Source organism: Pimephales promelas, chromosome 22 (genome assembly GCF_988280905.1).
Source record: "Pimephales promelas chromosome 22, fPimPro1.hap1.1, whole genome shotgun sequence".
In the NCBI taxonomy this organism is placed as follows: Eukaryota; Metazoa; Chordata; class Actinopteri; order Cypriniformes; family Leuciscidae; genus Pimephales; species Pimephales promelas.
This window is the reverse complement of record NC_142790.1, coordinates 21,535,879-21,785,799: the sequence shown is the minus strand read 5'-3', so window position 1 is coordinate 21,785,799 and position 249,921 is coordinate 21,535,879. Positions and strand designations below refer to the sequence as shown.

General features: G+C 37.3%; 17 protein-coding genes across 41 annotated transcripts; 11 read left to right on the top strand and 6 right to left on the bottom strand.

The window, feature by feature from the left end:
- Positions 1–1,795: 1,795 nt before the first annotated feature.
- phex (phosphate regulating endopeptidase homolog, X-linked) lies at positions 1,796–12,427 on the top strand. The gene is made up of 22 exons (XM_039685068.2): positions 1,796–2,202; positions 3,893–3,949; positions 4,569–4,730; positions 4,813–4,896; positions 5,940–6,166; positions 6,265–6,333; positions 6,447–6,563; positions 6,682–6,765; positions 7,440–7,582; positions 7,804–7,897; positions 7,987–8,115; positions 8,456–8,557; positions 8,640–8,717; positions 8,837–8,940; positions 9,031–9,089; positions 9,665–9,719; positions 9,798–9,865; positions 9,950–10,080; positions 10,162–10,227; positions 11,332–11,433; positions 11,752–11,828; positions 11,922–12,427. Exons 1-22 carry the CDS (start codon positions 2,079–2,081, stop codon positions 12,022–12,024), a joined length of 2,235 nt encoding a protein of 744 aa, XP_039541002.1. The 5' UTR covers positions 1,796–2,078; the 3' UTR covers positions 12,025–12,427.
- An 18,261-nt stretch (positions 12,428–30,688) lies between these two features.
- On the top strand, positions 30,689–43,008 carry ptchd1 (patched domain containing 1). Of its 2 annotated transcripts, none has more exons than XM_039684606.2 (4): positions 30,689–31,262; positions 31,941–32,415; positions 34,431–35,094; positions 37,939–43,008. In XM_039684606.2, the coding sequence occupies exons 2-4, from the start codon at positions 32,068–32,070 to the stop codon at positions 39,588–39,590; spliced, it is 2,664 nt and encodes an 887-aa protein (XP_039540540.2). In that variant the 5' UTR covers positions 30,689–31,262; positions 31,941–32,067; the 3' UTR covers positions 39,591–43,008. The 2 variants fall into 2 exon arrangements, with proteins under 2 accessions (XP_039540540.2, XP_039540541.2); XM_039684607.2 differs by having other exon boundaries at positions 31,938–32,415.
- Positions 43,009–46,928: 3,920 nt separating this feature from the next.
- Positions 46,929–74,825, top strand: adgrg2a (adhesion G protein-coupled receptor G2a). The gene is made up of 39 exons (XM_089125908.1): positions 46,929–47,142; positions 49,911–50,011; positions 52,271–52,858; positions 54,615–54,668; positions 57,450–57,497; positions 58,616–58,685; positions 58,835–58,850; positions 59,465–59,891; positions 60,100–60,147; positions 60,255–60,322; positions 60,429–60,521; positions 60,608–60,645; positions 60,741–60,871; positions 61,088–61,205; positions 61,297–61,355; positions 61,435–61,479; positions 61,575–61,642; positions 61,804–61,841; positions 62,240–62,276; positions 62,377–62,411; positions 62,488–62,615; positions 62,718–62,832; positions 63,223–63,638; positions 64,110–64,925; positions 65,163–68,812; positions 69,284–70,547; positions 71,080–71,299; positions 71,390–71,546; positions 71,632–71,793; positions 71,957–72,079; positions 72,171–72,216; positions 72,322–72,428; positions 72,619–72,743; positions 72,918–73,189; positions 73,273–73,372; positions 73,452–73,735; positions 73,878–73,979; positions 74,071–74,208; positions 74,307–74,825. Exons 2-39 carry the CDS (start codon positions 49,912–49,914, stop codon positions 74,408–74,410), a joined length of 10,410 nt encoding a protein of 3,469 aa, XP_088982034.1. The 5' UTR covers positions 46,929–47,142; position 49,911; the 3' UTR covers positions 74,411–74,825.
- A 341-nt stretch (positions 74,826–75,166) lies between these two features.
- LOC120488257 (gamma-aminobutyric acid receptor subunit rho-3) lies at positions 75,167–89,693 on the bottom strand. 3 transcript variants are annotated; one of them, XM_039684893.2, is made up of 12 exons: positions 89,584–89,693; positions 89,413–89,445; positions 89,155–89,212; positions 83,692–84,502; positions 80,501–80,613; positions 79,287–79,354; positions 78,429–78,652; positions 78,269–78,351; positions 77,442–77,579; positions 77,170–77,322; positions 76,113–76,306; positions 75,167–75,556 (listed from the first exon to the last, which is right to left on the bottom strand). In XM_039684893.2, exons 4-12 carry the CDS (start codon positions 83,829–83,831, stop codon positions 75,254–75,256), a joined length of 1,416 nt encoding a protein of 471 aa, XP_039540827.1. In that variant the 5' UTR covers positions 83,832–84,502; positions 89,155–89,212; positions 89,413–89,445; positions 89,584–89,693; the 3' UTR covers positions 75,167–75,253. The 3 variants fall into 3 exon arrangements, with proteins under 3 accessions (XP_039540827.1, XP_088982035.1, XP_039540828.2); XM_089125909.1 differs by having other exon boundaries at positions 89,413–89,637; XM_039684894.2 differs by lacking the exons at positions 89,155–89,212; positions 89,413–89,445; positions 89,584–89,693 and having other exon boundaries at positions 80,501–80,790; positions 83,692–83,779.
- Positions 86,247–91,072, top strand: hhla2b.1 (HERV-H LTR-associating 2b, tandem duplicate 1). The gene is made up of 7 exons (XM_089125911.1): positions 86,247–86,364; positions 86,986–87,297; positions 87,864–88,142; positions 88,339–88,659; positions 89,763–89,867; positions 89,961–90,020; positions 90,101–91,072. Exons 1-7 carry the CDS (start codon positions 86,283–86,285, stop codon positions 90,181–90,183), a joined length of 1,242 nt encoding a protein of 413 aa, XP_088982037.1. The 5' UTR covers positions 86,247–86,282; the 3' UTR covers positions 90,184–91,072.
- Positions 91,073–92,121: 1,049 nt separating this feature from the next.
- On the top strand, positions 92,122–96,304 carry hhla2b.2 (HERV-H LTR-associating 2b, tandem duplicate 2). 2 transcript variants are annotated; one of them, XM_089125910.1, is made up of 6 exons: positions 92,122–92,287; positions 92,889–93,197; positions 93,317–93,565; positions 93,956–94,237; positions 94,398–94,492; positions 94,649–96,304. In XM_089125910.1, exons 1-6 carry the CDS (start codon positions 92,242–92,244, stop codon positions 94,769–94,771), a joined length of 1,104 nt encoding a protein of 367 aa, XP_088982036.1. In that variant the 5' UTR covers positions 92,122–92,241; the 3' UTR covers positions 94,772–96,304. The 2 variants fall into 2 exon arrangements, with proteins under 2 accessions (XP_088982036.1, XP_039540782.2); XM_039684848.2 differs by having other exon boundaries at positions 92,123–92,287; positions 94,667–96,304.
- A 463-nt stretch (positions 96,305–96,767) lies between these two features.
- cip2a (cellular inhibitor of PP2A) lies at positions 96,768–108,088 on the bottom strand. 5 transcript variants are annotated; one of them, XM_039684841.2, is made up of 22 exons: positions 107,999–108,088; positions 107,633–107,763; positions 105,392–105,539; positions 105,176–105,291; positions 103,841–103,935; positions 103,153–103,249; positions 102,910–103,032; positions 102,610–102,755; positions 102,452–102,527; positions 101,803–102,030; positions 100,980–101,139; positions 100,429–100,570; positions 100,119–100,218; positions 99,903–100,021; positions 99,465–99,651; positions 99,182–99,256; positions 98,986–99,096; positions 98,535–98,731; positions 98,282–98,395; positions 97,490–97,572; positions 97,279–97,397; positions 96,768–97,118 (listed from the first exon to the last, which is right to left on the bottom strand). In XM_039684841.2, the coding sequence occupies exons 2-22, from the start codon at positions 107,732–107,734 to the stop codon at positions 96,969–96,971; spliced, it is 2,688 nt and encodes an 895-aa protein (XP_039540775.2). In that variant the 5' UTR covers positions 107,735–107,763; positions 107,999–108,088; the 3' UTR covers positions 96,768–96,968. The 5 variants fall into 5 exon arrangements, with proteins under 5 accessions (XP_039540775.2, XP_039540780.2, XP_039540778.2 ...); XM_039684846.2 differs by having other exon boundaries at positions 99,182–99,250; XM_039684844.2 differs by having other exon boundaries at positions 105,176–105,288.
- Positions 108,089–109,637: 1,549 nt separating this feature from the next.
- Positions 109,638–114,309, bottom strand: LOC120488013 (SH2 domain-containing protein 1B). Its single transcript, XM_039684457.2, has 4 exons — positions 113,942–114,309; positions 110,989–111,052; positions 110,644–110,830; positions 109,638–110,303 (listed from the first exon to the last, which is right to left on the bottom strand). Exons 1-4 carry the CDS (start codon positions 114,073–114,075, stop codon positions 110,218–110,220), a joined length of 471 nt encoding a protein of 156 aa, XP_039540391.1. The 5' UTR covers positions 114,076–114,309; the 3' UTR covers positions 109,638–110,217.
- Positions 114,310–115,905: 1,596 nt separating this feature from the next.
- Positions 115,906–125,902, top strand: plcxd2 (phosphatidylinositol-specific phospholipase C, X domain containing 2). The gene is made up of 4 exons (XM_039684631.2): positions 115,906–116,058; positions 118,022–118,488; positions 122,482–122,723; positions 125,259–125,902. Exons 1-4 carry the CDS (start codon positions 115,959–115,961, stop codon positions 125,410–125,412), a joined length of 963 nt encoding a protein of 320 aa, XP_039540565.1. The 5' UTR covers positions 115,906–115,958; the 3' UTR covers positions 125,413–125,902.
- Positions 125,903–128,651: 2,749 nt separating this feature from the next.
- phldb2b (pleckstrin homology-like domain, family B, member 2b) lies at positions 128,652–171,314 on the top strand. 7 transcript variants are annotated; one of them, XM_089125494.1, is made up of 24 exons: positions 128,652–128,964; positions 136,524–136,592; positions 136,658–136,781; positions 138,238–138,420; positions 143,110–143,229; positions 145,371–146,527; positions 149,499–149,840; positions 151,621–151,758; positions 152,867–153,004; positions 155,999–156,127; positions 157,301–157,456; positions 158,351–158,461; positions 158,559–158,648; positions 158,956–159,090; positions 159,945–160,115; positions 160,578–160,754; positions 160,834–160,977; positions 161,503–161,608; positions 164,579–164,777; positions 167,894–167,984; positions 168,309–168,455; positions 169,516–169,735; positions 169,813–169,898; positions 170,070–171,314. In XM_089125494.1, the coding sequence occupies exons 1-24, from the start codon at positions 128,941–128,943 to the stop codon at positions 170,208–170,210; spliced, it is 4,398 nt and encodes a 1,465-aa protein (XP_088981620.1). In that variant the 5' UTR covers positions 128,652–128,940; the 3' UTR covers positions 170,211–171,314. The 7 variants fall into 7 exon arrangements, with proteins under 7 accessions (XP_088981620.1, XP_088981615.1, XP_088981616.1 ...); XM_089125489.1 differs by lacking the exon at positions 160,578–160,754; XM_089125490.1 differs by lacking the exons at positions 155,999–156,127; positions 160,578–160,754.
- Positions 171,315–182,642: 11,328 nt separating this feature from the next.
- On the bottom strand, positions 182,643–186,187 carry amer2 (APC membrane recruitment protein 2). The gene has a single exon (XM_039685070.2). It carries the CDS (start codon positions 186,004–186,006, stop codon positions 184,042–184,044), a length of 1,965 nt encoding a protein of 654 aa, XP_039541004.2. The 5' UTR covers positions 186,007–186,187; the 3' UTR covers positions 182,643–184,041.
- Positions 186,188–192,483: 6,296 nt separating this feature from the next.
- Positions 192,484–201,540, bottom strand: mtmr6 (myotubularin related protein 6). The gene is made up of 14 exons (XM_039684935.2): positions 201,314–201,540; positions 199,699–199,818; positions 197,301–197,463; positions 196,923–197,080; positions 196,144–196,272; positions 195,679–195,813; positions 195,459–195,591; positions 195,262–195,371; positions 194,593–194,718; positions 194,463–194,512; positions 194,183–194,383; positions 193,974–194,108; positions 193,757–193,883; positions 192,484–193,162 (listed from the first exon to the last, which is right to left on the bottom strand). Exons 1-14 carry the CDS (start codon positions 201,335–201,337, stop codon positions 192,842–192,844), a joined length of 1,932 nt encoding a protein of 643 aa, XP_039540869.2. The 5' UTR covers positions 201,338–201,540; the 3' UTR covers positions 192,484–192,841.
- Positions 201,541–202,190: 650 nt separating this feature from the next.
- nup58 (nucleoporin 58) lies at positions 202,191–213,741 on the top strand. Of its 3 annotated transcripts, XM_039684789.2 has the most exons (14): positions 202,191–202,563; positions 202,985–203,142; positions 203,258–203,290; positions 204,147–204,416; positions 204,502–204,661; positions 204,750–204,815; positions 205,508–205,682; positions 205,766–205,845; positions 205,947–206,065; positions 206,178–206,260; positions 207,797–207,998; positions 211,509–211,592; positions 212,671–212,763; positions 213,034–213,741. In XM_039684789.2, the coding sequence occupies exons 1-14, from the start codon at positions 202,484–202,486 to the stop codon at positions 213,201–213,203; spliced, it is 1,773 nt and encodes a 590-aa protein (XP_039540723.2). In that variant the 5' UTR covers positions 202,191–202,483; the 3' UTR covers positions 213,204–213,741. The 3 variants fall into 3 exon arrangements, with proteins under 3 accessions (XP_039540723.2, XP_039540725.2, XP_039540726.2); XM_039684791.2 differs by lacking the exon at positions 212,671–212,763; XM_039684792.2 differs by lacking the exons at positions 211,509–211,592; positions 212,671–212,763.
- A 783-nt stretch (positions 213,742–214,524) lies between these two features.
- Positions 214,525–222,990, top strand: zdhhc20b (zDHHC palmitoyltransferase 20b). 2 transcript variants are annotated; one of them, XM_039684904.2, is made up of 14 exons: positions 214,529–214,763; positions 215,395–215,421; positions 216,558–216,652; positions 216,879–216,999; positions 217,919–217,988; positions 218,101–218,133; positions 218,210–218,330; positions 219,086–219,121; positions 219,303–219,435; positions 220,355–220,481; positions 221,298–221,390; positions 221,497–221,612; positions 221,717–221,764; positions 222,212–222,990. In XM_039684904.2, the coding sequence occupies exons 1-13, from the start codon at positions 214,646–214,648 to the stop codon at positions 221,758–221,760; spliced, it is 1,134 nt and encodes a 377-aa protein (XP_039540838.1). In that variant the 5' UTR covers positions 214,529–214,645; the 3' UTR covers positions 221,761–221,764; positions 222,212–222,990. The 2 variants fall into 2 exon arrangements, with proteins under 2 accessions (XP_039540837.1, XP_039540838.1); XM_039684903.2 differs by lacking the exon at positions 219,086–219,121 and having other exon boundaries at positions 214,525–214,763.
- Positions 222,991–226,017: 3,027 nt separating this feature from the next.
- slc51a (solute carrier family 51 member A) lies at positions 226,018–233,396 on the top strand. Its single transcript, XM_039684869.2, has 8 exons — positions 226,018–226,218; positions 228,418–228,569; positions 228,910–228,983; positions 229,172–229,330; positions 230,184–230,295; positions 230,380–230,526; positions 230,992–231,097; positions 232,738–233,396. Exons 1-8 carry the CDS (start codon positions 226,149–226,151, stop codon positions 232,881–232,883), a joined length of 966 nt encoding a protein of 321 aa, XP_039540803.1. The 5' UTR covers positions 226,018–226,148; the 3' UTR covers positions 232,884–233,396.
- Positions 233,397–233,987: 591 nt separating this feature from the next.
- Positions 233,988–241,888, top strand: pdk3a (pyruvate dehydrogenase kinase, isozyme 3a). Its single transcript, XM_039684868.2, has 11 exons — positions 233,988–234,420; positions 235,706–235,847; positions 235,928–235,999; positions 236,655–236,839; positions 236,917–237,006; positions 237,503–237,580; positions 237,720–237,796; positions 237,932–238,033; positions 238,112–238,219; positions 238,636–238,749; positions 238,833–241,888. The coding sequence occupies exons 1-11, from the start codon at positions 234,318–234,320 to the stop codon at positions 238,974–238,976; spliced, it is 1,215 nt and encodes a 404-aa protein (XP_039540802.1). The 5' UTR covers positions 233,988–234,317; the 3' UTR covers positions 238,977–241,888.
- Positions 240,596–248,726, bottom strand: pcyt1ba (phosphate cytidylyltransferase 1B, choline a). 8 transcript variants are annotated; one of them, XM_089125448.1, is made up of 9 exons: positions 248,484–248,726; positions 247,885–247,961; positions 246,294–246,393; positions 245,175–245,291; positions 244,906–245,057; positions 244,756–244,834; positions 244,549–244,649; positions 243,818–244,006; positions 240,596–243,422 (listed from the first exon to the last, which is right to left on the bottom strand). In XM_089125448.1, exons 1-9 carry the CDS (start codon positions 248,578–248,580, stop codon positions 243,210–243,212), a joined length of 1,125 nt encoding a protein of 374 aa, XP_088981574.1. In that variant the 5' UTR covers positions 248,581–248,726; the 3' UTR covers positions 240,596–243,209. The 8 variants fall into 8 exon arrangements, with proteins under 8 accessions (XP_088981574.1, XP_039540809.1, XP_039540810.1 ...); XM_039684875.2 differs by having other exon boundaries at positions 240,596–243,419; positions 244,534–244,676; positions 248,484–248,724; XM_039684876.2 differs by having other exon boundaries at positions 244,549–244,676; positions 248,484–248,724.
- Between the last annotated feature and the right edge of the window lie 1,195 nt (positions 248,727–249,921).

The following is a 249,921-nucleotide window of genomic DNA, read 5'->3' as shown; positions in this document are numbered from 1 at the left end:
CTTGGAAAGTGGAGTTGTTTGTTGGAAGATGCGTAAAAACGTCTAGGCAGTGAGGATGATTTGGTATTTCAGCAGAGCCTCTGCATAACCGTCGGCCTTCGCACGCACAGTCGGCTTCATGTTGTCTTTCTCGAGTGTAACAGGCTTGAGTGTAACAACAAGATCAATGTAAAGACATCCTTCTGGATCCCAAAACTTCCCAAACAATTTTGTAAGCGCAGCGTCTTTGGCCCACCATCCGGTAATCAACCCTGATTAGGCGGAGCACTCCACCTGATGAAGAAGCTTCGTTTAGCCGTAGTCACGTGACGTAGGTGTTTTGAATCACGCTTCGGAACAATGTTTCGAATCATCTGCGCTTCGGGATCACGCAAAGCTTCGAAATGAATTGTTTCGCGTCAGCCATCCCTAAAATATCCCGTATTTTTACGTTATGATTGTGTTAACTGACTCAGAACTCGCAACTATTTGTGTCTCGGCCCAAAACAATAGAAAATCACACCGGCCCTTCTGGCATGTGCCAGAATTGATGGCCAATCCGGGCCTGTTAGTAACGTTCAATAGAGCGGATTCAGTGCTGTGTAGTTCCCTAAATCCCGACTGGAAAGTGTCATATGGTGAATTTCTGCTCAGAAAATATTGTAATTGAGTGAAAACAACCTTTTCCAAGATTTTTGAGATAAATGGAAGATTAGAAATTGGTCAGATATATCAAAATTGGATTTTTTTTTTTTTTTTTTTTCAGAAGGGGAGTAACTGAAGCATGTTGGTAGTCAGAGACTGTACCAGTCAGGGACCGTGCCACTCAAACTTATGTTTATAAAAAGCAGGAGATCAGGCCCTATGATTTCGACGATTTGCTTAAAAAAAGTGTGACGGAACGAGTAATATCATATGGACAAGAGGTAGGGTTTAGATATTCAACAATATCTCTGCTAGTATGTAGAGAAATTGAATTGAACATGCTCCAGATAGATGAGCACCACTTCAGAGAATACATACAGTAAGTCAACAGTGTTTGTGGTCTTGACCTTGGCGGCAAAAAAAGAAAAAAAGTGCACAAACAACAACCCAGGGTTTAAAACAGAGACTATAGTGGAAAATAAAATTCTTGGATTATGATTTTTTGAAACAATCTCTGAAAGAAGTTTAGATTTAGCCGATATTAAGATATTATTATTGTTTAAATTAATATTATATTAATCAAATATGTACAATATTTCATATTAATAATCAAAATAAATAGTGACATTTTATTTAATATTAGATTTACATAATTATTTTATTTTAAAGATTAAATTAGATTTAACTAGATACATAAAAAAACATTATTAATGATGTTTCAAACTATTCCAAATGTGTTAGCGTCTTTGGAAATCCTCACAATTTTTTATCAAATAAATGCTACAGATTTTTCTCATAAGGAGCATCTCATCAGATCAGAAACAAACCTTCATGATAAAACATTGTCTAGAAAACTTTGTGTCTGCTGTAGATTGTGTCCTGGCACAGACGCATCATCACACCGTGTTCCTAATTCTATTTTATGCTGTGGGACATACTGAAAATAAATACAGAAGTGGCTACATTTAACCACAAGGCTCATCATCACAAACGTAGTGCAGGGACTCAGAGACACACACCTGGAGCCCAAACACAGACTATATGAGCATACACACACACACACACACACACCAATAGAGTCATCCCACCCTTCCTGCAGGACGCCATATAATTACTCCTGTAAGTAAGCAAGGTGCACCAGTTGGCTCTAAGCAGGAGAGATCCTCCTACCCCTGGACTCTCTCTCATTCACTCCTTCATTCTGTCTTTCCCCTCCTTCCTTGCCTATTCTCCTCTCTCTTATCCTCTCAAGACTCTCCAAGCTGTGCATCTGCCACTGATCTGAGACCAGTGAGGCGAGACCACTGCACGACTCCACAGTGATCCAAAGGACCACGGCACCCTGGGACCAGAACTTAAAAGTGCTCATCTCCAGGCCAGGCGGAGTGAAAACTGGGTGAGAAGGATAGAGGGAGGAACAGAAAGAGAAGGCACACACTCAACTCAGTGGCAGTATGGAAATGGAGAGGCTGGGGAGAGGAGGAACCAAACCGAACGCGGGCCCCAACACTCTCCTGAAAGCTGCGCTTGCAGTGTGTGTGTGTGTCTGCATTGCACTACTGATAGCCGTCATTACGGGTGAGACATTTGAATGCACAATTACATACTTACTGCTAATGTGACGTATACATCTATCCAGATAGATGGATTGTAGATAGATAGATAGACAGATAGATTGATTGATTTGTGCTCTTCGGTCAGTTGTGTGTTTGTGTATGAGATTATTTTAGGAGTGTATTCTGTTACACACACACAGCGTGTCGTTGAAGGCTGTAATTAGCACAGTAAGTAGGAGCTCTGGTTAGGAAACATGTATATGCGTCTTTAAAGTTTTGAGGCTAAAGGGCCGTGAGTCGTTTAGGGAATGTGGGTGTTTAAGTTTAGAAAAGTGTGTGTTTTTAAAGTTGACAGTTGTCCTAAAAATGACCATCTAAATGTATGACTTTCTTCTGTTGAACATAAAAGAAGATATTTTAAAGAATGTTCAAGTTGCTCTTTTCTCTAAAAATGAAAATGACCAGGTTTGTCAAGCTCCAAAAAGAATTTTGGAGTGAACTGTCCCTTTAAGAGTGCTGACTGTGAGTGAGTCTTGTCTCATGGAACCTGAGACATTGTGAACGCACATCTCATGACATGCTGCGTGACTGTGTGGATGTACAGTATTTTGGTACACACAAGTGTCTTCCTACTGTTGAGACAGCAAATAAATTGTGTTCTTATTGTTCTCAGTTGTTGAGGGCTGCCTGCATTTTTTGCGGTGAGACTAGAGTGTAATTATGCTCATTTCTGTCTGTACATATTCTAGTCACACACACACGGCTGTGTGTGTTGGTTCTGAGGATAATGAGGCTCAGTCCCACGGGGCCGGGTGCTGGATCCTGCTGTGGTCATCTGCTGTCCAGTTGTGGACTGAACCATAAACACAGGCCTTTAAAAGCAATGCTTGTCTGATTTCACAACATACATACAGTTTTGCACTCACTCAAACTCACAAATTCACACAGTTTCACTGACCTCTGCATGGAGGGTTTACACTGATCATGTTTCAGTATGTTAAAATAGATATTGCAAAAATGCATTCATTATACTTTTCCTCGCTCAATAAAATTATAATAAATTACATTAAAAAATTTTAAAAAGCTAAATATATTGAAAGCAAACAAATACACAAAATAATTAATATTTTGTTCCAGAATTTGTTCAATTTAATTTTAAATTCCAAGTAAATGACAATATAAAGGAACTATCCTTCGACGAAGATGTAACCATTGCAAGCAGTGCACAGGGATAGTTTGTTTAAATTAAATAAAATTTTGTAAAAAGCTAGTTATATCTAATATATTAATGTAATATATTCAGATATATTTAATTTAATTTTAATTTACTTTAATTTAAAAACCAAGGACAGTCGAATAAACAGGTCAAACAAACAAGCAAGAAAGAGAAAATGTAACTCAAAAGTAACAAACATTTTATTTTCCATAAAAAATTTACATTGTAACATAATTAGCTGTTTTTTTAAGAAGTAACACTAATTTTACTTTCCCCCTACCCAGTTTGTAGTGCAGCTTCTTTGGAATGTGTGTAGTAGAGCATGCACTATGTTTTTGTCCTGTGACATCCAGAGCATGGACAGCTGAAGCCTGAGCACAGTGGGGTGCGTGTGTGTGTGTGTGTGTGTTTGTTCATTCGTAGCGCGGTGTTTGGCAATAATTTCAGGGCATAGTTGACTGGTTTACTTGACAGATTTTTTTTTCTCCCCCTGTAGTGTCACACAAAGCAAGCGATGAAGACGTTTGCCTTACCCCACATTGTATTGAAGCAGGTAAACCATGTTTATCATTAAGCCATGTAGGGGCTAGAATGTCATAATGACTTTTTTCTTACAGCTACACTGTGTGATTTTTACCCCCATCTAGCAGTGAAAAGGTATATGACCATCCAGTGAATATTAGGAATAATACCTAAGGTGGTCCAAGATTAACATGACTACCAGTTCGACCTCGTCCATGAGTGTTAACTCAAACGTAAACGCTAAAGGCGAAGCTTGAATTAACGGGTATGTCCCTCTTTGGCTAATGTACTTTCAAGATTGAGGGGCAACATGGCGACCGACATCAGAACCCCTTACCCGTATATATTTTCAATGGCATATTATACACTCACGAGGATACTTTATTACTTTAACGAAGTAAATATACATTAATGAGCACATATATTTTTGAAAGAACTAAGTGTTTTTAGCTAAGAATAAACTAAAAGAGTTACACAGCGTAGCTTTAAACTTGGCGCCAGTAGGCAACTACCTAGCAATTCCCTAAACTATACACTCACTTTTACTTTAAACATAACAAGCAGACATTATGATTCAGAAAAACAGCTCAGCTCACTTGTTTGAGATTACTGTAATGATGAATCTGTGTTTGATGATGTGTCACCTCTAGCCGGTTCTATTCTGAGTAAGATGGATCAGTCTGTTGATCCATGTGATGACTTCTACCAGTACGCGTGCGGAGGCTGGCTCCGGGATAACCCCATTCCGGAAGACTTATCCAGCTATGGGATTTACCCGTGGCTCAGACAGAATGTAGACCTCAAGCTGAAAGGTGCACTGACCCACATGATTCTCAACTGAATAAAACCTGCGTCCCAAATAAGGTGATTCAATATTGAATCTTTGTGCCACAGAGTTGTTAGAGCAGCCCATCCAAGGCGAAGACATCGAGGCAGTGAAGAAGGCCAAAGTCCTCTACACGTCCTGCATGAATGAATGTAAGAACCGAAAAGCTCTTTGCGAGAGGTTCTCTCGTATTGCGTAAGTTTAGCCTACGCTACGGGTAAAGTCGTCTTTTTTCGAGATATTGAAGCCAAAAATTATCCTTTAATTTTGCATTCTTTGTCATCGCAGTGCAGCAGCTAGCAGACCTAGAGCAGTCCCGTTTGGCCTGTCCCTAGCACCCCGTACATTCACAAAGTGGATGGACGTGGCTCGTCTCGCCCCCTTGAGAATTCAGAATTCAGGGCGTGCGAATTCAGATCTATATGTACGATTGGCTGATTTTAGCACAGTCGGAGATAGAACCCGTATCTCACAGAACTATCGCTCCTCAGTCATTTGGAAAGCTTGAGTCTCATGGTCAACTGGACCAAGAGTTCATTACGTTGGCAAGGGGTTCCCGTAGTGTAAGCTAAATTTACGCAATATGAGAGAACCTCTTGCAAGAAAATGTACTTGGTTACCTAACGTAACCTCGGTTCTCTCTAGAGAGGGAACGAGTATTGCGTAACCGCCCATGCTCGTCCCGCGAGCGATTTTCGCTTTAGATGATGAAAGCAGGGAAGCAGCCTCCGAGCCATGCTTTTATACACTAAGCCACACCCACTTGGCAGGCTGTGACACGTAGTGGGCGTGACTTCACGAAAGGCTCAGTGGTAGGAGCAGCCAATGAGTGCGCCAGATAGCCTGCTCTAGGTCTTCCTAGCTGCTGCACTGCATTGACAAAGAATGAAAAATTAAGGATCATTTTTGGCTTCAATATCTTGAGAAAAGATGACTTTACCCATAGCGTATGCTAAACTTAGGCAATACTCATTCCCTTACTAGAGAGAACCAAGGTTACGTTAGGTAACCGAGTACATTCCAAACAGCACTAATATGATTTGATGCTCTAGAAATATTTTTTATGAACGGCAGAGTGGTAAAAAATAAACCGTAAACCGTTTGGGACTGGAATTGAGACTTTACATGATCTTATACATCAGGGGTGTCGGGTGAACAAATGTAAATTTGACTTCTTCATCTGTCCACCTGACAGCTATCCTGGAGATTGAGGATGCCAAACCTCTGCTGAAGAATTTACAGCAGAAAGACTTCCGCTGGCCCGTTCTAGGCGATGCGTTGGGCTCTTCCTCGCGGTGGGTGGAGTCTCAGTTTAACCTGCTGGAGACACTGGCACAGATACGCAGTCAGCACAGCAAGTCTGTCCTTATACGGCTTTTTGTCTCTCCTGATGACAAGAACTCCAACCAGTACATCATCAAGGTGAGATGAACATGTCGTCAAATGTCAACCTCAGGCTCAACCAATTGCGCGAGTTGGGGTGGAAAAATTCATAGCAATTCTTTTTTTCTTTTTCCTAGCTGGATCAGGCCTCTTTGTCACTGTCATCCAGAGAAGATTACATCACCAACACAACTGAGGCACAAATGGTACATCGGTACATCTGTCAACCTCCTTAGCCTATATGTCATTGCATGCAGTCACAGTCTGGCCTGGTTTTATCTCTGCTTTCTCAACCCATTCTTTTCATGCCTCTCTGCAGTATCGAGAAGCTCTTTTAAGGTTGATGGTCGACGTTTCTGTCATGCTCGGAGCCGATGAACGGGCTGCTGAGGCTCAGATGAAATCGGTGCTTGATTTTGAAATGAAACTTGCAAAGGTGAGAAGCAAAACACTGGAAAATCTAAGGCCAAATTCCTTCAAATCACTGGCATTGAGAAAGACAACAGGGCTGTCAGGGTACTTGATGCTTCAATGGAGTGTGTGCTCTTCTGTAGATCGTGATCCCCTATGAAAACCGCACCAGTGAGAACATGTACAACAAGTATAGTTTGTCTAAACTGCAGCGCACTATTCCAGATGTAAGTATATTATAATTCAAATAAATGTATATTTTATGCCATGTCACTCATACTCGTATACACATGATACTTAATTAGTGGATGGGTTTTTCCAAGCCCCCAAAAAAACAATTTTCTGGGGTAAACAATCTCTGTTTAAAAATAAAATAACAATGCTGTTCTAAAGTAATTTTTACCCCCAGTAATCTGACTCTAAATCCCAGGTGAAAACTGTAATTTTGTAAAAAATAAAAAAAATAATGTAAAGATATATTCATTAGCCATATATTCATTGCCCATACATAAGTGTGGGATATGGAACTATCAAATTAGGGGCGAGGGGTAAATTAGGGGTCACATCAACATTGGTCAAAAGTGTTTTCCAAAAACTACTCATCCCACCTTTAAATGTCCCAATCGAACTATGGCCTAATACTGGCTTAATCTAAACTAAAGTGTATTTGTTTATATAGAATTTGACATTAACCTAAATTAATAAATGCTGTTAAAATATTGATCATTGTTTCATTTTACATAATTCATTAACTAATGTTAATGAAATAAAAATGTTACTGTAATTCAAGTAAAATAATTTCAAAATTCAATTTACCTGGTACAAATATAAATATATTTCTAAATGCATAGTCACACTACACTAGAGTTTACCCAGGTATAATTGCGTTTGCTTTTTGCAGTTTAACTGGCTGGGTTTTGTCAGAGCAGTGATTGACACTGAGCTGTACCCAGACCTGAAAATCTCCTCTTCAGAGCAGGTGATCGTCCGTGCCCCACAACACTTTAAAGACCTCTTCAAACTCATCAACGTCACAGAAACCAGGTATCCAGACAGCTCTGTAAGGAGCAAAACCCTATTAAAACATCAGAGCCCCAAGGCTCTGCCTTTGTTGATCTGGACAGTGTCAGTTGTGTGATCACACACTGTTTATGTGTGTGCTGTTTGTGAGTTTATCTCTTTATTACCTGCTCTGCTCAATAACAGAGTCAAGATTACTTTGTAATTAAGCTGCTTCAAATGTTTTACTTGCAACCTCGCCTCAGGACAGTTGCCAATTACGTCATATGGAGATCAGTATTTTCCCGAATCACCACGTTGAGCCGACGCTTTCTCTACAGATACCTGGACTTTGCTCGGGTTAGTGAACCAACTTCTCATTTTTACCCTCCACCAATCTTTGAATAAAAATAGACTTGCTGAGGTTAAAAATACCCGTCTCTTCTTAGGTTATCTCGGGGACCACCTCTCTGACCCCTCGCTGGGACAAGTGTGTAAATTATGTAGAAAACACACTCATCTATGCCACCGGTAGGCTCTTTGTCGATAAGCATTTCCAGGAGGACAAAAAACACATGGTAAGACTTTTAAGTATTTAGATATGGAACCATTTTATATTCAAATTCTGCTTTGCCATTACAGGAATAAGTTACATCTTAAAATATATAAAAATAGAAAAAAAAAATATTTTCAATTGTAATAATATTTCTGTTTTTACTGTACATACATAAGTGTTGTAACTATTTGAAACTATTCTTTCTGTCCACACACACATATGTACATATAATTACAATTTTAGTTTTTGTCCCCATCTAGTGGCACTAATTGTGAATAACAACATAAAACGCTGGAACTCAGTTTTAACTTCTAAACTGCCAAACAGTACTTTGAATGCTAATGTATTTGTCCTTTATGAAGATGGAGGAATTGATAAATGGTATCCGGTGGGCGTTTATCGACATGCTAGAGAAGGAGAATGAGTGGATGGACGAAGAAACAAAGAAAAAAGCAACAGAGAAGGTGTATTACCAGTGTGTTTGTGATGGCTATGAATCCACAGCATGTCCTTTTCTTTATCATTACTGTCTGTATATTACTTTAGGCTCACTCAGTCTTGGCGAAAGTGGGTTACCCAGACTTCATCCTAAATGACACCTATATTAACGAGGACATCAAACGAGTATGTTTGCAAGCTTCTCAGATTTTGTTGGTCACGGTGATGATGATATTCCAGTTTTAATTGTGTTTGACAGATGTCAGTGCAACTCAAAGTCATTGGGGTTTTATGTGTATGCACAGTTGTCGTTCACTCCGACGGACTACTTTGGGAATGTCATGCAGACCCTGAAGTTCATAGCTCAGTCTGACATCGCCTGGCTGAGGAAAAAAGTCCCACGCACAGAGTGAGTTGTCAGCATTTTCAAAGCCTGTTCAAATGAGATGAATCTATCTTTGTTTGAACAAGATGAAACATCCATTTTTATTTCACTCAGGTGGTTCACCAACCCAACTACAGTAAATGCATTCTACAGCTCCTCTACCAACCAGATCAGTGAGTTATGTGTTTCAAATACACAGCTTGGTTGATCACAGCATTCTGTATTTTTATAAAACCGAAGTTTCGCCTTAAAAATGTAAGACAGCAAAATGACTGATTAATCTCAAAATTGTTCACTAAGCAAAGAAAACTACATAAAATAAATGAAAATTAAACAAATGAATGACTTTTATTCAGTAAGGACGCATTCTATTTCAAATACTGTGCTTTTGAACTTTCTATTTGTGAAAGAATCCTGAAAAAAAATATTAATAACAGATATTAAATAGCACAAATATTTTCAACATTTTCTTGAGCAGTAAATCAGCATATTAGAATGATTTCTGAAGGATCATGTGACACTAAAGACTGGAGTAATGATGCTGAAAATTCAGCTTTACCATCACAGGAATAAATTACATTTTAAAATATGTATATAAATAGAAAACAGTTTTTTAAATTATTAATATTATTGTAATATTATCCAGTATAATGTGTGTTACAAAGAACACTTTTCATTTGAGATTTTGATGTTTTTAGATGTTTGGTGTTTGTTTAGATATACTGGATCGTGTTCTTCTTTTACCCAGGATTCCCTGCAGGAGAACTTCAGAAGCCATTTTTCTGGGGACTAGACTATCCTCGGTGAGACATAGACACTTCTTCTTGTTGATGTTTTCTGATTCAGCTCAAGCTAATTTGTGAAATGTGTTCTTGTGTCAGATCACTGAGCTATGGAGCGATCGGTGTAATTGTGGGGCATGAACTGACCCATGGATTTGATAACAATGGTGAGGGCGTTTGATTTATAATGAGTCTCAACACATGCAGTGCCTGATTCTCAAGGACATCTGTGTGTATTTGTGTTCATCTAGGTAGAAAATATGACAAAGATGGGAACTTGGACCAATGGTGGAGCAACTCCTCCATCAACCTCTTCACCGAAAAGACAAAATGCATGATTGACCAGTACGACAGCTACTACTGGAAGGAGGCAGGACTAAATGTACAGTAGGAACCAGCATTTTCAATGCATTTATATTTGAGCTACCAACCTAATACTTAATACCCACAATCTTCTCTCAAGGTCAAGGGGAAGAGGACACTGGGAGAGAACATTGCTGACAATGGAGGGATGAGAGAATCTTTCAGGGTATTACACCATTTTCCATTAGATTATCAACTTGTCTCATTCCATACCTGTAAGACTTTCTTTGATGGATCACAGGAGAAGAAATTTGGAGAATTTCTCACAATTTGTGAACACATCATTGAGACTACTCTTCTGACCCGGATCAACTGATTCATTGAAAAATGTGACAAACATTCACAATTCAGACATTGCTACTTCTCTTAAGTCACAGTCACACACTACATTTTTATTTCCATTGACTTCCATTTATACTTATGTGAATGTGAGAGAATTGTGTATATGGTGAATTACAGTATATGTTCTTTTTTTAAAGACGCCACAGAGCGCTCCATTGTCCGTGAAAATTTTGCATACTTAAAGTCTACTGTGACTGCTTTTCCTGGAGAGTTAAGATATTCAGTGAATTAATTATTAAATATATCATACAGCTAAATGGCTAAAGATTCATTTGAAACACTTTTATCATACTTTAATGGTTATTTTTTTATCTTTTCTGAAACTTGAAAGCTCCAGTGACAATTCATTTTAATTGCATAGAAAAAAAATCCTGTCTGTGTTTTATGGAAGAGAGAATGTATTGAATTACATGAGGGTGAATTTTTTAAACTATACCTTTAAAGCTACACTGCAACTCTTTTAGTTTATTCTTAGATAAAAACACTTAGTTCTTTCAAAAATATATGTGCTCATTAATGTATATTTACTTCGTTCAAGTAATAAAGTATTCTCGTGAGTGTATAATATGCCATTGAAAATACATATGGGTAAGGGGTTCTAATGTCGGTCACCATGTTGCCCCTCCATCTTGAAAGTACATTAGACATACCCGTTAATTCAAGCTTCGCCTTTCGCGTTTACGTTTCGGTTAACACTCATGGACGAGGTCGAATTGGAAGTCATGTTAATCTTGGACTACATTGGCCACCGTAGGAGTTAAAACGAAATCGAAATTGAGAGGAACAGAAACTAATATTCACTGGATGGTCATATACCTTTTCACCGCTAGATGGGGGTAAAAATCACACAGTGTAGCTTTAATATTCCAGATTGTGGTATGTACAATTACAATTCTGTGTATCCATGTACTTGTGAATGTGTCTGCAGGCCTACAGGAGATGGATCGAGAAAGAGAGAGGAAACGAGGAGCCTCTCCTACCTGGTGTGGGTCTGACCAATAACCAGCTGTTCTTCCTCAGTTATGCCCATGTCAGTATTCAGTGTATCACATACATATTTGGGCCTAAATTTCAGATGTCACAGACATATTCTTACTAATTTAGAAGCGGTTGGAAAAGTTGAAAATGTTTCCTGTCTTTTTTAAAGGTTTTGTGTGTATCCTAAATAGTATGCGAGATTAGAATGACTATTTTATCTGATGGTGGCATGTTCAAATACCTGAGGACTGTTTTAGTACGCACTTAAAAGTACGCATTTTCCCATTACCCAAGTAATGTTTTGCCTGTGGTGTCTTGCCTTAAATAGGTCTCTTATTGATTTGTTTGTGTATATATTGTTATGTGCTAGGTTCGCTGTAACGCCTACAGACCAGAAGCAGCACGTGATCAGATCCAAAGTGGAGCTCACAGCCCTCCTAAATATCGGTAAGGTGGAGTAATATATACAGCTCATTTACATCTATATTACATTCCCAATTCTTCAATGTCACTCACTTTACTCTCGTTGCAATGATGAAGGGTTATCGGGGCTATGAGCAACTATGAAGAGTTCCGTAAAGCTTTTAACTGCCCCGAGACGTCAGTCATGAACAGAGGGGCGGAGTCGTGTCGAGTGTGGTAATGAAAGTAAGGACCCTGTGAAGAATTCAATCACGGCACAACCCAAACCTCCATATTTTGTCCCGTTCACTGGTTTCTATAGAGAAACAGCGGTTACTAACACTGACCACTGCAGTGCCTGGCCCTCCTTCAGCCACTGGAATACTGTACACTCCTGAGAGCTTTCGGCCAGATCTGCGTTTTACTGTCAGACCTCAATTATAATGTGCAAATGGTAAACGGACCACACAAATTCCCTTGAGGCCTTCCTTTGGTTCATCACTGTTTTTTACTCAAACAAATTTGGTCGCACTGTTGCTTTAAGAGTGCTATAAATTATTATTTTTGTTGTTGTTGATAACAGTTAACATTGTCTGTCGTTTTATTTTATTGAACACGCTAGTAAATAATTATTGTTTTCCTGAGGTTTTCGAACTGTGTGGTGTGTTTGTTTTGTTTTTTTGCAGAGAAACAAATTTGTTTTGGTGTATTTTACATGTTCATGATGAAACGGAAGTAGCGACAGTATAATTATCGAAGAATAAAAAATGTAGGATGGGATATTTTGAGATGTGGGTGTTGTACTCAAAATTTGAGTGTTTAAGTGAAATAATAATTGGAGGAGTCCGGAATACGTAACCAAAGACCAAAAGATCAAATTATGACCTTTTGATTAAATGTCACAAGGTCCAAGAAATAAAAAACGAAGCGTATGCAGTTATTCCAAATAAGATCTGTAACATGCAAGCATTTACAAAAAGACGAATGTACGTCATGTTTAATGTTGATATGGGTCATTTAACTGTTTCACAAGCTGCCTTTTTAGTTTATTTTTGAATTTATTTGGCCATGTAATAAGCAGGATAAAATTTAATCAGCCTGCTATTATAGAAAAAATAAATGGGACTGACAGTGTGATCAGGTCCAATTTTAACATCAACAAATGTGCAAGATAATCCAGACATTCATGAAGCACTGATACTGATTTTTTATTAATTTGTGTGTGGTTGCCTGTGTCTACACTTTTAAAAATAAAGGTTACAAACGGTCTTTTTAAAGCGATGCCATCGAAGACAATTTGGGTTTATTTTTATTCTAATAATCAGAAGAAGAATAAAGAAGAACACTTTTCCACTATAAAGAACATTGTACACAGAAAAGACTCCATGGATGTTAAAGGTTCCTCATGGAACTATAAATTCTATGAGTGCAGGTAGAGGAAATCAATGCAAATGTTCTTTTTTTCAAATGACCAATCAGGAAAGAATGTTTTAATAACAGTCTAACCAAGCACAGGGGGAAATCGGATGAATGACAAATGGAGGCAGCTCAATTGAACATAAACTCAAAGCACAGACACTGAAGCGGTCCAATAATGGAGATAGGATGTGAACCAAAATCAATTGCTTTGACCTCCATTTATGCAAGAATAGTGGAAGTCTTGTGGGGACCAAACGGTGAAAAACAGAATTTCATTGATTGGAGTGCTAAAAAGGAAAGGTCTAAAAATAACCCAGAGTTCCTGAGGAGATGCATCCGTCAGTCTGTGTGTTGTAGTGTTTGATGTCATTCTGAGGAGCGAGAGAAAGAAAGTGACAAAATATAATGGGTTCAAATGTCCAGGGGGCCAAATTTTCATTCTGCCCAGAGGAAACTGGATATGAAAGAGCAAGAGAAAGCCAGAGGTGCATGGCGAGAGACTGAGTTTTGCAGAACAATGCCAGAGGCGGCCAATTCACCCACTGAAGCATGAGGCTTGTGAATGTGAGAACACAACTGTGCCCTGCAGTCACATGCTATATTTCCTATATATATATATATATATATATATATATATATAAATGCACTGTAAATGTAATTTAAGTTGAAATGACTTAAACATCCAGGTTGATTGTACTTACAAATTTAAGGTGTAGAATGCATGGAGTTTTTACTAAACCCATTAACTGACAAACACAGTACCTCTTGCCCGTTTATATTATATACCTACCAATTGATTTCTGTTGCTCATTTCCCCAAACGGCAAGCTTCTCTTTTTTTTGCCATCTAGCCTGGCTGCACAAAAATCCATTTATTAACAATGCATCAAATTAACCAAATTCATCAAAAGTTTGATTATACGTAAGAAATCAAGGCTCCTCAAAAGACTGTCTATCTCTCGCTCTCCCTCTCTCTGTCTTTGAGACAAAGACAATAACGCAATTATGAGCATTTATTGTATGTTCCTATGGTAACACAGCGCCCTATGGCTGCATTGGAACCTGCAGTTTGTAGAGGGACCGCACTGCCTGTGAGAGACCAAAAACTTAATTATAATATTATCAATGCAAACATCATCTTTACTCAAACCGATCACATACTCTCCCCATAATGCACTACAACTGGTGGCTTGAGTTAATGAGGAAGCGGGACAATCATAGAGCGAACAGAGCAATAATCAATTCAGTGGTTAATAGGCCTATCAATCTTTAAAAGATCACTCCCATAGTAATTAAAAGCTGATTGCATTAACTTAGCCTTTGTCTCGGTGTATTAGAATCGCTGCTGTAGATATTGTAGGCAATTACAGTACTAGATTTTGTGTTTGTGAGAGATGCATAAAATTACCAGGTTGAGTGTTTTTAGGTTTGCCACTAGAGGGAGATTTAACCTTGATTGAATTTATTGGCCTATTTTTCTTTGTATTTTACCCTAAAAGGTGATTTGTATGTATGCATATTTAAACAGACGCATCACTGGATGCTGCATCGGTTAAAGTGTAGTTTATATAAATAAAAATAGCTATCCATGCTTTGCCTTTTAGATATTACATGTTGCGGTATGTTATAGTTCACTTGGTCTGGTCTCGGGAGTTTAATTGCGTTTGGCTTGAGTGCCATCCTGATAGGCAGCATACAGAGATAGGAACAGGGGTACTCAGAGCTTTTCGAAAGCATTAAACACAGCTGGATGAGCCTGAAGAGCACACAACTTTTTAAAAAACCCAGACCACGTGTCTGTTAGATCTATCTATCTATCTATCTATCTATCTATCTATCTATCTATCTATCTATCTATCTATCTATCTATCTATCTATCTATCTATCTATCTATCTATCTATCTATCTATCTATCTATCTATCTATCTATCTATCTATCTATCGTGTTTACTGAAATAATCCTTTTTTATTAGGATGGGGGACACTAAAAGATGCATGAAAATGAAAGGGAAGTGAAAATCATCTATCTACGTGTGTAATGAAAATATCGGGAGAGAGAGGTATTGCTTGAATATCAAACTGGAGCCATTTTCAAAATGTACAGTGCTTCCGGATGACATTTAAGTGGCAGAGAATTGACATTATCCTTCCCAGGTGGTCCAGGTTATGAACCACAGAACCGCATGAATTCAAGCCATAAAATATGACAAGAGGAACATTTGGCTCAGACAGTTTATCTGCTCACAGGTTTTTGTAAAAATTGTGTTTTCTATCAGTGCCCAGTAGATTGCAGAAGACAGATTCACCTTTAATATTCTGTCTAAGAGCTAAGCTGGGACGGCACCGTTGAGAGGTCAGGTTGCTGGATTCACCTCAAGGGCTTATCCAAAATAAATACACTGGGAGATGCACTGAAAAAGTGGAACGGCCAAGAAATGGAAGTATTATTTATAGACATGTATGGTAAAATGCAGCAGGAGATAGGGAATTCAGGAGCAAATCGTTTTCCTTGAAATAGAAAGAAAGACTGGTTGCCACTTTCTCACAACAAAACTCCTCATCAATAATGCACCTGTTAATATGCTTTAGTAATTTACTTCAAAAAGAAAAAATAAAGTTCATAAGGAGAGATAACTGTTTACATACTAAGGTACTCTGTCATTTAAGACCATGGGATTAGTTCACCTTTAAGGAGCTTTGGAGATCAGATTCTTATCTGTGAATGGTTGCTGAAAATCTTCTAGTGTGATCTTGAGGAAAGTCCATGTGTCTGGTGGTGGTGGTAATGATGGAGAATGGACTCAGAGGCGGGAATGATTATGGGGGTAATCAGAGTAACAGGCACATGAGCTGTCAGGTCGGAACGAATGTGAGAGATCTCAAGTATGATTTATGAATGGCAATCCAGGAGAACTAAATTATTGCCTCCGCCTCTCACGAAAAAATACCATCTGGAGTGGAACATGCTGACACACTTAAATCACATTCGATCGATCTAGGTGGTAGAATATATGGACACATGCTCCTCATGAATATCATGGTTTATGGAAATTTCAGGTGGAGGGATCTATTCATTTATTCACCAAGTGAATAAAAATGCAGGTCATCCATTCAATGACCTGACTATCTCTTCCATGATGAACATATTTTTAATGAAGTCCAAACTGAAGTAATTTTGATATTTTATAGAATGCTCATGTGATGCAACTATGATCTCAATGATGACGAGTCTCTGCTACATAAGATTAAGGAAAAAAATATTTTAAAAGTTTAGTTTAAAATATGTGCCAAGGTCTTAGAAAGGTTTCATTTGGGTAAAAAAAAAATGAAAATGTCATGTTTTTAAATGCCTGCCCACAAAAATGATCTTGAAAAAAAATCATTTAAAATTCTGTGTGTAAAATTTATTTATTCATGTGATTCAAGTGTGTGATTATTTATTTATTCATTAATTCATTAAATTAATTTATTCATCCACATGTGCGAGCACAACTACATACAAGACCAGGGTTTGCTTGTAAAAGATATATATATATATATATATATATATATATATATATATATATATATATATATATATATATATATATATAAATAAATTATTTTAAAATTCTTTTAAGTAGGAAAACATTATTACTTTTTACAAAACTTTGTACTTTTTACAAAACATTTATTACTTTTTACATGGTCACATTTAAACATAGTTTTGATTGTACACACCTTTATTTAATTATTTATTTTAAAACACTTTTTCAAGGTGAAAAGTTTTTTTAGGAAGATTGCACCACACGATGCAATTTTTATTTTCACATGATATTTTCAAAAAGTCTTTCAAAACCAATTTAAACCAAGATAAGAACTCATGTGCATGTGTTTTAAAATATACTTTTAAAATTATTTTCGTCACTTCGGTCACTCTTGTACTGTATGTCATATGCAGCCGAGAATCTGAATGACACTGTCTAGTATTACATCATAGTTACAACAGATGAGTGATGTAACGCCAACTGACAATACTATCTGTCAAATGACAAATGTCCTTGACGCAAATCTATTCGGTTGAATTCACTTCTTTCTCACACTTCACATTTGCACGATGTGCCGTTGTCAGTAGAATAACTTGGATCAGTCATTGACAAGAACATTGCCTCAGGGTCTGGTGGACTGAACCATTACATATCCGTCAGGCGTTCTGACATCACTTCATCTCGCTGCCTTTACAAGCTGAAAGACACAGATGATTCATGATTCTATAAAAGCCAGCTCTAATCACCTGCTCTCACAGAATATAAATCCAAAACACAACGCCCTCAGCAAGACTTCCCTGCCGAGCAGCATTTGCAAGCTACGGTGCCATTTGTAGCTCTGAAAACAGAAAGTACATTTCTAAAAGGGTTCTTGTCGCTCTGGCCTTTGGGCAAAATAAGTAGATTTGGGGAGAAAAGCCTAAGACTCAGTGTCTAACTAGATCAGACCTTTTTTTAAAGGGTTCTTATCCATCATGGTTTTGCAGCTAAAAGCATGCCACCATTACTCTGCTGTTCCCACTGAAAAGACACAGAGAGGCTGAGAGAGGTAGATAAATGAGGAGAAAAAAAGGAGAATGGAAAAGAGAGAAAGCGATTAGAAGGGAAAGGTAAATGGATTTTGTGTCCTAGGGGTTTATTTATTCTTAAAACTTCAGCTTTGTCTTCTTTTCAAATGTCTTGGTTTAGTTCTTTGCTCTTGTATTCTTTTCGCTCTCTGACTTTCAATCTTAAACTAGAATGTACATTTCCTAAAGAAAATGTGAATGGTGCTTGCAGTGGCAAAAAACAAAACATGCATTGATACGGGTCTTGCTGAACGGTTGCTAGGGTACTCTGTTTGGTTGCTAGGTAGTTGCCAATGATGCTACTCCAAATGCTGCTTGCCAAACATATCCCACTTTGGGTTTGGGTTGCTAGGGTGCTCTAATAGTTGCTAGGGAGTGGCCAGACAGTTAGCAGGGTTCAACCAATAGACTGGATGTCTGCCCAAATCAAAACAGCCAAACTCACGTATCTCTATTATGCCCTGATTCATTTATATCCCTCTTGTCTATTTTTCATTGGAAGTCTATGGGGTGGTTGCTAGTGCTGTAACTGGTTGCTAGTACTGGTTGCTAGAGTGTGGCTAAGAGAGAGAGAGAGAGAGAAAGGGCTCTGCGCGTGCCTGTGTGTGAAAATGTTGGGATTCAAAAACACGAAGATTCTGCCATTGTAAATCTATGGGATTTTTCACCCGCTGTGCGAACCTTGTAGGGCCAATCCAGGCCTAGGTGGGTGGTCCCAGTATAGGTCATAAACCCCGCTCTACCCATCCCCGCCCTACCCATGGGACGTGATGGAAACTAAACAATCAAATTACACTTCAAATGTTTCAAATGTGAAATAAGTTTGGTTTTAGTTAGTTATGTGATGCTATAAAAACAGGAATGTGACGTCATGATTGACAGCTGTGATTGACAGCTTATCTAAATGAAGTAGTCACAGAGGCACCAACAGACTTTTTGTGGGATTTTCGGGAGGAGATTGGAGCTTCAACTTTAATTTCTACATGTCCATAACTGTTTATTTTACACTAACACTGCAGAAAACTTTGTACTAACCATTTCTGTGGGAGTGAGGGAAGGACCTTGATACCGCGGCTTTACTTCCCGTTCACTACTGCGAATGGCCGTCATTAATCTTATTTTACAGTCTATGGTCCGATCGGTTATTAAAGATATAGCACACCTCTCCTCAAAATTAATTCAAAAAACAACCACAGGTCAGATATAGTCCTTCTATAGTCTCAAATATACTTTATAATCAAGCTATAGGTTAAAGGTTTGTAGGGTTTTTTTCGCCACAAGAGGGCGTAGTTTCCAAGAATAACAAAGGCGTAGGTTTATGAGTCGTTTGAGAATCATTGAAAATGTGGTGATGTGGATATATATATAATGAGAAAATGAAAACCTGTAAAGTAAACATGTAAACCTGATGTTGGAGACTCCAAAAAAAAAACATTAGGAAACTTTAAAGTAGCATAATAGGGGCACTTTAAAGTATATCGCTGCAGAGCTAATTCCAACCTCTATTTCACTCTAAGCGAAGAAGAACGAGAAATAACTACGCCGTGAGTATATCGGGACCTTGAATTATTAATTAGTCTCTTGCACTGTGTTACATGCGCACAAGCAGTAAGCTGCTGACTGCAGTTCACTTAACTGCCACAAGGGGTTTTAAATTCTACATATAGCCCCTTTTATGGATACACAAAATCCTATCCAATAAATTACCCTCAGACATAGGAGTCAGACATTATTTGAGATGAGATGTATGAATGACACTGTGTGGAAAAAAAGTGCCTGGCTTTTATAATTCTCCTGTGATGCATTCATCTACACTGCCAGACAGATTAAATTAACAAGAGAATGTGAAAAGTGTGAGTGAGAGAGAGTGAAAAGTGCCAGTTTGAAGAAAGAATAAAAAAGGAGCCCAAAAACATGTCAAATGTAACACTCTATCTTCAGGTAAAATATATCAGATCAAGATCCTGCACATGGAGAAATTCAGACCAAATTATATCACCTTGGCAGGAATAGACTGAACCTGATATAGGTCTACTCACCCGGATAAGATGAAAAGGTGTGGATTAGGCTATATAAGTCATATTGCATTACTCCTGGCAGCTCTTTTATACTGTCATTGTTAACTTCAGAAGAAGTCTGACCAAAAGTGCTTTAACTGTATGCACTTGGAGCAAGACTATGTAGTGCTTGTATAGGTAGAGACAGGTGGTTACGCATAACAGAGAGATGATTGATGGGAGAATGCATCAGCTGATTCAGGCAGCATAGCCACAGTAACAAGCTGGAAAATATGATTTTCTTTTGAGTGATTTGTTCCAATCTGATTTGACAGGGAGCGTGACAAGAATCTCTAAGACCGAGTCTCATCTCCTAACCTGTCCACATTTCCTTCATCTTTCACTGCCCTTTTCATTGCCGTCCCCAAATCAAACGCTATCGCTCAGAGGTTTCACTATTATAGCTCATGATCCTCAGTTATACCGAGTTCTCAGGAAATTCTTTTAAATAAAAAAGTCCCTAAGAGAAACAAAAAGTCAAAAATGAGACATGCAGTAAACTATGATTTGGTTTTGGAAATATTTGAGGAGAGATTTCAGACTTTTAATTGCAAATCTGACCACAGAAGAAACAATATATATATATATATATATATATATATATATATATGTTAAAGATATCTCAGTTGTGAAACGTAAAGTGAGAGAATTAACATCAGGATCATAATGGTCTCAGTGGTTCACTGCAGCCGGTGGAAATATATGAGGGTTGTGTTGGTGGTTGCTGTGGTGATGGTTGCTGTGGTGACCGTGTCCGGTCCCCCACGAAGGGCTCGTGTTAGGAGGCCTTCCCATTAACTGCGATAATGAGGCATTTTTCTCCTCTCAGTGGCCGCATGCCCACCCTCCATTACACAATTGCTACACACACTACAAACAAGGTGCTCACAGACACACTTGTTGAGACGTGAAACTGTTGATCATGTTGACAATACTGATCGGTCACTGTGTTCCCAAAAAGTACGTAACACAAACACACAACAGCGAGAATTAAACTGGAACACCTCATTCAATAATTTGTTTCTAACTCCTGATGACTTAAAGGCATAATGGCTTCTCTGCCATTGAAGAAGAACATTGGCTCAAAGATTGAAATATTAATATAAAATAAAATATTTAAGTAGTTTAAGGTATCAGCCTAGTCTCAGATGTTTCTTTTTTATGGACGTTTGCTTCCGCCACAGAATAACTTTTTTTAAAAGATTGTGAATTTGTATCTCACTATGCAGCTTTTTTTCTTCAGAATTGCAAGAAAAAAAGTCATAATTGCGAGAAAAAAAAGTCACAATCGCAAGATATAAACTTGCAATTGCGAGACAAAAATTTCGTATTTGCAAGATATTTTTCTCAGGATTGTGGGAGAAAAAACTACGCTATCTCACGACCAATTCGTACGAGTGATTAAAAAGTGGCTAATTCGTACTAATTCATACGACCTCACTCGTACGAATTCGTACGATTTGTCCAAACCCACGTGATGGGTAGGTTTAGGGGCGGGGTCAGGGGTAGGTCATTCGTACGAATTCATACGAATTGGCCAATTCGTAAAATATGTACGATTTAGCAAAAACTTACTAATTCGTAGGAGTGAGGTCGTACGAATTGTTACGAATTAGCCACCTCGTAAAATTCGTACAAATTCTCGTGAGATCGGGTTGGAAAAAAAGGTAATTTCGACTTTTCTCACAAGTCTGGCTTTTTTTCCCTCAGAATTGTGTGATATAACTTACAATTGGAAGAAAACAATCAGGAATTGTGAGATAAAAAGTTAGCAATTATTTTATTCAGTGGCGGAAATAATTAGGCTTCTATATATAAATGCTGGCTAATATAAGCATCGTCATTTGTTCTCAATTTCTCTCATTGCTCAATCAAATCTCAATCCTCTGATTGTTGTCTAGAGAAACAAATATGATATTAAAGAGTAACTAAACCCCTGGTCAGAGCCTGACTCCACCCACTAGCAATATTTGAAAAATGCTGAAAAAATGGGCAGACCCCAGCGGGGCCAGGGGGCGTGCACCTGAGACCCGCCGTGAGTGACAGCTGCTGTCAGACTCTAAAATAGAGCGAGACTGGAGTGACGCAAGTAGCTGCCTTTGCAACAGAGCGGCCATTTGAAGTCGAGGACTTTTCTCCCTCACCTTCACCTGAAGTGGATGAGGGTGAATTGTATGTAGACACAGGGCCAAATCCATTCGAGCCGCTGGCTCAAACTGCGGTCTTAACTCCCGCATCGCGACCGGCATCTGATGAGTTTTGTCGTCGAGTTGATCTCAATAGCGCACGCTCTGTGGGCATATATTCATATTGATATTCTGCCGCTATGTGAAAAAATCCAGCAAAATGCACCGGCTCGTTTGTCGACCCCAGAGGATTAACTTTATCCTAACCATAAATTGTGATTAAAATATCCATGATCACTCACATCAAGACGCCGCTGAGGTGGAGGAGTCCATGCAGGACGAGCAGTGTTTGGCACTGCGTGTGCAGCTGTGTGGAGAAGTCCATGTCCACCTCTATTCCGTTACTATCCTGATCACTGTACTAAACACTGATAAATCTATGCTAACTTGAAGCTATCCTAACTGTACTATGCTACTAGCTACACAAAATAATCTAAATTATCTATATAATGATATGCTAAATAGATGCAACAATACTCTATCCTGATTGTTTTCATAAATAACTATATAAATGCTATGCTAACTAGATGCTAATATATGCTATCCTGATCGTTTTCAATACTCATAAATCCAACTCCTGACTCGCTACAGTAGTTTTGACGGAACCAGAAGCTTTTATACCAGGGGCTGCCAAGGGCGTGGTGAGCTCGCACCAAGGGTGTGACAGAGTGGCGTCTGAGAGTTCACTACGTCAGCAAGTACCCCTACTGCAGGAGCTTTCCGTTTAACCTGAAGAGGGCAGCACTCAGACGTTTTTACACCATATATTTGAAAATCAAAACACTTTATACTCAATTGTCAAAAAATGTACTCGAATCAATGAACAGCATTTATGAAGCTCCATTCTTACAGATCATTAACTAAAAAAAGTTGTTTTGGTGTTTAGTTACCCTTTAAAGAGACATCTTATACAGACAGACAGATCTCCTGTAACAATTGTTGCTGTTTTCTTCCATTTTAGAAGAAGAAAAGGTGTTAAAGGTTACATTTCAAGCCTCAGCAATTCACTTTCTCCCAGTTCGCCTCTTGCTGATCACAACCTTCCCAACCATCTTTAAGATCCATTCAAATTGATCAAACTCAACACCCTTAACCCAGTTCCATTTTTTTTTATTTGTTGTTCTTCGTCTTTGTCTGTGCTTTTGAGGTTTGTCACAGGCAGAAAGCCTTGAGATCTTGATTATCATGTGTTTTGAAAGCAGAACTGAGCTATGAGGCAAGTAGAAGCTTCTATGAAAGTGTATGAGTCACACCGTTCCATAGAATCAAACACCTACACACAGACCCACTAAGACATCCACTGGTGTGACGACGCACAGGAATTTCAAAATGAAAAGCTTGGTGACCTCAGCCTTTCCAGTGTGTGCAAATGGTGTGAAATAATGTGGCAGGCGGTGGGCGATGGGGCCGAGTGTGTGCCCACCCACTTGAAAGAAGAGGCACAACAGAAGAACATCTCTCTCTCTTTTTCTTTCTTTCATATGTAGCAGTTCTGCAGTGTGCCAGACTCCCCAAACCACAGTTATTTTCATGCTGAGAAATACTAATGACTTACATTATCTAGATTATGTCAGCTGTAGAGATGTATACACTTAGCTGAGCCAGAAAAGCCAGTGCTCCATCTTAAATAAAATACTAATGCAACAGTAAATGAGATCAGTTTAGATAACCAATTTAACAAAATGAACACAAACACAACAAATCTGACTCCACTAGTGATATTATTAGCAAAGCAATTTGTATGGAAGCTAGTTTCCGCCTCAGATTTAAAAAAATAAAATAAAAAGATAATTGCGACTTTATATTTCACAGTTAATTTTATATTTTGTAATGCAACATAGACTAGATTTTTATCTCACAATGCACCTATTCAACCTTTTTTTTTGTAATTGCGATTTTATTTCTTGTGACTTTATATCTCATCTTCACAATATCCTATCTCACGATGCGACTATTTCGTATTCTTAACTTTTTCTTTGTGGTAGTAAACAGCACAAACTGATACAGAAATAAAATAATCCACAGATTATGAGCACCCTAAAATGCTTTTAGAGCAATTCTCAGCCAAACATTTCCAATAGACAGACAACAAACATTCAAAAGCAGACATAGAAATTGTACAAGTGCAGTATGTGTCAGTGTGTATGTGTGTACGACTGGATGTGCTGAGTCATTGTATAAGAATAGCTCTCTCTCTCTTTCTCTCTGCTTCAGTTGTAGTTTTTCTCCATTAAAAAAATGACAGTTTAAAGTAATGGTGACTAATGCAGAAGCGACAGACACATTATGTATAAAAGCATGATTCAAATCGTTTATAATTTGTTTCGTGCATTTGTGTATGTGGGTGTGATGAAACAACATTGAATCATTTACTTGTTAAACTTTCAGCCAATAAGAACAGTAAATACTATTTTCCTGTTTGTGCCAGTAAGATAAAAGGCCATTAGTTGAGAATTAAAGCGTTTGTTAATTCTGTCATAATTTTGTGACCAGGAAGAACAAGATTATCAGTAAGAAATCACTTACATTTCTGTATTTTTATGACGTAATCTTATCATACGGCTTCATGACTATACTTCTATGATGCTTTAATGTGTTTCTGTCCTTTTTGTTGACTATAAACTGCCATGAATCTAATAAAATGTCTGGGTTTGAAGCAACATAATGCCTCAAGAGTAAATTATGATTTTTTTGTGTGAATTACCCCTTCGTGTGTGCTTTTGGCTGGATTGGGATCAAATAACAGCAATGTCTCCTCTCAGAAAAGCCCCAGAGCTTTTCCACGCAACCATCCATCTTTCCATCCATCTATCCTCTCACTTTCCCTCTTTAATGCTCATGTTCATCGACTCACTCCGACAGTCCCTTTGGGTATGCTCTCTTCTAAACAAAAATGAATTAATCATAGGACAATAAGACAGTGAATTATTATACTGATTTAAAGGGTCTGGATAGAAACTGAATTACAGTGATGAATGGCGTATTTCGATCCGACTCTTATTGTAGCTCAACCTGAATGGCTGCACACACAGTCTACATCCCTATGCAATAAACTAAACGGTGCATAATCGGCAATATCCCATACAATCATGCACTGCCTGTTATCTTGCTTTTTAACTAATTAATCATTAATTGCATTCTCTTAATGGACCCTGATTTCCGGCCCCTCCTGGGACAGTGCGGATTCGTGCTCCCTGCTCGTTCTTTTACAAATGTGACACATTAAACAAGAACATCAACTTTCTCAATGAGCTGGGGAGCGACTCATTCGAATTAGATAACGTTTATTCCTCCTCCAAATTAGCTTAGGGCAATTTGCACGTTATGCTGAGTGGTAATCTTGCTAAAGAAAGGTAAATTGCTTTGAATGAGTCTTTTTCTTATACACTCTTAAAAACTGTATAGAAAAAATTCACAAATTATGTGTATATTACATAAAACTGTTTTGGACAAATTCATCTGTTTTACACATATTATGTGGTTTTAAAATGAACTCAACCTGTGGATTTGTTGTTCACAGCATCTAACACAATCTCTTTAGCCCAGAGCAGCCATAATGTGTCAATATAACACATATACACATATTTTTGTTAACCTTCCTGACACATTCAGGCCTGGTTTCACAGACAGGGCTTAGATTAAGCCAGGATTAAGCCTTAGTTAAATAAGTACATTTAACCTTCAAAGGGTTTCCTACAAAGGGTTTACACTTCTGGGCTTCGGGGTCTATACGACCCCAACAACTGATTGATTAATTGTACAAAAAATATACATTTTTAATCATACAAATAATATATTTTTTTGTTTACCTCTCATCTATTCATTAATGCTGTGTTTTTGGAGATATAAAGTTCTTTTGTATCCACTTTTGTATACCACACAATTCCTCAACTACACCATTAGCTTGCATGTGAAATATTATTTTTTTATGATACATTGCATTTATGCTCTAGTACTAGGCCTTCATTTCTGTGTAAAAATTTTCAGATTTATGCCAGATTTTTTTTTTTTTTTTTTACACATGAAGAAAATATATTCAGTTTTTTTCACATTTCCCATTCATTTCAATGTGGGGTCATATTGACCCCGAAGACCTTTTTTTTTTTACATACCTTCAGAACAACCGAATCAAGCCCAGTATGAAAAGTCATAAAATCTTATTCCACTGAGATGAAGGGAACCTTTTTTTTTTATTAAGTAAAAAGTCGATTGGGGTCGTATAGACCCCATGACCCGATTGAGGGTTAAACGTGTCTTAAAGCAGGATGGATTCACATTGACTGTCAATGTTTTATAATTCATTCCTTGCACCAAAGAGCCAAGGAATGAGGACACCACTTCTAATTAACGAGTTTGGGATGAAGTGGAACTCCAAAGCAAAGAGAGGACAACATTATAGGTACTATTAATGGCCATGGTTTTGACATTAAATGTAGAAGTATAGCACATATGTGTTGTTTAGGTGTCCACATTATTTTGGCCAAGTATTTATATATATATATATATATATATATATATATATATATATATATATATATATCTAAGCTATATTCTTATGAACAGTAATTAGAAAAGAGAGAGGCACAGAGAAGACACTCCTTGCCTCATTGATTCAGTGTTCCCACTGCAGCTTGCATGGATGTCTCAATCACTCTCCTCTCTCTCTCTCTCTCTCTCTCTCTCTCTCTCTCTCTCTCTCTCTCTCTCTCTCTCTCTCTCTCTCTCTCTCTCTCTCTCTCTCTATTACCATTTTGCCTCCACTGAGCTCAATCTAAATGGCCAATGAAAGCGGGGCTGTTGTTATAAACAACTTTTACTGCACCTATTCAAACTGTTCCTCTGTTGTGTTATTTACTTTAAACTGCAAAGCCAGGAAAACAACTATTGGGAATATAAGTCCTCTGCCTATTTTGTAAGGATTATTGTTAAGGGAGATGAAAAGCGATGGACAGAAATGAAAAATTCAGTGTAAAGAAAGAGAAGACGTTCTGAATGTACTTTTACTTTGAGTGGGTACACCTCTAAACTCACCTGTAATGATAAAAAAAAAATGCAATGGCTGTAGAATAATATAAATGGATATGAATTGTTCGATATATACTTAGTATATAATAGTGATCATTTTTTTTTATTTAATAGTAATTTAATTTAATAAAACATTTTCAATGTATTATCCAAAATACTAAAACCAATTTGGAGACCAACGGGAGATGACTAGTTGACTGGTTTATAGAAAAATGTCAGTGTGTGTTTGTGTGTTTATTCCTGAATTGACTCATTTGTTGTAAATATGTTTAGCATTTCCTGTGAGCATGTGGTGGGGATTACCATGCAATTGTGCCCAGTTTGAGTCAGCAGGATGCAATGAACCAATAAGCTTCATAAAATTCAAATTTTCAGAAAGGTAATTTCTCTCTCATTGTGTGCATCTTTTCCTGTTCTGTCTCTATGCAGATTTTTCCTTCTATTGTTGGTTATCAGATCTTGACTTGATCACATTCAGAGAAAAACAGAGAGACATATAGGGGATTTTACTGCCATCAGACATGAAGTGCGCACACTGACTTAATGTCTCATTTGTGTTGGTTGTCCTAGGATGAAATCATCATAAGGACAGACAGATGGAGAGATGTACTAGTGGAAGGATTGTTTAATAATTACATTCAGCCCCCTACTTAAAACAGGAGCTGCTGTGGCTTATTGAAATGTGTCAGTAGATGTACATTATATCAGAACCATACAGATTTAGTGACTATAGTAAGGGGAAAATCACAGTGAAAAAACACAAAAATCTTTCTACAATGGCTGTTTTCACTAGGGTCTAGCAAAACTTATGGTTTATGGGAACAGAGATCCTGGTAGATAGAGCAAGAGCTAAGACAATGAAAGTCGTTCGGAGAAAGAAAAATGCTCAAAATAAACTACAAAGTCACAATGTAAGGTCCTTAAAGGGATAGTTCACCCAAAAATGAAAGTTCTGACATAATTTACTCACAAACCAGACATGTTGGTAATCAGAGAGTTGATGGCAACCATCGAGTTCCATATTTTTCCCCTATATGGAAGTCAATGGCTATACTGTCAACTGTTTAGTCACCAATATTCTTTAAAAAATCTTCTTTTGTGTTCTGCATAAGAGAGAAAGTCATAGAGGTTTGAAATTATGTGAAGGTTAAATGATGTCAGAGTTTTCATTTTTGGGTGAACTGTCCCTTTAAGACTTGCTTTCAAGGATTCAATCTTAATGTCTATTTATGTGTTTGTTTGTATTAACAACATTTGGTTACGTTTATGCTTAAAAGGGGGGAAATAATTAAAAACAAGCTTAAGCAGAATCAAACACATTATCTGACAAAAACTGTTATTATCTTTTACAGTTTTGATCAAATGTGAATGTATCTAAGAAAACATTTCTGATTGAGAAAATGATTAAGAGGTAAAATGAGGATAAAGATTACGAGAAGGAAAATCACATCATTGGCATTCAACTCACATTTTCTCTCCTCCCTTCCTTTCTCTGCACCTCTCTTCTTCTCCCTCTCCCTTCCATCACTCTTACTCTCTTTCCCACTAACTCTGTCTCCATTCCTCCTCTTCTCTCAATCCAGTTCTCCTCCTTCCTCTCACATCAACTTTTCCCCAGACTCCACTGCACAGCAAGCAAACAGAGCTTTACTCAGTTCAGGTTTTCTCTGAACATCGTACAGCTCAAGTGAGATTTGAGCTCTGATCTTTGACTCTTTCCAGAAACTATTGTAAAGTGCAGGAGACCAAACTCCTGAATCTCTCTGAAAACTGAACCTTCTCCTCTACCTTTTTATGGTAACATCAGTTCTTCTCTTGCCTCCTAAAATAAACTCAATCCAAACGTTTCTGCTTTTTTGTGTTAGTCAATTTACATTTACATGATCATTTATAGATTTACATTCATGCATTTGGCAGAATATTTTATCCAAAGCAATGTAAAAGTTACGCATTTTACCAGTATGTGTTTTCCCAAGGAATCAAACCCATTACTTTGATGTTGCTTGCTCCATATAATGCCAGCGCAATATACTAGAAGTAATAATACAATATGAGTCCAAATATTTACTCAGAGAGGTATTACAGACATTAAACACAACCTGCACCTTCAGCTGTGAAGTCACAATGGTGCCCTAAAGCTGTAACCATGGAAACCACTCTTTGTCAGTTTACTGGAACGTTATGGCAAAGCATGGGCTACAGGAGACTTTGTTACCATGGCAATAACCATATAAAACAGTGATGATCATTACAAGCCCAGCTTTTGTGTCTACAGCAAACAGCATGGTCAAAGGTTAGATGCAGGAAGATAAAAACATATTTCTATTTGAACAACCTCATTGTGGGTTAAAATAAACCACATCCAAAAGATAGTGTTGTGCTACAAAGGTTCTCTATGGGCATTGATGGTTCCAACACTTTTAACATGTATGAAAACATTCCATTGCACAAAAGGTTCTTTATAGTGTTTTTTCAAATGTTCTTCACTCTAAGAAAAAAAAAATGCTATTTGAGAACTGTTTCACTGAAAGGTTCTTTGGGGAACCTAAAATGGTTCTTCTATGGCATTGTTCCAAAAAAAAAAAAAAAAACATTTTGGAAGTGTAATATGAATTTGTGACATCAAATAACTCTCAGGGGAGATCAAAATGCACTGGAGTGGTCCAGGTAAGGGATCGGGCTCAGTATTTGATTAGACATGCATGGGTAGATCCAGAGCCGTGCCCCTGCGCTTCAGCAGTCTGTTCCACTGTTATTAAATGATCTGTTGGCCAGAGACTGTCTGTCTGTCTGAGGAATTCTGAGAGCTGGGACAGTTTAACCCTGGCCGTGATTGAACTTCCTCTGGATATATAAAAATCGAAACTGTAAAATGGTCAAAATTATAGGGAGAACATGGGTAATTGTGGAAATAATATCAATAGCACGTCAGAAGGAAAACGATTATGGTAAACTGAGACATAATGGGCCTCAATTTCTCTTCAATTCTGGATCCAGAAAGACCAAACTGGTCAATACTGGTACTGTAATCGTCTCTGTCCATGGTGCTGAATCAAGCCTGTGACTGGCTTTCATTTATGAGCACTTTTTTCCTCTGTAGGAAAATGTTGGTACAAAATCTGTTGCATCTGTAGGCTAATACTTTTTCTGGGTGTTGACTAAAAGTAGAGGGCAAATGCTAAATTTCATTATTATGGCAAACTGTTTTTGCATGGTATAAAGATGTCTATTTCACACACTCTTAAAAATAAAATGGAACCTTGTTTGCACAAATGATTATTTTAGCTTTTCTGAATTGTTCTTTGCACTTTGCACTTTTAAGAACTTATAATCACTGAAAGATTCTTTGGGGAAGCCAAAATGGTTCTTCTGTTGAAAAGCCACTTTTAGAACCTTTATTTTTAGTGTAAAGCGCTCACCAGATGATCAGTTAAAGTATATGTGCGTACTCAGACAATAATTGTACGTGTAAATTAGTAGCCTATATTAGTAGGGTAATAGCAAACAGTTTCTATAGACTGTCACAAAATACAATTCCGTGCCATAATCGTTATCTCTAACAGACCAATCAGAAAAGCTTTCCTTTCCACAAACAGCTCCCGTGATTAGGTGTAATGGGGGTGGGGGCACCGGCGGCATTTACCGGCCGGCTCCTCGGGAAACTGGAACTTCTGAATCAGCTCCGTAACTGAGCATTTAAGTGCCGCATCTCGTTCGTTCGTGAATATTTTTTGTGCGGACCTGTCTTGTGTTCAGCGCAGTACCGAATGTCTTAAGTCGGAAGGAAATGCACACAAGTGGCCGAGCTGGATCTGCGCGGAGCTCTCACGCATTCTGCGCCGCGGGTCGGTGGTGGAGATTCGTGTTTTTAGACTGGTAACAGCGGATAACGGTCGTGCTGGGTGCGGTACGGGATTAATATGGATCAATGACACGCACCTCATAGATAATGGAATATACAAAACTGTATTTGCGCATTTGAAACTGTTTGTAAGTAGGCTACATGACCAGTTCACTGTTATAGGTACCGTACTGGATTCATCCTTTCCAAGACGCTGTGGACATATTCAAAGAGAAAAGTGATTCGTTTCTATTAGTCTATACGAGAATTGAGCATATATCACCTCTGGCACTCGGATCAACGACGCAGTTATGGAAATTGGGTCTCTCAGAAGGCATGAAACTGCAAGACGCTACTGGTAATAATTCAGAACCACATTTCTTTCCTTGTCAAGAAAAAAAAAACAAAAAAACAATTAAACCAGCCACTTTTCAGCTCGTCATGCTGGTTTAAGGTTTTTTTTTCTTCATTTTTTTCCACTTGTCTATGAATATATAACCTGTCGCGCCCTAAGAAAGTGACCACTAGCCTACTGCCCATGAGTGTTATGGGGTGGGGATGGGGGTTGGATGTTGACCCCATAAGGCTTGAACCCCAAACGACGTCAAAAGAAATGGGTTGAGAGATCTTAAACTTACGTTAGCTGTATGTTTCACTAGCTACTCGAACACTGTTGGATGGTAAATCATAATAGTTCCATTTTTTATCGTTTCGTTTTATTTTTTGCATATCCCAAAGCCGTCTTAGCGTTTTGTTTTAAATGTCTTTGAGGTAGGCTATAATTGAGCTATACTGGCGGCGCTAAAGACCATTTGGGTTGCGTGAGACGAACCTCAGCCGACTGCGCCCCAATATGAACTGACAGAATACTGAAAGAAAAGTCGTCAGCTTTGAAAGTCACTGATTAGACTAATTCGCAGACTGATGTTACCACATACCTCTACGTTGTAGAGTTTCAAATGCATTTCATTTTGAATTCTCTGTTTGAAGTAATAAATAACAAAGCAGGACTAACAAGATGTCTCTGACCCAGCAGGACCTGATGATATTCAACGCAACGCTTCATCATTTCAGTGATCCAGCTGCGTGGGTTGAACACTGATGCTCCGGATCTCTGATGCTGATGCTGGTTCATCGCCCTTGCGCTGTTGCTGCATTCTAGGATGTTGCGACAAGTGTTGCACGAAGGGCTTAGGACATCATTCCACAAACTGGGCCACTTTGTCGCCAATCACCCGGTGTTTTTCGCCTCCGCGCCCGTGCTGATCTCTATCCTGCTGGGCGCGAGCTTCAGCAGATACCGCATAGAGGAAAACGTGGAGTACCTGTTAGCCCCCAAACACAGTCTGGCGAAGATCGAGGGGAACTTGGTGGATAGTTTGTTCCCCGTCAACCGGTCCAAACACACGCTGTACTCGGACTTGCAAACACCCGGGAGATATGGCCGGGTTATCGTGACTTCGCGCAGGGGGAGCGTGTTGGACCCTCACCACGTCAACACGGTCCTAAAGGTGAGCAACATTTCACTAGAGTCATTTGCTTTGTTTCACACGTTTGAACGGATAGTGTTGTCAAGACTCCATGAATCAACATTTTGTTGATTTGGCTACTTTTTGACACGTCCAACAACATTTTTTTTAAGCTTGTTAGACTTTCTAAACACGTAAACCATGTAAAGGAAATCAAGTGGTTACACTTGAAAAAAAAGTGTTTGCCTTAAATGTTTAAGTGGGCTACGATCAACTTGGATGTTTAAGTCACTTTAACTTAAGTTAGGCTATATTAAAATTACTTGGAAAACAACAAAATCTTGTATAACTTATTTTTATAAGTCCCTTTTTTGTTCCAGCAATCAGTGGGAGAATAACTGAGAAATGTCTGCCATTCGAAATTTAACAAATCTGTAATTTTAACTCCTCTGTGGAAGGGGTGTTATAATATTAACTGGATTTCAAATAAAAGTTGTCTTCCCACAGCTCTCCAGCAGATTTTTTGTTTTTAAATATATTAGAAATATTTCATGCTATGTGCCAGTCAGAGTTTTATTTTGTGGCCTACTTTTTCTTCCTGAAACACAGCTTCCCAATTCAGATCCCAAATTCACTCCCCCAGAAACAACCAACATGAAATATGATGCAAGCAACTTACTGGCAAAAGATCTTAACTTCAAACAAAAATCAAATGAGCACTTGACCTCTTTTTGTGGAATTTTGCTGGCTCTTTATTATTTAATGCAAAGTACTCATGTCTTGTGCATTTAGGCTCATCCTTTCTATCTCAAAACATTCATTTCAATTTTCTTAAGCTAATTGAACTAAGCCTGAGCTGTGAGCAGCAACCACATCTCAAGAATTTAAAATTCCCACAGCATTGCATTTTCCAGAAATAAAACCTTCTTTATATTCTCTCCCTACAACACGACAGGTCTCTTAGACCTTGTTTAGTGTATCATAGACCACCTTTGGTGAGCTCTCCTCTGCTGATCCACGATTTAAAAGAGTGTGAAAATTGTGTATGTCAAGATCTGATCTGATTCAAATCATGGTTCAAAGGATTTGAGGTGATTCTATTCTTTGCAATATATATATTTTTTTCTGTCTGTTGATATGCAAAAAGTCTGTGGGCATGCAATGTCATGCTTTAGTCTCCAACTGAGGGTTAATTATCAAGCTTGAGCAATTAGAGGCCTGATCGGTGTGTGGCTGACATTTCTTTGCTGCTCGAGGAGACTGGAGGATTGGAGGAGGTAGCCTCCCTCGGTGATCTGAGTCTGACACAGTCTAATCAGTCTGACATTAACAACGCAGAGACACTGACCTCAGAGGACAATAAATACGCTTCTCACATGGATTCCTGTTGAAGAAAGTCTAAAAAGTTTTTCTTTTATGTTCCCTTTGTCTTGTTGGCACACTCTTCCTGCAGCAACATGCTTTCTTGTTGCCTGGCAACAAGATAGTAGCAACTGAATGCGATGAAATGTGACGTAATCAAATACTTAAATTTTACTCTTGATTATTAAAGGTTTTATTTTGAATTTATTTCTAATGTGTGCATGAACATACACAACCATTCAAAACTTTTAGTTAAAAGAAATTAAGAAAAGATTACTTTTATTCAGCAAGGACACATTTATTTCATCAATGGCAGTAGACTTTTACTTTTTTAGACTTTTAAGACTTTTACCTTGTTACAAAATAAATCTTTCAAATAAATGTTGTTCTTTTGAACTTCAATGCATCAAGGTTTCCACAAAAATATGTTTTCAACGTTGATAATAATAAATGTTTCTTGAGCACCAAATCAGTATTATAAAGATTTTGAGGGACCCTGTGACACTGAAGTCTGGCGTAATGCTGAAAATTCAGCTTTGTCACCACAGTAATGATTTACTTTTAACATTTGATCAAATAAATTCTGCTTTGTTGAGCATAGTAGACTTCTTACAAAAACATTAAAAAAAATAACTTTTATCTATTACCTGTCTGTATTAGTAAAACATTTTATCCTTCTCTTTTTCCACCTCAAGCTACACAACACAATCACTCAGATCCAGGTTCCTATGCTGGGATTCAACTACACTTTTGCCCACCTCTGCCTGCTGGATGATAGCAAGAGCTGCATCGTGGACGACATTCTGCGGGTTCTGGAAGAGTTGAGATCGGCACGTGCATCCAACATTTCAGTAGCCCCTCTGCGTTATCCCATCACCAAACTCAAAGATGGGCGGGAGGCCTACATTGGGCACCAACTGGGCGGAGTCCTGGCAGGTGGAGGGAGAGACGGGGTGCGTTCTGCTCGAGCCCTTCAACTCACGTACTACCTTCAAGCGGCCAGCCCATTGAACGAAGTGGTGGCGGCCAGCTGGGAGCTGCTGTTCTGCAGGGAGCTGGAGAACTTTGGAGAGGCTCATCCGGAGCTTAGTCTAAACCCCTTTACCTCCTCTTCACTTCAGAGGGACTTCCAAAGGACCAGTCGTGTATCAGAGCGGCCGCTGCTCTTTAGCCTGGCCGCGTGTCTCACACTGGCCATGCTGTGCTGCTCAATGCGAGACTGTGTGCGTACAAAGCCCTGGCTGGGCCTTCTGGCTCTGGTGACCGTCAGCCTTGCTACACTCACCTCTGCGGGCATCTTCAACCTCACAGGGGGGAAATACAATTCAACATACCTGGGCATCCCTTTTGTCATGTTAGGTGAGATTATATTACTTCTCCATGTCATCCTATTATACAAATTTTGTACGCTTTAAAAGAAGTCTCTTATGCTCACCAAGGCTGCATTTATTTGATCAGGAATACATTAAAACAGCAATACTGTGAAATTGGATTACAATTTAAAATGATGGTTTTCTATTTTAATATATTTCAAATGCAAGTTATTCCTGTGATTGCAAAGCTGAAATTTCTGTAGCCCTTACTCCAGTATTCGGTGTCACATTATCCGTCAGAAAACGACCTAATTTGCTGATCTTGGTGCTTAAGAAACTTTTTTTCTTATTATTAATATTAAACACAGTTATGCTGTTTAATATTTCTGAGGAAACTTGTCTTTTTTACAGGATTTCTTGATAAAATAGGATGTTACAAAAAGAACAGGGTGTATTTGAAATAGATTGTTTTTGTAACAGTGTAAAAGTCTTTCTTGTTCATCAATTTAATGCATCCTCCAATATTTTTAACGGTATATTTATCCTCCCAGTGATATGTGCTCTTTTCTTTTTAGTCGCTAGTCGTCTTTGCGGTTTGCTTGTTCGTTCCATTCTTTTGATCTTCTATTTACATACTGTGACTGTCAGGTTAAACGAGTACACCTTCTGACTGACCGCAAAGCTCTGCACTGCACTTTTGTCGAGGTGTATCATTAAAAATGAAACGCTCCACATCAAAGGAATTCCTAATAGAGCCCAACAGACAGCCTTTAGAGGAATTCCAACCCCTTATTTTGTCTTCTGTCCATGAGCCATTCTGGGTGAATCAACTGTGTGGTTGTGGAACAGATTCACACAAGAAGATATCTTGCGATAATTACCAACACGCATACATGCATCCTGACAGATCACATCCATCTTGCTTGCTCTTGTTGGCCATCTCTTACACAGCAATTAGTGTCACATGTGGGAGGAGGTTTTTGTTGAGAAAATAACAGGCTGGGGCTAAAGACAGAAATGAAAAGAAAAACGAAGGCTTGCAAAAATAGACTAAGGCTAAGACGAGACTATGCGTTTGGATTGACCCCGTGCCACCCACTCCAGAAAATTAATAATGCATTTGTATCTCAAGACGACTGACATATGTGTCCTTCTTATAACACTCCAACAGTTCAATCTCAGGCAATTGTGCCAATCCACGTCCGCAAACTCAGAATTCTCCCCACTTGTTTCCAGTTGCAGCCTGGGAATGAAAACATCTCCTTGCAGAACTTTCCTGCAGAGCACTTTCTTAGTGTAAAAACAGAAGTTGCTAGAGCCGCCCAGTGTCGCTGCATTTTAATGTCATTCGAGGCTGCTCTTACTGGATTGAATAGGGTTCAAAGAAAAGCAGGGATATATGTAATAATTACATCATAACAGATGTCTGAAAAAACAATGGCCCTTATCTCTGTAAGCCACCGGCCTTTTATTTAAAACAAATTCCATTACAAGGATATTAGCTGTCAACTGGAATCATCTGACAGTCCTCTGATGATAATGGAAAGATTGAAGGGGGAGATATCATAGGCCATAATTGCTAAGACTGTCATGTTTATTAAGAGGAAAGGGGGAGATGAGCGAAGATGTTCAGGAGATAAAGGACTTGCACATTGAGAATAAGTCTGTGTGTCACATTAGTATTTTTCACATTGGAGAAACCAGCATGAGAATAGAAATGCATTATCTCTTTCACCCGGTTTACTCTTATTGATAGATCTTGATTGTGTAGTTTAGCAACCATCTACACAGACATATTAATTTAAGTTGAGATCTTTAGCTCTGCCGGAAATCAGAACACGAGTCTAATCGTGAAGGCTACAACCTCAAGTCAGCTCTGCTAGATTTTGTGCCAGGCACACATCCCAGGTCTTTGTGAGAGGCAGTACTGGTAATATCTGACCGAGGGAACCTCCGTCATGAATGATGAGTCACTGATGCCGTGGCAAAACTGTAGGTGAGAGCCATCTGCTCACTCTGCCTGCACGAGCGAGTGATGTAGAAAGCTATAAACACGGAAGCAAAAAAAAGGGGGGATGCTTGAGTTAAACGTGTAAATATACTGCATGTTGTAGTATAAGAATGTTAGCTTCATCATGATACAGACTTTATGTTCAATCGTAGGACCCTGGGTTCCTTTACGTCAATTTCTAAAAGTAGGCTGACCCAGTTTGTCTAATGTCTTGGTCTTCTGTGCTCCTATGAAGTCCCAAGGCTACAGGGGCTGTCAGCCTTCCTCACATCCGTAAGGCTTTCTCCTTTCATCAGATCAATTTTGCATGGCATGTGGCTATCATGTGGGAGTGTGACTGAGATTTATTTAGCTACAAATTCATCAGCTGTGAAGATGAAGGAGGACAGAGTGGGCTATTGTTAGATCATGCTCTGTAAATAAAGGTGGTGATAGCCAAGATGCTTCCTTCCGTTTGCTTTCAAGACTGGATCCTTTCTGTATTTTAATTGATTTTCCTGTAAATTCCATTGGTGGTTATAATGATGAGCCATAAATTAGAAATGGTGTATTTCCATTGACTGAAAAGCCTATATATTAGATTGAATTTGCAAATGCTCCACATGTGTGCTAAAACTTTTTGACAGCAGTGCCAGAACAGAAGAGAGCATCTGTTTTTTCTTAGATATCCATTGTTGCGATGCAGCAACAGAGTGACTGTCTTGTCACCGTTTTGTTCAATTATTTACGTCTCCTCTTTTCCCAGCAGCCATTTATGTCACTTGAAAGAGCTGCCTGACAAAATCATTCCAAGTGTCGCTTAGACCATTCCACTTCACGTTTTAAATTTAAGGTTTATAAATTGCTGAAAGACATATTTTTTCTCTTCATCTCTTCCAGGTCATGGTTTGTTTGGCACATTTGAGATGCTGTCTTCTTGGCGACGGACACGCGAGGACCAGCATGTGAAGGAGCGGGTTGCTGCTGTATTCTCAGACTGTATGCTGCCCTTCACAGCTAGCACGGCCTTGCACGTGGTAACCTTCGGCATTGGGGCAAGTCCGTTCACAAACATTGAGGCCGTGCGTCTCTTCTGTCAGAACGCCTGTATCTCAGTTCTCTTCAACTACCTCTACATCCTCACCTTCTATGGCTCCAACCTGGTGTTTGCCGGCTACCTGGAAAACAACTACCGCCACAGTCTATTCTGCAGGCGCGTACCGAAGCCCGAGTTGCTGCAGCAAAAGCCGGCATGGTACCGCTTCCTCATGTACACACATTACAATGAGGAGGGCACAGATTCAGGACCCCTGCGTGCTTACGAGAGTCACCTGCTGATAGCCTTTATGAAACGGTACTACTGTGACTGGATCACCAACACCTATGTCAAACCATTTGTGGTTCTTTTCTACTTGGTCTATGTTTCCTTCGCCCTCATGGGCTACCTTCAGGTCAGTGAAGGCTCCGATCTTAGTAATGTAGTTGCCACAGAAACAAGCACTATAGCATACACCCGTGCCCAACAGCGGTATTTCAGCAGTTATAGCCCTGTGATTGGCTTCTATATCTATGAGTCCATTGAGTACTGGAACACCAGCGTGCAAGAGGATCTACTAGAGTACACCAAAGGTTTTGAACGCATCTCCTGGTTCGAAAGTTACCTAAACTACCTTCACGGGCTAAACATCACCACTAGCCTGTCACGCAGCAACTTCACGGAGCACCTGCGGTCTGGCTTTCTAAGCCAACCCAGCTATGTGCATTTCTCGGACGATATCATCTTTGCCAAACGTGCGGATGGGGAATTTGATGTGGTGGCCTCGCGTATGTTTCTCGTGGCCAAGACAACAGAAAACAAACGAGAAGAGATGTCAATCTTACTGGACACACTGAGGAAGTTGTCGCTGACCTCCAGGGTGAAGTTCATCATCTTCAATCCATCCTTTGTGTATTTGGACCGCTATGCCTCATCGGTTGGAGCTCCGCTGAAGAACTCTTACATCGCTGCTCTCTTTCTGCTTTTCTTTTCCACCTTCTTGGCAGCTGACCCACTGGTGAATGCCTGGTTGACTGTGACGGTTGCCTCGGTTGAGTTCGGGCTGGTGGGTTTTATGACTCTGTGGCGGGTAGAGTTGGATTGCGTCTCAGTGCTGTGTCTGATCTACGGGGTGAACTATGCTGTGGACTCCAGCGCTCCGCTAGTATCTGCATTTGCTTTAGGCCGGGAATCCACTCGTACGCGCTGGGTAAAACTGGCTCTGGAGCGACATGGAGTTCCTGCCCTTCAGAGCTACTTGTGTTATGGGGCAGCTCTACTCCCTCTTGCAGCCGTGCCCTCAAACCTTACTCGCACACTCTTCAGGTGCCTCTTTCTCACCGCCATCATCACCGCCTTCCACTGTTTGGCCATTGTCCCCGTCCTGCTCACCTTCCTTCCTCCCTCCAAGAAAAATCGACTTGAGAGAAAGGATGCTGCAGAAAACAGTGAAGAAATTGAGTGTGTGGAGATGGGGGACAGCACACGTGTGGTTGATCAGATTACCACTGTCTGACCACGTCCGAAAAAGAGAGGCAGGCTGGAGGATGTACAAGAGAGAAAAAAACAAAACACCCCCCAAGGGGGTGACAGAGGGAGACCTTAGATATGAGAGTTAGCCTTTGTGCAGCTGGGCTTCCAGTTCCTATACTTAATTAAGCCAGAGATGGCTTTAAAGTACTTTATGGGTGTACTAAAGCATAAACAAGTATGAACCCACAAGGCTTTTTTTTGATGGTAAAAACAGTAGATGAGTTTGAGGTTGAGCCCTTAGTGCTACAGTATGAGTATCGTTTTCATGGAAAAAGCCCTAAGCAGGTTTGCTGCAGTTGAATGAGAGCGAGGAAGGCCAGATGAACCACACTGCTGCACAGTTGCAGATAATCACAGAGGGGGGCTCGTCTGGTCTGCAACATTACAGCAGCAGTAGAGCCGAAACAGTAACAAGCTATTGCTTTGACAAAGCATAGATAGAGGCTTACAATATTTCTGATGCCCCAAGAACCATAACAAGACTTTCAAGGACTAAGCTAAAGACCAAGCAGCCATATTCATATCTGCTGATAGCCATGACTTTAATGTGTTTAATATTTTTGGGTTATAGTGGTCCTAAATCTGCAAATCGTTTGAAAATATCAGGTTCATCATATTTTCACCGTCTGACCATGGTGAAAGTCCCTACCCCCACCATAACCAATGTCTCAGAGGCATTTAAAGGTATACTTCAGGATTTAGCATTAAGCTTATATTAGTAGAAAACCTGTAGTATTTTCGAATTACCATGCTTTCCACCCTCAAATCTCCCGATACAAGAGATTTATGTATTTTTTTTGTCTGGAAAAAATCCTCCGGTGACGCAAAAATCCTCATTTTGCGTCATCTGAGGATTTTTTGGCCAGAGGCTAAAGACTACAGTCAGTAGAAGGGGCTGTTCTGGATGTTTTCAACCCGCGGCCCTCAGTCTCGTCCTGCTCGAAACAGTAAAAGCCGAATCCCTGGACATTTTGGGCGATCTCTAAACACATTTTAGGGCAGACTCATCACTGAGACTCACTAGTTGCCAACTTGTTGTTTAATTACTGCGCTCTGTTACCGGTAGGCGTGGCCTCCTAGGGCAGCGAAGCAAGTGCTTTCATCCACATAAGCCAAAAATATATTTTCCGGCTTTTCTCAGTCAAGAAAGCTTAAATTTCTTCAACATAAATGACCCATTTTAAATACACATTCATCTTTCCAGAGGTGGAGTATCCCTTTAAGGCTGATCTTGTGTAAAGAAATCTATTAGAGAGAACAAAAATGGGCGGGGAAAAATAGAAGGACTGAAGTGGGTATGTGCTGAAGAGATATACAGAAGCAAGACTCTGCTGACATGTTGGTATTCAGTGCATTGCTTCCATGGTAACTCAGGGCACAGTTTAGTTGCATAGTGTTTGTATAATTCCCTACCCCTTAAGTTCAATAAGGGCAATGGTTACCAATTAAGTTGCACTACTGTGGGAGTATAATCTATGAAGGATTTATCCCTGCTGCTCCTTGCTTATTTTGTTTGCCTCTAAAAATGCTGAAAATCACCTTGTCACAGACAGCGCTCTTCATCAATATGCATGAGTCCCTTCATTTTCACCCTACTTTGCCCTTTGTGTATGAGAGGCTTCAAAAAGAGAGATATAGAGAGACCTGGGGCATAAAGAGAGCATAGCAAAGGAGCATCTGGCCAATCAAATCCACTTACTTTTGAAATTCTCCTTGGCTCCAAAAGCAACTGATGTCAAATCAAGGTAAAACAGCATCCCCTTTAGCTTTAGTTCAGCTGGGGGGGCTTATCTTTTTTTTTTTCAAGACTGTCTTTCTCAAGCACCCACGTTGGCTATGACAATGACATTTATTTCTGAGGCAGAATAGAATAGGTTATGTTGCAGCTTGTGAACTGTTGCTGAATGCATAGCATGCACCAGATAATCATTTAAAAGGACAGAAAAAGGGGGAAAAAAACAGTTAAGCGACGTGTACATGATTGGACACATTTGCACTCAAACTTAATGTGGTGGCTGTAAAATAGTTTTTTGGCCATTACCTACTTGACCACTGGACCTCAACTACTCCATTCTCCTCCTAACTTCTGAATCGCTACACAACCTACACGCATGTGGATGAGACATACACACACCTAAATGGCTAATTTAATCTGCCCCTATATTTTCAGTGCTAGAGCCTCTCACAGCTGATTTAACTGATCTCAGTGCAGTAGCCAGTATTCAATACTCTCGCAGACTAATCCAAGTCTAGTGCTCTGAATGATTCTCTCAACAATTTAATTAAAGTGTTCTAAGATCTCTGAGTGATCTCAGACCAGCAACCCAACTGCAGCTTTCACTGATCTCAGCATGCTGTTGATCTCAAAGGAGCACTCAGCTCTCACTGATCTCAGAACAGCGCTGTAAATAAAACTTACTGGTCTCTGAAAAGCACTGAAATAAAATCAAATACTGATTGTTCAGCACTCTTGTTGACAGGCCTTATACCGAATATATATATATATATATATATATATATATATATATCAGTAATTTTGTTTTTCAAAAATGCATCAAATAATGAGGCTTGGTTTCAGAGAATAAACCATGTATTGTATTGTATTCAGTTTATTTCTTTGACATATATTATTTTTATCTTAATTAGCTATGTAGTGCAATTTTGGTAAATTAAGACCCAAGAACAAAATTTTGAAGAAAAAAAAATGTGTGCAGTGTAATCATTTTCCAATCTATCCATCTATCTATCTATCTATCTATCTATCTATCTATCTATCTATCTATCTATCTATCTATCTATCTATCTATCTATCTATCTATCTATCTATCTATCTATCTATCTATCTATCTATCTATCTATCTATCTTCATTTTGTAGGATCAGCAGTGCGGTTTTATGCAAGTATGGTCCAGTTAGTTATGTGTACTTGAATGTACTTGAAAGCATGTACCCTTTAAGAGAAATACCATGGACTTAAAATGATCTTCATTTTATAAATGAAACTTAAAAGTTCATGATCATTACAATCTCTTATTTGCCTCCTGAACATTCATTGCACAGTCCTTCACATACCTCTGCTTTACAAATCCACTCAGGCTTACATCTTTTCACTTTGTTTGTACAACACCTCCATTATTTTACTCAGCCCAGATGATTGCTCTGAAGCAGTATTGGCACAAGGCCCTTTGAAGATGTCAAAGCCAGTGGGAAGAATGAGGGGGGAAATAATTTACTGTACACCCACACTGGCTTGCACACACAAATACATACAAAAATTTAGCCTAGAGTATGTGCATTCTACCTGACTGATATGCCTCTGGAGATGATTGTTGTTTTTTTATGTTTCTATGAATTTCAGAAGAATAAAAATAAAAAGAGGTTGAAAAGAAAAGTGAACGATGACATCATTTGTTTGTCTTATTCCTTATTAAAGAGTAAATCGAATTTTCAGTTTTGCAGCATGCTGCCATCTAGTGTCCACTTGTAGATATTGTTAAATGGTTGGAAAAACAGGTGCATGTAACACAATGCCATGTGAAACTTTTATATGAGGGTTAATAGTGTTACAGTAAACCAAAGGAATCCACAGACATAATTGGAAACGACTCACACAGTGTGACATTGCCGACAACCTCTACAAATTGAAAGTGCTCAGATTCTCAAAGGACTAGCATTTAGCATTGAGAGCTGTGAAAATTGTTGCTCTGTCATTACCATGCTGCAAAAGTAAAGGTTCATTACCACAGCAACAAGACCCATATGAGCAGCAGTAAGACTGTGTGAGAGTATGTGCAAAATAGGCACGAGGGATAAAAGAGTTTCCCTTCTTTGAGACAAATACTACACAAAGAGTGTTGCATTTCACATGACACAATTCCTTCTGTCTACCCCACTGGCAGTCACGCAGATCCTGTGGCATTCCCTAACTTAAATTCTAGTTGGCAGTGGGTGGGATCTAATCAGTCCCACAGACACTGATCATGAGGAGAGATTACAGAAGAGGACACCATTCTGGAAGGGCGTGCCTCCTCACCAAAGTAACCTAATACTGTTTTGTGCAGGTCAGTTTTTCTCCATCACAATACCATTCATGTAATGCAACCACAGCTTACAAAATGCATCAGATAAGAGAAACATCCACAGTATATTCTCATAGCATGGCATATTTAAAAAAGTGGTTACATGCAAAATTAACTCGAGAAAAAAAGGGTGAACGGACAGGTAGGTATGAGAAAACGCATCACTAAAAAAACACTCTTTGTGTTTCTGCATTTTCTCAGGCGTGATCTGTACTGTAACCATGGAAACGTGGTCTGCTGAAAAGCTCAACTCCATCAGGAGGAAGTCATAAAAAGGAAGGAATTATTCATTACGCACACTTATGGTGATGATACATCTCAATTCCTCCTAAATACTTGTTTTTTATCCATTATATTTAGGGCCTAAACCTATAAGATTCATAGTATCTAGGCAATTTTGTTATTGTTAGCTAAAGCTATTGTTTTATTAACTGTTACTATGCTATATTCAAAATAAAACAATTCATGAAAAACTGTAAAAATACTCAAATTAAAACTGAAATAAAAATAAATGAAAGCTAACTAGAACAACAAAAACCAAACTGCAAACAAGTTATAAAAGAAAACAGAAAGAAATTAAGTATATAAAACAGAATCAATCAGTAAAAATAAACTTAATAGTGTAAACGTATTACACAACTAACAATATACTAAGCTTATTCCACAGCTTGACAAAAGAAAGAGGTAAAAAGAGATAAAGGGGCCCCAGGGATCCACACCCTGTGAAATTGAAAAGCTGATCCGCTGTAAGTGTGAGGGCTATTTTCACATGTTTCTTTGTTTGTCTGTGTGTGTGTGTGTGTGTGTGTGTGTGTGTGTGTGTGTGTGTGTGTGTGTGTGTGTGTGTGTGTGTGTGTGTGTGTGTGTGTGTGAGCTACAACACAGTGGGGAGTCAAGGAAGAGAGAGAAATAGATGTTAAACCTGTGCTCCTCATTTATCTGTGTGTTCCCTATATGTGTTACCTGTGTGTATCTGTATGTTTATCTGTAAGGTCCATTTTTCAACCAACCCACATCACATTTTATTCACATGAAAATGTCATATTTATCTAAAGAGTAGTTCATCCAAAACGAAAGTTGTGGAATCATTTACTCGTTGTTAATTAAGTATGATGGCGTACAACATCAGGAAGATCAGGCCCTTCCTTCCTAACTGAGCGTTCAACACAACTTTTCATCCAGGCCCTTGTAATTTAGGCTAGACTACAGCAATGCTCTTCTGGCTGGACTTCCAACATGTGCAATCAAATCATGATCCGCAATGCAGTGGGTCTTCAAGGAACCCAAGAGAGCCAATGTCACACCGTTGTTTATCTTTCTGCACTGGCTCCCAGTTGTCTCTCACATCAATTTCAAGACATTAGTGTTTGCCTACAGGACAGCAACGGGCTCTGCACCCTTCTACCTCCACTCTCTCTTATAACTCTTGCCTGTTTGTGCTCTCAAAGAGCCACCAGTCTGTGTGCACCGCGTGGTACCATCACAGAGAGCCACAAAGTCTCAAAGATGTTTTCATTCACTGTTCCAATCCAGACAGCCAAATCCCTGACAACTTTAGATTAATCGCTATGATAGCGATTGATAATAATAAGGAATAGACAATATTCCTTGGTCTCATTAGCTACATTGCAACCAAATAATCTGTTAGTAATCAGAGTGAGACTGAAAAGCCTTCACGTAGCCCCTCAATCGATACAATGGAGCAAATTGATTTGTGAATCTAATTGCAAAGTTTAGGGTTCATAAACAGAACTTTTAGAATCTAAAATAGTATTGGATTCAGATCGATGAAAATTAAACATACCTATTGTGTCATTAACCTAATTTATAACAACAAATGTTGTTATTTTCTTCAAAAAAACAAACAAAAAAAATGTTATGGTTTCTCGGGGCTTTAAAGATATAAATGTCATACAGCCTACTGAGATTTTTCCATATTTGGAGCTATACAGCCTCTGGTCCATATTCACTTTCACTGTACATTCTGCATAACATCTCCTTTTTGATATCAAAAATAAAATTATGCAGCATTGAGCAAGTGCTTTATATTTTTTGGGGTAAACTACTACCGCTTTAAAGTAAAATTTATCCTACTTAAAAATATTAATATCAATGATTGTCAAGTCCAATGTTGTAATGGACGAACGTAAGCGGTAAGCCGCACGTTCCCTACGCAGGCTGAACGAGGCATTAGCAATCGTTAACAGATCCTCCGATCACAAACCGGAACTTAAACTTACAGCAAAAGAAAGTGAAACTTATATAAACAAGCAAACACTGCATATTGCAAATTAAAGTGCATTACCCAAAAAGGTTATAGAAGTTAAATAAGACAGCATTTTAAACACATATCTTCTTTTTATCTTTATCCTCCTTTACTCACAAAGCAATGGATCACTGATCTACCGATCATATGTTTTTTTCTTTCTTCTGTTTTATAAATAAATTAATGTTTCTTAAAATTAAATATTTATTAACCAAACAGTGCAGCAATGCATTATATGAACAATATTGAGTATCTTTTAACTTGCATCAACCCATTCAATGTTACTAGGCTACATCTATTTTATAATCCTTAAATTTACATCTGACGCTTTCACATAGTCAGGTGAAAGGCACACAATGCAAAGACAAAAGCTAAGTCATGGAATATTTGAGTTGTCTGTGTGACGTTGCATCGCTCGCAACAAGGAATCCTGAAACCAGCAAGGGTGTCTGACCCTTGAGAAAGAGTGAGAAGAACCCTGATGGGCCGACACAATGCACAGATGGTCATGTTTTACCTCCACTGACTGGCTGCCGAGGGTCCAGGAAATGTCTGAATCCACATCCTGGTCCCCGCTGTGCCTCAAAGAAGAACCAGTTGCCACCAGATCACTTTTTCTGGAGTAACCATGGTAAAAGACAATAGATAAGAGTGCTTTTTAAAAACAGACAAATCACCTCACATTATTTATCTCATAGCCTACAAGTAATTTCATTCAGAGCCATAGAGAAAGCGACTTAGAATTTGTTAATCTAAAACCTTAATAATTAGATAATTTACTTAAGCAACAATGTCATGTCAGATAATAATAACGTAAAAGCTATATAATATCATCATAGCTATAGAAAAGCGTCAGTATTGTAGTTGGTGACTGAAAAGTCACTCAGTGTAGAATAGAGGAAGGCGTGTCATCCTCTTTTTGGAAACATTAAGTTCTCACAGTAATGGGAGTGTCACACCACTTTTGTTCAACTACAGAAGCTGTCTTTTTAACTTTCTCTTCACTTGAAACTGCGTTGCTTTGTTTTGTTTTGTTTTTTTGTTACCTGTTCGAGATAATTCTCGACAACAGAAGCCCACGTCGACCAACAGTGGGATTTGATTCACGCGGAGCGGGTTGGATGGTGTTAGAGCGGGAAAGGTGCCGCGAATTTAGGATGTCTCGAGGCGAATCACGCGTGACAATACCAGGTGAGCGCGAGACTTCATGAGCAAATCCTGTCAGCTTTCGAACACAAATCAGGCAATAAAAAAAATAATTTATTTAATAGATAGATTTGCAGATGAAATAGAGATGCTATTTCATAAATTAAGCACAAAAAAAGTAAAACAAAGTCTGAAGTAAAGTATTGATTGATTGACAGGTTCAGTGATGTACCCTACTGGTTCTGCTCAGTAGGCTGAAATTATTTTAAACAATCTTTAGCTTTTTTGTACATTTATATTTACTACCCTCTATAAACTCATATTATTTGGGAGACTACAGTAAATGATTGAATAGTTCAGTTGTCCAATTCTACTATTGGAAATTAAATGAAATTTGAAAATGGTCAGATTATTAAGATATAGTTTCCCTTATACATCACAAATGGTCAATGAATATGCTAGTTGATGGTGCAGTCAGAGATGGAGGGTCACTTTGGGTCAGGTAAAGAGACATTGGACAACTTTTAGACATTACTGAGTGAGTTTATATTAAGTTATAGCCATACAGTTCAACCTCAATACGGTTTTGTTTTGGACAGACAGATATTTTAGACGATAGATGGATAGATGTGATGTGTGGGGTTGTCTGAGGTATGGACAGGTGTGAAGCAATCTATAGACTATTCTTTCAGCTATGAATGGAATTTGATGTCATATTTATATTGACCCTCTGCACCCCCCAGATTGGCAGGAAATTATCAAAAGTCTGGGCCAGATTTTCTATCCATTGCCTTTGATGAAACAAATAGGCCTACATATCTGGAGATTATCGGCATGTTTAAATCCAGTCCAACCTGCTTACATTCCAAAAATAACAATACATTTCATTTGACTTCCTTGGCCAACAGACTCCTAGATTTTAAACTATAAAAGAATGTCTAAACCTGTTGGTTTAATGTCTTTCTCTGATCCATAATAATGACACATGATGCATGAATACTGTGGTTTTCAAAATTACTCTTTTGCATTGCTTTTCATATAGAGCTTTGCAATAACCAAACATTTTTCACAGTCAAAACAGCATCATTTCCCCTTTCCATTCCATTTCCATGACATATCCATGTGAGTTCCAAGGAAGCTCATGTCAATAACATAAGATTGTATATTATCCAGACAAATGACTTCTCCAGACCTGTGAAGCACTATTTTACAATTACTTGATATTTTCAGGTTTTTCTGAAGAAAAGCCTGCTTTAAAGCTTGCAATTTAGTGTCTGCGGCCATCACAAATCAGCAAACATTAACACTTTAACAACTCTAAATCCTGATACTCATGTACACCAATGAATAGAATACATTTTGCAAAATTCCACACCACATATTTGTGTAAAAAAAAAAAAAGATTAGTATATAAAGAATTTATATAACTTGAATTTTGATCAACTCTCTTCTTTGTTGTTCAGTTTCATTGTTCCACTGCAAACTACCTCATCTGTGGCCCTTTAATACATCCCGAGATTCTAATTGGAGTGGGAACACTTGAGCTGTTTATTGTTTTCATGTTGAGAAATGCGTTTTTTAATTGAGCTCAGGTTGTGATGTTATCACAATTACTGGATGCAAGCTTGCTTACCAAATGAGCACACGGTACAGCCTCTTTACCTCTGTCTTTTTAAGCTGATTTCTACGTAGAATTGTATCACAACATGTTCAACGAATTCACCGTTTGTGTCGAAACATAGCCAAAATCATTGGTTTTGCTGCTTAGTCACTGCTGGTATATGCCATAACATTATGTTGGCAAAAAAGATGTTTAATCAAGGCTATTCAAATGTAGTACTAGTGGCCATGTCTAAGTACAACATTATAAAGCATAATAATGCATAATCGGTATTAGACCTGAAAATTGGAAACTAAACTAACTATAATGCTAATGTTTAGAAAGTGAAAAAATGAAGATAGAGGACATGAAAAAGAGAGATTGTGTGAGTAGCTGAATGAATAAGCAGTCAGACAGATTTGATGAAAGGGACTGTTGCAAGTTGACTGCCACTTTGCATTAGACAGAATTACTGCCTCACGCACACAGATAGTAATGTCTGTCTGTTCTGTCCAGACAGTAAACCAGGAGCATTTCATCAGTCTTATTCAAACATCCCCACACAGCCATTCAATCACTCTCAGTATCTCAGTCAGTCTTATTACTGTAAACCAGCCGCAGACATTTACTGTTTCCTGTCTTTTCTATAATCAAGTTGGACTTTTATCCCCTTTTATAGAGATGTGAATCACCAAAGACATTTGCGAACTTCTAGCCGAAGTACCATTTTGGACAGGGTATGAGTACACCTACTTACCTACTGCATAAGATACAGCCAACATTGTTTTTTCATGGAGAATAATATAGAATATAGAACAAATACAAACACAAAAACTGTCAGGTTTTATAGAATATACATTACTAGAAACTTGTAAAAGTTAAAAACAAAGCATTAAATGTCAAAACATGTCACAACGACGGTCAAATCATTGAACGTACTGTATGTGAAAATCATTGGTCTGTGAAACAGGATATTCAACTAAATAAAATGCCAAACTCTTATATAAATTGTTATTATTTTGATAAAAGACTTTTGATTGAGAATCAGAGGACATGCAGGTTTAACAACAGTGTCATTTTCATTTCAGTGTCCACTGACACTCTGGATGAGCAGTAATAAGCTTCACTCAGTTACACCCTGTTATTGTGTGAGATGAATACACTTTTTCATTTCTTTCTTTGAACAAAAGCATTTCTTTGTTTTTCTTTGAAGGATGCTTTACAAGCACAACAAGCACCTGAGTGGACGATACAAGAAGTCTGCACATCACTTTATCTGGCTTCTCTGTCTTTGGGTTCAACTCCTGCCTCAAGGTCAGTACATATAGCTACTGTAATTTTACCAATCTTTATTTGTTAGAAAACTTGTGAGTCTACGAAAGTCAAAAATGCAATTTTTTATGGAGACCAAATGGAAAAAGGTGATATAAAGATTATATCTCAACAGGTGATGTTAACAGATACTAATCTGTTTGTATTGTTTCCGTATTTATACATGAGCAAAGTACAGAGATAGAGAGTCTAAAATTTGGCTGAGCATCAAGTCCAAATATCCTTCCAAGGCAGCATTTGCCTAATTGCTTGCCTGCACTCCCATAAAGGTCTATAAAACTGCTTCAAGCTGTAAAGCGATTAATATGAATGGAAGGAGGCTGTAAACTGTGAACGGGAAGTACTGAGTCAGCTGTGTTGTAGATTCAATCAATGCAGACAAACTCGCAACATTTTTAGGGGGCAGCGTATTTTAATCATATTATGAGAATCCACCAACACAACATAGAGCAGAGGGCAAAAAGGGCCTAATTGGTTTTCAAATTATTGATTGATTAACTTTATTTTCTGTTCAGACCTACCGAACAGAAATTCATCTTTGACACTGGCTCTACAACCAAATTACACACCACATAGTAAAAACATATACGACATACATAGTTAAAGGAGCTGTATGTAAGATTGCGTTTTTTTCTCAGAGCAAATCATCGCTCAAACAGTTTGCAGCACTAGTTTTTTTTCTGACGTCCATTCTCGTGTTGTGTTCGTCACCTTCTTTGATGGGTATTGGCGCGCGTGCTGTTTCGCGTCGTTTTCGGTTCGTTTTATCGCTTGATTGTTGCGGATCAATCAAACTTGAACAACTTGAACACTCCTGATTTCACAGAGAGCAAGTCATGTAGTATGAAGCGCACAGTTCAGCCCGACGTTTTAAAATCATGTACTGTAAACTAGGCTTTAGTAGCGTCAGTATTTTTACCTAAGACACATTACCTAAAACTGGACAGGTTAGACAACATATTCACATCAAAACAAAAATGTGAGAGTTTTAAGTACAATCCGTTTTTTTTTTTTTTTTTTTTTTTTTTGTAGATGAAATAACACTGAAAATAAGGATTTACAAAAAGTTTACAGTAGACAAACAATTTAGATGTGACCTATAGAACAGAATTTAGATCTAGGTTATCTATTATAATTAAATATCCAGTAAATTCTCATTTCGAGTTGTCAGCTACAGCTAGTATTATTTTGACATAGTCATATACTCTGAGTCTGACCTTTAAAGAATATTCATGGTATGCACACACGCATACTCACACATATGACTGTCAGTGTTACTGATAGGACACAGTGGAGCTTGTTCCTTTCAGGCCAAATCCGGGCCAGCCTGTTTTAACTGGTTGTTTTCTTTTCAAATCACCAAACGCAAGCATTGTGGAACTGACAGGCCTCATGGGGAAGTAATGAGTAAATTGGACAGGTCTGATGGATTTATAGTTCAAAGTTAATGTGAAGGTGTGCAAGTTTTGTGAAGATTTAACAGAGTAGAATATTTTCAGTGTCTTGAAAAGACTAAAGGTTACATTGTCTTTATAAATTTGCAGCAGTCTCTTAACAGGTTAAATAAATGTGCCATATAGCCTTTGACTAATGTCATTCTTCTCTTAAAAAATAACCTTGTTTTACCCCATTTATTTTCTTACATGATCCAGGTCTTAATGTGAACAATTTGTAGTGCATGGTAAGGTGCAGTCGCATTTGCAAAATTCCGGCGAAATTTTTGCAGTCAAAAAAGGTCCTTTGTCTATTGCCTATTTATAGGACTGGCTTTTGCCTATGAACATCAGAACAATAGTAAATATGTCTCCACCTTTATTCAAAAGAAGTCTTTTTAATGTTTTTTTCATTTGATATCATCAAGAACTCTATTATCCTCAGCTGCATTTATTTGAATAAAATAGGTTGTAAATCTAAATTTTATTTAATGGACATTGTTACTTTCTGATGTAAATGATTATTTATATTTTGAATAAAATAACTGATAATATCGGCCAGCGTCAGTCAATATGTTGTGAATCTGATTAGAAGATGCATCATGTATACTGAAAACTGCAAATGATTGAAAAGTAATGAACCTTATTGTAAAGTGTTACCAAAAAAAATTAGTGACTCAGATAAACGTTTTATTTTATTTATATTTAACATTAGGTAGGCTAAAATTTAGGATTTATTGTATTAAATACATCAACCTGTTTACTTATTGACCTGTTTCTCTCTCTCTCTCTCTCTCTCTCTCCCAAGTAAATGGCTTCTTCATGTCAGATGCTAAGGCTGTCCTGCAAGCATGTGATGACCACTGGACTTTCCAAGGGCAGGGTCAAATACCCGTGCTCTTTCAAACGACTGTATGCGTGGACGTGAAGGTCCTTTCCCCAGGCGGGTGGACTGCTTTTAGCTATGTCTCGGCCCGCGCAGCCCGCTACGAACTGGCCCTGCAAGGTGATGAAAACAACCTGTACGCCTGGCTGTTGGGCGTACGCCACCAGTTCACTGTCCAGCTGACCGCTCGTCGCTGGCACCACATATGTCTACGGTGGGACGCCCCTAAGAAAAGCTTCAGCCTGACAATAGGTGGGAGCTCAGAAGTATATCAGCGGACCGCCATTGCCCGAGCAATTCCCCCTTCTGGACGTATTCTGCTGGGTTGCCAACCCAATGAGGCCTCACCTAAGGCAACAATGGCTACAGTGGAGCTCTATCTTTTCCGCATATGGGACGATGTAGGAGAGCACAGGATATGTGAGGATGGGACTGTGATTGGCTGGGACTCGCGAAATTGGGGCTTCACACGAGCCCAGGCCAGAGTCCAAGATTACACGCTTCAATGTGGTGAGTACATGGGATTGACAAGAGGGGAGCCTGTTTAACCGGTAAAGGATAGTAGAGGCGGGTTTAAAATAGCAGTGATAATTTGCCCACGTCAGATCAACTTGGCAAACTGTAAACAGCCTGAAGCACATTCTCTCTCTGATGTAAAATAATGCACTGTATGTTTTTTTTTTGTGAGTGTATCTTTAAAACTATTTAAAGCTTGTAACGAGCATGTGGATTAGTTGGGACATGTTTGGTTGTGTAGTGTCATATACACTATATGCATGATGCTTTGATGTTGCATGATGATTTCACTACTTTAACTACTAAAGAAAACTCACTTTCATGCATGTATTATTTGTAGATATAATAATGATCTAAAAAAATCCAGTAGTTGTATTTTAGAACATGGTACTGAAGCTGGTTTCTAACTGGTCTAAAGTGGTGATTAGCTGGTTGATTAGCAATGTTCCAAAAAAAAAGCTTGAAAAGCTGGAAACCAGTTTGTTGCTGGTCCATGATGATCTATACCAGCTTGGTCTGATAAACTTGAAGAATAACTAGCTATGAACACCCTATAACCAAGTACCTAATGACTAGCTTGGACTATTTAATTACTACTTTGGACTGCCTAACATCCAGGGATGTGCACCACAACTAATTTCTATAATGTTTAAACTAAAATTTTGTAACCGTCTGGTCAACTAGTCCTAGAAACCACAAGATAATTGTCAAACAACATGATTCATTTCAAATTGGCTACTTTATCTATTAATCAAACAGTCAAATTCCTTACTGAATGCCGCTGAAAAATAGATCATACTGTATAATGTCAACAATTATATTGACTGTATTTTGACAATATGACTATATTGACTGTTGTTCAATTAGTCTATATAGACATATTAAAATCAACTGAATTAATCGGCAATACATGACCAATAATTACAAACTCAATATTAAAACCAGATTTCCACAAATAAATGTGTAGATAATATAAAACATAACATAAATGTGCTAAAAACGAGTAGTATTTCCAATGGCGACCAGCAGCAGCAGTATCGTTTAGTCGACTAATCTTGAACATCCCCAATAACAATAGGATCAGCTAAAGAGAACCAGCAATGGATGAGCAAGCCCAGCTTATTTCCATCTTGGACCAGTTAATGACCAATTTAGACCACCTAACGACTAGCTTAATGACCATCTTGAACCAGCTAGAAACCAGTTATCATGTTCTGAAACACAGTTACTGGCTTAAGAATGGATTTTCCAACAGATGAATCACAAGCCTTGCCTGTTCCCTGCATCAGAAGGTATCCATTATTCATTTGATAACTGCCTTCTTTTTATTGTTTTTTTTTATAACTGCAGTAAACAATTTCTCAAGAAGTATCACTGGAATAAAGAATTTATACTTGCCTTTGGTCAACTTAAAAAAAAATAAAAAATCAATAAAATCCGATATACATCAGATCAAATCTGGATTCTCTGTGTTAGAAGTGATTGAGCTCACCATGTAATACACAGGCCTTTTCTCCTCCACAGGAAATTATGATGTTAAATCAATTTCAAATATCCTACAGGATATTTGAAACATTTCAAAACACATCCAGATGCCAATGTTAGATTGAAAACCTTGGATGTCTTGATTTAAATGATCGGATCAGATTTTGATGCAGGGTACAAGAAAGACAGTAGTAACGACACTCACTCGCTCTTGTCTTTCTGTAATTTGTGCATGCAAATTCTATTTCTATATTTCATCTTCTAGGCCTAGGGCATCTACGTATGAAACGTGGAGTTGGAAATACATCCCCATCCATCAGTAAGTGCAGTGCAAGTGTGAATTCAATTCAATGAGTACTATTGTAGTTTGAAAATTACTTCCCAAGCTATAAGCTATTTATAATTTAAAGTTGCCTATTTTCTAAGACAAAACATTGCAAATTTCAATTAGAATTACAACTTCTACTATAAAGCAGCTCTCCAGTTTATGCTCACGCTTTTATTCGTGGACGTCAACTCCAAACTCCAAAAGAACTTGATTTTGGCCTAATTTACATCACAGCAAATCGTTATATGATTTAGCTTGAAGTGTATCAGGGCCTCTAAAACTCAACAGATACTGCACATATTACATAAAATCTTATTGATCTTATTAGAGACACGCAAATATCTCCGACACAGCGCAGGAATGCCATAACGCCAGAAATGCAAGTAATCACTACATTAAGATATTTGGCAAATGATGATAAGTAAATGATACTTTAATGATGGCCTAGTGTTCATCCACTAATGGACTAACAGTAAACACGGTTCTTTGGCCAGTTGGGCTTTCTCGGCTTTCTCTTTTTTTATTCCATGTTTTCTCTATACTTAAAATTGCTCTTTTTTTCCTTGTTGGAGAACCAACAAATCACAGTCAGACATAGCAACGGGGTCAACCCTGTCTCCTCACAAAGATGAACGTTTTTGTCTTCTCCTTACTCAGAGTTGCTCTCAGATCAGACCCGAATCGCTCGTAAAATTTTTACGCTAAATTAAGAGTTTTCTGAGAGGATTCTTAGAATCTTAATGAAAACGGGCCCAGGGGTTTTGGGCCTTCCCACCCATCCACATTATGGAAAATTATTGGTCATAGAGTACACTACTAGTTCAGCCGTTTTAAATAAGAGATACATCCAAATGTGCAGTACTGCTGGAGTCTACAGGAATGGTTTAAAAACCTTCACTGTTGGAACAAACCAACTCACTATAAAGAAGAATATAAGAGAGAGGACAGTTTATTAGAGCACGTTTGATTATTGCCATGGAACACAAAAAAAGATTCTCACAATGTACCAAACTTATGACCACTTACAACACTGAACATCTGAATGTTCTGCACTGAATTTATAAAGCTTTATAAGATCTGGAGCCGTATTCACAAAGAATTTTAGGTAACACTTTACTTGAAGGGGTGTGGATAATACTGACAAGACACCTTCATAGAAATGACATACGTCTTGAATATGAAGTAGCATGTTTATGACAACTGTCATTAAGTGTCTTTCGTTCTATAATGACATTCTGAATGCAAATTTGACATTGTTTAAGATGTCTTTGTCATGACATAAACCATAACATCATAACCTGTCAGTGTCTTTGTCATGAAAACTTGACATAAAATTAAGTTAAACTGTCATGTAGTTGGCAGTTATAACTGTCATGAATATTTTCCGTTGCCTAATAATGAAAAAACGACACTTGCATTAACACTTGCTTGGTTAATTGACCAGCCTACCTACATAGACTACTTAAAACAAGGAAATGTTGCTATATATGAAGAGTTCAGATGCAAAAGCCTCTAAATGCCATTTGAAATTTTCTTCTTTAATGATGATTTTTATCAAACTTGTATATTTAAGTTCAGTAATTTCACTTAAATAACAATTAATAGGTAATTATCATTGCCATTTAAGTGAAATCACTGAACTTAAATATACAAGCTTGATAAAAATGATCATTCTAGAAGAAAATTTCAAATGGCACTTAGAGGCTTTTGCATCTGAACTCTTCATATATAAAAACATAATAAAAATGTTGCTATATATATAAAAACATAATAAAAAGGAAATTCTGCACTGGGATATCAAGCAAAACTAAGCGTGAGACATGGGAGAGGATTTGTTTCCGATCAATGCAACATAAAGCAGTCCGCATTATGTCGCGGACCCCGGACGACTGCGAGAGGCGGTGCTATGCGCTACAATCCTTCGTGAATAGGTCTTAGTGAGTCAGGATTCCTCTCGACTTCCTAGGGCTAAAATGCTTCGTGAATTACTCTCGTGAAAAAAATGAAGAGTCCTAAATTTAGGAGTGACACGCCGATTATTTTTAGGAGTTGCTCCTAAATTCGCCAGTTAGGAGCTACTTTTAGCCTTAATATTCTTTGTGAATATGGCCCCTGGAATATAGTACACGTGTCAAAGGGAACTACCTTAAAGGTGCTTTTTTTGTCCTATTTTGGAGCTTAACAGTAATTCGTCATACTTTTCCATCTTTTAGAAAACAGCTTGGATAATCTAGACAGGGCACTTAAATATCTGAATGGCAGGGAAATATTTATAAAAACAATCTCTAAACAGAAAGTTATTAACCAAACCTGTATTGTATATTTAGATTTAGAAGGCATCATTCAACTGATAGTTTTACGTAATTAGGATAGTTTCCTGGAATCAATACTTCTGAATGTATGACGGTGCTTCACTTTAACGTCATATATCATTTCCACTGCTCTGCAAAGGCAGCTCTTCCTTTGTCCTCGATCTCATTGGAATGCTGCACTAAATAGACATGCATGTTCTAGGCATGCATGACGCCAACTAATGTTTTGAACAGTGGGCGGGTTGGGTATGTTTTTTTTTTGTGTGTGTGTGTGTGTAACCGTCTGAAAAGAATCACAATTTCACATTTTGTGATTCAGAATCAGAATCTCTTTTTTCACTAGTGAATTAAATGCATTGGTGCTTTTGATAACCCCTTGAACCAATTCTGGATTTTAAGGTTTCAAGGTTAAATTATATATATAAATTATATATAATTATATATATATTTCCACTTACAGCATTCCAAAGTGAAGCCACTGGCCGAGAGCTTGCTTTAGCTTCTCAAAGTAAGTGTTCCATGTTTGCTTCACCAACAGCAATAGAGGCCTGGGAATTAAACATGGCCATGTACATTACATTATATACACATCATTCATATCAATACTATCAAAAAATACAATCCAATTAAGCCATACATAGACCTACACTCTAAAAAATGCTGGGTTGTTTTAACCCAATTTTGGGTCAAATATGGACAAACCCGAAATGTTGGGTTAAAAATGTAATGTAAAAATTTAACCCAATGGCTGGGTTAGTCCATATTTGACCCAGAGTTGGGTTAAAACAACCCAGCATTTTTTAATGTGTATGTATCTGATTAATCATAATACACACACACACATACATATTTGTGTGTGTGTTTGTGTGTGTGTGCCGGTGCTGGGGGGGTCTATATAATACATTATTTTTTCAATTATTAATATTTTAAGAGTTATATACACTGGATGTCAAAAGTTTGGAATAATTACTTTATAATGGAATAATACCAACTTTTTGTTGTTGTTGTTGCATAAAATACTTTTTACTAAAAAATAAAAAAGAAATTATACTCACCAACGCTGCATTCATTTGATGAAAAATACATTCAATCAGTAATATTGTAATATTGATTTGCTTATTGATTATTATTACAATGTTTTACACACAAATATTAAGCAGCAGAAACTCTTTTCAACATTGATACTAAGAACCATTGTTAATAATTGTGAACCAATAATAATTGATCATCAAATCAGCATATTGATTAATGAAGGATGATGTGAAACTAAAGACTGAAGTAATGATGCTGAAAATTCTGCTTTGCCATCACTGGAATAAATACATAATAATAAATACATAAATACATTTTATAATATATTAAAATAGAAAACAGCTGTTTATGTAGTAATATGTCACAATATTAATGCTTTACTGTATATTTGATCCAATAAATTCAGCCTTGAGCAGAATATAACTGTTTCAAAAAAACAATAAAAAGTCTTAATTATTCAAATTATTGTTGACCCCCAGAGTTTATATATAACATTGTACTTACTTACTACTTTGTGTATATTTGCATTTTAGATTTACATAGAATTTGTTTGCTTCTGAGTTAAATGACAGTTTGTCTCTTCCTCCCTCTAAGGTCCGCTCTACTCAGTTTTGACTTCAATATATAGGCCTACCAGTGCACAGACAAACACAACCCAAGGTCAGTAAACAGACGAGGATGCTGCTAATTATCAAAAGCTGGGGTGTGCATCCGAGTGCCAAAGCTCCTTCAGTCAGTGAGACATTTACTTTGAGTTGTTTTGGTGTTGCATGGGTCAGGATGGTTGAATATTCATCCAACAAGATTAGTGAGGTTGACTAGTTCACAGATTGTACCAATAATGCAAAAAGGGTATGCATCTAGAAATGGATTTTCTCTGAGAGGGATTTCACATGTTTTTTAATCTACAGTAATGTGCATGAATTCATTCCGGTTAAAGTACTACAGTCAAACAAAACTCAGATTTGTTACATTTATACATTTCAAGATGATTAGACTTGTCAGATTTCAAATCACAATGTTCTACATTTTATGCATAATCTGTAGTACTACAGGGGCTTTCGCACCGGATAGTATACTATAGGAACAATAGGAACCAGCTACCAGCCAGTCCACCAGAAACTACATTTTCCCCTATGGCCAATTTCCTGGTCGCAATGTGTAGATACTGTATAAACTAAGTACAGTATATGTAAATTGTCTGTTTACACTGTCTAAGGGTTTCGTATGGCATACGTCACTGGAAGTTCCTATACTGTGCTGGGTTAGACCCTACTCTGAAGTAGGAGCTAAATTAGTTCCCCCAAAAGACATTCCTACTAAATTATGAATTATTTACAAAAAAATACCAAAAAGTTGGTACTTCCCTTCCGCTACATTACCTATGAACATTCCTCTAACTCAAAACAAATTCATTTTTATTTTTTTCCCACAGGACCTGACCTCTCTGCTTCAACCTCTCAGGGCAGAAGCCCATTGAATCCTGCAGATCTCGCTACAATATCTATACCAATACAAATTCCTCTCACATCAACTACTACATCAAACACAGCTGTTACACCCGCCACTCAAGCTCCTAATGGATCAGCTCTTAATAACACAACTTCAATGTCAAATACTGTTAGATTAAACACATTGCCTTCAACACCGGCCTCACCTATGTCTTACGTAACCGCTCAAACGACCCAGAGCACGTCAATATCTGCCCAGACACTTTCAAGCAATCACATTAGCCATCCAGTCAGTGGCTTGTCTGAAACAACAGCCAATCGCACGACAGCAAGCTCTCCCACTGAACCAACTGTCATGACTCAAGGAACCAATCAGACTGCAGTTCTACGACCAACGACGTCAAATGCATTATTAACAGGTACAGCTATTATCACTGCGTTCTGATTGTCTTTTTTTTCTTCTTTTTTGGAAAAAGATAGATGGCTTCTATTTCGGTGATAATTACAGGATATTAAATTAAATTCCCTACCTTCATTCTCTCATTCTGCCACATATTACATAATTTATACATTATAAAATTAATCTTAATGTTTCAATGCTTCGATGTGCCTTTCCATTTGTTTCAGAGCCATTGGTGGTACAGTGTAACTTTTCCCAATACTGCGCTAATGAATGTAAGAATGTTTAGACAAAGCCTATTTTGTTCTCTGAAGACATAATTAAGATTCAATGTGGTGATTTTCTGAGATTGTGTAAAAATATCTCTCTTCTTACGTCACAGCATCATACTACTGGATGCTTGTGGAGGTACATGGCTCTAATATGACTGAAGGAGATATTCAAATTTGGGTATGAACCGTTTTTATAATTAATAACACTTTCATAGAAATAATAATAAAAGTTATTAAAACATTTCATTTGTACATTTGTGTGATGCTTCCCCCATTATAATCAGTTTTCAGATCGTTTTAACATGAGCATCTGCTCTGCTGGAGTTTCAACAACAGAAATCAATCCTACATCATGTCAAAATGAGATAGTCTTTGTGGTAAGTATTATTATTTGTATTCAAAGCCTGAACTTTGATGTTGTCCAACAATGCATCATTATAAAATGTATTTTTCATTAATATAGACTGCTGAGGTTAGATGTAAAGAGAAGCAGAACATCCAGTAAGTCAATCCCAAATCTCTAAGCTACACAAAAAACACGATATCATTGTATTTCAACATTAAGTAACAAGTAACTACTGCCCCCGTTCTTACAGGTGGACAAACTGCACAGTGCTTTTACAGCTGAGCCAGCCTGTGAATACATGCATCCTCCACAAGCGGGTGGAAAACGGGACTATCGACCAATCAATCCAGATCCAGCTTCTGGGAGATGTAGAAAGAGTGGGTGAGTAAAACAAAATATATCATATATATCAAAATATAGACATAAATGGGGACTTCTATATAGAATATAGAATTCTGTTATGGATCTGTTAGGATTCAAAATTACAAAAAGAATCGTAGAAGTGGTCCATATGACAACCAAAACCAGCAGATTAAAAGATAATGCATGATTAATTGATCATTTTTTAAAATCTCACAAAATGGCTTGTGTTCATAGGAAAAGGCCTTTGCCCAGATAACCATATTACGCCCCCTGGAGATGGTTTTGTGCACTGCACATCTCCAATGTCTTACGATGGTATCTGCAAGAACCAGGGACCTGTAAATGTCACATGGTACGATATGCTACTGATATGCTGACGATATGATATGTTTACATTGAGATTGCAATATTCATTTCCTAAAGTTCCCTCTTTCTTGCATTAGCTCTTATACGGAGAATGGCTTTGTTCCTAAAGACTTGGTTTCTAATCAATCCTGCAGTGGTGAGTGTTATAACTCTTTGTCATCATTTTCTGACTAATACCAGTATGATGTTCACAGTTGAAATTTTGGTCTTTTTAGTTAATAACCAACAACATTGTGAGTGTCACGTCTCTAACAACAACGGTGAGTGAAACAACAATTAATCTATATACGAGTATGTTCAAGTACGTGTTGTTGACCAATCAGACTCCAAGCTCTCTCCTCTACCTCTCTTTTAGAGACATATTATGCCGTTCGCCTAAATATTACAAGCCCAGATGTTAATTTCACCTACGTACAGAACATGGTGAGTGTCTCAGATAAAAGGTTTTAGTGAACTGGTAAAATGGCTATAGAAAGTTTAAAAACATTGCTATCTAGTTAAGATTTTCAAGGTACAGCTGTGGCTTACCTCAGTAAGTGACAATATAGATATTGTCTTATTAGTTCTCTTGTTCCATCTAATAGGTTGAAGAGTTGAGAACTCCCTGCAACAAACCCATAATGCAAGGGTATGTCTGCAATTTCCAAATAACACATATGTGTGTGTGTGTGTGTACAGGTATACATTAAATTGGTCAAATGTGACAGTAAAGACGTTCATAATATTACAAAAGATTTATATTTCAAAATAATCACGTAATAATAATAATTCTGTTGATCTTTCTATTCAATAAAGAATCATGAAAAAAATGTATGCATGTATTGTGGTTTCCTCAAAAATATTACGGAGCTCATCTGTTTTCAACATTGATAAATGAGAAATGTTTCTTGAGCACCAAATCAGCATAATATTAAAATGATTTTTGGAGGATCATGCAACACTAATAGAGGAAGTCAATGATTATACTGTATGTTGGTGAATATAATTAATTTTTTGTTTGTTGATGATCCATGTTCATAGGTCTCTGTGTAACTCTGAAGTATCCAAGTTGTACGAGGTAATTATTCATTTGTTTCCCATCTTTAGCTAAATAATCTTGTTACATCACTTCATATTTTCTGTATCTGCTCTGAAAGGCTATGTTTGATGCTTTACAGGGAATACACTTGGAATGTTTTGGAGAAGGAACAAGGTAATTCGTACTATCATGTGTGTGTGTTTGACTCAGCATGCATTTATGTCAGATTAACACATCTATTATTCCTTAGGCTCTACACATGTATGTTGACTCTGCAGCTGTCAAAACAGCTGGATGTGTGTACTGTTAGTACTGCTATTGCCGTTCTTATGAAGGACAGTACCAACATTAGAGTCGATGGACCTCTAAGTAGAATAGGTGAGTGTTGAACTGTATGTACTGGTATTTCACATTCACAGCTTATCCAAGTGGTGTAAACACTAAAAATACATTTTTGTTTTCTATCTCTCTACTGTATAGCCATATGTCGTTTGCCCACTGATTCAGAAACCATTCCTTTGAACTCAACATTTACATGGGTCGCTGTAAATCTCAGTGCAAGCCAGAATGAGGACATCAAAAATCATTTGAGATGGTAAATCTTGTATTCAGTCCAGATTTTAATTATTTACTTATGTCTAATGGGCTATAATCACACTGTAAAACTAAATTTCAATTTAAACCAAATGTTATGCTTAAACATTCAAAGCACATTACAAACAGAATTATGCAGATTAATAAAAAAGAAAGAATTGTTGGCAGTGTGAACATAGCTTGATTTCACATGATTTCACTAATACTGTAGGTGTGTCTAGATCCAAATCCTTGTTGGTCTTAGATTTGTGAATTGAAAATATCACCCTATCATTTCGATCTTATTTTAGCAGTATTTAATGGTTAGGATTTTTTGTTTGACAAGAATATTGTCCCATTACTAACAAAAGCTCTTTCCAAACAAACTTTCCAATCCTGCTCTGTTTTCCAGTGCACAGGGTCAGACGTTTGCTGTTCTTTTAAATGAGAGCTGTGGGATCTCACCTTCTATATCCAACACAACTCAACTTGTCCCTCCTAGAACAAGCTCTAAGAGCAGTGTACTACAGACTGTAGCATCAGTAACTACAGACTGGTCACTGATCACCCAAACCCACCCTGCAGTCACACCATCCAGAAATATCATGAACACTTCTGATACACCTGAAGTCCTAATATCTACTACATCCATCAATAGTACAGCCACTCAAACAAACACTATTTCCCATGATACGAAAAGCCTGCCACTCATTCCAACACTTGATAAAACAACCCAAACAGTCAATACAGCAGGTACACCAAACAATATAACAACCTCATCGGTCAGTACAACAGATACTACACTTGATATAACAACCTCACCGGTCAGTAGAACAGATATGACAGAATATATTACAACGTTACAGGCCAGTACAACAGATACAACACACATAATTACAACGTCACAGGCCAGTACAACAGATACAACACACATAATTACAACCTCACCGGTCAGTACAACAGATCCATCACACATAATTATAACCTCACCGGTCAGTACAACAGATCCATCACAAATAATAACAACCTCACCGGTCAGTACAACAGATCCATCACACATAATTACAACCTCACCGGTCAGTACAACAGAACCATCACACATAATTACAACCTCACCGGTCAGTACAACAGAACCATCACACATAATTACAACCTCACCGGTCAGTACAACAGAACCATCACACATAATTACAACCTCACCGGTCAGTACAACAGAACCATCACACATAATTACAACCTCACCGGTCAGTACAACAGATCCATCACACATAATTACAACCTCACCGGTCAGTACAACAGATCCATCACACATAATTACAACCTCACCGGTCAGTACAACAGATCCATCACACATAATTACAACCTCACCGGTCAGTACAACAGATCCATCACACATAATTACAACCTCACCGGTCAGTACAACAGATCCATCACACATAATTACAACCTCACCGGTCAGTACAACAGAACCATCACACATAATTACAACCTCACCGGTCAGTACAACAGATCCATCACACATAATTACAACCTCACCGGTCAGTACAACAGATCCATCACACATAATTACAACCTCACCGGTCAGTACAACAGATCCATCACACATAATAGATCCATCACACATAATTACAACCTCACCGGTCAGTAGAAAAGATACAACACAAAATATAACAACCTCACCAGTCAGTACAACAGATCCATCACACATAATTACAACCTCACCGGTCAGTACAACAGAACCATCACACATAATTACAACCTCACCGGTCAGTACAACAGATCCATCACACATAATTACAACCTCACCGGTCAGTACAACAGAACCATCACACATAATTACAACCTCACCGGTCAGTACAACAGATCCATCACACATAATTACAACCTCACCGGTCAGTAGAACAGATCCATCACACATAATTACAACCTCACCGGTCAGTACAACAGATCCATCACACATAATTACAACCTCACCGGTCAGTAGAACAGATACAACACAAAATATAACAACCTCACCAGTCAGTACAACAGATCCATCACACATAATTACAACCTCACCGGTCAGTACAACAGATCCATCACACATAATTACAACCTCACCAGTCAGTACAACAGATCCATCACACATAATTACAACCTCACTGGTCAGTACAACAGAACCATCACACATAATTACAACCTCACCGGTCAGTACAACAGAACCATCACACATAATTACAACCTCACCGGTCAGTACAACAGAACCATCACACATAATAGATCCATCACACATAATTACAACCTCACCGGTCAGTAGAACAGATACAACACAAAATATAACAACCTCACCGGTCAGTACAACAGATCCATCACACATAATTACAACCTCACCAGTCAGTACAACAGATCCATCACAAATAATAACAACCTCACCGGTCAGTACAACAGATCCATCACACATAATTACAACCTCACCGGTCAGTACAACAGATCCATCACACATAATTACAACCTCACCAGTCAGTACAACAGATCCATCACACATAATTACAACCTCACCGGTCAGTACAACAGATCCATCACACATAATTACAACCTCACCGGTCAGTACAACAGATCCATCACACATAATTACAACCTCACCGGTCAGTACAACAGATCCATCACACATAATTACAACCTCACCGGTCAGTACAACAGACCCATCACACATAATTACAACCTCACCGGTCAGTACAACAGAACCATCACACATAATTACAACCTCACCGGTCAGTACAACAGATCCATCACACATAGTTACAACCTCACCGGTCAGTAAAACAGATACAACACAAAATATAACAACCTCACCGGTCAGTAGAAAAGATACAACACAAAATATAACATCCTCACCAGTCAGTACAACAGATCCATCACACATAATTACATCCTCACCAGTCAGTACAACAGATCCATCGCACATAATTACAACCTCACCGGTCAGTACAACAGAACCATCACACATAATTACAACCTCACCGGTCAGTAGAACAGATACAGCACAAAATATAACAACCTCACCAGTCAGTACAACAGATCCATCACAAATAATAACAACCTCACCGGTCAGTACAACAGATCCATCACACATAATTACAACCTCACCGGTCAGTAAAACAGATACAACACAAAATATAACAACCTCACCAGTCAGTACAACAGATCCATCACAAATAATAACAACCTCACTGGTCAGTACAACAGATCCATCACAAATAATAACAACCTCACCGGTCAGTACAACAGATCCATCACACATAATTACAACCTCACCGGTCAGTACAACAGATCCATCACACATAATTACAACCTCACCGGTCAGTACAACAGATCCATCACACATAATTACAACCTCACCGGTCAGTAAAACAGATACAACACAAAATATAACAACCTCACCAGTCAGTACAACAGATCCATCACAAATAATAACAACCTCACCGGTCAGTACAACAGATCCATCACAAATAATAACAACCTCACCGGTCAGTACAACAGATCCATCACACATAATTACAACCTCACCGGTCAGTACAACAGATCCATCACACATAATTACAACCTCACCGGTCAGTACAACAGATCCATCACACATAATTACAACCTCACCGGTCAGTACAACAGATCCATCACACATAATTACAACCTCACCGGTCAGTACAACAGATCCATCACACATAATTACAACCTCACCGGTCAGTACAACAGAACCATCACACATAATTACAACCTCACCGGTCAGTACAACAGATCCATCACACATAATTACAACCTCACCGGTCAGTACAACAGATCCATCACACATAATTACAACCTCACCGGTCAGTACAACAGATCCATCACACATAATAGATCCATCACACATAATTACAACCTCACCGGTCAGTAGAAAAGATACAACACAAAATATAACAACCTCACCAGTCAGTACAACAGATCCATCACAAATAATAACAACCTCACCGGTCAGTACAACAGATCCATCACACATAATAGATCCATCACACATAATTACAACCTCACCGGTCAGTAGAAAAGATACAACACAAAATATAACAACCTCACCAGTCAGTACAACAGATCCATCACACATAATTACAACCTCATCGGTCAGTACAACAGATCCATCACACATAATTACAACCTCACCGGTCAGTACAACAGATCCATCACACATAATTACAACCTCACCGGTCAGTACAACAGATCCATCACACATAATTACAACCTCACCGGTCAGTACAACAATTCCATCACACATAATTACAACCTCACCGGTCAGTACAACAGATACAACACAAAATATAACAACCTCACCGGTCAGTACAACAGATCCATCACACATAATTACAACCTCACCGGTCAGTACAACAATTCCATCACACATAATTACAACCTCACCGGTCAGTACAACAGATACAACACAAAATATAACAACCTCACCAGTCAGTACAACAGATCCATCACACATATTTACAACCTCACCGGTCAGTACAACAGATACAACACAAAATATAACAACCTCACCGGTCAGTACAACAGATCCATCACACATAATTACAACCTCACCAGTCAGTACAACAGATCCATCACACATAATTACAACCTCACCAGTCAGTACAACAGATACAACACACATAATTACAACCTCACCAGTCAGTACAACAGATCCATCACACATAATTACAACCTCACCGGTCAGTACAACAGAACCATCACACATAATTACAACCTCACCGGTCAGTACAACAGAACCATCACACATAATTACAACCTCACCGGTCAGTACAACAGACCCATCACACATAATTACAACCTCACCAGTCAGTACAACAGATCCATCACAAATAATAACAACCTCACCGGTCAGTACAACAGACCCATCACACATAATTACAACCTCACCAGTCAGTACAACAGATCCATCACACATAATTACAACCTCACCGGTCAGTACAACAGATCCATCACACATAATTACAACCTCACCGGTCAGTAGAAAAGATACAACACAAAATATAACATCCTCACCACTCAATATTGCAGGTACACTACCCAATATTCCAACTTCCCTGGTCAGTACAACAGATACAACACACAATATAACAACCTCACCGGTCAGTACAAAATATACAACACAAAATATAACAACCTCACCGGTCAGTACAACAGATACAACACAATATATAACAACTTCACCAGTCAAAACAACAGAAACCATAACAGAAACCACAACCTCACCTGTCAGTACATCAGATACAACACAATATATAACAACTTCACCGGTGAAAACAACAGAATCGACAACAGAAACTACAACCCCACCTGTCAGTACATCAGATACAACACAATATATAACAACTTCACCAGTCAAAACAACAGAAATCACAACCCCACCTGTCAGTACAACATATACAACACACAATCTAACAACCTCACCTGTCAGTACATCAGATACAACACAGAAAATAACAACCTCATCTGTCAGTACAACATATACAACACAATATATAACAGCTTCACCAGTCAGTACAACAGATACAACACAGAAAATAACAACCTCACCTGTCAGTACATCAGATACAACACAATATATAACAACTTCACCAGTCAAAACAACAGAAACCACAATAGAAACTACAACAGAAACCACAACCTCACCTGTCAGTACAACATATACAACACACAATATAACAACTTCACCAGTCAGTACAGCTGATTCAACACACAATATAGCAAACTCACCGGTCAGTACAACAGAGACAACACACAATCTAACAACCTCACCAGTCAGTACATCAGAGACAACAGACAATATAACAACCTCACCAGTCAGTACATCAGAGACAACAGACAATATAACAACCTCACCAGTCAGTACAATAGATACAACACAGAATATAGCAACCTTACCAGTCAGTACAACAGATACAACACACAATATAACTTCACTGTTACAAACAATAGATACAAAACACAATCTAACAACCTCAACAATCAAAACAACACTCAATATAACAACCTCACCAGTCTATATAAAAGTCACACCACTCAATATAACAACGACACACATTAATACAACAGGTACAACACCTGTCACAAGTCTCAATTCAACAATCCCTCATGTCAGTACAGCAGTCACATCATTTAATACAACTGCAGTCACAACACTTGATAAAACCATAACAACTTTCAATTCATCCATCACTCCAATTAATACAACAAGAATGACACTTATTACAACTGTCATACCATTCAACTCAACTGCACTAAATTATACAACAGCCACGACAACAGTCACTTCTGAAAATGAGAGGCAATCATACACAAGTAGTTCTCAATTCTCTGGTGCAGAGTTTACCAACACAACCTTTCCGCCAAATACACCACTGATTAACTTGACAATACCATCACAAACCACATTACACTTAAATCCAACAACATCCCCAATAAACACAACTCAACACAACGGCACAATTACAGAAATCTCAAATAATACAATCCTAGCAAATACAACAGAATCACCAATTAAGTCATATGAATCAAACACAACTCAACCTCTTGACAGCACAACTGAATTCAATACAACCGCCATTCCATATGACAGAACACAACTTCTAAATAATTCTACAATGGACACCACAGATGCTGGAACAGATACCACAACATATACACCACATGTCAGTACTACAATGAATACACTTAATTTCACTACTTTTAATTCAACTTTTTTTCCTGATGTAACGTATCCCAACATTACAGATCCCCTGTTCAATACAACACAATCAAATACAACAGCCTTTCCAATGAACACAACCTTGTTTAACACAACATACATTCCACTGAATGTTACCATCTTCAATGGGACGGATGTGACTCGTAGCATCAACACAACAGATAACTCCAATAACACATCAGAATATAACACAACAGCAAGCCCTACAGTTAACATAACACAATCAAATACAACAGCCTTTCCAATGAACACAACCTTGTTTAACACAACAGATATTCCAGTGAATGTTACCAACTTCAATGGGACTGATATCAACCGTAGCATCAACACAACCGAGACCACCAATAACACAACAGCAAGCCCTATATTTAATACAACACAATCAAATACAACAGCCTTTCCAATGAACACAACCTTGTTTAACACAACAGATATTCCAGTGAATGTTACCATCTTCAATGGGACGGATGTCAATCGTAGCATCAATACAACAGATACCTCCAATAACACATCAGAATTTAACACAACAGCAAGTCCTGCAGTTAATACAACACAATTTGACATCACAAACACAACACAGATAGATACAACAACCTTTCCAACAACAGAAAATATTACCAGAGGGCCAACTGACTCCACTTCAGAGTCTGTCACAACAGTTAGTCTCCTTAACACAACAAAGTCAAATGGCACAACAGAAAAAGCATTGACTGATAATACAATCAGTAATGCAACTACAACATTTAATCCAATTAGTATTCTAAACAACTTAACAACAAATACTACATTTATTACTACAAATAACAGTGCAGATCCCTCCACAACTCCTCCGTTAGGCATACTTCCAAGCTCTTCTCAGAACAGCTCCACTTCCACAACAACAGCTCTAATTATTGCTTCAACTAATACAACTGAAGTCACCACAAGACCAGTTCCAGCTGTGGCCACAACATCCTCCATTACCATGGCGGCCACTACAGGTTTGACTCAACATTCCAAAACTAACTATAGCTTCTTGACATTCCAAATATAAGTGTTTCTTCTAGGTTCATGCATACATAACATTAGCATAAAAGTACTGAGACACTTAGGTCACTCTTAAACGGGATAGCTAACCCAAAAATGAATAATTTAGTCATCTCGTACTTACCTTGTTCCAAACCTGTATTATAATTTTTTTTTTCTTCTATGGAGCACAAAAAAATATAACTTTAATTTAAAATATGTCTTGTGTCTCAGTGTTTTTTATTGTTTATATAATGAAAATCAGTGGGGTCTAAACAGCATTGGATCCTATTGCATTATGAAATATCTACGCAAGTAGCATTTACTTTAACTATAACAAAAAAGGCTTTAGCCATCTTTAGTTTGCAGATGACACTTGATATTTTGTATCCAATGCAATGAAATGCAGGCAGTGTGATTTAAGCATCTAAAAGTGTCCAAATTTGTTTTAAGGCCACTACTATGTGTATCCATAACAACAACTCATTTGATTTGTTCATTTTTCAGAAGCAACAACTAAAAGCCCAGACTCAGTGGCTAGCGATCTTCTGAATAAAACACAGAATGTGGCATCTCTAAATTCAACTGAGGTGAATCAGTTGGTAAACCAGCTAGAGAATCTTCTTTCTGCACCGAATATTAGTCTGGATCTGGGCCAAACAGTGCTGTCCGTCATCAATAACTTTCTAAACAGCTCTGCAGATACTCTTGGTGCCTCTTCTAATCGGTGAGATACAAGTGTAACACAAGCATTCAAAACAGTCTGATGTTGTCAAACTTGAAATATCGGATGTAAATATGATATTGTGTTTTGTAGATTAATCAAAGCTGTGGATAATTTGGCTCTAAAACTTGTGATTCGGGAGCAGACTGAGAACATTGTATTTGATTCACTCGCTTTGACTGTGACCAAAGCTGATGGCACCAACTTTGGGGCAACGTCATTCTCAATCGTAGATCCCTTGAACCCACAGGTAATGACAACGGAAGTCTAAAGAAATTCATCAACAGTTGGGATGTTTTTGGAAGTGCAGTGACTCAAAATGTCTGGTTATACAGGTCACTAAAGGATTTCAAAGACAAGTCAGAGCAGTAGAAAGTTCCTCCTCACTCGGCAAAATAACACTCCCTGCATCCCTGACAGAGAACCTCTCTCCAGAACAAAAGAAGATAGCCTCCAGAGTCCAGTTCACCTTCTTTCAGAAAAGCACTTTTTTTCAGGTAAAACTGGGTTGATTTATTTTCATATAATAAACGTCTTTTCTATTCAATTAACATGCATTTAAGCTTCATAAAGGATACAAAATCACCATAAAAATCACCCAACCCTGACCATTCTGCCACTTTTCTTCAGTTAATTCTTTGGATTTTCATTTATCGACAGGATAAAAACATGACTCAACAGATTCTGAACAGCCACATTCTGGGCTCTAGTCTGGCTAACCTGTCAATCAAAAACCTGAGGGAAGATGTCGAGTTTACTCTGAGGAATAAGCAACCCGTTGCGGTGTGTGTGCGCTCACAAATAAACTGTACATCAAATATCTCTGCCAGATCATGAAAACCGAATGATCTATCTCTTAACTTCTCTCCCACAGGGGAATTATACAGCTTCCTGTGTTTTCTGGGACTTTGACAAAAACGGTGAGATTGCACACCTCGCAAAATTCCAGAGAAATTGTTATTAGGCCTGATGAAATGTGATCCGTCTAATTTCTTTGTTTCTTTGTTGTGTTTTGGATGTTCTAGGGGGTTCAGGAGGCTGGAATCCCGACGGCTGCTATGTCAAGAACAGCAGTACCGAGAACGAAACCGTCTGTAGCTGCGATCACCTGACCAGCTTTGCTGTGCTGCTGGTATGTCAGTGTGTGGGATTGTTCCCAGAAATGTCCACATCCATTCTCTTCAGAACTTTAATAATGGCTCAAATTAATATGATTATAATAAAATCGAGAGTTCTAAGTTATATTTTGAGCCTTGTATTAGGTATGCATTACACATCTCTGGGATTGTCATATAATGCTTTCATTAATCTTGTTTTCAAAGGACATTAGCCGTCAAGGCCAACCTGACCGTCTACAGGCCCTCATCCTTACCTATATCACTTTCATCGGATGTGGGGTGTCCGCCATTTTTATCTCGATTACTCTACTCACTTACCTCGCGTTTGAGTGAGTAATATCCTCCTTCTCAGTGAATATACTGTAAGCCCTAAAATGAGATCACAATTGGTCCCTTAAAAACCACTATGACGCATCTTATAAAATGTGACAAAAATGTACTTCCATCTCTCATTCCCAAAAGAAGCAAATTCTTATTTACCAAATTCTTTCTTTTAATTCCAGCAAAATCCGCCGGGACATTCCTTCGAAGATCTTGGTTCATTTGTGTTTCGCCCTGCTGTTCCTGAACCTGGTATTCTTGTTGGACCCATGGTTAGCTTTGTATAGAAATGCAGTAGGCCTGTGCGTTTCTACAGCATTCTTTCTGCACTACTTCCTGTTGGTCTCCTTCACCTGGATGGGCCTGGAGGCTCTGCATATGTACTTGGCCATCGTCAAAGTCTTCAACAACTACATGACCAGATACATGCTGAAGTTTTCTCTGGTAGGATGGGGTGAGTTCAGCTGCTACATTGGCCTTGTGGTTTGTGGCTGTAGATGATTGTAGATGATTTAATTCTGTGATGTGTTTTTGCAGGACTCCCTTTGGTTGTTGTCATTATTGTGATTGCGATACCCAAAGGTTTCTATGGCCTCATTAGCGATGGGAACATTTCTGACGGAAATACGGAGGATTTGTAAGTATTCAACTTAAAATTTAAAAGGCACAGTCTTCATTATCTTTGCAATTGATGTTTCTATATTTGTCTCTTCCAGTTGTTGGCTGAAGGATGACATAGCATTCTACGTAGCCGTTGTGGCATACTTCTGCATCATATTTGTGTTGAACCTGGCCATGTTTGTGGTGGTGATGGTCCATCTGAGACGAATTAAGCGGCAAAACCCCCACAACAATCAGTACCGCAGCAGCCTGCAGGACCTTCGTAGCATCGCGGGACTCACTTTCCTGCTGGGGCTCACATGGGGCTTCGCCTTCTTCGCCTGGGGACCAGTCAAGTTGGCCTTCCAGTACCTGTTTTGCATCTTCAATTCCCTGCAGGGTGTGAAACAATATTAAATTGTTTTCTAAATGAAGTCAACATAATATAGTTAGAAGTATATTTTTTCAATGCAATAATGCAACTACCTTGAGCGCTTGATGAAAAAGGGGTCTTGTTTTTTCTTGTTCTCTTTCTCTCTCAGGATTTTTTATTTTTGTTTTCCACTGCGCTCTGAAGGAAAATGTCCGTAAACAGTGGAGAATGTACCTCTGCTGTGGCAGGTTACGATTGGCTGAAAATTCAGGTATGTCTTTTACCAAACTAAAACCTTGCTGCATGTTACACTAACTAGTTATTTTAAGGGCATCTTCGTTTTACCTCTTTTTCTTCTCCAGAGTGGAGTCGGACAGCAACACAGATCAAAACCAATAAGAAAAGTTCGATTCTGACGGCACTTTCATCTAATTCAGGGACCAACAGTGCACCGCGAAGCTCAGTGAGCAGCAATGAATCTGTGCCATCCCTTGGTATCGGTCAGTTCTGCTCACTACTGCAAAAAACTGGCAAGAAATGTACAAAAGTGTTTTATACAAGTCAGGAATATTTTTAACTCTTTAACTTTATGTTACAGGCTCACCAGTAGACGACAGTCAGATCATATCAGGGGAAGAGAATGATGATGTGGTCGTCAATGAGATCAACAGTCAACTCAGTACACGACTCAGATCTGTGTAGTTTATGGAAGAGGTTTATAAACCCAAATTGGAAAATAGGTTCCATGTCTGACAGCTGTTTCTAGCAGGCCTGAAAAATATAATACCAAGATGAGAATCTAGAAATGTCTTCTGTCATCAGTTTCTCTGAATGAGTGTTACATGCAGTAAAGATAAAAATATCTCCAAGTGCGGAAACGTTATATTACGCCCCACTTTTACAGCGCCAAGGGTTTTAAAGTCCTATATATTTTCAGAGACCAGTATTAAACAACTCTTCTGCAAAATAATAATAATCATTTGAGCTCAGATTATGCCAGTGCATTAAATAGTACTTAAAAAAATGCTAGTTCTTTTCCTGAAATTCAGTCTTAAAATCTGTATCAATCTGTTATATGTGTTGAAGAAAGACTGAAAATTTCACTGTGGGTCCAGTTAGCTGTTTATTTTTTTTCTCTTCACATTTTATAGTCATTCTCAGTGTTGTAATCCTCACATAAGAAATCTGAAAATGTTAGATGTAATCAAATGTTCTGTTGTCTCAAATTGTCTTTGAGTAGCAGAAGGGGTTCTGTTAAGCCAAAGTATAGTAATGTGATTTACATGTATTATGTTTTGATAATTGTTTTGTAGCAATTACTGTAGTGTTAATTTCGCTTTTGCAAAATATATTTTTTATATTCATATATTTTAGAAAGAGTTAGGAATCTGACATTCTAACATAATAAATAATTTATTATACTTTTTTCGCCCTGTGATACAGTTTTTGAGTGTGTGCGAGTGTGAATTCTATCACTGTGGCATGTGATCACACATCAAGTGTACGACAGTCTTGTAAACCCTGAGCAGGCCAGTTTTCTCTCGCTCAGGAGTATATGCTCCAGTAGATGATATTGAAGAGAAAGTATGCTAAAGGAAATAATATTCTTGAATAGGAGTCTATCTTGTAACTGTTGTTCATGATATGGTTGACACTTTGGCGGATGGAACGCCGTCGACGGAGGCGCGTGCCCAGGATTGGAGGGAGGTCAGGTGTTGTGGAGTTGCGTGAGGACACGCACGTGTCCATGTTTAGGTCAGACAGCCGAGGAAATGCGCTGAGCTCTATGTCCTGGTCATGGAAACATCCGTCGAATGCCATCGCTTGAGATGCATCGTAGTCTGTGAGCTGTAGGAGACAAAAACAATTCACTTTTTCTGGAATTTACACAGTAAGATCTTTTAAAGTACAATATATTTCATATATTATGGAAGTTCAAGAGATTAAAAAAATGGCAGGTTTGACAATGTTTGATAATCAAATACCAATGATGTTTGATGTTATTTTGATCCACAAGCGCCATTATTTGAGAGCAGCAAATGTGTTGTATGACTTGAGTTTTAAAATATAACGCATGCATTACATGGACTTTATTTATTTATTTTTGCATTCGGGACTTGACAATGTAGATAAAAAAATATAAGATTCTTGAATCATTTTTTATGCTGTAATATGCTGAATTATCCCTTTGAGGAAGGGGTTCAAAACCTCCTGGAGGGCCATAGCCATGCAGACTTTAGCTATCACCTAATAATTAAACGCACACGATCCAACTAGTCAAGTCTTTCAAGGCTTATTTAAAAACTGAAGTTTATGAACTGCATCATAAAATTGAAAATATCTATTTTTATCAAACCCAAAGTCAATGAACTGAGAATCTCAGTATCTTTAAGGAAACTTTGACCTTTAATTGTTTGAGTTTCTTCATTTCCTCCTTGGTGGTGAAATAGTTGACAGCTGCGTACTCGATGACGGACAGAAACACAAACAGGAAGCTGGTCCACAAATAGATGTCCACCGCTTTCACATATGATACCTGAGGCATGGACGCTGACACTCCCGTAATTATGGTGGACATAGTCAACACTGTAGTGATTCCTGGATTGAACACACATGCAGAGATACACATTTTTGTTAAAAAATAAATAAAATAAATTGTACTGTACTCTGATGCAGTGTTAAGGTACAGTTACATTTCATTGTTCAGGTGAATTTTCGAATTTTGCGTGACGGTAAAAGATTTCCCCAGGCATATTTTGCAACGGGGTTCAAGGCTACACTATTGACAATTATAGACAATGGACCTTTTTTGCCCAACTAATTTTGCTAATATGGCAGAACTTTTACTGTTACAAAATGCAGTGCTTTCTTGATCAACATTTTTGTTGATTCCTCCTATACAATAAGATTTTAGGACTAGTCTAGAGTTACATTACCAACGACAAGATAAAAATAATAATAATTATAATTACTGCCAAACAACCACACCTAATCAGAACAAGTTTAGCAGGATTTTGGATCAATGAGATTTGGTGGGTGGAGCTACAGTTGCATTCACACATAGTAGGTTATAAATAAGACCGGAAACTGCATTTTGTAATCAAACCAAGCCCCTTCGAAATTTTAGAAGCCACAAATCAGTATTATCAGTAAACCTACTGTATGCTATAACCATAAGAAATTAACAAAATGTCTGACAAATTGGCCTATGATCGGTTGAGGTGATTTTGATCAAGAACCAAGCCCTGCTTGGCAAAATCACACTGTGCGGCCTTGTTTCTTTTCATCTTCGGAAAAACTTTCCAACTTAGTTAAGCAACTATGAGCAAAACGTTCATCACACTGGACTCAGTCTAAGGCTCAATGTCAGACACTACAAGAGTGAATGAACTACAAGACGAGAGATCATTTATAAGATAAACATTTAGCCAAGTGCAAGTGTGTTGACAGGTGTTACGCACCAAGTGAAACACGGGCCGGTACCGCCCGCCTGTCGATCCAAAAAGACACCCAGGACAGCACCACCATCAGCATTGTGGGAAAATACGTTTGCAGCATGAAGAAGAATATGTGCCTTCTGAGGATGAAGTTGATGTAGAGCCTGTTGTACCAGCCTGACAAACACGTGTAAATCTTGTAATTAATGGCCTACTGATATATTACTAGCAAGAACAAAGATTTGTCGTAGCATGGATACATAGAAGGAGAGAGAGAAATGAAAAGAGCCTCTTACCTGTGCTGCTGTACAAGGCCAGACCGTGTGAAGGGTGGAACTCTTCGATGAAGAACTGAGAGAGGGCAATTTCATCTGTCCTTAGAGAGTCATTGCCATTTTTCCAGTACAACATGAGGTCGTTCTCATTATATGCATCTGAACGGGACAGAAGAGCGGAAGCCGTAAGATAAAAAAGGCGTAAAAGAGAGTGTGCGTCTGATTAATTCATGCTTAAATACATGGAGAATATGAAGAGAAATTTTCTAGATTCAAATTATTAACATCTAGCAACGGCATTTGTGGAGTAAAGCTGGTTTCTACAGACAAAAGTTGTAGCAAGGCACTTAAAATGAACTTCATCCACAGGTTTAAACCAGGCTGGATAAAGTTAACCAATAGCTAAATAGCTATTTAAATGTATTACTAGCTGTAATGTATTCGGTGTCTGTGCTCTTGTTTTCTAGACTTTTGGTTTGTATTTGGTTCAGTTCCTGTTTCCTGTGTTTGTCTCATTCCCTGATTGTGTTGTTAGTCAGTTGCCCTGTTTTCATTCTTCTTGGTCAGGTCTTATCCTTTGTCCTCATCCTAGTTTCGCCACACTAGTCTCATGCCAATATATAATGTTTAGACCTCTTGCTATACGTTCGCATATTTCAACATTCATTGCATTACTCCACGTACTTTAAATGCAAGCACTTTTTCTGTAACTACAATGTTTAAAATGGTAATTCTTCACATTCCTTTAATGAAATGATCCACGACGGTCACATTTTCCCATCCCAACCAGTAAAATACAATCAACTAAAAAACAATGAAGGTGGGACTCCTTCTAGGTGGACACGCACAGCTTTCCAGTTCCAGGGAACAATTCTGAGTGTCCAACGGGAATCTACTGAAGTCCATTGAGCACAGAGAAGTAACTGTGATCCTACAACAAAGAGAATATTCCATTAATACAACATTTACATATGAAGGAAATGAATCAGCAGGGGATTTGGCTTCTACCTGACGCTGTAAAGGATGTTGCCGTCTGGGTAAACCCTCAGCATTATGTTCTCCATGGTGGTATCATGAATGAAGGAGCGCTTGGAATGGACGAAAAAGACATCAGGCTTCCAGATCTTATTCACCAGCCGACCATCGAATGTGCGGCTCAGATTGTTACTGGAGGGAAACGCCAAGCGTTCATCCTTCCAATAATGCCTCAGGTACAGGGTCATCGTGAAGTCCTGAGAGAGACCTTTACATTTTACTGACCTTATAGACAAACATGACAACTTATTACGAGCAACAGTGCAGGGTAGTGACTGGCATTTTGGTGCAAATGAAAGTTTTTGACATTTACCAAGAAGACCTTTATGAGAAGCTGAAGGCCTGCTTTCTACAGGGCAAAATGGTATACATTTTTTAAATATGGAACAAGTTTGCGAAGAATACATTTTATTAGAAACTTTTATTCAAGCAATATGATGTTCAGCTCGATTAATGGATTGACTCATACGAGTTTTCTTTTTAGTGAATTAAAAGCATGCAGCCCAACTTGTAATTCGATTCCCGAATGAATTAGTCTTATAAGTGGGTCTATTCTGGTGAATCAAACTCATGCAGCTTAAACATTTGGATGTTCACATGACAGTGTTGTTAAAGATATATTTTTAGTTTTGCGTAGTCATGCAGTTTTTATGTTTAAAGTCTTTGCAATCACTTTCAAGAACTGTTTTATATGTATTTATTATTTAAATTATGTCATAATGTCTTTGTTCCAAATATTTATTGAATATATGTACTAAAAGATTCATTAAAGGAACCATTACGGATCCAGAACATTGCTCTATTAAATACAAAGAGAATATGCACTTTTACCATGTTTACTTCAGAGATGCTGTCTATACTCTCCACCTGCACATCAATGCCCACGGGGATGGCAGATCCTGCCGAGCAGAAGACACAATACATTTGCATATTGGTTCAGGACAACAGCAATGCCTTTGATATCAACTTAGGGAGAATCTGCCTCCTTTGCTCCTACAGAGAGAGCATATGGAGCTCAAAATGTTACTAATCCTATTTGTCCCATCATTAATTAGCAGTGGTTACTGACTGAAGGACGCCATTCAAAGTCTGGTTCCACCTCTTGATCTTCTTTAATCATGTGAAAGATAGCCTACACTCCAATAAACTACTCTTTTATCTAAACATCTCTTCTGGCAGATTAGAGCGCCACCCTGCTGGTTGAAAGGAAGCAATACAATTATTTATGCTTACATGTACATTGCCACTGATTTAATTTCTATTAGTCATGTGCATTAGTTAATATGTTAACATGTATGCATTTATAAGAATAGTTTAATATGTTTTAATACTATTTAAGGTTTGGATGAGACCTTATTGGCCCTTGTTAAAAAGTAGTGTGCTTAATTGTACTGAATTGTTGAACACACTTATTAATTAGATGAGTTGTGAATTAAGTATATTACTTAATTCACTTGTCAGTATTAAAAAGTGCTCTTTGTAATAATGTCACTGTCAGATTAAAGTGTTACTTTAAGGTACATTTTAAATCACTGTGTTTTAATAATCTATTGTCATGCTTTAAAGAAGTAGGCTACACTTATTTAGGTCTGTTGACTAACCTATACTTAAGCACATGTAAAAAATTTGATTGTAATTTCAAATATTAAGCAGCTATAATATTTCATAAATTGCATTGTATTCAAATATGTGTAAAAATGATAACATTAGCACTTTTCCATCTGTTTTAACAGGCCTAGGATGTAATCCAGATTACTGTCCTCCAAAGCACATCTGTGTCCTCAACAACACCCATTGTCTAATTTGTGTTTTGCATAATCTGGGTCATGTTTGAATTTAGGAGGACCACACTCGCTCTGTCAACGTCACCTCTGGCCGCTTTCCCTCGAATAGAGAGATGGTAACACCGCCTCGTTCTGCCCTCTGACACGGCAAAATGGTACAGCCCATTTTTAATCAGATTTAGTAAAAAGAACACTCTAATTGTGATTTTCAGGGTTGTGATGGTGATTAACAATTGGAGCAAATAAACAGTTCATCCTGACCTCCAAATCCAGGTCTCATGGCAAAGTCTTGGTCTTCGATCCTTAGCAGCTGTTCCGTTTTGATGAGGAGGGACTTGGTGCTGTCCTTTCGCTTTAATTTGTAGTCAATCCGGCTGAAAGAATGAGAAAAAGGGTCAGAAGAAAAACAAGCCATTATTGCACTTCAGTAGTTATTTAAAAAAAACAGGAATATTATTCCGGGCCTTTGCATTACAGAAAAATAAAACAGTTGGATGTTTTATTTCCACCAAGAATGTGACCATCAAACATCTGCCTCTGTGCTCCAGCATCTGTAATTTGAAGAGAATTACTCAGCCATTAAAGGGATGATTTATAAAGAGCAGCTTGTTTTACAATGGCATGAGAGCCAGGTTGTGAAAATGAACTGTGATTTGAAGCGCTTCCAAAGAAACTATTTTCTGAGCCTTAAAGGGATAGTTCACTTTTAAATTAATTTTTGGTATGTTTTAGCTTACCTCTAGGCATCTTTAATTTTGATATTTTTAGGTCAAACCGTTCTTGTCTGTCATATAATCTATGGTCTATGGTCACCACCTCAAAGAGCACCTCGTTTTTACCTCTTGTAACCACAGCCACGTCCAAGTGATCTGAGGGCACGGGTGCTTCGGTCTGCGCAAGCGCCGGAAAGCGCTGGAAGCGATCTCTCGTGTGTGTATGTCACTCATTGTTTACACAGATATTTCGGAAGTGTTACCTTTGAAGATCTATTCTAAACCTATTTAGATTAGATATACAGAAAATCGCAATAGAAGGCGATTTCAATATACAACGCAACAGACAACATTGAATTTTTTTCGCAACCGCGCGAGAGATCACTTCCGGCGCTTCCGCAGACAGAAGTGCCCATGCTCTCAGACCTCTTGGACGTAGATGTGGTTACAAGAGGTAAAACGATATAAATACTGTTCGTTTTCTCCCACAAACCGCTCGTTTCGTGTCTTAGGCCATCAATGTGTACTTACATTTACGAGTCATTAAATCATGTTTAATTTGAACTTCTCTATGCATGCTCTTTGAGGTGGTGACCATAGACCTCCATTATATGACTGACAGACAAGAACGGTTTGACCTAAAAATATCAAAATTGAAACTACTGCGGAAACAAAGACACCTACATCTTGGATGCCCTCGAGGTTAAGCTAAACATACCAAAAATTAATTTCAAAGTGAACTATCCCTTTAAGAGATGAGACATGAACAAAAACCCGGCAGAAACTGAAGGTCAGTCAAACACGTACAATGTTTCCCTACATAGACTTCATCTTCATCTGAGTGCTGTAATTGAAACCCCAAATACTGTCAATCACGCTGTGCTCATTCCATGGCAAAGTTAATTGCACACCGAAGAGCAATTACAAAATTAAACCTCAAAGTGAATACAGCATACAACCACTAATGACGACGTGATAGACTCATTACGCAATCAGCCTTACAAAAACACAGCAGCACTAATGACACAATGCATGCTGCGAGATTGCTCTACACCGCTGTGATTAAAATTACAACAATATGAAACATAATTATCCTATACATTTTTTCACCTCGAAATTTGAAAAACTCTCTTGGATGGAGAGAGACTAAGAGGGAAATGCCCTAGAAAATGTATCCTATTAACCTCTTATTAATCTATTTCTAATGGCTTTTATAATTATTCAATGAAATGACACATTATGCATTAACAAAAGCTGTACCTGGAAAACCTGGCTGACACTGTAAAAACACAGGCTTTTTAGGGAATCTGCAGGCGTGATTTTAATGCCAAACAGAACTTTGGCTGCTCTCCAAAAAAACAGATGATGGCACCAGGATGGTTTTAATTACAGAGTGAAAGAATACTGGCACTCTTGAGGTTATGTGACTCATTACGCGGTGGTAACATAGAAACCACCAACAATGGATTAAAACCTCACTTTATTTCTCATTTAGACACGTAGTAAAGAGGAAATTTAATGATCCATGGAACTATCAGCATCTGATCCTTTATAACTCTTTTCTACCCTTTTTATGCGTTCTGCATTTGTCTCAATTCAGGGTTATTATTGTTAAACAAAACTAAAAAAAAAAACTACTTAATACAAACTAAATAAATATTAACTGAAATGTATTTTATTTCAGATAAATGCCAAGGCTGTAAATTAAAAACTAAAATAAATAAAAACTAAATCAACTAAAACAAATAAATGCACACTTATAAAAAAACAATATAGACATATTTTTGAAAAACTTTAACTAAAATTAAAGTCCCCATGTAGTCAATAATTGTCTCTCTTAAAACTCATCTTTGACATGATGAGATAACTGTTTTTCCTGTGTAAAATATTTTTCTTTATGCCTTCAAACAGCTTGAGTGTAACTCCACACCTTGGCATTATTTAATATACGTGAAACCATGACTATGCAAATTAGCCCTGCCTCCACTCACTCACACCCCCTTTTAACTTTACAGTAGTAAATGCTACAGTGTTGCTTAATATTTTTGTGGAAACCATGATTCTGTTTTTAGAAGCTTTTGAGGAACAGAATTTTCGAAAAGAACCAGATTGAATTGAAATAGCATTTTTAGTAGAAATAGTAATTTCTTTCCTGTCACTTTTGATCAGTTTAATGCATCCTTTCTGAACAAAGTATTCAGTAATACTATATATAAAATAAAACATTTTATTTTAGTGTCCTTGTTCCATGTTACCATCATGATGCAATAGTAATTATTTTAAATTACATGCAACTAACCATAACACCCTAATCCTAACTTTACTTATATAGTAAATACACAACGCATTCTCATCCCAAGGCATCATATACGACACTTTTGCCAAAGCGTAGACATCCAATGCAGATGGCACCCTTTAGCGTCAAATGAGATGCTTCGGTTATGGTAGGTTTAGGTATGGGGTAGGGTTAGGGTAAGACCACTAGGAGGCGCCTTTTGCGCCATATATATCTGCGTCTCATATTGACGCTAAAGGGTGCCGTGTACATTGGATGTCTACACTTTGGCAAAAGCGTCATATATGACGCCTTGGGATGAGAACGGGCTCAAATACACAGTTAATAGCCTACTTATGACTTCATACTTAAATGTGTAATTACACTGTAACACACATACCTTAAAATTAAGTGTAACATACTGACCCCAAACAAGCAAAAGAGTTTAAATATTCACGACTCACCCTCTGAATCGCTGTTTGGCGTGCTCAACCAAGTAAACATCCTTGTTTTTCTTCCGGTTAGGGTAGGGGTTGTTGAGCAGGGTGACGGGCCAGAGACAAGCAAGGCACAACAGCCTGAAGGTCAGCAGGAATAACTTCATGGCCAAATACGATGATGGAATACTTGTTCTTTTTCTTCTAGGGCTCTTGGTCCTGTAGCAAGGGTCCAGAAATCTTCCACGGTGACGGAGCCAAGGCAGGACGGTTCCTGAGTCCTGGCCATCCCCAGCAAACCTCAACTGAGAGGGCGCTGGGAAACGGTACGGTAGTCCTGATGACCTCTCAAGATGTTCACACGTCTCCCAGAATAAATGTAAACGTGAAACTAGCTTGTTGGATCGTCAGCATCTATTCCGCATACTTCAGCTGATTGACTCGGTGGTGCTTTGTCACCCAAACATAAATCAATGGGAATGTATTCTTAACGGTAATAAAAAGACTGGCATTAATTCCTATCAAATCCTCTTATCTAGCTGGTGGATCTACCCTTAACCTACACAGTGGGCTGGGACCATCTCTAATCGGGATTTCCTCGTGCCAGGCGTTATTGCTTTGTTCTGTCTCTGTTGAAGATAAGCATCTCATACCTGTCCACTCATGCCCTTCATACACTGATCCTGAGAGGTGGAAACCAAACAACGAACAAATCAAAGACAATTAGAGGAACTTATCATCAGAGTGAGAAGTTGCAAATACGTAAATTGATGTAATCCTGTCCTCGTCCACTTGTAATGTAATCCAGAAAAGATCTTCAAATCGTCAGATTAGACACCTAAGAATAGATATCACAGCAAATGAACTTTTAAAGGTGGTTAAAACATTGAATCTGTGTTGCTCTGTTTTGTAGAACTGCGCTCTGGCATCACCTGATGCTCTAGTTTCAAGCACATTCCATCATTAGTTATTATTATAAAAAGCTCAGGGGCTAACCAATCAAATCACATTTACACAATCAATTACATTACAGAAGCATAGAGAGAGGGGGATGGGAGAGAGTGCAAGATCATATGATGGACAGATACAAAGAGAAAAAAAATCATAAACCAATGTCCCTGTGGACTCCCTGTGTCCAGTAATCCCAGTGCATTGCCTAATCTGGTGGATTACGCACCGGAGACATCATCACAGATACTGTATCTGCATTGACTTTGACTGGTTAGCTAACCATATCACATGAGGGATGTGCGCTTAGCGAAGAAAAAAGAGAGAAATCACTTCCTGTAATAAAAAAGACGATCGACCCTTACGAATGAGTATGTCTCACGATGTTATTCTCATTGCACCCAGCAATGTTTTTACTTTTTTGTGCAAATATTGGAAGATTACCAACCCATATGGGCTACCAATAAATATTTGTGGAGCCCAATGTATAATGTACTGTATATGATGCCTATTTTTTACATTAGCATGTTTTGGAGGTAACTTACAAAACATCAAATATTGCAATAATGAGTGTTCACATATTTCATTAGAATATTGTTAATTTTACTCTATTTACCTGTAGCGCCCAACAAGTGAAATCACGTTATAATCATTAAATATTGTGAAAGTTTCATAAGATGTACACTACCGTTTGAAAGTTTGGGTTCAGGTTTTTACTAACTAAAATGAACCTAATTACGAACTTAGGTTAACTAACTTAAAATAAATAATAATAATAATAATACGTTTAATTTATAACGCACTTTTCATCCAAGGATCTCAAAGTGCTACAGGTTAAAAACAATAAAAGATAAACAGTTCTTTAAAAGTCTTTAAATGTTGCATATATTAAAGTTTGAAAGCCTAAATTGATCCAACAGAAATTATACATACAAAATAATACAAATAAACTTAATCTAAAACTCCACCCATTCATGTAACAGCCCTAAAGTGTCAGGCCTATGGTGATACGTGTGTGTTCCTAAAATAAACAAGTCAGTCTAGTCTAGTTCACCTTCAGAGAAGAGACTTCCATCCACAATCAAAACACACACACACACGTGAGTCTGCCTTTTCAATCATAACCACAACACATAATAAGCCTAAAAGAGAATAATTACTTTTAATTAACTAATAATGAGAATCAGTTTTATTATCATCTACTATATGCTTTGGAGATTTGTTTAAGTGTCTTTGTAGAGTGAATAATTATATCTTCTGGTTTGTGTGCTCCTTATACAGAGGTGTGTGAGTTGTTTCGTAGAATGAAATTTCTTAGTATATGGCAAATTTCTGTCTTCAAATGCGCTGTTATCATTAGTAATCAATGATCTGCACAAAAGAAAGAATGTAATCGACAGATTTCACACAAAATAAAAACTTAATGCTAAATGTCATTGAAAAAAGGGTAACGTCAAACTCATTATATATAAACTTCTTCAAATATCACACAAAACTCTGAACTTATGCTGGTGTTCTCTGAGTTAAACATTTGGCTACATCAGATAAATTTATTAAAAATTCCAATCCTTCTGATATGCCACCAGGAAGTAATAGTTATCTGGTTAATAATGATTTATTGTTTATATACAGGTGATGAAGAGTGCATTCATTTAGTTTAAGCCTTAAAAATGAGAGCGATGGCAGCAGCACATTCTTGGACTTGTTTGCTATTGTTGTGGATTATTGCTGATACATCTGCGAAAACTCCAGGTAATATTCCTATTACTACAAGACTCACTTCTGTAGGCCAACAGTGCAGCTTCTCAAGAACATTTTTCATAAGAATCCCTGGTTTAATTGAACAATTCATCGTCTCAGACACACCATGAAGTCATTACATGCTTTAAAATATGACCACAAGAATCAATGTGCTGAGCTAAAAGAAATTGAGCACAGCGTCTTTTCAGCACAGCATTTTTCATCCGTGACCATTTGTTATATTTTGTAAAAACAACATTTAAATGACTCGAAAAGACATTATTGCAAAAATCGAACCAAGCAGCACGTCCTAGAAAACTGTCTGACAACCAAAACATTGGCCTGATTAATTGTCTGATGTTTATCGGTCACTTGGAAAACCAGCTTTCCAGAACTACGACCTAAATATTTTCAGGTCAGTTTGTAGATCTCAAAATGCACTCAGAGCGACTCAGGAAACAAGAACAGATCCATGAATATGATAATTAGGTATATGATCCGTATTATATAGAGTATAACTTATCCTTTCAGAGTGACTGAAGTATTTCATATCTTGACTTCCTTATAAGAAATCACTTTCTTTTACAGTAATTAGTGTAAAACCTGTCATTTTCCTCTTCGCCACAACTCTAGATGTCCAGGTAACCTGCATGTTCTCGGAAGATTGTGTCCTACCATGTGTCTTTGAAGCAGTTGGAGATGAGATCATATACTGGTTCAGACAGAATGTCATGATCCACAGTTATAAACAGGGGAGCGGTCTGTTAGAGCAGCCTGCTGATCAACACTCCAACAACAGGACGTCACTATTCACTGAAGTGATTTCCTCTGGTAATGCATCTGTTCATATCCAGAAGAGCGGCCCACGGGACAGGGGGAAGTACAGGTGTCTTGTCACCAGCAGTCGAAAAACCAGTGAGCAATTCATCATTGTCAAGGTAGAAGGTGGGCTATCACAAGTTTATGTTCAAGAGTTTAGCTATCATAAATAAAACGATATATACAATTGTTTTACCACCACCCAACTGTGACAATTTGATAATGGCACCTTTCTTGAATAGGGGACAAAAGGGCATTTTTACTTTTTTATCACCAAGGCACTTTTAACCACAAGAGGTTACTTTATATATATATATATATATATATATATATATATAGACCATTTCACAAGATGTAAACAACACTGGTCCAGAAGCACTTCCTGTTTCAGTTTTTTAACACTACATAAAAGCTGGGATAAATACAACCAACAGAACATTTAAAACTGAATCAAAAAGTTAAACAAACATCTTTAAGATGATTTCTTTACATGTGAAATAAAGAAAACAGTTACAAACTGAAACAGGAAGTGTTTCTGGTTTCTGGATTTTCACTACAGGGGGACTTCAAAAAAGGTAATCAGAAATAAAAAATAACATTAAAATGTTCCTAATTTATGCCACAGCAATCATACGAGACTTAAAAATGATAACTACACCATAAACAACAACATCAAATATCTGTCATTCCAGCCCCTATCCACTCAGTGAGCCTCGAGACGACACGTCTCAGTGGTTTCGAGGAAGTCATATGCTCCACCCGAGACGTCTACCCAGCTCCCCGTGTAACCTTGTACACAGAGCCAGCCGTTCAGCCTGACGCCCTCCAAACCTTCGCACGCAAAACGGCCGACAAACAAGGCCGGTACTCGGTGGAGAGCAAGATCAGGAAGCTGGAAGATCTGACCTACATCTGCCTCGTCCAATCATTCTACAGGTCTGAGACATGGAGGACATCACTGCAGGAGAAAGGTTTGATCTCAGAGTAAATTCATAAATGCCTGGACATGTTGCACGGCATTTCATCATCATTATTATTATTACGTGAAATTGCATCACCAAATATTTCCATAGCCGACCAAACAATTACATCCAAATAAGAGATAGTGTATCTCCCACATCTTAAAATGCACCAAGTTAGAATAATAACCAATTTCCAATTAAACAGAAATATCTAGCATCGAAGGTCAGGACTTAAAAATATCTTGCACGGCTCCATGGAACTTGCAGAACTTCACACTGACATGGTCCTTCACCAAAGGACACGAGTCCTCAACCATCTACACCTATGACAGCCTCACACAGCTGAGCTCCAGCGTTTGGAAGGAGAGGGTGCGACTGGTGACCCCCAGGGCTCAGGGTGGGGACGGGTCACTGCAGTTACTCATCCCGCTGAGACTGGAGGACGCTGGGCTCTACACCTGCATCCTCTCTGCTCTCCGGACCAAGCATGAGGTCCGTATTAGAGTCAACATCATAGAGTCGACTGGTGAGATCTCACTCTATGCTTCTCATTTTAATAATTTATTTTCACAAATAACACCATATTTCTTACTCTGAAATCCAACACACTCTCATAATTTGTAACCATTTGACATTTCATACAAATTCATACAAATAATGAAATTGTTGCTCTTTTATAAAAGGCTTGCTCATGTTGTATTACGTCACCTTTAAGCTCTGTTCCTTAAGAAATGTTGCAATTTCAGAAAATGATTTTTTTTTATTAGAGTATATCTGACTTTCACCTGTCAAGCTTGGGTGCCTACACTTTGTTAATCATAACTCGATTATTGAAAATGAAATGATGAAAATAAAAAGATGAACATTGTCACTGCTCAGTGGGTGACTGTGAGCAAGTTTACATTAGAGTTTCACCTTGTTTAACTTTTAACATTTTGATAGTATTCTTAATATTTCTAGAGTGAGACAAACCAACTGACACCACACAGAAAATTAATCAAAGGCTTGTGAATGTACTTACAAATGCTCGTGATGTCACTTCCTGCTTGATGATGTCAGTAAGGAAGTGGCTTAATTATCTGTTAAAAGACATTACAAAACAGAATGAAAAGTGATTACTTCATTACTTGAAGAACCATTACTTCAATTAAAACAAAATTCAAATGAAAACATCTTTTGTTCTAAACATTTTGACGAGGACCCTAACCCTACATTTTCGAAATGGTCAGAAATTGTTTTGTTGTTGTTGTTTTCATAAATGATAAAATTCACCACACACGTTTAGTTAATTGTGATGCTGATAGGCCTCCATCTGTAAAAGAAAATAAACCAATATGATCATAGTTTTAAAAAATAATTATTTATCCTACATATTAAAACATACATTTTAAAACATATACTGCATAAGAAGTCAAACTAAGCTACTCGAATATGTAAACAATGATTTTACCGCAATGGTGGCCACTCTCTTGAACTCACATCCTTTTTGTGGATTATTGTTTTCAGCTAAACAGAGATTTGATGTTAAAATTTCATTGTTCTTTCTTGAAGACAAAATAATCAGCACTTATGTTTGATTTAAATATTTAACTAAGAACGTTTTTTTTTTTTTCGTTGACTAAGTTTCAGCTAGAAGACAGCCCGAGAGCTCCACCCGGTGGTGGATTCCCGCTACTGTCATCACAAGCCTTGCAGTCTCTGCAGTCGCAGCAATAGTGACTATAAAATGTAAAGGTATGCATTACCAGAATCTCAAAAATATTTATTTAAAATATCAATAGACTACTTCAATTCTTTGTCCAATAATGATATCTTCCCCCAAACCAGTTGGATGTTCAAAATCAAGTCAAACCAACGTAGAGGCTGCAGAGATGCAACCAATCAGAGGTGCATGTGTTTGTGGTAACAGTTAATAAATATACTCCTCACTGCATCACATTCACAGATCATCACTCTATTCTTTACAGAGACAGATGCGAACAGTGGAGCTCCATCTGAGGATCCCTGCTTAACGGAAAGATCGCCAACAGAACTGCATGAGAATACATGATGAGGAACATTTTATTTATTTTATTTATTTAGTTTACAGTCGCCTATATGGCACGCAGCAATCTCTAAAACCATTTTAAATTCAGAAAGTGGCTTTGTTGTGTCTATAAAGTAAGTGTAGGCTACGCTACTATATTGGAGTTAACCGTCCATTCTATTTATTGTAAAGTTTAAGTATAGGTTGAAACAGGGCAGGCTAAGGCTGTTGTTGTTGTTGTTGTTGTTGTTTGGGAAAAGTCTAAATACAGTAGGCCTGGTAATGATACACCCTAATAATGACATAAAAACTATCCAGTATTGAACTTCTATTTTATTTTTACTAATTGTACACATGTTTTTATGTGTGCTTATCTCAAAAAACGTTTTGAATTGCGTATGCTACTATGTTGACCATGGTAATCTCACAAATGAAACTGATTTCTAAATACAGTAAATATTGAATGTATTTTTAAAGATACAAAGTCTAACTTTTTACAGTCTAATCTGTAATGAATCATTATCCCACAGCAACATAGTGTCCGCCGGGCAGAGGTGAATGCACATGTTAAAAAATGCAATGTATTGCAAGAAGCTGTAATGAACTACTAGACTAAGCCTACTGAATGTTTGATATTTCAACATGATTTTTCGACATGTTTTTAAAAAGCATTTGCTGTTAATAATAGCCTATGGTGTTATTTAGCCTTTTATTACTTTTTGGCTAAGAAATATTTAGCATTTTTATTTTATATTATTTCTGAGTGTGTGTAGCCTATATGTTTAAGATATGTTTGTACAACATTTGCCTTCATATTCATGCATATTTTATGCAAAGGTATTTAACAAATACGTAATTTGTTTTACATTCACACCATGTTGTAGATTACTGTGGTGCTGGTTAATAAAAAGAAAGTTACTTGAATAGTTCTGTAGTTACGTTTTTTTTTTAAAGTTGACTAGTTAAAAATCTAAATTGTGTATCGGCAGTAGACAATTAGACAGTAGACAGTAAAAGAAAGATCCAATATCGCAGTCAAAGCACAACCAAACAATGTTGGCGAGAAGGCCAAAAGTTAAGGCTACCTTTGAATATCAACTTTTATGTGAAATGCTCATATATTTGTAATATTGATGCATCAGTCTACATCTTAACAGCTTTGTATATTTTATTTCTAAGCAATAGCCTAATCAGAGTTGGACAGTAAAAAAATGACGTCAATCTAATTTATTCTAGAACTAAATTTGATATTGATATGAGGGTAGGAAGGCAGGCATAGATTCAGAGTCATTTTAAAAACGAGTAGGATATATATCTGTAATTTTACTTATAAAAGTTGGTCTTTACAACTTTTATAACATTTGACCAGTATCTGTACTTTGCATTGACTTCGTCATCGTCATACTCATATTCTTCCAAAAAAAAATGTTGTGGGCGGACCAAAAGGTTTTGGGAAGATTTGGGTACTCACTTTCTTTGGGTACTCATCTCCAAATATAACTCACTCATGAAAGATATTATCTGTTACTTTTGTTTCCCACAAGATGGCACCCTGGAGTTTGTATTAATCTTATATGCTAAGTTCTTTATAGACAAGCAGAAATTTAATAAGTCTTCCTTATGTTTTATACATTATATTTTGGAACTTAATATGTTTCTTAAATCACATAAGCTTGTAAAGAACAAGAAGAATGGAAAACTTTTGTGTCAATATTATAACCTATTCCCCAATTCCTCTTAATATTCTTATTTTTCCATTTTTATTTAGTATGTGTTTTTTTTTTGTTCTTCTTTTGTTTGTTTTATTCTGTCTCTGGTATGGTATTGTCTGTATAAATGTTTTATTGTATATTGATGGTTTTTCACGATTGTACCCAATGTTGCCTTCAATAACTTTTTTTTTTTTTTTTTTTTTAAATATGGGCGGGGTTCGGGCTGGCATCTCTGGTACAGAGGTCAGATTATCATGCGTTTTGTTTTGTTTTGTTAGTAGGAATTCTAGTTACTCTCAGAACAGATACTGGTTATGTTAACTATGTGAAATCCGTCGACGACACACAAATAGTTTAATTTTATGTGATTATGAAGCTGGTGATCTTGCTGTGGATTCTGCCTGTAACATTAGGAGGTAAGAAACTAAAATATATAAAATGACATTTATTTTCATGACTGATATATATACAGATCAACACAGCCTCAAAAGTGTCTCATCTCACTGACTCAACCTTGTACAGTCACACAAGAACCTCTGTAATTCAATTAAAGTAACTTTAATTGTATCGATGTTTATTTAACTTGGTATCATGTAAATGTCAGATTGAAGATTGACATGAAGATTGTTTTATTGCTTACAGAAATCATTGTTATCGATCTCAGCTGTACTGTAAAACCTACATTTTAGATTAAAAACATTTTTTTCTTAATTATACTAATCTCATGATCATTCATAAAAAAACTATTTTAACCACTTTCATCTGAAAGTAAACGCAACAGAACAGGTTTACTCAGATTTGAACTTTGATACACAAGTAAATGATTGCAGACTTATTGGAAGCAGCTGTTCTATTGAACCCAAAGGCATTTCACAATTGCTATTTCAACATAACTCAACCTTATTGAAGTTCTTTTATTCATGATTTTATGGACATAAAATGACTTACAACACACTTGACAGTGGTTGAATACACCTGTATAGTCTTATGACGGTATGTTTGTGTTTGTTTCTACAGACATCCATGTCACTTGTATGTACTCTGCGGAATGTTTGTTACCTTGCACATCCACCATCCTCCTGGATATCATCCACTGGTACAAAGATAATAAACCAGTGCATTCATTCTATTACAATAAAGACCAGTTGGGCCATCAGTCCGAGGACTACAAGGGAAGAACATCCCTTTTACCGGAATCTGAAATCAAAAATGGAAATGTATCACTCTTACTAAAAAACATCAGGGTCCAGGATGAAGGCCGATACAGGTGCTACACTGCCAATGAAAAAACAAATGATGAGAAGTTTGTGTCTGTGTCTGTAGAAGGTGAGAGGAAGAACTTAAAAGAGTCATATCTAATAATCTTTCTTTCCTATGAGTCTAAATCGCTATACGGTATATAGTGAACGAAGAAAATAATGCTGTTACTATTTTGTTTTGTTTAGCTCCAGTTAAATCGGTGGATATCACTTTAAAAGATGATACCATCACCTGCAAGACCAGTGGAGTTTATCCAAAACCACAAGTCTCGTGGTCGTCAGAGAATGAGCCGGTGAATACTTTCCAGGAAACAGAAGAAAAACTGTTTATAGTGACAAGTGAGCTTAAAGTGGGTGACAACAGTGGTACCCACAAATACACCTGCGGCATAACCAGTAAGGGCAGGACAAAGATATCTACTCTGGAAAAGCAAGGTAAATTTAAAGATTCTGGAGTTACATAATATATAAGATTAGGTAAGTAATAAAGGCAGCTCTATTTTAATTTCATTTTCCATTTCCACTAAGGAAATTAAACTCTCGATGTGAAAATAAAGCCCACAGATTCTCATTCAGAAGCATTTGATTGGTCAAAATTCTGTGTAGTGCAGGATGGGTCATTAATGTTTTTGCACTGATGTTCTGGAAGAGAAAACTTATATATTTTAAATGAGTGTTAAGTAAAATTTTGGAGTACACAGCACAGCTTGTTCTATTCAATAAAATAATGTTTTAGGATTTTATAGCTCCCAGGTAGGTGTGAAACTGTGTTTTATATAATTAATGTTGACATTTTATACATTTGTTTGTTTGTTTATTGTTTAGAAGTTTCAGAACTCAAAGAGAATGAGTTCATTTTCAATTGTCCTGTCCCTAAGGATGTCGACTACACTCTCATCTTGAATTTTTCCACCAACATCCTGACATATGACAGCAAAACCTCTATGAAATACATCTCTGAACAGTGGCGGGACAAGGTTACCTTTAATCCAAAAAATGGAAAGGTTAAACTCTCTCCTCTTAATGAAGACCATTTGGGAACTTACACATGTGAGAGCACGACAGACGAGGAAAAATACATTGTGCAAGCCTCAGTTTCATCAAGAGGTATTTCAACATTTCTATATCAGCTTCAGGTTCTGTTTATGTAAAACAATAAAGCAAACACCAAATAAATCAATATAAACCATATACAAATGTGTTGATCATGGTCATAGCACTTGAGGTATCAGTCAAAGAGATTTAACCCTCTTTTCTTTCCATACAGGTTTGAAAACTGCCCACATTATCGGCATTATATTAGGTGCCATTGTCATTGCCATAGCTATTGGCATTGCCATTTTTTTTGTGATAAAGAAAAAGGTGAGTTATTTTATTTTATTTATACATTTGAAATTCAACAAAAAAAAATGCAAAAGAGCTCAAAAGAGATAGGACCATTATCATACCAACAGTTTTCATGTGATTCAAATTAAAACTATGTGTTTTACTTCAATATGCTAACTTAAACCTGAGCAGCCTTGTGTCTTCACACAGAAACCACGAACATCACCTGAAGAGAATGGAACGGATCAAGAAAATGTGAGCTTGAAAGGAGAGAAAACGGGGGAAATAAATGGAAATAAAGAGCCAGGAACGTGACAGCTCATCAAGTCCATGCAGAGTGCTTTGGAGATCAGTAAATTCCAGCACCGTATCTTGCGTATTCTTATTTATTATTCAGGATTTAATTTAAATGAGGACGAGTAAAAGCCTGAAGATAAATAAGAAGACTATTGAAGGCAAAAACATGTCAGGAGAAACAAGTGAGCGCAACAAGACCCAAAACATGCTTCTGAAGTTTTGTCTTTGGTTTGAGTCTGAATCATCATTGAAGCAGTCGCTGCCCAAACTCACTATGAAGGACTTTTTCTTCTATCTTTCCCATTTTTTAAATATTTTCCATTACTGAAGTGGATAGATCAGATTTTTGTCATTCCCAGTTCCATGACATGAACATAAAACCGGTTTTAGCAGATTCCACACTAATCCATCTTCTAAAACCACTTTCTTAAAAGAACCGAACCCAACAGGGTAAGTCCTTCTATAGCAAGTTAGGATTTTTTTTTTTTATGTTTTGCTTCATTGTTTGAATTGCTGCTAATCTGTGGCCATGGCAACATCAACATTCCAACAAAAATTGTGACTTTTAAGCTGTCTATCCACATGCTGATAAATGAAGACACTAAAAAAGCGACTTTGTGAGGGGTAATCATGTTTTTTTGCTGTTCTTTTACATTCTTTATTTTTTATTCTTTATTTTTCATTCTTTTATTATTTATTCTTTAATTTAATTAAGATCAATTTAACTATGAAGGTAATGATGTAAATAAAAACATTTCTAATGTGTTAATTTGCCTCATTCCATAACAGGGCTTGGGAAGTCACTCTTAACTATGTGAAACTCTGTGTCACGTTACGAATCAAGTGATAAAGGAAATCATACCTTTAGCCTGAAACTGAGACACACCTCAGCTATAAAATTATAATTAGGTGGCGGAAAATGTTTCTTCTTATATTTAAAGTCTAGGAAATTGTTTTACACTAAGCTTGTTAATCCAAATACAGCTTGAACATTTAAGAAAATAGTTCAACCATTACTTTTTTTAGTCTGTTGTTTGTGATTCACTGGACTTTAATTCACTGTGAGCTGCTGTCATGAATGCCCTGTGTTTTTTTCTGTTTTTTTCTAAAAACAGCTGTGCTTGCTGTTTTTAAATGTGCTATATATCTATAAAACAAACTTGAAACTTGATACTGATTTATCAGTTAGTGCATTAAATCTGACATACTGTGAGAATCTGAGAGAATGTTCAAACACACAGATGAGTGAGATTAACACATGTCTCTTGAGGAAACATTCACACTCAGATGTCAGAATATCACTTAAAGAGCAAATGTGTGGTATAGTGTGCTGGCATACGGCCACATCTGATTGGCTGACAAACAACCAGTCGAAACTATGGAAGAATGTAAAAAATCAGGTTCTGACAAAGTCAAATGCAAAACTGAAACTTGAATGTGTGTAAAATAATATTTTTTTTATTAATAATGTTTTATTATTTTCTGAGCTGTATAAACTGTCATTTTTTGTTTTTGTTTAAAGTTGTAAATAAAACAATTTATTGTAGAATATTTTACATACACACAAAATACTATTTCAGTCCTTTTCAGAGTTGGGCATTAGTATAACTCTGCTCTTGTTCGGGTTTATTTGCACATTATGTTGTTTTCTACACACTCATTTTCTAAACTAAATTAGTAATTCAAATTTAAACTAATAATTAATAAACATAACTTAAATGGAAGAGTGTGTGTGAAATCTGATTATCTGATAATGTGAAATCTGATTTTTATTTTGTAGGAACATGTCCAGTTGGCTAGAATGCCCCTGATAGACATTCTATGATGATCTGGATAAAACAATAAGGATTTTGTTGTTGTTGAAGCATTAACAATTCTTGTAAATTGTAAAACAAAAAGTGGGGAAAGGTTAAATCATGTCTGTTAAAACTGTGCTTGTACGGCGCCCTCTAGTGGCCAAGGATTAACATTTTAAAATTGGACATATTATTTGCTGAATAATTTCAGTCTGAAATAATTTCAAATGAATTTAATCCAAAATGAAAGCAGAATAATGTTCTCTCTTCAATTTGTGCATACATAAGCTCATGAAAGTATGAAAACATTTAACATATTAATGACCAAATTTAAAAAAAAGTACACATTAAATGTGACAAAAGAGATTAAATAAGTTATTTTCACTTCATTAAGCGTGTGAAGTGTATATGAGAATATCTCACAGAGAGAGGTTGGCGGTGACGTCCTTGAGTTTGCCGCTGCTGAGACTGTGTATCATGGCGATCATTTGTGTGTGTTTGCTCAGATCTTCCTCCATCTTCTCCACCCTGGCCTCTAGCTGGGACTTCTGCAGTTCCAGAGAGGAAGCCTAGAAAATGAGTGCAACAACAGAAAACACACTAGATCATTATGCAGCCTAGGCCTGTCTGTTGTTTATATAACAGGTGTAATATATTTGAAGCTAAATTATGAGTGTTTGGTTTAATAGACCGTATGAACTGAGAGGTTTGAATGAGTGTTGACGGTACCTTGATGCTGCTGTCCTTCCTGGCTTGCTCTGTCTTATTAAGCTCTTTCCTGAGAATGGAAATATTCTCCTCCATCTCATGGATCTGCTCTTCTTGTCTTTTCAGCTTATTCTGAAGACCTAATACAGCACAGCAAGACACATAATTGTATACAAGTGTGTATGACGGAAACAGCACAAAGCACATTAAACCCTCCAGCTTTTTTTCTCACCTGTTATATTTCTGTCTTTCTCCTGCACATCTGACTTTAGACCCTTTATCTGCTGTTCTTTTTCTGCCATCTCTGCAAGAGTCCTGAGCAGACAGAAGACCAAATATTTGAAAATTATTTTCAAGGTATTCATTTTCTATTAACAGTCAAGTTTAGTTTTATCAAGTTAATTATTATTGTGGGTGTAGCAATAAAGTTTTTTAATTATTCTTGTTATATTAATACACTTACATTACTATTAATAGAAATGTTGATATATTCCGGGTTGGTAAACTAATGCCAATACATTTTTTTTTATATATTGTTATAACAATATATACATATATAAATAATAAAGTATTACGATTATATATATATATATATATATATATATATATATATATATATATACACACTTATTGTTATTAATAAAATAATAAATTATGATTATTATTTTTTACTGTTATATTAATGTCTAATTCATGTGTGGCATTCCAAATATCACGGCTTCAGTGGAAAATACTACTACTACTACTACTACTAATAATAATAATAATAATAACAACAACAACCATAATATTTATTATTATTTGAGTTGGATTATGTAATAATCATAATACAATAATTGTACTAATTTAAGCGTGGCATGAAGCATAGTCTAACTTTAATAATAAAACAATATTTAATCAAACCTTTTTATTATTAATAATAATAATATAACTTTTAAGATTATGATTATTATTAGAATTGGGTTATGCTTTATGCCACCCTTGAAAAATCCCTAACATTCAAACCACCGTTTGAAACACTGACCTCTCCTGTTGGAGTTTTAATCCCTCGTTGATCTTTTTCAACCCCTCGGCCTGCTGGGTAAGAGAGATATGTGCAACCTGCAGTTCCTTCAGCTTCCCTTCACCCTTGTCATACCTAAAAAAAAGGGAAGATGAGAATAAAGAGTTTGCTTATCTTAAAAAAATAAATAAATAAATAAATAAATCACTTGATGGATCCATTCCTGAATGGCTAAGAAATTGTCTCAGAGTGTGTGTGAGAGAGGGACACTGACCTACTGAGCAGCTGGTTGTATGTGCCCTTCAGCTCCTGATGCTGGTCAGCCACTGCCTGCAAACGCCCGTTGTGTTCCAGGAGCTGCTGGCTGTCCGATTTCAGCCTCTCCACCTCCAACAGCTGATCATTCAACTCCGTCTGCAGATCCTCTTTCCTCCGCTCTGTGTCTTTCAGTAGAGAGGCTAATTTACGTGCCTGGAATGGGGAAAAACATTGAAAGAAATGAAAACTGAAAAGAGCCAAATAGCAATAAACAAGAGAATAAGACAGAAAATAAATGTGCTCATGCAGTCAAATATATATGTTTTAAATGTGTTAAAAATAAAAGTGCTCATATATGCAACTCAAGAAGCATGCATAATTGAAAAAAGACAAAAAAAAAAAAGTAGACAAAAAGTGGTTAGCATTGTAGACGGGGAAAAGAAAAAAATAAGAATGTTTTGTGAAACCTCAGCTTCCGCCTGAGCTCTCTGACAGCGGTATTGGGCAATAAGTCGATCAGCTTGTGACAGTGCGAGTGCTTTGGCCTCCAAAAGATCCTGCAGACTGCTCTCTTTACACTACATAGATAAAAGTACATATAATTACAAACATCTGCACAAGTTAAATATACACCGGAAGATTCTACATAACTTGGTCACTTACCGCAAGTGCAGAAAGCTTCTGCTCATACACATCAATGACCTCTGACATGTGAACATCTTTGACCTTCTCCTGTAACTACAACACCACAACATGAGAAAACACGAGTTTGATTCAAATGCCTTTGACGTGGTTTGGGTCATTATTCGAGCATGCCACCCACTATTTTGAAACGTTGAGACGTTTCTATTGTCTATTTGGAAAAAAATGAGACACAATGGAACATTTGCAGAAATTGTGGTCACGTCAATTAATTCATTGCCAGGTGCCAGACACATGCACTCACCTCTACTCCATTCCGAAGCTTCTTGATGAGGCTGTCGATACTGTGGTAAGCAGAACCAGAGGGTTCAGCATGCATCATGGAAAAACTCTTCCCTGCGAAGGACGCATCATCACAAGCAGAACTGCTTCGGATCGACTCGCCGTCCCTCTGACGATATGCATTATTCGCAGCAATACTGTCCCCTAGACTTAAAGAAATGAAAGATAGAAGAAATTAAAAATAGTTTTATTCAGGAAGGATGCATTAAATTGATCATAAGTAACAGTATTAGACAATGTTGCAAAAGTTTCCTATTTCATCTGGTTACTGACATTCTTTAAAATATCTTCCTTTGTGTTCAGCAGAAGAAAGAATCAGGGTTGAAACAACAAACAGTTTGTATATTTTGACACTTTAGAAAAGTAGTTCACACTGTGGCGAAGTATTCTGTTGACTCACATGACAGAGGGGAAGTCGGGGAGGGGGGCCGCTTCAAAAAGTATGCGAAGCGCTATCTGCACATGCTCTCTGCAGTTCGAGGTCAGAGCTAATGAGAGAGGCGTCACCATGCGCTGATCCTGCATGCAACAGAAAAGAGGCCATGTATAAGGAAGCGTCATAAATCTAATACAGAGTGATCAGAAACTCTGAGGAAGTGCAGCATAAGTCTTGAACCTGCAGGATCCTGTAGAAGGACGTCTCCATGTCTGGCATCTGCTGCTTGAGGTGGCTCATGAGTTCTAGAGTCTTCAACACCACCTCAGAGCACACCTGACTAAAGATACATGCGTTGACAACTTTAAAAAACCATAATACCAGTATTTACCATAGAGTGTTTGTTGAGAACTTTCAAAAAAAGAAGGTACACTGCAGTTTCTTTAAGAATTTACTTATTTTATTCAGCAAGGATGCATTAAACTGATCATTATTTTTTTTATTAAATTAATACAAAAGAAAAGGTATTACTTCCAAAATATATAATTACCTGAGCTGGTAGTTGGAGGTCGTGCAAGTGGACCCAGCAAGGTCCTGACAAAAGGAAAGCAGAAGCTCCACCTGTGACACACACACCTCAGGACTGAGCCGCTGAGACACCAGCATCCTCAGAGCATCATCGCCGCAAAGCAGTGAAAGAGTTAAGGATATCTCTGTTCTCTACTATTGCACACAGTAGAATCAGACAGATACAATTCACATTAAAAAAATAAATTAGCAAAAAGCCAAAAAAATAAATTAGCAGATTTTTTGAGATTTGATATCGATGAATAATAATTCCCCTATTGTGAGTTCTATGTTGACATTTTTTGTTTGTAATTATTTAATTCACTACATATTCTAATTTATTTATAAACTGTCAATACATTTTTATTCAAAATCAGTAATGTTTAGCATGTCTCATTACTATATATGGCATCGGCTGTGTAGATATTGACATTGACCTTCGAAAAGCCCATGTTGATTGGCTACTAACACTGATCTCTGATGTGTGTTGAAGTGTGATTATTTGTGCTGATTCTGCTGAATAATAGAGGATATCTAGCAGAAAGTCAACGATACGGCCTGCACGTAGACAGTGTTTCTTTAGCAGCTGGTCTCCTTCAGTGGAGTCTGGAGACTGCAGCAAAACCAGCACTTCCTGTAGGAGGAGCTCCACAAACGACTGAGCTGAGCAGCACAGAGAGGAATCAATCGCCTCCTGGATGAACACAAGCAAAAATGAATGGAATTATAAAGCGGAAAGACATCTCAACAATTTGAATTGTGCATGGAATCCTAATTTATAACAGAAAAAAATATTATAGAATTTATATACAACAAATAATTTAATAAAATATTTGAATTCTATTTAATTAATATCTTAAATTAAATTAAATCTATTAAAATTATTTGTATTAAGGATGCAAATTTTTTTATTTTTTTATTTATATCAGTATTGGTCAAAATTTGATATTTAATTGTGCATCATACATTAAACACTTATTTAGTCCATTTTTAAAAATACTAACAATTTAATAAAACTAAAAAGTAATCTTCAAATAAATATCCATTGTTCATACTGTACATTATAATGTTGTGATGTCATTAGTTTTAGGCATTTAAAATGACTGGTTTTATTTTTTAGTGTTGGTTTTTATTTAGAAATAATGTTCGTTTTAATATCCATTTATCTAACATCAGTTCTTGGCCAAAATATGAAAATTAATGAATCATTTGAAATTATGGACAGAAATGTGATTTCAGCACATCCCTACTTTGTACACAAAACACCTAAGGGAGTTCTCTTCTCACATTGAGCTTATTTACTCGGGCGTTGGGAAAACATTGTTCAAATAAACTGAATTGAAAGAAACCAGCATACTTCGAAAAGCTCAGTCAGCAGGGACAGAGCCTGCATGTAGCACTGTTCTGGACCATCCAGAGGTGAAGTGACCCAGTGGACGAGTGCTAAACTTGGTTCGGACCCTCGAGCCTGGACACCTTTTCTAGTACCAGGCTGTATTCGAGGGGCTGGAGGTCGGAGCACCGTCTCACAGACAAGCTTACGCAGAACAGGGACTGAGCACAAAGAAACCAGCAACTCCATAACCTGCACAGACAAGAGCACCAGTTTGGACAAGAATTTGTCTCTCATTAACCCCTTTCACACATACATGTCTTTATTGGTAAATTAAATTCCAGTAAATCAGTTATCTGTGGCAATGGAAGTTGTAACATTACCAGTAAATTAACAGTATGAGTGAACTATGTGTGAAAGAATAGGATTACTGGTATGAGCATGTAGAATGGCAGTATGTGCCAACGCAATAAGTTTTCTTTGGGCCAATCATAAAGCTCGGTCTAAGACTTCACAGAGTTTACTGGTATTTTGGTATTGATTTGTAAATGGCATCTTACCGGGGTTATAAACCCCACCCTCTCCATAGACCTTCAGATCTACAAGCTAATGTTTAATGACTGAAAATTGTATATACCTAATGCATAACAATAAAAAACACAATGTATTTCACCTTTGATGCAGTATCAGGATCTTTGCTGTGTAAGAGCCCGAGAACCTCGGACAGACAGACCGATAGGTGTTTATACCTAACGTGAGAAAAAAAAAACATGTTCAGACACTCCTCCTAAAAATCCATTTCAAACAGTGCCATCAAACTCCAACACATACTTGGTCAGGTAATCAGCTATTTTGGGGTTTTTCAGGAGATCCACTAACAAGTCCACAGCATAATTCCTGGTTAATGTGCCATCTCCATTCACAGTGATATTAAAGATTAGCTGAAAGGTCTGATGAATGTTCTTTGCATTGAACAGCTGCAAAAGAAAAAAAACATTCAACTAATACAACCTCAATACCACACATGCAAACAAGTATAGGTCTGTTTCCATCCACAAGACAAAGAAAAAGATATGCGACCTAACCAACAACAGCTCTCGGTGTCTCGAACAGTTGAGTATGTTAACCTACCTTCTGCCCAACCTCTTCATTAAGAGTCAAACTTGATAAGATGGACAGCGCAAAGACGACCACAGTCAGACAGTTATGACCCAGGAAATTAATCAAGGCTCTGTAGAAAGCCTTCACATTACTCTGAAAAAAAAAAAAAAAAAAGAAAAGTAGGCATAATATTTATCAGCAGGTTAGTTTAGGAACAAAAACGTTAAAAGTTCATATTGAGAGTTTATATGCAGAGCTAATGCCGATTCTCACCTGAGATTTGATGTGTGACTGCACTGAGATGTCATGCCGACAGAGGTTGGCCATCAGGCCCAGGCATGCCTTTACAGTGTCATCATTACTTGACTGGCTAAAGACAACCATAAAAGCATTTATTTGAATACAATAAAATCGTTCTGAAGCATTTCAGTATTTATTCATTTTTTCGTTAATAATTACATATTTGCCTTAGTATACTTGCTCTAATCTGGGGTGTACACAATTCTGTGACATTTTGCCTGTGTAAGCAAGCATATCTGTGACCGTAGTTTTTTGCATCTTGCACCTTATAAAGAGTGTTGCATGACAGACAAGCCCCCATGATTAAGGCAAACACTACGCTTCAGTTCAGTTGTGTGGTTTTCCACTACACAAGCCTGTTTCCCCTGAACGAGAAACCAAAAAGCTATTCATATACAAGACCACTTACCAATATCATGATTTTATTTGTGGCCCTCATTGACATCCCACAAACATAAATGGTTTTAGGCTGAGTTTTATCATTTATAACCTGAAAAAAGCTCTGACCATAATACTCTGAAGAAAAAAAAAATGCATGCATTTGCTGCTTTCATCTAGAATTGTCTATTTCACCACTGGTTTTATTAACCCCAAACTTTTAAACAGCAGTGTAGTTAAATATATATACAATCAGTACATTTGTGAATGTTGTAGTACTTACACGTGTTGCATTAGAAAGCTGATGAGTTCGTGGATGTGAGAGACACAATGCAGAGTCCTCATGTTGTAAGTCAGTCGCTGCATCACATTAAGGCACTGTGGAGACCATCAGAGACATTTTTCACATGACCAAATAAAAAAAATCCCCAGGGTAATCTGTTTGTATTTTTAATCCAGTCTATTTGGATAACTTCAACCCAACTTAAAACATCCGTGCAATCAAATGGCATTTAATAAAGTAATTCATACACTGTTCAAAAGTTTGAGTTTTTGTTGAAAGAAATTAATACTTTTATTCAGCAAGGATGCAAAAGTGACATTTACATGGTTACAAAAGATTTCTTTTGAACTTTCTATTCATCCAATACTACAAAATAAATCAAATATTAAGCAGCTTGTGTTTTATGTTTTCAAAAATGATCGCAAATCAGCATATTGTAATGATTTCTGAAGGAACATTAGACCCTGAAGACTTGAAAATATAGCTTTGCCATAAGAGGAATAAATTAAAACGGTTATTTTAAATTATAATAACATTTATAACAACATATTACCATTTTTACTTTATTTTTGATCAAATAAATACAGCCATGGTGAGCATAAGAGACATCTTTTAAAAGCATTTTAAAAAAATCTGTCCGAAAACTTTTAAATGGTAGTCTAAGTCACATTGAATATGGATATGGACACAATACTGGTCTTGGCTTGTTGGTAACATGGACCTAAGACCTAATTAAGTTAGACCTAGTTAAGACTAGGGTTGGGTATCGTTTGAATTTGAACGATTCTGATTCCGATTCCGATTCCTTGTTTCGACTCCGGTTCCTAACGATTCTCGATTCAGATTCTTTTTAGAGGCAGGGTCAAAAAAGTTTAGCTAACCTTGCTAACCAACGGCCTTTCTGAAGGAAATAATCCTTTCTGAAGGAAATACTCCTTCTGTAAAAATACTCCTTTTGTCACAAATTTTGCATTTTGCCGAGATTTCGTTATTTTTAGAAAAGTGAAGCCACACTTTGGATCGCCGACGTAAGGTACTCATGTTCGACTCGCGTGGTTATGCCAACACTTCCGGTAGACGCTTCTTCATTGGTGTTGTTCAGCGGTTTCTTCTTCCGCTCGCCGGACTGTGAATATCGAAACTAGGAATCGAAATTTTAACTTTTGAACGATTCCGGGAAAAACGAAAAGTTAGTCTCGGTTCCAATCGATACTCGATTCTCGATACCCAACCCTAGTTAAGACCTAATGTCCATGTGACCAACAAGCCAAGACCTGTATGTGTTTTGACGCATTTCAATTCCAGACTTCATCTTAAAAACTGCAGGACTCTCACCTGCAGCACAAGAGGCTCTTCTGGTGTGGTTCTGTTGCAGTGGATTATGGCTGCCAGAGTGCCGGTGAAGTTGTAGCTGCTGTGAAGAGCCTCTTTGGCCTCACCATCAGAAGCTGCTGGGCCATTAAGAAAAGTACAAGCATGGGTAAACAGTTGGGGATGTGTATGTGAATAAAGTATGTACTGCCTGTATAACTATGTTAAAGAGTTTAGTACCAAACTGTGCCAGCAGAGATATAATGGTCCCCGTCAGAGTGTGATTGGTGTTGGGGTCTCCAGCTACTTCCATGAGTCCACTCAGACACTCGCTGGGCAGCAGCTGACCTGAGAACAGCACTCCACCACATTTTAGCCCACAAACATCCTGTAAAATTAAAAAAAAAAAGTGGGGAAGAGGAATAAATAATAGAAAAGTGATTAAAATAAATCAAATGAATATAATGTTGATTTAAGTAAATAAATACATTAATAATGCATCCAAGAGTACAGTATTATAGCAACTAAAAAATGATAAATACAAAATAAGAACAATAGACACTAAAATATAGTTTAACATTATTTATTTATATATATATATATATATATATATATATATATATATATATATATATATATATATATATATATATACATATATATGAACATATAATATTATTTATATAACATGAAAATATATAAGGATGGGGATAAATATAAGTTATAAGGATAAAATATGAGGTTCTCATGATAATATTTCTGAGCCAGTGGCATCTAAAAGATTAAAAATATTTTTAGAGCATAACTAGAAGAAAATAATACTGACTATAACAATTTATGCCCTTCCAAAGCATTAAAGACAAAGTACAACAGCCTCTTTCACCATTCACTTTCATTGCATGGACAAGATGAATGAAAAAGAATGTTTATTGAGACTGTAATTCCCAAACATCTCCTTTTGTACTTAGTATCAAAAAGTCATATGACTTTGGAAGAACGTGTGGGTGACAAAAAGATGACAGAATTATTAGATGGATCATCACACAAATAAAACTGATTGTTTTGAATTAATTATTAATTAATAATAATTAAAATTATTTAATGTGTATATAAATGATATTTTTACTATATCCAAAGTACTGAAACTCATACTATTTGCAGACGACACGAATATATTCTATAGTAGTGATGATTATAAGGAGCTCGTAAATGTGGTAAACAGGGAATTAAATATAATAAAAAAAATGGATGGATACAAATAAATTATCTTTGAACATAAACAAAACTAAAATAATGATGTTTGGTAATCGTAGCAAACTGATTGAACAGAGAATAAGTATTGGTGATACCCAAATTGAAATTGTGAGTGAGAATAAATTTTTGGGGGTAATAATCGACAGTAAATTGTCTTGGAAGCCCCATGTCAGACACATTAAAAGAAAAATCTCCAAAAGCCTCTCAATTATAAACAAAGCAAAACTATACCTTGATAAAAATGCACTCCGTACCCTATACTGCACTTTGATACTACCATACCTTATGTATTGTGTTGAAGTGTGGGGAAATAATTATCAGAACACAATAAATCCTCTGATTATATTACAGAAAAGAGCCGTGAGGGTCATTCATAAGGTTGGTTACTTAGAACATACCCATAAGCTGTTTAAGCAGTCAAATTTGTTAAAACTCGATGATCTCGTAAAATATAATACACCAATAGTCCTGTATAAAGCATTTAACAACTTATTACCGCCTAACATACAACGTTTTTTTCAAATTCCTGTGCGAGCTCATAACTTGAGAGGCTTTGGATATTTTTCGTTACCAAGAGCCCGAACTACTCGTAAACATTATTGTGTGTCTGTATGCGGAGTGAAACTCTGGAACAAACTGGACTTACAACAAAAGCAATGTCAAACTATCCATCAATTTAAATTGTCATATAAACATAGGGTCTGGTTAAAATACAGAGATGAGGATTTTTAATTTATTGATGTTGTACTCTGTCTTATAATGTTAACATGTGCTCAATGTTTCTTTACCATCGTTGGTATATTGTCCATTACTATCGTTGGTATATTGTTCATTACCATAGTTGGTATTGTTTATTCTTCTTAAATTGTTTGGTAATGTTGTTATAATAAATTCTTGTGGCTGTGGTTACGCCACCATGATACAACCTATGTAAACAATCCGTGACCAAAGTAAACACGAAGCTTAATGTATTAATCACCAAGTGGTGAACTGGGGTGGGATTAAATACGTTTTCTTCTTCCCACTCCCTTTCAGGCAGAATTCGATTTGTTTTGTTTGTTGTGTTTTTTTTTTTGTTGTTGTTGTTTTTTCTTTTTTTTTTTCTTTTTGCACTGTATGACTTAACAAACATTTTGTCTGCCTTGTACTTTTGTGCCATTGCCTGAAATAAATAATTAAAAAAAAATAAAAAATAATTACCGCATTGAAAAAAATGTTTTCACTCACTTCAATGTTTTTCTGCAGCTGTGATGCATTTAAAGCGCTTTTGTTATTCCTGTACTGACGGATGGCCAACAGAAGAGACTTCAAACAGGTTGATACGTCCATGTTTACCCACAAGAACGGTCAATGGAGGCCTTGAACAAAAAACAACAAATAACTATCTAAATCGTTTCTATGTAACGTTAAGTTACGTTCGATTTTGTAAACATACAGTGTGGTATGCTAACTTAGTTGACAAATAGACGATGTTACTGAGCTTATCTATAACGAATATATCTTAAACTGTCCCATACAACATTTCATCGAGGATTTAGGTTTCTTATATTCTAAAATGACATTTTATAGTATTTTATTTTAGGTAGTATTTACTTTAAAGTTAATAATGAGTTCCCCACAGAACAGTCCGATGCTACAACAGCAACTTCCTCCCGCTAACACTTCGAATCCCTGGACGAGTCCATTATCTGAAAGCGGTAGGGGGGTTGCTGGCGAAATTCACAAATGTCTGACTATTTATTTAGATTTAAGATATAGGGTAAAACATTTCACCAAGATATACATAATAAATTAAAGAACTATATGTTCGGATATATGTATATATATATGTATATGTTTAAATGTTCGGAGAAAAGCTTATACCCCCCCCCCCCCAATCAAGAAAGAATGGTACAGAATTCGACGTCGCACTGACGTAACTACGTTGATTTACCCGTGTACGTCAGAAGCATTGCTTGTTGTTCTCTTAATTTTAGGACATTTTTAGATATAGAATCTACTGATATAGGTTGGACATTGAAATTATAACACCTGGTTTTAGACCACAATCATTTATTAGTATGATATAGGGCCTCCTTTTGCCACCAATACACCATAAATTCATCTTGGGAATGACAGGAACAGTCACCAGAGAGATTTTGAGCCATTCCTCTTCCAGAACAGTGGCCAGGTCACTGTGATGCTGAAGATAGACAGTGTTTTTTACTTGCTCCTCCAGAATACCCCATTTTGGCTCAAACAATAGTCATGGCCCATAATTTCCACTGTTAGCAACAATGAAACTAACATTTGTCATTGGCATTAGTGACCAAAGATTTGGCTATCTATAGCAATAGGATCTCCTATAGGAAGTCCAGCTGCACATTTAATATGAGTTGGGCAGCTGTGGTTTTATGCATTTTGGATACATTCCAGGTTAGTACCCAGACATCCTTTTCAGAAAGCTTTTTGCTTCGACAGTTACTCCATTTGGATGTTGGTCATGTCGTGGTGTGCATTATTCTGCCTGCATACCATAGCTCTTGATACACTGTCCTGGTCACAGAAGAGCCAGCGAGACACTCACCAACAGTTTGTCCTTTGAAATGTCTCAGATTATGTTATCTGGATTGCAACATTTTAGGCCTACAGCTACAGAGTTACTTTCTGATGGAATGTAAAATTATTGAAGATTGGTCACAGGGCCACGAATAGTTTGAAACCTCAACGTTATTTATTGGCCAGTTTTTCTGTTTCTGGGAATGGTATATTTGAAATAATCTGTATTTTCAGTTCCTTAAACAAACTTGAATTCACTGTACTATACAAAGGTTATTCATGCACTACAGGAGGCTGCAGTTTCTACAAACTGTAAGTAGTTAAAAAATAAATTTGTGTTTGCTTTTTGTCGGTTAAACCATTAACATAAATCCTCTATAATTATGGCCTATCTGATAAATCTAATTAATAACCTTTAGTAATCTGTGACCAGTTGCATAAACTACATTCACTAGTCAAACTGTAAGTTAGTCATCAATTTATTTCTTTAATTTTGATCATAAATTTAAGTCAGTTACAAATACATAAAAATGTAATTAGTTAAATAGAATCTGAAAAGCAAGAGTCTAATTGGTCAGACTAGTTTTTAAGACAGTCTTTTGCAACTTGCCTCTGCTCTTTTTAAAGAAAATAAAATCTTAGTTTATTTAGCCTAAAAAGAAATGAAGCACTTGGAGAAAAATGGCAAACAAAATGATTTTTAAATACTGATTTATTAAAAAACACCAACCAAACTTAAATTTAGGCAGTGACATCAGTTCTATCTTTGAACCAATGGAACAGTGCATAGGAAACTGTACTTATGTGGGCCCATTTAAGTGGTTAAATGGAATATATTTACATGTGAAAAACCACAGCACGTTCATTAAGAAGAAAATATTTACACTACATACCTTATAGACTCTGTTTTACACAAATATAGAATTGCCACAATGTTGTGAAATAAATAAACAATATTTAGCACTATTTCTAGGTTTTTAAGCACTTACCGTGTGAAATCCTCTGTATATTAAATATATATCCGGGAAAACCAAACCAAACTTTTAACTCAAATTATTATGATGAGAATCAAATTTATAATGACAACAAAATCCACAACATTGCAGCATTGAAATACACATCCACGATTTATGCATTTACCAAGCACAAAATCATACAAATGATAAAATGTGATTCATGTAATGCGATCACATGAAACGTCCATATCCGAGGTAAAAAAGCCCAGAAAGTTCTTGGAAACATTACGAGGATTGCGTAATGCGCATCTATATCCTTCAAGTTGGCTGATCCCAGTGTCCAGGCCGAACATCACATAAATCATCTGGTAGAACAACGACATAGTCCGCTGAGCAATCAACATCTGAGAGAGAGAGAAAAGGTTCACAGTTAGTTAGGGTAATGGAACAGTGTTAATTCTAATTCAAAGATGATTCCTGCTCAAATATGTTACTGTAATTGTCTAATGATGTTTTGCCATTGTAACGACCAGTGTTGAAGACACTTGTAAAAGTAATCTAATAAAATTAACTTGCGTTACTCTTCTGAAAAAGTTATTTTTCTGTAAATTAAACAGTAATGCATTACTTTACTAGTTACTTGAATACTTGATTACATAACTCATGTTACTTGTAATGCGTTACCGTCAACACTTGTAATGTCTCATGATTGTTAATCTCTTATATTAAACAGTTGACACTCACTTTCATATTCGTTTTCCTCATTATGCACTGGTGGTTCTGGACTTTGACTGTGAAAAGACTGTTCTGGCAGTGTTTTTCTTTTCAGCGAACGGTTTAAGTGTGTTGCAAGTCCTTGATTCCTTTTCTTGTAATGACGAATAAGATCCTTCATTGTCTTGAAGAACTTCTCCTCTACACCTGAGCTAGCCTGAAACAGACAGTGAGGTGACATTTTAATAACTTGTAAATTCATTTATTTACATATGTTTTCATTTCATTAAATGCAAAATCTGTTGTGCAATCAGTTTAGATATTTAGTGTTATGCCGAAGTTATCCACCAAAGAGATTATTTTAGTGTGTCCTACCTGTAGAGTGTAGGATCCAGAGTGGCTTTGAAGGATCCTATAAGTATAGACCACTTTTTGTTTACTGTAAAAATGAATAAATAAATAAATAAATAAAGTAAGTAATTAAAGTCACCATGACATAATTTTTTTTTCAGAAAGCACAGTTAGCTTGTGTCACACAGTACCCATTATAAATCAGGTTTATTAGCTCAATTTACTGACTTTAGCTGTTTGCAATGAACAAATCAAACACGAGTGTTCAAAATAGCTCAACATAACAAATAGTGGTTGAATAATTTCTATTACAACTGTTGATTAACCCAAACCTTGCTCACTCGCAGGTTCCAAAACCATGGTTATGTGTATGTTCAGTCAACACGGAGTATAAAACACTAACAGAGCATGGAAACGGATGATAAGAAGAATCGATCCATTCCACTTCTTTTGTTTAATGGTGCTTTACATTCTTGGTGCATTTCACCATGCACCTACTGGGCAGTTGTGCAAACATTTTTATTTTATCCCTAATGATTAAAGGAATAGTTCACCCAAAATAATGTTTTTTTTGTTTAAAGTTTGTCCACATCTGTGTGAGTTTCTTTCTTCTGTTGAACAAAAAATATTATATTTTCAAGAATAATAGTAATGTTGATGGCACCCATAGACTTCCAGAGTAGGAAAAACATACTATGGGAGTCAATGGGTGCCACCAACTGTTTGGTTACCAATTACATTCTTGAAAATATTTTCTTTTGAGACATATAGACGAAAGAAACTCATGCATGTTTGGAACAAATTGAGGGTGAGTATTGTAAGTGATGACAAATTTGACATTTTGGGGTGAACTATCCCTTTAATCCATTTTTTTAATCGCTAACTAGAATTATATTGTTTGTTTGATGTTAATTTAACAAAGAAATAGGGTATTTTAGTAGCTGATAAAAATCTTATAAAGCTTCATTTTTTTGTTTTCAATTTCAGTAGGCCTATTAATAGCCATGCACTTTAAGATTACCATTTAAAGTCTCTATCCTGTGAATTACTAGAACTATCACTTCTCTTTTACCGCAGATATCTAAAGAGCTGCTCACGTCCGCTTTTGAAAATATGCATTTGTTGAACGCTACACACAGTGAACTGCAACAAAAGCATATGAATGTAATTTATTATCAATTTGACTATGTATAAAATAGCTGTGTTTTGTTGGGAAGTAGAGCAAAATTTTGAGGAATAAATATCTAATTATATTGTGTTTGTGTCTTTCAGTTAGACAACTTCCCACAATGATTTAGTCATTATTTTTTACTTAATTTATGAAACTAGCCCTTAAAATGTTTTTAAAAATCTGGGTATAATTTTTATGAAGGAGGTTAAAAACTGAGAATATTCTAAACGTTTTTTGTTTTTTATTTAACCAAAGTGTTGATAGCAAGATAATTGGTTTGATTCTCAGCTGGCCCGAACTGATAAAAATGTGACTTCAATGCAGTGCACTTTTGATTAGATAAAAGTGTCTGCCAAATGTATAAATGTAAATACCTTTAGAGGATATGGGGTGGGTCTATTTTGGGTCTGTGCAGTGGCGTTTAACGATGAAATATGAAAAATATTAAATTGACCCAAAACATGGTAATCGTAATTTTAATTTTGAGTGCACGTTCCATAAAACTTAAGTGTCAAAATTTTGCAGCCATTCTCATTACCCTAAATGACAAAAAGCCACAAGATTATAGGATTTCCTAAAATTTTAATGTGTCAACTGTACAAATTTAAAAACAATACTGTGGTGAAAATGCACTACAGTAGGAATTACAATTTGATTCACTGCTTAGTTATTCATCCATATTCTGGTTATAAGAGATACAAATTTAAATATATTTATCACAAATATATTTACATTTACAAAATATATTACAATTTATTTACCCTTAGTTTTTAAAGTAACAACATTTGCACTTTTAATTAGAGATAATCATTATTCTTAATACAACTTAACCATGTTTTGATTTTCAATTTAATTCACATTTATTTGTATAGCGCGATTCACAATCCAACTCATTTCAATGCAGCTTTACAAAAAATGCATATAATTTAGAATCTGTTTTCAGAGGTAACTGTAAGTTATATTTCAGAAATGTACATACAAAATCACATTTAGCGAAAAAGGAATTAATTTAAACAATGTAATAACTTCATGCAGAAACTAGGAGCTCAGTCATTTTCTCTTTTTAAAAAAATAAATATTATTTTATTTTATATATTATCACTCACTTCTGCTAAAACCGTCAGCGAACCGTCAGTTTCACTATAATGTTATCTTAGGCCTATAAACTGTTTTTCAGCTCAGATATTATAACTTTCAAAGGGGTAATATCAAAGTCAGCCTTCATTCTAAAAGACTGCTATCCATATTTGACCTTCTATGAAAAAACTTTAGTAAGTGAACTTGGTTGTTTTTCTTTTATATATATATATATATATATAATTTTACCTAATCATGCTTAGGCTATATTTTCTATTTTATCAACTCTGTTCCAAAATTGGCGAAGAATATGTCTGGGATTTATATTTTTCTGGGATTTATATTTTTCCATAATAGGTAGCCAAAAACACAGCTACTGCATTTGTGTGACATGCAAACTATAGCCTAGTTATTTTTGCCAACACTAACTGTATTGATGTGTCAAATTTGAGGGTGGTGACAACTCAGAAATTTCAGAATATATATCAGAAAAAAATCTGAAAATCAGAAAAATCAGCTTGAACCATACTGAAATCTCAATTTATTAATTCAAATAAATGCTAGATATTATTTTTGTTTTTGTAGGCTACCATCATTATTTTCTGATGATGGTAAATCATGAGATAATCCCCAAAAGAACAGGCCTACATATCCAAAACTTTTCCTTGATAAAGTATTCAATTGTCAGTCAGTTCCTACAAAAAATAGCGAATAATAAACAGTACTTACTATACACACAGGCAGAGAGCTCCCTGAATGGTCTCACTGTCACGAATGAGGTATGTTCCGTCCTTTGCTTTCTTCCCGAGCAGCTCCTCGCATCTTTGTTTGCTTATTGGCCCATGATACGCTGGATGGTCCATGTTTCACATCGCACATGAGGAGCGTGCTGCCAATTCAAGTCACTGCTCCTGTTTGCTCAAAATAACGTTACGTCTTCTTCCGCAAGTCCACAGGCAGCTTAGTGGACCGAATCGAAAGGAAACTTCCTTGATGCCCACACTCAGAAACTATGAGACACTTCAAGGCATTGTGCGTGCATTTTTCCGTCTGAGTCTGAGGTATTAATGCAGATGCGAACCAACTAAAGTCACACCGGAAGTCGGTTTGCGTGTATGAGTTTAAGTAGTAGTGGTCAAAGCCAAGGAAGTGCTATGTCAAAAGTAACAAGTGAGATCACGACTGAAGCATTGTACATTCTTTTAATTTAACTTACATGAAATTATCTTTATCTTATTCTTTGGCTGGCAACAAGTATATAACTTAGTGTATTTAAACATATAGAATATACAGTGAAGGTTATAGATACAGTTTATGTATTTGGATGCATATTTAAAATGTTCACTTCAGAAATTTGCTTTAGGGGAGTTTTCACACATTTCAAATGAACCCCCCATGTGTGTCAATATGATGTTGGGTTCTGACGTCAAACCGAGATTGGAATCCTGTCAATAATTGGATGAACTATCCTTTTAAGTTCTCCCTTTGAAGTCCTGAAGGCTTGAGAAGGTCCTCACTGCAGAACATGAAATCCAGGGGGAGGAGTTAGATCCAGATCCAACTCCTCCCACCTTACGTTTACCTAAACCTACCTATCTCCGCCCCCTGATCCCTAACCCCACCCCTAATCCTACCTATCTCCACCCCCTGATCACTAACTCCATCCCTAATCCTACCAATCTCCACCCCTTAGATCTGGATCCGCCCCCTGGATTTCGTGTACTGCAATGAGGTGCTACTGGATGGCTTTGGCTAATTATGTTTATCTCTTAAAGGGTTAGTTCACCCAAAAATGAAAATTATGTCATTAATGACTCACCCTCATGTCGTTCCAAGCCCGCAAGATCTCCGTTCATCTTCGGAACACAGTTTAAGATATTTTAGATTTAGTCGGAGAGCTTTCTGTTCCTCAATTGGAAATGTATGTACCTTATACTGTCCTTGTCCATAAAGGCAATACAGACATCATCAAAGTAGTCCATGTGACACGAGTGGGTTAGTTCGAATTTTTTGAAGCATCGAAAATACTTTTTGGTCCAAACATAGCAAAAACAACGACTTTATTCAGCATTGTATTCTCTTCCGGTTCTGTTGTCATTGCTCGTTCACGATTCCAATGACGCGGCTGACGTGTAATCTTGTGCTCTGGCAACTCCCGGCAAATTTCCCGGCAATTTCCTGGGATCAACTGTGTGAAAGAGAGCACTGAGAGCAAGTCATGTAGTGTGAACCGCACAGTTCAGCCCGACGTTTTAAAATCATGTAGTGTGAACAAGGCTAGTCTCCAATTTCAGCTCTTTACTGCAACAAATGCTGAAATGGATCACACTCATTGGTGGGGTCAGTAAGTCAAAAGTGTCTTTGCTCTTCAAACATTACAAGCTATATCCACTTGCAGTACTGGAGGTGAAGTGTCCCATCTGTTACCTGTCTAATGGGGATAGAGAGGGCGGGATTAATCAGCCCTGACCGAGACGTTTTAACGCAAGCAGGGAGGAGGATAAGGATTGTAATTTCAGTTTAAGAAGATTAACTTAGTAGAAGAGCTCGCTCTCCATCTGCAGTTTGCCTCACATATTGATATTAGTATAATGAGTAAATCATTGTTATCATGATTTAAATCGTGTGTTGATGGTGATTTTCTGTAATGATTTCACGAGGAGTTCCGTTTGCTGGATTAGCTTGGCCTGGATTGGTGTTGAATTGTCATCGTGCATGCTAGCGCTGAAACACTTTACTAGAGGAGATGAAGACACGACCCAAAGGCAGCACCTCTAATGCCGACTGGATGGGCTCCCTGTGCCCTGCCCTCACATCAATGCCCCTCAAGCACCTGGCGGTTCCTGGTGAGAGAACTTCTCAGACATTTGACATTTCATTTAAATTAAATACTAAAGTGAATTCCATTTAATTCAGTGGCGAATTCAAAAGTTGGCCATTTTCCAAATAGATGTAGATATAACAGTTTAAGAAACAACAATAATTATAGCCTAACGCAGTGTACTTTATTTAGTTAAAAGAGTGACTAAATGCAATTGTAAGGGTTTTCCTTGTTCCTATCAAAAGATACCAGTTTTGTCTTGTCCAAAACCAGTTGACAGCAAGTCTTAATTGGTCTTCGAAACTCTATTCACAGTCTTCTATCAGCCTGAGAGTTTGACTGAGAAAGCCAGGGAAGAGTAGAAGCAAGGGACAAAGTGATGATGATCGCGTCATTCTCCCACGGCCCTCGGCCTCGCCCTGCTCGCCACATAGGGTGATTTAAGGATGATTGGGGCGATAAGGTCGAATGGGAGAGTATAACTATAGAGTATTTATTTTCTCACTGGGTGAAAATAAAACTTTTTTTGCTGAGCCTAGCTGTGAGACAACAGTCGAAATCGGATGCCCTTATTGGTGGTGTGACATCCTGTCGGGGCAGGCATCAAATAGGAAGTTGACATTAGCTTTTGAACAAACTATATTGCTATATTGTACAAACTTTTGATGGAAACACAAGTATGATGCACTATTGATCTGCAAAAAAAAAAAAAAAAATCTGTAAAAGATTATGTTTCTATTTTGAAAACAGGTTGGGTTTTTTTACACATCCTTTCATTAAAATATAAACGCTTTTCCTGTTCAAATGGATAGGTAACATCTTCAGTATTACATGTACCATGTGTTGGGGTGATGTTTTTAATTTATGGCAAGAAACCAGTCAAAAACTGTCCCAATGACGCTTACATGACACACCCATACACCAAAGCACAAACAATGGAAAAATACTGCTTCTCAGCATCGTTCTGTGACGTTAAAACCCTTGAAACGAATCTTATCTCATGTGAACTCCATTTCCCTTCTTGAACCACAAAATCATAAGATTAAAGGAAAATAACATTGTAAGCACAAGGAAGTCGTAATATAGAATATATAACATGGATAATGAATAATATAAAATGATGAATAAATAATTAAATATTAATTTAAATCATATAATAATATGAATAAATTATTATTAAATCATTATTATTAAAGCAAGACACACACAGGTTGCTATTGAGAATCCTTAGATCCTTCACATTAATTGTTCATTTTAATCAAATATATAATTTCTATGTTTTATTTATTTCTATTCCCTTTCTTTTTATATGCATTATATTTAAATTATATTAATAACATATTAAATAATAAAATATATTACACATTTTTGTTAAGACCTAAAATGCCCTCTATTAAAATATTAACAAATTCTGTAAATTAAAAATCTCTTCAAGATTGTGAATGTCTCCCTTTTTTGTGTTTCCTTAGAGGACAGTCTTAATGGTCAATCCTGTTTCTGTGTTTTATTTTAATAGTCAATTGATTATTGAAAGCTGTATTTTTCTAAATAAATCGTTTTAATAATAACTTATTGTCAGGTTCGTGGTAGTAGAAGACACAAGGAATATCAGGAAACAAGGATTTATTCCACAAAAATTCAGGAGTCACAGAAACCACTCTAAACATTAACGAGAACCGACAAACGCTCACTGGACAGAAGGAAACTAAATACAGATATCAATGAACACTGACGAGGTGACACAGATGATCATGACGAGAAACAGGTGGCTAATGAGGAAGGAAGTGCGTTCGAGTAAGGAGACAAGCGGGATCCTGGGAAGTGTAGTGATGACAAAGACAATGTGGTGCAGACTAACATTGTGACACTTATAGTGTCATGACATAATGGCTAAATTAACTGCAAAACTGTCAAGCTTGTTACTGTTTTTACATGCATATTGAAATGTTTGAATTTGTATTGATTCTGCCTTTATGTTCATGTTTTAGGGTCTCATGACTCCTTCAGCTTCTGGGTGGATGAGCACGCTCCAGTCGGCCCAGACCAGAAAGCATATGTGAAGCACCTAGCTGCGATTTTCCGCTTTCTTGCCAAGAAGGTGATGAAGAAATGGTCCATGACTCAGAACCTGACCTTCAGGGAACAGCTTGAGGGAGGAATACGCTATTTCGACCTGCGTGTGTCCACCAAACCAGGAGAACCAGGCCACGAGATATACTTTATACATGGGCTTTTTGGACACAAAGTACGCGATGGCCTTAATGACATTAACCATTTTCTGAACGTGCACAAGAAAGAGGTTGTTTTTTTAGACTTTAATCATCATTATGCAATGAGCGAGGAGCATCATCAATACCTAATCAAGATGCTGAAGGACGTGTTTGGTCACAAGCTCTGCAAGATTGACGTGGTGGAGGAGATCACTCTAAACTATCTGTGGAAGAACAGGTACCAGGTGAGCTCAGGACGCCCCGTTGTGCACATTAGACACATCTGATGTTAAAAAATGAAGGATTTACGTAAAGTAAAAATCTCAAAGTGTGATTTGACATGAAGAAAAAGCAGAAAAATCTTTTAATCTGATGGGGTAGTTGTAGCCTGATGTTTAAAGAATCAGACATGAAGGTTGTGGGTTCAATCTTCAGAAGGAAAATGTCATTGGGACATTGTGATCTCTTCCACCCTGAATACCCACAACTGAGGTGTCCTTTGTTTACATCTTGCAAAATGGTCTATATAATAAGTGGATATATATATAAACACTTGTGATAACAGTTAGGGCCCTTTTGATGGGGGAGGGTAGCCTGGATGCCAGCCCAAACCCCACCCACAACATTTTTTTGGTCGGGAAGTTCAGTCTGGACTCGATCCATTGAGGAGTAATTATGATCAGTCAAAAAATGTTCGGGCCAATCAGATTGCCAGGGCGGGCTTTATACGATGATCTGCAGGGACGTTATCATCACGTTATCAAAGATCGCTTAACTGGTTTCCCTCAGAGATGACTGCAGCTGGAGAATTGAGATGTATAGATTCCGCTGTCGCGTCTGTTGTGAAATAAATCGACAGCGCATTCATTTTAATTGACAAACAGAAAACTGGAATCAAGGCATTTGTCGATCGTAAAGATATTTTTGCCGTCCTTCCACATGATTCGGCAAAAGTGTAACTAATCAGCTGGCTCTGACGGTCGCTAAGTTAATAAGATGGGACGTAATGAAAAGCATGTGGTCGTTGTGGTTTCTCCTTTGGGCGCACTCATGGAATACCAAGTAAAAGAAGCGACACTCGTTATTTTACTTCTAAAATAAGTAAGTTCTGTTCACAGTTAAAAACTGTGCTATGCAAAGTAGTTGACTTACTGCGTTGCTTTGATTGGTTGTAGGTCCACCGACTATCCAATTGAGTGCAGAGTTTTTTTTTTCCTGGTTCGGTTAAGACACGCCTCATAATCAAAGCCCTATGGAGCAGTTTCAGACTCACATTCTGACTAGAATACGAGTATGACGAAGTCAGGCTAGGGAGGGAGGGGAGACAGTGACACCAACAAGAAGATGTTGACTTTTGTCAGCACTTTAAAAAAGATCCATGAAGAGATTAGGTGATCAGTCATACTGAAACTCACTGCAATAAGTTGAAAAACAGCTGTCAAAAACTGGAAAATAAACTGATACAAATGCCAGCTCTGTCTCATAGCATCAAATAAACAACCTTTTGACATTAATTCAGTCAGTTTATTGTTATATAAATGTGTGTTTGATCTGTCACAAGATGGACTGAAGACAGGATCAATATCAACTTAGTTTAATAAAACAAAACAAAAAAAAAAAGGCAGGGTTCACTAACACAAATAATACCAGACAACAACTGAACCAAAAAAAAGGAGGATCTTAAATACGCGGTGGTGATAAGACAATGACAAACAGCTGTGATAAAAGGGTTTGCGATATCTGAAGTCCTTGCATGAGTTGTTGCTGTCTCTTCAGGTGTTATGATAATCTGAATTCTCCTTTAGTTCACTTAGATATTTTAGGTACTAGTAAAAGCTCTGAGTTGTGTGACTATTAAAGAGCGTGATGGATTGTAGGGTGATAGAAGATCAGTTAAATACACAGGAGCTAAACTGTTTAGTGCCTTATGGGTCAGTATTGCAATACTTTGTATTTGATACGGAACTTAATTGGTAACCAGTATTTTATTGCATTTTACTGCATTTTGGAGTAAGTGTAGCTTGTTTATTGAGAATGAATTCAGACAACCAGCCAGTAATGCATTAGTAATCTAGTCGGTCATGAATGCATGAACTAAAGACTATGGAAAAAGGGGAAATTGTGGGTTTCCATTTGACTGTTATACTAAACTTGCAGTTCAGACTGTTTTGTTAGGAACTTGCGTATGAACTAGCGCTGACGTGCCGACTCGTTGTGTGTCTGTGGTGTGCTGCACCAAAAGGTCATCTATTCCTGCTGTGTTCTGACCCTAATTACTCTCGGATTAACGTCTAACTTCCACTCTGATGGAGGAAGACAGGTGTACAAATGACAAACTGGACACTCACATCCATGCACTATTCTGAACAATTTGTGAACACCTTCAGATTCTCATGTTAGTCTTTGTGGGCATATACAGGAACTGGTTGGATTCTTCTAGATAACAGAAATGGTGGTGAACCAAGTTCTTACATTTTCAGAGTTGCTGTTTACATGTTCAAGTTTGTTTAAATCTTCTTGAAAATGTGAGTGGTGTTTGCCTGTGTAGTAACAGTTCCATGAATGAAGGAAGTGGTTCTTAAAGGGATACTTCACTTTGAAATTAATTTTTGATATGTTTTAGCTTACCTCAAGGGCATCTAAGATGTAGGTGTCTTTGTTTCCACAGTAGTTTCAATTTTGATATTTTTCAGTCAAACCGTTGTTTGGTCAAACGCCCGCGCCCTCTGATCAGTTGGACATGGCTGTGGTTACACGAGGTAAAAACGATATAAATACTGTTCTTGTTCTCACACAAACCGCTCGTTTCGCGTTTTGGGCCATCAATGTGTACTTACATTTACGAGTCATTAAATCATGTTTAATTTTGAGGTGAACGGAGAGTGGACCCCCTAAACCTGCATTATATGACTGACAGACAAGAACGGTTTGACCGAAAAATATCAAAATTGAAAATTCTGTGGAAACTAAGACACCTACATCTTGGATGCCCTTGAGGTAAGCTAAAACATATTAAAAAATTAATTTCAAAGAGAACTATCCCTTTAACCAGGGGGGCTCAGCAAACTTCCAAACTTGGAGTTAAATTGGTCAAAAACAAGCATTAGAATAAGCAAATATTTTTAGAATAAGCCAAAGTCTAAAAACCAAGATATTTCTTATTTTAATACATCCTCTAATTTCATTTTTCTTCAAAGAACCCAGATTCCCACAGTCTTGAAAAACATATAAGGCCTTTAGCATTAAGTATAGTTCTATTTGTATGCGTACGCGGTGGCAAATTGTCACCATTTTGTAACTTCGGTCGGACATGCACACTGTATTTTTCACTGTAGAAAATGAAACTAAAGAGACGAAATAACAACAAAATACCAGAGACTGCAAACACATCAGACACCCACATTGACAAACGCTTGTGTGAGGTCGTTATGTGTGAAACTTTAGTTTTGCGTACAAAGACATTTGCATCAGCCAAAACTTCGGGAGAAAAATAGTGGACACTAACAAAGATGGTGACAGCATCCAAAAATCACATACTCTCTTGACTAGGTACTTATTTTGAATTATTAATTACTTCACGACAGTTAAAGTATGTTCTCTATAGTATGAATGTAATCCGGACGTACTAACTTCATGGGTATTTTTATAATGATTATACAATTTTTATTTAAAATATTTTATCGGGTTGAAAATGCATAAAAAATGCTTTATAATCTTTAGTCCTTATCCTGTAAATCGCACAAAACTGGAAAAGTCATGGAGCCATTGGATATTGCTGTGGACAATAAAAAAAGTTAAGAAACACTGGTCTGATGTTGTGGATGGTTTATATACAGTATGATTGAGGAGTTTTTTGAGTGGTTTTACCAAGTGGTTTTGGGTGCTCACTTGCTACAACCCACCATCAAGTCTCTAACTCTGGTCCCTAGATAAGGCTTTGCCTACTTCCATGTAAGTCTGAAAATTATTATTATTTTTTTTGGTCCGTTTTTATACTCCAAGAGCAACAGCACACTTCTCCATGATAATTCAGATAATTCAATAATTCATGACTGTTGTGGAAACTGCATGAGATATGCACCAACACTTTAACATAGATTGTTCACTAAGCTCAAATATGAGCCGTTTTGGAAGCACCACTAATAATATTACCATTGTCATCATTAGAGCCCATCATGTCATTTTGACTACAGAATAATGGCTCATTCAGTTTCTCAAGTTTGTGTTTGGTTTCACAGGTCCTAGTGTTCTACCATCATCCATCTGCTGAGGGCTGCCCTGTGATGTGGCCTGGTAGTAAAATCCCCGCTCCCTGGGCCAATACCACAGACACTACCAAGCTCATTCAGTTCCTGGAGACCACGCTGGGTGAACGACCCAAATATGGCAGCTTTCATGTATCTCAGGCCATTTTAACCCCACGTGTCAAGACTATTGCCAAGGGCCTGATGCGGGGGCTAAGAAACTACCTGGTGGAGAGGTGAGTATTTAGGTTGAGAAAACAACATTTATCATTTCATTTAAGCTGGATTATTTAGGATGCGTTCACACTTTTAGTTCGGTTCTCTTGGTTCTTTTGGTCTGGACCGAAACAGAAAATAATACATTGAGTCCTGGTTCGCTTAGTGTTCACACTGTCATTTTTAAGACCGAATCTAAAGATAGCCTACAAATATATGGATATCTTACATTAACGAAAATCTAATGTATAAAACAATGCTGTGTTCTGGGCTAAATGCACTCGTAGTGTGTGCGTACGTATGATGGTATTTTAACCAGCTGAGAACTTCCTAACATCACTTCCTGTCTTTGGTTATTTGGATGTCTTTAGTCCTTTTGAGATTTGCTTCTTACTGGTTATGCTCATGTGCAGACTCACAGTTTTTTTTTTAAACAATTTTCATGTGTTATAAAGTAATTTCCCTTTTTTTTTTAAAAAAAAAGCTAACTGCTACCATATGAAATTATAAATATTTGTACGGTCAGCAGTTGAGCAAGAATAACTGAAAGTTTCAGTTAGGGCCTACTAAGGAAAGGTGTGCTTTGACAAAGATGAATATTTGATGATAATTTTTACTTTTCACACGGTTTTAAAAATAAAAACAGTAGTGTACAGTATCAAGTAGCTAATCATAGCAGAATTGGATATAATATCAACATATTAGGCTAATCGATTTAATATAATATTAATCGACAATCTGTGATCGGTTCGCGCTACGGTAGCATTTTTCGACAAGGCAGCACTAATCGTCAGATCACCGTGTCATGTTAATATTTAAATCGAAACGCACCAGAGTTTGTTTATTCAAATGAACCGAGGAATTGCACCATGGGTTCGTTTTAATGGAAACATGCCAAGTGTGAACACAACCTCAAATAACTAAAACTAAATAAACTACAACTTAATGAAACCTATATATTTCAAACATGTTTAAAAACAAAAACTAATAAAAATGACAAAACATGAAACACAATTAACTTTTTTTTTAAATATTAAAATTATAATTGTATAATATGACACACACACACACACACACACACACACAGTGGAATAACCTGTAAATGTTGCAATAATTTTAAAATGATCCACTAGGTGGCAGCCCCATATTTGGTAAGTGTCAGGAGGACCAGTGAGGAACCCTTCTTAGCATAAACATAATCTGTCATCACAATGATGGGTCCGCTAAGGTCCCAGCCAACTTATTGGACCCAGGCTGAAGGGGGACCCTCTTCAAAATAACATCCAAGGCCCCTTTTGAGCAATGCATACCTAATATTTGCACATTATGCAGTACATGTAGTATTCAGACTACATTTTGTAGACTATTTTGAACATGTCCTACATGAACTTCCTAAATGAGTCAGAGGCTGTCTGACTTAATATGACATAGTGGCACATATACTGACCAACACAAAAGTATAGAACTCGTACTGTGTCTTAGCGGACATCCTGAGACAGCCGTCTCGGAGGAAGCTGTTTAACTCTGCCTGAGTGTGGATGTTGGATTGTTTATTATTCCAGGAAAAACACAGCCTGAGCTTCCCATTTCCTGGTTTTGTCCTGGCTGCTGCTGTAGATGGCTGGCTGTGGTGCTTGGGAAGTTTATTTCTAGCCTGAGCTGACCTGAAGTACAGAACTAACTCTATGATTGCTAAAACTAATTCAATTTCCCTCACTGTAAAAAAAATATTGTTGGTTTAACTTAAAAAATGAAGTAACCTGGTTGCCTTAAAATTTTAAGTTGATTGAACTGGAAAAAGTGAGTTAATACAATGAAGGAGATTGATTTAATCATCAGAAACTCAAAATAATAAGTTATCTGAGCTAAATAAATTATTTAAGTTGATTTGACAATTGAAAAAATGTTGTAATAACAAATCTTTAATATATATATGTTTTTACAGTGTGTAGACGAGTGCGGTTTTGTCATGTTCATTAAACATTGCATGTAGTATTTATGCAAATCTATACAACCTTGAAAGTCTGTTTTGCAAGAATCTAATGCTCACCAGGGTCGAATTTATTTGATCAAAAATGCAGTAAAAATGGTAATGTTGCGAAATTTTTTTACTATTTAAAATAATTTATGATGGCAAAGCTGCATTTTCTGCATAATTACTGATTTGTTGCTCAAAAAACATTTGTATTTATTTGTATCATCGTTAAAAACAGTCGTGCTGCTTTGTGGAATTTTTTTTTTATTAATTAGCTATTTGACGAAGAAATTTCAAAAGAACAGCATTTATTTGAAAGAGAAATACATTGTAATCTTATAAATATCTTTTTCACCTTTTAATTAAATGCAGTATTAATTAAAAGTATTAATTTTTTCAACAACAACAAAAACATCTTCCTGACTCCAAACCTTTGACAGGTAGTGTAATACCATCTTTCATTAAAGAGATAAAGTGAAAAATGAGTTTGTGTTTGAGTACTAAAAATCAGCATGTTATTAGAATATGCATTACTCCTACCCGTCTGTTCTTACATGCACTTCTGTTGTTTCTCTCACAGGAACCTTCCAACCATAATGACATGGGTGGGGGCCCAAAAGCCAGGCATAGATGGGGTGAATATCATCACTTCAGACTTCGTAGAACTCGTGGACTTCGCAAGCACTGTCATTAGTTTAAATAACCTCCTCCTTCCAGATCGGTCAGGCACATGACATTTTCTTTGACCACCGCAAAGACTGAAGTTGTGCTGACCACGAAGAACTTTGATCACATGGAGGTCACTGCAATATCAAGATGGGATGGATACCAAATACGCTCTAACCTGGCCGTTTTTTATATTTTATTCAACAGAGCTTTAAGTGCCATTAGTCTGATCATTTTAACGCAGCACGTTTACGTACTTAATGCATTGAAAAGAAATGTGTGTAATTATGATTAATATTTAAGAATGCATTTTAATGAATATTAAATGTTTATTCTGTCATTTAAAAGTATATGATATCACAATATCAGGGCGAGAATAAGCAGGCTCATTGAATCTTATGTTGTATCATGAAAAAGAAAGTTCTGTATCTCAGCACTTAGACAGTGGAAAATGTGGACCATGCTCAAGATAGGAACCACTTTTCTTTTACAGCCAGTGAAGAACAAAGTTTTGAATTTTCTGTTGCCTCAATTTTCTCAGAAATTCGGCACTATGAATATGGCTATGATGAATAACCATTTCGAATTCTTGTTGAATTGCAATAAATTCTTGTTTGTACAAAAAAATATATTTTATAATTGCCTCGATATGCTCAGAAATTTGTAACTGTCACAAATACTGCCGAGATGGATAATAATCTGATGTATTATTCGCGGCTCCACATAAAACGCCCTGCAGAGCGCAAGAGGTTCTTCCACACCTGCGCTTCCCTGTGACCATGTCCACATTCAAGTGACTGTTTTCTGTGGACTCTGGGATGGGAAGGACATCAGATAATGATCAGGACCATGTGAACAAGTCCACACAGAGCATTTGAATCCAATGAAGGAACAATTATGTGCTCAAAGCATGGAGGTATTTAGGAAAGAGAGAAAGAAAGCGGAGACAGATCTAATCAGCACATCTGCTCTCATTCTCTTTGGCTTGAAAATCTGTTTTTTTTCCGGCACCGTTATCACAAAGGGAATGTTTTTCCTAGAGTTTTTTAGTTTGGATATTCATAATGAATTTTACGTGAAAAAAAAATGCAGTCCAGTTTTGAATCAGAAGACACACCATGGTCCAAACATCTACAAGTGCAAATACTTCTATGCATTTACTTTGTAATTTCATCACAATATATATTATCAATGTAACAAACGTTAGAGTTACATTCAATGTCTCTGAACTGAAATAACACATACGTTTGAGAAACATCTGATGATCATTTTATCCAGGATGATTTGAGATGACCCAAAGAGCATATTAAGCTTATTGAAGCAAAACATCTGACTTTCTGTGCAAAGAAGTCAAGATCAATTTTTAATTTTCTAGAAATAGTGCAGAATACTCCATATTTCATCGTTATTTTACGTCATACACTCTTGAAAACAAAGTTTCTTTATGGTTCCTTGAAGAACCTTGAAGAACATCCATGGAAACATTCCATTCCATAAAACGTTCAGCAGTGGGGAAAGGTTCTTAAGATTATTACTCTCTAAAAAATGCTGGGTTGTTTCAACCCAAATTTGGGACAAACCCAAATGTTGGTTTAAAAATGTAATTAAAAATTTTACAGTTGAAAGTGAAAGTTGAAGTTGGTTTGAAATTTTAATTAAATTTTTTGACCCAACATTTGGGTTTGTCCATATTTTACCCAAGTATGGATTGAAACAGCCCATCATTTTTTAAAGAGTGTATACTTCAAATTAAGAAAAATGGTCCTTTTGGAGAACTGTTCACTGAAAGGATATTTGAGGTACCAAAAATGATTCTTCTAAGGTGAAACCCCCCATTTGGAAGCTTTATTTTAAGAATTTCTTTGTTTTAAATGTTCCAAAACTTTGATTTTGAAAATGTGGATTTTAGTGGTCAGACTTTTGGACCCTTCTATATCAATGATTTGATATGTAAATCCAAGCCTTAAAAACATTATGCCAGATTTTTGAGGAGCTCAAGACATGGTGACCTGGCCAGCTACATTTCCAAACTATGAGATTCTTTGTTCCTTCCATGAAAGAGTGCACCAGTGGTCTTTTTAAGACCTTGACAAACAAAATTCTTTCTCTCCATCCTTTGTTTCACACTCTGGGCTCTCCCTTTCTTCACTCCCTCATTATTTCATTCCAGATCATGAAAGAATGTCAGGGGTTGTTTTTTTTCCTTCTTGTCGGCAGAATGCAGTAACTTAAAAAAAGGGACGCTAACTACTGTGTAATTACACGCCACTGTGGCCTTATGGGTAACGACTGCTACAGTGGACATGCTGCAATGTTTTCTCCATCTCACTTTACACTCGTAGCTTCTACCTTTTTGTTTGAGGGTCCTCCTGGGCTCCAGGGTGAAGCGAGGCTACATGGGCAACACTTCCAGTTCTCCATTCCCTCTGTTTGTCCAGCTCATTCGGGGACTGTAAAGAGTAATGACAGATTGTTTTGATGGGGTTTTAGGAAAATATGCAGAGAGCAGGTGATTCCAAGCACTTCATTTTAAAATAACAGCATTTGGAGTTTTATAAAACAGAGAGAGCTTGCAGACAACCTTCACATGGAGAGCTTACTTATTTATTTATTAAAAGGCATTGGTCTCGTTTTTGAGATAAGAAAAGCATGAGATTGTGTAGCATCCTGTTTACTGAGGAATTCAGCCACATGTGACCTCTAATCACAAATTGGATGTTGGGTGTGAACGACGGTGGGTGAGAATGAATGACACGCATTGTAGACTCTGTATGTTAATTAAACAAATAGTTTTTCTGTGGATATTTTGAGTTGACAGCTGTAATTAACTTTTAGATAATTGTGAGCGGAGGAAGCTGCATGAAATGTGCTCTATGAGGACACAAATGTGTATACTGACTTGGGTATTATCACGTAAACATGGTTTATGAGCACACTTTCTTGATATAACAGTGTTTTTTTTTAAATGCAGAAAGGTTTTCTGTGATGTGAAGGTTTAGCAGCATAAAACATAATCAATCAACTTGTACTTAAGTTAAATGTTTAAGTTATTTCAACTTAAATAAGGCTAACTAACTAGTTGAATCGTTTGAAAAAATTTGAAAATAACTTATTTTGATGAGTCAAAGCAATGTATTCTATCAATAATCTCTGGTTAATTTCAAACTGCTGCTTTTTTTCATGACAGATGAATGTTTTAACCCTTTGTGTCAACAAACAGTGCACTGTCAGTGCTGGCTGATCTGCACGCGCCGGGGGCTCCGATGCGCACGCGCACATCAGCGAACGGTCGAGTTCCAGCTGTTCCAAAGCGCATTCCACAACACAGCGGAGTCGCCGCTGGCCAAGAGCGACAGGACAGCGCCTTTCAGTCCTCAAAGTGCGACAAGACTGCTTTGGAAATTAATTATTTTGGTCTGATTGATTCAGCTGTTTTCATTTTTATCATCAACTGTCGGCAGAAAGTTTGAGTTTCAAAGAAAAGGAAATATTGAATAGGCTTTTCTTTCTGTCATTGAGAGCGCGCAGGATATTTGGCGAAGAGCGCTTCGCACCTTCAGTAGTAATAATAAGTGTCTTTGGAGTTGCTATTCAAGATGACAGACGTCGTTTCGGCAATGGTGAGACTTTTTATCATTTACACAAATAAACTTTGAAGTAAAAGTCTGTTTAGCCTTCTCAAAATAAGTGCACACTGTCTCTGTCTATAATGAGGGTGATCCTTAGGGACATTTACCTATAATATTGGAAGATTAAACTATATTATACATCTCATAGCCTACATGTGTGATGTGTGATGGATTGTTGTTATGGCAGTGATAATGATAATAATAATTAATGACATATATAGTCAATAATAATTTAAATTAAAAAATATTGCTGAATCAACCTAAATACAATAATAGCAATTAAATTATTTTTGTGTTAAATTAAGTAAAAACAGCTCTTTGAGTTACCATTTTACAGTGTATTTTCATATCATGAATGTAAATAAAATAAAATAAAAAGTCTCTCTGCTGTCCTGGCAGATGTGTTCACTTATGATCTATTTCATCACTTTCATTTCTAACCTTTAAAAAAAAATGTCTGAAAAATTGCTTGTTGTGGTGGTAATGATAGCAGTATTGTGACTTGGTCTTCTCTATAAATAATATGTAAATATCAAATGAATTTTTAAGTGTCCCAACTGAATCACTCAGTAGCCTACATGTTTGGTGATGCCTAATGGTTAAATAAACTACTAAGTACGTCTGATAATGTTTATTTTGGCTGCAGTCTTAACTTATTCTATGATTGACTCTTGGCACATTTGATATGAGTTGATATGGCACTGAATCATGACTCTGAACTGAGAGATTGGCATCATATAAACATCAGAGACAATGATAGCCTTGTTTTAAACCAACCTGAAAGAAAAAAGGTAAAGAACTTGTGCCATGAGGTGGGATTTCATTGTGTCTGACAAAAAAAAAAAAAAAAAAAAAAAAAAAAAGAATCAATCAAATTGAACCGAACAAACAACTGAAGGTTTATAGTTGTCTTTGTGCATTGTTTTGTTTGTTTGACTTACATGACCTATTCACTGTGCAAAAACAATAGCAATAGAACCCTCAAGCCAGATGTTACGGTTGTAAAAACATTGTCTATGACACTCAGCACATGAGTTATATGCATAAGAGCAGCAATTATTTCATGAGTCACTTCGAGATGATGAAAAGATTTAAACATGCAGGTAGACGAGAGGGATGCAGATGCTATTAGTGAACCAGATGCTATGGTTGTGAAAACACTGGACCCGTCACTCAACACTTTTACAATCGGCTCAGGTGTGTTCACCTGTGATCCAGCTGACTTACAGAGCTTTCAGTGGCGGACAGGTGTGAAATCATTGTTGATATGGTGCAGATGTTACAAAGACAGTAATTGCATGTGTTGCGACAAGAAAAAAACAACTACATAAGATCTGCGAAGAGAATTTTAATAATTAAAAAACCTTTTGTACAGTGAAAATGTCTCATGCAACATGTTTTTATGAAACCATAAAGAACCTATATTTTTCTTAACCCTATGACATAAAAAAAATCAGTTTAAAAGTTTTAAATTGTCAATTTTTTACTTCGTCTAAATGGTATAAAACTTGGTGGCTTTTACGGCAATTGCTTTACTCATACAATTTTGGACATGATTAGAAAAGGCTGAATTGACAATGAAGTAGTCTTTGATTATATCTAAATATATGCAAATCCAAAAACATATTAAAAGTAGGCCTAAGTAATTATGTCAGGAAATACTCTTAAATGCAACTTACACATCTAAATATATAAGGGCTAAGGTTTTTAAATACCAATGCTCCATTTTTAACTTAACCACTGCATGAATTGAAAATAAAATGATTTTATTTGTATTTTATTAAATAAACTTTAATTTGTAAACTGAACTATTAAAGTGGCTTTACGTGTAAAAAGCTATATGATGCTGGCTTCCTCAAAGAAATCTTAGCTTGAGAGGAATACTGCTAAAATAATATTACGTAAGGTTTTGCAGCCTAATGTGGATATCCTTACGGTTCTTATCCCATCAGCCAGATCCAGCTGAAACAACATTCCACACTATTTCATTGGTTAACTTTGGAATTTGGGACTAATGACTTAAAAGGTCTTAATATGTTTTTTCAGGCAATTTAAAAAAATCTTGCATTGTAATGGAGCAGGCGAATTATTATTCTGACTCAAGTCATTTATTAATAAGCAAAATATCTGAGTCACATTTGCCCTTTACCGCTACAAACTGTTCCAAATTGCTGCCATAATTACAGTCTTTATAGCTAACTATTGTTATTTTTAAACATAACAGCATTATAATATCACCCTCCTTATGCAACATAATGATTTTCAGTGGTCTGATAGTCAGTGAAAGACTATAGAAAGAGAGGGAACTCAGAACAGAGAGTGGTTTGTCTACCGAAAAGATCTCGCATCATTGAGTGTGTCCAGGGGAAGCTTCAACCCTTGGTTTATGAGCTGCATGCCTTGAAGGGAATCCCATATTAAGCTGAGGTCCAGGCACAAGGAGATCATTGTCACATGATGTGACAAACTGGACTAAATAAGCAGCGCTGCTTTGTCACCTTTGAGTTGAGAGCTGAATTGTTAATGATGCGAGTGTGTAAACTGTAATCAAAAGATAATGACCCCTGATAAAAGGTAATGCATGTCATGGCATCTCTTTAACATGACACTATCAATTCAGAGCCAGCACAAAGCCTGCATTCACAATCTTTTAACATCTATTACTTGACTTTTTTATTTCCAAGATAATAACTGGACCTCGACGACATGTGATGAGGTCATGTGGTAATGTAACATGTTTTAAACTTTTATCATAGCAATAAGGCCCAAGAAGCCGTGGTTTACAGTGAATTTAGAGCAGCTAATGGTAGTTGTTAGACACGGCACTGAGACTGAGAGGAGTGCCTAAAAACCCCCTTAGCTGTTCTAAATTCACTCGGTTTCACAGGGCTTATTGCTTTTAAAAAAGGGTTAGTCAATACAATCAAATACTTATTTTAATGAGGTCACAGCCAAGTTTGTCGAGTCATTTACAACAGCTTTGAACGTAGCCCAACCAACCAGAATCAACAATCCGTTTCCATGATCCATGATTAGAAAAGGCCAAATTGACAATGAAGTAGTCTTTAATAATGCCTAAATATATAAGCAAATGCAAAAACTTATTAAAAGTAGGTAATAATGTCTGAAAATACACTTAAATGCAACTTACACAGATAAATATCTATAGGGCTAAGGTTTATAAATACCATTGCTCTATTTTTAACTTAACCATGCATGAATTGAAAATAATATGATTTTTTTTCTTTTATTTGTATTTTATTAAATAAACTTTAATTTGTAAATTGAACTATTAAAGTATTACATTGGTCACAGACAGGTTTGTGTCATTTACAACGGCTTTGAACGTAGCCCAACCAATCAGAATCAAGGATCCGTTTGTAATGCTATTTTGTTTGTAATGCTGTAATGCTATAACGCTATAAGAATGTGCTATAATGCCTACATTTTTAAATTGCCATAGAAGAACTATTTTGGGTTTCCCAAAACGCATTTCAGTGAATAACTCTTAAAGGAAGAATTTTTTCATTATAGGGTGAAGAACAATTTAGTAATATAAGAACCTTGCAATGGAAAGGATCCATCAGTGTCAACAAAGAACTTTTAAGAGTGGCAGTTTATATTCCACTTTGAACATTACCCCTATATGTAGGGCAAAAAAAAAACAAAACCCAGCCATCACAACCAAGACCCGCCTACGTCAAACGCATTTGGAAATGACCTGGAAAGCCACCATGTTTCTGCCAGAGTTCTTGTTAGATCTGATGAGGGAAAGGAATGAAAACAGGGGGAGGTTGACAGACCGTTTCCCTTTTTAAATCTCCCACCCGTCCGCCGAAATGCTAAACTTGTGTGTGGCTGTCACCACCCGTCCTGCAGCTCTGGGTGAGACTATGAAATGTGGGATCCTTCTTTGATCGTCCCATGTGCGTTACAGCTGAGCAGATGGAGTTGTCAGGAATGTCCTCCCATATCAGGCCTTGCGTAAAGCAAAAGGATTCAAAAAGCCCTTTGTGTAAGATTTTGGCCTTTTCTGCTCCTTCTGTTGCTTCATCATAGATCTGACGTCTCAATGTTCTTGTAACACTTCTGTCTCTCTCTCCACAGTCTTATCTTTTATCCTCTCTCAGTGGCTCATAAAGCAAATGTTGTTTTCAAATTAGCACTCTCCCCCTTTTCTTGATTTCTTTCCTGCGTGTTAATAACCCACCGTAGTCTTTATGAAAGATCTGGCTTCTTTGTTTGCTGTGGATGTCTGAACATGTCTGAACATTGCAGATTTTACCTGCATCAAGAGGTCTTGACGATTAAAGCCATAGTCAGGGTCACCGAACAAAAGATCCGCCTGTGTGTAAACAGCAAACCTGCTCTTATCGCCCCAGAGTTGCCCACATCTATAATCCTAAGAGCTGATTGGACGGAGAGGTGCTGGAGAGGAATGCTGGTATTTTCATCCCGGGGTGATATACCCAAATAGTTCTCAAAAGCAAAACACTGGGACATTCCTGCAGGAGCATGCTTGTCTACCTGTCTGGAAAAGAGGTTCAAAGAAAGTTGAGGAAGAGGATTATTGTTCACGTGCAGTTGTTTTTGAGCTATAAAATGGGTCATGTTATTGTCAAGTGCCCCCTTTGGGATGTGGCCAAACGTGAACTTAGGGTCTAAAAGTTCTTCAAAGGCTTAAGTAACATAAAGTTGACCTTTTTTTTTGAATGCAGTGAAGGCAGTAAAGTTTCATGTTTATTTTAAATCAAGAGAGTATTAATAATCCTATACACTATCGTTCACTATACTGTGAAAGAAATTAATACTATTATTCAGCAAGGAATCATTAAAAACTTCTACAGTATTTCAAATAAACTGTTGAACTTTCTAATCATCAAAGAATCCTGAAAAAAATATCTTGTTTCCACAAAATGATGTCTGGAGGATCAAGATGAAACAGAAAGTTACAACATTTTGAAATATGAGACAGAAAACTGTTATTTTAAATTGTAATATTTCACAATATAACCATTTTTGCTGTGTTTTTTAATAAATAAATAAAGGTTGTTAAGCATAAGAGACTTCTTTTAAAAACAATGTAAAAATCTCACCGACCACTAACTTTGAACAGTATAGTGTACCTATATGCAGGCCAAAAAGTTTGACAAATTTCTCATTCCTGCATGATTGTTTGTTAAATATTTTATTGACGGAAATGTAAATGTCTGTTTTATAAAAAAAAAAAAAATGAATTTTTATGACCACTTTAACAAAAAAAAAAAACCCATCATAAATCTTATAGATTCTTCAAGGGGTGTGTAAACTTACTAGCAGAACTGTAGCATACAGCTAACATGTTACTAATATAATAAACAGAAATAGTATAGAAGCATGGTTGTAGGTGCAATCTGATTGGACCCTGGCGTGTGGATTGGATATTAGGGTGTTTGAACAGCAGTGACCTCATTCAGGAAGTCGTTTTTTTTGTATCTGAGGAAATGGGACAGCGTGCATGAGGCGGTAATGGTCAAATATTCCTCTCAGGCTGAGTAGGAATAGCACATTAAAGTATGGTATAAAAATGGCTGTTTTCAGGTCTGGAGAAACCAAAAAAAGTTTATGTGGGCACTTAAGAAACTTAAATATATTGCAAAATATATCAACATATATTTTTATTTTAAAAAAATGAGCACAAACAATCTTTTGAAGCAAACTATTTCACAAAAAGATGTTTCTAGGGTTTAAATTGTAAAACATGAAGGAAACTAATTTCATACAGTACATCCTAAAAATCTTAATGTAACTAATTTGGAAAAATGGCTCAGAAAACTGAGGTTCGTTCTCCAGTATGGCATCTGCAACCCCTTAGTTTTGATATTTTGTTTAGAAATTACTACATTAAGTGTCTATTGTCTATAAGAGTACATTTTGGGGCATCTGTATACATGTTTATGTGTCTGTTTGGGTGAGTTGGGTTAGTTGCAATGTACTGAATGCGGGCCCCTCCTCCTCTCTATGGTAACTGCAACTGCATGTCAGCAGTCAGCACCAAGGCAAGGGCATTTCTCACTAAAAATCCAGTGGCATGGTATGCCAAACACTCCCAGTGACTCATGGGAAATAGTAGACATGGAAAATTCCTGCCTTTTCCTCCCACTCTCTTTTTTACCCTTTTGGAACTGTTTTCACACACATTCCAACCTATGTTACGTGTGGCGGCTAGATTAGAGTGTGTGAGTGTGTTCACTCTGATGTTTATGGCCCTCAGGGGCTGTTTGTGAGTGTCTATGCGTTATCTATCTTGTTACTGGACTGCCATTAAAACATAATAGCTTTTTCTTTACCTGGATACACTCAATAGTGTTTAAACTACAACTGAAATATAACCAGCAATTGTTTGCTAATGTAAACTTCACATGATCTAAACCAGCATTTTGCAGTATTATTTAAGTATAATTCTCTAAACATCATAGACAAGTCTTCCTTCTAATGAACGCAAACTTTTTAAAGAATGTTCATGTTGCTCTTCTCCATATAAAGTTAAATGTTTTTTTAGGCACTTTTGAGCTCTAAAAAAAGACAAAAGCACAATATAAAAATATTTACTAAATACTTTACTTATTTACTTAAAATATTTCCCTTCCACCAGACTTTCCACTAATTTTTTCACGTTTCTTTAGCATCAAATAGAAAAACGTTATTTTAAATTTTACTAATATATTTTTTTTTCTGTATTTTTGGTCAATTTGCATAAGAGACTCAAAAAAATGAGAAAAATCTTCATGACCCCAAACCTTTGAATGTTTTAGAAGGAATATAAAACTTTTATGCATTTTTTGTAGCTTGACAGTGTGTTTTTACTTTTAAACTTGTATTTGTGTAACAAATAAAGTCTCTGAGGTGGGATTTAAAGGGATAGTTCACCCAAAAACGAAAATTGTGTCATAATTTACTCACCAACATGTCGTACCAAATTTATTTCTTCTGTTTAACATAAAATATATTTTAAAGAATGTTGGTAACCAGACAGCTAAAAGAACCCATTGACTGCCATATAATAGGAAGTCAATGGCTACCGTCAACTGTTTAAGTTCGTTGTTGTGGGAAGAAGGAGGCTGGAACCGGCAAATATTTAAAAAGACTTCAATAAATAAACAAAAAAATTCAAAATGAAAGTAAAAGACAGCAGCCCCTCCTGGATGACTGCTGTCACATAAAACACAAAACAAGTTCAGGCCTGGTCCTCTCTCTATCTTCACTGTTGTCGCTCATACTTTATGCTTCCGCTCCTCCGTGAGAGATACGAGACCAGTGCGTCACGACATTATCAATCACGCCACCAGCCTCGCGTCGTTCTCTCACGACTCTTCGATCATTCTTTAAAATATCTTATTTTGTGTTCAACAGTGGAAAGAACATGAACAGCATGGGGGTCAGTAAATGATGACAAAATTTTAATTTTTTCGTGAACTATCTCTTTAAGTCTTTAAAGCCGTTGAAGATTACATTTAAAGTATGTGCATGTTTAAAACGTATCATAACTTTGTTCTCCTTGTGTGGTACAGGACACACAGTCAAACTGCCCAGCGAGTGTTCTCGAACCGGAGTCAGATCAGAGCCTTGGTTCTTCTAAGGTTAGTGGACCAATTGTTCAGCTTTTCTTTTAGGTCAGAACTAATGCTCTAATGCTCTGTTTTAGAGTCCACCACTGGACCTGATTGACACAGGAAAAGGACTGAAGGTACAAACAGCGACCCCTCACCTAGTCAGTCTGGGAAGCGGAAGGCTAAGTGTGGCTATTACTCTGCTACCTCTAAAGGAGGGTATGTGTTTTTGTTTTTTTCTCTCCATTTGATTTGACCTCTTGATCTCCCTCTCTCACACACAACCCCAAATAACCATGAACAATGGCCTGCAAAGAATAGATCTGTAAATAAGACCCGCTGTTTATGTGTGCCTTCATGGAACAGTGGATATGTGGCTTTTATTGTTAGTGCACTTAGGTTATCATAGAGAAGAGGGTGGAATGATGGGGATTTTCTGATGCAAATATTCCCAAAGCAGGAACCCAATAGGTCTTATTGAATCTTTACCTTAAAGAAACGTAAGGCGGCAGGAAGACAGGTCCACCTGTCTCTGATTACATACAGCTGCAGGCTTGTCTTGATGACACAACATCTGCAAACATAAAGCTCCCACTCATTCCTCGCCCCTCTTATCTTTGTCACCATGGTAAACGCAGGAATGCTATCTCAGAATGGCTCAGGAAATGAAGTACGCAACCTATCAGAATAGAGACAGGACAAGGAGTCAGTCTGACTTCCTCCCAGTGGGACTGAGTAATAAAATCACAAGTATTACAGTTCTGACATAGTGCTGGACACACACAAAGACTTATTTAAACTTGCTATTTTAAGGCAGTCTAATTATGTTTTGATTTAAAAAGAGCAAATATTTGAACATCTGTAATAGACTGTGAGGTGTTGAAGTAAAACTGTATGAGGGTGATTTGCGTCACTGGTTGAGTGCGTGAGCCAGCAGAGGTCAGAGAAGAGTGAAAATGTTAAACAAAAACACACACACACGCACACTAATCATTGGAAAAGAATATTTTCTTTCATCAATTTGTGAGGTGATTGATTTCAGGTGGATGAAATTCATCAATTTTAGAGCTCGAACAAGTATATCCTGCAAATAATATTTCAATCCTTTTGATTAAGCTTGCGAAACTTCCATTTCCTAACAAAACTTTTGCAGTTTCATGAAATTTGTGAGCGGTTTTTATTCCCATCTCATATTTTTTCTATCGTAATGTCCCCTGATAATGTTTGTAGGATTAAGATTAGGTCTGAGTCTATTTATTGACTGCTCATATATTTCATATGACAATGCAATTAAAAATACATATTACAACAGTTATCTTATGATAGGTTCTCTTGTATCGCGTAGTTGTTGTTTTTTTTACAAAGTGACATCGCCATCTACTGGTCTGGCATGAACAATATAGCAGTTGTTTCCGCTGATCCATGTGAACAGGATCATTTTGACAATGTTGTCGTCTATACGCGAAAAACGTTTCTGTTTTTAATACATCGCTTTCGTGTAAACATATTTCTAAATAATTAGAATTTTTTTTTCTTGTAACTGTCTTACAGATTCTTTAAACATAAGCATAACTACAAATGCATTTATTTACAGTCTTTTATTTCTTACACTCCAGATTAATTTAAATCCGCAGTAAATGCGTCATACTTCATATTTATTTGATTTTTATTGCAGGAGTGACACGCATAGGCCGTGACGATGCCCCTGTACCTCAGGACATCACTATTGAGGGTCCCGGCATTGAAGCAGAACACTGCAGGATTGAGAACAGAGGAGGGTTCATCACCCTTGACCCATGCGGACACCTGTGTTCGCTCGATGGAGTCCCTGTTATCAGACCCACACAACTCACGCAAGGTAACCACAACAGAATTATGACCGCAGCACTTCAGCACATTTGAAAAAAGTGCAAAATGCATTTACAACAAAGAACCATCATGCATTGCATGCATGTTTTTGTTAGTTTGCTTTGGAAAACTCAGTGTCTGAGTAAATGAAAAAGGGAAGAGGTTTATGACCTGGGAATGAAGTGCGTTATAGTGGAAATGCATGACGTGTCTATCCAGCAGGGTTTTGGTTTTGGACGTAAATCAGAATTTAATTGGTGTGGTTTTGGATCTTTTCTTAATGCGACATTGTGACTCAGAGCTTCCAGAAGCGTTTGAGCAAGCTCCCGAGCTCAGCTTTTCAACCCAAGGTTGTATTTTCCCATAATTCCTGCATTCTTTAGCCTCACCGAGTTCCTCAACAAATGATCCATCATTCTCCATGCTCATTTTCTTTCACATCTCAGTGAGAGCCAGTCAGATAAACATTTACCAGACTTATTCTGACACTCTTCATTCACGAAATGCAAATATTGACTGCATTGTGAGATAGGTCCTCAACTTCTGTCTTTGTTTCTGTTGGAGGGAATGTCAACAGCCACGACTGTGATGCAAATTAAAACAAATTTATTTTCGTTTTTGAATGTTTTTAGAAGAGAGACCCAGTTGTGACTCATATTATACATCTGCATTGCAACAAGCAGACACATGCTATTTAAAAGGATGCTCTGCTGTCAATGAGAAAAAAAACTAGCATATTTGAGGCTAACCTCCCGTAACTCTAAATGCTTTGAGCACAGAAGCTATAAGACTGGTAATAATCAGCAGAGCTCAGTAGAGATCTATTCCACCTCCGCCACTTACAATTGCAAAACTTCATTTGATTGGTAAATTCTTTGATTGGTGTCAGACTCAATCTATTAGACTGTTCCTGACTATGTGAGTCTGAAAGGTAGAGATCTAATCCCAACTAGGTGTCTGGTATGTAAATATTAATTTTTTTAATTATTAAAACAGACCGCTGAGTGCACGTTTTTAATGTCTTACTATATAGACTTTGTATAAAAAAGGTGGTTTACCTCAAAATGATCATAATAATATGCTCAAGATCAGTTTTTATATTTTCTAGTTTTTCTTCATCACCATCTTCTTTAGCTTGTGCACTGTTGAATGGTATATTTTTAATAACAATATTAATTGTGAAAAGTGCTATACAAATTACAATGTTTAAAATGTTTATCTTGTAGGCTATTCTAATAATAATATTTTTATGAATAATTCCAACCTTATTTCCTGGGAAAATGTAACTCATGAGGAGGCGATGTGAATCAAAATACGAGAACATATGATTATTACGAAAAAATTAGATAACCAGAGCCATATAGAGATATATGGCTCTGATACGAACAGGCCACCAAAACGTAAAACAAAAATGAATTGCTTTAATATTATGTTGATAATTACAATCATTTATTTTCAGAAATAATATGATCTTATATGATCTTACAGTTATCTTTCAGTATAAATAGGCTAGATCTGCATGCACTATGCAGTTCATTCAAATATAGGCTAATTGATACAGGTTCGTCAAATTTGAGGGGTTCTTGTCATTGAAAAGTTTGAAAACTATAGAAAAAAACTCTATTTTATCAATAATTTTATATTTCATTTTGTGCAACTGACTACAGATGCCAGACTACATTTTACCATTATGATTAATGAAGGCTGGGGGTTTTGTGCTGACATCCCCATGATGATGTGGAGAGGTCAGAAAATGAATCAAGATTATGTTCAATCTTGTGCAAGAGGAACAATTGATTTCTTTTTCAGTCAGAGTTTCACAAATTATTACTCAACAGACAAATCCTGCAGAGGGAATGGAAAATATCTTGGAGAAAGTGTTTTGATAAACATTTCTTGTACTATTCCATAGCGTTTCTTCTCCTCTGAACATTCCATCAGGTAACTTTATAGCCTATCTGAGTAGGTAGACAAAGGAAATGGAGGGGGTGGGGTTAAGTCACCCCTTTCACTAAACAAGTGTTTGCTTAAACAAACAGAACAACTTTCGAGACTACCAATGTCCACGTTATGCAACTTTGAAAGACAATACCTTTAAATGCGAGTTCAAATGAGTTACTAGTTCAAATAGCTGGACTTCCCTCCTATGTTGTACTTGAGTATGTAAAGAGCACCACCCCTTTAGGTTGGGTTTGGAGCGTTTGCTTTATTCTCACTGAATGAGTGACCTCAGAAGGGAGGAAAGTGAAACGGTCGCGTGAGATGCGCGCGTGTTTGTATCAGTGAAACGCACGCGGGTCATGGCTTTCGGCGTGAAACACTAACTTAATTGACTGCAGAACTCCGCTCATGCTTTGAGGTACTCGCTTAATGTGACTTCCTGAAAGGTTTGTTTTCTTTCTTATTAATCGTTTTCTTCCAGCTAATTGATTAGATATGTGGTTAGACTTTTACATTAAATCTACACTGGAGGTCAAGGACGCAAACGCTGATCAACGAAGCCGCCTACTGTATGCGTGCTCGTTCACGGCATCGTAGTGTAGTGTCACGTCATAGTGCCACTTATTTTTTAATTAGTAAAACGTTGTTTTTTGATTTAGCTTGCAAGCCTACTAATATTTGTCTTTATTTTTTACGATGTCATCATAAAAAATGTAAATATTTAAACTGTTAGACTAATTTATTGGCACGCGTAACCATGGAGTAACTATAGACGGGAAAAAAGATACACAAATTGCTTTTTTTTCGCTATGTGTATCTAGCTTTTATATGATTCTCACATTTACAAATACAGTTTAGAAATCCACAGGTTGGCCCTTTATGTAAATTATTGCCAAGTAGTACAAAGAGTGCTGTTGCTACAGGCTAGCACCGTCAGTAAGGATGGGTTGTTGTGGTATTTTGGATTAATTTATTGTGATAATCAAATTAAAAGTATACATTTTAAATAATACATAAATAATTATGCCACCCTCGTTTCATTTAAATTCAAAATGGAAAATGCAGGAGGTATAATTATTTAACATTTATGACATTTTTGATGCCAGTCAAAGTTTGATTACTGCATAGTTTTAGAGTATCATATGGTTGGGTGTTGTTGTATTGTTGTTTTCTCTTAGTGGTGTTTGCATGTCAGCACATGAACTGTGATGCTTTAATTTTGTGAGCAAAAGGCCAATTATGATTTCCTTCTTCGTAATTCTCAAATAACATTTACCTAGTATCCATGCTATGATATTTACTGTTTCTCCAATCTAATTTATAGCATTACACAGATATATTAAATGTTTTATTGTACCAGAAGATTGTTTCCTTGTGGAGCAGAGTTAATCCAATAATTTGAGCAGGGAACTGTTCATAAAGAAACATGCACATTTGATTATGCGATCAAAGGGATCTTATTTTTAATCCAAGCCTGACTTTAAAAGAGAGAGTTTATAAGATGAAGCAGCTGTGTTTGTGGATTCATTTGTGGGGCAGAAGGGCAGGAAAAAACTTGCCATAAACTTCAAGTGTAAACCTTCATGAAAGTCTTGGAAACATTTTTATGAACCTACACAAATGTATTCTGCATGGAAGTACATGAAACAGATCTGCAATACAGTCACCTTGGTTGCCAAGCTTAGATTTGTATATCTTTGTTCTTTTGAAAGTGTATTTATTTAGCCTTAGGATCGAGCAGCTGTGTAGACTAAACACGTACGAGTGTCTATGTGTGTGTGCGCACACGTGTGTCTGTTTATGTTTCTGTTTCATGACTGTGGAGTGTGTTGCTCTGGACGTGTTATGCCTTTAGAAGTGACTGACTCAGGGCTTTATTTTCCTGCACATTGTGTCCATCTGTTGTTATGAAATCAGTGCATCCCACAGCTCAGGCTGTATTTGTCCATTCTGTGAGACATTAAAGGGAAGTCCAGAGAAAGCTTTGAAGAAATGTTCTGCCAGTGTACCCAAACCCCAGAATGGTGGCAGATTTAGGAATGTCAGGGGTTTGGCATTTAATCAATCCCAAACCTGTATGTCTGTAGCATCAGTGAGTAAAAGTGCTGGTCATTCAACTTATTAAAGTCATTTCAACTTTTGAACATTTAAAAATGATCAAATAGGTTTAGTTTGATTAAAGTATTGGGGGAAAAACATAACGCCATGACCTATTGATCATATCATGTTTTACAATGTGGGGATGTGGCCACATTTACAATGTGTTCTTGTTTTGGTGGAATTGTTTTCTTCTTAGGCTCACACAAGTCTGTCTGCTTTTACATCCTCATATGCAGCAAAAAAAACATTGAGACAAATATTTTGGGGTTTCACTGAGGAAGAAAAAGAGGTCCTACATATTTTCCATGAGCTGTTATTCCGCTTTCTATGACTTTTTTCCGGGCTCGCATCCATCTACTGTTCTGTGGTCTCTGATTTCAGATTAGTGGAAAGAACAGACCCAGACCCTCATGAAGTAGTACTGTACAGACAAAATGAGGAAAAAAGGATGTATAAGTCAGTTTGTAACAACATGAATAATTGATTGATATGGTTGAAAGATTTATCAATGGTTCAATGTTTTGAAGATTTCAGTGTTCAGTTCAGTTTCCCTGTGTCTTCTAGTGTTGTCTCAGTGGACTGTGGATTTGAGTGACGTGAACACTAAACTTGTCTTTCTTAGATTGATCTGTGTGTGTTTATTTTCCCATCTCTGCAGGTTACACACTCTGTCTTGGTAAATCCTATATTTTTCGCTTTAACCATCCCGAGGAGGCCAGCCGTATGAAAAGCATGCTTCCTCAGAAGAGTCCCGTCTCTCCGCTTGTGTACAGCACAGGTAACCTCTCCTTCTTCCAAGTGTTCCAACTTATCTTACCATCATCTTTCCTTCATCTTTCTTCTTTAATTATCCATCTTTTGCACCCAAACCCCCTCAGGAACCGAAACCACTGATCTTTTGTGCACACACACAGCCTGTATCCCATACCACAACATGCCAACTCATCATCCATGGAGGATCTTCTCTCTCTCTCTCTCTCTGTGTGTGTGTGTGTGTGTGTGTGTGTAATACATGGTTTCAGTTATCTGTCACGTCTCTTTTTTTTACAGTCTGCAATAGGATCCTCTAAGGCTTTGATGAAGCAGAACTCTTTTAGGGTTGCTAAACGTCTATTTTACAGGTATCTTTACACAGCTGAGCTCGGAGCAATCTCTGCTCCAATTTCTGTGCAGTAATAAAATATGACCCACCTCAGCACTTAGTATCAGATAAAAAAAAAAATTCTAAAGAGTTTTAAAAAAAATCACTTTTTTTTTAAATATTTTTTTTAGACTTCTTTAGACTTCTATTTCCAACTTACTGGGACATTTGTCCTGATGTTGCAAGGTTGGTTTTCCGCCTAGGAAAGCTGGGGGGAGCGGGTAAAGTCCCCATTCTCTCCAGAACAGGTTATTAAACCATTCAAATTATTTCTAAACGGTTGAATAGTTGCCAAGTGCCCCGTTAAGTTAATTACAATTGCCCAAACCCTGAAAGAGAATTTATACATAAATGAAACACTAGCTAGCTAACTAACTCTAGTATATCTAAGCAAACCCAGACACACTTAGGGAGCCAGTCTGTCTCTTGGAATGTGTGATCTGTAAACAGATGTGGTTTGGATTCACCCCGTTGATTGATTGAACATTTTGAGTGAGGTGTAGAGAGCGACATAAATCATTGCCACCTCCTCTCAGTCTTTCTCTCGCTCTCACACTTTGTTGCTAGACAGCAGGAATGAATCTTCACATAAACAAAAGTGAACCAACTCACTCAAAGTGCATCGTACATAGCAAACCTGGGAAAAACACACATTCTGGGACTGACTTTGCTCACTATAGTGGTATAAGGTAAACTTTAAACCTTATGTTACTGTCTAGTTGGTTTATAGAGATTAGAGTTCACCAGAGTGGTATATATATATATACATACATCAGCAGCATGCATCAGTTTCTTAAGGTAGCCATAAAAAGTGAGCTTGTTGCTAAATAGTGAGCCAGAACCTCCCCATGTATGGTCAAAGTTTGTGTGATCTTGCATGCCTTTCCTTTAACCTTTCATCCTTGAGATATATCTTTCAGTTTCTGCTTTATTTCCTTCTTTACCTTCACGCGTGTGATTCTTCCATGATTAAAGTTCTGCTCCAGACAAATACGCACATACGCACCTTAAAGAGATAAAGGGATTTTCTTGGCATGTGCAGGTTTATGTGTTTTATGAGCATTCACGTCAGTCATCTGAAGCGGGATTTCTTTGATCTTCGTTGTCTTGGCACGTGGCGGATTAAAACTTAACTCTCGTCCAAAAAGCAGATGAGAAAATTGTGTCTGTGAAGGAGGGAGGATAGAATAGCAAACCTAGAGGCCAAATCAAACATTTCTATCTTTTATCCAATCTCTTCTTAGCCTGTGCTGGATCATCTACATTATTTGAAATGATAGTTTTGAACAAATTGATTATTAAGGAAGTTTTTTTTGTGTGACTTTCACACTCCTAGATAACCTTATTGTGCAATATTTTGTAAAGAGTCGATTGGTCAGTTTCTTTGTTTCTAAAAAATGTTGGACTTTGGTCAGTATCTATTTTTCGATAATGTCTTAACTGACCAGGTTTATGTAGGTTTAAGCTGTAGAGCCACGTGAAATAGTTTGACAGCAAGGTGGACAAGCTTTATTTTTATTTTATCCCTAAGGGAAAACTGATGATCTTTTTGTTCCAGTTCATTGCAGGATTCTCAGGTACAGCAGTCAGAGCTCCCTGTACTCCTGCAAACAATTAAAGCAATTCCAGGAGTTAACAATCGCCAAGCAGACAGTCATATAACTCATAACCACTTTCTCATGCTTGTAATTGTCTGACCTTTTCAAAAATGAAGCTGCTAGTTGAAAACTCTTGTTTATTGTTCTGAAGAACCTTTCTTGTGTTGTGTTTATTTTTAGATTATCTGAAGTTCAGCAGTGATTTCAGTCACTGTCTGGGTGGGTCTGGCTCAAGAGGGATGCGCTCAGTCTCTGAGCTCCGCGATTTGATGGATACTTTACAAAAAAAGAAGCAGGCGTTGGAGAACAGCTTGCGAGCCAATGGGGACTCAAGCCCCTCCTACTTCAGCATGACACAGTCTCCACCCACCACACCCAATTTGCTGTCACCCATCACCTCATCCTCCCCAATATCTTATCAGGAACAAGCCCGCCGATTGTACAGCTCCGAACGGCCACCGCTTGTGGCCAGAGTGCCAATGCATTCATCCAGCAGCATGCCCCCATCTCCTCGCAGTTCCGACCCTCGAGATCGCGACGCATCACTTCCTTATTCTCGACCCATGAGCCGGAACCAATCTCAGGATAGTCTGCTCCTCAATACGCCAGACACTCGCCGTGCCGCAACCTCAGGCTCAGCACTCTCAATGTGGAACGGCTCGTCCACCAGTGGGACTGATTCCCTCCCTCCAACACCAGGGGCCGGTAGTGGTGCAGCTAGCATGCCTTCCAGTCCCCGTCTGACTCGTCGATTCCACACCCCAGATGCGGGACGTAACGGTGGACTCGAGCCCACTCCACGGCAACGAAAGTACTCCGCTGGGTCACTTACAGGAATGAGCTCGCACAGCCGCTCCCTACCACGCCTCTATAGACCCACCGATGCCCAACTCACCCTTCTGCCAAGCAATCGGTCCCCCGACGGCCATCTTTCACCCCCAACTGGAGCCTCTGATCCCAAACACCAGAATGGTCATACTGAAGTAGTTTCCATCTCACTGTCCACCAGACCTGGTACCAAACACACTGTTGCCCCTCCGGATGTCACCATGACATCAGAAGAAGCCACCAGTCCCCGGCAAGCCAAGAAGGTGAGTTTGACTTCCACCAGCTCCTACTCAGAAGTGGACAGGCAAGCTATGCGTGGTCCCTCACAAGCTCTGGAGATCGGTCTCGGGGAAAGGAGGCAGTCGTTCGGAAAGGCAGGGATGGGTCCGCCGAGTGGCTTCAGGGAGAGAAAGGGCAGCATCAGCTCTCTTAGTGGAAAGGAAGAGCTTCAAGACTACCACCAGAGACAGAGGGATGAAAGATTGCGGGAACAGGAAGTCGAAAGACTGGTGAGAGACTTTTGTCACTTTATGTTGTTGATGTGTTGCTTTAAATGCATGTTATTGATCTTATTGTGAATGATTCATCGATGCTTTTGTTTTTATTTGTTGAGCTCATAATTTTAACCAATATCATAACAAACCTTTGACTGATACAATTGACTTCACTTTGGTGACATATGCAGGACTTATGTGTACGTATTGGCTTAAACCTCGAATCAGTGAATGACTAATGAATCAATAATTGAATCAAAATTACTATTTGTACTTACTACAGCATACTACGTTCATTCCTGACGACAGTTGACCGTATTTCAATGCCGATTAACACTTAAGTACTGACTTCAATCTGTGATAGAACGACCACCTTTGACTCAAATCCCACCCTTTTGTCTTAATGTCACATTACGTATCGGTTTTAAATTCTGTTTCATGTTGACTTTAACACAAAATGCGCATATAATTTTAGAAGAATTAAAACATTTGCAGTTCCAACCAATTTGCATGTTTCCTTTTTATTTTTATTCTTTATAAGCGTATCATTCTTCTTAAAACTCACCCAATACAAAGAACATGTGATTTTTTCTAAAATTTTTAACATTCCTGCTCCATGACCCTGTTTTCTTTCCTCATTGTGAGGGGTATCAAGTGAAAAGCTGGTGATATTTCAATTCTTCTTGCAATAAGGCATCTTGAGGGAGCTCAGATACAGGGGATCCCACCAGAAGTATAATTAATCACTAAACCTGTTCTCTGGCATTCCACACAGTTATAAGAAACAGACCATGTGCAGGAAGGCCCCTCTCGTTCTCTGTAGTGGATGCGGTGGAAGACCCAAGCAGAGGTGTGGCTGTATAAACCTCCTATTAATAGACAGCTTGACAGCCCAGAACCACATCCACTTTCATTGAACCCGGCCTCCTGAACACACTCTCTCTGGGAGGGCGCCCACAGCGGCAGAAGATGCTGGCAAATTGCCTACGCTAACATGCTCCATTCTTGCTTTTCAGCTGCTCTCTGTGGGGTTCAAATGAAAGGCATCAGAGTTTTTGTACGCTGTGGTTAAGGGAGGCCACCTGTGGCGCCGCCCTGCTGGGCAGAGGCCAAACCATCAGCGTAGGCCGCCCACTCATTAGCTAGCACCACAACTACAGGCTGGTGATATTTACAAGGCCACAACTGAGCGAAAACAAGGCTGCTACAGGTGGAGATGTATATCCAAACAGACTTTCACAGGATTTCTTAGAAAAACATACTCTCTCAGAGGAATGTAACATTACAGACTTTAACCCTGGTCGTACATGATTTAAAAAAAACCCATTCATTTAAGCATAGCATGTGCGGGTTTTTTTGTTTTGTTTTCAGACCCCAATGAGATCTAAAGTATTGGGAAAAAACTATAGCAACAATTTAATTTCATGCATTTGAGATCTATTTTTATATTTATTAATATTAATATGTTGCTTGCAAAAAATTTGCAGGAATTATTTAGTTTAGGATTATTTTAGGGCTGTGCAAAAATTAATTGCGATTAATCGCATCTAAAATAAAAGTCTGTGTTTACATAATATATTTGTGTGTGCTGTATATAATTATTTTGTATATATAAATACACACACATGCATGTATATATTTAAGAAAATGTGTTATTCATATATAAAATATTTATATTTATATAATATAGATTATGTATTTATATATATATATACAGAATTTAAGCGCAAATAATTCGTAAATATATACATGCATGCATAGGTATTTATATATACACAATAATTATATACAGCACACACAAATATATTATGTAAACACAGACTTTTATTTTGGATGCGATTAATCGCAATTAATTTTTGCACAGCCCTAGATTATTTACATTGACTTTCATGTCCTTGGTAAAGGATCCAGTGAAGTTTTGCCCTTCGCTCATGCATTGGGGCTGATGGCGTGTCATGAGTAATATTTGTTTATTACTCATGACTATTTATATGCACGGTTTGTGTATCCTTTCCCATCTAGTGCCAGCAGTTTTTATTGGGTCCAGTTTCACTCTGAGCCCAGTTCCTGAGAGGACCATCATCTCCCTCTCTCCGTCAGAGGGTTTGTGTTTCTGACACTGGTTTGGTGTGGCGCTGAAGTTGTTGAGTTCATGTCTCTCTGTCATTTATGCATACTGTGCTGAGGAACTTTACTGAACCTAGCATCTTTTTGATGATGGCATGATCTCCTCCTGTGATGAGGAGGTCCGCATGTGCCCTCTGACCTCTGAATATGTTGACAAGGTAAGTAGAGCTCTCTGATAAATACCATGGCAATGCATAAAAATGCTGGACTTGTTTTGTGGCCAGGTTTCAGTTTACAAGGAAACGTCTTCTTTATGAATTTAATAACTGTTAATGTGCCTATGATGCAGGTCGGGTTGTTCATTCACAGTTATATGAACCTGTGTGATCGGTTTTCTTGGCTCTGGAAATGCTCGCCTGAACTTGCTGTTTGTATTTCCATATCAGTCGATAAACACAGGGGTTTGTTTAAGCCAAGTGCACTCCCTCATAAGCCAGGATTGTATTTGGATGTATATGCCTGGTAACTGGTTGTCTCCATCTGGTCTTTCTCTGACCACAGTTTTGGGCTGTCAAATGTGCTTTTCCGCATTTTTTTCATTTAAACGTTTGAATCAAAGGCGATTGGATATTGGACCTTCTTGAATACGTTTGAAGGAATAGAAGTAATGCTCTTCTTTATATTTTACATGGGCTGTTAAAGTGAAATGTTTGTTATTTGGAGAAAAATCTCATGCTGACATGTTTACAACTGCTGCAGGTAAATCTGTGTGCATCTCAAAGGTGAGAAATATTTCCAAAACTTATTCCCTCCAGCTGTCTAGTTGATTTTTTTTTTCTTTTTTCTTTTAAGTTTGATGCTGCATGTAAGTTTGATGCTGCATGTGTATGAATGCATTTTTTTTCTGTCTGATCTATAGGAACGTCAGCGTCTGGAGACTATCCTCAATCTGTGTTCTGGGCTGGGTCGCGCAGAGCAGGACAAAACCGGCTTGGCCGTCGCAGACTTGCAGAAGATCAACAAGGAGCTGGAGAAATTACAGGTGTCAGATGATGAGTCAACGTTCTCAGACTCTGCAAGTTTGTCAGCCAGCATTTCTGCTGAAAACGACTACGGGCTTAAAGCCCGGGAGACCCAGGGCAGCGAGGAGAGACGGGCACGGCAGTTCAAGAACAGTGGACACAGAGAACTTAGGGTGGAGACGACAGCTGTCCTTGGCTCCGCCCCCACCCCGTCTCCTCGACTGACACGGATAAACAAGGTAATTGGTAAAGCCACTTAGGGAAAATGAATAAATGAGAGGAACTGACTTCATGCATCTATTAAAAATCGCCTTAATTGGAACCATTTGGCGGTCATTGCATTTGCATTCCATCAAGATGATATAAATGTCCAAATATATTTTTTGGGGGCATGCAATATACAATATAATATAATTGCTATATTTAAATTAAAATGTAGATATTTAAATGTATTAAACAATGAATTATATTATATAAACCATGGACTTTGGTGTTGTCATATCAGGTCTCTACAAGCATACTCTGAGAGGACCTGAAGTCATGTGTTTGTTTGATTGGTCTGTCCCGGTCGGCTTTACTCTGACAGATTGTTTTCCGCTATGGCTTTATCCAAATCTTTTCTGCATGCAGTGTGTGTTTTAATTTCATTAGGAAATTGAACCATTTGTAAATCTAGGCTGTTTCCTTTCTGCTAATTCCTGTGACCTTTTGGAGAGGTTATATGAGTTTCCCACCCTTCCTTGGCATGCACTTAACCTCATGCACACTTTAATTCGTGAAGGAATGTGCGTGTGTCTCCCCTTCAACTCCCATATAGACTAATCTAATTAGTCTTCCGCACAGGAGTCATGCGTTGGTTCTGTTATTTAATCATCTAAAGATATATGCTATAGTTAGAAGACAATATGACTATAGAAACTAGTTAGACCGCACAGATAGAGCCGAAGCAGCACAGAGACAGGCCCTCGGTAGTATAAACTGTGATGAGAAGATATAAACATCACTGTCCAAATATAGCAGGGTCATGCGCATTGTGTTTGGTTGATCTCTGCCTCACACAATGGAAAAATGGCAGTCTCTTCACCCATACCTAATCATACATGCACGCGCATGTGGATTCTTCCAGGTCACAGGTCAACTTGTTGCTTATAAAACTCAAAACGAGCAGATTGCCTTTCACGGATATTGAAAACCTAGATAAATAATCGGTTTAGGAAATCAAGTATGTATCTCCCCACCCCTCTGTTCCTCAAAGTTTCCGTTGGACCCATTCATCGTTGGTGTTCATTCAGTGAATCCTGTTTCTCAGATGCCAGAAGGGGGCATGTCCATGCTATGGATTGCATTAAAGGGCTTTACACTAATTGCAGTGACAGCCCTGAGTGACTGCTTTGAAATGGTCCAGTGCCGCTTTGAATTACTAGTTTCAGTAATTTTGTTGTGTGATTTTTATTAGTTTTTTTTTGTTGGTAATTAACTTAAATTTGACCTTCAACTTAAATCTTCAGTTAATTGCCAAGACAACATTTTTATTTTGTCTTTATTTCAATTAATGCAAACAATTTTGAATAGTTAATTATATAACAACACTGGTTGTCGTTAGCACTTTAATAAACTTTTGACACAATAATTTGTAAGATTATTATCCAAAGTTGCTCGTCTTGAACATGTGACCTTAAAAATAATAGTAAATGATTAATACCTTAACACTTAAAAACAAACCATCATGAGTTGCCTAAAATGCCTACCTAGACTTTAGCATTATTTGCAGAGTATTATAGTATTTTTAGTTATATTTTAATTTTAGTTTTAGTAATTTTGTTATGTGCTGGTCATTTTTATTAAATCATATTTATTAATAAATAAATACATATTTATCATATTTATTAAACAAATCAGTTTTATTTAACAAAAACAACAGTTTGGAACTGAGCTAAAGTCTTTTTATAATATATTTTAATTCTTACTGCATTGTACAGTGTAGTTATGTGGTTGCCTACAGTATCATGTCTTCAACAGGTGTCTGAGGACGACACACGGCTGAAGCTGGACGTAAGACGTATAGAGGAGGAGAGGATCCAGGTTCTGAATAATATGGAAGAGTTAGAGCTGAAGATCAAAGACCTGGATAACCAAATGGAGGAGTCCATCAGAGAGGTACAGTTGACACATCTGTAGGTCGTATAAGGAGTGGGAGAGATCAGGTATGGTGGGAGTAATGGAAGAAGAGTGTCTATGTGGGAGAGTTGTGCATGTGGCAAAGTAATCAGGAGCTGTGATGAGGACCGCAGTTAGACAAGGAGGTCTGACTTGCCAAGCCTAAACCTGTTTTACTTTCTCTCACTTGCACATTTCATCGTGTTTCGATTTCAATATTTTAATGCTCCTCTATTCTGCCCCCCACTGTAATGCACTGTCCCTTCCTGTCATCCTCATTTCTGCTATTTACTCCTTTCTCTTTGTGAGGATCTGGTGAGGTTTGAAGGCCCAGACAAACTCTTACTGTTAACTCTTTCTGTTACTGCATTTGTTTGGCTGTTGCAGTCAGTCTAAAAGCAATGGACCAATGTGAAGAAATTTGGTGGGACAAGCAACTTGAATGGACGTTACAATCATGCAATGAAGTGAACAATAACTAGATAAGTCTCTTCAAAGTAGTGTAGAAAATTGTTGTGGTGGCTAACAGCATTTCTACCTTATTAGCCTACTTTGACATCTTGAGACCCCTATACTACCTATCAAAAGTTTGAAATAAGTATGAAATATAAAATGTATTTGAAAGAATGATTGTCACCAAGAATAATGCTCACCAAGGATGAGTTTATTTGATCACAAACAGAGTAAAAACACTAATATTGTAAATGATCACTATTTAAAAGAACTGTGTTCTATTTAAATATATTTAAAGTGTCATTTATTGATACTTCAAAAAGCATTATTATTTGGTTGGTCTTCTGGAAGTCAGACTGGTCCATTAGACTTCCATTCAACAAACCCATAATGTCAGTATGGTGATATAGTTTTATTATGTTGGGTTTTATGAGCTCAGAATGCGGGCCTCTTTTTATTTGTGTGAAATGAGGCACCTTCTAGGTGGTCCTGAACGTGGTGACATGACATCAGAGTTGACCACAAAATCATTGAATACATTGCTGTAGTTAATGTCAGCGACTTCAATTGTTTTGATGTTTTTTATTAAATGTATAACTAGATTGAGTTCAAATTAAGTGTGTGTGTGTGTGTGTGTGTGTGTGTGTGTGTGTAGTTGGAAATGGAGCGGGCTCTGTTGGAAGGCGAGCAGGATTCTGAGATGGCTCAGCTACAGCAGGAGAAAGACGCTCTGGAGCAACTTAAAGAAAAGATGTCTGACATCGAAAACAAAGCGCAGACGGAAAAATCTCAGGTATGTGGCCATGATGAAGTCTTCATCAGTGTTGAGGGGTAGTTCTCTAACTATAGAGACACTACTCATTTTACTCAAATGTGCTCTACTAAACTATCCTTTCTTTTAGTGTGCAGTATTGGCAAATCAGATTCATTTTAGGAAATCAGTTCATTCAGATGGTTCATAATATAAATGTCAAAAGTGTGCCACTTGATTTATGCTACTGGTCAAAAGTTTGGGGTCAGCAAGATTATCAATTGAAATCAATTTGATCAATTTAATCCATCTTTGCTGAATAAAAGTGGTAGTTAAGACATTTCCACTTTGATCCACTGACAAGGCTTAATCCTATAGTCTCAGACTATAATGCATGTTTGAGCTGTTTTAACTAAAAGCAATTTACACTTAAAATATGTCAGTGCAATAGTTTTGCCTCAAGATGCACACCAGTAACGTTTTTTTCTAAGGAATGTTTATAAAAGCTACTTAAATGTCCTAAGTGAACTATTGCCTAATCCTGGCTTAGTCTGAGCTGTCTGTGAATCCAGGCCTAAGATTTCTAAATGCGGGTTTATTTTACTTTTTGATCAAATAAATTAGGGTGACCATACGTCCTCTTTTTCCTGGACATGTCCTCTTTTTGGACCTTCGGCTTTCCACAGTCGCTGTTTTTGCATTGCTTTAGGTCCCGCCTTCTCACATGCCACCACTGGTCGTAACGCAAACATTAGTCAAACTACATCTCAATCTTTACCCTCAGCACCACGGCAACAGCAGCCAAGAGACAGAACAGAGATTGCTTGTCAACAGTGGCAAATGCACAGCGTAAAAAAAAGCCCAACTGTAAATTCACAGATGATTTACAGAGAAAAATGTGGTGTTTTCGTCACGGTCGGGATCTGCGTGAAAAAGAATGCATGACCTGCAAAGCTGGCCCGTGGCCTATGTGTCAGGGTCAAATGAAGGTGCTAGTGACCTAGAAGTCCACATAAGGTACAAGAGAACCTTACTGTAACCATATTGTAGTCGATTTGTTTTTAACCTATGGCCATGAATAGAAACAGTGTCATGTATTTTTTTATTTATTTGTTATTATTCTATTGATGTGGGCCAAAATTCAATGGAAATGATATTTGACTTTATGTATTGAAGTACAATTCCATATTTACAAGGTTGTTAATGCACAAGTATTTGTTGATGCACCCCCCTACATGCATCCTCTATTCTGAAAACTGAAATATGGTCACCCTAAAATAAATTCAGCTTTGGTGAGAGTAAGACTCAAAAACAACTTTAGAAACCAAAACTGACCCAAACTTCTGCACAATAGTGTATATGAACCATCCTAATGTACAATTTACCAAAATGAATCACTGATTCATTTGAGGCCTTAAATGTGGAAGTCCCTGTGAGGCATTTTGCAGTCAAATTCTGTAGTTCTTCACTATTTTAGACCAAATTTTATCTAAAATTTTGAATATTTAATAGTTTTTATGCAGGTTTATCTTTTCAAGTTTATTAATGTCACCCTTATTGAATTTCTCACTGGTTGTGTGCCAGATAAATGCTGTTAATTTGTATTATCTGATGGAATATTATCTGTATTATTTGAGTGATGAAGTTTGAGTGGGGCAAGTTGGCTGCTACTAGTGTTGCTTATGGCATTTTTTTACAATCAAAGTTTAATTCAAAGTTTTGCGAAGATGCGGTTTCAAAGTTTCCTTTCCATATTACTTCTGAAATATCAATTCTAGAGTCTCACACACACTTGCATTTCCTGGCAATCTCTCAGTTGGTGTCACAGTTGGTAATCCCAGGCCTGCTCTAAATACACCTCTGCTAAACTGAGTGACACCCCACACTGTTGATGTGAGGGATTTCTGAGCTAAGAAACCCTGGCACCTGCGTCTCAAGTTCAGCCTGACTTCCGGCTCATTCCATTTAGCCTGGCAGCTGCAGAGAAACTCGATATAGCCTACAAACCCTTTAACTGGAGGGCCGTTTCATGGTTGATTTGTTCACTGATCAAGTTCCATTCTGTCTAGGATGCTGCTGTGTTGGCAATGGAGCTACTGTAACAAGGTTTTGTAACAACTATCAAGTGAATACTATATTGTGTTTTCTGTTTTGTTGCTTGGCAAACATAAGTGGCCTGCAGATGGACAATATCACTTGGTGCAAGTCATTTATTGAACATTGGTGTCTGTTATTATATTGCTGTTGCTGCCACTTGGGGCCATTCTTTGCAGTGAGTGTTGCTTGCATGCAAAGTGGCCATTTTCATTAAATGTTTAGTTCACCCAAAAATAAAAAATTCTGTCATCATTTACTCACTCTCATGTCGTTCCGAACTTATAACAACATCTTCGTAAAACAAATCAAGATTTAACGCAACACATGAGAATTAACCTCATCGGTTCTTGAGCTTAAACGAACATGCCTGAGCTTCCGTGTGTTGCAAAGATGACACGATCGCTTTATATGAACAGATTGAATTTAGGCTTTTATTCACATATAAAGCGATCGTGCTTCTTCAGAAAATTAGGACTAAACCAATCAGTTCATATGGATTAGTTTTACACTTTCTTAATGACTTTTTTGAAGCGTCAAAGTGCTAGTTGCGAATACTGTCAATGGAGGGATAGAAATCTCTCAGATTTCATTTAAAGCTTCCGAAGATGATTGGTTTGGAACAACATGAGGGTGAGAAAATGATGACAGAATTTTTTCATTTTTCAGAGAACTTTAATATTTTTTCAATTGCAGTTTAGTTTGAACTGATTGCTGAGGTGTTTTTCCCAGTTGTTTGAATATTTATGTTGATTACATCAGCATCATGCAGTTTATTTTCCTGCTTTTTCTTGTTCTCCATTTAATTCAACACCTCCATATCCATCATACACCACTTGTGCTGTTGCTGACTTTATGTAGTAACTAACCCTACCCAACCCCCCTGCCCCAGCACTAACCCTTCTCTCCTCTCTTCCCTGCATCCTTTGCGCGTACGTGCAGGACAAAGCCAAGCTAGATGCGGAGCGTGTAAAGTTAGAGCGACTGGTGCATCTGCTTGCAGAGCAGAAGACTCAGTTGGACACCTGCCCTGAAGCCTTGAAAGAGCAACTTCAGCTGCAGCTCTGCAGGGTCAGTACTTACGCACGGCCTTCATCATCCTCTTCCTCATACCCGAGTCTATCTCCTCTTCATCACTAATGCTTGCTTGTGTTTCACTTCCATGAAAGACATTTGGGCTGTCTTGCATGCGCTTCCTGTATATAATAATTGAATGTATCGCATATATTTGAATGTAAGTTTTATTTTATATAATCTAAAATGTTGTTCTGGCACCAATGGGTAAAGTCAGGGTTATATTATATTTATTTAATAAATTAATTTTATGTGCATGTGACAATATTAAGCAAAAATTCACATTACTGTAATCTAAAATCTAATTTGCATATTGTAATGCATAGGATCAAAAACATATTTGTAATGTAATATTTTTTGCCTTACAATATACATATCTCATATTGCAAAAAAAAAATTGAAAATCATTTAAAGAAAAAACGTGTATATTTGATGGTGTTTTTTCATATATACAATATTGTAATGCAGAAAAACATTACATTTAAAGATTATTTGAATTCACTGATAAGAGTGATATACATAAATTGCTATCCAAATAAACTAAATTGTTAAATTTCAATATTGAGAGATGGTAGTGGGTGCTTAATTGTCATGAAGATAATGTAACAATGCTAAAAATCTACAAATACAATATCATGTTTGTCCCAGATATGTTATTGACAAGTTTCATTAGATTCACCCTGACAGGCTGATGCACATTCTCTGTTAGTGACCACATGAGCTGTTAATTAAGTTATAGGGAAGGAACAAGGTTATTTAAAGCCGGTGGGTCTTGAATGAAAGTGTAAAGTACAGTAGCTGTTTCTGTAACAGAGTGGAATGGCTGCTGAGTTTCTCTGTCGCAGAAAGTCATGTTATGTGAGTGTTGACGTGATTGATAGGACCACTGACTCTAAAGGTCAGTAGTCACGGGTGAATGTTGTTGCTGGTCCTCTGTTCACTGGCATGTGGTGGCTGAAGGCTTGTTTGGCCTGGTTCCAGCAGAGTGAAACTTTAACCCCTGTCTCTCCATCCCTGGGGAAGGTGGTGGAGCAGAGGGGATTTGGTGTGAACTGTTGTTGGTTTCTTTGAGGCTGGTTGAACTGTGGGTGTTTTACTACTTCAATTCCTTTCCACTTTGAAGATATGGATCTAGCATAAATGTAGACGGTCATATTTTTTGTCTATCAGGATGCAGAGACGCTAGAGGTGGAGGCCAAGCGTTTTGAAGACCTAGAGTTTCAACAGCTAGAACGAGAGAGTCGTCAAGATGAGGAGAAAGAGACTCAGACTCAACACATTCTCAGGGAGATCGCAGAATACCAGCGGAGCACCGTCACACGCAAGGTGAGTTTCCTAGAAATGCATTCATCACCCTATTGGTGCCTGAGAAGTTCTTACTTGTGATTTACTTATGAATGTGTTTAAAAAGATGATGAGATTTGGGACTTTTTCTCTTATTGACAAACACTGGAAGATTTAATCCAGCACAATTAAGAGCAAAATACGTGCATTAGGTGTGTAATTGCATTTTAGCTCTTTTAGCATTTTTAGCATTTTAGCATTTCTCTTATGCTAGACAGCTTTTGTTTTGATCAATACAGTAAAAACAGTAATATTGTGAGTTATTATTACCATTTATAGTAACTGTTATCTATTTATGTCCATTTTAGCAGTCTTCGGTGTCACGTGATCCTTCTGAAATCATTCTAATATGCTGATTCTAATATGCTCAAGAAACATTTCTTATGTTAACAGTTCACAGTTGTGCTGCTTTATATTTTTGTGGAACAGTTTCAGGATTCTTTGAATAGAAAGTTCACAATAACAATTTAACTTCATTTTTTTGAAACATTACAAATGTCTTAACTATCAATCTTTTCCTATTCATTACATTATTTAGTTACTGTAGTTACATTACAGTAGTTGTAGTTTTACCACAGAGAATGATGGGAAATGCAGTTTTATCACAAGCCTGTCTCTTAAAGTGGCAAATGAGTAATATTTTCTGTCCAGATTAATAGTTATCTATCAACTATACACAAACTGAGTACAAACTACTGTATATTGCAGTCAACATTCACAAAATGAATGTAAGACTAAATTAACTGATATCATTTAGCTTCTACCATTTGACTCATCTTTAAAATTGAGACTTGAAAAAAAAAATTGAAACGAAATCTGCGTTTTAAATATGATCATTCATTTCCAACATGTCCAACACATGTGTGACACCTTTAGGAAAGGCTCCTGGCCTTGAAGAAACAGTGTACCCAGATTTCCCAGCAGGCTCAGAGGGACAAGGACAGCTTTGTGAAGGAAAAGAACAATCTTCAGATGATGCTACAGCAGGTCTGTCTTTGTAATATCACCATATAGCCATGCTACAGTATTTTTGTTTCCTTTTTTGTACCCTTAATTGAAAATAATTTTCTTGCTATTTTTCCAGGAAAAGGAGAATCTTATCAACTTGGAGAAGAAATATTCCGAGCTCACTGGGGCATTGGGTTTCCCTGTCAGTCCCATCAGTATGAAAGAGGTAAGCCTGATAGGATTGTGTCCTCTCTGTGTATTAAAGGCAAATCTTCTTTGTCTTGACAACATGGACTATGGCATCCTCTCTTGGACTACACATGTGTTATGGGCCTGAGCACTTCAACCATGTGTGGCTTCCCCAAAAGGTTACTATAACACAATGAACTATAGTAAATAAGGAAGTCTTCACTTTGACTGCTGTTTCGCCCATGCCCTTATCACAACCCTTGCAACCTGGAAATCTTTAGTTGCAGAGAGTTGTTTGTGTTTCCTCGCTGTGGAAACGGGGTCTTTCTCCCCCTGTATTCCAGGACTGCTTCCAGTTGGCTGACGTGTGTCCGCCTCATAGTAAATTCTGCCATGCCCACAAAACCCTGTCTCCACTTCCTGCTGACCTGCTGATGTTTTCTTCTCTTCTTTCCTCTCTTTCTATCAAAAACGCTGAGGTAACGCACTTGCAATGTGCATGCAAGATAATGTTTGTAGCTCATTTCCTGATTTCCAAAATACCTCCTAACATGCCACTTCTCTGGGTAGTTAAGATTTAATAACGCTCTTGATATTGAAAATAACATCCTAATTATTTCCTCTTTTACTGTTTTATCAATAAATTCCTATAAATTCCACTTGTTTGGATCCTTTAAAGAGGTGGTTTACCCAAATCATTAACTGAATGACTTTCGTCTACTGTGGAACATTTAAAGAAGTTATTTTGAGAAGATATTTTGAAAAAACAATTTTGGTTACCATAGACTTCCATTGGATGGACATAAAAAACTTTGGTTAATCTTTATTTTAAGGTGACGTAGTTGCATTGTACTTGGATAAGTACTGAGTAATATTAATTAACTACATGTAGAGTTATTTAACTTATAAGTAATTTAACTTACTATAGAGTTAGGGTTTGGTTTAGGGTTAGTTACTTAATTATGCATAATATACTGTTATTACTATAGTAAGTACATGTAGTAATGTGTAACTGCGTGACTTTAAATTAAAAGTGTTACCAAAACTTTTTCTCAAAATATCTTCTTTTTTGTTCCACAGTAGAAAGTATATTTTGGACCAACATGTGGGTTAATACTGACATAATTTTCATCTTTAGGGTGAACTATCATTAACATTAACTATATTTATTTATTTATTTACATTTTAATTTAAATTAACATAAAAACATTTTTATTTTATTTTAGGGATTCATTAGTTATTCATTTGCTTATTAATCAATTTAACCTCCTTGAATGTCTTTCTTTTCACCCCCTTACCTCTCCCCCCATTTTCCGAATGGTTTGTTCCACAGGGCTATGTTACAGTCACTGAGATCAATGAACTGTACTCTCAGCTGGGGGTAGACCCTACCCCAGCCCCCCTCCCCACCAAAACCCAGTCCTCTGACGGCCCTGCAACAGGGACTGACCCCAGCCCTGACCCCAGTCCTTCAGAGAGCTCTGCCCCACCAGGAGAGGCTGAGGTGTGTGACCAGGATGGTTTATTTGTGTTCGAAATTGAGCATATCCAGGATTTAGTTGCACATGCCAAGTACTGGAAACATTGAGTATAATGGCCACTATGGGTGTGTGTGTGTGTGTGTGTGTATAAACATATGTGAGAGTGTGTGCATATATATATATATATATATATATATATATATATATACAATTTGACTCCCTTTCTCTTTGACTTTTTTATATTAAAGAGGTCATATCATACTACTATAATTCTTATAACTATATAATATAAGAATTTGTCCAGATTTCAGGATGAGCTGTTTTTCCATCTTAGTTTTAATGACTATATTTTTGCTTTTTTTCCAAAACATTAGTCAGATAATTTTTTCCATTATATGACCTCTTTAAACTAACTATCCTATTAGTCTACCTTCTTCTGGCATCCTTATTTTCTGATTTTTTTTCTTTTTCTCTCTTTGTCAAAGCTCTCACCCTCTTCCTGTCCACTGTCCTCCACCATCCCTTCTTCCTCTTTCACTGCATGCTCTCGTCCCAACCCTAAACCTCCCTCTGTGCACTGGCCTGAAGACATGGTCACCTTTCTCAACCCTTCTCCTCCACCTCCTCCTCTACCTGCCAAAAAACACCGCCGCCACAGGCAGGTAAACCTGGCGAGTGTGAATGTACAAATGAGTGCAATTATACAATGACATTCCTTATCTTAAACCTTCTGTTCCTCAGCATTTCCGCACGCTAGAGGAAAGAAAACGGTACGGTAAGGAAGGCGGAGCTCATATGAGTGGCACTCTTCCTCGGAAGAAGACCCAGCCCACCATAACCCCACAGTTCACCTGTGCCACCCTGGGTCGTAACATACCCTCTAAAGTAAGAATATGTTATACATTTACATACATACATAGAAGTCTCTAATTATTCTTTAAGGTAAAGTTGCCAAAATCAACCCAAAGATCAAATAAATCAGGGGTGTTAAACTCAGTTCCTGGAGGGCCACAGCTTCAGTCCTAATTAAACACACCTGATCAGCTAATCAAGTCGTTCAGGCTCATTTGAAAACTGCAAGTGTGTGTGTGTGTGTGTTGAAGCAGGGTTGGAACTAAACTCTGTAGGGCTGTTGCCCTCCAGTAACTGAGTTTGACCCCTGAAATAAATAAAATTCATCATAACAAACTAAATAAATATTTATAAAAGGGGTGGGTGACTATATATTCAGTATTTTGTTTGGGAAGTGGGAAATATGCTGTGTAGTTTTATGTTTTACTTCTTACTTTAAACATTTTACTAATATCATATAGTACAATAATGTAAAAATTGTACCCACCTCAAACTTTTGAATGGTTATGTATGCATGTAAAAGTAAAAGTCCGCTCTAACATCACTCTCTGTGTTTAGTCTCATCCACCTTTAGCTCAAAGCTCTAGCTGTGGGAGCGTGTTGAATCGAGCCCTTGCCATCTCCCCTAAAGAGACACAAGTGGATTCACACCGCCTGCACAAGGGTAGGGCTCTCCACCTCATACACAACGAGTGTTATTATGTAGCATTACATCATGCTCATCAAAAGTGGTGCTTTAGTAAAATGTTGCCTAATCTTGGATTACTTTCTCTATCCTGCAGGCAAATCTAAGAAAGGTACAGTAGTCTGTCTACTAGATGTGCCTGTTTGGATTTGCATTCAAATAAATAGCATGTCCTCTCTGGTGAAGAATGTCCTCTTTTGGGTCATTGGCTGATGTCAGCCCCTGACTCAATGCTTTTTAACAAGTCTGGTCTTACTGAAATGGAGAAACCGTTAGCATTTCTTCACTTTTGTTAACCAGCGCCTTTTATGGGTCTTATCGAATGAGGTTGGCTCTTGTATGAAATAAAGCTGCAATTTTGTACATATTACTAAGGCATGAAATGATTTATTTCATACAATGGTATTGTGTTATTTTAGTAATTCAGTTCTGCATGATTGGGTGTAGTCATTTTGTTTTCATTTTATTTCTATTCATAGACTCTAATTGTTATGTCACCCTGCCGTTTATGGACTACTACAGGGCTGATGGTGGGTGCTTATGGGTATTTTGGCAGGAATGAGGTTTGCACAAATTGCCACATTCACATTAGTGAAATTTTGTCTAATGTGTAGCATTGTATGAAGCACAGCTCACACAAAATTCACTTTCAAACCAAGCAGATTTCTTTTAGTCAAGGCAGGAAATCCTGTTGTGAAATCTTCCGCCCTCACACGAAATTTCCCATCGTATGCAATCAAATTACTGGATTTATATATTATAGAATTATAAAAAATTGTCTAGTAAACATTTTTAGTGCATTTCATTTAACAGCATTTTGGGGTCCCGAAAACGCACGTTTGAAAACCGGTTTCAATCGGTTCACATTATTGACTATTATGACTCATTATTGATTTCACTGTGGAGATTTTTTGGCTTATATTTGTCTATGTTAGGGGACAACAGATGGAAATTAGCATTGTGCTAAATCACGAATTCATGTGAACTTTGTCACCTGTACACGTAAACGCAAAGGAAAAACTTTTCTGTTTTTAGTACATTGTTTTCTGTAAACGTACTGTTACATTTCTGAAATAAATAACTTTGGGCTTCATCAAAAATCCAGCATGCATCAACTCATAGAGTTGTGTAGTAACCAGAGGTGGGAGTAAGTCACTAAATGCAAGTCTCAAATCAAGTTCAAGTCTTAACATTGCAAGTCAAAGTCAAGTCATTATGTTGTAAGGGTCAAGTCATACTCAACTTTGTCAAGTCAAGTCAAGTCACAACTTGGTTTTACACATTTTTTAACTCTGGGACTTTTATTACTTTATTTAGACATTTTGACAATTTTTTTGCTTCTGATTGGCCATTGCGTTCAAGAAATCAACACATATGTCTGTGATTGGCTACATCGCTTAACGCTTTATTCCTCCTCAAGCCCCACACACATAAAAAATCACATAAAAAAATCACAATTATTGAGAATTTCTTTTTTCCACAAGTAAATAGGCAGGCACAAGTCACATCCAGAAATTTGCGACTCGAGCCAAGTCATATGACTCGAGTCTCCCACCTCTGGTAGTAACCCCAAATTAATTCTGAACCATCAAAACAAGCAAATCAATACTTTAATTAAAGTGAGTCTGCCTTATAAGGCATTGATGTTCTCAAATAGAAGATTTTTATTGCAACTGGGTGGAAAATTTTTGTGTTTATTTTTGATTTGTGAAGATAGTGAAAGAATGTTGGGAAGATGAAAAACAGGAAATGCTTCCATTTTATTTTAAGTCAAATATCTGCATTCCCTTTCAACCTGACAAGAACAAATGTGACCCTTTTCTTTTTAATTTGATAATGTTAATACAAGCTAAAGCTATTTGATCATATGTGAGAATTATGACTTTACAAATGTAGGTGTAAAAGCTTTTTTGTGTTTTTGGATGGTTTATCTGAAGGTCCCCTGGGTAGGATCATCAGAGGCGGGTCTCTGCTCTTTCTCGCTGTGTTTGATGTTATCAAGTTGTAGTGGAGTTGAGTCTCATCCGCTTCTAGCACTACTAGATGTCCTACTTAAAAGTTTCAGGAGACAGCAACTAAATGGATATCAAGTGCAAATATATTAATCCATCTTTTTATTCTGGATTTATTGCTGAACAAGGACGTCTTTAGGGGCTTGGGATCCAATCTGTGAATCAGAGTAAGGTGTCCTCTCGCATACACTAACGCTCAAAAATTTGGGGTCAGTTTTTGAAAGAAGTCTCTTATGCTCAACAACGGTGCATTTATTTGATCAAAAATACAGAAAAAAACAGGAATATAGTGAAATATTCTAATTAAAAAAAATCTTCTATTTGAACATATTTTAAAACGTAATTCATTCCTGTGATGGCAAATCCACATTTTTAGCATTATTACTCCAGTTTTCAGTGTCACGTGATCCTTCAGAAATCTTGGTGCTCAAGAAACATTTCTTATTATCAATATTGAAAACAGTTGCTTCTTAAGATTTCTATAGAAACCATGATTCATATTTTTCAGGATTCTTTGACGAATACAAAGTTCAACAGAACAGCATTTATTTGAACTCTAAATCTTTTGTAGTGTTATAAATGTCTTCGCTTTCACTTTTGATCAATTTAATGCATGCTTGCTGAAAAAAGTATTTTATTTTTTAAAATCTTACCCCAAACTTTTGAACAGTAGTGTAGGGTGTCAGGATATTATTGCACGGTGGCTGGCCTTTGTGAGAAGAGTGGGCTAGGCATTGCCCGGCCAGAGGACACTGAGCTGGGCAGCAGGGATGGAGAATCTGCTCCTGGGAGTGATGCTGCACTCTCAGGTAAAGCAGAGTTAGCCCTGAAAACAGGCAGGAGGACTCCGGAGAAGCTTGATATTAAATAGTGCTACTTCACATTGTTCATTACTGCTGAATAAATTCTTGTTTCATTGGTTGGTTTGTGTCTATAGGGCACAGTCAGCAGCACATTGGCGAGGAGCACCGAACGAGGTTGAGTGATATCGGTGGCCGCGCGTCCTCTCAGAACAACGTCTACCTAGACTCCTTTGGTTACCAAGACAACGGCCGCGCCTTCGACACGCTGAGTATGGACAGCTCGGACAGCATGGAAACCAGCATCTCTGCCTGCTCGCCTGACAACGTCTCCAGGTGAGAGAGTAATTCACAGATTTTGGTTACTGATTCTACAGTGGTGTGAATAAGTTTTGACCCCCATGCTAAAGTTGCTTAAAAAGAGGAATAAAAAATCATCTTTTGGATGTTGATCTTAATGCCTTAATTAGAAAAATGAGGAAAACTCCAACCTTTAAGGACACAAATTTTCTTTGTGACTGAATAATGTATCATAAATAAATAAATGTTTTTCCTTAAAATACAGCGTGCATAAGTCAGGGCACCCCTATGTTAAATTTCCATAGAGTCAGGAAGATTTTTTTTTTTAAAAGCCAGTTATTTCATGGATCCAGGATAATATGCATCCTGATAAAGTTCCCTTGGCCTTTGGAATTAAAATATCCCCACATCATCACACACCTTCCACCATGCCTTGAGATTGGCATGGGGTACTTTCCATAAGATCATCTTTCAATGCAAATCAAACCAGCCATTAGGCTAACTGAAGTAAAACCATGCCAATCTCTAGGCATGGTGGAAGGTGTGTGGTGATGTGGGGATATTTTAATTCCAAAGGCCAAGGGAACTTTATCAGGATGCATATTATCCTGGATCCATGAAATAACTGGCTTTTAAAAATAAAAATCCTCCTGACTCTATGGGAATTTACCATAGGGGTGCCTTGACTTATGCACGCTGTATTTTAAGGAAAATGTATTTTATTTATGATACATTATTCATTCACAAAGAAAATTTGTGTCCTTAAAGGTTGGAGTTTTCCTCATTTTTCTAATTAAGATCAATATCCAAAAGATGATTTTTTTATTCCTCTTTTTAGGCAACTTTAGCATGGGGGTCAAAACTTATTCACACCACTGTATCTTCGTCCTCGAAAGTTAGATAAATCGGACAAAACCTTTGTTTGGTGGCATCTAGGGATTTTTGGAAAAATTATTCATATGCTAAATACTGTAAAAAAAAAAAATTGTAAATAAAACCGATTATTGGAATACATTTCACTACCTCAAAATTGTTTAATTCAATGTGTTTCTTACCATTTCTTTGTAATTGTTTCAAATTGACTTGCTGAGTGAACAAAAATGTCTACGCCACTTTTTTTCCTTTAAATATTTGGAGTGTGACCATAAAGATGCATGTAGTTTTGATGTTGGTGAGCAAAAGAACAAAAAAATTTTTTAAATCGTACCGACCACAAACTTTAGAAATTTAGTGTGTATAGTTGTAGATGGAATAATAAAGATAAAAATATAGACTATTCATATGAAAACAACAGAAGTCTATTCAATGTGCGCATTTAGATTCTATTGTGTGTTTCCAGACCTACAGACGGATCATATAAACTCATGACACAAACCATGTCTTTGTAATTGAAAACATCCATGCAGTTTCTATTGTAGTTCAAGCCAAGAGTTGTCTGTCAGGGGTTAGGGGTACAAGGAATGAAATTCTGAGGACAAGAGCAATGTATAAAGAAAGAATAGAGAGAGAAAGACTGAAATCCAGGAACCGTATTTGAAAGCTCAGGTGGATGTTCTTGTGTACGTTACCATAAACATCAAATCTGTTTGAGAGTGACTAGCTAAAGACTTTAGTGAAAAGACTTTGACAGATGAGACCACATGAGGGCATTTCTCAAAGCGATGTGTGTTTATGTTATATGCGTGTGCACTGGAGGCTTGTGTAATTTGAGTTCTGAGGGGCCCAAGAAGGACCGTTGGTACCCCCTCCTCTGCTCCTGGAATGGATCCACTCAGGTTACAGCAAGAACAGTTAGAGGAAACAGGGTTTTTTCCCCCCGAGTTTGAATGTAATCAGACGCAGAGCGCGGGTTCGGACTGTTCTTGGGTCTTTGTATGTTCCACTTCTCTCTGCTCGATTTTTGGGTTCTAAATCAGGAATGACCTCCGTTCATCTCCGGCACCACTGGTAAGATACCATAAAGATGAAAGAACTCTTTGAAGGACATGAGAGAAATAAAATATGTGCAAGGGAATAGAAAAAAATGGAAATAAGGTGGCCAGATGTTACCGCTTGGTGATCAGAAATAATTGTGTTTAGGTTTTACTTTGAATCTGTTGTCTACAAAATGCATGATGGGTTTTAGATCATCTTTGAAAGTATTTTATGTACTGTTTTATGTACTTTTATGTACTTTTACTAGAAGTACTATTTATTAAAAGATGACTCTAAAAGTTTTTTTTTCATACTATAAGTACTACTATCTTTTGCTAATGATTGAGAGCCGTCCATCATCCGATTAAAATTCAGCTTTAGACTCAACCATGCAAAGCATGATCACAGAAACGTTGAGAAAAAAATAATAATTGTACATACAAGACTGGCACTGTAATTAAAAATCGTCTCTGACAGCTGTGATGTCATCAGTATTCATGTAGTGAATTGCAATTGGTCATCCTTATGTTCATTTGCATACTGAATATTGATTGGTCTTATATTTTCTGCTTATAGCCACCTTTAAATTATGTGTTGCTCTTTATGCACATCCAACAGAAAATCAGGTACGCTGAGTGCATTTCATTCATGCAAAACAAATTCAGCTTAAACTTTGCCCTTTTCTTGTGTGGTTTGCATTGCATGCACTCCTATTTTCTTCATGCAGATATAGTTAGAAACATCACAGGCATCTGTTACTGGAAAACTTATTGTTTTTTGGGGGGGGGATGCCAGTATATGACAAATGGGATGGTTGCATATGTGGTTTGACATGGAAGAGGATTCCATATATTCTTTACAGGTGAAGCTTTTCGGGATAATATTAAGGAGCCAAGCGGTGAAGTGAAGTTTTTAGGGGATATTTAGAGTTTTACAGGAAGGAGGGGTTGGTCAGATCTATTCCACGTGTTCTTTTTGAAGTCTAAATGGAAAGCATCAGACGTCAGACTGTGGGCCGCACTCTCAAGCTCTCCGTGCCTGGATGGTTAATGCGTTCCAGTGCCGACCAGGTTTATTGGTTCCTTCTGTGTTCTTCCGCATTTATACATGCATGCCAGTGCACATACGTCATGTTTACATTTGCAAGTGTATGCATTGTTCTCGCCATAGGTGAAATGTTTTAGTGCCCAGTTTGGATTTATTGTTGTGGCGTTCACTCGTCTCATATTTTTCGACAGCGCCAGCACCTCCAATGTTTTGAAGATGGAGGAGATGGAGCGTCTTCTCCGGGAGGCTCAGGCGGAGAAGCACCAGCTCATGGAATACAGGGTAATGAAACGGCCACACAAACCTGCTGACATCAGGTTCACAGTCCAGTCTTTCAGCACGCCATAAACCCACATGAACCCAATTTGGCTTCATGGATATTAAACCGTGAGCTTGTTTGCTCTGTTAGAAGTTTTCCGGTCAGCCATGAACGGCAACTAATTTGGCTTGAAATGCAGGAACACTGTGGGAATCAAGTCATTCTTCCTGTTTCTGATGTTGTTCATGGGAGTTTATGCAGGAAAGGAGAGTACTAATTGTGTGCAGCTTTAAAAAGAAACTCGTTTGGGAGCATATCTGGACAGTACGGTGTCTTTTGTGTATTAGGAGAGAGAGATGGAGAGCAAGAGCAGGGCCCTTGAAGAGGAGAGGAGACGACGAGAAGAGCTAGAGAAACGGCTGCAAGAAGAAACCACCAGGAGGCAGAAACTCATTGAGAGAGAAGTGAAACTGCGAGAGAAACAGAGAGTACAGGTGAGCGCTGTGATAAGACATGCATCGCTATTAAATATTTTCAAGATTTGTTATCACAACATATTTTCTTTTGTCAAATCAACTTTATAATAATTTATTTAGTTAAGATAACTTATTATTTTGAGTTTCTGATGGTTAAATTAATCTACTTCATTGTATTAACTCACTTTTTCCAGTTCAAATCAACTTAAAATTTTAAGGCAACCCAGATTACTTACTTTTTTAAGTTAAACCAACAATATTTTTTTACAGTGTAGTAATCACAACATTTTTTCTTTTGTCAAATCAACTTAAATAATTTATTTAGTTCAGATAACATATAATTTTGAGTTTCTGATGGTTAAATTAATCTCCTTCATTGTATTAACTCACTTTTTCCAGTTCAATGAACTTAAAATTTTAAGGCAACCAGGTTACTTACTTTAAGTTAAACCATCAATATTTTTTTACAGTGTAGTGCTCATATTTAGGGTTAGAGATCAAACGAACACCTTACCTGAAATATTAAAGAGTTAGTTTATCCAAAAATTACAATTCTGTCATTAATTACTCATCCTTATGTTGCTACAAACCCGTAAGACTTTAATAGTAGTAGTTGCGGCTGTCAATGAAGGGACAGAAATCTCTCAGATTTCATTAACAAGATCTTAATTTGTGTTCTGAAGATGAACAAACGTGTTGCTGATTTGTAACAACAAGTTTAAAAAATTTTGACTCCAAAACCACATAAAAATACCCTAACAACGACATAACAAAACGCATAAGAAACCTCTAGCAACTACAGAGAAACATGCTAAACTCTCAGAACACATTGTCAACTACTTAAGAATGCTAAAAACACTCAAAACACATTCGCAAACACATAAGAACACCCTAGTAACCTCATAGCAACATGCTGGAACACTAGTAATAACGCATTAGCTACTACATAACACTGTAGCTATTGCACATGCTAAAACACTCAGAACACACAATAAAAAATGTCGAAATCTAGTTTTAGATTGATTTATGCACAATAAAAATGGCTTCCCCTGTAACGTCCTACATGTCCCCGTCGCAGTCTCGTCCATTGACACGCTACCTACCTGTAAGGAAGGACGACTTTGACCTTCGTGGCCACATAGACTCGGCCGGCCACAACACAGAAACTTGTTACCACGTCTCAATCACAGAGAAAACCTGCAGGGGCTTCCTCATTAAGATGGGCGGCAAAATCAAAACCTGGAAGAAACGCTGGTTTGTCTTCGACCGTAACCGCAGGACCCTGAGCTACTTTGCAGGTCAGATGATTCCTCGCATGAAGTCGATCGATTCACGTGACATCAATATTGACTTTTTGTACTTTTTATGGTTTCAGATAAACACGAGGCCAAACTGAAAGGAGTGATTTATTTCCAGGCCATAGAGGAAGTGTATTACGACCACTTAAAGAGTGCCCACAAGGTACTTTTCCTCTGCTGCTAATACTTATGAATATAATGAGTTTTGTATTTATGCTTAAAATATTAATAATTTACTTTGATTTTGATTAATAACTTCTGCTATAAGACAATTGCATGTTGCAATGCTGCCCCCTTGAGGCCAAACTGTAATCTGTCTCTCTCTCTTTCTCAGAGTCCAAACCCTTCCCTAACATTCAGTGTGAAGACTCACGATCGTGTCTACTTCATGGTGGCACCGTCTCCTGAAGCCATGAGAATATGGATGGATGTTATCGTAACAGGGGCGGAGGGATACACTCAGTTCATGATTTAGATGCTGTCTGTCTCCAGGGGAATAATAATATGCAGTGTGTGGATTTAAAAACCACTGGACCCTTCCTTTCACATACTGGTTTCAGTATTGAAAGCTGCATTCATATTTTTTTTTTTTTTTAATGCAACATGAACTTTTACTTGGCGGTCCAGATAATGGAATGGAGCACATATCCTATAATTTTGTGTGTATGTTTGTGCTTGTGTGTTTAGGTATTTTTTCCGTCCGTTTGAGTAAAGAGAGAAAGACGTGTTAAATGATATTCAGTGCCAATGTGCCAAGTTGTGTGTGGTCTGTTTGCTACTCTGTGTGCAGGGCCTCAGGGACACACACATTATGGTATAAACAGCTGTTCTGCCAAAGATGAAATTCACACGCTATAGAGTTTATGTATATATGCGTGTGTTGGTGTTTGCCACAGTGCCTTTAGCTCTATATTATACTGATATGCCTTTATACTCAACATTCAGATTAATCGAAGGTGCTATAAGACATGTATTTGTGCTAGCTATTTGTAATAGCACAAATTAAAGCTATTTTAACACTACAACTATCCATTATAAAAGTCTCACAAGTTCCAAAACATTAAAGCTGCTTACTCTTCAGGTATTACACCGATTCAAATGAATAAAACATGCCATGTTTTGAATATGCCACATAGAAACTAGTTTTTTAGTATGTTTTATAACACTTGATCATTTTATCTTAAGGCATCATATGTAACTTTTGCATTTTTACGGTCTGTATTCAATGCTTTCGGCCCATTTTCAGGCTTGTGATTACAAATGTGGTTTCCTTGATTCCTTCGTTTCAGGTTCAGCCAGTGTTACAACATAAAATGTGCTTAATTTCATACAGATTGTGTAGCTTTGTTAGTACAATTCCAATCAGACTGAATTTGAAGTGTAATTTCAATATCACTGACTTGCAGGAGATGACACATTCACATGCGCTGAACATGTTAACCATAATCTTGCATCTGTGAATTAGCCAGTAGTATGTTTTGAATATTGTTATTCTCATTTGAGATGAATATTTATACTTTTGTTTACCATGCATGCACCTTTAATTTTGCATACAGCAAAATAAAGCAGATGTATATTGTTTAAGATCTCTGTGTACTTTATAACCGTGCTAACTTATGTCATTTGTTTTCATCCATCTAGACGTCTTACCTTGCTCTTTGCAGTCAAACAAAACAGGCTAGACTGATATTAAATTAAAGTCTTGAGCAATAACAGGATGGAGAGTAGTAATGCTGTTAAAAATGGACAGATGAAAGTATGAATGTGTCTGGGTGGTCTTTGATGAATGAACCATCTAGATATGATCATTAGTACATATGCAGAAACAAGCCTTTTAAATCAACAAATAGCTTAAATGATCAAATTTTCCTTAAAAGATACATTTAAGCATACATTATTTTAATATTAAATTAAACACACTTGTGCCCAGTTCCACAGACAAATTTCAAACTAGTCCCAGACTAAAATGCATGTTTGAGCTGTTTTAACTGAAATAAACTTGAACTGACATTGATATCTTTAAATGTCAATGCTCATCAAAAATAATTGACTGATTACTCCATAACCAAAATAATCGTTAAAACATTTCAAAATCCACTCTCATTGTTTTGCATTGTTTGACGTTTAGTCGTATAAAAGGCTATCTTTCCAGTCATATACAAATTCTTAAAATTTGACCTGGTTTCACAGACAGGGCTTAGACTAAGCCAGGATTAGGCCTTCAATTAGGATATTTAAGTAGCTTTCATAAAAAGTGCCTCAAAAACATTATTGGTGTGCATTTTGAGACAAAGATTAAGATCTGTCAGTGCAAGTTGCTCTCAGGGGTAGTTTTCTTAGACTCGTCGCATCATAAGCTATATGTTTTGCATACCCCAAATAAAACAAAATTTCACAAAAACAAAATTGTGGCCTGTGAAAATGCTAAGTGGCTATAACTCTAGGAAACCGTGGCTGGTGAGCAAAAAAGTCAATGTCAAGCCCTGGTTGTGTGTGTATGTTTGTGCTTGTGTCTTTTGGTATTTTGTCTGTCTGTCTGATTTTTTTGTGCGAATGTGCCACATTGTGTGTGGTCTGTTTGCTATTTTGTGTGCTCGGCCCCGGGGACACACACATTATGAAGCAGCTGACAGCGGCAAGTGGTGCTCACTGCACTGCACTGCTGAGCCAAATAACTAGAACCCCCTCTCTGGACTTATGAATGACGGGACCTTCGAGCTCCAACCAGTAGCTACATCCAGAGAGGGGGAGCTTGACTTCAAGCTCCACCCATTGGCTCTGCAGCAGCCTCTCATCAGTCCCAGACGTAACATAGTGTCGGCCCAGATCCGGGCCACATCTGGCACATGTGAATTCCTAGCTTACTAGATGTGGGCCGGATCTGGGCCGACACAATGTTGCTGTCTGGGGTTGTTCTGCCAGAGATGATATTCACACTTACCACTATAGAGTTTATGTATAGATGTGTGTGTTGGTGTTTGCCATAGGGTTCTATATTATACTGATATTCCTTTACTGAACATTCAGATTAACCGAAGGTGCTATAAGACATGTATTTGTACTCAAAAGCTATTTTAACACTACAGTTATTCATAAAAGTCTCACAACTTCCAAAACAATAACACTGCTTACCAGGTATTACATCGATTCTAAAGGGTAAAACTTTTTCCTTTTATGAATTATGCCCTAGAAACTAGGCGTTCAGTATGTTTTATAATACTTGCTTATTTTAACTCTTGTTAAATTTGCGTTTTTCTGGACTGCATGTATTCAATGCTTTTTGCCCATTTGCAGCCTATATGATTACTAATATTTGGTTTGGAAAAACAGCAGGGCTACAAATAAAAATCATCAGAAAACGAAAAAAATAAAGAGAGAGAGAGAGATTTTTTATCTAGAATTTAGCTTAAGGTTCAGGCAGTGCTACAACACAACAGGATTTTGGTTTGTGCAGTTTTATTAGTACCAATCAGACTGAATTTGAAGTGTAATCTCACTACCACCAGCAGGAGGCGACACATTCACATGTGCTGAGCACATGTTACACATGTTAGCGGTAAGCAGTCTGTCATCATGGATTTTTTGAAAATGACTGTAAGGGAATGAAAACATCCTGCAAAGATTTATATCTGAAAGTGCACCGTATAAAAAAAGTTATTGTCTTTCAAAAGTGAGAGTCGACTCTGAGTCTATGAAATGAATTGTTTTTGAAACGAGTTAGCTGTTACATCGTGACGTAGAGAGGAAATTGGCCGCTCCCAACAACTGCGCGCATATGGAAGTGTAAACTTGAAGTGACGTCTACGTAGAACACCTTCAAAAACTTCAACTGAATCGCATCATGTCGAGAAGACGCTGTGTTCTACATTGCAAAGACAGTTCAGCCACTTGTTTCCATTGTCCAGGGACGAGCATGTGAAGAATCATTGGTCAGAGTTCATATTTGCAACAAACATTTGCAATCCAGTGGATCAGGTTCGTCTTCCTCCGAATCACAATCTGTGAGTAATATTAATAATGTTTGCTGTTATGTTTTCTGTAGCATGTACAATATAGTTATATTGTGTTGTGTGTGTTGTGTACACTCCGCGCAGCTTCTAAGCGGGGTAAAGTTAGTTTTGTTTTTGATATTCACCAGACATTCATTGAAAAAATGGCAATTACCTTCTAAACGACTTAGCCAAATCTGACTTCGCTATATTTAATAAGCACTGTCCCTCAAAAGCTTTTTTACTTTTGTTTACCATGAATGCACCTTTATTTTTTGCATACAGCAACATGAAGCATATATATATATTGTTTATGATCTCTGTGTACATGGTAAGACCTTATGTTTTGTGAGTCGGCTAGGCAATGTGTTTGTATGTGGCCCCTTGCAGACAAGACATCCTGGACTGAAATCAAATGAAGGATTTGAGCAATAACAGGGTGGAGAGTAGATTAGTCAGGTTGTTTAGGATTATTGCATAGACTGAGTTCTTCCAGGTCTGATTATTAAACTCTCTTCTCGATGTTACTCCAAAACACGACAGATAAACAGATGTTCTGCAATTAGAATACTTACATGTTCATTATAATTTAAACATCCTCCAAGCAGGCATGTGCGTGAGTGTTGAGCCCTGCAGGCCTGCTCTCATTTTTTCATGCACAGCCTTGTTAGGATGTGAATGTTGGGTTTAGATTGTCTGACATCATCCGTGCTATGATTAATGTCCTATATTTGGTTTTCTTTTGTGGGAATACTGTCCTTTACTTGTCCTTCTTTTAGAGAGAAAACTGCGTGCACAGGATTCTCCCAGAAGGGGTGCAAACTCGAGGCAAGCAAATCATATGTCAGTTTCCTTTAAAAGTGTACTTTGGTGTTTGGGCTGCCGTGTTCCCAATAAAACATCCTGTTTCCATCTACGTCCTTAGTCCATCATCTCACTCTTTCATTTCTTCACAACTGTTCAGCTTGACTGCACTTATTTCGTTCCTCCCCTCACTTTCAAGCAAGGCATCTAAACGAGCCTGATGTATTGAACGCATCCTCATATATTAGCAGGAGAAGGAGCAATTGGGCCTAATGGTGTCAAGCGTCATCCTGTCTGTTTAAAGATAATTGATGCTGGAGAGATTTTGACTCAAACCCACTTACATCTGTCCTCAGAGAATACACGGACATGTCATTTCAACCTGCAGGGTTGATCCCGAGAGAGTTTCCACATGCATTTTAGACCCCCATCTGCAGGTTTTGGGATGGCATTAGGCCGAAAGCATACACAAGTACATGAGCTGTATCTGAAATCGCCATGTGACCTGGCTGCAGTGTCATTGGGTCGCTTCACTACCAATCAGTATTAAGTACTTTTTCATGAATACTACAAATTCTTCTACTATTTTTGCCTACTGTATAGTGGGGAAGTATGCATATTCAAACACAAGACTGGACTCAAACGATTCTAGCTATGCTAGTAAAATGCGTCATTGAGTTACGAAATGTGTCAGAATTCAATTAGTAATTCAGTAATTCCATTAAACGTACTTTTTAGAGGTCGTGAAGTACTTTTTGAGTATTACTCGAGTGAGTGTTTCATTTTGGATGAGGCGATTGACTTTGTGAGCTCTTGAATGAGCCTTGAGTGACTTTCACAGAAATCATGAATATTTAATCTGGCTTTTTTTAGTTAATGGGAGAAGTCACATTACGCTTTAGCTGATGAAATTACAGGTCAGAGACATGCACTTGGTAATGTCTCAATGTCAAAGGTGTCACAGCTGCTGTTTTGTGTTCTTTGCACTATCGTGTCTACTAACTTCAGGTCAGCCTTTGTGTGCGTGCGTGTGGCAGCCGTTTTTTTGAGGGGTTGGCTACGTGGGGGAGGGTCCACGGTTAGTAAACGTATCTGTGTAAGGAGTGTAATTTAGCCCCACCCTTGTTTTTTTTTTTTTTTTTTTTTTCGTGGTGGTCCACGTATATGGTGGGGGGCCCAGCTGGTGTCCAGCTGCAGAGTCAGATAAACCTTTCCCTGTCCTGTCCTGTGTGGGATCATGATTTTGTTTGATTGGAGTGTGCTGAGTGGGTCTTTTCTCTATGAGACAGTGATTAAGCACATACGACACCAGCAGACGAGCAGCGCTGTTCCCTCAAACACGCACAAAAGCTACATTCACTGCACAAGTCAAAGTACAAAATTTAGATTTTCTCCTCAAATCCTGTTTTTTGTGAGTTTGTTCACATGACCTTTTAAATATGGCCCGTATTGGACACTGGTCAGCTAAACAGGAAGCTAAACTGATTTGCCAGTTTAAACTACCCTCTTAGAATAAAATGTTCTATATAGAACCTTAAAAGGTTCTATCAGCGCTACGTATTTGGAACCCCTAAAAGTTTCTATACACACTTAAAAAAGGGTTCCTCTGGGTTCTATATAGAACCCTGGGGTTCCTACTTGGCCAATAGAACCTTTTACCAAAAAAAAAAAGGTTCTATATAGAACCATTTTGGAGTTCCATATATGAAGTAGGGGATGGAACCATTTCTGGTTCTAAATAGAACCATTTATATGATAACATGCTAAACACATTTCATAATATCATTTCTAATCATAAAGTTAATATTGAAAGTATATAGTTGGACTTCCAACCTTAAATCTATGAAGATTACAATGAATAATTAAGGCCTGGTTTCACAGACAGGACTTAGATTAAGCCAGGATTAGGCTTTTGTTCAATTATGGCATTTAAGTAGCTTTTATAAATGTGCCTTAGGAACAAAACAAAAAAACATTACTGGTGTGCATTTTGAGACAAAACAATGGCACTGACATATTTTAAGATATATCAATGAGTTGCTTTCAGTTAAAACAGCTCAACCATGCATTTTAGTCTGGGGCTTAAACCTTGTAAACTTCTATTTTCACTGCTCAAATCAATTGTCACAACATCTGATAATTGTGGATCTATATTATATATACTTATATATGTATTTTGTTTAGTCGGGGGGTTAAATAAATAATGCTGTGTGTGAATATAAGCATAGATTTATGATCCCTTCTAACTTTTATTTCTTGAGATCATGTGACCTTGAGCCTCCATATCAGTGGCAGTGATAGACAACACAATGCTGACCAATCATGAGTGAATTACTGTTCCATGGTTCATTTATATTCATTGAACCATGACAGGGATCCATGAGTGACACTCTACTGAAGGTTCTTTTGTCGGGAACATCACATTAATGTCTGCGATGGTGCCTGTAAATTGACGGTGCCGCAAAATCAGGTTAGAGATGAATTGTTTGCCCTTTCATCATTCCCATGCCCTATCTCTCTCTCTCTTTCCAGAGTGAGGGATGTAACGATGTTACGTTGACATATCATATGAGTCTAATTGATAGCGTATTGATTAGATAGATTTTTTTAAATGCATCCATCTCAGGAGGCTTTCCTCCTCAACTTCATGCTTGAGTTCAGACTGCGCTTGACTGACTGTGGTGTATATTTGCGGCTCAAACCACAGACAAGGCATAATTCACAAGACTTTTCACTTGCAAGTTGCAAACTCATGGAAAACGTCATTTTGTTCTTGCTGTTTCAGAGATGGAAGACACTGTTTCCACAGCTCAGATTGAATGAATTATACATGTAAAGTTTGTGAAGTGGATTTATTATTGATGCTGATAGAAGCTTGGGAATAAACAACGAATGTAAGGAAAGGAAATGACATCATCCACTGGGTAGAGAATGTCAGAGTTGGTGTAAAAATGATGAAGAAATATGAAGAATATGAAGAAACAAAGTATTGTTTTCACAGCATGAAACTGAAGAGGGACCAAAGGGTGTGTTATTCTCATGAGGTTGCGGCAAATGAAAGAGTTCGAGGGTGAGAAATGAAATTTAAGTTTCCCAAGTGTGTGAATTTGCACAAACTCACACTGCACCATTCTCACTCCAATCAGTGTCCTCAAAACTCTCCGTCAGTCGCGCGTACCCCCCACTCCCTGGCCCCACCTCCACCTCTCATTGGATGACCTACTGAGGTTGCCATGGAGATTTGTGTAGTAGGGCAAGCGTGTGAAATGAAGGGTGCAGATTCTGAATGGCCAAACCCCCCTGTGTGTGATATAATTTCATATACACCAAAACACAGTTTTCTGATCACGCAATCGTGATGCAGACAAACCAACAAACCAAATCTTAGTCTTTATCCATTCCAGGAGGCCCGGTGGTGTCATCTCCTGTTTTCTGAGAGGGTGATTTTGGCGCTCACTTCGTGCCCAAGGCATCATGATCAAGAAAAAAATATAGATAGATAGTTAGGCTGTATAAAAGTTATATGCATTATTAATCATTTGAATAATCAGACATTATACAATTATAAATTAGCTGTAAAATGGGTTTCAAAGTGCACATTTTTGGAAAATGATACTGTAAACTACAACAATGCGAATTTGTGAAAACGGTGACGTCATGGCTCATAACCCTACCCATAAGTTATCCTGAAAAACACAAAGGAAAAACTTTCAAATTTTTAGTACATGATTGTTGTTTAAGCGTGCCCAGATGGGTCAAATTTAGACATGTGACCAATTTCAGCAATAGCGTTTTATATTAACATATTGACCTATAGTAATCATTCAGCTTGAGGATATAAATAATTTTCTTTGGAAGCTGTATTCAGAATCCACTTGCCTCAAAAATCAGGAATTTTCTCTGTTTGACAGGCTTTTAGCAAGGAAATAGGACGGAAAAGAGGAGAAAGAGAGGAAGCAGAGAAAGTAAAAGATATTACTCTGTATCAGGTTACATGTCAACTAAAAGCAGACAAACAGGAAAAACAGGGAGTGTTTCACTCACAGTACTTCGAGTACAAAACAAAAGTTTAGTCTTGGATAGCAGGCAAACCCTTGAGAAGTTTTAAGCAACCGTTTCCAGTTTCCCCTGGAGATGAAGGAAAGAGCGTTTCTGAGAAAAAAGGGGCGTGAGGGAAACTGTCCATGGATTTTTAACACAAGTTTTTCAGAGAAATGCTGCCTTATTTGTCCTGTGTGTTTCTGAATTGTTTAGCTTTTAGGATCATATCAGCCCACAAATGTAGTTTAGTCAGATGGCTTTTTTGCCATTTGGCATTTGGGGTTTACTTCAGACAATCCTCCACTCAGTCTCGAATATACAGCACTCTTTCTCTGCCTTTCTTTCACTTGTTTGTGTAAATGCACTCTTGTGTATTTTCTCTCTGTTCATTGTAATCAAACTTAATTTGATTCCACCCAAGCAAAGCCCCTTCTAAATAGACCCCCTTGCTCACACTCACTCCATAACACAGTTTTTTTGTTCCTGCTTTCTCTCTTCTCCTCTCTCACCCTAGCACAAGCTAAACAAATGATGTTTTATTAACAAAGTTCGGGAGGAGCACGTTCAGATAATTAAACACATGTGGAGCACATTCAGGTTATCAAGCCTAATTAGACATGAGTGGAGCACACTCTGTTAATCAACCCAATCAACAAGTTAGAGGTGTATATATACACAACAAACTTACCTCAATTCATTGACAGTTTAACAGCATCCCTCCACCACCCCATCTCCTCACTTCTTGTCCTAAATACTCTTACAACAACGGGGGGAGCACTCTGGGTTCGGGCAGAAATCCGAGCTCGGAGCCCTCCCCCCGGACAGCACGCCAAATACGCATAATCTTTTCTCTGTTTAATTGATGTAAGTGTGAACTCGTGAAAAGCCGCAGGATACAGGATGCAAGCACAGAACAAGGAGATGCAGAAACTACAATTTTATGTGGGCAAATAGCAACATGTACAGTGATTCACAGATATTCATTATATTATAGATTTTTTAAGACAATTTGCCAAATGTATGGCTGTTAAAAATGTGAAATGTACATGTTTTTACTATCTACTAAAAAAGTAAGTCAACTCGAAATGTGACATTGTAATAATTGACAACTTGGATATTTAATGCAGCACTCTGTAGTTTTTTCAACCTTTTATAATATTTTTCCAAACCCTTGAGATGGTACATCGATTTACAATAGGTTGAATGAGAGGTCTGCCGTAGCCTGAAGTTGTCTGTATCGCTTACTGGCACTCTTGTAACTTCGGGGAGCGGGTAGGAACCCCAGCACAAAACAAAATACAAAATCCGACTGCTTTACGGCATACGTCACTGACCCCACTTGCTCAAATTCCGACGCGAGAGCCCAACGAGCGTTTTTTTTTTTTTACCTCTGTATGTTGTCATGGCTGAAGCAGCAATTAAAACCAAACATGAAGTGCATCAGAAACAGAGCGCGTGGGCGATTACTGTTGGTAATGCATTGTGTAGCTTCAATGTAGACTGCATTGCTTCCTTTTGAGGGCACTTAACACAATCAAGCACCCCTGTAGAGCCGGGGCGGGCAGCTCGCGCCAGCCCGAGACGTGAAAGTATGGCAATACATGCGTGCATTTGACAAGCGATACCCCACAAACTCTGCAGAAGGAACTTCTCACATCTTGGGCAGACTCCAGTGTTGCATGTGAAATGTCTTCATCACCGGCACATATTTCAGCATGTCTTATGAATATAGTGTCATGACGATTTCAAACGTCAAAAGATCGCGTCGCTCATGTTTAAAAGCCAGCGTCTACCGTTTTACATAATGGATATGCTAATTCAATTCAATGTTTGTTGCAAATTTGCAAAATCGATTTGCATTTTAGCCCGAGGCAAGACACTTTCACCAGAAAAATAAGTAACAAACATGATGACTATCAGCCTGCAGACATAGGATAGTTTTCCTGACCGATTATTTTGTCTGTCTAACCATGTATTATTTACTTGCAAGAATGTAGCCCCTACCAAACTCAGTAATCAGTATGCCTAGTGTAACCATGACAGATTTTACGACAGTAGTAGAAGACAATGCTGTTTTCCAACTGTAGGGGGACCCCGAGAGCAAAATTACAAAAATAACATAAAGCTTCAGTTAACACTTTTTTAAGTTAAAACATTTTTTTACAGTGTACACTTCTGCTTAAAAATCACGAAAATATATCAAAAATATTAAGTAGCACAACTGTTTACAATTTTGATAGTAATAATGGTGTGTTGTCAGAAAGGAGATGAACACAACACCATGCATATATATAGCCTAATGATTCAATTTACAGTGCCTTCATACCTTGAATAATACCATAAAGCAAAAACATGCATGCGCATTCTTTATTCAGCATTTTCTAACTTGATTTGTTTTGCTTCGACCAAAGTGACTTGAACACATCTGACATGATAATTATGATTACTCTTAAATACAGACTTCCCAGGAGGACATGAACGTACCAATAAGAAAAGTTTCTTAAGCATCAAATCAGCATTTTAGAATTATATCTGAAGAATCGTGTTACACTCAATACTGAAGTAGCTGAAAATAAAGTTTGGAATAAATTACATTTTCAAATATCACAATAGAAATAAGTTATTTTAATGCAAATTGGTGAGCACAATCGATTTCTAAACAGCCAGAGTACACCATGAGCATGCTACCAAAATACCACACTAATGATTCTGCCTCTGGTCCTGGTTTTGGAACTGATTCTGAGCTTATTAAAGAGACCCAAAGCCCCTTCGGGTGTCAAACTGAGGATAGAGCCCTGGGGTATATCCCATCCGGCTCTCAGGTGCGATGAGAGCTAATGAGAATATGAGCTCAGGGATCATCAGGTTAAGCCACCCCCTTCCGTCAGCCACATTCGTTGATACACCAACACATCGTGCCCTAACTGCCAGTAGTCTAGATCTGCTGTCTAATTCGAAGACATACGATGGTTACAGTGCATTTATTTCACTGTGAACACTGTTTATTAGCATTTTTTCAGACATGTTGTTATGGTATATTTTAAGTACACAAAAACAAAAAAACAAGTAGTTTAAACATTATGATATATGAATATAAAATATCATATGAATATAACATATACCAAATTACCATCACTGAAGCATAGTAATGCTAATGCTAGTCCTTTTTTTTTTGTAAATAAACCACGTTTCTCTCCACTTGACCCTGTTCTCTCTCTCTCATTCACAGAATCAGGTCTTTGAAAACTAGGCCATCCAACCATTAGTCACACAAACACATTCACAGCCAGCTCTGCTTATGCATACAGCAGTAATGTGTAATTTTCTGCTACCATACACACACACACACTCTCTCTCTTACACACACAGATAAAACACATTTCAAAGGGTAAATCCAGATGACCCAATTACAGCGCATTCATGCCAAATGCTAACTAATTCTTTAGACCATGGGAGTTAATAGCTTTGCATACATAAACATACACCCACTCCAGCTGTTTCCTCATATGTATGGATGATATCAGAGGGTTATGGTGTTACATAAGACTTTTACATAAGAAGCCACACTGCAGTGAGAGCTGCTCAGGAGTGAATGTTTTTCGCTGCACTATTACTGTTGGGACTGCACCAAATCCCCCCTTCAGAAACACACATCCATGTCTCCATCCACTTGGCTTTAATGAACAAGCACTAAATCCAGCATAGCTCTTTCTTATCTGTACTCACTCCACACGCACTTCCTTCTTTCACCTCACTCTCCCAAAACCACATCAATAACAGATCCATGACAATGGAAGCCCATAATTCCCCCCCATAACCCACAGTAAACACCTCCCTTTGTCAACCGGATTCACACCGACAGCTGAACCCAGACCAACTTTCTTCTTCCTTCCTAACGGGTGGGATTTAAATCCCAGCAGACTGTGGCTAGCTGGAAAAAAGACAACCTCGATGCTCTTTACGTCTCTGCGATTAAAACAGATAACATCCAAGCTGCCCACATGGCCCTGTTATGTGTGTGGAAAATGATGCATGCATTCGCACTTGATAGATAGATGTCCACTTCCTGGATGTACACAGAGAGTTGTTTTATTTATTAAATAATCCACAATTTAAAGAAAGGGAACATTATCATAAAAGAAAGAGAGCATATCATAAAAGAAAGAAGGCATGTCATGGACCTTCTGAAGAGAAAATGTTTTACAGCTTACAAATAAAATGTCCCAGTGGCGAAGAGCTTTTAAAAAACAGTAAAAAATAAACAGCCAAATACTGCAAAAATAATTTTCTTAATCACTATTTTTGTCTTGTAAAATACTTTAAAAATGACAATTTTATCCATTTAAAGGATACTTTGATATTTATATACTGTTAAAACAGAAAAAAACACTGATTAAGCAAATGATTTCTGCAGCGATTGCTCACAAATCTGAGAGCCAAAGGCTGATGACATCTCCAGGAGAACGACCACATGACGGAAGACATTTAACTCTTGATACATACAGTATGGGCTTCTTTGTACATCTCTATCCTTAATTCATTGAGCAGTAAGCAGGCAAAAAAAACAGACCTGTGTGTAGAGTGATGTCATGCTACATTCAAAATGATCCAGCTCAGTATGTCCAGGTTAGCGAGAGTAGTACAAATCACTGTGAAAAAAGGAGGATACTCGTGATCCGGAGATTTATTTTTTGCAAGTCGTGTTTTCCAAAAGACTAAACAAGCAGTGCACATATATCCACAGTGAGGTCACCGGGAGGTCCATGTCCAATATAAAAGAGTTACAAAAGTGGAGATTCAATAAAAAGTACGATTTTCTTTTCATCAATATCAATAGGAAGTCACGTTGTGTGATACGAAAGAGTGTCTTGAACAAAAGGCTGTGTTCCCTGATCCAGTTTGAGTGTACAAGACTCCATGCAGCTTTATTTAGGAGTGTCAGAAGTGCTTGGTTTCATCTCACACAGTTCAAAAATGCATTACATGTAAAATACTGGAGAGATGAAGATCGCAGCTGCGTTTTACACAGTGCTAATAGGATGACAGAACAAGAAATTATCACAGTTTCACTTATTCCAGTGGAAGGGAATGAGAAGCTTTTTGATATTAAACATTCTTCTTAAGATCAGCATTCTCACTGTATTATTCTTTTTTAAAAGGCTGGTAAGGTAACCCCCCCTCAAAAAAACCAAAAACCCAAACTTACATTATTATGAATGTCATGTGTTACATATTGCAGAGCATTCTACAAAAATCTTAATTATATTAGGGTGTAATATGCAACATCACAATTCATTTAAAAAACGTAAAAACAGTTATAGTAACAGATATTGTCCTCAGTAGATGGGTGAAATTAAAAAAAGTCGAGGTTGATTGCTTCATATTAAAAAAAAAAACTAAAAAACAACGTTTTGGCCTAAAGCTTGTGATAGATTTCTATTGTCAGAAATGTCTGATGGGCCTCCAAGCTTTCTACTTCCTGCTTTGTGAGGTGGGGGTGCTCTTGTTGCCAGAACGACGGACAGGAACCTTCGAGACAGGGATTCGAGTGCGTGGTGGGGCATCTGTCTTTTTAGGCGGGGTGGTTGAAGTGGGGCTAAGATTAGAAGACAACGCTCCTTGGCTGGAAGAGTGGGATGGAGGTGTTTGCCTCACACTAATAGGGATCTTGGAATCTCGAGGTAAGCTTGTGCTGCCTTTCATGGATCGGAATGAGGAAGTGACAGAAGATGAAAATTTTGGGGAAGGCAAGTTAGTTTTTAGGTCACCTGCTGATTTTGTTGGTGAACTCACATCGTCGTCTGAGCCAGCAGCACTAGGGCTGTCGGGATCATAGAGGTCGTAGAGCGCATCTCCAGAGCAGCTGTCCTTCAGCAGGCCGTCCCGACGGAGAAAGGTGCTGTCCTCATCCTCTGGGCCAGGTGTGGGAGAGTCCCAGTAGCCTTCATCACTTGGTGGGGCATCCTGGAGTTCTTTATCGACAGGGGGAGGTGAGGGACGAGAGGCTTGCTGCTTTCCTATCTTGCAAACTCCGCTCACAGGGATCTTACTGAGCCCAAGTGCCTTCACTTGAGGTGGCCTCTTCTCAAGACGGGTTGGTGCATGATGCAGAACAGGCTCTGTACGTCGTAATGCTGGTGAGTCTTCAACCTTCTGGGGCAACATATGCCATAGACCCTGCATGTCAGCATCATCGACACCCTCAGGACTAGCCATCTCCTCCCCTCCTCCCATGTAGGCAACAACTCCACTACCCTGTGGCTTTTTGGGGGCTGCACGTGGTCTTTGGTGGGCTGGAATGTAGCAAGAAGCATGGATAGATGTAAGACTACTGACCTGGGGAGGAAGTGGGGGCTTTGAAGGAGAGCATCTCTCAGAGTTCGTCCCGGCTCCACTTAATCTGCGACCCATACAGCCCCCGCTACTGCTACCAGTTCCACTGCTCGTGGCACTTCCCCCATTCCCAGAATCCTCTTCTGGGTCAGCGATGATGTCACCACAGCCTGTTAAAGAATCAAAGCTTTTTAGTGAAGTAACATCTGTGAACATGGAGCATAAGCGATCCACAGATTGTTCGGATTGTGGGTCAGCTGTGCTGTGCTCCATTGGAGGGGTCAAAGCACAGGTCGGAATGGAGGACAAAAGTTCTGAAGCGCTGTGTTTATCATGTTGAAGCCCTCCTGTCTGGACTCGGACTGGAGAAGGAGTAGGAGACTCTTCAGTAACTGTGTGTTGTCGGGAAAGAGGAGGACTAGAGTAACCACACTCCACTTCATTAGTACCCTGTAATTCTTGCATAGACGTTACCTTCCATTTCTCAGCATCCCCTGGGAGAGGAGTCTTCTCAAATACTTGCGGCAGGGGCTCAAGAGTCAGTGTCATGTCCTTCTCTGTTTCCACGCTGCCAGAGCTAAAGGAAAGTATTAGGTCTCCCTCCTTCACCTCTTTAGCTACCTCCAAGGAGTCCTCTTGAGCCTGGGGCTTCCGCCGCCAACGCATGCTGCTAAACAGCCCCTTAAGCCCTCGTCCTCTTCGTCCCGCAGTAGTAGTTCCATCCCCTGCACGGCTGCTGCTCCGACGCAGTAAAGAGAAGAAGCTGAAAGACTTAGTGATGGAGCTGCGGAGGGGGGCGTTGGATACACCATCTGGCGTGCCGGCGTGGAGCTGGTCGCTACTGGCAGATTCCTCTTTCCGGTGGCCGTCAAGCTCTGACGGAGTGTCCGTTATTAAGCCATCATGGGTTTTGCTCCTAACAAGCTCCAGTGTCTTGCCAGCGGCTTTACCGGTGGACTCCCCTTTGTTCCTGACAGAGAAAATACTCGGCATGCTGCTGCCGGACTTGCGCTTGCCGAACAGCTTGAAGGCGGCTTTGTTGAGCTTTCCTGGTGGCTGAGGGTCACATGGAGGCGGTTCACTGCATTCGTTTTGAACCTCCATCTCTGCCACTATGTCTACTGCACCCTCTGTTCTTCTTTCTTTCTTCTTCTCGTTTTATTTTACCTTGTCTCTAACTGCTTCTGTCCTTTTCCTCTCCACTTCTATCTGCTGCCTTTGCTTGTTGGTGTTCTCCCTGCCTCGCTCCCTTTCTCTCTCACTGGTGGCTGCGCCTGACAGTCTCTATGGTAACTGGGAGGGTTAAGCAGCTTTCGTCAGCGCTGGAGGCGAGCCAGCACTTTTTTCTCCGCCCCCACAGCTCGCCCCCTCCGTACACACAAAACACACCCTCATCCCCCACACTGCAAACATCAGATATCCTTCTCCTCTTTCTTGCCTCAATTATTCTCTTATTATCTCACTGAAGACGCATGATATGCATCTATGTGCGGGTTGTAAAGAATGGGTGTGTTGCTTTTAAAAATCATGATTGCCGTCATGTACATTAGGGTTGCCGCGGTGAGGAAAATTTCCCACCGGTTAATCGACGTGTGACAACACCGGTAATCCCGGTGTCACCGTGGAGGGCAGGGCGGGGGGGGTTAAATAGCTTTTAAATGCGTGCGCGTTATACTTTCACTTTCGAAATAAGCGTCAATTGCTTGAATGGACAAAAAAAAAAACAACTCGCTGATAATAAAACTTTTATTTATAGACTTTTATTAGCATAACGAACGAATAAAAATAACCCCATGCATAGGCTGAAAAAAGTGAAAATCGGCAAAATGTGGGCCCAAACAAATAAGAACCATAAAACGTTTATTAACGAATAAGAAAATAAAATAGGCCTAAATAAATTACACAAAGTTTAAATGAGATAAAACCAATTAAAAAGAGACGAATATAAAATAAAAACTTCAAAACGGACCTTATAGCCTACATAAATGACATACTTTCACTTTCGAAATAAGCGTCAATTGCAATTCAGCGTCAATTGCTGGAATGGACAAAAAAAAAAAAAAAAAAAAAAAAACAACTCGCTGACAATAAACTTTTATTTAGACAGCACTTTTATTAGAATAATAAACGAATAAAATATAGACAGAACTTTTATTAGCATAACGAACGAATAAAAATAACCCCATGCATAGGCTGAAAAAGGTGAAAATCGGCAAACTGTGGGCCCAAAAAAAAAATAAAACGTTTATTAACGAATAAGAAAACAAAATAGGCCTAAATAAATTAAACAAAGTTTAAATAAGATAAAACCAAATAAAAAGAGACGAATATAAAATAAAAACTTTAAAAAGGACCTTAGCCTACATAAATGACAGCACTCTAAAAAAAAGTAAAACACTATAAATTGGCATTTATTAACATTAATATATATTGGCCAAAATATTGCCAAACAGGCACTTTTGCATTGCGTTTTGACACCAAATCTTCCGCCATTATCTTGCTTTTCTGTAATTTGACTGTTCTCGTCTCTACACGTGCTAAATGGAATCCTGATGCTTGCTGATGTGTGACGTGACGGCACGCGTTGCGCAGTTCATTTTTAATTATAATGCTCTCTTCAGAACTAAATAATTGAAAATTATTATTTTTAATTAATTCAAATAAATATTTTAGCAAAAACGAATACTTTAAAAAAAAAAAAAGTCAAGACATCGCGGTGTCACGGTGGGAAAGTGATGTCACCGGTGATGGGGCTTAAAGTCCCCGTGAACCGGAAGTTACAAACGATTTTTTTCCAGTGCTGTGACGTATTTCCAAGTGAAACGGAATATTGAACAGAGGGCAGGGTTTTACTCTAGCGCTCCTCCTCTCCATCTCTCGCTCATAGCAAACTAACGGTTTGAGGGGAGTGGTTAAGCGTTTCCCCACCCAAACTGTGAAACCTACGTCATCAGAAAAAGAAACCGTTCCAGACCGGAAGTAACTTTTCAGATTTTGATTAAAGATTACCAAGGTAAAACATTTTTTAAATATATTTTTACTTGCACGGATTAATTGTTCACCACAAGACTAGTAATATGCGCTAACAAAGTAAATATGTTCAATTTTGATTTCACGGGGACTTTAAAACCGGTAACACCGTCAACACCGTCTATCGCGGCAAGCCTAATGTACATGTGACCGCAACTGTGTAAAAATATGTGTGTGCGTGTATACATAATAGACAAAGTTTTTGCATTCTTTACTCGTGTTTTAATAGGGGTTATGATGGTATTTGTGTTGAGGGTCACATTTAAATACAATCACATCTGGAACGTTTCCAGAAATGCTATAATGATTAGGAGTGTTAGAGGAAATAAATGGGAGTGAGTACAAACCTCTCAGTGTAAATGAAAATAAGCCACTGAAAATCCCCCTCAGATGAAAAGGCTCAGGAATAAATTTGAGTTGTCTGGTTGCTGTAGAGTCTGTACTTAGGATTTAAGCAAAAGCTGCTGATTTGAGAAATTACAAGTATGAAGACATGAGGCAGATTTAGATAAACATTTCAGTCACTTATAATGAATGCATGCACAACACACTTGAAATGGTTTAGAGAAATGGCTGATGAAATTTAAATGAGATTAGATCAGCTCACGCTGGTGGTCCTCACCTGTTCTTGGCCGTCTGGAGTGGTTGATCATATTCAACGTATCCTTCAATAACCCGTAGTCCATCTGCCCCCAGCATATGGGCCCGGAGGGACTCCTGTTACCACACTCCTCCAATGTTACACAAGAGCAATTAGTTAGTCCAATTGTGTGCAAAAGTGGTTAACAACTGAAAGCTTTTGGGTTTTCTTTTTTTAGTGGTTGAAATATATACATTGAGACATTTGGTGAGAAACATTATACTTTATAAATGTTGTGGCAGAACTAATAGACAAGGTTCCCACACTTTTAGACCATGACTTTCCCAAGACTTTTCTAGTCTTTCATACTAGGGACATGTCTCCCCTACTTCTTGTGAAATAATCACCAGAGAAATAAAACATTATACCTGGCCATATGGTCTTTAAGACCAAGATATAAGTCTTAATCAGTCGCTTTGGGCTGAAATGATCATGCAATCAGTAAGTGGTAATCTGCTATGGGTAGCCCTCACTTAAGTTACTCGCCTTTCAGTTGGGACTACTAGGTGGACCTTACATCAACTAATTAATATTCATGAACCAAGCTGATAAGGTCTACAATCTGTATTTAAAAAATAATATTAGTAATTTTATGGAGATTGCACTTGCAACTAAATTGTATCTGAACAAATAGAAAAAAATGTAACACTAACATAAGACTTGTTGCATTAAGAGTGTATCATGAGCAAACTATCATGAACCAGCAACATTTTTACATTTATTAATCTAGGTTAATGTTAATTTATTCACCAAAATGCTAAAAATATCTACTATCAAAATTATCTTTGACTTCGTTTAAGATTGTATTAATTTCTATGTATTTTCCAGGCCTAGAAATCTCATTAACTATTTTCATTTCCAGTTTTTCTATGATTGTGAGAAGCCTGAATGGAATGCAAGTGACTCTGAAACAAACACATCAGGGCTGAATAATGATACCTTCATCCTCACATTGGCCTCTTCTTCCCTTATTTTTATTTGAATAAATCCCCATGAAACTAATGTGCCCACCCATCCACCCCTATCTGTATACAGGCCTCCTTTTCCACCTCACTGCTATGAAACAATGTCTACATTCACACAATTTACAGGGGGGTCAGAGCAACAGTGTGTGTATGTGTGAAGGGAAGCCACCGTGCAGCAGTTTTAGCGAGGTCAAGTCTTCCTGGCCTCTGGTTCAGCTTTGGTTCCAGGTCTGCTGCGCTAAACCAAAACTCCCCACCTGTGTTTGTCATTTCTGTCAGCAGCCCCTGAGGCATGGCGGCTGGAATGTGCCACCACGCCCCTTGTTTCTTCGGGTCAGTTTGGGTCTGTATACTCATTCTCCAATCTCGTGGGCCACGGGAGGCCTGTCTGCTTGAGGGTACAGAGGGAGAAAAATTAACCAGAACCACAAGTTAAGAGACCAACACGAAGAAACAGACAGAAAAAAAGAAAAAGACCATAAACAATCTGAAACCACTTCAGTTTGCAGTCCATTTTTAGGTTCCACCTTGGTGGATAAACACAGTGCTCACATCACTAACAGCCCTGTCACTGCCAAGGACAAAACTCTCATGAGAAACAAGCTAGAACATTTGGAAGAGAATGCGAGACTGTTTGCTAATAAGGGTGTGTTGGCCAGATTTTACAATTCTGCTTTCCCCTGCATTATCTTTATCTGAAAAGGACAAAAGTTTACACAGATTCTTCAAAGCACTTTTATTGTGGAGTTTGTCGAGGCCAAACTGGATCAGAGACATCAATAATGGCAGTGTATTAAACCAAAGACAAATGAACGGAGGCATAATGCAGTTGCCACTGAAATAGAGGACAAAGAGTGCTAAACTATTTTAGCCTCAAACTGTGTTTAACCTTCCCACAGACAAGTTTAATGTGCAATTGAAAAAGAGATTGTTCAAACATTGTTATGTCATATCATCATCTGAATCCACAGCTGTTTATTGTGTTAACAGATAGATCAGGTAGAATCTTTATTTGCTTATGAGGAGGGAGAGGCACAGAAACATATCAGGGTGAACTGAGAAAACACTTTGTTTACCAAGGATTGGGAATTCAGAACAAGAAATTAAATACTGAAAGCAAATGATTTTCATAATGTCATAATGGAGATATAAAGCAACATATTTAGATATAAATTAACAATTATGAGATTAAGATAAAGTGTGTGGTATTTTTGACTAAATCCTTAAAACAAATGGTAAATATAAAGTCGCAATTAAGGACAATGCAATCAAACCTCGTTTCATCACATTGCTTGAAGAGATGTTCACTCTTTGTTTTACAAAATGAATAAATCTGACAAAAATCCAACATCACCATTCTAAAAGCATATAAGAAATTAAGGTTCGGACCATGAGGTTCGGAAATATCGCAAACTACGGTAGGCTACATTTTTAAACGGCCCCAGACCAGTCACTCAATAGAAATCCCTTATTCCTGTACTTAGCGCTTGCTGAGAGGCTTTGTCTTATTAATACATCCTGACCCGCGGTCGCGGATACATTTCATGTGCGTCCCGTCACCGGTTTTCAGATTTACAAATCACGTCTTACGGAGTCACGTGACAGCTTTACACTCCATTGTGAATGTGACCTCTGGTAGAAGGTGAGAATTTTCAATAAGCTTAAAATTAATACCTGAATGTGAGCAAAAAAAATAAAAACTTGTCTATGTCATATGCTAAACCATTCAAAATGAACATGAACATTGGATATTGAGGGGGGACATCTTGGTAAGTGGCCTGTTTGTTTACATCCACAGACCACAGTATCACAGGTCCAAAACCACCATTGTGGCCAATAATAAAGAAATAATAAGTGATTACATCATTCTATGGGTTGTTTGGATGAATCTGAGTGCTCATCACATGGGCAGGACACATTTCACTTATTATGCACAAATCGTTGTTAGCCTACTTGCTGTATTGATTTTTATTAGATGTACTTAACAAATCAAGCTTAGATGGAAGACAAAGGACTTGAGTGTACACATATTTCACGCTCACACTGGCTTTTGTGTGCGTAGATCTTTACAGACATACAGCAGGCTATCATCTAGGGCCACTTTGCAGGGATTAGTGACAATTCCCATTCCGTCTAGTGATCCTCTTCCAGTATAGTCCCCCGGAGGGTTTGGGCCCAATAATCACTTTTATGATGTGCTTCCAAACGCAAGAAGGATGACAGACGGGTAGGCTACTTACATCTAGCAGTGTAAGATACAGACAGCCTCTTAATCATTTTGAGATGGTTCTCTATTGCTCAATTGGCCCTCATTTGACTACATATGAAAAATAAGACACTTTTGTAATCAGCTTAACTTGAGCTCTCTATACCAAATTCACATACTGTAGGCTACTATCTGTTCAAAATAGTATATCAGATTAGAATTAGTATGTCCTAAATCATAATATGCGGATAGATTTTTTTTTTTAAATTGGAATGAGCTCAGTCTTGATTGACCTAGAAAAATAACCATCCCAAATAACAAATCTAAAAAATAATTATCCTAAATATTAATTTGATATACATTTAGGTGACAGGTATTAACAACAATTATTACATGTACAAGAATTTGCGAGGTAGTTTATAACCTGCAATTGCTTATTTTGTATGTGACAATGACAGATTGCTGTAGATTCATTTAGATTAGTAGCCGTAATGATTTATTGTATTCTCATATAATCACTTATAAGTAAATTTGACCTTTGACCTGCTTTGTGACATCACATTAACCTTTTGAGTACCTAACTAACCCCCCCACAATCGACCAGACCACACATGGGACTCTTGTGTGCAGGGAATCTCTAGTCATCCTTCATTCTGGACAGCATCCATCTTTTCACCCTTCAAGATAACAAGTGACATGGAACGAATGAAATTTTGAGTCTGAACACATGAAAAAAAAGGTCACAAGTCTATCAGCTCTTTATTTAATCGTTTCTTCTTAGTGCTATCCTTTAAAAAATCAAAAACCAAAAAAATATTTTTTTAAAATGTAGATGACAGAACTTACATTTAAATTGACAGATAATAACAATGAATTTAGTATGGGATCCACCTCTGATTTCCTTCCATTTATCTCTTTGTCTATCGTACATGAGTGCAGTGCCATCACGTAGAGTAAACAAATGCGCACATGTGCGCTCACACACACACAAGCACGCACATCAGCAAACATACTTAATCTTTCTCAGTACTGAATATACAAATATTATATTATCCTGCTTAATTCCTTAATTCTCAAAAATCAAGTCCTCGAGTGTTCTTAGCAGGTCATTCTGGCCACTCCAAACTCCAAAGTGACAACGGTTGGCTCATTCTTGGGACCGAACGACCCTGGCAGATCTCCATAACCATTCTCTGTGGCACTGCTGCCCTCTACAGTCCGTTCTCCTCCAGTACTGGCCAGGGGATCCTCCAGAGCCTCCTCTCCAAACAACTCCTCGTCTTCCTCCTGCTGTACTTCCTTCCGACTGAGAAGAGGAGCTCCCAGGATAAGGGACTGAGGCCGGGGAGGGAGACTGCGCTCGGTTGGGGGTGTTTTGGGCTTCAGTGGAGACGTGCTCACCCCGAACTTCTGCAGCTTCTGTGGAAACACAGAGAAACAGGATGATTGAAGGAAACACATAGGGGCTATTGATGGAACCAATGAAAGGTGCAGGATTACTTATTGACCTGAAATCTTGTTCATAACAAAAGCAAAATGAGTCGCTCTAAAATGTAAAGACAACAGCTTTGATGATTTTTGTTAATTTGGTAGTTGGGTGGAGGGGTGGGTAATATAAAATATTATATTACTCATTGTAATATGTAATACAAATAATTAGTTATATACATTGTTATTAATAAAAAATATTTAATTAAATATTAAAATTATTATTATTGTTAAATAATAATAAATGAAACATAATTAAATTGAATAACATTGTTATTTATATTATATATTAATATATTATTATTAATAAAAACTTGTAGCCATTTCTTCTAAGAGTGTAGGATGTTAAGACAATATAACATATTTAGATAACTGTACTTCACTCCTTCCCAGCCTCAATTGTATCCCTTAGAGGAAACTTAGTGGTATTGCAACACACAAATCCACAACTACTACTTTTTCATGGGAGGCGAGCGTTGAAGGCTTAATTTTTATCCGGTAACCAAATTCCTGAGGTGAACTCACAGTCTTCAGGGCTTGCACTGTGGCCTCAAGCTCTCGGTTGCTTTCTTTCAAGGTGAGGACTTGTTTGAGAATGGACTGCCGAGGGTGCATGGAACGGTCATACTGATGGTACATGTTTCTCCAGAACCTGCAAAACAAACCGGTTCCTGATTAAACCGTTGCAGAGTCTAAATAAAGGAGGAGTCTTTCACAAAGAGAAGTGGTTAGTCATTCGTACTTGAAGTGGTAGGCTTGGGTGGATGGTTCCAAAACCGGGTGTGATTCTACAAAGCTTGGGCTGTACAGTGGGTTCAAGTAGAGCTGCTTTTCACTCAGCAGGTGAGCCCATAATGAATATGTCCTCTCCTTCACCCTGTAATGACAGACAAATGCATTAAGGGCTTTGAGATGATGGGAAGGAAGGGAATTCAGGTTTGTTTGACTCACTGAAGGTCCTCTCTCTGTCGTTGGCTGTTGCCCAGGAAGTTGCCAAACTGGCAGGAATGGATGTGCTCATGGATCTGAATGAGGAACCATTCACTGAACTCGAAAGCCTGAGGAAACTGTTCAGTCAGCTGCCATACGCACTCCAGGAACTGCGTGAATATGGGCGACACCTCTTTTGGTTCGGTGTACAATTGATCGCACCTGTTGGGAAATGGAAGGCATGTTATTTCAGCCTCTTCAAGCAACTAGAGTCAAGAACCAAACTGAGAATCATGCTGACCTGTCTGCAAACTTATGTCCAAAGGAAATCCAGTCTTTTTCAATAAGTACCTGAGGACAAGAGGAAGGCATATTAGAAGGTGGAAAGAGACGAACGATAATGTCAGCTTGAACACACAAAATCGTCCTACCATGAAACCTTTAATGGTGCGATAGTTCGGATCCATCAATAGAGAGCCTAGAGCGCAGACCTGAGCTGTCCGATCCCATCCGTCAGAGCAGTGCACTAGGACACTAGCACCTTCCACAGTCACAGCCTGGTATAACAAAACATTTATGACAAATCCGCCAAATTCATTACTGTGTGGTTTTCTTGTCGACTAAACGTTAGTAGGCAAGAAAAGGCTTAGTCGACCATTATTTTATTAGTCGGTTTGTCAGAAAAAAAAAAACTCCACAGGAAGTGGCGAAAACTTGAAAGTGGTGGAGTAGAAAGACCTCTACTCGTACGGAGCATGGAAAAAAACTTAAAACAGGAAACTCCTTCATTTTTGGTCACATAAGAGTGATACATCATTCGAAATAGTAAAGGACAATTACTTTTATTTCTTTAAACTCACACAATTTCAACAAAATGTAGTGCTTCTGTAAAATAAAGGAAACAAACAAGGTGCACTTCACAAGAAACTCAAGGTACTTGCCTCACAGACATGAGAAATATTTCTACAGAAAGCTTGAAATGTCAACTTTTCAAGCATGCAATACATTACCGACTACTGGTTAGAAAAATATTTAGTCAAGGGCAGCCTTAATGAATACTGGAGAACCAGCAGCAAAATACCACATGCAAAGAGTTTTACCTTGGCGAGGAATATTGCTGCATCCATTATGGCTTTGATATGACGCAACCATCCACTGTTTTCCAGTCCGACCAGGAAATCTGGCATTGAAAGGGAGCGCGTTCCCACCACTATGAGAGACGCAAATAACAGAGATGTTGACCATCCACAAAATGAGATGAGGACGAACCAAAAATTCATATTTCAGCGTCTCAGACCTTCCAGAAGCTTCTGCAAACTTCCCCTCATCACATGGATGTTCTCAATGCCCACAAACTGGAAGCGGATATTAGAGTAGTTATCTTCATTCTCATAGCCTTTCCCTGCCGCACGATTCGCCAATGCGTTTAACTACGCAAAAAACACACAGTGCTTAAGGAACCTGTTATGATCAAGGAACTGTCTTGAAGAACACAATAAAACTCCATGACGTTCTACCTTAGGCCGCGTGTCCATCACGTATATGCATCGGCTGTTGTGATTGGCCTTGCTGATGGCCTGAAGCATGTGCTCGTCTTCCAAACAGCGAGCGCTGAAGCCAGAGAGAGGCTGACTGCACCGACACACTGCCGCCTGGAGACATGACACAAACAAATATAAATGTTCCTCATCCTGGAGAACAATATAAGTAGAGTAAATAAGTTTACAATGCCAGTGCAGATGCTGGGAAGCCACTGACATACAGCACTGATTTACTGTTTAACTAAATCAGAAGCCTCTGTGGTGACAAGCCATTACCTGTTTATCATCTCATTCCTCGTATCTAACACAGCAGAAGCAACTAATGGTCATTACAATGTCAACACAGGCTACTTTCATTATGATTAACAAAGGCCTAATATTCTTCATATCAACCACTGGCTTCCTTTTCTCATTAGTAGAGACACAATAAACCATTCTTACCTTCTTCTCCTGGTAGAAGTACGTAAGAACAGGAAAACGGCCTTTGCTTCTGAACTTGGAGCTGCCCACTATGATGGGTTTACTGGCCGTAATGGGTACGTATAAGTCTCTTGGATATGTCTTACACACCTAAGCACAGAATTTATAGTCAGACACATTTACAATACACAAAAGAAACAATTACTGCATTTTAAACACTGTTAGTTATTATGTGTTAATGTTTTTTTTTTATATCCCCAGCATATACTGTACAAGAACTCATTCAAAAGTGTTATTTTAGTATTATTTATATACTTAATTCAGTATTTACGAATATTCTGAAAAAAGCTTTTATTTTGTATATTTCAGTTTAAGTATTTTGTTTTTGCCTTTGTTGTCATTTTATTCGTTTTTTGGGTTTTTGTTATATTTCTGTTTAGCTTTAATTTATTTTATTTTTTTTATTTCAGTTTTGGTTTTTGCATTTTCCATGAATAAATCACTGAATCATTCACTCGAACGATTCGTTAATAAACAGAGCCATTCACGACCAAAGCACATCAGATTCATTCACAAATGGGGCCTGGGGTTTGTTTATCGGACTAAATCCTAGTTTTATTCCAACTACACTACTCTAATACTAGTCTTGAAGGACACTACACTCTATTTTAGGTTGCTTGACAGACTCATGAGAACCAAGTATAAATCAAACGCATCCCGAATTAGATTCAACAATGCTAATTTTAAAGAAAGAGAAAGTGACGTTGAGCATGTTTCACGAATGAACCCTCACATCACACCTTGTACTCCCTGTTAACATCGGTCATTTGCCACTGGTCACATGGCACACCCATCCGTTCAAACTCAGCTGCGAGGTCTATGAGTTGCCACCCCTCCTCTCTCTGTTGGTCATTCTGCTTTGGGTTGTAGGAGAACGCGTACAGCTCATCATAGGACACTGGAGTACAAAACAAAAGATTCAATAACTTTACAAAAGGTGAAAAAGAAAGTCATACTATTCAGGCGACCATCTGGAGTTCATGCTGATGCGCACATCTCCCTGACCTCGAGCGTGACCACCATACCTGTCATCCAGTCACTGAACAGAGGGTAGCTTCTCTGTGACTTTCAGGAAACTCTTTCATTTTTCACGAGGGCAGACATGTGAGTTCACCCACCTGGTCTCAGTAGCCTGAGCAGAGAGCTGTAGATGTCATGGCAGTCACGCTCTCTGGGAATCACAAAGTGGACAACCCGGAAGTTCCGGCACTGAATGAGGAGCGGGCAGCCACTGGTTGTGAGCGACAGTTTCTCCACGGAGGCGATGTGATGATGCAGGATCTGAACACACAAAACACATAAAGTGCTATAAAGTCATGTCGGTGCGATCGTATTTATGAGTTAAACGCACATGAACGTCACCAGAAAGTCATAAATATGAGTAGGAAGCTCTGGATTTATCAGCGTATCAGAGAGAAATTAAGAGAAGGTACATAGCCATCTTTCTCCAATGAAAGTGTTTTGAACGCACCTGTCATCGTAAACATGACTTCCCAAATCGTTACAAACTTCCCAGGAGGACTTGAACTTCATGATCAATCATCATGATCATGTTTTAAATTTGTGTGTTAGATGAAGGCAAAGGCAATCTGAATTGAGTAATGAGCACACACAATTACGATATACGATATTGTTCAATGTCGATTATTTTAAAACATCAAATATCCGGTGATAATCGGGTGGTTTGGAAGATATGTTGAAATTTCCTTTTTATTCTTCTTCCTCTTCTGTTGTTCCTCTATCTTTAAGACAAATGTCATGTGAATGACAAGGAGAATTCACTACACACGATTACCATATTCAACTAACTACACAGCAGTTCGGATTTGGAAGGTCAAAATCTGGGTGTTATTAAAATGCGCATGTATCTGCATTTTTATTTGCGTCATGACTCAGGGTGCTGTTGTCATTGATCACTGAAGTGTGTTATGTAATGCATAATGCATAAGGACCAGAAGGCAGCACTACAAGCAGACAGAGAGACGTTTTGTCAGAGCTAGTCCTGGGAGTGAAGAAGCTACACGTGAGGATGCAGAATTTATTTCAGTCGGGTTCCAGACTGTCATGTAAACTTCTTTTACTCCAACCAGTCAGCTAGTTTTTAGAAAGTGCTGGAACAAAGTCTCAAAAAAATGTGCTTCGCAGGCCAGATCTCGTCTGCTCGTAAACTAATATTAGATCAAGGATGCCCCTGTCAAAAGGGCTAAAACTGCTAGTATAATTAGAAGTCAATATATACCTAATTATGCATTGCGTTAATAACCCCAAAAAAAAATTTACTATAGTTTTCTGGTCAAAAAAAAGTCTACATTATTCGATAAATCAAAATAAAAAGATTACAATTTCAAATTAAATTAAAATTAAAAGTCTAATTAATTTTTTTTTATGTAATTTATTCCTGTGAAGACAAAGCTGAATTTTCAGCATCATTATTCCAGTCTTCAGCATCACATGATTTTCAGAAATCTTTCTAATGTACTGATTTGGTGCTCAAGGAACATTTCTTATTATTATTTTCATAAACAGTTGTGCAGCTTAATATTTTTGTTGAAACCCTAAAACATTTTTGTAAGAACATAAGAATTTAATGTGTCAAGTATTGATTAATTTGAGAAAAAAAATCTTACTGACACCACACATGCTGTGTGTTTATATATATATAATATACACACACATTAGTGCTGTCAAATCAATTCATCACATCTAACATAAAAGTTTTTATTTACATTATATATATATACAGTATATATATATATATATATATATATACACACAGACATGCACAAACATAGCCATATATATATATATATAAATATAAATTGAATATATACACACATACATTATATAAACAAACATTTACATTAGGTTTGTATATACACACACATTTTAAAATAAGTTAAGTACGTAATGCTTGCCTGAACAATTACTAGGGTATTCTGTGTTGATATGCAGTTACTAGGTTGCTATGGGTGGGTACTTACGGGCCCAAATCAAAAGATTGCGATTGTTTCACAAGTTTTATCATCATCCAGGCAAAAATCCGCAAGTTCAATCTAAGTTCAGCATAAAAGCAATAACCCCTCAATAAACTTTTTCAGTGTTAGCACCTGCTCTGACCTGCTTCCTCTCCGGGAAAAGATGGTGAGATATGGATATTCATCTGCGATACATGCTCACACACTGAGAAAGACAGACCAATGGACTCAGATGGCACAGACTCAGTGGCAGATCCCATCTTGAGCTATGTGGGTCATTGGTATTCATGTCCACTCTTGGCCTCCCCTACAATCTCGTATTCGCTTGGCCTTAAGGGCAAGTTTAGCCGACAGGTTTCCACAGCAACAACGTCAAGAACTAGTAACCTCATTCCCATGATCTAATTCACTATTATCCTGTACACAAAAAGAGTGGTTTATTTGTATTATGTACCCAAGCTAAACCCTGCCGGTCGGTCACACAGGAATTCATCACATCATGACAGATCATTTAGAGACGGTTAAGGGTGGCTGTTCATACCCATATCTCCTGGGCACTGGCTGAATTACTCTCCACGAAGATCAGATGTGTGGCAGTCAGATGCAGGGTTCCTGTGACGGACTTGTTGCTAAAGCGATCCAGCAGCTTCACTTGTTCTACCTGTGGAAGAAAGCACCAGTTACAGTTCACTTTTTGAATTCTTTGATATTAACTGTGAAAGATTAATTGATCACAGAAATCAATTCACATTATCTAAAACTACTACTGTTTATAACAATCTGTTTCCCAGCAACTGGCCTGCAGCTAAGCAACACACTTCCTGTGACTGCAATAAAATCTGCAGACATCACAAAACAAACAGCGGGTGAGGTTCATTTGACAAAAGCAACAGAGTAGAAACTTTAAACAGTTGTTTATATAGTAGTGCAGATAACAAATGCAAAAATCAGACATTTTCTGCATGAGATAAATTTACAGAGATATATACACAGTATCAGCCAAGTTTGGAAACATTGCTATGGTTTTTGAAAGAAGCCTCATGCTCATCAAGCCTGCATTTATTTGATCAAAAACAGTAACGTTGTAAAACAATTTAAAATATATATTTTTTTCAATTTATAATATACTTTAAAAATATACATTTATTTCTGTGATGCAAAGCTTCATTTTCAGCATCATTACTCCAGTCCTCCAGAAATAATTAATTATAATATGCTGATTTATTATTATTATTGTTGGAAACAGTTGTGCTGCTTAATATGCTTTTTTTAATAACCTGTGGTACTTTTTAAAGATTCTTTGCTGTACTTTTTATTCATCATTTATTTAAAATAGCATTTTTTGTAACAATACATAGCCTACTAGGGCTGTCAAATCCAAAATAAAAGTTTTGTTTACATGATATATGTGGGTGCACTGTGTATAATTATTTTATATATATAAATACACACACATGCTTGTATATATATTTAAGAAATATGCCATGTATATACTGTATATAGATTTATATTATATACTGTATAAATATAAATATTTTATATATAAATAATATTTTTTTCTTAAATGTATGCATGTGTGTGTATTTAAATAATGATACACAGTGTACCCACATATATCATGTAAGTTAAACAAAAACTTTTATTTTGGATGCGATTAATCGCGATAAATCATTTGACAGTCCTAATACATAAACATTCAAAAATTTAGAGTCAGTATTTTTTTTCTGTCGTTTTTTGAAAGAAATTAATACTTCTATTCAGCAAGGATGTGTTAAATTAATTAAGAAAACGTGATAAGACAGACAACATAAAAATGCAGAATCAGCCTCTAAAAGGCCTAAAGCTTTCAGGACAATCCAGTTCTGCACAGCTTTTGAAATCTGTCAAAATGGCCACATAGGAAAAGAACATCCACTTTGGATCAAAGGTACTAGATTCAAGACAAGTGCATTCGTCTCAAATAAGGCCAGAGGATATACATGATATAAATAACAGAAACACTGATGAGAGCGGCGCGGCATATTTATATAGTGAAATACATATAGATACATACATTCAAATGACATTTAAACAAGTGTTTGTGACTTTGAAATTATGACTTGATTCTGCCATACCAGGACAGATCTCGCAGAATTCTTGTATTTAGTCAATTCTACCTTTGGTGTGCGGATGTGCTCCATGATGCCGCTGTTTTTCGCCTGGTCAGCACAAGGAATGGATGACAAGATCCAAAATAGCTGGGTTCACACATCGGATGAATGAGTGAAGAATAAGTCCTCTACGTTTCAAGCCACGTTCAAAACATCTCCTCAACTAGCAGCTAACAGTTTCTGCTGCTCTACTCAACACTTCCTTCATGGGGCGTGTCTGTGTGAAAAACAGACAGGTGCATTTTGGGAAATGTAGTTTTTTATCTAGTTAGTTCGTTTAATCTTATTTTATTTTTATTTATTTATTTGTACATTTTTTTCCCTAAACTTTTCCACCAACCACCTTGGATCCCAGTTTTAAATTCCTTCCTTGCATCACATTTAGAATTTCCTCCATTTTTTAAATTATTATTATTCTTTTAAAAAAAAAAATCATTTCATTAAAAAGATTAGCGACACTATCACAATTTGGGTGAATCGCTGAATCATTCATTCAAATAATTCTTTAACCATCTTTTTTTCCACTCACCATCAGCAACAAAGCAGATTTAATGTTTCATTTATTTGTATTAGATGCTGTTAATGTTTTTTTTTTTTTCTAATTGTGTTGTGTTGTGCTATCTGTGTATGGTAATCATAAATATTGCAATAGGTTCATTTAAAAGATTTATTCAAGAATGCAACACCACTAAAATATCATCAAGGCTAATACGTATTCTAATATTTGCTGAGCTAAATAGTGACAATATGCCTGTAAAGGTGGACCATAGACTGGAGGTGGACAGAAGAAAAAAAAAATCATAGAAAGTTCGTTCAACAAATCATCACACTGCATCAAAACATCTGCATAGACATTCCAAGCCACTAGGTGGCAATACATGTCTGAACTCTACCGCAAAGCCAAAGAAACAGAAGAAGAGAGGCGCTTTTGCGCGGAAACACGGAGCAGCAACATTTTCAATATTTAGAAATTCATAACGTTAGTCGTTTTTAAAACAACAACAAAGTAGAGAACGCTTTGTTTAGAGTATTTTATTTATATTTTCTCCACACACTCCAGAATGTTGTGCTAGTTGCTTTTATTATGCTGCGTATGTCCTAGGTAGTGTGTTTAGGGCCTCCACGAGGTCGGAACCGCTCAATTTGATTGTCAAGTTTTGGGAATTTAAGTCCAGAATGTCCGGCTTTAACTTCGGCACTAGTACCCTCGGGTCCAGCACCACCGGCGGGGGCTTCTCATTTGGAGCTGCGACCAGGTATGATCATGTCAGCTTTCAACATTGTGCTCAGTTTAAATTAGTTATGCTCAACTAACTAAGTTATGTGTACATATAATAACTCGAATTGGCTGGTCAATTACAATTTACTGAATACAATTCAAGCTCACAACTAAGAATTGGTTTCACTGGTGTACAAAAAAGTGTATTTCCTAAATTATCCCCCTAAATGTAATCTTTAGTTCTGTAATCAAATTCTGTAATTGTCAACCTCTATAGTAAAACAATCTATATATAGCATATAATGTCAACTTGAGTTATTTAGTCTGTCTCCTTTTGTGTTCATCAACAATTTAGAATAATATATAGACTCTCTCTCTCTCTCTCGGGTATATTTTTAATATAGTTAGATAATATTTGTAATACAAATATTTGAAATGTCTGATGTATCCTTTTCCAGCACACCTGCTGCAGGCACGGGTGGATTCACACTCGGAGGTTTTGGCACGCCGTCCTCCGCACCGGCCGCAACTAGTACAACCTCAACACTGGGATTTGGGTCCAGTGTATTTGCACAGAAACCAACTACTGGATTCTCATTTAACACACCTGCCTCAGGTTCCTGGCTGCTCTTATGACATAAACACTGATTTACTTGACATTGTTCTAATTTGGTAGCTTAATTATAAGTACCATTATCATGGTTAATTCTTTGTCGTTTTAACACTTTTAGGGGCTGCTCCTTCGTCTACCGGTCTTACTTTAGGTAAGCAGTTCTTCAAGAACAGAACTAGAAAAGATTTAATCATTTATATATCACTTTATTCCAGTGGATCTCAAACTTTTTGACTTCAATGCTGCCCCCCCCAATTGTCAACAGCAATATTATTTTTTTTATAAAATTTAATCATTAATATTTCAAACAAAACAAAAAACATTTATTCACTATTTCTAAAAGCATGTTTTATTAGATTAGTAGTTTTAACCCTATGATAAACCTTTTTTATTCAGTTAACTCTTTTGAAGAAAGTTTTGACATTTAAACCAAATAGTTTGTTTTTAGCAAAAATTGAATTTTCTCACCATGAAAGAAGCTGGCATGACGTTAAAAAACAAACAAACTCACTATTTCTACCTGATAAAATTTTGTAGAGCTTCGCATACCTTGTAGATAGTTTTGTTATAGGAAGTGAGACTGGAATTGCTGATGACTCATTGATGCAGTTTAGAATCGATTATTTTTTTCTGTGAGACAATAACTTTATTTGTCATGTACTGAAAGGGGAATTCTGTTCACTAAAACATCTCCCTTTGTAGTGGACTTTGAGCTTTGGAACCTTGCAGATCTTTTTATGCTCAAACAGCAACGTTACACACTAACTAAAGTTGAAAAAGTCAAAAAGCATAATAGGACGCCTTCAATATTCAAAAATGCATAATGGGGCACTTTAAAAATAGAAAAAAATAGGAAAAAAATGTAGTTGTATTAACTTATTTTATTTCTACTTTTGTCAGATTTTAAATCTTAAAGCCCATTTGCTGATGCCCCCTGTTTGAGAACCACCAGTTTAGTGTGTCAGTCGTGCTTTACTCATCTCCACTTTGTATTTGCCTGTCCTTAGGGAGTCTTACCACCTCGACTGCTGGATCCACTGGGTTCAGCCTGGGGTTTGGAAAGCCAGCGGCCTCTGCTGCACCCTTCTCACTGACCACCACCACCTCTGCACCTCCAGGCACAGGCCTGACTCTGGGCTCCGTCCTCACCTCCACAGCGCCTCAGACCAGCTCCACTGGCTTCTCCCTTAACTTGGGAGGAGGAACCACCACTTCATCTGCACCTGCCCCGGGTTTTTCCTTTAGTTCCAGTCTCTTTTCCAACCCTACCTTGACAGGTCAGTCTTTTTTCGCTCTGTGATCATGTTGCATTCAGTTTAAACTAGTATTTTTGCTCTTTTACTTATTCATTGTGTGTTTCAGGGTTGGGACAGTCTACATTAGGTGGAGGTCTGAGTCTGGGTGGTTTAGTCTCCTCTGCCACAGCCACCTCTGTCCCAGCACCCAGTCTCGGCCTGGGTGGAGTGGACTTCAGCACTTCCTCTGAAAAGAATACTGACAAGTTATCCAGCACCAGACCGGAGTAAGAACCACACCACCACAATAACCTTTTGACCCATCATAGGTTATTATATTATTGTCCATACCCTGGTTTATGTTTATGTCAACAGGGACAGTAAAGCCCTCAAAGAGGAAAACCTCCCTGGTCCGATCTGTCAAGATGTGGATAACTTTCAGTGAGTTCACCACTTTTGGGCTGATTGCAAGTTGATTTGGTGCTTATTATTAACTCATATTTTATGAAATATTTGTGTGTTTATTTTAAATTTATCCATGCACAATCATTTTTTTTTAATTCATATGCCCCCTAGTCTTAAATCAAAATGACTCCTTCCTACCTGGTGACTTCTCTTCTCTGGTGACGTTTTTGACATTAGTTAACCTAGTATTAGTTTTTGCTGAAGGTGAAATTTCACTGATATTTAAAATGAACTCATGGAATAAGACTTTGATCATATCGCCCAACAATAATAGTGTTAAATAATTGTCATTTCAATATTGGCCAAAAATAATCGTCATTATCATTTGTCATAATCGAGCAGCCCTAACTGATTATATTTAATTTATGCAGTGAAGACTATGTAGTGTAATTTCCATTTGATTATTCATTTGGGGTCTCCTTTGTATTTATCTCTGCTTGTAATTTGTTTATTATTTTCTATGCTGATTGACTCCCCAACAAAAACAATTCAAATCAATCTAGAATGATTAATTATTTTCAAAGAGAACAGTTCATTTGGTGAACCCGTTTTCATATCACAATATATCACAGAAAAACAAAATATCGCAATGTTAGTTTTTTCCAATAATGTGCAGCCCTAATCCCAACTTCTGTTTAATGCAAACTTTAATATCTGATGTTTCTCAGGAAATTTGTCAAGGAACAGAAGCAAGTCCAGGAAGAGATCAGCAGAATGTCCTCTAAAGCCATTCTCAAAGTTCAGGAGGACATCAAGACGCTCAGACAGCTCCTCTCTGTCTGTGCCAGCGGGCTGCAGAGAAATTCGTTGTCCATAGACAAACTGAAGTTGGAAACTTCTCAGGTTAGACAAATATCCTTTAGACCATTGTAAACAGTTTCGCTAAGCATTGTTCAATCTTGTAATCCATCTTTTTCTTCATCCAGGAATTGAAGAATGCTGATATCGCACTTCGCACCCAGAAGACCCCTCCTGGACTCCAACATGAAAACACAGCACCGTCTGAGTGAGTGAATTAGTGTGCTTCTACTACTGAAGACCATTGATTGCAGTAAAAGTAGCTTACTATTAACTGTCCACCAATGTGCTGTCCATCTCTCCCTCCAGTTATTTCCGGTCTCTGGTGGAGCAGTTTGAGGTCCAGTTACAGCAGTACCGTCAGCAGATCGAAGAACTCGAGAATCATCTGACCACCCAGAGCAGTGGCTCCCACATCACACCACAAGGTCTTAATCTGCACTATGCTATCTCTCAACTAAATAAAACACTGCCCTGATTCACATGATAGAAACGTAGATCTTGTATCCTAGTGACTTTGTGATGTCATCTATCATGTAGATTTGTCCTTGGCCATGCAGAGACTCTACCAGACGTTTGTTGCACTTGCTGCACAGTTGCATGCAGTTCATGAGAATGTTAAGGTACGTTTCTTATATGGGACAATTTCATATTTAATATATATATTTAGTTTAAATATACACGCACACACAGTACTGTTCAAAAGTTTGAGGTCACTAAGATTTGTTTAATGTTTTTGAAAGTCTGTTCACCAAGGCTGCATTTGTTGATTAAAGTGTAAATTGCAGGTTAGAATTTTCACAAAGTTAATGTACCGTGTTTACTAAACATAAAGATAAGAACCGCCCACAATTGTTTTTTATACCAAAAATGCTGCAAATAATATGAAAAGTTGGTACGTTTTATTGTGGTTTTAAGTACGCCCCCTCCTTCCACTAGGCTGGGCGTGACGTCATAAAAGGGACTCCAAGCTTTTACTGTCTATGCCTGGTCTATGCTCCAAGCCTAGAGTTACCGTTTGTCGGATCGGCAAGTAGGCTAGCAGTTATATTGGAGATCTAGCTAGCAAAAATGGTTAACTATTGTGTTTGTGCGGGATGAACGAATACATCAAAAACGGGGGAGAGGCTCCATGATTTACCTTGAGGACAAACGACTGATTCGTGCCTGTGTTAGCATACAAGGCACGGAATGTAGAGGTAGATCTCGGGTATGCAAGCACGACCCTACCCGAGCACGTTGTGTCTGAGCCCTGCCCGGCCCGACGCATTAACAAATTATGAGCCCGAGCACAATTTAAACCCGACCATTTTTTAATACGTGGGTCATTATTATGACTGACGTCCTCAACTACTTTCTATGTTACTTTCTCCTGCCTGCAAAAATACTTTTTTTCTATACCTCCAGAAACTTTCAAGTTAGCCTACGTGTCGCCACCATACACATCAGCATAAATGCTCCTGATAAATGATTTATTAAAGCATTAACACACAAACCACACTGTTATTACACAAAAACAACCAGGCTAACTTACGGTCATGGATGGTTTGGCATGACTGTGTGCAAAGTGGACTCTCATAATAATTCCTAAAAAGCTAAAAAAAAATCAGTTTATCGCAGTCTCACACATCTCTGTTATCATCAATTAATCTTTCAGAATATTTACACTTTGTTTGTTAGAATTTGAGGATTTGCCAGCATACAGAATTCATCACTGAACAAAAAGTCAACAAAATGTTTTGAGCATTGAGGAAAGTCTATCGTAATTGCTTCACTTTAACAATCATTTAAAAACTATGTTCAGATTCCTAAATCAAAATGAATTGATTCCAGTTGAAACAAAAGGTTTGCATGTAAACATAGTTAGTGATAAAAAAATTTGAGGTGTCTTTGGTGAATAGGGAGTACATAACTTATTTGAAATATAAATATTTTATATCATACATTTTTACTGTCATTTTTGATCATTTTAATGCTAAAAAGGTATTCTTCTTTTCAAAAACATCTTTGACTCCAAACTTTTGAATGGTAGTGTCTATGTTCTTTAGAATAAAATGCACGGATAAATCAAGGACTGTAATTTATCAATACATATAGATTTCATGATGCAATTAACGCAGAATTATTGTGTTAAAAGTCTTTTCTCTTGTTCTCTGTAGACTCTCAAACATCAGTACCTGGGCTATAGACGAGCCTTCCTCGATGACTCCTCTGACGTGTTCGAGTCGAAGCGTGTTGCCGGCAAGAAATGGCAGAGCTCTCCGCACGTCACCACAGGCCCCGCCCCCTTCGGCAGCGTTCCCAACGCAGCAGCCGTTGCCATGGCTGCCACTCTCACTCAGCAGCAGCAGCCGGCTCAAGGTCTGACCGCCTTCAAGTTCTAGACATCTTGACCTCTAGACTGATAGAATGACAAGGGAAGGGATGAATAGAAAGATGAGGGAGGGGGGAAATGTCGGAGGAAGGCAGAGCAGACAAAAGAATTCAAGAATAAACCGTAAATTCAGTCAGTGCCATGTCTGTTTTTATTTTATATATTTTTAAACGGTCTCTCTTGGAGATATGGAGCAACAGGGTTCTTTTAACATACGTCATGTGACTCTACGTGTGCCAACTAGTGTTGTGAGAATTTAGATGCTGACTGTCTTGCCCACTGTTTTCTTTTAATCTCTTTTCCTCTTATCAAGAAAAAACTAAATGTAAACCAGTAGCATCAAATGCTATTAAGTTGTAACGATGGTTAAATGGGCACATTCCAAATCAAGCAAATCAAGGTTTAGAAGGTTTGCCATCTTTAGGTGGTATGTTTGTGTTTTGGAGGGACGAGTGGCACAGAAAGTCATCGGATTTGCTATCTAATATTCCAACAGCACTAATGTAGCCCCACTACACAAAGTAGCCAAACTCTTTGTAGAGTAGACTCACACCCGCTACACACGGATTGAAACGCTTTTATAATAATAATCAACTAAACCTATATTCCATTGATATTTTGAAGTGCCGACATACACTTTTCTGCCAACACAACAGCTGTGGCTGACGCTTTCTAAGCAATATGTTGTTTGTAGATGGCGATATACAGGTGTAATTCTGTTAAAAATGAACATGCTATGCAGGAAAGAGATAGTCGTACCTCAGGACAGGAACACATTTAGTTCTTTCCATATTCTCATTTGGTGGCATTCTACCGCTAACATACATTTTGTTAGCTGCATACAAAACTCTTCTTGAATAATGTTCATAATTAATAGTTTTAAAGGAAAGCTTTTTGCACGAGCTTCCACATCTCATCTGCGATCGATAAGTTTAAATACAGAAAACGTGCATCTTGATCTGTCAGACCAGACATAAGGTTCTTGTTTGGTTTAGTGATGATGTCAGGCTGTTTTATTCCCAAATATATACATTCGCTTTCTTTTTGTGGTTGTGGTGATTTTAATTAACTGGATTTCAGTGTGGTTTGCTTTGCATATGCATGTGTAGATATGTATGAAGGGAGTGTGTAAGCTACTGACTCGGAGGTGCATTAATGTCATTTACTGTATTTCATTCGACAGCTCAGTGAATGACACAATTTGTGTTCGTATTTTATTCTTGATTGAAGTTTCCTTTGCTTTGGTGACACCCTCCACCCGCCTGTAACCATGGTTGCATTTGTGGTTCCCATGGAGACTTGCTGGCAATAATAGCAGGCTGGAGGTGTAAGAGAATAGTGTTGGATGTCACAGATCTGGGTTCTCTCAGTCTATAGAGAAGAATCAAGTTACAGACATTTTTGATTTGTGATATTACTAGAAATAAGGCGATTAAAAGGGCTTTATCAGTGTGATACATTAACTAAAATTATTTGACTGAAAACTTGACTGTTCCTCATTCACATTTTGTCAGTTTCCCAATATATCTATTTTTTTTTTTTTTTTACAGTTATACAAATGTTTTGTTTCTTACAAGACGTTACCTTTGTGCCTAAGGATCTAGGCTGTTGTGGGTGATTTTGCATATTATATTAACTGTAAATATGTAGTGTGCTAAACCAATGGCATGGCTTATTTAGTTGCACAGTGTATATATACACACAGCACCAGTTGTGAGATAATTATTAGCATTTCCTTATAGAATCAGCCCAATCATAAATGGCTATAATAATAAGACAATGCAGTAAAGTCTGATAAAGATGAAAATCATACACAAACACTAGTTGTTTTTCAAACTGTAAAGAGTGATCAGTTGACTTGACTTAAAAAAGCAAGGAAACTAGTTACCTTAAAATCAAGTAAATAATCAACTTCATGAGTGATTAAGCAAACTAGCCTACGTTACAGTATGTGAACTTGACAATGTTTTCAATTACGCATGAGATTTGTTTGCAAAAACAGTTTTCCTCACTTAGTTAAGTCAACTGATCACTTTACAGTGCATGGTCTCACTTTATTTAAGGGCTACAACGTTCAAGCCTTCAGTTTGAGTGAACTTGCTGCTTTATGGGACTGTTGAGGGTCCACAGTGAAGGATTGTGCCAAACTTCAGTATTCAGAACTGCCGTTTTTGTGATTCTTAGCCTTTTGGTAGCTCAAAGCTGCTATTTCATGCAATCCATCTTTCTCTACCATGGCTGTCATAACTTGAAGGTCTGAGTAATAGTAGAGGGCGCAATGCCTATACTAACACCGTTTCGAATAACTTTTCTTACTAAAGCAACACACTTTCTGCTTTGTGGGAAAGATGTGAGAATCAGATCAGATAGTCCGCCTATATGTCATCTACAGGCTATTGTGAATCTTACAGACTTTCTTTTGCTTTTAGTCGCCAATCTACTATACAAACAAATGATCTTAATGCATGCCATGGTTTTAAAAAACGCTTTTAGGAAGTTGTGGCTTTTGTGTGTTGGTACTTTATCAAAGCTCTTAAACAGGATGTCTGTTTATAGACATGTCTGAATCTCGGTATACGTTTCCATTCCTTGGAACAAATATGGGGCTTATTATTTTGGTTGTTTACAAATAGTATCATAGTGAATGAATTCTATAATCTAATTTATAATTTTTCCTTTATTTTTTTTGTTTTGATTATGCTTGTTGTTGCATATAAATTTGTGTGCCTTTTGGATACAGCATTTAGTCCTAACCATTGTTTGAAATGCATTTTTGGCACAGCATTTTTGGCTTTAATCGTTTTGAACAGTGTTAATGCCATAGCTACTACTAGGAATCAGTTTGTCCTCAATTGTTTGTCATGTTTAATGTAATTTGAATTGACAATAAATCAGTTTTTTTATAAATAAAAAGCCCTTGTCTGTTTCTTTTTGACTGATAAATCATTGATATTTGTCAATGAATTGGATAAAAAGACTGCATTTGAGATGCTGATTTATCACATCTCTTAATTAAATATTGAATCAAATTTAAACCAGCTAAAAGGAAACGAGACAGGAGCACATTTTATGCATTAAGTAGCAGCAGGTTCAGCAGATGTAGTTTAGGAGTAATTTAGTGATTTAGTTAATCCATCAAAATAACACAAGTGTTGCTCCAAGGTAAGTAAAAACAAAACTAGAAGCGAATTAGTGCGTAAATTGAAAAAAAGATTTAAATTGCGACCTGTAGCGCCTGTTTTTTTTATATTGTACTTTGCGTTTGCTCCATCATAATGTGCAGTAATTCAGATGATGCTTTTGTGTAGCTCCTAATTGTTAATTAAAAACCACACTGTGCCACTTCCTTTCAATAAGGACTGTGTCCAAAAGATGCTTTCAAAGCATGTGCTTCTCTCACTAGGCTGTGATTACAATTTTTTTGCTCATTGATAATATTGATCTGATATATGAGGGTGCATGAGAGTAAGTTTCTCTGCTCTCTTTCTTTGTCCCAGGACCTCAGGCGCCCTTGGGGGCCAGTTTTGGTACTCCATTTTCCTCGGGTATTGGCACTAGCATGGGCTCATCAAGCCTCGGAGGTACTTCCTGTAATATACCTCTCCTCTCCCTTTCTATCTCTACACTCTTCAAGTCTTTCACTCTCATTCAGTCTTAAAGGGATAATTCACCTCAAAATGAAAATCCTTATTTATTCACCCTCATACTACACTGAATACAAATGTTTAAAAAAAAAAATAGATATTTTGTGAAATCTTCATAAAATGACAGTTCATCATATTGAGCATTACTCCAAAATAATACAAAATACCAAACATAAATGTGGTCCATGCACTGTGTTTAAGGTCCTTGCACTCAGTCCAAAATGCATTTTTTCGTATTCATCATTCGGTGGCTCATAATTGACTAAATGCCTTTCAAAATGCTTGCTATGGATACGAAAAATGCGTCCAAATTTTTTTATGATGGACAAAATTTCGGAAGCAATGTGTAAACCTGACTGACACAACGTGAGGTGTTAATTTTTTTTTTAAAGTGCAAAAAACTTTTTCTGACTCGGTTTGCAAGGACCTTAAGTCTACTGAAGTTGTACAAGAACTTTGTGTAATCTCAAGAATTGCTGACTGGGTCATTATTGAGGCAATGCATGAGTCTGAATTATGAACAAATCAGTCTTTAGAGCTAGTTCTTTTAATGAGAGATGGTGTGTCCAGTTCACAAATTGTAGTAAACTATAAAATCACTTAAGGGAAAGATTGTTAAATTTTAGTCTTTTTCAAAACAACTTCTGAAATTGTTGATTATTATAGTGCATAAGTCATTTAGACAATTCTTGAGATGCAAGCATGATATCTATAGTGTTTTAGTGCAAAAACGGGTTTTCATTTACTTTGAATAATAAAACAATGTTACCAAGTGGATAATTCCTTCAAGGATGTGGAACAAATTGGGACTCTAAGATGATTAGGTTATATATAGAAACTTGTATTTTTCACATTTCCTCCACCATGTTTTTCCGTCATGATTTTTTATTTTTTTTTTCAAATATAACCCATCATTCATTCCTAGCCCCCATTCCCCTGCCCTATGACTGCGTGGTTATCTCTGGTGTATTTGTAGTCGTAACGCCTAAATGCCCCCCCCTGTGTCTCTCGGCAGCGTTTGGTAGCGGCCCTGGGTTTGGGGGCGCAACAGGAGGTTTGTCGTTCGGGTTTTCCTCTAGCAAGCCATCTGGAGGGAGCCTGAGCGCAGGTGTGTTTGTTAGCACCCTCCTCCCTCTTCTCCGCTTTCATCAACACTAACCATTACTAACAGCTGCCCCTTAAATCTAATCTCCCCTTTCCCCCAGAATGCATTAACATCATGCTGCTTAAGGGCAAGCACTGCATATCAGAGAAACTGAAATGTGAAATTTGCATGGTTCATTTAACTGCTGTAATGTGGCTTACTTAAATGCTTGTCGTTAGCAGTAAACGTTGATCATTTTCACCACTCTCATTTTAAACTCTATTTCTTTATCAGGGTTTGGAACATCTAACACCTCGGGCTTCAACTTCAGTAACCCAGGCATCAATGCGTCGGCTGGGTTAACCTTTGGCGTTTCCAACACACAAACTCCTGGATTTGGGACAGGTGGGCCACTGCTACAGCTTAAAAAACCACCAGCGGGAAACAAGAGGGGCAAGAGATAAAAGAGCAAGTTGTTGTGGGGTAAAGGGAATTGTCACGAGGTAAAGATGATGTGTCTCTCAGATCTTTATTTTTCTATATGCGTGTGCGCATACATGTTTTCTCTGTTGAATGCCATTAAAGGATTTGTTCAGCTCTCCCTTTTACTCTTGTGACTGTGCCGTGTTCTCGTTTACTGTTTTCCGATGAATTGCATAAGAGCTAACAGATGCACAAAACATCCGTGAAGGAATTTTGATGTAGATGCTCTTGGTATTGAAGATACTTTTGAACCAAGTTTACCTGTGTCCGTGGCTTTATTTTAAACCACATGCTGTGATTGTAAATGTCAGCCCATTCTATTAAGATGACCTATGTAATCGGTTTCCTGGTTATTTGTACCAAATAGATGTCAACCTGTATAAGAATGTTACGTTTGTATACCCCATTTTTGTTTTTGTCTTTGTTACCAAATAGTGAAACAAATTTCTATACTTAAGCAGACTTTGTGCAAACATGTATTTTTCGACAAGTTTGTGTTATTAAAAGAAGCTACAATTATATTGTTTTGAGTTTCTTTTTGTATGCATCAGAATTTTGTATCCAAGAATGTAAGCATATTATATATATATATATATATATATATAATTACACATTTTGTTTAAGATATATAAACAAAATGTGTATTTTGTACAAAATGTATTCTTATTCAATTTACTAATAATTAAGTACATGTATATTTGAAAAGACAATATTCCAGCTTCTGTTTTGACTGTCCTGGTTTAAACCTAGCTTAAATGCACACATACACGCAAAAACACCCTGTCCACGCCAGACTGGCGTGACATTTACAAAACATTACGTGTGATATAGAAATCTGAGGCTGAATCCGAAATCACCCCCATACCCTCAAATCGGGCGCTTTAGTAACGTTAACGTTAGTGGTGTCCGAAACCATAACGTTAGTTTAATCCCACATTGCACCACATTAAAGTGTGTACAGCTGATGTACACTCAACGGCTGTCCGAATTCGCTTACTCGTTGACTCCTTCAAGTGAACAATGTTAGTGGACTAACCTAGGGAATCGTGAATGAGGTTTGTAATCTAATTTTGGATTCAGATAATAAATAGTCGTGCGGATGTTGCTTGGTAAACTTCCCGGGCGTCGAGGTACGTAACCTAATTAATATTAATCAGCGAGCCATTTAATTCGCTAGGAGACTGGCACGCGCTTACCAACGTCTGCTTCTCATCCAATCAAATAGGTCTACTGGGTTAATTTCGTTCAACGTAATGAATATTCATAACTCAGTCGTTACCGTAGTACTGCAAATTAGAGGCTGTGCAAAGGCGGAGCCGAACCACCGAGGTTGGTTGGTGGGGCACGGACGGACGGACGGACGGACGGACGGACGGATAACATCCCTCCCTTTCCCGTCTTTTGTAGTCAAGGAAGAAGAAAGATGGCGCCTACACATGTACTGAGATGCTGCCAGAGGGGTCTGGCGTGGATACCGGTGATATTTATTGCCTTAGTTGTGTGCTGGTCGTATTACGCATACGTGGTGGAGCTGTGTATATGTAAGTGCGCTTTATTTTTCCCAACAGACGGGCACACGCCTACCGGAAGTCACTGAACTGAAACCTCAATGAATGTTTTGTTTACTGGCGTATTGACTTTAAACTGGAAGGAAAACAACAAGACCTATGGTTTTAATGTGTTTTTAGAGCATACTGTGCGGTGTAGCATTCGGTAGTGTTTGTGGACACTAAGATGACCAAGTTACCTTATTGTTTAATTTACAGTTAATTTTAATGTAAGTTAAATAGCCAAACGCCATTAGTACAGCATATTTTTTCCCCAGTGTTACAGTTGGAAAACCATAAATATTTATTCACGGGCCCCTGTTTATTCAGTGTCCAGAGCAGACACCAGATTGTTGAGTTTCATAGGTAATGAAATAGTAGCACAAATTCTATTTTCAATATGGACAAGCTACTTATTATAAGTTTAAGCAGACATTTTCAGAAGTCAATCTGAGTCAATCAGAGTCAATCCTCAAGTTCACATGGCCAAGTGAAGGATGTCACAAATCCATATCTCGACAATTTTCATAGAAGCAGAAGTTTGATTGAGAAGGCAGATGTAACATGACATGAGTCACAATTCTGCTAAACAGTCTCTTTCTGTCTGTTTTTATTTTCTCTGCAGTAACTATTCCCAGCACGGGCGAAAAATGTGAGTAAAACTTTTACTCGAGGAATAATGTACAATCATGATGTTTCATCCCTTTTAAAGGAGTAGTTCACTTTTAAAAAAAACTTTTGCTGATAATTTACTCACCCCCATGTCATCCAAGATGTCCATGTCATTCTTTCTTCAGTCGAAAAGAAATTAAGGTTTTTGATGAAAACATTCCAGCATTTTTCTCCATATAATGCACTTTATTGGTAACCAAACGGTTCATGGTCCAAAAGACAGTTTCAGTGCAAACTGCAAACTTTTCAAAGGGCTTTAAACGATTCCAGACGATGGGTCATATAAGCTAAACGATCGCTCGCTTAAAAAAAATGACAAAGTTTAAGCTTTATAAGCTGAAATGGTCGCCTTTCTCTGTTCTGTGATGAGCGTTCGTGACTCCTGTTCGAACTCGTTCATCAAAATGAACGAATATTTTTCTGAGTCAATTCGTTCATTTCGTTCGTTGAATGAACCAAATGACAAGAAAAAAGATTTGTTCATTTTGATAAACGAGTTTGAACAGGAGAGTCACGAACGCGCATCACAGAACAGAGCAAGGTGACCATTTGAGCTTATAAAACTTAAACTTTGTTATTTATTTATTAAATGAGCAATCGTTTCGCTCGATAAGACCCTTATTCATCGCCTGGAATCGTTTAAAGCCCTTTGAACAGTTTGCACTGAAACTGTCTTTTGGACCTTGAACCATTTGGTTGCAATTGAAGTCCATAATATGGAGAAAAATCCTGGAATGTTTTCATCAAAAACCTTAATTTCTTTTTGACTGAAGAAAGAAAGACATGGACATCTTGAATGACATGGGGGTGAGTAAATCAGAATGTATTAAAAAGAGCCTGGTAAAAATCTTCTTAAATTCACACACCAATAAACTATTTATACTATTTACTATCTATGTATGTATGTTTATAAAAGTACAAAGCCCAGTTGTCAGGCTATTATGGCTTCATTTAGTCCATGCTTGTGCTGACTGCGGGCCCTTCAGCAAAGTCAGACTGCATTAGTAATCACAAACGCCTTTAAAGTGACTGATTTATACTCCGACTGTTTCTGGCAGGCTTTTCTGCAGGCTCATGCAGTCTTCTTAATAACTGTATACTGTTTGTTCCTTTCAGTAATCTACCTGGTTGTGTTTCACCTGTCATTCGTCATGTTTGTGTGGTCGTACTGGAAAACCATCTTTACAAGACCAGCAAACCCTTCCAAAGAGGTACAAACAGTTGTGTATTTGTTTTGAACCATCAGTCCATGGTAATGTGCCACATGTTAACATCATGTTAATGTTAGTTCAGGGATTATAAATAAATGCACAAAATATCTATTTGTTTCTATGGAGTGTGCTTTTTAAGTATCATTTTTTACACAGTTGTTGTTCAAAATGGAATATGCTGCTGATATATCACACAATGAGCTGATTGTATTGTATTGTGTCTTAGTTCTGTCTACCTAAATCTGAGAAGGAACAGTATGAGAAGGAACAGCGTCCAGAAACTCAACAGGAGATACTGAAGAGAGTGGCCACTAGCCTGCCCCTCTACACCCGCACCGGGGCAGGAGGTTAGTGGATAGCAGACTGACTTTACACCCTCAAACACATGACCCACTACTTCAAGGGCATGAGTACTAGATTTTGTCAAACACAGGCTTAGCCTCTTAGTCTTTTTTTTTTTTTTTTTGAGTGAAACTTTAATTATGTAATTGTCAACAATGGTTAATTTTAAACTATCTGCACAAACAGCATGTGTAAGTTTTTAGTTTAGCTGCCAATCAATTTTATATAGCCATTGCCATTCAGGATTACCACCCTAGTTAAGTGTAAATAATCTGTATTTAATTCTGGAACTCTTTAAAGTTTTACCAGGAATTTATTTTCTTTAATTACTGTCAAATTTCAAATTGAATTGTCTGGTTTTACTTTATTGTAAACTTGTCTTTCTGTCCGTCTGTCTATCTGTCCGTTCTCATAACTGATTATTCTCGCAGTTAATTTCTGTAGAAATACAATAAGAAACTGAAAAAAAATACCACAAAACCCCAAAATTCCATAATTATCATACTTTTTATATAATGTAATTTTAATATTATATAATTTTTTATTATGTTTAAATTATTTGGGCTATTATCATTTTATTTCAGTACTGTACAGCCATAATAGATTGTTATGAGAAGTTCTTCAGAAAAAATCTTGAAGCTTCACACACTGCTGATTCATGCTGATGTCAATACAGTTAATAAAGTGGCAATCTTCTAATTTTTCACTACATTTTATCATATTTGTGCCGGGTTGTTTGTTGGTTGTTGGTGACTCTGAGTCTATCTTTTAATATTTGTCTATTTATTGTTTATTACCATATAATCTATTCATTATTGTTATTTTACATATTCATTATTATTAATAATTAATTTTTATTTTTGTTATTTTGCCATAAAAAACTGAAACTGGTATGATTTTTTTTTTTTCCTCCTCTTCTTGTAGCTATCCGGTACTGTGACCGCTGCCAGGTCATCAAGCCAGACAGATGTCATCATTGTTCTGCATGTGACATGTGAGTTACTGTAGTCCCTCATGGTCAGTTGAGGGCATTTCGTTTCATTAGTTTCAATTTGTGTCGTTTTAGCGACTTCTTTCTTCTAAATGCTTTTTCTTGTTTCTGAAAGGTGTGTACTAAAGATGGATCATCACTGTCCATGGTGAGTGAGATGCAAGTTGCTGACACTAAAATTTTATATAATAGCTAACATGTCTCTTTCCCTCCATTATCCACAGGGTAAATAACTGTGTGGGTTTCTCCAACTACAAGTTCTTCATCCTGTTCCTGACCTATTCGCTTGTTTACTGCTTATTCATCGCAGCCTCTGTCCTCCAATACTTCATAAAATTCTGGACAGTGAGTAGATCCCTCACCTTTCATCATACTCATTCATGTACCTTTCTTCCTTGTACGTAAATGTCTTGATTGTCATATGTGGGTCATCATGTGTGGATAGATATGTGATCTCGGCGGTTTCCTCCATGTGCTTTGTTTCCCATCTACCAACCTTCTCCACTCTGTCACCCTCATACAACTGTTGTGCTGTCCTTTCCATTTCATCTGCTTGTTTTACTTGCTAATATTTAAAAGAAATTAATACTTATCTTAAGCAAAGATGCTTTAAATTGATCAAAAGTGACATTAAAGACATTTAAAATGTCACAAAAGATTTCTATTTGAAATAAATGTTGGTCTTTTGGACTATCTGTTCATCAAAATCCTAAAAATAATTGATCACTGTTTCCACAGAAATATTAAGCAGCAGTTTTCAACATTTTATAAATAAGAAATGTTTCTTGAGCAGCAAATCAGCATATTAGAATGATTTCTGAAGGATCATGTGACACTGAAGACAGGAGTAATGATGCTGAAAATTCAGTTATTCGATCTTGTAATAAAATTTCACAATATTTCTGTATTTAAGTAAATGCAGCCTTGTTGAGAAAAATTTATAAACATTAAAAAAAATCATACTAATGTCAAACTTTTGAACAGTAGTCCATATGTTTGGACAAGCACTTGTTCGCTGCTTTAAACCCTTCTTCTCGTCAGCTTTTGCTCTCCTGCTGTGTTCTTCCTGTGTCTAACAGTCTGTCTCTGTTTGCAATAAGCTTTGCCGGAGGAAATCGGCAGAGAATTGTCCAAAGGTAATCCCTCACAGTGTTTAGTAAACGTGTCATTGAGTTACGTTGACTGTTTTTTTTGTCGTTTTATCCCTGTGACCCTAACGTGCCCGTCAGGTTGTGTCGGAGTGACATGTTGCCCATGTCTTGCTCATTGTTGATCTTTGTCTCACAGCTCTCCTTTCTCTCTTCCCCCCTCTCTCAGAATGACCTCCCAGATTCTCACGCCAAATTCCATGTCTTGTTTCTCTTTTTTGTGGCGGCCATGTTCTGCATCAGCATTCTTTCACTCTTCACTTACCACTTGTGGCTTGTGGGAAAAAACAGGTCCACCATAGGTAACACACCTGACCATACTCACTTCATGTACTGTGTAGATAGATTCACGTTTCTAACAAAGCTGTTATCCCTGTAGACGATTTGCTCACTGTAGTTACCATAGCAACAACAGCAGGTCTGCTGTGCACAAGCAAAACCTTGTTCAGATTTATTTCGGTGAAATGGTCCTTCAAATTTCCATGTTGACCAAATCAATCAAGCAGTCTTTGAAGCAATTTCCTGCTTGTTTTCCCATCAGCCCCTGTAATTTACAGCATAAATCCAGGTGGATGCTGCACACTGGTGGTGGTTGAGGAGATTCTCCTCTCTATGTAAAGCGCTTTGAGTGTCGAGAAAAGCGCTATATAAATGTAATTAATTATTATTAAATCCACTCAGTCAGCTTCAGTCACAAGATCTCAATGATTTCATGTTGTGGTTTTAATGCATTTACTCTGCGTTCAAAAGTTTGGAATCGGTAAGATATTTTTTTTTTAAAGGTTTTTCAAAGAAGTGTCATATGTTCACCAAGGCTGCATTTATTTGATCAAAAATACAGTAAGTAGTATCGTGAAATGTCATTACAATTTAATACAACTGTTTTCTAATTTAATATATTTTAAAATATGTATACAAAGCTGAATTTTCAGCATCATTCCTTCAGTTTTCAGTGTCACGTGATCTAATATGATGATTTGGTTCTTACTATCTTATCATTAGTGTTGAAAACAGTCATGCTGCCTTTTCGGTGAAAACTGTGATACATTTTATTCAGGATTCTTTGATGAATAGAAAGTTAAGGAAAAGCCTTTATTTGAAATTTAACATTTTACCATCACATTTGTTGCATCCTTGCTAAATAAAAGTAGTAATTTCTTCTTCTTTTTTTTTTTTTTTAATGATATTTTAAACCTTTTTTGGATGTTTCTTTATGTTCAGAAGCGTTCAGAGCCCCGGTCTTCAGAAGCGGCCCTGATAAAAGTGGATTTTCTCTTGGCTTCAGCAAGAACATTGCTCAGGTGTTTGGGGACCAGAAGAAGTACTGGCTACTTCCTGTCTTTACCAGGTGAATTTGAATATTAATGTTTTTTTGTGCTGCTTGCTAAGGCAATATTTTGGCTCATACATACTGTTCATGGTTTTGAAAAGCACCCTAAGTATTACATTTCTGTGCTTTCTGTTTTTCTTTTACACTTGGGTACAGTACAGTGCTACCACATAACAACACACTACTAACCACTCTCAATACATTAGTAACCACATAGCGTTGCCCTGGTAACCACTTACAACACCTTAGCGTCATACACTACTATTGAATAGATTGGGGTCAGTGATTTGTTTGTTTGTTTGTTGTTGTTTTTTCTTTTAAAAGTACATTTATTCACCAATGACATATTAAACTGATTTAAAGTGAGAGTAAAAACAATGACTAAAGAGAGTATGTTCCAAAAGATTTCTATTTCAAGTAAATGCTGTTCTTTTGAACTTTATTTTCATCAAAGAATCCTAAATAAAATATGATTCACTGTGTCCACAATATATTCAGCAGCACAGCTGTTTTGAACATTAATAATAAGAATTTTTTTCTTGAGCACCAAATCAGCATATTAGAATGATTTCTGAAGGATAATGTGACACTGAAGACTGGAGTAATGATGCTGAAAATAAATTACATTCAAATAGAACATTTTTATTTTAAATTGCCATAATATTTCACAATATTGCAATTTTTACTGTATTTTTTTTTTTATCAAAATGCAGCCTTGGTGAGCATAAGACTTCTTTCAAAAAACTTCTTACCAAAGTGTCCTTAAAATCTAGTTAAATATTGCAATTTTTGACCTTTAGAAATTAGATAAAGTATGTTTTTCTTCTTTTATAGTCAAGGAGACGGCCTTTCTTTTCCGACGCGGTTGGTCACTGTTGATCCAGAGCAGCCGACTGAATGTCCCCAGCCTGGCGTGTTGGATAAAGGGTGAGGTGCCGTTTCCTCTCTCACCATTGAGTGGCAGTGTTTGGGGAAAACCAACCAAAAAGAGATGAATACAATAGCGGTAACTCTGTGTGGTTCATTCCCACAGTACTGTAGAAGGACCTGCTGAGCAAACCAGCCCTCTCAGCGACTCCCAAAACCGTCTGTTAGGCAACGATTACCACGGTGAAGAAGATCACAAAGAGATAGATGTCTTAAAGTCTGGTACGTTTCTTTTCTTTCTTTTTTTTTCGTCTTTTTTTTTTTGCTCCATTCTAGCAGGCTGAAGTGGAAAAATTGTTGAGAATATTCTTCATCTTGCCTTTCAGATGAAAGTGAAGCCATCACTATCTCTATTGAGAGCGAGTCATAGCTAGGTAAGGTTGTTTCACAATACTACATTTTAAAAGTTTAGTGTCAAGACCCGTTTTAACTAAGATGTAGGTGTGAGTGCTAATATAGATATCTTTATAGTTATCATTCTTGGTGCAAACAGGCCTTTAGTAAAAATAAATAAATGTATACTTTTATTCAATGTGTATGCATCAAATTGATCAAAAGTAAATACTTATAATTGAATGTTATTTCCGTATCACAGTTTTCACAACAATTGATAATAATAAGAAATGTGACTTGATTTCTGAAGGATCATGTGACACTGAAGACTAAAGTAATGATACTTTGTCATCACAGGAATAAATTCAATTTGAAAATATATTACAATAGAAACCGATTGTAATAATATTTCACAATATTACGTTTTTTACTGTAATCAAATAAATGTAGCCTTGTTGAGCATAACTGATGTCATATCCTTTCTCTAGGACTGAAGCTGGTGAGGGGTGAGTCCTCAGCAGTTTCGTGCCTTTGACTCCCAGTACTGTTGAGGAGAATCACCGCCATCAAAGCTGATGCCTTAAACAGCGCTTTTTCTCGGAAAGCTCCTAAACACTTTCCATTTCCCATCGCTTACGGAGCATCCCAAATCTGTGCTGTAAATCATGTCTATAAAATGACTCCCATTCCCCGTTCAACTATAGTAGCTGCACTCTTTTAACAAAGATTTGCACGCATGTCTTTAAGCATCCATCGTTTTTTGCACAGGAAACCGTTTTGTTGCTCATAAGACATGCTTATTTCACTTGTGAGTTGATACAGATGAGACAGATTTTTGAAACTGTTCCCCAAGTGTTTACCAGGAAATGCACCACATCTGGTACCAACTGCTGTTTAAGTGAAGGGAAAGTGGAAAAACTTTTTTTCTTCTGGATCCATACCACAGGCCACAGAGTTAATGGATGCGATGGCTCATTCGCACTTTTCAATTCATTACTAAAGAGTTTTGTTGTTTTTGGAATATACTTTTTTTTTAAACTTCATTGACATTTGTCTATAAGATACGAACACACACATGTTCACAAAGTGCGACAGAGTGTGACCAGGCAGAGGACGCCTGCAAAAGACCCTTTTTGTGTATTCTTAAGCTGCTCCACTTGTATTGTGACTATTATTTTCTTTTGCCAGTCTTGAGATGATTCTGGTGTGAAATGCTGTGTACACGTCGGCCACTTTACGTATGCCAAATAAAGGGCTTATTACCAGAGCTCTGAACTCTACAGGAGTGTTTACAAAATGTCAGTAATACCTCTCTGCTCTTGCAGTGTAGCCAGTGTCACTTTTGGAAACCAAATGAAAATCGTTGTAGGTTCCTCCTGCAGTATCAGACCTGGCCAGCAGGCGGCATTTACACTGCTTTGATGTTGTGTTGTGCGGTCAATGGTCTTTGGTATTGGATCACCAGATTTTTGTTCTCAATCCTCGATTAAAGGGTTAGTTCACCCAAAAAAGACAATTCTGTCATTAATTATTCACCCTAATGTCGTTCCAAACCCGTTAGACCTTTGTTGATCACCGGAACGCAAATTAAAGGAGTAGTTCCCTTTTAAAAAAACTTTTGCTGATAAATTACTTTCATCCAAGATATCCATGTCATTCTTTCTTCAGTCGAAAAGAAATTAAGGTTTTTGATGAAAACATTCCAGGATTTTTCTCCATATAATGAACTTCAATGGGAACCAAACGGTTCAAGGTCCAAAAGACAGTTTCAGTGCAAACTGCAAACTTTTCAAAGGGCTTTTCCTGAGTCAACTCCTTCATTTCGTTCGTTGAATGAACCAAATGACACGGAAAAAAGATTTGTTCATTTTGATAAACGAGTTCAAACAGGAGAGTCACAAACGCACCCTACCAGAGCAAGGCGACCATTTAATTAATGACAGAAATAAAATTTTTGTGTGAACTAACCCTTTGAATTATGTTTTTACCTTTTTTCTTTTCTTATATTTTATACATAAGCTTTGTGAATAGCTCTTCTTCAGATTTAAAATGCAAATGTTTTTAGCCATTTTTGCAAAGCGGTAAAAGTGTAACATTCTTTTTCTTTATTTATATTTGTCGCAAGTTAGCATTTGTTAACTTTGGTCCAGCGTGGAATAATAATTGTGCCCCGTCAGCCGTGACTGTAGCGTGAGCTAACGTGAAACTGATGTTTGGAAATTCAGATGTTTTATGTATCGCAGTATTGCTTCATTTGTGTTCTGACGTATGTAAAGAAATGACAAATCAAGAGATTCATGCGAACATGCATTAGAGTGCCACTGTTCTGGAGTGTTTGTTGTTAATGAGGGCGAAGCAAGTAAATAAACCAGTAAAAAGGGATTTTATACGCCCACAGCATTTATGGAAAGATGTACTGTCTCAAATCTGGAATGGCTTCTTCTAAGTATTACCAGATGAAGGGTTTTGTTTTTGAAGAGATATTTGACTGTTTATGTGCTGTGAAAATCTAAGTTTGTCATCACTTTTACCATCAGTGACCACACATTGAAGATTGCTACTGGTTATAAAGTAATGTTTTATGTGAAATAAATGGTGTAGCTGTTTTGTGGTGTTAAGGAATGCGTATAGTGGTACAGAATGGGTTTAGAGATTGTTTTTGTCTTTTAAACAGCTTTCTTATAGGTATGAATTACACAGCCTTGATGAAATTAAAAAAGATGTTTTTTATGGTGTATCTCAGTTCTGTTTCAAAGCATGGCCCTAAAAACTTTTTTTTTTTTTTTTTTTTTACAGATTATTGTCTTTTATTGCATTTTTATACTTTATTAATAAGTTAAAAGTAAACATGAAGCCATAATGAAATTAATGGTGCTTCAGTGCATGGCAAACACAGCTACATATTTGATTTACTGATGTGAAAGTCTGGATTACATGTTTTAAAATGCATATGGTACAGATAATGTAAAAAGAAATACATATTTTTTAATTTTGTGTACAAAGTGCATACTTATCTGTAAGAAGTAACAATAAATGTCAATTTCTTAAAAAAAAAAGAAAGAAAACTAGTTTTGTGTTTGTGCAACATTTATACGTTACAGGTTTGATTTGAGGTTCGTAGAAAAATGCCATTAATCTGATAAATAAAATGATGGACGTTTATGAGATGTCCTCATTAATAATCAAACGTGTGTGTGTTCGTTTCAAGGGCTGTTCTTTACCCTGAACTCTGTCCAGCTCATTAGCACTGAGGTCATTCAACTCTTGCAAGCCACAAGTTCAGCATGTTAAACATACTATTCTCACACTCCTTTTGAGTTTAACCATCTTTGTAAAAATGTGTACGTATTGTCAATCATAAGTGAACTTTGGTCTGTCTGATCTTGTAACATAAACCCTCCCTGTTACTGTTTACGCTTGTATAACAAACGTTCTCAAGTCTCAGTTTTGTTTCGCTTACATGGTGGGAGAACATCTATCTATCTATCTATCTATCTATCTATCTATCTATCTATCTATCTATCTATCTATCTATCTATCTATCTATCTATCTATCTATCTATCTATCTATCTATCTATCTATCTATCTATCTATCTATCTATCTATCTATCTGTCTGTCTGTCTATCTATCTATCTATCTATCTATCTATCTATCGTCTATTCTTAGAACTAAAAACTATGCAAGTAATTTTACTTAAGTGACAACAAAATAGATTATATGAGAAGTTCCTCAGCAGTGTGTAAAGCTCTCGGTTTTTTCTGTCATTTGTTTCCTTTTTCTGATGTCAGTAAGGAGTGACTCATTTTAACAATATTGCAAACTCTAGCTATACTATAGCCCAGTGTTTCCCAACCCTGTTCCTGGCGGCACACCAACACTGCGTGTATTCTGTCAAACACACCTGATTCAACCCATCAGCTCATAATCAGGTGGGTTAATGAGCTGATGGGTTGAATCGGGTGTGTTTGATTAGGGAGACAAAGAAAACACGCAGTGTTGGTGTGCCGCCAGGAACAGGGTAGGGAAACACTGCTATAGCCTACTCTAGTTTTTTTTTTTTTTTAAAGTGAATTAAGTGCTTATCCGTTACATTTCCCGCATATTTTGTACTCTAGCTCAATTTCTCCGCATATCATAAAATCCTGCAGAAGCCATTCAGTGTGTGCTTGTGTGACACTATTGCGCAGGCGCAGTGTAGTCGGATGAAAGAGTCGTATTTTCATTGGTCAGTGATCCGTCATTATTTACCCCGTGTGTGGGCGGGCCTTTAACAAGTGTTGGGATTCCTCTACACACAATCTACAGAACTGCTTTCTCCTCAGTTTATTGGTTTCACGCATGCTGAAACCAACAGGTGTTTAGGGCAGTGAGGTTTGCACGGATTACAGTTTGCACTGGCTATATGAACAAACGGTGACTGAAGATGTCAAATGTAACACTTTTTGATCCAAGATGCAGACAAGATGCTCCGTTCTCTATCGATGTTATTATGCGTGAGTATTTAATGAGTTGCTTTTCCTTAACGTTGCTCCCTGATGTTTATTTCCTTAACACGAAATGTTTTTTAGGACAGCTGTCAAATATAAAGTTGCTTTCACTGGATATTTTTTGTTGTTGATAGTGTAGATAGTAAAGATATGAACTATTTGACGTAATTGACCCCCCCCCCCCCCCCCCATTATCATTATTTTTTATATTAAAAAAAAATACATACATTTATATTTTAGTAACTCTAGCAAATAACTATTGTACGTTGGACATTCTAGTCTCCAAATTGGCATAAATTACTGTGGTCAAATTTGTATATTTTTCCTGAACCTGGAATATTTTTACATTTGAATATTGTGAGATAATCAACACTACTGTGATAGTACAACAATGTTGCCTATAATCAACCATACGACTAGATCTGTAATATTATTTTTGATGTTCTACATGTTTGATGTTTTCATATTATTTATGATGTTCTACAACAAAATTAAGTTATTTAAAATTAAATTTTGTTCATTATTTACAGTTACATTTGACATTTGATGGCTACACCCATAATTATTCAGATACAAGTGTCGATTGATAAATGGATGGCATGCTGCATTTTTTTTTATATGGTTGTAAAAAAAAAATGCCCCTGAAAACCACAAGTTAATATCTTACACTGCTTCCCACTCATTGTTGATAAGAAGTGATTATCCTGTGGTTCAGTGCACCTGAGTTTGTACACATGGTGTGATAATGTTGAATGGCACTGGTTCTTTCCAGGTGTCACCCTCAGCTACAGTTGACTATACGTGTGTCAAACTCACATACTTGTTTTAATAGTTCTCATCTTAAATTACTTAAACTTGCAATTGTGGGAAGGTCTCTGGAGTAACAGCAGTGATAGTTCATCTGAGGACGAATCAACTCTTCCAAGTAGTGTACATTCACAATTGTTAGGCAGATGTTTGACAGATGTGCTCTTGTTGAAATGACTTACAGGAAAGTGCATGATGCTTTAGGTGTTTGGCAATGTTAAAGTTAGGTAATTAAACACCACATCAGTGTACCTAATAAAAATGATGAGACTCCTGGTTTGTTTAAAAAATTCTTTAAATTCTCAAGAAAACCCAGATTTCTCCAGTGTACTTCATTCTGATTGAAAACACATGGATAGTTAGGAAGTGATTTATAAGGTTTCAAAAGGATAGTGGTTTTAAAAGAGTTTGCAAAGTTTTTAAATTGTTTACCTCAAAGTCTGTTTTCCTTTTACTCCAGGCGACATGCCTTTAACTTATTATTGTATTGCTTTAATAGCAATAGATGAAATAGTCAGATGAAATAGTCAGTTAAAGACAACTGGTAAAGTGGGACAACTAAACTTAATCTTATCATTATATGTATATTTTTCCACTTTTAAACAATACGCATCAAGTACTGCTGTCAAATTGATTAATTCCATCACACATAAAAGTTTGTTTATATATATATATATATATATATATATATATGGATGTGTGTGTGTGATTTTATATATATATATATATATATATATAAAATCACACACACATTATATATTTACAAACTTTTAATCACGATAAATTAATACATTTGACAACACTTCTATTTATATAATATTATAGTATGTATCAATATTTTGAATTAGTTTTTACTTTTGTTTAATTTTCATTTTAGTTTAAGTTTTAAAGGGATTTCACCCAAAAATGAAAATTGTCATCACTTACTCCCTCAAATTGTTCCAAACCTGTATGAGTTTATTTCTTTTGTTGAACACAAAATAAGATATTTTAAGGAGTATTACAGGTAGTAAGTAACCAGACCGAAAACTATAGAAATCAATGGCTACTGTCAACTGTCTGGTTTTCAAGTTTCCAACATTGGTGAACTATCCCTTTAACAATTTTGTTTTGGTAATTTTTATTAGTTTTAGTAATTTTAGTACTACAACTTAAGTTTTTCATCTAATACTTAGATTCCACCAAAACCTACAAATAGCCAATAACAAACAATCGTTAAGTGTACCTAAATGATTCCCATATGTTAGATATGGAAGCCTTATATTTCGCTTAAAAATAAACAATAAAAAAAAGTTAGATATAAATTCGCAAATACAAGAAATGAGGTGTATTGTGTTTATTATTAATATTACTTTCCAACCCTGTGGACCAAACCGTGTTTGTTCTTGTGTTTCTCAGAGTTGGACATCTTTGGCATAGTCCTCTTCTCTGTGCTGACTTTAATGGCCACGGTGTCTATGCTGGTTTTCATTGAAGAATGCATCTACATCTATAAGAAAGTACCGCCAAATAAGAAAAGCATAATCATCTGGGTAACCGGAGCAGCACCAGTGAGTTCTATCAATCAATCAATCAATTGTCCTATAGGTTATGTCCCTCCCTGTCCTCTAGTGTTTTTTGTCAACTTATGAGTTGACATGTTAGTTCTTATTAGGTAAGTTTAAAAGAACAAAAAAACATTAGGGAGGGACATAACCGATGTAACCTGGGTGGGTTATAGATAAAACTCATATGTTAGTTGTCAACTTATGAGTTTTATCTGTAACCCACACAGATGGAAACTGAGGCAATGGTTATTCATTTATAGTGCGTGAATGCCTGGACGAGTGATTATGAGTCTTAAGTTCATCTTGGCTTCTGATGCATTATGTTTATCACTCTCTTCTTCAGGTTATTGCTACCATGTCTTGTTTGGGCATGTGGGTTCCAAAGGCCACGATGTTCACTGACATGACATCAGCCACGTGAGTTCACCATTAGTGCTCTACTTTTGTCCAGTGTAGTAACTGTGATTCTGCAAACCAAAGTACTTACTGTCCCACCAGATATATTGTAGCGTATGGAACTTTGAATTGGATTTGTGGGCGTGTGCAAGTGAGACACACAAAAGCAGCAAGTTCTAACATTAACGTATCTGTGACTCAATTGACAGATACTTTGCAGTTGTGGTCTTCAAGTTCCTGATTCTCATGATTGAAGAGGTCGGAGGGGATGATGCTTTTCTCAGGCGCTGTGAGAAACAGTCGTTCAAGATCAGCACAGGACCTTGCTGCTGCTGCTGCCCATGCCTGCCTAATGTCCCCATCACACGGTAATCAAACCTTAAAGTGTGCTTGCCGTCAGACCCAAGAGGATTTTACCTGTGCAAAAATCGCTACCACAATGCAATGCTGTTGGGGGTGGTTGCTAGGGTGTTGCTAAGGCATTTTAAGTGTTCTAGGAGTGCATTGCTGTGCAGTTGCAAGGGTGTTTTGGGTGGTTGCTACTAGGTGATCGTTTATTGGCCCTAATCAAAATAGCCAATCCTATGAAGATGAAATCTTAAAAACTCCATGGTCGTTTTTTCATAATGAATATATTTGATCAGGTAGAAACTGATTTAAAACTAATGGTTTTGGACAAATCTTTAGTAATTTTGTTGGGTTTTTATCATATAATTTGTATTGAAAAAAAAATCAGTTTTACTTCATTGTAGTACAAAATTAGAACACCTCTTATAATTTGTTAAATTCTTAGTAGCCTGTATAGAAATAAATGAATCGCTCATATTAACGGAATTGCACCTCTATCTTACTAACAAACATTGAAATTGGCATCTGAAATTTTGGCCAGTTTGCCATCAATTGACCATATCTTGCACTTGCATAGCAGTGCACCTCTGGCCATTCAACTCTTCTGCAAATATGAGGTCTTTATCATGCTTAGTGCGTAACTTAAAATGTGCACCTCTGGGCCATTGCACCCTTTGCTATCTGGAAGAAAGTAGTTTGTGGTGCCTGGAACCATTAGGTTCACGCTATATCAGTGTTACAGTATGTAAGACGTCCATTATCAAACTCAATGTAAACTTTAGGAAATACCTGTGGGTGGGATCATGTGACCTGGAATATTAAATTTAAAAGATGATTATTTAATTTTTTTCAAACTGTGCCTTGATTTTTCAGACGATCTCTTTTTATATTGAAACTGGGGTCCTACCAGTTTGCGCTCATGAAGTTAGTCTTCACCATCCTCTCTATAGTCCTTTGGACGAATGGCAACTTTAATTTATCTGATGTAAGTATAGACTGTGCTGTGAAAGTCATTTAATAGCTAATTTTATTAATGAACTTGCTGAGTGTCTCTTTCTCTGGTCTGTAGGTTTCGGCCAGTGGAGGTGCCATATGGATAAACTCATTTGTAGGCGTTCTCACCATTATTGCCCTTTGGCCTGTTGCAATCATGTTCATGCATGTGCGAGAGGCTTTACGCACCCTAAAAATTATCCCTAAATATGCCATGTATCAGGTATGTGTGTGTTTTGTACTTATTCCTTATATTTTAGAACATCATTGATATTGCATTGCTAGAATTACACATTAAACATTAAATACTGTTTTGTCGCCGTTTCGTTTTTATGACAGTTACCTTTGAAGTGTTTATATTTCAAAAAATGAATTGGAGTAGATGCATAATTATGTAATTATAAAGTAAGTATTATTTATTATTATAAAAACTTTTAGGTGTTTGCATAGATTGTACCGTTTGAATAGATCAGTAAATTTTAACTGTCAATATTTGTAATGTTGTACCTGACTCCATGTATAGTTTATATTAGTTGATTTTTTTTTTCTTTAGAAAATTGGTCATGTATTGTACCTGATATATGTCTAAGTAAATCTTATAGAATTGCAAACTTGTGAATCGAATCGTAAGATTTGTGTCAGTACCCAGCCCTAGAATGAATGATTCATCAATTATATCTGCCCATAGTTGGTGCTTATTCTTAGCCAGCTGCAAACTGCCATCATTAACATACTGGCAATGAACGGGACTATTGCCTGCGCACCACCCTACACCTCCCAGACCCGTGGATACTGTGAGTACCACCATGTTGCAGAACAAAACACAACAATCACAACAAACACAACAAATTGTCATAGAGCACAGGACTTAGTTCATCACAAAATGAAATTAAATTAAAGGGGTTGTTCATCCCAAAAATAAAATTTAGGGCTGTCAAACGATTAATCGCGATTAATCGCATCCAAAATAAAAGTTTGTTTTTACATAATATATGTGGGTGCACTGTGTATAATTATTTTGTATATATATATATATATATATATATAAATACACACACATGCATTTATATATAAAATATTTATATAATATAAATGATATATAAATCTATATACATGAAAATATTTCTTAAATATATACAAGCATGTGTGTGTATTTATATATATAAAATAATTATACAGTGCACCCACATATATTATGTAAACGCAAACTTTTATTTTGGATGCGATTAATCGCGATTAATCATTTGAAAGCCCTATTAAAATTCTGTCATGTCAAACCTGTGAGTTTCTTGAAATGCAAAAAAGTTGGGATGCATGATATATCGGCCAGCATATCGATATCGGCCGATATATGTTCATTTTTAATGTTATCGTTTTCGGCCTGGTAAGAAAACGTGGCCGATATATTAAAGCCGATAAACATATTATTCCGATAAATGTATTATTCCCTTCAGCTGAGACACTTGTTGAGCACTGAAATAGGATTGAAATCTCTTCAAAAAATTAAAATACGGTTCGGTACATAATTTGCAGCGCATATCTGTCATATCGGCTATATAACACTATAATGAGAACATTATTATAATTGTGCGCTTGGGACATGGATTTAATTGTGAGGCTTTTGTTTTTGTAATCAGGCTCTAAAATTAGATACATATTTGAATTTGAGTTTATCGGCCGATATATCGGTTGTCGGCTTTCAAATATAAAGAATTATCGGTTATCGGTATCGGCCAAAATTTTCATATCGGTGCATCCCTAGCAAAAAGAGACGTTTAATGAGCTGCTCTCTTAATGAAAATGGATGGGAGCCCAAGAGTTGTCAAGCTTTCCAAAACATCATAAAACCTGTGCTCTTTATCTCAAGTATTTAAGTAGATTTTGAAACTTTATTCTGTGATAATCTTATTGGTAGCCATGGTCACCATTCACTTTCATATTTCATTGTATCATATCTCATATGTCATTCTACTGTAAATAACTCATTTTTCCCCTGCATGGTACGGTACGGCTCGAGTCGGTACGGCTTGTGACGCTTTTCCACTGTGTGGTACGGTACGGGACGGCTCGCTTTAAATGGCACCTGTTTTAAAACTACTTGCTTGACTTGGGAAAAAAAAAAAAAAAGAAAATTTCCAAAAAAAGAAATGGCTGGATCGTGGTCAGTGAACGAAGTGCAGACCTTCCTCTCGTTGGTTGCCAAGGAGCGGATAAACTATAACGGTCAGAGCCGAGGCGAACCGCACTGAGCCTACCGAGCCGTACCAGCAGTGGAAAAGCGGCATTTGTGTTCCACTGAAAAAAGAAAGTCACATGAGTTTCGAAAGACAAAAAGTTTGTCAAATTAAATTTTTGTTTAATTCGTCTACACCTACAGTATAAAGAGAGTCTGGTTTTCATGGTTCTCATAAATACCCTCAATTTCTTTTCACAGTGATGAGTCAGCAGATGTTGATCGTGGAGATGTTCATCATCACGCTAGTGACTCGTGTTTTATATAGACGTCCGTATGACCCCATACCAGATGCGGATGATGTTGAGGAGACAAAGACTGTCCTAACTGCAAAAGATATTGCCTGAGAAGAACAGACTGTTGTGTGTGAATGAGATTGTGTTATATGTTTGGGGCCTGTTTGTTCTGGGGGGAAAGTAGTCAACAGTGATGGTCATTAACTTTGTATTTTCTATATGCATGCACATGGTATATCTAATATTTTGGTAGATATGTTTTATATTGAGGTTACTCGTCAGCAGAATTTGACTGTAGAGTAACCATGACTTTGAGGGCCCTGATATCAATGTTTACACTTTGTATTGGGTGCGTCAACCTGGAGATTTACATCAAGGTTCTGTTATTTGGAATGCTTGGTCTGTTGATAGGACCACTGAGCATAATAAATCTCATGAGTCATGGTGCGTATTTCTGATGAAGTGAGATAAAGTAATCTCTGTGGCATAATTATATGATGCATAAAAGACTTTTGTAATTGTTTAAACGTCAGGGTTTGTTTTTGTTTCTAAATTGTATGTCGATATATATTACCCTTGTAAAATCTGTCACTTAATATTGTTGAATATAGATTTTTACAGTAATCGTGTCATTTGTCTGTTGTTATTGTTAAATTAAATTAATAAAAAGAGATTGGAAATAAGCTAAAATAAAATATTAAATGATTATAAAAAGAAATTAAATATAATATTAAAATAAATTAAATATAAATGAAAAACTTAAACTTAATATAAATAAATATGTCAAAAGCTAATGAGAAAATAAGACCAAGCAAATATTATTTAGTAGCCTAAATAATACTAAAAGAACACTGCTGTCTGCACACATAACGGAAAAGCAACACAAATGTAAATGAAAACTTTGGCGTTTTTATGCTTAACTTTTCAGTTGGTCAGACTGGAAGACTAGCAGATCAAATAGGGTGGTTTAATTTTTTTTTACCACAGCATAAATGATGTAATGTGGGTGAGTTTAAAAATAGTAATTATATATATATATATATATATATATATATATATATATATATATATATATATATATAATTGTTGGGTGATGGGTATCAGGATGACACACACAAAATGTAATACCGAGGTAAATACAGATAAACGTCATTGAAAACAACAACAACAACTTATGCCCGCTGTTCTGCAACCTAACTGCCAATAGAGAGGTGTTTATTCCTTTATTCAGGAAAATAAATAGACCAATCACATAAAGCACAGTCTTTTTCCGGGCTCTTCTCAGCAAATCACAGTGCTCGCTGTTTAAAATCAAGGTTGGTTGTGAGTTCGCTGCTTCGCTCTTGTGTACGTGCTGTTTAGCGCAACAGTGGCCGTGCTAGAAAACACAAGACACTGGCATTTAATGCAGTGGCCTGTTATAATAATAATATGATACGGAGGTAAATATTCGGATACGGATCTTGCTGTCTGCTCTACTCTTTGGACGATCCCTGCCATGATCCCAGTATAAAGAACAGCCGTCTCGTCACATTTTCCCTCACAATGAGACTCTACGCATTTCTTCTGAATAACCATTTACCAAAGATAGAATATTATTCAAGGTTTTCACCATCACCCTTGTCAATTAAACAGTTTCTGGAATTTGGTAAGTGCGAGCGCATCCATCACATGACACTGAGAGACAGAAACTGCAGTGGAACTTGTTACGTTTCAGCATGATTGTTGATCGCCTCGTCTATTAAAATGTTGTTATAACCTTTATATATATATATATATATATATATATATATATATATATATATATTAACGCTTTTTTAAATAAATATTGTTTTAGTGTTAATCTGTCCTGATTGTATGTGACCAATGTGATCTGATAAACAAGATCTTTGTTTAGTTGGAAAACATTCGACGTTTGTATTTTGAGGTAATTCTGTTTATTTTATTTTTTTTATTTTTTATTTTATTATGACTATACAAGGCATGTCATCAAATGACTTTCAAAGTTAACTTTTTTTAAACCCAGTGATGTTATTTGCTGACGTCAAACTATTTGCATATTATAATGATATGAAATATAATTATAGTAATATTAAATAGTGGTTGTCCGTTGATTTAACTGTATCTAAGCAAGAGGGATGCTTTTAAATGCACGTATTTAGTGTGTGACGATATGAATAATACATTGACTACACCTAGGTGAGTCAATGCTAAAGTTAGTCAAAAATAAATTGTTTTTAATGGATAGTTCACCCAAAAATGGCATTTACTCCTATTTTGTCCTAAACACTATTACTTTCTTTTTCCCGTGAAACAATAAAACGTTTCATTTTTGGGTGAAAGGTCCACTGAACAATCACATTTATAGCACAAAAGGGACTGTCACAATGGCGGTGTGTCAGAAGAAAGGCTTATGCAACAAGGATAATTAATTATGATATTATTTACAACCTTAAATAAATTATTATAGGGATAGTTAAACCTGCTTGTGATGTTTCAACTAAAAGCATATTGGTGCACTATGAAGGCCTACACCAAGAGTGTATATTTGTCACATAAATTAAAGTCACACTAAGTATTTGTATAGCACTTTTCACAAAGCAGCTTTACAAAAAAATAGCAAATTGTTAAAGCGGGCATAAAATGGAAGTTGTGATAGTTGTGGTATCTTTCTTAATATCTTCATTACTTATAGTTGCATTTTCCAGAGTAGCTAATGCAGATTCTATTATGCGATGACATAAACAATCAAGCAGTCGCTATTTAATCCTTTTTTTTTTTTTGGCTTACGTTTAGCCTGATTAACGAGTTGTTGTTCAGTCCTATGCAGGTTTCTCAGGTTTCATGTGTGGAAGATGATAAAGCATTTTTTTTTTGTTGCTTTCCCCTCCTGCGTTTGCAGTTGTTTATGTTTCTGGTTGCCCGATTTTCAGGTAGGGATAATGCATGTGAGAAGACGTCTTACATGTTCCTGCGGAAGGAGCTGCCGGTGCGCTTGGCTAACACCATGAGAGAGGTCAATCTGCTGCCTGACAAGCTCCTCAGTCAACCTTCAGTCAAACTGGTGCAGAAATGGTGAGTACAAATGAGTTTGAATCGGAGTACATGCATGCTTCATCGAAGCCTGTCCTGAGCTGTCCCGAATCTCTCCACAGGTACATGCAAAGTTTTCTAGAACTTCTAGAGTTCGAGAACAGGAAGCCAGAAGACCCACATGCCCTGAATGAGTGAGTTGGACTTGTTTGTTTTTTTTTTTTTTTTTTTTTTTGCTTTTTATGAGACATCTAGATAGTCTTGTTTTTCAGGCTGTTGCACAGCATGCTATTATATTTTCATGCGAGGCTAGAGTTTACAACAGAGGAATCAGTAACTGAAAGCCACCCTGACAGAGCAAATAAGCATGCTGGGTCAGCGAAACACGGAGAAAAAATCCCACTCGCATACCATTTCTACATACAATGGTATTTATTATTGATACAAACTACTATAAATGATCTGAATAATGGACGGATCGAATGTCAAGCGAACCAGACAAGTCCTTTGCGCAGACTCTATAGGCAGCTTCATATGCTGGCGTGATATTCTGGATGATACCAATCCACAATCAGACTTGTGATACAGCCTGGAATTAAACCACATCATGTTTGGTTGTCTGCCCAGAGAAGAACTGTTTTTTTTTCTCCATTTCTGTCACAGATGGAGTTCGGGTTCCTTGCCACTCTCATCGTTTGCCTTGCTTAGTTGGGGCAGTAAATATTCAGTAATATTATTGACTTTAAAATCACTGTTTTCTCCAGATCTGCTTTATAGATGAAACTGAACTCTCAGTTAATTATGTGTTTCTGTATAATAAATGTGTTTTCTAAAATTCTGTACCTATAGCTTCTTGGAGACTCTAATTGAGATCAGGAATAGACACAATGATGTGGTCCCGACCATGGCTCAGGGTGTGATCGAATATAAGGAGAAGTTTGGCTTCGATCCGTTCGTCAGCTCCAACATCCAGTACTTTTTGGACCGCTTCTACACCAACCGAATCTCCTTTCGCATGCTCATAAACCAGCACAGTACGTCTCCCAAAAGAAAGACAGTCACCACATATCGGGCAACAGTTTTAGCCTAATTGCTTTTATCTTTATTACAGCTCTTCTTTTTGGTAATGACATCAACCCAGCCCATCCCAAACACATCGGCAGTATTGATCCCAACTGCAATGTTGCAGAGGTGGTGACTGGTAAGTTCGATTTTATTTTATTTTCTACATACCATTCAAAAGTTTGACGTCAGTAAGATATTTAAAAATATATATATTTATATTTTATTCAGCAAGGGCATATTATTAAATTGATCAAAAGTGACAGTTAAGACAATTATGTTCATTTGAAGGAACAATTTTCCACAAAAGTATTAAACAGCACAACTGTTTTCAACATTGATAATAATAAGAAACTGAGCAGCAAATTAACTTATTAGAATTATTTCTAAAGGATCATGTGACACTGAATACTGCTGAAAATGCAGTTTTTGCATCACAGGAATAAATTACATGTAAAATATATTAAAATAGAAAACAGTTTGTTTAAATTATAATAACATTTCACAACATTTTTATTTTTACTGTGTTTTTGATCAAATAAAATGCAGCAGATGAGCACAAGAGACTTCTTTCTTTACCAAACCCCAAACTTTGGATTTTGTTCTCTTCTGATCAAATGCCATGTTGTTTTCAGATGCTTACGAGACCGCCAAGATGGTGTGTGAGCAATATTATCAAGCTGCCCCTGAACTGAAGACAGAGGAATTCAATGGTACTTTTTCTTTTTGTTTTCTCACAAAACTCAATATATAATGTTTGTTTCAGTGTTAATTCATTTCTAATTCAAGTAACTCAATTTCTGGAGTTAGCATTTCTCAAAATTGCTATAAATATGTAACTTTTCTGTGCAGCTAAGGCTCCTCAAAAACCCATCCAGGCAGTGTATGTTCCCTCCCACCTATTCCACATGCTGTTTGAATTGTTTAAGGTATGTATGCACACACATGCATTTTGAATTGGATACATCATCTGTTACGCAATTCAATTTTCAGCAGCCCTAAACCTTTGTGCTTTTCCCAAGGCCATGACGTATTGCTTTAACAGCTTGTGTTTGTGTTTTCAGAACGCAATGCGGGCCACCAATGAGCTCCACGAGGGTAGTAAAGAGGGTCTCCCTCTTATAAAAGCAAAAGTGACCCTGGGGAAGGAAGATCTCTCTGTGAAGGTCAGTTTGTTGTTCTACATGTACAAATGACATGCCTTCATTGCCTTGATCCTAAACGTCCTGTTATTTTCATCATAGATCAGTGACAGGGGAGGGGGTGTGGCTTTACGGAAGATTGACAGGTTGTTCAACTACACCTACTCGACTGCACCAACACCCAGTCTGGGCTCTAAACGCGTGCCATTGGTAAAAAAGAAGTGTGGCTACAGTATTCTTACAGCAACAAACTTCATCGTGTCATCACTTAGTCACCCTTATGTGAATACGCACGACCAGTTTGACTTTTTATAAGATTGTGGAACACAAAAGGAGACATTTTGCAGAATGTTAACGCTGCTCTTCTTGGGCTTTCAAACTCTAAAAGGACACAAAACACCATAAAAACACCACAAAAGGACACAGAAAACATCGACAATTAGTTTAAATTGTCTTTTGAAGTCGAGCAGACCCAAATTTAAGTTGATGTTTGTCAAAAATCATCCATTCTACTGCCACTCTTGTAAATGATGACACGATTTTAGGTGAACCATCGAACTTTAACCTTGAATAGCAGCTCTAAATGTAGCATTGTCCTCTTTAACTTGATCTCCATGCGTCTCTAGGCTGGTTTTGGACATGGTTTGCCGATATCCAGGCTGTACGCCCGCTACTTTCAAGGAGACCTGAAACTGTACTCAATGGAAGGCGTGGGGACCGATGCCGTCATCTACTTGAAGGTAACGGCAGCTCTCAATTTGCACTTTAGTTAATCGTTTCACTGATTTTCAATGACATCCACCCCATCACCTTCTCTGACCAGGCCCTCTCCAGTGAATCATTTGAGCGTCTGCCCGTCTTTAACAAATCTGCTTGGCGACACTACCAAGGAGGCCCAGGAGCGGATGACTGGAGCAACCCGAGCAAAGAGCCCAGAGATGCCTCAAAGTACAAGGCCAAAAGATAATTGCACTCACCCCATCCATGTCCCACTGCACCCATTACAGACCTTTCCGCCTTTAGTCTAGCTTCAGTTGCCACGGCAACATCACATTGATGCTGAGTGTTTTAGACTTGTTAGCATTTCCAGAGCAGAACATCTGATGATGCAAGTGTCATTAAGTCTCGGCTCCTTCCTCCTCTGTGCAGCTACAGACGTAAGACACAGAGTCTCGATTTAGCGTCTTCCAGGGTGGTGAGAGAGGAAAGGGTGAGCATTTGTGTCCAGGGTGTTAGATGCTTTTTTGTGCCACACAGTAGCTCCCCTGTTTCATTTTCTATAGCAGTCAGAGACTGAAGTCTGGAGTTTGAAATGGTCAAAAAAAGAGCATTTCTTTCACTGCCATTCGAATATTCGCAGGCAATAGAGAGAGAGAGGGAGAGAGAGAGAGTTTGTCCTCAATTTCTGTGGCTTCCACTATGATTTTCTTGGCAGTGAACTAATGGAGAACCACTTTGAAAAGGCTGAGGAGAAACTCAAAATCTCATGAAATCTCAAACTTTTTGGTTATTTTCACCCCCAAATTAAAAGAAAGAAAAATGTACATTTTGCATAAAGAAAATGAAGCTTTGTAGTGTAATTAGTATACTACTGTAATACAATGTACTAATTGTACTATAGTACTTTGTAGTATAATAATGTAGTATATTTAAATAGTAAATTGAAGTTATTATATTGCATTTATATATATATATATATATATTCTAAATAATATTTGTAATAAGTAATACGTATACATAAGTATTACATATATTATGTGTATATGTATATATTAGTGCTGTCATCAATCAAAATGTTTGTGTGTGTATTTTTTATGTTTGATGCGATTAATTGTGATTAATCGATTTGTCAGCACTCCCAATAATATAGTTCCTAGTTCTGTTATATTACTAATCTATAATCTATATTTATAAATTTAAGTTATTTAATTATTTTAAATGTATGCTGATTTTAATTGAGAAATGCAACTGTATTACAGTAGTGAGAATTTAAGGAGGAACATGTGCTTAGTTCTCATGAAAATATTATAATGTAAACAATACAATGCATCATTTTCTTAATGCAAAATCATTTCTTTTAATGTTTTAGGTGAAATGTTAGCAGGTCATTTCCTCGTTAGATGCGCCCAAATGTTTTTGGGGTCAGGGAGTATGCTGATGAACTGATGTTTCCAAGCATGCAGGAATGCACTTTTAAACAAATCAATGTCGTTTCAAACATGTATTTATTTATTTATTTGACCCCAATATATTTAGCCTCAGTCTTTAATTGTGAGTAGCAGAAGTACATCTCCTACATTAACTTATAGGTCAACAATACAGAGTTTCCTACTAAGGTAAATGGTGAGACTGTGATAAACTTGTGCATCACAATAGCCTATTAGTCATTAATTTGTCTTTTTTTTGTCTTGTAAAAGCAGATACTGCTTTCACAATATTATGGCCCCTGCATGGTGACATTTGATAGTGGATAGAAGGAAATTTGCTTGCAGACTTTGATGGACCAGAAAGTTTAGATGTTTAGATTTCAGCAGTATGTGATTGAGAGAGAAAATGCCTAGCTAGATATAAACTCATAGATGTAACTTTTTTAGGTTATTTTATTTTTATTATACCACTACCTCTCAGTCATTTCTGGTTTGTTTTCTTGAGAAACTCATCTTAAAATAATTCCTGACATGGATAAGATTTGGGACCAGTTGAGTGCATTGATTCTTTTACATTAGATGAAATACAGGGCAGAACGCTTAACTACAAGCGTAACTTTGCCCAGGCTAGTAAGTTTTTCTGTTACCCTTTCATTGATCACTTAAAATATTATTTTGTATGCACAAGTATAATTAGGTGAACCTGGATGATATTTCTTGTTGCTTTTTGGAAACTCCATAAGATAAACATTAGTTTTTTTTTACTGCAACACTCCAGGATGAATCTCACGAAACCAGTCAAAAACACGTCTGAATCATATTTCATCCCCAAAAAATGATTCTGCATTAAAAAAACAAACTATTTTTACAGTGAGATTTCTGTGCATTACAGTACTTGAGAATTGAGGAATAAAATCTATTAAATAGTCATGAAAATAGTATTACGGCTCAAAAGACTTTCCTCTTCAAGCAAAATAAATTTTATTTTGGGATTTTGAGATAAAATATCATTTTCCCCGTGATATTTGCCTCATGCTGTTGTCTGTTACTGTTCCACATGTTATAATCTTTCCATAGAAATCATGAAAAACCATCTACATCTGTCTTAATGCTGGTTTGGGGCTCTCATGAGTCCTCAAGGGAACTTTTTTTTTTTTTTTGGTGACATACAGTACATTATATTTTCTCATGCTATTGAAGTGTAGATTTCAGTATTTATTTAAAAATATTTTTTAAATGATTTGTTAGTTTTCATGTGTAAGTCAATGAAGAATGCACTTTGATGCCTTGAATTCAGAGCGTTCAGAAGAGCAGACAGAAGAATGCAAGCGTTTTCCTGTGAAACCAAGCCTTGTCGTCGTCAAGCTCAAATAGTCTTTGATTTTGCTAGTATACTCTCGTTCATGCACAACACATTAGAAAAAGTTTTACCTACAATGAAATATCTTACCTGATATTCTAGTGTTGACATACAACCATCTTATATCTGCAAAATGGACATTTTTGTGTGACTATTGTTGTTGTTTTTTTTGGACTTGTTTTCTCGTTCTTCTCAAGTACAACACCACTGCTTATAGATAAATGCAGTTTGAAACAAAATACAAAATGTGTTAATGATTTTGTGTGAGGCTGACATTCACACATAAATCATCATGATGAATATATTGATCTATTGACATTCCATAAAGTACTTATAAAAGAAGAACAATAAAGAGATCTTCCAGTACTATCATTCATTTTTTTGTGTACTTGAATTTGTAATGAATCTCATAGCTGGCAATTGTTCTGTTTCTCAGTTTATTATTTACATTTTAAGTTAGTTTTAATGTAAAAGAAAACATACAAACCAAATAAAGACATTTTTTTTTTACAAAGTACAGATTATGTCAATTGACGTGACTCTTGCATACATATAATGGCATAATTAGACAAGACGAAAGGAATTACATGTAAATTGAGCAGCACAGATTAATGTGATATCCCTCATTTTTTTTTTCATTTTATTACCATTTATCTAAAAGCTACTAGAACGTTTGGCTGTATTATTCTTAAGACAATTCTTGATCGTACCACTTCATGTGCAAAGAAATTGCTTTATTTTGTGGCTGCAGTAACACAAGTTAATGACTGTTAATGAGAATTAAACACATTCATGCACAGACAAGTTAGCGAATGCTAGCGGCCTCCTCATTGGTGCACTGATACATATTCATGAGGTGGATCAGACATCGTTTATGTTGAAAACAAGGAACAGGGATTGGTGTATGTACAGTATGTTACAGTAGGGCAGTCCTGAGCAATAGACGACAGAATCAGTCCTCATCCTTTTAAACGTTTGGGGGTGAATTCACTAAACTTGTGGCACTTTCGCTCAGTATTTCAGTGTCTATTTCACTAACCGCACTTTTTTCGGCCTCTACTCTGTCATTAACCTAATTAAAGTAAACTTAAAATAAGCAAATCATAATGTTTTCTTGTTAAAGCTGATAACTGATACTAACTCTAATCTATACTTCATTTTATCATTACAGTATGACAAATGGACATTTATTTTGAGATTTGCTTAAGATTACGTTAAGTTATGACATTATTATTGCGTTAAATATGAACTTTAAGTGTGTGTTAGATAATGACAAAGGTAATTACAATTTAAAAACACGGGAAGTGAGCACACACTATTAAATATCCAACAAATTCTAATATTATCAACAGAAAAAAAAACTATTTTATACTGATATCCTTGTTGATTTGCATTCATTTTTAGGGATTTGGGTGCGAAAAGCACACACAGCGTGTTCAAATGTGGCCACAATTTATTCAGTGAATCCCCCCCGTTTAATAAATCTCCTCTCAGGATCTGTTCAGGGCTGCAATGGCTTTTTTTGCTGTAATACCAGCACAACTAAACAGGACTTCAACAACCCTGCGCTGTGTACAGTACTTTAAATTTTTCCCATGAGGGTAATTGACCTGTCATTGCTGCCAGTGTGTGTTATGTATGTGACGTGTGAATGGGTAAAGTGCAGTCTATTCTGTGTGCGATGGGCCACTTTTTACTTCTCATCCTCGTCTCCCTCGCTCATGCTGCTGATGGAGGCTGAAGCACCCTTCGGGGACGAGGGCGGTGAGGTTCTGGGCATGGCCCAGCGGGAGGGGGGTGACGGGGAGCGGGATGGGGAAAATTCCCTTGGTGGGCTGTTGCTGGGTGAACCGCGCGGAGATAACGCCTGGATCATGCGTCCGCTACGATCCTGAAACATCTGCTTCTGGAAAAATTAAAAGGTCATACTATATACATATGCACCATTCAAAAGTTTAGGGTCAGCAGGGTTTTTTATTTATTAAAGAAATTAGTTAGTATGATTTTTTTGAAGGATCACGTGACACTGAAGACGAGTAATGATGCTGAAAAATACGCATTTTAAAATGTAATAAAAAAGAAAATAGTTCTTTAACATTTTAATAGTATTTCACAATATTACTGTTTTTACTATAGTTTTGATGAAATAAATTACCCCTCTTTGAGCATAACTGTAGTCTTTCAAAAACATTACATATTTTTACTGACCCCTTTTGAACGGTAAAGTGTGTGTGTGTGTGTGTGTATATATATATATATATATATATATATATATACCCAAATAAATACATATTTGCTTACCCATGTCCCATCTGGGCCGAATAGCTCCAGGAAGTTCCCAATGAACTCTCGTGATTTCTCCTCCCACTTTTGGATAAGATCATGGCTCTTCTCTTCCACTTTATATACAAAGTGCTTGGACTTCTCCTCCACCGTCCGCACTTTCTCTTTCATCTTGTCCACCTGATTCTGCAGACGGTACTTCTTTTCCTGTCCAGAAACAGTTCAGAGTCAGTTCAGCAAGCTTTTTATATTTGTCAATGGCATTCAAAACACACTTTACTTTCGTAATGTTTCGTCCTTCAAAGAAAATTTGGATTTTCAATGAGAACGTTTTATTGATTGTAATTATGGGTCTAATTATGCTACATTGTGCAATGTAATGTTTTTGGTCTATTTTTAATTATTATTATTTTTTTTTTTACTATTTAAACATTCATATTCTCACTATATTTATAGTCCGATCATATATAGTGACCCAAATACACCCTTTTATGATGAACAATGAGCATGTTTAAATTTATTAATTAAAATGCATTTAGATATGAATTTTTTAGTTAAAAAAAACATGTTGGTTAAACATGTCATGTAACCCCAAAAAGGTAAACAATTCATGATATTTGCCACAAAACAAATTTTTCTCTGAAAAATGGTAATTTGTTTCAGAAATCAATACGTTTATTAAAATACACTGAAATTGGATTCAACATTTAAATACATTAAGTTCACTTTCTTACATTAATATAACTGACATTCAGTTCTTTAGCGGTGTAGCCCCTCTGCAAGTTGCGTCTAGCGTACACGTCATAGTCTCTCACTATCCGGGTGATCAGGTCGGACGTTGAGATCCCTTCTGTCCTTTTAGTGGGCACAAACATACCTGAGACACTCACACATGTTAGACCTGGTCTGAAGCACAAACATACACATGCTCTTAAGCGAACAATGCTTTTCTTTACCTGCCTCCTTAATATGCTTGTACACGTCCTCAGATCCAGCAGAGGAGTATGGGATGTCATCATGCGCCACAAAGTCAATCTAGAGAATAAGAACCAGAGGGTTAATCGCGGGGAATTATGGGTACGGGACTGTGCCAAGACTTGACTAACCTTGTGTTTTTCTAAAAAATCTGGGGTAAGAGTCCAGGGCGCATCACGCAAAATCTCATCCACATAGCGGCAGTGTCTCAACGCCTCGTACCGCTCGTCTTCTGTCATTACGGTGAAACCCTTGAACTTGTGAGTGAGTTCATCACTGCATACTTAACACACACACAGACACAAACACACACAAATACATATTTCATCAGTTTAGGACCACACAATTATTAATTCAACAGAATACTGAAAAGTCTGGATTATAAATTAAGTGTCTGTACCTCCAACTATAAGGTAGGCGTTTGGGAACAGATTCTTAGCCTGCATCAGGGCGCGAGCGTGTCCAGAATGAAAAAGGTCGAAGATGCCATCTGCATAGATTCGCACCGGGCGGTCTACTGAGAATGGAAAATTCAAGACATGTTTAGAAATTATTTACAATTTTCCTGAACATACACACACAAAAAAATTGGTTTCTATAATAACGTTCAAAAGTTTTGGGTCACTTCATTTAAAAAAAAAAAAAAAAAAAAGAATGAACGCCTTTTAAGATGGTCATGTTTAACTTTCTCCTCAGTTTTACCTTCCACAAACTTAAAATAGTCCTTAAGGGTATCAAAAACCTTTCACCCGTTCTCCTTTGGTCTCTTCTTCACTGTAGCCGAGCTCAGTTATCACTGCCCAGCAGAACTGTGGTATGCGAGAGCTTTGTGAATGTGAGAATCTGGGTCACAGAATGAACAGGGAATCCCTGAATCTAGTCTTGCTGTTTCTGATCCCAGTGGTGGGCTATTCTACAAGCACTGCATTTTCCTCTGCCACTGATATGGGATCAGTTTAAGTAGCTTAACTTATCAATGTTTGATAGGATTATTGATAAGGGTCCAAAAGGTAAAAAATAAACTTTCCAGAACTTTCGAAAATGTTTTGACACATTTACACTTACACATCTATACCTTTTTTGTTACTTTTTAGTAAATCAACTACCAAGGGTCTTCGACTTAAAGTCTTACTTGTCTTTGGATTGTGTCAATAATTATACAGCATCTCACAAACGTGAATACACATTTCAGCAAACATTTTGTTTGAACATTTTGTTTATTCACAGATTCTTGATTTTATTGCATTGCGTCCCAATGTTTTTGGAAATGGGGTTGTAATAAATCAAGATATAATGAATGAAGTTATGCGCTTTAATAAAGTTAAGTTTTAGTTAACCATTTTAGAGCTTGAGATTCAGAGTGTTACACCCAGTTACATAACTACTTTATGACATAAGCATATTCATTTTCTAGGTTATAGTGCAACAGGAATTACCTTATTACAAAAGTACTTTTTAAACTAGTGTGTATCTTTTTGTAATGATAAATAAAGTGTGAAGAGATAAAGTACAGACTGACCGGGCGTTCCAAGTCGAGCTTGCTCTACAGTCAACTTCTCGTGTGGCGCCCGACACTTACAACTCGTCTCGGGGGTAAATAAGGCTGGCTCTATAAGAGTCTGAAGAGAGAAAATGAAGAATATTGATTTGAGAGATATTATGAGAAATATATAGACATTGTAGCTTCCCAAATAAAATACTGTTTAGGTTAAACAAGACTAGATCCTGCTGGCTTGACATCCTATTTAATCTTCTCAAAAATCTTTCCCTTTTTGTACTAATACAGGTTATTATGTGATGTATTGATTTCAAGACAATCTGTGTAACAGTGTAACGCCGAATATTGATTTGTCCTGTAGAGGCTTCTCTGATATCGTTGACTAAAGACAAATCATTCGTCCACAGCAGCACAGTGGGGGAGATAGACACAGACATGCTGTACATAACAGATATTTCAATCTATTCAAACCTCCTAGAGGCTTATTGCATAAACAGAGACCAATAGGTTTGCAGAGACTGTGACAACACATGGCATTTCAATGTATAGCAAGCAAGGCAGCAGGAATACACTTAGTGTATTCTAAGTGTATTGTGCATCTTTCAGAGTTTAAATGTGGGGAAGAATGGGGTTAGTTGTCAAAATTGTATTGAATTTTGGCTAAAAATGATTGAAATAGGCTAAAATCAATTTCGATATGGAAAGAATTGATTAAATATGAAATATGATCTTGTTAAAAACATTGTCCACTTCAAGTCTGAATTATATTAATAGCTGGAGCATATGCATATATAATATTTACTAAATAATTCATAAAAAGATACAAAAATATAAAATTATTGAGATGTGGTTTTATTGTGCTCACTTTTTTACCCAACATCTAGCAAACTATTTAATTATATAAACTAGCAAAATTATTTTAACTAAAACTTTGACAGATTTGAATTTGATCTTTTGAACAATGTTATATTTAATGGGTTTTTGTTTAACAAAAACATTTACCACTTTAAGTTTGTATTATATTAATAATATTATATTATAATGCATTTAATATTTGTATATATTAAATACAAATATTAAATGCATTATACATATATTATTATTATATAAAATATATTATTAGGCAATAGGTTTTTGCCTAATAAAAACCTTATCCACTTCAAGTCTTACTTTATATTGTATTTTATATTGTTATATTACATCATTTATTTTATATTATATTTTTTATAATGTATTATATTTGGGTTTTTCCTTAATTTAAAGAGTAAAATAAACATCATGAAAAAACTATCTCACTTGTTTACTCAACAGTAAATAAAAAAAAAATGTTTGCATTATTCTAATTTAAGACCATTTTGAACTTGGTGTTTGAAACCAATACAAAACCTTTGCTACAGAAAAATAAATATCGATAAAATCAAGATATATATAGTGGCATTTGACTTAGTTACAGAGATACTAGTTACAGAGATACTATCCAAATGCCAACGTCCAAGTGTGACAACTAGCCCCAATCTGTTTCTGTAAATGTGGGCGGAGCCACCAGATGCTGCTTCAATGAATACTGGGCAAACACATTACAGAAATGTTAAAGAATATTTTCTGTTTTAACCTTCCATTGACTTTTGAGATCTTTGGGACAATGGTGACCATCTGTCCTTTCAGGGAATACCCGGTGAGAGCTTCTTCCTGCCGGTCAACAGGAAACAGCTGGTACATATGCATAAACATTTTACAATGAAGATATTCAATGTAGGTGTGATATGGAGGAAAAATGTCCATGCCATAGCAACGTTTCACATAGCAGTGTTTCGAAGGATGCTGGGTACCTTTCCCAGAATTCTACAAGGTGAAGAGGAGGAGCAACATCACAAAAGGCAACCTGCAGATAAATGCAATTTGGATGTTGTCTGTAACATTAGCCCTGCAGCATCAAACCAAAGCGTTGTCTCTCTCACTAAAAAACAACATCTGGTAGATGCAAAGGATTAAAAGAGCTGATAGCAGGATTATGACATGGCATTAGCACAAACACACACACACACACACAGTCAGTACAAAACATCTCACTTTAACTGCAGTTTCACAAGCTCAGCGTCACCCAGACAGTAGGACAATAAAAAGGGCAGATGAAAACAAAGAAAAAGTGATCCAGCCTCTCCTCAACGTTTCACGGATGCCCTCGACGACAACAAAACGCATATATCTCACCGTTCGTGGCAGTGGACAGGTATGTTCCAGCTCCTCCATGATTTCTGGAGGGTCCAAGCCAAACAGGATGTGACTCCACCTGTACCTGACTCAGCATCAGTCTGGAGGCGCTTTTCTAGCCGTTAGCCGAGCCTCGGTCAGGGATGCTCTCTACTCCAGCCTGTGTCTAGATCCCACCCACTTGCTCTTCTCTTCCTCTCAGCCCCTCCCTGCGCACACACACAGGACCTCTGATGGCACAACAACAACAAGGAAGAGAGTCTGTTGATGAGGGCAGTGGCAAGGGGTTGGAGGACCAATCAGCAACATGCCCTCGGACCTAATTTACATACGAGAGTGTGATTGGCTGAGCAGGCTATAGCACCATGACCGTGAACCCACTGCTGGGTATCTCTGAATGCTCTTCATCTTGCTTCCTCATTGTGGTGGATCACAAAGGCTTGCTGAAAAAGACAACAATACTGTTAAGATGGGATAGCAAGTTACATAGATTTCTCATCTGATCCCCATTTTTCAGCCCTTAACTTAAGACATGACAGTGAAGTGTTTGGTGTTTGTGGCAATTTAAGCAACCATTTTTTATATTTATTAGATATACAGTTTAACAGTTTTGTTTGATATTCTTGACTGTAGCATTAAATTAAGTTTGCAAACATAGTTTCAAGCAACATTTTAAGCTATGCAAAACAAAGACCTTAGCCGAATTTCTATTTGTTTTGTGTAGTTCTGAAAACATTTACTACTTGAATTTAATCCATCTAGCAAAGATCATATTTTTATATTCAGGTGCACAAAATCACTTTTTCAAAAACAGGGAAAAAAAATTGACTGATTGATGATTATATGATAAATAATATACTAATAATATAGTTTATTATAATATTTATAATAATATAAATACATTTATGGTAATTTAATTAATATACAACAACTTGAACTGTCCACTTTTAAAGCTTACAACAGTTCTGTGCTATTTTTACTTATTTAATTGCTTATTTAATTACATATAATGTGTCTATATATATATATATAGTAGCGGGACTTAGAAAAAAAAGAGGAGAGAACATGTGAGTTGTTAAACCCAGAAGGTGTGTTTTATTTCTTGTGCAATAATGAGGATTGGTGCTCTTGTGCTTCTGTTGTGAGTGCTGGAGAAAGTGGAGTGAAGACTGCTAACTTCAGCCAGACAGCAGGGAGTTAGCTTGACCAACAGGGAGTTATATCAAGACTTCCAGGAAGAACCTTTGCTAAACAAAAAACTAGAAACATAATTACTGCAACAATGATCCGATCATAGAATCTTAAGCATTTGCCTATTTAAATCCAAACAGAATTTATTTTTTTATTTGTTGGCCAGGCAGAGTATCTAATAAAGCTGTAAAATATTGCTATATTATGTTTTGTTTTTCACTGGGATTTACTTCCAGTTCAGAAAACA

Bases quoted from the DNA above. Each gene is read 5' to 3' on its own strand.
- phldb2b (XM_089125494.1), top strand. From the start codon at position 128,941: ATGACAGACGTCGTTTCGGCAATG. The intron at 158,462-158,558 runs GTCTGTCTTTGT...CTATTTTTCCAG, and splicing joins TTCAGATGATGCTACAGCAG to GAAAAGGAGAATCTTATCAA. The intron at 160,755-160,833 runs GTAAACCTGGCG...TCTGTTCCTCAG, and splicing joins AACACCGCCGCCACAGGCAG to CATTTCCGCACGCTAGAGGA.
- nup58 (XM_039684789.2), top strand. From the start codon at position 202,484: ATGTCCGGCTTTAACTTCGGCACTAGTACCCTCGGGTCCAGCACCACC. The intron at 205,846-205,946 runs GTGAGTGAATTA...CTCTCCCTCCAG, and splicing joins GAAAACACAGCACCGTCTGA to TTATTTCCGGTCTCTGGTGG. The intron at 211,593-212,670 runs GTACTTCCTGTA...GTCTCTCGGCAG, and splicing joins GGGCTCATCAAGCCTCGGAG to CGTTTGGTAGCGGCCCTGGG.
- mtmr6 (XM_039684935.2), bottom strand. From the start codon at position 201,337: ATGGAGCACATCCGCACACCAAAG. The intron at 194,513-194,592 runs GTAGGACGATTT...TCTTGTCCTCAG, and splicing joins GCACCATTAAAGGTTTCATG to GTACTTATTGAAAAAGACTG. The intron at 193,884-193,973 runs GTACGAATGACT...TTTGTTTTGCAG, and splicing joins ACCCAAGCCTACCACTTCAA to GTTCTGGAGAAACATGTACC.
- pcyt1ba (XM_039684872.2), bottom strand. From the start codon at position 248,580: ATGCTGAGTCAGGTACAGGTGGAGTCACATCCTGTTTGGCTTGGACCC. The intron at 247,962-248,483 runs GTGAGATATATG...GTTGACCGGCAG, and splicing joins CCTGTCCACTGCCACGAACG to GAAGAAGCTCTCACCGGGTA. The intron at 244,677-244,755 runs GTAAAGAAAAGC...TGAGTGTCTCAG, and splicing joins CAAGCATATTAAGGAGGCAG to GTATGTTTGTGCCCACTAAA.
- LOC120488013 (XM_039684457.2), bottom strand. From the start codon at position 114,075: ATGGACCATCCAGCGTATCATGGGCCAATAAGCAAACAAAGATGCGAG. The intron at 110,831-110,988 runs GTAGGACACACT...TGTCTGTTTCAG, and splicing joins CTGGATCCTACACTCTACAG to GCTAGCTCAGGTGTAGAGGA. The intron at 110,304-110,643 runs GTGAGTGTCAAC...TCTCTCTCTCAG, and splicing joins TGAGGAAAACGAATATGAAA to ATGTTGATTGCTCAGCGGAC.
- zdhhc20b (XM_039684904.2), top strand. From the start codon at position 214,646: ATGGCGCCTACACATGTACTGAGATGCTGCCAGAGGGGTCTGGCGTGG. The intron at 217,989-218,100 runs GTGAGTTACTGT...TGTTTCTGAAAG, and splicing joins CATTGTTCTGCATGTGACAT to GTGTGTACTAAAGATGGATC. The intron at 219,436-220,354 runs GTAACACACCTG...CTTTATGTTCAG, and splicing joins AAAAAACAGGTCCACCATAG to AAGCGTTCAGAGCCCCGGTC.
- cip2a (XM_039684841.2), bottom strand. From the start codon at position 107,734: ATGGACGTATCAACCTGTTTGAAGTCTCTTCTGTTGGCCATCCGTCAG. The intron at 101,140-101,802 runs GTATGCTGGTTT...GTGTTCATCCAG, and splicing joins TGCTGACTGAGCTTTTCGAA to GAGGCGATTGATTCCTCTCT. The intron at 100,571-100,979 runs ATATCCTCTATT...TAACTCTTTCAC, and splicing joins TATCGTTGACTTTCTGCTAG to TGCTTTGCGGCGATGATGCT.
- phex (XM_039685068.2), top strand. From the start codon at position 2,079: ATGGAAATGGAGAGGCTGGGGAGAGGAGGAACCAAACCGAACGCGGGC. The intron at 6,167-6,264 runs GTGAGATGAACA...TCTTTTTCCTAG, and splicing joins CCAACCAGTACATCATCAAG to CTGGATCAGGCCTCTTTGTC. The intron at 7,898-7,986 runs GTTAGTGAACCA...GTCTCTTCTTAG, and splicing joins GATACCTGGACTTTGCTCGG to GTTATCTCGGGGACCACCTC.
- hhla2b.1 (XM_089125911.1), top strand. From the start codon at position 86,283: ATGAGAGCGATGGCAGCAGCACATTCTTGGACTTGTTTGCTATTGTTG. The intron at 86,365-86,985 runs GTAATATTCCTA...CCACAACTCTAG, and splicing joins TACATCTGCGAAAACTCCAG to ATGTCCAGGTAACCTGCATG. The intron at 90,021-90,100 runs GTGCATGTGTTT...TATTCTTTACAG, and splicing joins AGAGATGCAACCAATCAGAG to AGACAGATGCGAACAGTGGA.
- pdk3a (XM_039684868.2), top strand. From the start codon at position 234,318: ATGAGACTCTACGCATTTCTTCTGAATAACCATTTACCAAAGATAGAA. The intron at 236,840-236,916 runs GTACGTCTCCCA...TCTTTATTACAG, and splicing joins CATGCTCATAAACCAGCACA to CTCTTCTTTTTGGTAATGAC. The intron at 237,797-237,931 runs GTATGTATGCAC...TTGTGTTTTCAG, and splicing joins TGCTGTTTGAATTGTTTAAG to AACGCAATGCGGGCCACCAA.
- adgrg2a (XM_089125908.1), top strand. From the start codon at position 49,912: ATGCTTTACAAGCACAACAAGCACCTGAGTGGACGATACAAGAAGTCT. The intron at 72,429-72,618 runs GTATGTCAGTGT...TTGTTTTCAAAG, and splicing joins CCAGCTTTGCTGTGCTGCTG to GACATTAGCCGTCAAGGCCA. The intron at 73,980-74,070 runs GTATGTCTTTTA...TTTCTTCTCCAG, and splicing joins ACGATTGGCTGAAAATTCAG to AGTGGAGTCGGACAGCAACA.
- ptchd1 (XM_039684606.2), top strand. From the start codon at position 32,068: ATGTTGCGACAAGTGTTGCACGAAGGGCTTAGGACATCATTCCACAAA. The intron at 32,416-34,430 runs GTGAGCAACATT...TTCCACCTCAAG, and splicing joins ACGTCAACACGGTCCTAAAG to CTACACAACACAATCACTCA. The intron at 35,095-37,938 runs GTGAGATTATAT...CATCTCTTCCAG, and splicing joins CATCCCTTTTGTCATGTTAG to GTCATGGTTTGTTTGGCACA.
- LOC120488257 (XM_039684893.2), bottom strand. From the start codon at position 83,831: ATGAAGTTATTCCTGCTGACCTTCAGGCTGTTGTGCCTTGCTTGTCTC. The intron at 76,307-77,169 runs GTGCGTAACACC...TGTTCAATCCAG, and splicing joins ACCGGCCCGTGTTTCACTTG to GAATCACTACAGTGTTGACT. The intron at 75,557-76,112 runs GTCAAAGTTTCC...TGTCTCCTACAG, and splicing joins AGAAACTCAAACAATTAAAG to CTCACAGACTACGATGCATC.
- slc51a (XM_039684869.2), top strand. From the start codon at position 226,149: ATGTCAAATGTAACACTTTTTGATCCAAGATGCAGACAAGATGCTCCG. The intron at 228,984-229,171 runs GTGAGTTCACCA...CTCAATTGACAG, and splicing joins ACTGACATGACATCAGCCAC to ATACTTTGCAGTTGTGGTCT. The intron at 230,296-230,379 runs GTAAGTATAGAC...TCTGGTCTGTAG, and splicing joins GCAACTTTAATTTATCTGAT to GTTTCGGCCAGTGGAGGTGC.
- plcxd2 (XM_039684631.2), top strand. From the start codon at position 115,959: ATGAAGACACGACCCAAAGGCAGCACCTCTAATGCCGACTGGATGGGC. The intron at 118,489-122,481 runs GTGAGCTCAGGA...TTGGTTTCACAG, and splicing joins TGTGGAAGAACAGGTACCAG to GTCCTAGTGTTCTACCATCA. The intron at 122,724-125,258 runs GTGAGTATTTAG...TTTCTCTCACAG, and splicing joins AGAAACTACCTGGTGGAGAG to GAACCTTCCAACCATAATGA.
- hhla2b.2 (XM_089125910.1), top strand. From the start codon at position 92,242: ATGAAGCTGGTGATCTTGCTGTGGATTCTGCCTGTAACATTAGGAG. The intron at 93,198-93,316 runs GTGAGAGGAAGA...TGTTTTGTTTAG, and splicing joins TGTGTCTGTGTCTGTAGAAG to CTCCAGTTAAATCGGTGGAT. The intron at 93,566-93,955 runs GTAAATTTAAAG...TTTATTGTTTAG, and splicing joins ATCTACTCTGGAAAAGCAAG to AAGTTTCAGAACTCAAAGAG.
- amer2 (XM_039685070.2), bottom strand. From the start codon at position 186,006: ATGGAGGTTCAAAACGAATGCAGTGAACCGCCTCCATGTGACCCTCAG.